This window comes from Pieris napi, chromosome Z (genome assembly GCF_905475465.1).
Source record: "Pieris napi chromosome Z, ilPieNapi1.2, whole genome shotgun sequence".
Lineage (NCBI taxonomy): Eukaryota > Metazoa > Arthropoda > Insecta > Lepidoptera > Pieridae > Pieris > Pieris napi.
In genome coordinates, this window is record NC_062259.1 from 1,588,249 (window position 1) to 1,803,892 (window position 215,644).

Genomic DNA, 215,644 nt, shown 5'->3' on the forward strand with positions numbered 1-215,644 from the left:
AGTCAATTTACATAAACCCGTAATTGATAATATACTTAAAACTTCCTCAATAGTCTTGCTATCAATTGGCGTAAACTATATAAAAATCCGTCCGTTAGTTTTTGAGTTACGTAAACAAATAGACGCGGTCAGGGGACATCGAAATAAAATCCAAGTTGACATATCCATATTAATCCCGGGAGCAATAAACTGGCAATATTAATAACATTAATGGTCGTGGTGAACTCGCGGCGAATGCTGTATCGTTTGTGATACAACTTTGCTATAGATAACTTTGTATAACGAAAAGTTGTGACAAATTCCTTAACTATTTTATTTCCGAACTACAACATTTGCTTTGACAGTTATTAGCATTCGTATTTATATACGAAACGTTTCTCTAACTAATCGTATTTTTATTAACGCGTTCTATAGCTTTTAAAGATATATAGTGAAATATATAAAGATTTTACGGCAATTGATAGTAATTTTTAGATTAATTCCTCTATGTAAGGAAAACTTGAAAGAGCTTTTGTATGAAGGAAAACTTTCTATATAATGTACCTATATAGTGTATATAAAATTGTTTAGCGTATAAATTATAAGGTAATGTATGATTTAACATATTGACTTGAAAATAAATCAGTTCTCTAGAACGAATTAAAATAAAACTAGAAAAACACTGTGTTATAAAATTCGAACATGATAGAATTCTATTTTTAAATTTAAAAACGAAGTTCGAGTGTTATAATATTATGGGTATGTTCCGATATACACTGCGAGTACTGTATAGTGCTCCCACTGTTCAAAAATTTGTTCCGCTATGGACTGCAGTATACAGCCGCAGCGTCCTAGGGAAATATATGACGTCACAAATCCCCGCTATACTTCTACTGCGAGCACTGGCGTTTTCGAGGTAAGGTACTCGCAGTGCTTTGATCACGTGATCAATCAAAACCACTTGAATGCCTAACGGCTGATATAACTTACAGTTTAATAACAAACATTTAAAATTCTAACTTACTTTCTTTGTAGTATTAATTCAATTGACAGTTAATATTAATATAGATTTTTTTAATGCGATAATACTCCAATAATAGTTTTTCTTGTTGAATTGAAAAACTTTGATGCACTCATTTGAAAACTGTGTCGAAAAACGAAGCTGACTAGTATACTGGACTGCGTTCCGTTTTAAATTGTAACCAGTATAGCTGGCTATAGAGAAACGGTTTCACAGTATACTAAATTGACGGTACTCTGTACAGTAGTCGCAGTGTATATCGGAACATACCCTATATACACATAGAAAATAATTCTATTTTTAAATTCAAAATTTGAATTTCGGGTTTTATTAGAACGTGCAAAGAAAAGAACTCTATTTTTAAATTCAAAATTCGAACTCCCGTTTTCATTCGAACATGCATAGAATAGAACTAAATTTTAAATTCGAAATCCGGAATCATGACGTATAGAATAGAATTCCATTTTTGAAATTTGAATTTAGATAGAAGAAAGAACGTCCATTGGTGCACAGATGGAATCGAACCGACCTCAGATATGAGAGTCGCACGCTGAAGCCTCTAGGCCAACACAGAACACTGCTCTCAATAGTCTACAATATAATTCCATATTCAAATTCAAAATTCGAATTGCGGCTTAGTATATAAGCTTGACTTATCCACACAATTGGTCAGTCTCAATTTAACAACGATTGAGACTCCAAGGTCGAAGACAGTGCTGCTTAAATGGTAGACAGCACGTCCTTGCCCGAGTGGTGGCTTCGACAGGTCTGGTAAGCAATCACGATTAAGCCACGGGTCGCCGTGCACTATAGGTCACTCATACGACTACTACTCATTACTCATTGGTCTAGTGGTTAGTACCCCTGACTGCGAAACCATGGGTCCCGGGTTCGATCCCCGGCCGAGACGAACATCGATGTGATGAGCATTTGGTGTTGTGCTTAGGTCTTGGGTGTTTAAATATGTATTTATATGTCTATCTATCTATAATATGTATGTATATCCGTTGCCTAGTACCCATAACACAAGCTTCACCAGCTTAGCATGGGACTCGGTCAATTGGTGTGAATTGTCTTTAAAAAAAAAAAAACTGGGTTGGGCCTGGGGCTGCAGCGAAGTGCAAGGAAAGTACACCCTGAACCTTCGGAGACCTGCAGCGAGAAGCCAGCTACCACAACTGAACAGTGTGGTATCTCGGGATCTTGATTAGGTGTCAGAATGGAGGACCAGACCTTCAGGCCAATCCTACTCCCTGTACCGATCAAGACCAAGGCTTGACGATGACAGAGGAGAGTGGAGACAGTTGTGTGGCGCCACTTCGGAAAGAGTGCGACTGAAGAAGAGTATTTTTAAAGAAACTATTGTCGCTATAGTAAAAGAGTTAGGGACCTCCTTGGTTTGTTTATAAACGATTGTACACAACGCATTGTAAAGTGATTACTATAGTTAGCACTCGGCTACAGTCTATAGCACTTATAGTAACCCACGAAGGGAAACTTCGTAAGGGGAAAAATCGTAATACCGTAATACGAAGAAAGACATCGTGAGGAAACCTTAGACCCTTAGAAGGCTGATCACCTACTTGCCTCATGAAACAGATACATAGGCCCTAGACCTAACCTATTAATAAATAGATACATAGAGTCCTGAAATATAGGACATGGGGCCTCCTACGAGACCCTTGTTGTCGTCTTCTTGGGTTGGGATGGCCTTTAGACTTAGAGTGACGTTTGGACCCTATCATCCATTGCGCTATTGATGGTTGGAAGCTCCAAGTCGTGGTAGACTAATTGACTCGAATGTCGAGATGTATATATGCCCTACGGGAAATACTTCGATAGCCCGTTTTAAGGTATGACGTCATCGCACAGATTGTAGGTGTCGCTACAGTTCTATAGACTATGGTTGTTTGTTCACGATGATCGACTTGGGGCGGAAAGCTGTGAAGTGGCTGTTCACGTAACAATAACATATTTGTTCCTTTTTAAATTTGGCCTAATTTAAGTTCTCTTCCGCTCCACTTCCTTTGGAGCTTTTGGAAGCTATTCATCTGTGATGTCGTTTATGTCTGAATAATAAAAAAATGAATTCAATATGTCGTACACTAAAATTGGGACAATACCGAAAAATTCTATTGTATTTAAGCTAATGACGTTAGGTTAGAAAAGGTTAGGAAACCTCCTTGGCGGAGGTTATCATACTTTGCGCGCGCTATGTAGTCTGTGACATTAAGGCGCCATTAATTGTTTTTTTAAATAGTTGGTAATCTCAAAGTATTTATTAATTTAGTATAATAATATTTTATGTATATTAAAAATTAACCTTACGTAATCAAAGTGATACATAGTCTGTCACTAAGAAGGTTAAGAAACTCCTTTGTGGAGGCTATCATACTTTGCGCGCGCTATGTAGTCTGTGACATTTAGACGCCATTAATTGTTTTTTTAATTAGTTGGTGACTTAATCTCAAAGTAGTTATTTATTTAGTATAATAATATTTAATGTATATTAAAATTAACCTTACGTAATCAAAATGATACACAGTCTGCCACCAAGAAGGTTAGGAAACCTTCTTTGTGGAGGCTATCATTCTTTTGCGCGCTATAGTCTGTGACATTTAGGCGCCAATAATTAGTTAATAAATTAACTTAAAAATACTATAAATTATGTTTTATAGACTTAAATTGTGTTAAAATTATGTTGTATTTTGACATATGGAAGATGTTGTTCGCGCTAAAAGTTTTTAAGACCTGTTGCGGTTACATAAAACGATTGGTGAACAATAATTGGACAAGCTTTAAACCAGAGAAAATATGCTCCTTCGGTCAGTATAAACGCGACAAAATCAAAAGTTGCCGAACGGATTTGTATATAGTTTTCACCAATAGATAGAGTGTTGTCTGTAGGTTTAAGTATATAATTAATTATGGTTTTATGTAAATTGACGGAAATATAACGATTATTAAGGAAGAGCAAAATGCCAAAATGCCTATATTAAGAAAAAAACCTCCGTCTATATAAAGGCGAATTACTCCGAAACTATTACACGGATTTTTATACAGTTTACACCAATTTATAGTGTGATTTCTGATCAAGGTTTAAGAATACAATTAACTATGGTTTTATATAAATTGACAAAAATATATCTAAAAATATCGAAAAATTATTCACGCTATCGAAGCCAGCGAGTTTAGAATCTATCAAATACTTATAACTATCAGCAATCCCTAATGTTAACAAGCCGTTAAAATAACACTTTAAAAGCAGTTTATTTCACAGTTAAAATTAACTAAATGTATCAACACGACGTTTCAAAACACTTTGCGACGCATTGACGGATTTATGAAGTGAATAACAGCGCTATTTCTCTCTAAACTATAATAAAAATGTCTAATTCTGTCCTTTTTAGTAATTCAATGGCGTTTGAACCCATGGCATGGTATTGCGGTGTTCTCTCATTTTTATAATTCGTGCTTTTTGCCTTAGAAATGCGACCATGTCCTCCATGTACGGTTTAAGCACTCGCCCGGTACCGCACAGCCCTCCCAAAGACCGAGATCAAATTTAAATTAAAACTTGCCCTCGAACCGGGAATCGAACCCGGTACCCCTCACCTAGCTGCCACTTAATAAGACGGCTAGGCTATGAGGTTTCTAAGGTTTCTAGGTTTCCTCACGTTGTATTCCTTCGTACGAGCGAGTGTTAGACACAATGTCAGGGACATACTGCAAATGCCATATTTGTCAGAATGAATAAAACATAATTAAGATAAAATAAAATATTTATGTTTCTAAGTAATTTATCAAATTATGGTGATCTGTGGCAGGATTTTAACCCGTGTAACGACAGCATCTGTCAGTGACCGAAAAATTCTATTGTATTTAAACTAATGACGTTAGGTTAGAAAAGGTTAGGAAACCTCCTTGGCGGAAGTTATCATACTTTGTGCGCGCTATGTAGTCTGTGACATTAAGGCGCCATTAATTGTTTTTTTAATTAGTTGGTTAATTAACCTCAAAGTAGTTATTTATTTAGTATAATAATATTTAATGTATATTAGAAATTAACCTTACGTAATCAAAATGAAGTAAGTAAGTTTCTAAGTAATTTATCAAATTATGGTGATCTTTGGCAGGATTTTAACTCGTGTAACGACAGCATCTGTCAGTGACCCATTTCAACACTCGCTGTCTGAGTTATGGCTTTATTTATAACTGATAAAGGGGAGAAAAAGTGTGTATTCGGTGTAAGAGAACTTTTTAGGGCTGTTTCTGATTTGACAATCCTCCTGTGCCTGACACACGCCGTCGTTGGGTCTAAGGCAAGCCGGTTTCGTTTGGTGCCGGGGTTCTACGACCTCAGGGATGAAGTATACTGCTATCTGGTGAAAGAAACCAACTAGAAAAGATCCTTTCATCATCAGAGAAACTGTTATGTACTAGATTTTGAAGAAGGAAGATGCCCCTCCTTCAACCTAAAAAGAGGATCCTTTAGTCTAATGGAACTGGAATGTCGAAAGGTATGCTGATGATGATGATGGTATGATGATTGTAGCGACATGTGGAGGAAGAAAGGTGATGCTCTTCCTTCAACCGTAAGAGTGGAACCTCAACCATTTTAACTTCTGTCTGGATGTTTTTTGGGTCTTGCTGCTCTCTGCTGGCTTGAACAGCTAGTAGCTCTTCCCATGTGCTTTATTCCGCGTCTACCATGAGCGTGTCTCCTACTCTCCTGCAAGGCTCGGACCTTGGGCCTTGGCTTGGGCTCTAGATACCGTGGTCCATCGCCTGATTCCTGAAGGTCACTGGCGTGAGCGAAGTACGAAGGAACCTCTCTTCTTCGGTGACATTATGACGTCATCGTACTCTTTTATAGATTATAGGTGTCGTATAAGATCTTCATACAGCCTATCAATCTTCTAATTAACCCGAAATATATGAATATATGCCCAATTGGAATTGTTTCGATAGCGCGTTTTAAAAAATGACGTCATCGCGTCTGTCGCTACAAATTCAACCAATGTTTATATTTAGTCCATAAACGGATGATTAGCGACCCTTCTAATTAGTCACCATCTAATGAGACCAATTAGTTACGATAATAAATCCAAATCTGTCGTCTAATGATTTAAAATTAAAACGCAATTATAGAGAGCTATGTATCTGTCAACCACCCCCATTTATTTTTAACAAAAATCGGTATAATTCAGTCAATTTACATTAATTGTATATTAAACCTTTATTATAATTCACTTGAAATCCTGATGGAAAATATATTAAAATCCGTTCAGTACTTTTTGAGTTTATCGCGTTCAAACAGAGAACTTCATTTTATATAAGGATCTTATTTTGGTTTTCAAGAAGAATCGTTATAATTCTGTCAGTTTACATAAACCTGAATTAATTATATATATGAAAACCTTCCTCACTTGGTGAAAACCGATTGAAAATCGGTTAAGTATTTTTTGAGTTAATCGCTTTAATACAGATAAAAAACGTTTCACGTCAAGGAAACACAGTAAAACCTTATTAATGACCATGTACTAGTACAATTACCGATTTGGAAGGTGGTTTGTGATACTTAAAGCTATTTGACCCCCATGTACCCCATAACTTCACGACCCCCATTGGTCACTATGACCCCATAGTGCTTATGACGCCCATGTAATCCTTACCCCAATGGCCCCCATGACACCCATGTAATACTTGCATCTTGTACCTCATGAAACCTATGGCACCCATGACCCCCATGACCCCCACGAACCCACGCGCCCATGGCCCCCACGACATCCTGACCCCCATGGACCACATAAACATCAAGACTTATTAACCCCCATGACTGGGTCCGCCCTTGTGTCAAGTACGTTTTAAACAAAGTCCTACAACCCTCGTCAAATCAATATTTACACGAGTTACTTGCTTTTAAATGCATTAAACGCGCTAAACAATTGCAGGCAATTGTTAAATATAGAAACAATAATTAGAGGGGTCGCCGGTTCGATTCCGCGAACTGACACTATATCATTGAAAGTGATTTATCGCTCTTTAGATGTTAAATTTATCGCTTTATGTCCTTACAAATTAGTTTTATATATGTGTTATATATAATTAAGAATTCCTAGAACGTTAAAATTCATTTTTAACTTGCGCGTGCGCTAAACGGGTAGTTTCGCAAAAATTATGTATTAGGGAATTGTTCCTCTTTAAATTATCTAAAAAAACCTCTAACATAGTATATGTATATCTTTTAACCTTCACTCACAATAAACTTTTAAAGTTCTACACTTCCTTCGATGAAGATTTAGTTTAAATAACTTCATATGAACTGAACTTCTTGAACTTAATACAAACCTTGGTTTTCTTGGCAAGTAGGAGATCTCTGCTAGATTGGGTCTAATATGGAGCAGAGTGCTCTTACGATCTAAAGAATCCTGACTGACAACCCCAGTTAAAGTTGCTGTTGCCTTGAAGGGTCTTGATTCTGGGTAAAGCTGGCGGTGGGATTCACGTCCTGCTGATGCAGGACAGGTACTGCTATATGGCCCCAGTGGTGGAAAGGAAGAGCTTGACCTACCTCGGCTTGGCTTACCTATAGAAATCAAGGGAAAATACTTTGATAGCGCGATTCAGGGTTCATTCCCCATATTAATACTAAAATCTCTATTTGCAGTAAAATAAAAATAGTTGATGCTCCTGCTCAGCTGATTTTTCTCTTGCCATACAACTTAAATGGAGATGAGCACGGCATGTTGCCCGTTATACAGGTTGTCTAAAACAGTAACCGAATGTCCAAAAGGAGAAAGAAACAAGGGCAGACAAATAGAGCGATGGGCCGACGGGATCGAAAGGGTAGCTGGAAAAAATTGGATTCTGCCAAAAAATAAAGTAGGGTGGTGAAAGTTGGAGGTTCTTCCGGAGCGAGAGTAGGGAGCAAGCAAGTGAGAAAGATTGAGAGAGAGAGTGAGATAGAGCGTACGTCGCATCAGGCACAGTGCCATGGAGCGAGAGGTGGGAGAGAGCTATAGATTGAGAGAAAGAGAGTAAAGGAGATCGAGAAAAAATACACGCTATTGGTTGTATTCGTTTAGTAGCTACATATTAGAACTTTAGATGGCAATTCTGTTGCATAACGTCTTGTGAAGTAAATGCAGATTTTTATTTATTTACATTATCATTAGCACATATACAGTGTGTAAATGTGTGAATATAGATATACAAATACATGGAGTGATTATATACTGGTACATGATCATCTATTGGGTCTTTTACCTTAGTAATAATTAATTTACAAAGAAGTTTCACTTCTGACATGTGTACTTTGTACGCACGCACTTTTTTATTAAATGTCAGGCAAGATGTGGTTAAGTGAAGGCTTATTATTATTGGAAAGGCATCGCAAGGAACCTGGCATGTCCTGAACCCAATTGACATGACACAGGCTGGCTACTTTTCTATTATCACTGTTGTAACCTTCCTAAAACATATATTTAATCTATTAAATCTAAACATAATATGAGGGTAGAACAGTTACAGTTGACGCGTCGAGTCACTCGTCTCTCAGCCGTCGTGGTGTGCGGACGTAGTTTCGGTGATAGCGTTAGCGATTTAAATAGCTTTCTTTAGATTTAAATTTGTATTTTTTAATTTTCTATCTTCTGAATACCTATTAGATGATTATATATTACTCCAAAAGCTCCAATTGGGTAATTTACACATTTCGACGTTCGGTGGACAACTGAGAGATTTTTAAAGCATTTTTTGACTCTTAAGTCGTTTTCTGACTCTTTTTCATTTTTGACAAGGTCAAGAAAAGAGCGTATCAATTCGTACGAGGCCGGCAACGCACTCGAGTTGTATTAAGAATAGTTTAAATCTATTTTAGATTTTTTGTGTCTAGAGAGAAAGAACTATGCTATAAGAAGCAATATATGCAGTTGAGTTTTCCTGGGCTTATATTAAAAAAAAAACAAATTAAAAACATGATATCTTTAATATAGTGCAATTAAATGTACAAATAAAATGGAAGATACAAATTTTATACACGAAATAATTTATCTAAAATTACATTAAATTGGTTATGATATCGCATCATTTACAATTCCAATATTTAACTAACGGATACACAAGCGTAATATATATTTTCAGTGTTAATTGTCAGGAAAGTATATGTCTAAAGAATACCCTTACCGATTAGTAAATAATCAGCAATCATATCAGCTGTTTTTTTTATTTTTAATATTTAATATTTTTTTATTATTTAATATTTTTTTAATATTTAAAAATTTATTTAAGAGGGTAGGTCCGAAATTAATACTGTAATATTAATGAATTTTAATTATATATATCTGAAAACCCTTGCCGATAAATTACTAGTTATATTTTTCAGCGTTGAAATCGTATCAGCTGCTTTTGTTACATCTCTAATATTAGATTTTTTTTAAGGGTAGTTCAAAAAAGGTAATTATAATAAATTGAGACATAGTTTATTTAATTTAAACTATTTCGGGATTAATTAAATTATGAAGGACGTAATAAAAAGCTTCTAGGTCTTTACGTGATAATGCTAGAAAAATTTAGTAATTCAGAACAGAGGGTAATTTGTGAGGCCCTACCCTCACAAAGTGAAATTATTACAAAGGCCTGGACTGTGACCAAATTCTTAGATATGACGTTAATTAAATATGGGAATTTTCTAAAACTATGTACAATTAACTAATCACTTAACCGCTACATATAAACAGTTAACTTTAAACTAAATTACTGACAACATTAAGTGCTTTACTTAAACATACGGACTCTAAAATAGCCTTTCAAGAGAATTAAATCTATTAAGTCACAATTTAAAAATATTTCTTAACGCGCATTCCTCTAGGAATATCAAAAAAAGCAGCATCAAAATGTTCAGCCGTTCTTAAGTGACGAACAAGAAATCAAAATTGACTACAATTTTCTATTACAGAATCTTCTCTAATCCAGAAGCAGTTCCCTGGATTTCCACGAAGCCACATGAGGAAACTATTAACCCAAAAACACCCTTCGAATCGTAATAATCGTTTAACATGAGTGCCGTTTGAATAAGGATTATTCAACAGCGATTGTTCTGACAAATCTTCTGTCATGCTTTCGTGGTCATACTTCCATTGGTTTGACAGCAAGAACAGACCTTCATTCATTTCTATCGACATATGTTCTGCCCTTCCGGGGTCATCCCGCCGTGCTTATGCTTCCGTGGTCACACTTCCGTGGTCATGCTTCCGTGGTCACACTTCCGTGGTCATGCTTCCGTGGTCATAGATCGGTGCTTGGCGCAAATATATACAGTTAAGAATAACTAACCGACCAGAATGTGATCATCATTTACGTAACACTAATTTCTTCATCTTCATCGCTTTCATTCGCGGTACTGTGGTTGTACAGCCCCTGGGCCATGAGCTGCATAGCCAACGGGTTCCGATGACCCGTAGCCTTCTTTATCTTCGCTCGTTTGTTCTGGAACCAGATCTTGATCTGCGCCTCCGCTAGACCCAGTTCTGCAGCCAGCGCCTGGCGTCGGCGCTCAGTCAGGTACCGGTTTTCAGCGAACTCGTGCTGCAATAGAAATGCTATGTTAGGAATGTCTGATGACAGAGTATGAATCCTAGGTGATTCTGGATTCTTCTAAATGAGATTCGAGATCCTACCATAGCTAACAGGATTACATATAGGTCCTAGGTTCATTTTTAAAAGTTTTTGAAAGAATATGAAAATTGTTTTGTTATTAAATAAGACATCTACAAATTTTTTGAAGTGAAACTTCTTTGGACGCACGTTTTTGCCGAAGAAAAGAGAGAGAGCGATTGAGAGAGTGAAAAGGGCGAATTACCTTACATTCTATTTTTAAAATTAAAATTTCGTAATGAGTATTTTAAATTTTATGCAAAATTCATTGAAATCTCAAAAGACGAGTCGTAAAATAAAATGCCACGTGTTTTTATAGTTTAAGTAGTTTGAAATCATAAGACGAACCTTTAATCTCTGCAGCTGAGCAGCGCTGAACGCAGTCCTCGGTCTCTTCTCTTCCGGTGTCATTCTCTTCTTCATTCTTCTACTCCTGGGACCTGTTAAATAAAAAAAACAGATTTATGTATATGTTTCATGATCTAATCTAATAGGCAAGCAGATGATCAGCCTCCTGTGCCTGACACACGACAGTTTCCTCACGATGTTTTCCTTCGTACGAGCGAGTGTTAAATACGCATTAAAAGTCCATTGGTGCACAGCCGGGGTTTGAAACCACGACCTCAGTTGAGTTTCGAATTTTCTCGAAACGGCTCGACCGATTCTTATGAAATTTTTTATGCATATTCAGTAAGTCTGAGAATCGGCTATCTATATTTCAAACCTAAGTAATACCTAATATACTGTATGATGGTGTAAAAGTAAGGGTATGTACCTACGTGGAATGTGCTGATGCAGGTTTAGCGCTATGGATATTCTTAAAACATAAGCATGTTCTGCGATAGCTTAAACAAGTCAGGGCTTAATGGTCGTTGTATGTCCGGACGTGAATCAAATCAAAGTCTGGAAGGTAGGCAATTTTATTTGAGATCATGTCATATCAATAATAAATATTATGAAAGTGTTCCAAATATATTCAGAATCTACTTGCTCCGTCCATCAATTTGAAACATTCATTTAACATTCCTTCAAATTATTGATTTCGATTAAAAATCTACATTACCATTAATTTTTATCGCAAAAGCAAATAAATAAATTTAAATTAGGATAACGTTCAAATAGATTTGTTTGCATTTAAAAATTTATTTGCCGTGTTTTCTTTATATTATTATTAAATAAATATATATGAAATGCTATAATAATAATTATTATTTAAAAAAAACGGTTTTAAAATTGATTTGCCGTGTTTTACCTATCCTTTATTAGATATTCCTAATTAAACCACTTTGATATCAAAACATACAATTATAAGTAATTATACCAGCAATGATAGTTTAATTGAACTAATTAATGAATATTGAAGCATTAATTACACAATATTGATATCTTTGATTGTTAAAACGAATGAATATTTTATTGAATTATATTGAAAAGATTGTATTAATTAATTTTTGTTAATATTATTTTCGACACCACATAATGGTAACTTTTAGGTATAAAGAGTCACTAGGTGTCACGAAACGTTTTACTACGCTTAGGTACAGAAAAACGTTACGGCGCGTTACATGGGGGGGGGTCAATAATCTCCAAAAATTGCGAGGGGGCTCGTGTTGCTCGTTTTAAGAATTGGTACGCTCTTTTCTTAAAGGACCCTAAGTCGAATTGGTTCGGATATACTTCAGTGATAATATATATGTGACAAAACGTTTGTAGATGTATAATTATATATTCGTTTGCCAACCATCCGAGGGACTGACGCAAAACTCTGAAAAAATTTGCATGTCCCGACATTTTTTTATTACAAACAATTCTAGATTTTATGCCCTCGTTTTACGATCTATTTTCGTATGTTTAGAATTAAACGTTTGCGGTAGACAATTTATTGCGCTATAAATGCTTTTAATTAAACGCTGAAAAATCTACAATTCTTTCGGAAAATTCTTTTTAGTGAAAAATTGCCTTGCATCGGTACTACGTAACTTTTAATAGCGATTCCATCTGTAGTGAGAATATGTAATAGGCTATTTTAAATACATAATAATATTAAAATGTAGATTTTTAATCGAACTAAATAATTTAAAGGTATTTAAATGTGTTTCAAATTGATGGATAGAGCAAGTAGATTCTGAATATATTTGAATTTGGAACACTTTCAAATTAAAATTCCATGTTTAAAAATTTTGTTTTCCTGAATTTCTTAATAGTCAAATAAGTTTTTGAACGCAACAGCAAATAAATGAATTTAAATTTGGAACACGTTCAAGTCGATTTGTTCGTTGTTAAAAAGTTTAAAATTGTTTTATGTACAAGATTTTCAAAAATCGATCGCAAAAGCAAATAATTAAATTTAAATTAGGATCACTAAAAAACTTTAAAATCAAAAATTCGATTTTTAAACAGTCAATGTATAAAGAACTTATTAAAAAAATATTAAATTATTGAATAAAGAAATTTTGAATTTTTTTTGACAAGGTATTTAAAAATCGAACGCACCAGCATACAAATAAATTTAAATTAGGAACACGTTCAAGTTGAATTATTCGATGTTTAAAAAGATTTGCTATGTTTTACTTATATTCGTAATTAGAATACTTTAAAATCAAAGATTAGATTTTTAAACAGTCAAGGTACAAGATTTTCAGTATCCGATCGCAACAGCAAATACACTTTGAATTTAAATTTCGAACACGTTGTAGTTGAATGTATTGATTCGATGTTTAAAAGTTTAAAATTGTTTTACTTATATTAGAAATGTTAAATAGGTACTTTTGAAATCTAAGATTCGATTTTTAAACAGTCAATGTACATGATTTTTAAAAATCGAACGCACCAGCATACAAATAAATTTAAATTAGGAACACTTTCAAATTGAATGGTTCGATGTTTTCAAAGATTTGCCATGATTTAATTTTATTCGTAATTAGAATACTTCAAAATCAAAGATTCGATTTTTAAACAGTCAATGTACAAGATTTTCAGAATCCAATCGCAACAGCAAATACTTACACTTTGAATTTAAATTTCGAACACGTTCTAGTTCATTGTATTGATTCGATGTTTAAAAGTTTAAAATGGTTTTTACGTATATTAGAAATGTTAAATACCTTTGAAATCAAAGATTCGATTTTCAAACAATCAAGGCTTTCAAAAATCGAACACAATCGCAAATAAATAAATTAAAATAAAATATTCAATTTTTAAAATATCAACCTGCTGTTCACACATCGTAATACACTTAGCTTTTAAATATAATTTGATAATAAATCAAAGTTTTCAAGTAATTACGCGTACATAAATTCAATGGCAACATTTAAAATACCGCAAACGCTAGTGTTGCCAATTAGAAATAATGAATTTGTACGAGACAAATAAATTATGTCCTAATGACCTCAAATTGTTAATGGGGTTACACTAATGGGGGTGTATTAATTAAAAAAACTGTGGGGTTGTCCCAACAAGGAATTAAAATGGTTGGTGTGTCATTTGACCGTTACATAAGCACCATTTTTTATTAATGTATAGTCCTCACATTTGCGTCACACTTGCGGCAAGCTTGCGGTGCCTGCATTACTGAAATATCTTAAGTGTATTGGATAATAAAACGGACTCTATTTAGTATGAAATATGATTGCGCAATCATAGTTCATACATTAGATTGACAACCCGACTGAGATTTTGACAAATACTTTGAAAACCGTTTGACATATAACATAACTATGTATGAATGACTTGTTCCTCTCTTATATATCTACAAAAAAGTCTTTGTTAGCATCTATCTATCGATTAAGGATAGCTAGCTATAGCCATTCAAACGCAACTAGAATATAGACAAACTATTTTAATGAAATTGCAGCCCGACGGTGATGTTTTGACAAATACTGTCTAAACAGTTTGACATATAACAAAACAATGTATGATGGAATTGTTCCTCTCTAATAGATCTATAGAAATAACTAAGAAAGCATCTTTCTATCTATTAAAGATAGCTGGCTAAGCCATTCAAATTAAATTAATTAATTAAATTATATTCTAGTTGCGTTTGAATGGCTATAGCTAGCTATCCTTAAACGATAGATAGATGCTATCATAAACTTTTTTGGAGATATATAAGAGAGGAATAATTCCTTCAAACATAGTTTTGTCATATGTCAAACGGTTTTCAAAGTATTAGTCAAAACATCACCGTCAGGCAGCGGTCTCTAGCTAGTGTAGTTAATATGTTAAATCATGTTTATAGGTAGGTATTTATAAATTCACATAACTCAATACTGATTAGGGAAATATAAAAAATAGGAATACATTAGAACAACGAACTATTAATGCCTTCATTGCGTGTTCGTCCATAGACACATAGAGCACGCGTCGCGCTTATACCATAAACAACACAACATTTGACTTGAAGCATTATTTTGTAATTTGTCATAAAAAAAATCATTTGTCATTAAATGGTATTTTGAATTGAAGATTTATATTCAATAAGTGTTTATTAGCGCCCTCTAGGGGCACAATATTTGTATTTTGTATTTTTAAAATTTTACAAAAATATCACAAATGCAAACTTTTTACCAACAGAATGTATTTTCTTTTCATTTCTCTTGGAAAAATCACGAAACTTCTGGACCAAGAACGAATATTATAGAGCGAACTTAGACCATTGTAAATTATTACTATTGTAAAATATGACTTGATTTATGGGCAATGGATTTTATTTATACACATGCCTTCGCGGGGAGACTTTTTTTATAGTATATAGGGGTTCCCCGAGCCTACGGGACGCCCATTCTAGTAGATGCGATGCCGGTCTTTGAGGGAGGAGTATACTCTTTCTTTAAACAATAGGCATTCGATTTCATAATTCGCTAGTTCACAAAAGAATGAGTCTTCTGAAGCGTACCGTTAATCTTTGAATACTGGAACAAACAGGATTTGACAGCTGGAATGCAGCTCTGTGGTAAGTACCAGGCATTTAAATCTTTAATGCAGTGCATTTTAGCCCCAAAAAAAGTAACAAAGGGAACAAAATCAAAGTTGGACTTATATTTTATGGCCATATCACGTCTATTATAAGATATATTTGTTCATGCCACGCCTGGCGCTCTATAACGCATACCTATTTGGTAATATTGATTTTAATGCAGCCTTGTATAATTTTTTTATGAATTTGATTTAATTCAATGTATCAATAATAATGTATCAATAACCATCCGTTACTTTTAAAACGATCCGTTATTTATAAAAACCTATTATGTTTAATCTCCCTAAACTGTTGGTTTAATTATAATCCTTATTACAAAGGTATAAAGACCAAATTTCTAAAAACTCTTGAACTAAGATTTTTCAGTAAGGTTGAGATTTCGTTGTCTCACATTGGAGTCGTGCTTTGAATACGTAATGCTGTAGAAAAAATGGATACCGCTTTTGATTTTATTTTTCAAAACGCTGTCTAAACCGTTTGACATATAACATAACTATCTATGAAGGAATTATTCCTCGCGTATATATCTACAAAAAAGTCTATGACGGCATACATCTATCTATTAAGGATAGCTTGCAATACCCATTCAAACGCAACTAAAATAAAATCAAACAATTTCACTAAAAAACGGTGAGGTTTTAACAAATACTATCTAAAATGTTCGACATATAACATAACTATGTATGAAGGAATTATTCCTCGCTTATATATCTACAAAAAAGTCTATTACGGCAAATATCTATCTATTAAGGATAGCTATCAATAGCCATTCAAACCCAACTAGAATATTCACAAACCAATTCACCAAAACGCTCACTACCCGACGGTGAGACTTTGACAGTTACTGTCTAAACCGTTTGACATATAACATAACTATGTGTGAAGGAATTATTACTCTCTGATAGATCTACAAAAAAGTCCATAATGGCATATATCTATCTATTAAGGATAGCTGGCAATACCCATTCAAACCCAACTAGAATATTCACAAACTAATTCACCAAAACGCTCACTACCCGACGGTGATATTTTGACAGTTACTGTCTAAACCGTTTGACATATAACATAACTATGTATGAAGGAATTATTGCTCTCTGATAATTCTATAGAAATGTGTATGATGGCATATATCTATCTATTAAGGATAGCTGGCTATACCCTCTCAAACGCAACGTTGACTATAATAAAATGCCGCATCAAAATTTCTTAACGCAAAAGAGGGCGGGACCACACGCGCGAAGATGTTTATCGCGCGTAATAGATTGGAAATGGGGTGTTTCGGAAAATTGAAAATTGTTTATGGAAAATTAGGTATGATTCTTAAATAACTTAAATATATACGGTGGAAATCCAAGTGCTTTGTATGTATGTTTGTGTGCAAATATCTCGGAAACTAAAAGTGATGTCGTGGTGATTTTATTTGATTTTAATTAGGTATGTTACTGATTTACTAAAGTGTAATTTTTGTTAAAATCGGTCGAGTGGTTTTTGAGAAAATTACGCTTTTTTGAAGTAAAAAAATGTGTTTTGATTTTTAAATAAAGGTTTGTTTAGTTTAAACGGGTGTTAGTTTAGGTTTAATTAAATGTATTTATTAATACTTTAGTACAATTAAAAAACATAAAAATCCATAGACAACAATAACTCTACCAAACCATAAACAAACATTGTTCATGTATGGACAACATGTATAGACAAATCAGTTGAAGAAAAGAATAGCCAAAATCAGAATTTAAAAAAAAAACAGACAAACAGACTTATAAACCCATAGACAACAATTACTCTTCTAAACCTTAAACAAACATTGCTCAGACAAATCACTTTACGAAACAATAAACAAAATCGGAATTAAAAAAACCATAGACAAAAAGACACTTTAAAATCCATAGACAACTCCCTTAAAACTAATTGTTTCTCAGGCATTTCAACGTTATATCTTTAATTAAAAAACAGCTCAACCAAAACGGATAAAATCAAGTTATTAACAAATTCTTTTATATAAGAACTCGAATAAAAACACAGCGCAAGGTGGGCCTTTCCACGTACACTAGGGATTGGGGAAGTCGATAAAATTTGTCGATAATTATACTATCGATAAATTTCCAAACTCATAGAAGTCCCCAGGCATGTATCAAGAAAAGAAAATGCATTTGTGTGTGAATGTTTGAAGATTATTAGCTTCAGTCAAACTTAGAGTAGTGTTGGCCTAGTGGCTTCAGCGTGCGACTCTCATCCTCTTATGTCGTAGAACCCCGGCTGTGCACCAATGGACTTCTTTCTATCTGCACTTAACATTCGCTCGAACGGTGAAAACATCGTGAGGAAACCGGCTTGCCTTAGACCTAAAAAGACGACGGTGTGTCAAGCACAGGAGGCTGATCACATACTTGCCTATAAGACAGACAAATGATCATGAAACACATCACACTTTTACTTTAAGAAGCGTGTTCCAGTCAGCCACTGCACGGTTTGGAAGTTCTTTAGGGAATTTGTATTATATTGAGTGGTCTGGGTTTGTTACGCCCGTCGCGAACCCGATAACCTGGACAAGCTGATTGGCGTCAGCAAGGAAGAAAATGGAGAGATATAACTAGCAGGGTATCAAGAACCTATCACGACCTTCAGCAATGAAGAATACGACTGAGAGGAGTGGACTTCAGTTTTAAAGAACTACCACTTAAAATAGAGAGCTTGTCATGGAACATAAAAAGTAAATGTCTAAGAGATGATCCTTGCAGTACGCCACTCGATATTTGACAAGGCAAGGAGGTATCTCCAATGCGAACTTGAAAACATCTTTCCAATTGGTAATCCAAGTTAATATTTTTCCTCAGATCCTTACGTGCTCTAATTTGGATATAAGACGGCGTATTGGGTCAAAAGCTTTTTCAAAATCTAGGTAGACTATATCTATTGCATCACCTTTTTTTCACCTGTAATCTTCTCCAATATATTTGGATACACACGTGAGACCTACAGGTCGATAGTTAGCGGATTATAATTGGTTATCTTTCTTAAATATTGGCACAATAGCAGATTTCCAATCAGTCGGCACAAAAAACCGTCTATCGATAAAAGCACAACACTACAGAAGAAAAACTACAAACGTTTAATTGAACTGGTTATAATTGTAATCTGTCTTTCGGTTCTAAATTCTGTCCTTGTGCCCCAATGTCCCATAATCCAAAGCGACGCTTGGGATTTCATTAATAACTTGACTTCAAACAATTATCTAAATTTATAAATGATTGTTGACAAATTACTCGAAAACTAGAAGACATATTAACGTGATGCTTTTTGTATTACATAACACATATATCCAATAAGTAATACGTCAAATTTCATCAAAATCTGTTCAATAGTTACGGAGATATAAGGATAAAGATGCCCTTGCAATTTCTGGAGGAAACAACCAGATCTAGGAACATATAATCATACGTAAATAAATTCGAAAGTTTGACGACAATTTACTCAAAAACTAAAAGTCACATTCGGGTGATGCTTTTTGTATTACATAACACATATTCCCAATTAGAAATAAGTCAAATTTCATCAAAATTGGTTAAGTAACTATCGAGATATGGGCATCGTTCCAATTTCTGGACACAATAAGTATTTAGGTCTAACCCACTCTTTACTTATATAATGTCGTAAGTTTGACGACAAATTACGCAAAAACTAAATGAGGTGATGCTTTTTGATTTAAATAGCATATACTTCAACGTAGAAACAGTCTAAGTTTCATCTAAATCGCTACAGTACTTTCCGAGATATTCTCACATTTCTAAAACAGTCTTACATTTTTTTACGGGAATCACTCTTACGATTCCAAAGTGTTGATAGCCTCAGACAAATTAGCGCTTTTTCAATCGATTAAAAAACTCTTTTTGCGTGTTCATAACATTAATTAAAAACTCACGCATCGCTGGTTCAGTGGTTTATGTAGGTTTTTGTTCGAACAAATGTGTTAATAAGGCTGCCTTGTTTTGCTAATAGTTGCAAGATTTTTTATAGAATAGGGGACAGCTCACCTGATGTTATGTACACTCACTCGCGGGTGCGATGGCCTTTTAAGAATTGGTACGCTCTTTGAAGGTACGCCGAATTGGTTTGGAAATAACTGTCGCCTATGGACACTAAATGCCAGTAGACTCTCGAGTGCGTTGTCGGTCTTTTAAGAATTGGTACGCTCTTTAAAGGTACGCCGAATTGGTTCGGAAATAACTGTATCCTATGGACAATCCATATCAATCCATATTTGTGCTGCAGAAGCGGGCTGTTCGGGGTATTTGTTGTGTTTCTCCGAGGGAGTCGGTACGGAATAAGTTTAAGGAATTAAATATTACACTATCTGGTCAATATATTCTTGAAGCCTTGTTGTATGTCCAAAAAAATATAAACGAATTTAAAACAAATGGTGACTTTCACCAGTATAATACGCGAAATAGAACTAATTTGAGTGTACGACCAACCAGGCTCCAAAAGATAAACCACTCCTTATATGGAAATTGTATTCGTTTTTACAACAAACTCCCAAGCGCAATTAGAGAATTATCACTAAATAAATTCAAAGTCCTCGTTAAACGGAAATTAATCAATAAAGCGTTTTATAAATTTGAGGACTACTTAAATGATCCTAATCCTTGGGATTGATTTGCTCCAGTTCAAACAATTTGTATAACAATACTTGGCGATTAAAAAGAGTGGCGGAAAGTTTCTTGCCAGTTCTTCTTACCCGCTCTACGCCCTTGACTTGCGAACTGGTAGTAAATGTAAATTTACGATTAATTTAACTTGACTATTCAAAAGTGTACTTGGTTACCTACTTGAATAAAGATATTTTGAGTTTGAGTTTGAGTTTGACACTCAATGCCAATAGACTCTCGAGTGCGTTGCCGGCCTTTTTTTAATTGGTACGCTCTTTGAAGGTACGCCGAATTAGTTGGGAAATAACTGTCGCCTATGGACACTCAATGCCAATAGACTCTCGAGTGCGTTGCCGGCCTTTTTATAATTGGTACGCTCTTGGAAGTAGAATTACTTAGGAAATACTTCAGAGGGCAGCGGGTTTCACATTAGTAGTGCCCCAAAACTACTCAGTTGAGGAACGTTTTAATTTATCTTCCAACCTTGATTTTGGAGTTGGAAGAGACCTCAAGTCGCGCCCCAGAAGGGCAAGGCGTTTCCCCAAAAATGGGGTGTAGCTGTTGGGTAATAAATATTGACGACAGCTGATGATTAAAATGCAATAACTATCCAAAAGTTGTAGTAACTGCAAATCCCAAAAATAGCCCCAAAATGGTAGATAGCGTTTACAACTCCACCGCTGCGTCACCATTATCGCTTCGTTTATGATTCTTCAGCTATCCATTGGTATAATTTTGGATGAACAGGAATCGGAACTAAGACTGAAATCGTTGGAATGTCCCCGTGTGGCCTCTAGAGCTGGCTTTCCTCGCCTTTAATGCCAGCATTAAAGGTACACAGATATATATATATACTAGCAGACCGGCCAAGCGTTGCTGTGGCTAAGGTTTTAGTTATATTACATAGTAGTATCCTATTCAAGGGAAACGGTAGGAGAACACCAGTCATGGGGACCACCATGCGTTTTTGGTGGTAATGCCATTAAATTGTAACTTATTTGATACGTTGGTACTTTCAACACAGCGCCATCTGTTAGAATTGTGACTGTTAAATAATAAACAAATATTTTGCAATAAAATAATATTGCGGGTATAAATATGAGATGTAAGCTATCCTATCTTTTAAGTTGGAACAAACTACACACGGTGTGCAAATTTGATTGATATCGGTTCGGTAGTTTAGGAGTCCATAGCGGACAAACAACGTGACACGTAATTTATATATATTAAGATATATATACATTTTCTATAGATTTAATAAGACGGAAATCTCGTCTATGAACTACGCGAAGGTTGTTTTAAAGTCCCAATTACACCAATTTGATTAAAATATATGTTTAATTCAATATACAAAATCATATAAGCTACTAAATCCAATTTTTTTAAAACTAATAACTCAGTTATATATGTGTCAGGCACAGATGACCTTATTGAAGAAGAATAAAACCCGTTTCATATAGTCATAAGGGACGAAATCGTGTTAGATTTAATCAGACATTTCAGGTAATATCCCGAAAACGGTCAACCTGATTACAGATCCCTTTCACCTAGACCTGGTCGCTGAAAATACGAATCATTTGACACCTCAATCATCCATATCGGTCCACGGCTGGAAGAGCTGGAACACGAAACCTTCGTGTTCCAGAAAGACTAGAAACAAATGATAGTAAAAACCATAAATTAAATAGTTGCACACGTTTTCAATTACCGTACATAGACAATCCATAAACAGAGCAAGATAAAAACAAGATGGCGGATGTCATAAACGCAAAATGGTACATAATTATGAAGTCATTTATTAAACCATACTTGTAACTATGACAGGTGAACGTTTTCGACGCTTTGCATTTTCTTTTCTGTTCTTGGACGTGTCTGAAGATCCAGGAAATTATTCCGGAGACAGCCTGAGAGCTGGTGCTTTCTCCAGGAATGATCATAGGGTGAGGATATGCCAGCATTGACGGGTCTACCACAGGGAGTTTTAATGTGTTTTAGTTTTGATTTTGTTCCCTTTGGAGTAGATTTGGGCCGAAGGGTTCAAGTGCACAGCCTGGTACTACCGGTGACCACAGAGCTGGTTCTTTCTTCAACGAATAATCGCAATACAGCGAGGAAATGTTAGCATTAAAGGGTGTGCCACAAGGAGCATTTTTAAGTACTAATAGTAAGTACTATTTGACTTCTGGACCTCATTAATATTGTCTAACAATCCCACCACGCCAAAAACTAATTGCCATCCCCTGGACTACATCACCGCTGTCACTAAGTATTGTTTGTTTAACACCTTTAAACGCTTAAAAATTCATACGACCCTTTGACATTGTCAATGTCATGATGACAGCTGTCATTTTGTCGAGTCTCTCGAATAGCTCGGAAAATACTTCGTGAGCTCTGTAGATGTACTTGGGGCTAATAATCGGGCTAGTAGTGGATGCGTAGCCGACCTTTGAGCGAGGAGAATGCTATCTTAAATTGGAGAAACGAACTTTTGGCAGTGCTGAGACGAGGAATGAGAACTGGACGAAGATATTTCCTATCTATAAGAAAAGCTTTTATTAAGAACTTTTCATACTACCCACGCAAAATCTTTAAAGTTCTTTCCATTTTTTTATTTTTAATACGAGGTTTTAAAGATTTAAATTTAAAAAAAAATTTGGGTGCACAACAGTTAATTATTGGAATAATACTGTTTTTTTTTATCTACCCACAAAACTGTCAATAGATTTTTGACATTAATATCGTTTAACGCCTCTCCATTTAAAAATAAAACATAGACCAATTTACATACAATTCAAAACATACATATTTTAACATTCTAATGACAGATGCGCATTATGCGCATACAAAGGACATATACAGGGTGTCCTACACTGTATAGGCTTTTAATAAACTACCCGCCACAATATATATCTATATCTTATGTGTAATTATATCCAAAACAGTGAACCATAACTACAAAAAAAAAACATAATTTATTTCAAATGCACATTTGTTATCTAATAATAAATTGATGTCTCAATGAAAATATAGATATAATATGTATTTAATGTAGATATAATATGTCGTTCACGCTACATCATTTGGCTAATATTTAAACCTGCGCAGACGAAGTCGCGGGCACCAGCTAGTAAACCATACGAACAAACTTATAACTATTAACAACAACAAAATCGAACATCTAAAACCACTACTTAAAATGACCACACCCTGTTTTTATCATTAAAATTCATGTCAAATTTGCAATTTCAATATTGACATTTCAATATTGTGGTAAAAAACTAAGTTCTATAGAATTTTTTATGATCCGTCCGTGCCACTATAACCGACTGAAAATAGGAGGCTTATTAAGTGGCAGCTAGGTGAGGGGTACCGGGTTTGATTCCCGGTTCGAGGGCAAGTTTTAATTTAATTTAAATTTGTTCTCGGCCTTTGGGAGGGTTGTGCGGTACCGGGCGAGTGCCTAAACCGTACATGGAGGACACGGTCGAATTTCTAAAGACAAGCACGAATCAAAAAATCCTATACCTACTTGACGCTGGCTAATGGGCAAATCGTGCCAGAGCCATATAAAAAAAATAGGAGGTTTATTATTACACTTAATAATAAATTATAATTATTTTACTAGTTAAACAGTTGTTTAAATCGCTATTTATTAATTAATAATTAAAAGTGTTGAGTTGTCATTATTAACACAACTCCATTCAAAAAACATATTTTAAATGGTATTTAAATTAATTTTAGAAGAATAAAATATGTTTGAGATTTGATCAGACATTTCAGTTAATATCCCGAAAACTATAAATCTGATTACAAATTCCTTTGGCAAGGAGCTGGTCCCTGATCATACGAATCATATGACACCTGGAACATCTAGAACCCTCCACGAATAGATATATAAATATACAAAAACATGTTCAATATAATACTTCGTATGATTGATATTTTAAAAGAAATTGAAATAATTATTGTTAAATAATTAAGATTTATTTTCCAATATAAAAAACTTATAAGCGGCCTAAATCGAGTAAGTTTTTTATCAGACATTTCAGTTAATATCCCGAAAACTATAAATCTGATTACAAATTCCTTTAACCCGGTGGTGGTCGCTTAACATACGAATAATTTGACAGCTGGATCATCGAAGTCGGTTCACGAATTGACATATAAACATACATACAGGACCAACCTTCCTTCAAACTCGCCTTATAGTACAAGATTCCAATAAGATAAATGTTTTAATATTAAAATGTTCCGGATAAGGTTACATTCGTAATCCATAGACAAAACCATAGACATAGTTGAGTCTATTGCAGACACAAAACCGTCACAGATTAGTCGAAAAGAGTTATAGCCAGGCACACCCTGCCTCCACACAGATGTTCGAGACAGTAAAGGGCGTTTAAACAGCGTTTAAAATTGCAGCACAAACCCAATTCGTGGTGAAAGACAGGTCACCTGCTTCGCATTTGGAGCCAAAGACCTTTGTGGTATGCATCAGGAAAGTTTAATTGTACTTTTAAGAAGAATTTCGTTAAAAAAGTCCGAGAGACGCGCTGCGGGAAACGCGCGAAAAAGGGCCTCGTTTAACGCTAATTGCTAATAATAATTATGTCACTAATCCAAATTAAACGATCAGGCTGTGTTATTGAATTTTGGAACACTTTTATTTCTTTAATATATTTAACACGCTAATAATAAAGAAAGATTTGTTTGACTGTATTGAATAGACTCCAAAAATACAGGATTAGATAATCTTTCACCATTAGAACCATCACTGATGAACATAGGCTATAAATTACGATAGTGTTAAGTTGTGAAGACCAATAAATACTCCTAAACTGCAGAAACGATTAACAATAGATCAGTGTACTACAGTTTTATAGAAGACATCAATATCTACAAAAAAAAGTCTTGCATTTAATGGTCTATTTACATTTAAAAAGAACATAGTGCTACCGAATTAATGCAGCTAGTAATATTGACTCTATAACTGGACCAATTTCCAAAATTCTTTCACCATTAAAATCCTAAATCCCTGATGAACATAGTTTATAAATTACGATAGTGTAAAGTTGTGAACCAATAAATATTCCTATATGCTGCGGAAACTATTGACAATAGAGCAATGTCCTATAGAAGACTTCAATATGTGTAGGTACATATTCAATGTATGTATGTCGAATTAATACGGGTGGAACAGCACAGCTAGTATTATATATATTTTTAGGCCTAATATACCTAAATCATACAATATAATGCATAAGCAAGATTTAAAGATCGCAGCGCTAATATTATCAACAGATATTCCATCATTTAGTGAAATAAAAATCAATCAAACCGTCTCTGTGAAGTTGTTTAACACAAGAATTATCAATATAAAAATGTCCTAACTTAATTAATTAAACTTTAAATAACATTAAATGTGTTTACTAGTTAATTTCACAATAGCCTCACAATAAACGGTTTTTTGACCAGAGAAATGTCACCAAAGGCTGACGACGTAAACAAAATAGGCCTTTACACATATGATATACATATATAATCACTCAACTAACCTGAACTTGGTCGATCACTATATCTCGTGCAATAGACCCATGCCGGCCATAGAGTACCGTTTCCAGACTGGCTGTTGGTGTCTGTACTCGTTGAACCGCTCGAAGAAGAGACAATAGAACTGGCGGAGTCCGGCCTCTTTTGCTCAACAATCTTTGGCTCTTTGGCTTCGTTGGACACAGTTTTTCGTCCCAATTGTAATTTAGTCTTACGAATTGCGTTCAATCCGAAATCTGGTTGAAGAATGTTGTTGATCGAAAAGGGTATTGTTATCACTGGTTTGACGTCTTCATAGTAATATGGCGGCGGAGAATCGGATGTTTTTATCGATCTATATTGAATTGTTGTACAGGTGTATTGGTTTTGATAGGAACCGGGGACGCGGAGCTCGGACGGTCTGTTTTCGAACGCCATGTTGACATGCGCTCTCGACGACGGCGCGCGAGCGACTGACGATTTCGCCGTTAGAGACACGCCTTGGGCGAGTTCAACCGTCCCAGTGGGCGTAACTTGATAAATATTCCGCCCCGCTCACACTTACTAATATTACCTTTGTGTGATAGAGACGGATGTATTGATTGTTTAGTGGGTAGTGATTTGTAATTCAAATGTAGCATGGCTCAATAGATTCAATTAAATTTGACGGTCTTATTATTGGCCGCCATGTTTCGTATTTTACACAAAAATTAAGTTGTTTATAAACTTGTTTTTGTAATTAAAACATTATTGAATTATTCATAGATAAATGATATAATATAAGCAAAATAGATTTTTATCAACTTTTGACTAGCTTTCTTGTAAAAATAACCGACGTAGCAAATAATAAACGTTAAACAGACAAAAAATACGAATAAAAAGATGGCGTTAATCATTTTTATAGCTTTATTAGGTCGGGACAGGTGTTGCAATTTAATATAGACTCTATATAGTAGATACGTTATATAGTTACGGTGGTTTGTTTATTAGCAGGAAACAGATATAGTGTAGATGTAGGCACCGCAAGCGCACCGCAAGCTTGCCGCAAATCACTAAGTCACTGTTTAATCTTCATAGATTTCTCATTTTCCACCTTATTTTCAGTGCCTTGCGAATGGATAAATAAGGTTGGATTGTGTATGCACCGCAAGGGTACCGCAAGCTTGCCGCAGGCGTGATTCAAATTGCCGAGTGTGAGTGAAATCTTCATAGATTTACTTTTCAACAATATTTTTAGTGCCCTACAACTAATGGATAAATAAAGTTGGATTTTCTCGTCACCGCAAGCGCACCGCAAGCATGAAGCAAATTTAAGTCATGTCAGAGATGTAAGACAAACACGAATAAATAATAGAATTTTTAATTAATACAAGTTCAAACGGAACAATGGCGCGCGGAGTGACAACTGACAGATATTTAGGCGGGCTCGAGTGACAGCGACAACTCGTTACAGACGCATGTTTTTTTTTAATTTGTTTAGTCTATTGTTAACACGACATAACGCCTATATTTAACGAGAAGGGAATCAAAGAGGAGAATAAAATTAATTTAAGTAAAATATTGTATGATTGATCAATCACATTTCATACATTTCTCATACAAAATAGTGTGAAGCGAATTTGTTTGTAATTTAGCCGGTTTTTAGTCTGTTGTCTGTGGAATTTGTTTCATAATAATTATACTCTTTGGTCTTGTGTAGTTTTAAAAAGTCTTTACACATCATTCTGTGTTCCTGTCTTCTCAGGTTTACGAGAAATGTATTTAGTATGATTGATCAATCACATTTCATACAAAATAGCGTGAAGCGAATTTGTTTGTAATTTAGCCGGTTTTTAGTCTGTTGTCTGTGGAATTTGTTTCATAATATACTCTTTGGTCTTGTGTAGTTTTAAAAAGTCTTTACACATCATTCTGTGTTCCTGTCTTCTCAGGTTTACGAGAAATGTATTTAGTATGATTGATCAATCACATTTCATACAAAATAGCGTGAAGCGAATTTGTTTGTAATTTAGCCGGTTTTTAGTCTGTTGTCTGTGGAATTTGTTTCATAATATACTCTATGGTCTTGTGTAGTTTTACTAAGACTTTATACATCATTCTGTGTTCCTGTCTTCTCAGGTTTACGAGAAATGTATGAAGTGTGGTTGATCAATAATACTTCATATATTTCTCACAAAATAAATAAACTAAAATTCGTTGTAGTTGTTATCTATTATTTATGATATTTTTGTGTTGTAGAAAAAACTAACTACTAAACTACTGCTAACTAATAAATCAGAGTTTATAACATAAATACGACGGTTCTAGTAAAAACAATTAACATTAATATTAACTGTTGCAGCGCCATCTGTTGCCGGAACTCTGTACTAAAATACATATTTTGGTGTTTTGATTCGTTGCCTATAAAAACTTTACCTGTGCCTATAAACAGACAAAGAATTGTCTGTTTATTATTTATTTATTTATTAACACTTCGTTGCATATGCATTAATATAGTACAATTGACATAATTAAATAAAAAGGAGAGCAACTAGGGGCCTTATCGCTTACGAGCGATCTCTTCCAGGCAACCACTGTGAGAAAAGAAAAAAAAAGTATTAAATTACATAAGGTAGGCAAGAAGTGCAAAAGTACATATAGTTGTTGAGGAAAAGAAACTAAACAGGAACAAAAAAAAATTTATACCTAATAATAAAAAGTGCACATGAATCATTATAATTTAATTTAAGATCATTATAATTTAATAGGTGATCAGCCTTCTAATGGTCTAAGGTTTCCTCTCGTATTAATGCGTAAAAGCCCATGAAGAGCCGTGGTTCACCAGCTCAAGGCTATCGCTGACCAGAGCTATACTGCTCAAAATGAATCACGAGGCAAAAGAATTGTCTGATGAAAGACTTGGCAACGACCTCCGAACACTAGGACCTTCATACCTTCATAGGCAATGTGATCAGCCGTCTGTGCCTAAGCGTCTAAGGTTTCCTCACGATGTCTTCCTTCATATGTTGGTAAAAACCAGTATGGTCTGGTCATGTAGAATAAACCAGATTCAATTAACCAAAGTTTAACAGTTAAACTTTGTAATAATAAACTAATTATTTCGGAACGGAAAGGATATTTTCGTTACAACGTGTGTGGTCCGAACGCGTGGCTTAAGGCGAAGTTTATTTCATACGACGGAGCAATGGCGGTACATTCAACTGTCATTGTCACAGTTGTCAACGTCAAAGTCTAATCGGTTATTTGATTAGGTGTCAGATATTAAAGTTGAGTCAGTTTTGGCCAAGTGACTTCAGCGTGCGACCTGAGGTCGTAGGTTCGATCCCCGGGGCACTATTGGACTGTCTATGTGCGCATTTAACATTTGATTGAATGGTGAAGGAAAACATCGTGAGGAAACCCACATGTCTTAGACCCAAAAAGTCGACGGCGTGTGTCAGGCACTGGAGGCTGATCATTAGATTAAATGATCATGAAACAGATTCAGAAATCTGAGGTCAAGACCTAAAGAGGTTGTAGTGCCACTGATTTTATTATTAAGATATTAAAGTTATCATATTTTATTGATGCTTTACTTTCAACTATCAACTGACACACACAGCTGTCATTGTCAAAGTCTAATTAGTTATTTGATTATGAGGATATAATTAAAGTTATCATTTTTTATTTATTTTATTTTATTTTTGTCTTCAAACATATACAGAAAATATGTTATAGAAAGGATATATACGTGTGTGACATGATAATTAAAGAAGGCCTGTGAAGAAGAGTGAGAAGGGAGAATTATTGATTTAATGAAATATTAGTATTTTATACTTTTTGCAAAATAATTTATTGAACTTCAAATGACGAATTGTAAATTAAAATGCCTCGTGTTTTATTATCGAAGAAACAAATTTAAAAAAATTAAATTGATTATTTTCGACACTTAATATTATTACATTTAAATTCCTAATATATCTTCCTTTTTCCCTCTGAGTCTCGGAAATCTAAAGTTTTAGATTTGTATAAATATGAACAAGACTTAAAATAAGTTTGCCAAAGAAGTTTCTCTTCTGACATTGTATACTTTGTGCGCACGCACTTTTTTTTGCGTTCTAGACATTCGTCAAAATTACCGTCGTATTGTGCGGTTATATCGTCTGTAATAATGTCTCATTTGATAAAATACTGTAATGAACATGTAGTTTTTTAATTATTTACACTAAATACATAAATGATGTTGCTTTCGTTATTAATAATTGTATATATAATATACTTAGTCTCCTAGTAATAATGGCATTATCTTCTTTTATTTTTCGGGAAATATAGATTTTGTTTTTATGACTTTGATCAAGCATGAAGCAAGCGATTTTACTGAATACAATTAAACTTTTAAAACACTAATAGAGTCGCTGATAACACACAAATATGATAAAATTCTTACATAATAGTATTATAATGTAAGAATAAGTAATATTTACATTCATTTTGACGATAAATCTAAGTTTTAACTCGACCGATTGTCACATTAGATAGCTTTTTGCACCACCTCTATGTGGAACCATCTGCCCACCAAGAGCATACCAATTTTAAAGAGCCGGAAACGCACTCATGAGCCCTCCAAAAAATTGAAAGTGTCCATGGGTGGCACCACAACTTAATAACAGATGAGCCTCCGGATTTTCTTTCCCCGATTTATTGTACAAAAGCGTATCAATTAATAAAAGCCGGCAACGCAACGCGAGCCCTCCGAGATATTGAAAGTGTTCATGGTCGATAGGTATTTCCGAACCAAGTCGAATTAGGGTCCTTTAAAGAGCGTACCAATGCCCTGATTGGTAATACATCCGCTAGCCCCTGGCCCCTAGCCTGGTGAGCCCGACAGCTTTGAAAACCACCCTGAACCTTGATCCAGGGTTCTGTTTAGGTATCTTGGTGCAAACATCCCATACGCATATTCACTTGTGTAAGGTTCTTAGGTCTCACCCTCTCATATCTAGTGCAGCTTGCGTAACATATATACTTCTTACATATATAACATTTAAATCTAATATATATAATTCTCTTGTCGCGGTGTTTGTAGTTAAACTCCTCTGAAACGGCTGGACCGATTCTCATGATTGTGTGCATATTGGGTATGTCTGAGAATCGGACATCTATTTTTCATCCCCCTAAATGTTAAGGGTAGTCCCCTATTTTTTTTTTTAATTTTTAGATAACTTTTATTCTTTTATGATAAAGCATTAAAAAATACATACAATCCTTAATTTTCACCCCTCTACGATCAACCCCTATTTTTTATTATAAATGATATACATACCTACATGGCAAAACGACGTTTGCCAGGTCAGCCCTGCGATTCTGTAACTCACTTTTTGAACTCACACAGCTACTCTATCTGAAATCAGTCGTGAAAGCAGTCATTTTATGATTTGGCATTCTGAAAAGGTGGGAGCTTGTAGTTTATTGTTTATCAGAATGCCAAATCATAAAATGACTGCTTCACGACTGATTTCAGAGCGACCGCCGATGCAAAAACCGCTGTGTGAGTTCGAAAAGTGAGTTACAGAATCGCAGGGCTGCTAGTTTAAATATATATTTGACAGTCTACTAGCTGGCAAGCTGGTTAGTTTATATATAAAAGATATAATGGTTTATCACGATATTTATTGGTTAATATCATTTAACTTTAAAACCGTGAGTTAAAAGAGCAAATTCTTTAAACTAATTGTTAAATTTTACAAATCCAGGTAAATGTTTACAACAACAGAATTATCCACGCCACACGTCTGATATTGACAGCTCAAAAGTCACCTGTCACGCGTTGCTAATTAGGTATAACAAACTCCTTTGTCCAAAACCTCATTGTTAGTACGAAAGCGGTCTACTGTTTTACGCGCGCTTACAATTTATGGCGCGTCATTGTCAAGTTTAAAATTCTGCGAACTGTCAATTGTCTTGGCATGACTTAATTTTTGTTGTTTTTTTAATTGTATCTACGTTTTACATGCCTTTGTGTGTTCTTGACATTCAACGATTACTTGAATATTTTATAAGATAAATCAAACATTAAATAACCAGTATAAAACAATAAATAACAAACAATAATCGTTATATTTCAGTAAATTTACATAAAACCATAATTAATTATATATTAAAACCTTCCTTAGGAATCTCTATTTTAGGTGAAAACTGTATAAAAATCCGTTCAACAGTTTTCTAGTGTTTGCGTTCAAACAGAGGACTTCATTTCATATAAGGACCCTTATATCTTACTTTTCAATAATTGTTATATATTTCAGTTAGTCATTAAACCATTGTGAATTATATATTAAAACCATTCTGATAAATTACACTATATTTTATGAAAAAACCTGCATAAAAATCCGATGGGCAATTGTAGAGTTTATCGCGTTCAAACAGAGGACGTTCTTGTATCTTAACATTGAAACATGTTGGTTTTCGACAATAATTTTTATATTTCAGTCAATTTACATAAAACCATAAATAATTATATACTTTAACCTTACTTATGAATTACACTATTTTGTAATCAAAACTGTATATAAATCCGTTTCTGAGTTGAGTTTATCGTGTTCAAACAGAGGATCTCATTTTATCTTGACATTTTTTTTTCAATAAACGTTATATTTCAGTCAATTTACATAAAATCATAAATAATTATATACCTTCCTTATGAATTACATTATCTATTAGTGTTAACTGTATAAAAATCCGTTCACTAGATTATGAGTTAATCTCGTTTTTTGTTTAAATACTGCAAATATTCAATCTTAGTATGAAAGGCTTTAGACAGATATTATCTTCCCAATGCCGACTTTATATTACATAGGAATAACTATTAATTATTTAAGAAGTATTCAATTACCTACAGGTATTGCGTCGCCTTAACAACTCGTGCGCAAGCCAATTACGTAATCACTTAGCGCTCGGTTCGATTATCGATCTATTTCACGCACTCACTCGACTACTCGTTATTTACCGACGAAATGTTTTGTGTAATAATTGGCTAAGTATTATTTTTAAGTAGATCATTCTTGGCCTAGTGGCTTCCTACCTCTTCATCCCTCATCATCATCTCATCTTAGATTTGATCCCCGGCTGTGCACTAATCGACTTTCAATGCGCATTTAACATTTGCTCGTTCGAAGGAAAACATCGTGAGGAATCCGGCTTGCCTTAGACCCAACACCCTTGTATACAATACTTATTACATGAGGAAAGCACCAGCTCTGGGGTCACCGGTACCACCAGGCCCCAACTTAAATCTTTAATTAATAATTAAGATTTGTTTCTCGATATACAAATCTTATAAGGGACTAAATTATGTTATTTTTGATCAGACATTTCAGTTAATATCCCAAAAACTATACGTCTGATTACAAATTCCTTTGACATGAAGCTGGTCGCTGAAAATACGCATCATTTGACACCTGAATCATCCAGATCTGTCCACAGATTAAAGAATAATGTGCCAAAAAATAATTAACTGAAGTACTTCCGAACCAATTCGACTTAGGGTCATTCAAGAAAAGAGTTCAATTCTTAAAGGACTGGCAACGCACTTGCGAGCCTTCTGGCAATGTGAGTATCCATGGGCGGGCACTTACTTTTGCTCTATCACTTAACATCAGGTGAGCCTCCTGCCCATTTGCCTCTTATTACAAAAAAAATATATTAAAAATTGCTCTGCGGTAGCATCTGCATGAATTAGCACTATGTTCTATAGTCTAAAGCAAGATTTTTGTTAGAAATTTGATGTCTTCTATGAAACTGTAGTACACTGCTCTACTGTTAATAGTTTCCTTTTCATATAGTAGTCTTTATTGGTCTTCACACACTATCGTAATTTATAGACTATGTTCATCAGGGATTTAGGATTTTAATGGTGAAAGAAATTTGGAAATTTGTCCAGTTATAGAGTCAATTACTAGCTTTTCCTGCATTACTTCGGTAGCACTATGTTCTTCTTAAATGTAATTAAATGCAAGACTTTTTTGTAGATATTGATGTCTTCTATGAAACTGTAGTACACTGCTCTACTGTTAATAGTTTCCTTTTCATATAGTAGTCTTTATTGGTCTTCACACACTATCGTAATTTATAGACTATGTTCATCAGGGATTTAGGATTTTAATGGTGAAAGAAATTTGGAAATTTGTCCAGTTATAGAGTCAATTACTAGCTTTTCCTGCATTACTTCGGTAGCACTATGTTCTTCTTAAATGTAATTAAATGCAAGACTTTTTTGTAGATATTGATGTCTTCTATGAAACTGTTGTACACTGCTCTACTGTTAATAGTTTCCTTTTCATATAGTAGTCTTTATTGGTCTTCACACACTATCGTAATTTATAGACTATGTTCATCAGGGATTTAGGATTTTAATGGTGAAAGAAATTTGGAAATTTGTCCAGTTATAGAGTCAATTACTAGCTTTTCCTGCATTACTTCGGTAGCACTATGTTCTTCTTAAATGTAATTAAATGCAAGACTTTTTTGTAGATATTGATGTCTTCTATGAAACTGTAGTACACTGCTCTACTGTTAATAGTTTCCTTTTCATATAGTAGTCTTTATTGGTCTTCACACACTATCGTAATTTATAGACTATGTTCATCAGGGATTTAGGATTTTAATGGTGAAAGAAATTTGGAAATTTGTCCAGTTATAGAGTCAATTACTAGCTTTTCCTGCATTACTTCGGTAGCACTATGTTCTTCTTAAATGTAATTAAATGCAAGACTTTTTTGTAGATATTGATGTCTTCTATGAAACTGTAGTACACTGCTCTACTGTTAATAGTTTCCTTTTCATATAGTAGTCTTTATTGGTCTTCACACACTATCGTAATTTATAGACTATGTTCATCAGGGATTTAGGATTTTAATGGTGAAAGAAATTTGGAAATTTGTCCAGTTATAGAGTCAATTACTAGCTTTTCCTGCATTACTTCGGTAGCACTATGTTATTCTTAAATGTAATTAAATGCAAGACTTTTTTGTAGATATTGATGTCTTCTATGAAACTGTTGTACACTGCTCTACTGTTAATAGTTTCCTTTTCATATAGTAGTCTTTATTGGTCTTCACACACTATCGTAATTTATAGACTATGTTCATCAGGGATTTAGGATTTTATTGGTGAAAGAAATTTGGAAATTTGTCCAGTTATAGAGTCAATTACTAGCTTTTCCTGCATTACTTCGGTAGCACTATGTTCTTCTTAAATGTAATTAAATGCAAGACTTTTTTGTAGATATTGATGTCTTCTATGAAACTGTTGTACACTGCTCTACTGTTAATAGTTTCTGCAGCATATAGTAGTCTTTATTGGTCTTTACACCTTAACACTATCGTAATTTATGGCTTATGTTTATCAGGGATAGTTCTAATGTTTAAAGATTATCAAATCCTATAGTTTTGGAGTCTATTCAATCTAATAGATTCAAAGATTTTAATTTTTTCAAGATCGTTTAATGCGGAAACCACATAGCATAGTTGTAACTTTTGTCAAATTTAATATGTTTTTAGACATTTTCTTGTCTTTCCTTCGTCACTGTATACATTACGAATTGTTTAACCTCCTCATTGACTATAGTTTTACATAATATACGGGCACTACTGACTGTTATGTAGATAAAGAAATACACGGTTATAGCGAGAACATCGTAATACCTCAATACGTACGAAGGAAGACATCGTGAAGAAACCTTAGACCCTTAGAAGGCTGATCACCTACTTGCCTATTAAAACAGATACATAGGCCCCAGACCTAAAAGGTTTTTATATAATAGGACTAAATTTTGTATATTTTCTCTTATTTTGCACACAAAACGGTTTAGTATCTAGATATTATGTAAGTAATGTTAACATAAAGGTTAATAAAGCATTGATTTATAAACTCGGCTACGCAACCGTGGCCCTTGAATGATATACCTAAACCTTCCTCATGAATCGTTCTATTAATTGGTGAAAACCGTAATATAACGCGTCCAGTAGTTTTTGATCTTGTAGGCATTATCAAGCTCCTATTTCTCTAGAACTCGTTTCGAAACGTTTTCGTTCTACTGTTTTTTCTACCAAGATTCTTTTTATTTTCGAGTTCAAATATATTTTATTATACGCAAAAATAACGTGTCTCTTTAATTGTGAAATAATTTTTGAAATCGCTTCAGTAGATTACCCTTTACAACCTCACAAACAATACCTATTTTATTAGTCGCGGCGCTAGGTTTTAGCTCAGACATTTCAGTTGATATCTCAAAAACTATCAACTTGATTACAAATTCCTTTGACCTGGACCTGGTCACTGAAATTACGCGTCATTTAACACCTGGATCATCTAGAACAGTCCACGAATGGATATATAAACAATAAACATACAAAACACTTATATGTTGTAGTTATTAATTTCAATGTTCATAGACAGGTCCACGAATAAAGCTAGAAGAGCTATAAACATACTAAAATATATATATTTGGAGAGTCCAGTCGTAATATATTGTGTGAATAACCTCCCCTTCAAAGTCGGTTAACTAAGTATTTAAGCAGCCCCCAAAGTGTATTCTATTAACCAAACGTTATGAAAAATGCTTAGAGGATTATAAAATATGATTCCACAATTTGGGGTGAGTAGTGGTACCATGTATTCATGTTTTTATGCGGCCTTTTCGAGGATACAAATAATATAAGAACTGACCAATTCATATGACTAATAATGTAAAATATAAAATTCATTTAAAGACAAATTTGCGCGCCATTGTGTTGCAGAATATACGAACTTACGATTGTACCTCCTTACACACTTTTGTACAATATTCTAGCAATAAATTATTATTAAAAAATTTATTGATGTTAGATGGACTTTAAAGTGAAGGTGCAGGCGCATGTTTTATATTCCATTTCCTTCTTCGACCATCATGGAAAACATTTAAGGAATTTAATTAAATTGTTAGTATTTATCAGAGTGAGCTTCACAGTCAAGATTGTGTAGGAAGGTGCTGATTTTACTCCGACCTGAAGGAAATAATATGCTCTCCTAGTCTGACTTATTTTTTGAAAGGAAACTCATAACTGTTAGGTTTTTGAAGTCAAGGTGCTTTTATAGCGTGACCGAATATTTAGAACATAAGTTTAACAATTACTTATAAATGACTTGACTTCTTATTTTGACATTTGCATGCCTATTTAAATATGGCTGAAAAATAAAAAAAATAAAAAAAACACATAGTTCGGCCGGAATAGGCTTTTCCCACGACTACCTACAAGACTCGAACCTCGGCCGTCGCGGTATGGTCAAACGCCTGAACGTAGTACGGAAGTTTACTGGAGTGAAGTGCGAAGTAAAGGTTCCACGGCAAAGGCGATTTTTCCACGTGGGCGGCTTTTAATTTTTCATTGCCTAGTCGAAGTGGCGTGAGGACGCCAACTTCATCTATTGGGCTATGGTAGTGAACCAGGTCGTGGTAGAGATCGACGTTTCTTATGTAGAAGCGGCGCAGTGGTTGCGATTTTGATTTGTTCATAGTTTTTTATTTAATCGCGTTCAAACGCAGACATCATTTCAGCTCAGCTACTTTTGAACTCACGGCTTTAGGCCAAAAGGCCGAAAAACTTTGAAAATCCAAAACTATGGACACCCTACATGGGATCGGCCAGATGTCCTTACAAAGGCAGTTAATGCGCACGCCTCCACGCAATGTTTACTTTTATGTAATATTTTCACCTGAATTTGTTCGCACCAAATAATTGTTTTCTACGATTTTCTAGTGTTATTTATAGAAGATATATGTCAGTCATAAAACATAGCTATGTTATATTACTTTATGTTGTGTTAAAATAAATAATTGAGGACAAAAAGCTCCAAAACTTAATTCTATTTTCCCCGTTTTTGCAACATTTATCGTAAATACTCCGCTTGTATAAATATTATCGGAATGGTTTATACTATTAACTACTCGATAATAACGTGTTTTTACAATGAGAAATAATTGTTTTAAATCGGTTTAGTAGTTTTTGAGCTAATATGTATATTACAAAAAATAAAACTGAAATAGAGCTTTGACTTTTTTCCCCGTTTTTGAAACATTTTTCATTAATACTCCGCTTCTATATACCATATCAAAATTTTAAATATCATATATTACTTTTAGATAATGTAGCTTTTTATTCATGAAACAATTATCTAAATCGGTTAAGTCATTTTTGCTATTAAAAACAAGAAACCGGAAAAAAATTATTTTTCTCAGTTTTACAAAATTTTTCCTTAATAATCCGCTTTTATATATCATATCAAAATATTACATACTACACATTACTAGCAGAAAATGCGGCTTTTTATTCATGAAAGAATTATCTAAAACGGTTCAGTAGTTTTTGAGTAAATCCATTAAAAATAAAAAACAAATAAATCCCTAAGTGTCGTGTATCAGGTATATAGAAATATTCATTTCGACACAGCCTCCAGAACCTTCTGAAGAAGATTATGTATCAATCGACCCAAAATAAATTACATTTCTTTATTTATTACAGTCATTTACCCAAATGACATCGAGTTAAGGAGAATTTACACTTAACGCGTTTAAATGAACATTATTTAAAAACCACTACACGGATTTTTATACAGTCTTTACTTGTAGGTAGATTATATCTTAAGAAAAGTTTTTATATATAATTAATTATGTTTATGGTTTTATGTAGACTGAATGAAATATAACAACTATTGAAAAACAATACGTGTATATTATTAATATCTTAAGATAAAAAATCCCCGGTCGATATGAAGGCGATTAACTCAGAAACTACCAAACGGATTTAAATACAGTTTTAATTAATAGATAGCGTGTTTCATTAGGAATGTTTTTATATATAATAAGTTATTGTTTTAAGTAACTTAACGAAAATATTACGATAGATTGTAAAAGCAAAACGTGTATATTAATATGCTAATAAACAAAGTTCGTCGTCGATGTGAAGGCGAAAAATTCAAAAGTTACAAAACGGATTTTAATACAGTTTAAATTAGCGGATAGCGTGTTTCATGCGGAAGGTTTTAATATATAATTAATTTTTGTTTTATGTAAAATGACTGAAATATAACGGTTTTTGTCAAACAAACAAAAAACTCAGTAAATCCACACACATTACTCATATTAGTAAAAGCTAATTAAAAACACTACATACAATGTTTTAGAAGCGTGGATATCTCAAAAACTACCAAATTGATTTAAATGAAACTTCAGCTATTTACACATTGAAATATACTTTATTTAAATAAAAAAAACATCATCTCGATATCACTATTAGTTTCCGAGATATTAGAAGCCAAACATACACATACAAAATGTCCAATTTGTCCTTGAAGAGACTTCAAAATATTTATTAAATATAGTGTATAGGAACTCTAAAATGTCGGCGTCCCTAAAGTAGATAAGTAATTAGAAAAAATCAAAATGGCCGCCGAAAAAAACGTAACAAAAAAAGGTGATTTGATGCGCTCACGCATCTTTAGGGTTTATGTAGTTTTTTATAAGACAATCTATGATTAAAATTTACAATTCTGTATCTAAAATTACAGATTTTAAATACAAATTCAGTAGTTTTAGTATACGAAAGATTTGGTTCCTTTTCGCGTCAATAGATGGCGCTAAAACTGTATAGATATTTTTAAATTACTATTATCATTAATAAAATAATTAATCAACTATATTTTAAGTGTTTTTTTTATATATCCCTTGGAATATATTGCAGGCAAAGATTTTTTCGTCGTACTTCGTTCTTTTTACATACTATATAGCTAGAACGCACTTTACGCTTGAGAACGAACTTGGACATATAAAAATGAAATTACTACGCCCGATAAGTATAAAATTACTAATTGGAAGTTTCATGTTGTATTTAAGCGTAAATAACGAAAAACATATCCAACATTTTAATTAAAACTATCTATGGTAATTTTAAAACACAAAAAACGCAACCCGCGATAACCGATACCGGATAGCATACGATGAAAAGAGACTGCTATATATCACTCATGACGTCCACCATTCGGTGTGCGAGTGCTGTGATTGGTTGGATTTTCCCGCGTTTGGGCGTCGCCTCCATGTTGCCATAAATTGAGTTGTTGACACATTAATAAGCATTTTATATTATTCTTTTTGGCGCGAAATTATCGTTGAATATAATTATTTTGAAAGTAATGAACTGCCTGTGTGGTCTTATTAAAGGAGCCATTTTGTAATGGGAATTTAATGTTGGGTTTTTATTTGCGTTTTTAATTAAAACTATTTTAACTATTATAGTTTCTGTTACGATTAGTCGTTAAAACGGCTCGTTTATTATGTTTTGTAATTTTGTACACGTACTTGTTGGACTATATCATGGGTTTCTGTACACAAAGTAATTTCCTACGATTATGTATGCTTTGCGTTATTATATAGAAAATAACTATTTTAATTAAATTGAGTCTCTTTATTCATACCTGCGTAATTATTACTACTAGTCATATTAGTTGCTATAACAAAACGGTTAGTTATTTCTACGCCTCGTCCAATAGATTTGTTAATTATTAGGAATTATTTTTGTCCTGTCTTATATAATACGGGTTGCTATATTCAAACTAATCGTAATACGGATTGTTCTATAGAAATGCATCAATTAAAACAATTTGGTACGAATTTTATAAAAACAGTAGAAAGGCGTCTGTAGACGCGTTCCTATAACGAAACGGTGCGTATTTTTTACGACTCGTAGCCAGTATAAATTGCGTTTTATTATTTACTTATACGAGTTGATATATCCAAACTATCAGTGATATATAGAAAGCTATTTCTTTCTTCACAAGTTTTTATAACTAGACCATCAGTAGGTATCTCCAACGACTCGTTCTATTACAAAACACCATGTATGCGAAACAAGAGATTAACCATTCAAACATGCGTAAAACTCTTGTTTCGCTTAACTAAAATCGATTTTCGCTTTAATATCCGTTAAATTATTAAAAAAATAATTTGTCGCATTAAACAACAATTTAAAAACTTATTAAACGCTTGTTATACTTTCTATTTGGCGTTAGAGCCATTTTAAACGATGCCAAAATGTGTGTTATTTGTAATTAGTATAGAGGCCAAGGCGTTAATAAATTAATGAATAAATAATTGAATTATTTATTCATTAATAGGTTATAGGACAGTAAGTCAAGTAAGAATGTTTAATAAATAATTAGATAACCAATCAATTAGATAAATATTTGATTAAATTAATTAAAAAATAAATAGATTCACAATTAAATAGATAAAATAAACAAAAGATAGAAAGTGATTAAATAAATAGATAGTCAAATAACTCAATAAACTAATACTGGAGTGTCAACATGCACTGGTGGCAATAACCCAGACACACAGGGTTACAGATCAAACATATCTCTCAATGATGCTGCCGACTAGCTTGCGAGGAGATGCTCCAGAATGATGCCCTTCTCGCAGGTACCTGGATCCGAAAAAGATCCACAAAACTCCTACATCACCAATGATAGACTGTCCAAAATGATTCTGTTAGCAGTTTAACCGCTAATGACAAAGCGACTTCTAAGCCTCAATAGAACTACTCTCAAAACAATGATAGGGATAACTACGGGCCACTATCTCCTTAATAAACATCTTTTTGTCTTAGGCGCCACAGTCTCTTGTGCAGAGGCTGTTTCAGCGCAGAGGAATCAGTCACCAACGTCTTGGAATGGGAGGCTGTGGTTTCCCAACGTGCAGATATCCTTGGAGCAGTGAGACCGCTCCGTAAAGCCTGCCAAGAGAATGAGACTTCGATGCTTCTGGAAGGAGTTAGGCTTAGTTAGCCAGTACAACGGACCTAGTGAGAGTCTAAGTGTGGAAATTGAGTCCACACTACATATATACAGAGGCATTAAATAAATAGATAAATTGATTATTTAATAATTAATTAATTAATAATTAAACAATTAATCAAAAGATAGATAAACAATTGAATAGTATAAATAAATAATTAAGTCGATAGATAGATTGATAATAATAAAATAGACAATTAAATGCATATATCTTCTAATATGTATATGAAATTCTCGTGTCACAATGTTCGTTCCTCTTCCAAAACGGCTCGACCGATTCTTATTATTTTTTTATGCATATACAGTAAGTCTGAGAATCAGCTACTATCTATCTTTCAAGCCTCTAAATATTAAAGGTCCACCCGTAAACTTTAATTTTTAATTTTTAGGCTACGTAAAATAACATTAAGAAGAAACGAAGTTCGCGGAGGCAGCTAGTAATTAAATAAATTTACAGTTAATTAAATAACCAATTGAATAAATTAATAATTAAAAAATTATAAGAGAAATAGAGAATAGATCTCTCCGCGACTATAGAAACCACAGTAATGTTAACAATGGTAAAATGCACTCACGCGCACAATATACGAACCGATTGGCCACGGCCTATTAGTCTATGCCCGGGTGACAATGGCGCGACCTGTCAAAACTGGACGTCAATATTTTTAGCGCGATTTGACACGCCGCCGGTGATTCCGGAGGTTTCCCGGAATGTCTCGGCTGTGGCTAAATTGATTTGCCGTTTCGCGTGAAATTTAAGTTAGACATTGTTAAATTTTAAAGCAAAGTCTTACAATGAATATGGTGCGTTGGAAAGTTAGAGGATTTTTTATATATTTCAGTAAATGTATATGAAACTATTATGAATTATATATCAAAACCTTGTACATGAAACACACTATCAATGGATGTACACTGTATCAAAATCCATTAAAGATTTTTAAATTAATACGATTTTTATACAGAATATATTGGAAAGTGGCCCGATTAATAACCATTTTATTTCAGTCAATTAACATAAAACCTTAATGAATTATATATCAAAACCTTCACTATGAAAACACTATCAATGGATGTACGCTGTATCAAAATCCGTTAAATATTTTTTGAATTAAATACGATTTTTAGTGATCTTCGTTCATTAGCCCAACACAGAATAAATTGGATAGAGACCGGAATAAAAACTATTTTATTTCAGTCAATTAACATTAAACCATAGATGATATATCAAAACAGCCTCTATGAAACAAATTATTAATGGATGTACACTGTATCAAAATCCGTTTAATATTTTTTGAATTAAATACGATTTTTAGCGATCTTCGTTCATTCGCCCAATACAGAATATACCTATTGGAAAGAGACCGGATTAATAACCATTTTATTTCAGTCAAATAACGTTAAACCATAATGAGTTATATATTAAAACCTTTACTAAGATACACACTATCAATGAATTTACACTATATTAAAATCCGTGCATTAGTTTTTGAATTAAGTACCTACGATTTTTTGCGACCTACTCAACAAAAGTAAAATTCTGTATTATGACTTGTTTAATAATCGTTATATTTAAGACAATTTACATAAAACCATCATAAATTATATATTTAGACCTTCATCGAAAAGCATGTTATCAATTGGCGCCAACTGTATTAAAATCCGTTCGGTAGTTTTTGAGTATTTTGCTTTTATATCAACCGGGAAACTTAATTTTGTATGTAACGATCTTAATAAAGACACATTTCCTTTACAATAATCGTTATATGTCATTCAATTTACATAAATCCATCATAAATTATATATTAAAACCTTTCTCATAAAACACACTTTCTACGAATGTAGGTACACTATATAAAAATCCGTTCAGTACATATGTAGTAAAATGAATTCAAACGCGGACAGCTAAGTTTTATACAAAGCTTACGTTTTACAATAGGACCACGTCTTTTGTATACTGAATATACGACAATACATCCTAAAAGGCCGGCTACGCACTCGATCCTTCTATATTTAATACTACTTTTTTGGGAAAAGGAATACTCTTCTTTAATAAAATCCCAGAGGCTCTTTTATCTCTGCCTTTCAATAAATTTAAGAAATGTATTAAAGAAAAGCTGTGTTAAAAGGCTTACTATAAAGTCAAGTTGATAAAAGGGCCTGGGACTAGTGCTAGACAGGCTACTTCTAATTAATTTGCGATATTTGTTTTAAATAAGTGTTGTTTGATGATTTGCTGTTTTAAAAGAGTACCGAGAGTTTTTTACGCCGGCTTTTTCTCTCGGCCTACACCCTCTGTCTTCTTTGCCGATTAGTAGGGAAACCTACAAATTCAAATTTAATGACGTGGAATCAGTGATACATGTATCTTATCGACATCAGTTAGTGAGCGAATTTTTTTAACCGCGTAGGCTGCAGAACTAAGTCTCTTCGCCAATCCGTTAATATGAGGAGACCACTGAAGTTTTGAATCCATAGTGATTCCAAGAAATACAGTTCTTTCACCAGATATTGGTCACATAGAAGAGTCGCTGAAGACACCAGGCCAACACTGCTTTTATCCTCTCAAACCATTCCTTAAAAACACATTCTTCCAGTTCAATTCCCGATATTCCGTTATCTAATAAAGTAAATAGTTCATTCACTAAAACTAGGCTATCTTTTCAGTCTGGGCCTCAGATTTCTGTATCTTAATAGACAATTTAATCCTAACACCTAAATAATTTGATTAGCTATTTGTTCAGACCTGCAGTTGAGTTTCATCAGAGGACCTGGACAGTAATGTGGAACCAGCTGCCCACTGAAGTGTTTCCGAACCAATTCGACTTGGGATCCGATTAGAGCGTATCTTATAAGGCCGGCAACGCACTCGCGATCCCTCTGGCATTGAGTGTCCATGGTATCACTTGACTTCAGATGAGCCCCCTGCTTTTCTTTCCCTGAATTGTACAAGAGCGTACCACTTTTAAAAAGGTCGACAACGCGCTCGCGAGCCCTCTGGCTTTGAGTGTCCATGAACTTGACATCCTCCTACTTTTATTTCCCTGATTTAATTACAAGATTAGATACCAATTCTTAAAAGGCCGGCAATGCATTTGCGAGCACTCTGTCATTTTTCTGTCCATGGGCGGTAGGTATTTCCGAACCAATTCAACTTACGTCCACGTACTAATTATTTAACTAAATCCTCTGGCATTGAGAGTGTCCATGGGCGGCGGTATCACTTAACATCAGGTGAGCCGATTGCCTGCTGTTGTTTAGAGTTAATTATTGCGTACGCGCACAGCGTATACCTTTAAACCAGCGTGATGCCTTCGAGTCTATTGTGTGGCTGTCAAAATATTTTTACCTCGCTCACTCTTGTTGTTCTTTGTTGTATTGTGAATTTCGCGTGAATAACACATATTTTGCTTTTTAACATATATTTCAGTCAATTTAGATAGTACCATTTATAATTATATATGCAAACCTTGCCTATGAAACACCCTATCGATTTATGATTACTGTAGCAAAATTCGTACGGCAGTTTTTTAGTGATACGATCTTTTGTGACCGTAGATTCATCCAATACAGATATTGAAAAATGTCCTGTTTAATAATCGTTATATTTCAGTCCATTTACATAAAACCATTATTAATTGTATGTGCAAACATTTCTCATAAAACACACTATCTATTGGTGAAAACTGTATAAAAATCCGTTCAGTAGTTTTTGAGTTTATCGCATTAAAACAGGGACTTCTGTTTATATAATGATCTTAATGTAGACATTTTGCTTTTCAACAATCGTCATATTTCAGTAAATTTTCATAAAATTACAAACAATTAATTATTCACAGCATCCTTACGAAACACGCTACATATAAGTGTATACTAAGTGTATGCTCTATATAAAAATCCGTTCAGTTTTGGTGTTTAGAACCTTTCAACAACGAACCATCTTGGTCTGTATTGGAAAGTGACCTGTTTAATAATCGTTATATTTCAGCCAATTTACATAAAACCATTATTAATTATATATCAAAACCTTCCTCGGGAACACAGGACTACTAATAATATGTTAGAAGATATAGTCTATATATGATTAGAAGATAATTTATTGCGCAATCGTTTTGAATTTAGTCGCTTGCGGAGGCAAGATCCGCGTAGACGCAAGATGCGACATGTTAAACTTTAACTGATATATTTTAGTAAATAAACATAAACTCATAATAAATTGTATATATAAACCTTCCTTATGAAACACACTATCTATTAATGTAAATTATACCAAAATCTGTGTATTAGTTTTTGAGTTTATCGCTTTCTAATAAACGTGGAACTTTTATATGTAATGATCTTAATATAGACACATATTTGCTCTTCGACATTAATAGATATATTTAAGTCAATTTACACAAAACTATAATTAATTATATTTTAATAATATTAAATGAAACACGCTATCGATTAGTGTAAACTGTATCAAAATACGTTCAATAGTATTTGTACTTTTTGTTATTTGATACAGTTCTATCTCAAAAGATTTCCGCCTTCATATCGACCTACTAATTTTATATAAGGATCTTAGTATAGACATTTTTTTTTCAATAATAATTGATATATTTCAGTCAATTAGCATACTTAAAACTTCCTTAAATATCACTCTATCATAGATTAAAACTGTATTAAAATCCATTCGGTAGTTTTTGAGTTAATCGCGTTCAAATAGGTTTTTTGTTTTAAAAACTAGACACACTTTTTTCAAACAAAAGTTGCTATTTATAGTCAATTTACGTTAAACCACAATTTATTTGACACTATATATTGGTATAAACTGTATTAAAATCCGTTCAATATTTATTGACATTTGATTGACAATACTTCGAAGATTACAAAATCGTTCATAAAAATAGAAATATTATTTTAAGGGCGCGACCGTTGACAGAGCCATTAGAATTGGCATATATATGTCACCGTAAAATTGTAAATACCGTTAGATTGTAATCTATCTCGCGAGATTGTGAACTGTTGAAGGATTGTGAATGTGTGATGTACCTACAGCTTACAATTTAACGTTTTATTATTAGGTAAATTGTAATATAATCAAACTTTTTACGGAACTTACTGCTTGATTGAGAAGTTTTTGACAAATTCTGTCCAAAACCGTTTGACATATAACAAAACAATGTATTGTGAGACTATTTCTCTCTAATAGATCTATAAAAATGTCTTAGAAAGTATCTATCTATCGATTACGGAACTATAGCCGCGTAAAGTTGTGTATATTTAAAAAAATGATTAATTCAGATAAATATGCATAATCCCTTTTGATATAATTTAAAAACCAATATAACTCGCCGAAAGTTAACATACATACAAAAATCAGAAAGCCTAAACGCTCCAAAAACCTTGTCTTCGGTTAAAAAAAAATCAACTACCGACGCCCATATAACGTCAACATTCAAAAAAGGAATCACCAAAGAGGTTCGATTATCGATCTATTTAAAAATGTCGGCGCATCACAGACTATAAACCATCTAATTTATATCCTGGCCACACTACAACATTATTTTGCGTATGTTAAAGGCGCTATGTATTGCCGCCGCGGGTTAATTCCTTTTTTAAAATGCCTTCGTGTGTGGTCCTTTCCCGCCAAGCGATTATAAGCCGTGCGCGCGCACGAAATAAATTACGCGATTCTAGACTTTATGGTGGGTTTCGACTGTTAAATTACATTATTCTTACATCTATACTAATATTATAGTGGAAAATTGTGTTTTTGAATGTATGTTTGTAATGTTTTCAATTCATCATCAACAAAAACCTCTTTCACCAAGCTGCAGCTTCACAGAAATAGGCTATATTACATTTTTAATAACTAGGGATAAATAAAAATGCAATAATAATCCATGTGTAAAAATTATCGATAAAAAATCTGTCATCGCGTGCGCTGTGGAAACTATTGATGATAGAACAAAAAAATTTTGTACAGAATTATAGAACGTATCAATATCTACAAAGGGAATGTTTTACCCATGGGCAATTGTATCTTGGTTATCGCGAGTCGGAACTTCAAAACAAAACTTCGTCAAATGTTGTGTGTAGGGAAGTTCTAAGACAGTAAAGTGTTACAAATAAATCTCTTCTAATTATAGAAGAAAGTGATGCATTTTAAATTTTTGAAGTTATACTTCTTTAGGCGCGTTATGAAAAATTGATGAGAGTGAAATTTTACGATGCGCACCGTGACACAAAATTAACAGAATGAAGTTGCCCACGGAAGATGCTACGGCATTGGACATAATTTAAAAACAACATTCGAATAATAATAAAGAAAGAATTTATGTTACACTTAATATAAGAGAATAATAATATTTATTTATTTAATTTTTCAAATGTAAACTGAACTTTATTGACTATAATGACTCCTTTTCCAGTCTTTGATTATTTAATTGTAATTAATTATTTGCATGCAATCAAAAACTATTTTTAATAATGCCAAAGAAGTATAACTTCTTACGCGCGTACATAAGTACACGCATCCTTTTTTGTTTTTATTTCTAATCAAGTTACAAATTCCTGGACTGATTATAAATTTTCATTACCTGAAATAAAAAGTTTTTCAATACCTGTAATATTTTTAAATTTATTAATGTCACTTTTGTTACGAATTTAAAAAAGTAGTTTTCAAGTAAGATTTGTATATTGATTAGATTATGAATTTGTGTATCTAATAAGCTGAAAGGAAGTAATTAAAAACTGATAGTTAATTATAATAAAACTTTTATGATATCAAAAATCTATAGTTCGACTTAGTAGACTTTCCACTACCAAGAGAGGTACCTATATATTATATATATCATTAAAGCGTTTATATCAAAATCATTTATTCATATAGGTAACAATGTACACTTATGAACGTCAATAAAGAAATTCATATTAAATGCTCCTAATTTTACATTTGATAATGCAATAAACTCTCCGCCACTATTTTTAATCGCCAAGTTTTACACAATGTTTGTAAGGAGCTGCAACCATTACACCATGTTCCACATGACATCTTAAGTAATTAATAATAAAATAAATTAAAAACAAAGATTTGTCCTCTATCAGCAGGAGGCATTGTGAAATAGGAGCACGCACTTGCATTCTCGTGGAAACAACACGCAAATACATAGTAGAAACCTTCAAGAGAAGAGCGTACCACGTGAGAAGAAATCCAGGACGTAATTGGGAAGGGACAAGTCAAAAGTTCCACCGTGATGAGGGCTTTTGCCCCGCACCTAATAAGCTGCAATTCCAGAGGAGAGCCTTCAATAGACGAGCATACCACTTAAGGCCACTCCCTTGGAGACCTTCCTGATGTTGCGGATCTCCATGGGGAGTAAACATTTAATTTAAAATCCCAAAATACTAATTAAATAAAAAAATGTATCCTCGTAACAATAAGTCACAAATGAAAATTCCTTTTTGTCTTCCGTCGCGTGCGCTGCTTGAACGGTTAGGTTACGCAAAAATTATACTACTACTATATGTCTATCTTTTATGGTTTATATGCGATTCCAAATTTTAAGAAATAATCGGGAACGCTAATAACTCTACCAATATTTATTAATGGCGGTTCTTAACCTTCACAGCTCGTTCAACTAAAGACGTGAGCCGAAAAGAACGAATAGGTATGTCAAATGGAAGAGACTAAACGACACAGGGTCTCCTAGAGGGCTAGCGCACTTTCTCTTTTATGGACCAATATAGTCGCCAAACTCCAAAAAAGTACATTGTTTCTTTCCATTTTTCATCATTGTTTCTTGAAGTAGGGAAAATATATATTTATATTTAATATAGTATCCATTTTGAAAGAAACACGATTTAAATAACTTCGCTCGATTGAAAAAAATCCAAACATAGCCAATTTTTGATACTTGAATTCATTTTATGACGAAAATGTATATAGAACATGATTTTGAAATTTACACGATATATTTTATCGCAAGCCAAATAATCTATTTCAGAAAAAAAAACTGATAAAAGTACATTAATTTAATGTTTTACATAACTAATTGTTATTACGGGCCGGCGCGCCTCAGTGCGCAACTCTCAACTGCGCCTCGCAGTCTACGCCGACAGACACAACAATTCGTGCAATTTTTGCCTAAATACCCTTTTTTATTATGTGTAATAAAGCGTTATTCTTTCATCCATTCCCCCCTTCGGCCTTAGCCTGTAAGAGGTGAGGGGATCGGCAGTCCAAAGATGTTCAGAATCCTTTGGTAACATACTGACTTCCTTTACGCAAGGAATCTTGATCCACCTACACCGCATTTACTTTCGCTCCAAAGATCCTTCGATCCAAAGCAGTTCTGGACACTTAAGAAAGATGGGGCCGTAGTTGTCTGAGAATTGAACCAGTCATCTTGGTTCAGTCCAAGTGGAAAAGTAGAGAATCAAATCTTTTTAGCGTTGAAGCTCATACAAAACTGCTTAATACGTGAGCCGAAAATGATTACAGCGTCCGTGCCGTATCTCCCTCACCGCGTACATGCGCAAACAACAATTTATATGGTAATTTAAGTTTAAAAACGCTGTAACTGATGGATCTTCTACCTGTTAACTAAATAGATAATTAGGTAATCTCTAGGGCGTTATTACGTAAGAAGATTCACTGCAATTTATCCCACCCCCTCCATTTGTCAGCAAAAGTCAACAAAGCTCTCAAAAATAATAAACGTATTAATTTTTATAGGTATCCTCGAAAAAGCATTTCCTTTTCAAGCATAGACAATGTGTGGGTAATATTTGTAAATAATTACAGTTGACGTAATCACCAAATATAAAAATCAAAGACGAAACTATAATTTACTCAAACCTGACACTATTTACACTATTGACACAGTTCAACCGCTAGTCTTAAACCACTGGTTATTAAACACCATCAATTTCAGTCTAAATCAAACAACTATAACTAAATACGCTTAAATAAAAGACACCGTCCCCCCCCCCCCCCCCCCCAAAAAACAAAATCAAGGACAAATTCGTTTTGTAATTTAAATTTGTTTTGTCAATAAAAAATACTTATTTTTATACAGAATATAAAAAGGCGCTACAGTCTTTTGAGGTCTGGGCCTCAGATTTCTGTATCTGTTTCATAATCTAATATAATCGGCAAGTAGGTGATCGACCGTCTAAGGGTTTAAGATTTCTTCACGATGTCTTCATATCAGGAAGTTTTAAACATTTAGAACCGCGCACCTGGATAGACATATATTTAGGTGTATAGATTACATAGACATATATAATACTAGCTGTGCTCTGCTGTTCTGCCCGCATTAATTCTATAACACGTCTTCTATAAAACTGTTGTACACTGCTCTATTGTCAATAGTTTCCGCAGTTTAGGAGTCTTTATTGGTCTTGACACCTTAACACTATCTTAATTTATAACCTATCTTCATCAGAGATTTAGGATTCTAATGGTGAAAGAATTTGGAGTAGTTTTGGAGTCTATTATTATTATTTTGTCAAATCTTTCCTATTTATAATATAAGTATAATTCTACAAATCCCCGATATACGTGAAACTAATATATATTTAATAAAGCCGGGACTGAAAAAATCTACTTATAATTGAATTGTGTTTGAACACCCAAATCTCGGGAACTACTGGTTTGAATTGAAAAGTAATTTTTGTGTTCGACAGTCCATTTATTCAGAAAGATTTTAAGATTTAAAAAACTACTATACTACTAATAGGAGAGTAGCATCGTTTAGAAATGTAGCAAAAACGGGGGAAAAAATACAATTTTCATTGCTTCTGTTGCGTGTATTACATAAACTGTTGAATTTATGCTAAAATCATGTCTGAAAATTTTGTTTGTCGTAAAACGTTCAAACAAGAAAGCTTTGACAGCATATGTATATTGTTTATAGTTTAGTCACTATAACCTTTTTCATAAAATCAAAATTTCATTATAAATAAATCGATTAATTTAATCGTTTTGTTTGACAGCTATATAAAGCTACAAAACAGGAACACAGCTTTTTAAATGTATTTATATAATTAATTGTTAAAACCTATTTATTGCGTAAGCCATAGACAATTGTCAAAAAAGATTGTTTATTGTCTAGTTAATGAACAAGTCTGTGGTGTATTTTTTACCCGCCCAAACATAACGCCGCCCACAGATAGCCCAACAGCTGTCAGTAATGTTCAAAATGGCGGGGTTTTTTTTCGACAGCAGCTGCCGTTATTGATGTTTTTAGTGGGGTTTGGGGCGAACCGCATATTTTGATTATGTTCTGGTGATTATTGGGGTGTTTATCTATAGGGAGACATAAATAAGGTGGCATAATTTGTTATATATTGTATATTTGCATTAAAAATCGATTTATTGAATTTAAAATGAAATTCAGTTATTACTTAATTCAGAAAATCATGTACCAAATTTTTTTCTATTTAATTTTTTAAATAGGTTATAGTGACTGAACCATAAACAATAGACATGTGCTCTGAAAGACTTTTCGTTAGAACGTTTTATCTCAAACAAATTTGTCCTACATAACTATTGCGTAAATTTAAGAGTTTATGTAACGCAACGGAGGCACTGAAAGCTATTGTTTTTTACCCGTATTTGCATTACATACATACAATTCCAAATAATGCTACTTTCGTATAAGTAGTATAGTAGTTATATATATCTTAAAAAAAGGAAAGATTTGATTGTGTAGACTCCAAAACTACTCCAAAATCCTTTCACCTTTATCCTAAATGCCTGATTCAGCTTTCGGTAAATAGACTTTAAAATGCAGAAATTGTTAGACATATTATATATTGATGTCTTATTATGCTAATGATGATGATGCTCTATTGTCAATAGTTTCTGCAGCATAAAGAAATCATTATTGGTATTATATTTATCGTAATTTATGTTATAGGTTGTAATACGTTTTCACTGCCGTCCTAGTTTACTCCATGTAAAGCCATGTTTTCCACAGATACTGTCAAATAGGCAATATCATCCAATAAGTGCGGTCATTTGTAGCATCTGTCATTTTACGAGTTTCTTACAATTCATATTGTTTTCCGGAACGAGCGATGGGCCTGCTGACGCGCCCCTAATAAAGTTTATTCACAAAATGTTTAACAGATATAACATAAGAATTATATATCTTAACCTTCCTCGTGAATCGTTCTATATATTGGTGAAGACTGCATAAAAATCCGTGCAGTAGTATTCTTGTAGGAATTATCAAGCTCCTATTTCTCTAGAACTCATATAAGTTTTAGTTCGACTGTTTTTTCTACCAGGATTCTTTTTATTTTCGGGTTCATAAATCTTATTACTCACAAATAACTTGGCTATCTATTACTTAGTAGGTACAATAATTTTTGAAATCGCTTCAGTAGATTACCCTTTACAACCTCACAAACTTGTTTATATTGGTATAAATAAAATGATAACCACACAACTATCACATTAAATGCGGTTTTTATTCATGCGTTTAGTCAGCGGTTTGATTTATCTTTGGACTTCCATAAACACTTGTCAACATCAAATCCTACTTCCGTTAAAAAGTCTCTTTCTCTGGCTTTACTCTGCCATTTGACAGGTTAATTCAGGTCTCTAATTACTCACAAATAACGTATCTATCTATTGGTGAAAGAATTTTCGACATCGCTTCAGTAGATCCAGAGAAATCTTGATTTACAACTCTTTCCATAAATCGCTAGGCTAGGGTTGACTAAGGACTTGGAACTTAGATTTCTGTTTCTTAATAGGCAAGTAGGTGATCAGCCGTCCGTGCCTAATGGTCTAAGACTTCCTCACTATGTTTACAAGATATTACGATAGTAAGTAGTCATTAATTTGTTTTTTAAAACTCAGGAATTGATAGTTAAGGATTTATTATGACGTCAAATCTTAAAATGAATCAAAATGTTTCCGAGTACTTGATATTTAAATACCTAGCTAATAACTAACTAGCTTTTTAAGGAAATAGCAAATAGGTTAGTCGACATCACAGGAGACCGAAGAGCTGGCAGCTACCTCGGACAAAGAATTAGTCCTAGCTATTCAAAGGGGGAACGCTGCCAGTATCTTCGGAACCTGGCCTAAAGGGACTTCTTATAATAATACATTTTAGTTATTATAATAAAGTTAGTTTTTGGCATATATATGTCGCAGCCAACTAGCTTAGTTAGGCGTTCAATTAACAGCCTAGCCTTTTAATTAAACGGTTCCGTTTAATTAGCGGCCTGTAATATATTTAGCCGTAGCGTTTGTTACAGCATTTAATAAACTGGCTGGCTAATGCTTAGGCCATATACGATACCTAGAGGCATTATTTGGCAGAAAAAAAAATGAAACATATCACATAAAAATATTTCTTTCAAAATTAAATTGCTTGAGTCAAATTCACATTATTTTTCTCTCCACACTCTTCTACTGTACTTGAATCGTTTCGAGTTTGAGAGCGGCAGAAAGTGGAATTAAATTTAAATTAACTGTCAACAGGCTAGGCAAGTCAACGTCATCGATCTAAGTCATTTGCCTAGCTGTTTGATCAACTGGCTGAACAATTTTCAGGCCGCTAGTTAAACGGCTAGGCTGTTAATTGAACGGCTAATTAAGCTAGTCGGCTGCGACATTTACATATTGACATTAAAAATCAATCACCAGATCGCCTTCGCGGTGAAGACCGAAGGCAAACTCCTTCTAGTGAGCTCCCGTCCTACCCTTCAGGCTACAGGCCAAGTCGAGATCCAAGTCTCGCAGGAGACGCATGTGCTGAAAACAGACCGAGCTGAGCTGAGTGAGCATTAAAGCAGGGTGATTCCATACCAAAAAAAGAAACAATCAGTGGTTAGGCTGTTCAAAGATCCTCCTTTTAGGTCGAAGGAGGAGCACCTTCCTTGCTCCACATATCGCTACAATCATGACGTCACACTGAAACTCGCTATCGAAGTGTTTCCCGTTGGCATATTGACATTCCAGTCAGAGGTGAGTTTGGTCAAGGAATCTCTCTTTAGGTTGGAAGACCATCTTTCCTGCCTCCATAGTTTGCTACGATCATGATGACGTCATGAAGACCATCTTTCCTGCCTCCATAGTTTGCTACGATCATGATGACGTCATACTTTAAAACTCGCTATCGAAGTGTTCCCCGTTGGCATATTGAAATTCCATTCAGAGGTGAGACTGGTCAAGGATCCTCTCTTTAGGTTTGAAGAGCACCTTCCTGCCTCCATAGTTTGCTACGATCATGATGACGTCACACTTTAAAATGCGCTATCGACGTATTTCCTGTTGGGCATATATATGTCACCGTAAAATTGTAAACACCGTTAGATTGTAATCTATCTCGCGAGATTGTAAACTGTCGAAAGATTGTGAACTCAACGTACTGCTTACAATTTAACTAATTAACGGTCTACTATAGAGCCGCCCAATCGGGGACAACCTTCGGACAGTTGACAATTTTAGATAGTAATTTGACGGTTTCACTTCGATAGAGTACAATCTACCGAATAATACGTTTAATTGTAAGCAGTACGCTGAGGTTCACAATCTTTCGACAGTTTATAATCTCGCGAGATAGATTACAATCTAACGGTATTTACAATTTTACGTTAACATATACATCTCGACATTCCAGTCAATGGTGAGTCTGGTGAAGCATCCTCTCTTTAGGTTGGAACTTGGAGAACTGTTCACCATTCTACAACCCGTGCGTCAAAAACAATTCGTAACACTAGAATAAAATGCCAAAATTTATTCGAACACGCAAAATGTCTACCTGTGGCGGCAAATTCAACATTCCTATACAAGCAGAGACAACAGAGGGAATAAATTTAAAAATTACAGCGGCCATTTTGTGCGCATGTTACATCTTGTTAGTAAGCGCCAAATGCGTTTATTATAAATATTAGGGTCGACGCTCAATACGATAATTTAATGGCAGCAATATATTGCCGGCTCTTTTACTCTTATTCACACACAAAGTCGTCTTGTTAATTTCAAGCGCAGATCCTGCATCCGCGCTGTGTTTGTGGTCAAATTCAAAAATCATTTAACACATTGTACACTTATGACGTGTCAGTAAAGAAATACATAGGCTTCTAATTTTACATTTAGTGCCAGTTCTCAAATCAAGGGCGTAGAACGGAAGAGAAGAACTGGCAATAAACTCTCCGCCACTCTTTTTAATCGCCATGTTTTTTTTTTACACAACGTTTGTAAGGAGCTGCAACCATTAAACCATGTTCCACATGACATCTAATTAATAATAATACATTAATTAAAAACAAAGAGTTGTCCTCTATCAGCAGGAGGCATGGTCATGATTAGAACTTAAAGGAACACATCTTCTCTGAGTCAAAAGTTATTACTGCAAATCTGTCAGCAAAATGTCAAAATGGCGGCGATTCTCCCTCCGCTGCGTCACCATTCTTCGTTTATGATTCTTCGGCTATCCAGGGGTATATGTTGGATGCTTTGGAGTCAAAACTAAGACTGTATCCCCCTTTATTTAGTTTTTTTGGATTGCTTCGTTATGGTAGCAAATTTAGACGTGTAAAACGTCATATTTATCGTCTGACGGCATTTATCAGCAGATAAGAGGTAGACTTTAAAGACAATACGGAAAGAACAAAGGGGAGGGAGAATAGGGGGCCTTAAAAAGGGTGGATAGAAGATATAGAAGCGTTTGCAGGAAGCGAATGGAGAAAGAAAGCTATGGACAGAGATATTTGGAAGGCCATCTTGGGCGGGGTTCCGATAGTTAATATTTTAACTGTAAATCGCGATGATTGTCCAATGCAGTACCACTCGTTCCACCTGGATTCCACAGAGCGCTTCAAGACACTTCTTGCGTCCCATATTCCAGGTATTTCGGAACAGAGCTTCAAGAGAAGAGCGTATTGGCCGGCAATTGTTAAAACCTCCTGGTGCTGTTAACCAGACCAACCCAAGTGTTCTCCGAGAACTCAGTTTCTCTGTGCCAAGGTGATATGTGTGGTGTGCGATACCAAGGACCAGAACCAGTCTACTGGACAGGTCCCCGTTAACGAAGACGTTGCTACTTGGGGCATTATCTAATATATAAAATTCTCTTGTCACAATGTTCGTTCCCATACTCCTCCGAAACGGCTGGACCGATTCTTATGAATTTTTTTATGCAGTAAGTCTGAGAATCGGACTACATTTATTTTTCATCCTCCTAAATTTTAAGGGTGGTCCCACCACTTAATTTTATTTTATTGACAAAACTCTTTGTTTTTATTTTTTATGATACAGCATACAAAAGTACATATAATTGTCACCCCTCTACGATCAACCCCTATTTTTATTATAGTAGATTATTATTTATATTGAACTGAAAAATGTTTCCTAGAAATAATATACATGTTGCTGGGTCAGGTAGTATCTTTATATGTTCGTAGAGTTCACATAGATATTGTGTATCTTATATATTTAATATTATATATTTTTCGACCTTATAGCTTAGAATGTTTAATTTTTGTGAATAATGATAACTTTTAATGACCAGTAGATTTATTTGAGGCCCTTTAACCAGTGACAGCTGAGCCTAACCGTATACAATACGTTAAACAAATGTTACCACACCTTATTTTCGTGTCGTTTTTAACTGGATTCGTAAATTTTTCATGTTTGTTTCTCCTACTATTAACAACCGTCTGTCTGGAGTCACCAAGTGTTAAGTATGGTCTTGACGTATGCAAGTCGTACTTAAAACTATCACACTTGATTCACTTATACACAATCATTGTAATCATTTAATCCGCTATGCCCCAGCTTTGGGGTATGGGTCTTAAATCAATTACAAGCAAAATTCACCCTAAGTCTTAACACCCTCTTTACACAATATTGATGGTGTATGGGACAAGGTACGAACTTTAATAATAATAATTTTTATTTCCATTTCAAATGTTAGTTGTATGATAGCCTGTGGATTTGGACCCGTAAATGACAATCCCTATGCCTTCCTTTTACCCCCTGGGGTTAAGGTTACGTGCGCCCGCGCCTGGGCAATTTGTTAAATGCTGTGGGGATTGTGAGAGTCAAGGTCGTAAATTGCGGCCCCATACCCACTTAAACCACTGTTCGATCTGGGACGAGAAGGGGCTCAGCTTGGATGAAGCCCTCCTCCAACCCCTTCCATGTCTCTATCTCTGCCAATAGTCTGCCAGTCTTTTCCTGCTATTAGCGTCAGGACTCCGTGTTTTTACTGTTAGGGAGTCTAATTTTGTGTTTAAACACGTAAGCTTATTTGTTTACAAGCATATCACGTCATAGGTACGACGCCATCTTGTCTCGTGTATTGGCTTGAAATTATAAATGTTTTATGTTTGTTGTTTAACACATTTGTTGGCATAAATAGCGCGTAGTAGCGTCCCTTTAGATTAGAAGAAAAGAAGCAACTTTAATTGCGACATAAATATATATAAATAGAAATGATTCGCAAAATATGTCAGTAAAACTGGAAGACTGGAACAATTTCTTTTATTTCTTGAACTCTGAGGAAGGTTTTTGTGGAGAAAAATTGCACTGGAAAACCTAAAAACCAGTATTCATTTGAAAGCGAATAGTCTTTATGGGATAACAATAACATAGCAAATCATATGTAGCTGTAGTATCTACTGCCCGTTTGCCCCCAGCCCTGCGATTCTGTAACTCACTTCACGAACTCACACAGCGGTTTTCGCATCGGCGGTCTCTCTCAAATCAGTCGTGAAGCAGTCATTTTATGATTTGGCATTCTGATAAACAATAAAGTACATGCTCCCACCTTTTCAGAATGCCAAATCATAAAATGACTGCTTCACGACTGATTTGAGAGAGACCGCCGATGCGAAAACCGCTGTGTGAGTTCGTGAAGTGAGTTACAGAATCGCAGGGCAGTTCTACATTAAACGCTACTAAGGTGTCAATTAATCGCTTTAACCTATATTTTGCACCATCGAGACGGAGGGTTCGAGTTTATTTGATGATGTACTGATTTGTAAGTAGCTACAATGACAATGAAAATAAAAGGCTCTTAACTAACTGTTTTCGTAAATTGCTTTAAGTTTTAACAGAATTTTCCTTATAATCATTTAGGTCAGATTTCTGTATCTGTTTCTTAATAGGCAAGTAGGTGATCAGCCATCTAAGGGTCTAATACACAACTACGACCTGTTAGGTCTAGGGCCTATGTATCTGTTTCTTAACAGGCAAGTAGGTGATCAGCCATCTAAGGGTCTAATACACAACTACGACCTGTTAGGTCTAGGGCCTATGTATCTGTTTCTTAACAGGCAAGTAGGTGATCAGCCATCTAAGGGTCTAATACACAACTACGACCTGTTAGGTCTAGGGCCTATGTATCTGTTTCTTAACAGGCAAGTAGGTGATCAGCCATCTAAGGGTCTAATACACAACTACGACCTGTTAGGTCTAGGGCCTATGTATCTGTTTCTTAACAGGCAAGTAGGTGATCAGCCATCTAAGGGTCTAATACACAACTACGACCTGTTAGGTCTAGGGCCTATGTATCTGTTTCTTAACAGGCAAGTAGGTGATCAGCCATCTAAGGGTCTAATACACAACTACGACCTGTTAGGTCTAGGGCCTATGTATCTGTTTCTTAACAGGCAAGTAGGTGATCAGCCATCTAAGGGTCTAATACACAACTACGACCTGTTAGGTCTAGGGCCTATGTATCTGTTTCTTAACAGGCAAGTAGGTGATCAGCCATCTAAGGGTCTAATACACAACTACGACCTGTTAGGTCTAGGGCCTATGTATCTGTTTCTTAACAGGCAAGTAGGTGATCAGCCATCTAAGGGTCTAATACACAACTACGACCTGTTAGGTCTAGGGCCTATGTATCTGTTTCTTAACAGGCAAGTAGGTGATCAGTCTTCTAAGGGTCTAATACACAACTACGACCTGTTAGGTCTAGGGCCTATGTATCTGTTTCTTAACAGGCAAGTAGGTGATCAGCCATCTAAGGGTCTAATACACAACTACGACCTGTTAGGTCTAGGGCCTATGTATCTGTTTCTTAACAGGCAAGTAGGTGATCAGTCTTCTAAGGGTCTAATACACAACTACGACCTGTTAGGTCTAGGGCCTATGTATCTGTTTCTTAACAGGCAAGTAGGTGATCAGCCATCTAAGGGTCTAATACACAACTACGACCTGTTAGGTCTAGGGCCTATGTATCTGTTTCTTAACAGGCAAGTAGGTGATCAGCCATCTAAGGGTCTAATACACAACTACGACCTGTTAGGTCTAGGGCCTATGTATCTGTTTCTTAATAGGTAAGTAGGTGATCAGCTTTCTAAGGGTCTTAGGTTTCCTCACGATGTTGTTCTTCGATGAGTGTCGCTGAAGCCACTAGGGCAAACTCTCACCTTTGAAGCTACTCCAAACGTTTTTCTTTTTAAATGAAAAAACTGGCAGTCACTGACTTGGTTCTCATTAAAACAGCGTTAAGAAATGACTCTGCAAATCCGATTACCACAAAAGTCTTTTTCACGCACAAATAGGTTTTATGATACTTCTTGCCTCTAATTTACATCCTGTAACATATGCAACTACTCTGTAGAGATAGAGTTTTTTACATAGAACTAACAGCCTATCAGGCACGCGATCAGGCCGAGAAGCTACACGGCAAGGGGGAGTATCAAATCTCCCCCTTTCGAAAAAGATACTATTTGCTTTGCTTGCTGGTAGACTTGGCGTCCCTCACCGGCGACTTCGAAAATATCTTCACGATATTTATGGGTGAGACGGAGCTCGCTGGTCGGCGGGACCTGCTTCACTTCTTGTGCTCCAGCTTACTAACATATTAGACAGTAGAACTGCAGATTTTTTTTTAATATAATAGGGGGGCAAACGAGCTTGCGGGACGACCAAAAAGGGCAGTCTTCGCAGCCCATAGACACCCATTTTTATTGGGTGCGTTGTCGGCCTTTGAGGGAGATAAAAAGTTTTTTTCACAAACTGTACTTCCTCTGATTAACACAATCGGGGGCAAATTAAAAGGTATCAAACTCAAAATAACTTCATTCATATAGGTAAGCTTATGAACGTCAACAGAAAAGACGTAAGAGCATCATCAGGGATTTAATTGTTGCCCTCTACAACTTCACAACACATCATCAGATGAATATATTGAATTGCAGCACCAGGGTGGGGCAAATAATCTGGCAATTATTAGAAACGCCATAAGACGTTTCGGTTATAAACCTGTGCTCATTTGCGGCTTTTGTGCGGTCAACAGCTGACCATTGCGGAATGACAGATGACAGATGTCACCGGTCGCAGCGGTCAACAATTGGAGGTTGTTGACGCAGAATGGACAATGGATCTTTGTGTTCGTATGTTTGCGGTATTGTAAACATCGGTATAATTTACCTTTTTGGAAAAAAAGTGGCCCAAGAATTACACCCTACAGTAGATTAAACAAATTAGTACCATTGTAACATCATATTAAATGTTTGATTGTTACACTCTATCAAACGTTAGATTGAAATTTAAATCTAATTTCATTTGAAAGTTAATCGAAAAATAACTGATATTATCCAAGAGATACTGTTCAGATGAAATCAGGTGTCTAAGAGCTTTACAGATTACCGTGGTTCCAGGTGTCAATGGGTGCAAAAGTTCATGGGCGTTGCAAGTGCCCATGATCGTTGTAAAAGTCCATGGGCTTTGCTAGTGTCATGAGAGTTGCAATCGTTCATGGGCGTTGCAAGTGCCCATGAGCGTTGCAAGTGTTCATGGGCGTTGCAAGTGTCCATGACTGTTGCATGTGTCCATGAGAGTTGCATGTGTCCATGAGAGTTGCATGTGCCCATGAGCGTTGTAAAAGTCCATGGGCGTTGCAAGTGTCCATGGGCGTTGCAAGTGTTCATGGGCGTTGAAGTTTCCATGACTGTTGCATGTGTCCATGAGAGTTGCATGTGCCCATAAGCGTTGTAAAAGTCCATGGGCGTTACGAGTGTCCATTTGCGTTGCAAATGTCCATGACAGTTACAAGAGTTCATGGGCGTTACAAGTGACCATGGGCGTTGCAAGTGACCATGAGAGTTGAATGTGTCAATGGGAGTTGCAAGTGCCCATGGGCGAAATTTTTAATCATATACATGAAGGTCCATGCCAAGTCAACCCATTCAAGCTATTCCATTAGTGCTTAGAAATGAAAAATCCAGCTTTTAGACAATTTTCAAAAGCTTCCTCGCTTCAACGACCATCCCCTTGATGATAAATGCGTGTCCATGAATAAATTATTTAAATGTTATTTATATTCAATGTTTTGGAGTGGTTAACCACAGATAGGGGTCCAATTCTGCGTTAAAACACACAACATTTAAAGATACTCGTGTATGAATACTTAATAAGGGCCTTATTAGCGATCTCTGAACGTGATTTGGGGATTGTCTAAGCCGAAATTGTTCCTGTCAAACTTGGCTTCTATTGTCTTTGGTATAGAGACTTTAATCTGTGGATAATTTGATTGCATTAATATTGACAACAATGCAATGTTCTATAGTTTTATAGAAGACATCAATACATGCAACAAAAGCCGTTTGTTATAAACATTAAAATATATTAGTCAATTTACATAAAACCGTAACTAATTATATATCAATATCAAATCCTTTCTTATGAAACTCACTATATATTGGTGATAACTGTATACAAATCCGTTTGGTCATTTCTGAGTGTATCGCGTTTAAACAACGGACTTCATATTATATGTAAAATCCTAATATAGTTATTCAATAATCGATATATTTCAGTAAATATAGATAAAATCATAATTAATTACATATTTCACCCTTCTTTATTAATCACGCTATCTATTGGTCGTAACTGTACAAAAATCCGTTCAATCGTTTTTGACTTAATCGCGTTCAAACAAAGGACTTAATTTTATATAAGAATCTTATTATAGTCATTTTGCTTTTCAATACTCGTTTGTTTTTAGTCAATTTACACAAAACCATAATTACTTATATGTCTAAAATTAACTCATAAATTATACTATCTATTGATGATAATTGCATAAACATCCGTTCAGTACTTTTTGCGTTAATCGCGTTCATACAGACCAATGAATCGCGTAAAACCAATTTTCTTCATAAAACATCAAGTATTTTTTTTTATTGAACAAACACTTTCGAGTCGTTTTAATTCAACAAAAAAATAATGTAATCCGATCTTGTAAAATCACCAAGTAGAAAATTGTTAATCGTGCCACCCTTTTGTCACTTTGACGCCTGTCTATGGATAGAGGACGGTCAAGCGTGGGGCGGATTTTGCAATTCAAATTGCGTCTCATTTTTTACACAGATTAGGAATCTTGAATTGTGTGTTTAATTGATGTTAAAGAAAAAAATGTTTACTATAAATCCTATTCAATCAATCAATGGTTAACATATTTTTCTTAGATAACTTAAAGAATAATACGTAGTACCTACTTAAAAATTCTCCCTGTGTCAGACCCTTTAATACTGGCATTTCCTCGCTGTATTGCGATTATTCCTTAAGAAAAGCACCAGCTCTGGTGCCACGGGTACCAACTTTAATCTTTAATTAGTTGTGCACTTAAACCCCACCAAAAGTCTACTCCAAAGGGATCTAAATCAAAGTTGGAGGAAAGACTCTTATTATCCGGCTGCTCTTCGGCCCCGCCAGCTTTTGTTCTAGGGAGGTGAGGCCAGCGTTTCCACTGTCCACACAAGTAGCATCCCATACCAAAGCCCCGTCCCAAATATTAATAGTAAGAGATAGTAGTTGGAATCGATCAAATTATTTTCTTTTCTGACATTAAGAGTTTCTAAGGCATTTTTACAAGCGTGTTCATAGCGAAAAACTGTTGCTGATTTAGACATCTCGCACCGACTCCAAGTCTTCGTCAACCGCTTACCCCGAATTCTGGGTACCTACTGGCCCAAGTCGATCTCTAACGAGCAACTTTGGGAGAGCTGTTGAGAAACCCTGATTAGCCAGCAGATCAAGCGACGCAATTGGAAATGGATAGGTCATACACTCCACAAAGATTCCAATCATATCCCCAAGCGGGCACTTAATTGGAACCCGCAAAGAAAGAGGAAAATCCCAAGCAAACCTGACATCGTACAGTTGCAGATGAGGATAGACTTGGAACAAGGTGAAATACGAGGCTCAAGACCGACCGCGATGGAGACTCACTGTGGACTCTGCCCCATCTAGGGATTATAGGACAGTAAGGAAGGCATAGGTTTTAAGCCCTTTGCCTTATATTTGAAAGCAGAACGCTAACTGCCCCAGTAATACTAAAATCAATAAAATAAAACTTACAAGCAAAAATTATTGTCCGCCATAGATAGAATTGGAAAGTTTACACCACAATACATTGACAAAGCGATTAATGTCAAAATATTTTCAAAATAGGAACGCAACGCTGTGGGCGACGCTTTGCGGATGCCGCGCTTTTTTTGACAATTGACATTTGCCGCCATTTGGTGTCGTGTTGCGTTTAAGAATTCGGCGCAACAAATTGTATTGTTCAATTGTTTGGTGGAAAAAAAGCTATCGAATTAGCAAGGTGACTTTGTGTTAATAAATAGTATACCTTTACAATAAGTTTGGTTGTACCCAGTTTTAGAAAATATGTTGCCGTAATGTAAATATCTCAAAAAGTACTGAACGGATTCAAATGAAACTTGAACTGTAACTTAATTGGAATATACATAATATATATATATAGTATATATTTGTCCAATTTCAATAAATATATATAAAAGAAACTCATTTAGAAATCGGTAAAATATGTAGAGAAAAACTCGACCTGATATAAACATAGACCTATACAAAAATTCAAATATCTCAAAAAGTACTGAACGGATTTAAATGAAACTTGGATTGTAGCTAAATTGGAGAACTTGATATACATAATATACTTATAAGAAATATATCCTTTTTTAATAAATATATATAAAACAATCTCGTTTAAAACTTCGGTAAAAAATTCATTGTAGGCTCAAAAAATTCTATATGGCCATAGACAGTGCAGTTCTAGGCTTTATGGTTATCAACATATAAGCTAAAATAATATATATATCGTATCATAGTGCTTGTGTCATAAAAATCACGACCTCAAATACAGTTTAAATACACAATAGTTAATCGGATTACGTATAATCCCGCCATTTTAAATGTCACGCTGACGTTTCGCACAGATAGCAACCCCTTAACCATAAACAAAACTAATACGACAATTTCTATTCAAGTCAGGGCCGGAAATGCGCAATAAAGATAATATCCGGATATTAAAATAGTTCGAATATGTTTTTTACGCTTGACTATTTAAATGTCAATTGTCATGTTAAATTGTATGTATGCATGTTATCTTTTTAATCTTAATATTTGATATATTCCAACTAAGATAACAGTCTTTGTTTCATCAGAATCGGTTTAGTAGTTTTTGAGTTTCACGTGTTTAATATACATACCTATGTCCAGTAGGCATTATCAAGCTCCTATTTCTCTAGAACTCATATAAGGCAGCGTTCGTAAGAAACGTTTTCTTTCGACTGTTTTCTACCACGATTATTTTTATTTTCGGGTTAATATATATTATATTATACTCACAAATGACGTATCTTTCTATTGGTAAAAGAATTTTCGAAATTACTTCAGTAGATTACCCTCTACGACCTCAAAAACTTTTCTAATATTAGTGTCAATCTGCGCTTACAAATCACTTCGATGACGTCATTCATTAAAACGCGCTATCGAAGTAATTCCAACTAAGCATATATACCTAAAATTTCACGATCTTTGGAACTGGGGTCATCAGGCCAGTCAGTTGTTAAGGCCGATTTACATAATCCTAGTGTTTAGGAGAGTGCTTTAGTACAACTTGAAAGGCAAGTTCTTTAGCGTAGCGTTTACTAAAGCAAGTAGCGTTTACATGTTTCAACTAAAGTACTATCCTAAAGCACTCTCCTAAACACTAAGATAATGTAAATCGGCCTTTAGACTGGTCACTGGTGGAGGATCTTTCCGAAGGTCGGAGGAAGAGCATGTTCCTTCCTCTGTAAATCCTGAGCAGTGGCCAGTGAGGTCTGAGGTCTCTCGGTCCTTGAAGTGCTTAGGGTACTTCTGAGTTCTGCCTTGCGATTCTGTAACTCACTTTTCAAACTCACACAGCGGTTTTCGCAGTGGCGGTCGCGCTCAAAGCAGTCGTGCAGCAGTCATTTTAAGATTTGGCATTCTGATAAGGAGGGAGCTTGTAGTCTATTGTTTTTGGTGTCAAATGATGCGTATTTTGCGTGACCAGGTCCAGACTCCAGGCCAAAGGAATTTGTAATTGGAATGATAGTTTTTGAGATTACTTTAAATGTTTAAGCAAAAAACTCGTTCTATTTAGTCGCTTATAAGTATATTACATCGATAAATTTTATATTAAGAATGAGTGAGTGATTTGAAAATATAATAAATATTTACATTAACTATATATTCATTATATTTTATATTATAATTATATCTAATCATTATATTTTCATATAAATTGTGTTAGAGTCGGCTATTTGCGACACCGTGTGTGGTCCGTTTCGCGCCGACGCGTTCGAAATTCAAAAATCGACTTTTTTAAATTCTATAACGTCACGAACGTGTCCTTTCGTGAGAATGTTTCTTTTTTCAAATGATTCAATGAAAAATTGACTTTTTTAAAATCGAACGCAGATGGTCTTACATGTGTTACCATGGCAACGGTTATTAACATGGAATCATGTTAAAATTATTATTGTTAATTCATGGTTTGAAAATACTTTTTGTTCAGTAAATTTATGTCACTACAAATTAATCTTTGTATGAATTTCCTTAAGGCTTTTTGGAGTCCTAGATCCGATTCCTACTCATAAGAGGTCCTTAAAAAATATAATTAGTGTGCGTATCTTTTGTTTGGATAAATGTTTCTAGGAACAAATGAGGCCTAATTATTATTAAAGTTATCATTTGTTAGATAAGGAGTAAATTGTGATACCGTCTGTATTGAAAAAGTTTTTTAATTTGTTCTCCGTAAATGTATTCGAAGTTTAAATATTTAAATTTCGAAATTGAAAATCAAATAGTTGTATTCAATAAAAAATTGAGCGTTCAAAAATGGAACGATGCTTATCTACGCCCTAATGGGCCATTGTTCGTTCGGAATTTTGAATTTGGAACGACGTTTTGTTTAATTGCGTCAATTTTTACGAACGTCAAACGGCGCGAGCATTTAAAACGCGACTCTTGTTTGTCTATGATTATTTTGTCTGGGCAATTTGTCTATGATTATTTTTTCTATGCTATCTATTCTATTTGTCTTTGCTTTTATACTAAAACCTCACGATAACAATTGATATAGTAATATTTTACATTCTTCACCATTTTCTTAGGTTAAGACCACTATTATATAAGTATGATAGATATTATATCTTAATAATAATATACCCAATACTAATTATATAAAGAAAAATATATACCTTAAGTATTTAGGATATGATTCTCAGAATTATTTTGTTCTTTTTTCAAAATCCGATACTCAATGTTCTACCGAAATTTGAAATCGGATTCGGAACAGCGATGCATAGAGGCGTTAGCACTAATATATTATTTAATCAATAAATTAATATTGGCAATATCTTCATCCGTTATAGAAATATCTCAATTTCATTTGTTATTTCCTGTTGGGTTGGGAGAATTACTCAATAAAAGCATAGATAGATAGAGCCTTTAAGCTTCTAGTTTCGACAGCACACACATTTATTCTTTTACACATATCAAGACAAGGCTTACTTGTCTTTGGAATAAAAATGATCAAACAATAACTCTGAAGCCAAATACACATGAATATTATTATTATAAAGTCGTAAAATCAATGTGGTGACGTCATAGTACCCCAAAGGCGTAATACCCCATATATTATTTATCCCAAAGGCCTACCCGCTTCGGCTGCACAGTCTCAGAGTCTACTAACAGCTAAAACACTAAAGCATTAATAAATAAAAACAGTACAAAGACAACTCCATTCCATTACGAATATTGCTAAGTAATTTGAAATAAGAACAAGATGATTCCAAATTTGAATAATTTAAGGAGTTTCGATAAAGTGTTTACTGCCTTTTTGGACGTATTTATTAGGGTTTAATGAAAAAAATTAAGTATTGCTCTAAACCAGTAAGGAGCTGAGATTATCGAGGGTTTTGTTATATAAGTTAAACTTTAGTTAACATCCATACATTTATATTTAGTTATTCGATTTACATTTTGAATGAATGAAAATATTATATTAATCGAAAGAGAAGTTTACTTCTAAATTTGAATTTCGAACGTAATTGGCAGACTAAAATATTTTCAATATCGAATGTAATTTCGAAATTGAAACTGTAGTAATATTATATAACTCAAAAAAGAATTTTACGTATAAAATTTAAATTTCGAATGTTAAATGGCTGACTAAAATATTTTGAATATCGAATCAACTTCGAAAATTTCAGAACATTTCGTCTGATTCAAAAAAGGAATTCAAAATCTCTCATACCTACTCGTTTTGAATTTCGAACCTTACCTGAACATTTATATTATTCCAAATTTAAAAATCCAGTTTATACAACATAAAACCTTGCGGTACTTAATGAATTCATTTTGAATTTCGAATCCGAGTTCCAAATTCAGTTGTCAGAAATATGATAATTTAATATTCGGTGAAGAGCTTTTAAAATGGCCGGCGTTTGTATATAGGTAATTTAATGAAGATAATTTTTATACTACATAATATGTATGTATATATGTATGACAATACTTTTGCGCTTCTGTTAATTGTCATATACACTAGTATTACTTTAAATAGAAACTAATTATATTTAAATAAATGAAATTTTGATAAACAAGATGTAATATATATTTTTATGAGGAAAGATTTTAATAATAATTCTTTAAAAGTTAATATAATATTTTTAACCGACTTAAGAAAGGAGGTTAACAATTCGACGTATTTTTGTATGTTCATTTTCTATTTATCAACATGTTCTACCCTAGATAATTAGGCCCATGGATTTTTTGTGTGTTCGTATATAAACTAATAAAATCCTCTGTGTGAAGCCGCCATTTCACATTCATACAGGGTGATCAAATTTCAAAACACTCCTGTATTTTACTGTGGTATTCAACTTCTAAACGGCTGAACCCATTTTGATGAAATTTTGAATAGATATTGTCTGAAATTAATTTTGTATAAAATGTATGTACACGTAACTTAAAGACTAATAGATTCTAGATTTTAAGGTTTATAATTCAATGATAATGATAATTCAGTTATAAATCGCGTTTATTGTAATAATTAAGAGGTTTAAATCCAGTAAAAGCGTATTTTAAATACTTTTAAACTATTGTTTAAATAAATAAAAATGTTGACCACTCTGTATAACTAATATACAATATGCATCTCACTCTAACACTCACTAATAACTACAGCCGTCTCTTTCGGGCGTCAAAAATTAATCCGCCATTTTATTAGGAACCCCGATGTGGAACGTAATCAACAATTTCGGGGTCCAATTAACGCTGGCCGTAATTTACTTGGGCACGGTAAAATAATAATTATCTGTGGCTGCCTTTTTTTCATCTGTCAAATTATTGTAGGGCGACCATGTTGGCGGGAAAATTGTTTTTGGTTATACGTTTCGTAGTCAGCGAATGAAGAATTTGTTAACTGTATAAACGTAGGTATAACTCAACAAATACTGAACGGAATTTTATACAGTTAACACTAATAGATAGTTTATTTCATGCAGACGGTTTTGATATATAATTAATAATGGTTTTATGTAAATTTACTGAAATATAACGATTATTGAAACATAAATGTCTATATTAAGAGCCTTATATAAAATGAAGTCCTCTGTTTGAACGCGATTAACTCAACAAATACCGAACGGATTTTTATACAGTTATCACCACTTCATAGTTTAATTCATCAAGAAGGTTTTGATATATAATAAATTATGCTTTTATGTAAATTGATTGAAATATAACGACCATTGTTGAAGAGGTCGCTTCTTCTAGGTGAATATTATTAGGAAGAAACATTTTTATGTTTGTATCGAACGGGTTTTGGTGTCTTCTATAAAACTGTAGTATATTTCTCTATTGTCTATAGTCTCCGCAGCATAAAGGAGTCTTTATTGGTCTTCACACCTTAATACTATCGTAATTAATAGACTATGTTCATCAGGGATGGATCCAATTTGATCATCCTGATCTCTGCCCCTGATGATCCTGGTCTCTGGATCCTGGTCATACTGGTATTTGGCACCTAATCTTCCTAGTCTCTAGGCGCTAGTTGAAAAAAAGTGTATATACTTACGTATATACACGCGTTAGAAGTTATACTTTGTTAACAGTTTGTAGAAAAAACGACACTAACAATAGCTAAACAGGGTGTCGGTTTTTTGTGACGGTGTGCGCGCGCATACTTAAAATTTACTCTTATCATTTTTCCCTTACGCCAAAAGAATAACTTCAAAAATTAATTTGAACTTGTCTATTTATAACCAAAACCATAGTCACCGTTAATCGACTCCGCCATATTGGATAGCTGAAGGCGGCATCGAAGGGATGACTTCATATAATCTATGGTCTACGATGACTATATAATCTATGCCCTTTTTTAATTACCTCCAACGAATGAAAATTGAATTTTTTCGACATAGAAAGTTATTTATAATTTGTTATGGCGTCTATTTATAATAATATATAGTTCCCATGATACTTCGTGGTGCTTCAGCTTTGTTAAGCGCGAACTCTCCAAGTGGAGAAGGGGCAAAGAAGCCTACGAGAGTCCCAATACCAGATCCTTCAACGACCAGTCACTTTCCGTGCGGCTTGATCCTCTCGCGTTGCGTAGAGATGTGGGGTCTATCTGCATCTTCTACCGAATTTACCACGGAGAGTGTTCAGAGGAGTTCTTCGGTCTAATACCTGCAGCTGAGTTTCATTACCAAAAATTCAAAAATCATTTAATCATATAGGTAACACAATGTACACTTATGATCGTCAAAAAAAATACTATATGCTTCTAGCTTTACATTTAGTGCCAGTTCTCAAATCAAGAGTGTAGAACGGAAGTGTAAAAAAAAAACATGGCGATTAAAAAGAGTGGCGGAGAGTTTATTGCCAGTTCTTCTCTTCCGTTCTACGCCCTTGATTTGAGAACTGGCAGTTAATGTAAAATTAGAAGCATTAATATGTATTTCTTTAATGACGAATCACAAGTGTACATTGTGTTACCTATGTGATTAAATGATTTTTGAATTTGAATTTGAAGAGAAGAACAGGCAATAAACTCTCCGCCACTCGTTTTAATCGCCATTTTTTTTACACAACGTTTGTAAGGAGCTGCAACCATTACACCATGTTCCATCTTAAGTAATAAATAATAATAAAATAAATTAAAAACAAAGATTTGTCCTCTATCAGCAGGAGGCATGGCGAAATAGGAGCACGCACTTACATTCTCTTGGGAACACCACACAACGCATGATTTGACCTGGACCTTCTCTAGTACCTCCTGGTACTTCACCACCACCTAAGCATTCCCTTTTGTCACGACTTTGATACAAAAATTAAAATAGCAAAATGTATGTTTTAAAAGTGTTGTCAGACACAAAACTGTGTCGGTACAGCAAAGCGCGGGGGGCGGTCCGAACAATAAATATTGAACAAAAAATCCACACAAATGTTGTGACCATTACGGACATAATTTATGTCCGTCGGCCTGTTTGTACACACCTTTGTTCACCTGACGGCGGCTGTGGGTGGTCCGTTTTGATAAGAAGTCAATGCGATAAGGACTGATTAAATGACGATTATTTATTCCTAGTTCTGCCTAGACCCTTCAACACAGAATGCTGATCTATCAAGAAACAAATACATAGGCCCCAGACCTAACAGGTTGTAGCGAGAACATCGTAATACCTTCACACGTACGAAAGAAGACATCGTGAGGAAACTTTAGACCCTTAGAAGGCTAATCACCTACTTGCCTATTAAGAAACAGATACATAGGCCCTAGACCTAACAGGTTGTAGGGAGAACATCGTAACACCTTCATACGTACGAAGGAAGACATCGTGAGGAAACTTTAGACCCTTAGAAAGCTGATCAGCTACTTGCCTATTAAGTATATGAATTGTTAGTCACAGCTGGTCAAACCCAATGAGATGACCAAAGCTTTTGTGGTAAACTACCAAGAAATCGTACACCACACTGTCCAAACAATATTATCGTAATTTAATATAATCCAATTTCTCGAAAACCTGCGGTCACCGGACGTTGTGGTCAGACATTTGGCAAACTAAATACACTTTAAAGTTCACCGGCACTGTTGACCTTGGAGGGTCATCGTGGGCTTGTCTAACACACGCACGTTTGAGGGAAAACATCGTGAGGAAACCTTAGACCCTTAGAAGGGTGATAATCATATACACGATACAATTATAACATAGATTTCCTATGTAATAATCCATTTATTATGCCTAGTGAGCATTGTTCTTCAGCGCTACTTATCCCTGACGTCAGACACTCACTTGTATGAGGGAAAACATTGAGGCTTTAGACCTGGTGTCACCTATTAGGATACAGAAATCAGAAGCTTTCGGTAAATAGTCTTTTCAATGCAGAAATTAAGCATACGTAGATATTGATGTCTTCTAAAAACTGTAGAACACTGCTCTGTTGTCAATAGTTTCCGCAGTTTAGGAATCTTTATTGGTCTTCACACCTTAACACTATCTTAATTATTAGGGTCACTATAAGATGTAAGGTTAGCCAATTACGAAAGAAGATATCTGAAGGAATAAATTTACCGACTTGGTATTGGATCTCACTTACGGTAGCAGAACTGAGTTGTGTGCTTTTTTACAATGCTTTTGATGTCTTTATGTATTACTAGCTTCCATCCGTATTCATTTGAAAGCACATTGTTCTATAGTGTAAAGCTTTCGGTAAATAAACTTTTAAAACAGAAGTTTTTAGACATACCTATGTAGATATTGATTCTATAAAACTGAAGTACATAGCTCTATTGTCAATAGTTTCCGCAGTTTAGGAGTCTTTATTGGTCTTCACACCTTAACACTATCGTATTTATAGCTAGCATCAGGGATTCTAATGGTGAAAGAATCAGTCCATCATTAGTGCGAGCGAGTTTTTTGAGCACATCAGTACCAAAACCTATAACTCCGATCACAAATCCCATTCATCAGGACCTGGTCGCTGAAAGTACGCATCGTTTGACACCTAGAACACTCAGATCCGTCCACGGATGGAGTCCAAACCCCACATATTCAATTAAAAAGCGTACTAAAAGCGTGGTACTAAGATAGGTCTAGTTACAGTGTAACTAGGAGGCCCCAGGTTCCCTGGAACAGTGTCCAGGTCATCAATATGCAAACGTCCATATGCCCATGCAAGGCTTCCTCAACTTCGGTCTGATTCCCAGTTCCTGAACCCATCTTGTCAGTTGTGACCTCGTCTCCATCTTGATGGCTCTAATTCTCAATGACTACCTGCCCCAGTGAACTTTTCATAAATAAATAAATCAGTGGCGCTACAACCTCTTTCGGTCTTGGCCTCAGATTATTGAATGTTTCATGATCATTTTTAAATCTAATAGGCACGTAGGTGATCAGCCTCCAGTGCCTGATACACGCCGTCGACTTTTTGGGTCTAAGACATGTCGGTTTCCTCACGATGTTTTCCTTCACCGTTCGAGCGAATGTTAAATGCGCACTTAGAAAGTCCATTGGTGCACAGCCGGGGATCGAACCTACGACCTCAGGTATGAGAGTCGCACGCTGAAGCCACTAGGCCAACGCTGCTCAGTGAACTTATACTTCTCTCTTCAGTCAGCAGCTCATGACTGAGCCTCGTGGTCAGCAAGGAAGCATCTGGAGCGGATCAATTCTACCGGCTTCTGTCCAGCGCCTCTATTCCGTCGGTCCATCTGGGCAACAGCCACGTCATGTTACCTTCCGTTACGAACTACGATCAGTTTCTCCAACTCATCGTCGCCTCTGCGCATTGTATGGCCGTATTTTTACTAATTAAAACTGGATTTTAGGTTTTTCAATGCATTGTTTCAAAATTTCAACTTCATACGATGTTTCCTTCGTAAATAAACCTAAAAACACTCATTTGAAGCCCACTGAAGTATATCCAATGCGACTTAGGTCCCTTCAAAGAGCGTACCTAAAAGGCCGTCTCGCTACTAATATAAAAATATTTCGCAGCATAGACTAAAAACTATTAATTTTAAAGAATTTTTTTCAAGCAAAACATCTTTTACAAATCTAACCATTTTATTTTACGCGTTTGAAATGAATTTTTCGTAACAAAAGTCAATATATTTCAGTCAATTTACATGAAACCATAATTAATTATAGGTATATTAAAACCTTCCTAATAAAACACGCTATCATTAGTGTACTGTATTAAAATACGTTCAGTAGTTTTTGTGTTTTTGCCTTTATATCGACCGACTTTATTTAAAAAATATAGTAACGACCTTAATATAGATATATAGATCTTAATATAGATTTTGCTTTAAGATAATAGTTATATTACAGTAAATTTACATAATTATATAATTTATTATATATTTAAACCTTCCATATAAAACACACTCTCAATTGGTAAAAACTGTATAAAAATCCGTTGTTTAGTTTTTTAATTTATCGCGGTCAAACTTCATTTTATAAAAGGATCATAATATAGACATTTTGCTTTTCAATAATCGTTATATTCCAAACAATTTACATAAAACCATTATTAATTATATATTAAAACCTTCCTCATAAAACAGGCTATCTATTAGTATACTGTATTAAAATATGTTTAGTAGTTTTTGAGTTTATCGCGTTCGTACAGACGCAGCGGATTTCACGTAAGATTTAAGAATACTCGTATAGCCACCTAAGGCAAAAAATTATTTCTCTAAACCTTAAAGTTTATTAATTGCTGTCTCATATCTATCTATATATATAAAAAGAAAATGGTGTTCGTTTGAGGCTCTTTCACGCTTAAACCACTGATCGTATCGACATGAAACTACCACCATTCGATGCGAAATTTTTCCTAGATGGTTTATGGCTATTTATTTTTTTAATTCCAACGTTCCTTCATTTTTTTATTTCTGTTTTACTTTTATGAAAATTTTTCCCGCTAATAAAAACAAAAGAGGCTTCCTAGAACCGTCAACATCTGTTAAAAACTCGATTTTCGAAATATTTCAATTTTCTTAGCGGGAAGTTAAAAAGAAGAATAATAAAAATATGAAAAAAAATAAAATAATGAAACATAAAATTTATTTTAATTCGTCCAGCAAAGCGGGCGCGAAACGGCTAGTGTTTATATATAATTGAACCATAAACAAAGTATAGAACAACGAATTACACTAATAGGCTACATAGATAATATTACATCCAGGTACTGCTGCCTCTTTTTTATGTGTTTTGATGTGTATTACACGTGTGTATTTTTATAAATACAACAAAGCGTAGTTAAAGAGAATTGCCTATTAAAAAGCAACATTTTATGGATTTCCACGTGTAATGTATAATTGTTTACTGTCATAAATAAAAACGAAAAATATACGTATGTAAGAATGTCGTAAATTGTTACGAAATTATATCTCCAGTAATATGTTTTTAAATTAAATACACAAGTATTTATTCGCCTCATCCTGGTTTTGTTTAATGCTTCATCGTAAACATACAATTCAACACTAATTTAATCACATCTTACGCCATCTATTGTCGAGTAGCGAAGCAACTATTAGTATATAATAAATTTTAAACATCTGAAATCGCGCCCTCTATTGTCGAGTGACTTAACTACGCAATAACAGCATTGTGAAAATTATTACATTACAAGTTATATTTTCCTGTGTGATAGAACGCAACATATAACTTTTTTTTTAAAGTATTATGTTTGATTATTATTATTAGTTGTATTAAATAGTAAATGCAAAATATCGTTCCCGGTAAATGATGTTTACTTTAATTTCTTAAAATAATATAAGTTATAGGGGTAAGCCGTTTGAGGCAATTTATTTCCCGATAATTATTTTGGATATGTAATTCTGTCAGTTACCTTAATAAACAAATATTTTACACTAAGAATATTTCAGTAATAACAAGAAACTAAACGAAATGGTGGAAATAAAGATAATTATAGATTGTTAATTTTTCTTTAAACACAATATAGATGGCGCTTTGTTTTATATTTATTTAATCATACGACTATTTAGTAAAGAAATTAGATAATATATTAAACAGATTAAAGAGAGTTTAGATATTTATATAATTGGCCATTTCTCTGCTCATTTTTTTAAAATAAAACCTGTTTTAACTTCATATATTTCCTTCAATTTAGTTCCAATTCACAACGGTAGATGGCGCCAAAAGCAATGTTGATTTAATCGCGAAGTTAACGAAGTCTTGTTTAATTTATGAACATATAAACTAGAGGGCGCTACAATACATACGCGGTATAAAAAAAATTGGCGTTTGAACCATTGCCAGCTTGATCATTTTTATTTATACTCGTAAACAAGGTGACTTCACAGTTCTGTGTCTAACACATTAACCTAAGTTGACAATATTTTTTTTTTTTTTTTTTTTTATATACATGTGTCTTTACTAAGACATCATGGCACATTACAATCTAGCCTAACTTAAGACTAATAAGTAATTTAAGTCTAACCTAATTTACTAATAAGGATTTTTACATAAGAAAGTGTCCAATAACACTACTTACAGTCTCTATTAAAGGGAAGACACTCTGTTCTTGTGTTCATTTTTTTTTTTTTCACTCACTGTGTATTTAGTACTGACGTGCACTAACACTAATTAACTAGTTCAAATGGTTTTGTCCTTTTAAGTCTTCTCACTAGGCCCGTGGTGTCAAGGAGTTGAATAGCCTCGACATTCACGTGATGGTGGAGCCTATGTTCGTGGGCTCCAGCAGTCTTTTTTATTATTGTGGCGACGTCCTCTATATTAAGGTCCCGATGGAGGTCGTTATTGCGAATATACCAGGGAGCATTGACTATTCCCCTGAGCACTTTGTTTTGGAATCGTTGGATTACTTGGATGTTACTATTACTGGTGCAGCCCCACAGCTGGCAACCATAAGTCCATACAGGTGTCAGGACTTGTTTGTAAATCAATAATTTATTTTGAACTGATAACGCGGAATGCCTTCCGAGCAACCAGTACAATTTAGTGTAACGGAGATCCAGCTCTTCACGCTTCTTCTTAACATGGACCTTCCATCGGAGTTTGGTATCCAGCGTCATACCTAGGTACTTCGCTGAATTTTGGAACGGCACTTTGACGTTATCAATATATACTGGCTGGTAATTTGATGTTTTGTTGGTAAAGTTTATGTGAACTGATTTAGACTGATTTAATCGTATCCGCCATTTTTTGGTCCACAAGCCAACAGTATTTATGGCTTTTTGTAGTTTTACTACCGCTTCCTTTTCAGTATTTGCCGTAGACATGATAGCAGTATCATCGGCAAAGGTAGCGATTACGTTATCTTCTAGTTCAGGAATATCGCATGTGTATAAGAGGTACAGGACCGGACCTAATACACTCCCTTGCGGCACCCCAGCTTTTATTTCTTTCAGTTCTGAATAATCATCTTCTTGTCGTACTCTAAACATTCTTTGTGTTAAGTATGACTCAAGTATATTTGAAAATTGATGAGGCAGTAGTTTCTTTAATTTATAAACAAGTCCTCGGTGCCATACTTTGTCAAATGCTTGAGCTACATCCAGAAAGACCGTGGAGCAGACTTTTTGTTCTTCTAGTGCTTTTTCTATATTATTTGTAATTCTATGAACCTGCTCAATGGTAGAATGTTTTTCTCTGAAACCAAATTGGTAATCCGGTATGAGCTGCTTTTTGGCAATAATAGGGTTAAGACGTTTGAGAAAGAGTTTCTCAAATAGTTTTGCTATAACAGGTAACAATGAGATTGGCCTGTAAGAGGTTACTTCGTGTGGTGGTTTTCCTGGCTTAGGAATCATTATAACTTCCGCAACTTTCCACATATTGGGAACATATTGAAGTCGAAATGACGCATTAATTAAGGTTGTCATTTTAACTACAGCTTTACGGGGGAGATGCTGTAGTACCTCACCAGTAATTAAATCAAAGCCTGGCGCCTTTTTTTTAGTTAAACATTTAATTTCACTTAAAACTTCTTTTGGTGTGACTAGACGGATGTTTAGCTCTTCTGACGATATTTCTTCGAAGTCAAGTGAATCTTCTTCATCGATTTGAAATATATTTTCTAGATGATCAGCAAACCTTCTAACTTTTTGTATATTACTTACAGCCCAATTCCCATCAGACTCTCTCAAGGGAGGAATATGTGTTGTAGGTTTTTTGATATTTCTAATCGCTTTCCAGATGGAGTAGTTGGTGGAACCATCAGAAGTTAATTGGTTTAGGAATCTCTTTATTGAAGTATCTTTATGTATTTTAATCTCTCTCCTCAGTTGTTTAGTGAGGTTATTCAGATGTTTTTTGTCTTCAGGACATCTTGTGTAATGCCACCTTTTTCTTTGAGCTCGTTTTGTCTTTATCAGATTTATAATCTCTTCTGGGAAGTAGTTGTTTTGTACCTTTTTCTTAAATTTTGGAGTATTGCTCCAAGCAGCTTGTTGGAGGTTTTTTGTAAATTTATTTACTTCTAAATCTAATTGTTCCTCCGTCTTTAAAGGTACTCTTAGGTCTATAATATTCTCAAGATAAATTTTGAAGCTGTCCCAGTCCGTATGCGGGTTCACGAGACATGGATTCAGTTTCCGCTTTACAGGGTCTTCGCCAATTGTGAGTAAGATTGGTGAGTGATCTGAGTTCATATCATAAGCTTCCTCTATTTGGAGAACATTTGGTGATACTTCTCTAAATATGAAGAAATCTATAAGATCTGGTATTTTATTCTTGTCTGTTGGCCAGTATGTAGGCTTCCCTGTCGAAATTGCATCACATCTCAAATCTTTCATAGCATTAAATAGTTCTTTTCCTTTAGTCGTTATTAATCTTGATCCCCAGTAGGTATGCTTTGCATTGAAGTCGCCTCCCAAAACAAATCTATTTCCAAGACTTTTTAGGAGGGTTGTGTACTGGTCGTACTTAAGTGCATGTCTTGGTGGGCAGTAGATAGAAGATATTGTTAATGGACACCGCTTCATTGATAGGCATACAGCCACAGCCTGAATATGTTCTTTTTCATATTTAAAGACCTCATGGTGTTTCAAACCGTCCTTTATTATAACTGTACTTCCACCACTGGATTTATTACTTGGGTGAAGGGCATGGTAGGCGTTATATCCTTTAAGTTGAATGTACGACTCCCTGGTAAAATGTGTTTCCGATACCAAGCAGATGTCAATGTTTTCATGTTTTAGAATTATATGAAGTTCTCTTTGGTGTTTTAAAAGCCCATTAGCATTCCATGCCATTATTTTTAAAGACATCATTGCTTTGGACGTTTAGAAGCTGCTATTTTGGTGCTGCTTTCTAGTTTTTTAAGTCTTTCATCAAAGGATGTCAATAATGAAAGTATGGTGTTAATTTTTTCATCTATGCCTGTGTTAGATGTCTCATTTTGTGTTGAGGATAGAATCTTGGGACCTTTAGTAACCTCAGCGAAGGAAACAGTCTTGGAAACTAATTTTGCTGGTTTTACAGGTTTGTCCGTTTCAGTTTTTGATTTGGATTTTAAAACGTTTCTCATTTTTTGCAATTCTTTAGCTACAACACAGCCTCTGTAATTAGCTGGGTGTGACTCACCACAGTGAACGCACTTCGGTTTCGCGTCTCGTGGCTTGTTACAGTCTACTGTGAGATGCTTTGCAGTACATTTTACACACCTCGGCTCCTTGGAGCAGTATTTCTGTGTGTGCCCATAAGCCTGACACCTCTTGCATTGGGGGATCAATTTTGGTGATTTCAATGGCTGTACATCAATTTTGCAGCCAAGTATCGATTTTATTTCATAAATATTTTTTATGTTTTCCTGATGGTGGAAAGAGAGAATGAACATGTTTAGCGGTTCCTTGTTTTTCCAGCTATATTTGACGGCTGCGTCTAAGATTTTAAATCCTTGGAGAATGAGGTCTTCAACTATCCTTTCAGGCTTGCAAGAGGCATGCAGATTTTTTGCCATTACTCTTATTGGCCTGCTCTGCTTGTTCTCGTATGAGAACCACGAAGCATCTTCTTCTTTAAGGTGTTTTGTGATACCTCTGTAGGTAGCTTCATTATTGCTGTTAATCTTCACCGATCCATTCCTAAGCATTTTCACGGTGAAAGAGTCTTTATTTAATTCTTTTTTAAGTAAGGAATCGTAAAATGATTGGTATTCAATCACATTTTCGACAATAATCGGAGGTGGAAGGGGTTCCTTTTTGGGTTTTTCTTTGGTTACTTTATTACAAGTAACTTCTTTCATGGGGGAAGGGGAGGTGTTTAGTTTCCTTTTCTTTCTGCTTTTTTGTCGCACCCATTCCGTTTCTTTAGCCAGTTCTTCTTCGTCCGTCTCATACTGAATTGATTCAGCGGCTGCCTCATCCCTTTGTGTTAAGGGCTGATCTATTTTTTGTTCTAGCTGAGCTATTCGTTCCTTGAGTTGATGGACAATACTTTCCAGGTCTGAGCATCGTGCTCTTTCCTTTTTCAGTTCACCCACTAGTAATTGCTCGGTTTGGGTTTTAATTTCAATAACACTTGGAGATGACATCATAAATTTTATATAATAATTAAAATTATAAAGACAAAACCTCGCCTTAATTCATTACACAATAACAAGTATTAGGTCAACGATTCATCGTAACGCGATCGCGGCGCTGCGTCAGCGCGTTGCACTTTTTCGATCACAATATTTAATACGCGACGTTTCTAACCGAAATGAAAACAACAACAATTGACAATATGATTCCATTTTTTTTAAAAGAACGTAAAAAGATCTCTTTATCACATTGGAACGGGTTTTCTCGTATAGAAATCATTATTTTGGTGTAAATAAATTACTATGAAAAACACTACGCAGTGACAATGCAACTTGTCGATAAAACAGAGCAAGCGCCAACTAGCGGCCCAGACTGTTTTACCGACGTTTGAACAGATATTCAGGGTGTCGGTTTTTTCCCTATGGCGCCAAAAGAAGTATAACTTCAAGAATACATTTTTAATAGTCGTCACTCAAAATTAAAAAAAGGTGGCAAAATACAATGTACAAATACAAATACAAAGTCACGTGACCAGGCATTTCAAAATTTCTTAAGTCTAAGTGATTTAAGTAATGAAACAATGTTATTAATAATATTTTATTTCGTCTAAAATAATTATCACTTAAAATAAGAAAATGCACAGATTAACTGATTACATTTAATACTTTTAAATATATTCAAAATGCTATATTTATATATTGACATTTTAACCGACTTCAAAAGGTGATATTTCGATTCCAACTTAAATTTATTATAGTATTACGGAAGCACTATCGAGGGAGGGTTACGTCAACAGTAATTATTTACTATTTTACACATATTACTCACACATTGTCTATACTTGAAAATGGGGGGGGGGGGGTTATAAACTGAAAAGTAGATAAATATTAAAAGAATTTCTTGGAGTTTTTTTCAGTCGGTTAAATATAGTTGTTGTCATGTGGAATAATTAAAAATGGAAAATAATATTTTTAATTTCGTAAAACTTTTAAAAAGATGTTTCGAATTTTAAAAAATGGAAAATCAATTTTAAATTTCAAAATATAAAAAAAACCTCTTTTTAAATTGAATAATTAAACAATCTTTTAAAATTATAGCATTTTGAACATGACGTTTTTGTCTTACTATATGATATAGGAACTTATTTGTTAATTAAGTTTTATTACATAAACGTCATAGCAATATTGCCTCCATGTGGGCATGGGGCATGGGGCATAGAATGCGTTCAACATATAAATGTTTATAAAAACGCAAACTAAAAGTTACTGTCTTTAAAATGTCCCATATTGGGGTTTTGGGGAATATTTTTTTTGTCCCCAGGTGAGATATAGGACAGTTCTAAACTTTTTAGAAGCGAATCATAAAATATTGATTTTCATAAATTGTCCCAAAATGGGGTTTGGGACAAAAATGGTAAATGTCCCCAAGTATGCATATGTGTCAAAAAAAGTGAAATCCCAAACTATTTTAAAGCATAAGCATAAAAATGTCCCAAGATGGGGTATGGGACGCACTTCGCCTTTTATATTACTATGACATTTACAAGAAATCTCTAAAGAATAATAATCATTCAAACATCGAAATCCCCAAAAATAATTGAGATCAAGCGACCTCAATTGGGGCATGGGGCAAACAAATTTCATACATAATGTAACTAATAAGTACCTTTCTCAAATCACTGGATTGTCAATTTACAGTGTAACTTTCACACTAAAATTTAGAAACAAGACCAAATGATCAGTATAAATATTCAGCCACTTAAAACTATGGGGTATGGGACAAAGTTACTCGATAAACTTCGTGGGCATGGGCCATAAAATCACATCAAAGACCACATTTAGAATTATCTTAGAATCAGTAACTAAGTACAAAGTTAAGTAGAAATTCGCAGAAATTTTCATTTTACACTTTACCATTAACACTTTACACTTGACCGTTTACACGTTACACTTAACACTAACCAAATAAGTTCTTAAGATCCTGCTCATATAGGGCAATCACCAGCATAATCCCGATACCAGAAGCCAAGCCCATGAGCTGCAGGAGGCACTGGCAGAAGGTGCCTTCCTTGCTGTGCGATGTGCTCAGTTCTGGCATCTAAAAAAAAATTATAACGTAAATGCTCGACCGATTTCTATGAAATTTGTATACAACCGCAAAATTATGATATGAGCCTATTTGGAACAACATCGCGAGGAGACAGATCAGGCACAGAAGGCCGATTACTAAAGGAATTTAGAACCTGGGGGTTGTAGCACCGTTTGACCGGACGAATTTTTATACAGTCAACACAAAACAGTAGAAGAAGCTTCATGCTTAAGCAATCGTTTCCAGACAATGAATCAAGTGAAATAAAAAGGCGATTCATATATACTCCTGATTTTTAATTCCGTATTTCTGACAGCTGTCATTTTTGACATGTCAGAGATTACAAACCTTTTTGGCCGGGCACATTCAATTTCAATACGAGTCAACATCTGACTCTATACAAATATTTTATTTGTTAGTGAATGTTTATATTTTATTAAGCGCTAATTGACAATTACGTCCCTTTTTATCACAAACAGAAAAAAACGCACAAGTAAACATAACATTTTTTTTAAAGGTTTACTAAATCTGGAATTAGTAGGCAGTGATGCCAGCTAAAGAATAAAATAAAGTAGTTAAAGTTAATTGGATATATTGTTCGTGATCTTGAAATATTTGTTATTTGAGTAAGTAAATATTTAGATTACTACGATAGACCTTTGTGTAAAAGGTAAAACAATTTTTTATTGCCCTCAAATGGGTCAAATTTGTCCCTATTTCGGTGGCGAACTTTTTTAGTAGCAACACTTATGAAATGTCAGAATTCTACGGAATTAAAAATCAGAGTTTAAAGATTACGATTATGAATAAGAAACCGGAAATGAAAACTTACCATATCGACCAGGGCAATGTAGAGGAAAGTACCGGCTGCGACCGCGAAGAGCCATCGGGTGGCGGATGGAGCGTGTCCAGCTAGAACACCACAGACCATCCCGGCAAGGCATAGGGCAGAGGACAGTATGTTGTAACACACGGCTCTCTTTACCGACATACCCGCTTTTAAGAGTACCGCAAAGTCACCTGAAAGAGGGTAGATGTAAAATTAGAACAAAAATCAAAATAGTTTAGGGGGTAGGCGAAAAAAAAAATCAGAGGGTAGAAAACGAACTTAATTAATTAACCGTAAACAAAAGCAATGCATATAGCAGACGACTGTATGTTGTATGTTCGTGTCCGCTTTTTATTATCGAATAAAAGAGGGTAGATGTGAAATTTAAAAATTCTAAAAACTTCTAGACCGAAGATAACAAATGTCAAATTTCGGTACAGGCTTCTAAATACTAGTAAAAAGAGGATAGTTTAAATGATAAACACATAACCAATATAGTCTATATTAGCGAAGCAAAGGGCAAAGGAAAGTTATAACCCACCGTTTTCTTTACTTCATACCCTTAGTATCGAATTCACCTAAAGAAGAAAGATAGGGAGTAATACTAAAGATTTTTTTCTAGAAGAGTGTAGCTCTTAATAAATGACGTCACTTCGCCTTTTTAAGTGGACCACGAATCGAATTTCTATCCAAGTTTTCATTATAAACGACTCAAATATTAGATACATTTTAAATACATAGAGGGTAGACGTAAAATATTCATAATTATTTCTTAAGTTAAAAAAATAAAAATAAAATACCGCCTGAACAGCTTGCTAGTTAGTGGACTGTGAAAAGTGTATTTAAAATTTATATGTATTTAATGTCAGGAGTATCTGAATAGTATATGTAATGTATGTTAAAGCAAGCTGCACTAGATGATTAAATATATGAGAGGGTGAGACGTAAGAACCTAACAACCCTACGGATCCCTAAGCCCTACAGACGTACCCTAACACATAAATAGTGAATATATAAAGATATAGATAAGTACGGGATGTCTGCACCAAGAGACCTAAGGTAACGGCTAAAGGCTTGAAGTAGTCTTCGCCACTTTGAGAGGAAGCGAGAAATGAACGAGACAGAGCAATATTCAAATCTGATTTATTGTTATTAAACAATATCTTAAATACTAATTACACCTATTCACACATACATGATATTTTTCTAGTGAGCTGTTGGTGTATCGCGCAACCTCAGCTATTAAAATATGGAACACATATTATGAACCGTGTCAACAGCTGATCAATATTTAAATAAAATATAATTAAAATTGCTATTCAGCTGCTAATATTTAGCACACACCGGATCCATGTCAGTAGTTCGTTCAAGTTCAAATGATGAAATCTGAACACCGCCCTCTATTTGAACAAAAATTAACAAAAAATTCTAACTCACCCAATTCGTGAGGTAATTCGTGGCATAATACTGCTATGGCGGTTGAGAATCCACCGGCTAAGTTCGAAGCAAATGCTGCGCCTGAAATATAAAAAAAAAAACATTATTTATGAGGAAACACCGTCGCGGAATTACGTCGCCAAACTTCGTTTAAAATAAATGTGTTAAATTTTAATATTTATTTAATTAATGATAAATGGTCTTAAAAATCTCACCTTAACTTGAATACATTTTCATGAAAATTCGCAAAGGGGCGAGTCGGTAGGGAATATAAAACTATGAAGTGTAAATAGTGAAAAAAATAAAATAAAGAAATCAGTGGCGCTACAACCATTTTAGGTTTGGGCGTCAGATTTCTGTGTCTGTTTCATGATTTATCAATCGCATAGGTGTCCAAGGCAAGGCAATTAAATCAATCAGTCATGTATTTTTTGTTAAAAGAATAAATTATTTGTAGATAAAGTGAAGAATGGACCAATTCCAGTAATTTGTTTATATTCCTTGAACTTTGTGGAAGGTTTTTACGGAGACAAATTGGAAAAAATTCACGGAAAACCAGTTTTTATTCGGGAAAAGCAGTCCCTATGGGGTAACATCAAAATCACATTAAGGCAAAGCAAACATTCGCGGGGGCAGCTAGCATAAAAAAAAATCAAATTAATACAAATAATTTTGCCTAAAATTAACATTTGATTTCAATAAATATATAACATAGTTTTAAAATAATTAACCCCAAGAGGTATTAAGAAATGACGTCACAAGAAATTTTGATGAAATTCTACTGAAATCAAAATCACTTAATGACGTATACAAGAGCATAGATTATAGAGATTAAACTTAAAAGCTACTCAGGAAGTAAATCATATCAAGGCAAAGCAAACATTCGCGAGGGCAGCTAGCATAAAATAAAATTAATTCAAATCATTTTGCTTAAAATTAACATTTACCGAAATTAAAATCACTTTATGACGTATACAAGACCATAGATTATAGAGATTAATATTGCAAAAATTTCCGATCAACGGTTACTTACCAATAGCCATTCCATCCGTAAAATTGTGTAATCCATCACCCATTATGACCATCCATGCCACCGAAGACATAGATGAAGGCGGAGCATGGACATGCCCATGGGCATGGGAATGACCATGATGGGCTCGGGAGTGTTCTCTAAAATATTCAATAAAGGGGTCAGTAATGTAAGTTTAATCTCTCGAGGTCGTGATTATTATATTTAAATTTGCGCTTTAAAATGAATTTAAAACAAAAATAATCATTTGGAAATGACTTTTAAATTGATGGACACATACATACACACATACAACAATTTACGATTTTTTAAGTAGGTTAAAAATGTTAATTTCACATATGAATTACTAATAGACCTAAGGGTCTATATGGCATGTTAATTTTGTCTTTGTATGTAATGTTAACCAAATTTTTTCGTACATACAAAATATTTTAACAAAAATCACGTTAATATTTCTAATAATTCAAATTCGCCTATTATGAGGTTTTCTTTAATATTTTTCGTACATAGAAAATACGACTCACCTCAAAATCACCGTATAACTATCACCATCCTTCAAATTCGTCCCTTCCTTAATATTATTCAACTCCACCCCCGTTTCACCCTTCAACAGCCAATCCTTCGCATTCGGCTCTTCCTTTTCACTCTTATCATTCAACGCATTCGACGACACAACACTGACACTATTCTTCTCCTTCTCTTTCTCCTTAGGACTTGGCAAATCTCTCAAATGGTGCTCGTCGTGTGTGTCTGTATCGATTTCATCGTAACAGTATGGGTATTCTGAATATTTGTGTTTACACATTTTCGTGTCTTCCTCTTTGAAAATTGGGTCATCCTTCAATACTCTAACCCGTGTAGGTAACTTGTCTTCCTCCAACTTCTGGCGCCTCTTCCGCCATTCCACAACCACGGTCAAACCCTTCTCCATGAAATAGAAGAACACAACACCAAACATCGCTGCTAATCCCTTCCACATACCGTCATCGTGACCCTGGTCATGGCCTGACATGGCATGTGGCATGAGGTGCAACAGCGCATCACCGCATAGAGTGCCCACAGCCAATGCTACCAGAAACTGTAGCAAGTGGTTATAGTATGTCTTGTGCATTATTGGTATAACGGCCACGCCTAAGAGACCGCATGCGCTGATGGCTGTGATACTTAAACATGAGTAGAGCCACACGGCGAACATATTTTTCGAGTATGCGCTCTCGTGAATTTCTATGTGTGTTTGAAAGTTTGTGTCTGAAACACAACCGCCTCTTTCTAGTGAGGTGTTTGCGAGTTTTTGGTATAATAAAATAGGGCAAATGGCCACTAGAGTATCTTTTGTTATACTAATATCATGGTCGTGATTGTCATGGTCGTGGTCATGATTGTGTTCATGATTGTTGTTTTTTAATTTGGTATTCACTGTTGTGATTAATTCGGAACTGCTGATGCACTGAAATTAAAAATACATATATAAAAATTTTATGCTATCAGTACCTCATATAAAAGCTAATGAAATCTGAACCCAGGGTTTTCATAGAGAGGACAGATTTCATTGTTTGAATAGGCTCTAAAACTACAGGATTTGATTTCTTTCACCATTAGAATCCTAAATCCCTGAAGAACATAGGCTATACATTACGATAGTGTTAAGGTGTGAAGACCTTTAATAAAGACTACTAAATGCTGCGAATACCATTGACAGTAGAACATTGTACTACAGTTTTATAGAAGACGTCAATATCTACATATGTCTAATAAAATATTCTTGAATTTAACAGTCTACCGTTTACCGAAAGCTTTAGGCTATAGAACATCGTGCTACCGAATTAATTCGCACACCGCAGAGCACAGCTAGTATTATATAATGAGAGTCACCAAATATCTACGATAGGCTCTGGTACGATATTTTCCTGGTGTGAACTCAAACTCAGAATAACTTTATTCATATATGTAACCAAGGTAGTTGATTCTAAATTTACATTCGCAAGTCAAGGGCGCAGAGCAGGCAAGAAGAACTGGCGAAAAACTATCCGCCACTTTTTTTAATCGCCAAGTTTTGAGTCACACAAATTGTTTAAACTGGAGCAAAGCCATCCCAAGGATCATTTAAATAATCATCAAATAAAAATCTTTATTGATTAAGGTCCAAGGATTGAAGATCCAATCGCCCAGATATTAATATAATATGTCCAAATACTTACATTAACAACATCGTCATTTGCCCCCCGCTGGTCATACATATAATTCTTACTCTCTATTTTCTCTACACTTCCATTTATTAATTTCTCCAACTCTAAACCACTTAACATTCTATGAAAACCATTAAGGTCCATCGTCATAGAATTGGGATCGCCATATAATCTGGAAAATTAAACCAATAATCTTAAATTTTACCCAATTTCGTATTACGTAGTAAACGGGTACTGTATTGCACCTAATTTTAAAAATCAAAGAAACAGCGTTTGTACGGCTCGCATTTGAATTAAATTTCACCTCAAGAGCTCATTTGAATTAAATTTCAACTCATATGAGCGCATTTGAATTAAATTTCAACTCATATAAGAACATTTGAATTAAATTTCACCTAAAATGAGATCATTTGAATTCAAATTCATATGAGGTCGAAAATCGGAACTCACCTAAAAATTTGTTCAATATAATTTCCCATAACATCTCGCTTATGTCTCGACTTCTCCTGACGCATCTTGTCTCTTAGGTCCAGTGCATTATCGATGCTCTTCGGCTCATAGCCAGCTACGTCGACGTCCACATGAGAACCACAAGTGTGCGCTGCGCAGAGCAGGCAAAACATACACACGGTTACTATGTTACGCGCCATCTCATAGCTCAGTACTGTAAACAAAAAGAATCATATTACATCGCTGCCTTAGGGCAATATGAATTATTGTCATAACTATTTTAATCCATATTCTGTTATTATGAAAATTGGCATACAAGCAAACAAAAGGGTTTGTTTTGAAACAAAATAAAAATAATAACATTAAATCACAGTTGTCTAGAAAAATCACATGCTTCTATGAGCGTCTATCAAATCCGTCACTTTACCGACTGATTAATTTGAAATTTAAAACACATGTATTTTTTTTTAATGTAGCCGTAATATTTAGTCAATGTAGTGTCCAAATATGATAAAAAGTGGATTTTGGATTTTTTTCAAATCCGACATTGTCCTACGATCATGACGAAATTATCGCTATATTTTAGATTTCTTTTAATATTAAAAAAGTCTTCCTCAACATCGAACAATACCTGTCCTTCCACTTGCCAATCTCATTGTCTTTTGACGCGTAACGAATCGTTTTGTTACGCGTCGTTAAATATGTGACATGAATAACAAACTAGCTCCAATACTTTCTAGGTTTGATATATAAATTACGCGTCACGTTGTTTGTCCGCTATGGACTCCTAAACTACTTAACCGATTTTAATTAAATTTGCATACCGTGTGCAGTTTCATCTAACATAAAAGATAGCTATTAAATTCTACGGTACGTGTGTATGTCACTGAACTCCTCTTAAACGGCTGGACCATTTGAATGATTATTGGACCCCCCCCCCCATGTAACGCACCGTAACGTTTTTCTGTACCCAAGTATAGTGAAACGTCACCTAGTGACTCTTTATACCCAAAAGTTACCATTATGTGGTGTAAGCCGTTATTGTTAACAATTCAATCCCCGCCCCGTATCGTAACGTTTTACAAAAGGGCCCCAAATTCGTTACGTAATACTTGAACGCTCCTTTAGACACTTATGTCATTTAACTGGTATAATCATGAAGTAAGGACTTATTTATGTTATTAATAAATAAGTCACGACTAAATAACTATGGACAAACACACATAATAATATTTTAACTGACGAAATGAATTTTCGTTTCCTGTAATGTTTGGTTCTCTGGACATACGAGGTTATCATTCTCCAGCGATGATAGCAAAATTCAATATGTTGGTATGTACTAAAAAGGTAGGCTAAGTTAAAAAATATATAACACTATATTTGTAATATAGTACACTACATAAATCCATTACATAATCGAAGCCGTACACGGCAAGGCCGTAGGAAGGAAAATACTAATGAACCACCTTGGTTTCGCTCGTAATGGAATACTAAATAGTTAGAATACTATTTAGTACTATCATTAAAGGCAGTTTCGTAGGGTACATTTCCTAAGTTATGTAACTAAAACAAATCTTATATTATTCTGGGTGACAGTAATAAAGGCTTTAATAATATTGCGCCCCAAAAAAGAAGAAGATAGAAGAAGCGAATGGAGAAAGAAAGCCACGGACAGAGAGATTAGGACTAAGCTTTTACCCATGAAGGGGTTCCGATCAACGGTACTAAAGGAAACTAGGATATTAGAATAACAAGAAAATATTTATAAAATACACATTGGAAATTAAACCGACTTTTTTTATTATTAGTGACCCATAAAAGAAACTGTCCTCTTGGTTTTGCCCCAAGCTGTACCAGGATCATGAGCAAAACAGTTAGTAAACATATAAGTATATGTATATCATAACTAGCTGACCGGGCAAACGTCGTTTTGCCATGTATATCATTTATAATAAAATAGGGGTTGATCGTAGAGGGGTGAAAATTAGGGGTTGTATGTATTTTTTAATGCTGTATCATAAAAAAATAGAAATTAAAATTTTTGTCTAAAAACTAAAAAAAAAAATTTAGGGACTACCCTTAACATTTAGGGGGATGAAAAATAGATGTTGGCCGATTCTCATAGATACCGGATAAGCACAAAAAAATTCATCAAAATCGGTCAAGCCGTTTCGGAGGAGTATGGCAACGAAAACTGTGACACGAGAATTTTATATATTAGATAAATATATTATTGACAAACGATATGTTGATAGAGCCTCACACGGGTCAGTGTACAGACAAACCGGAAGCGCCAAGTTTTATCGTAATCACGATATAATTTGGACAAATAGAAGATAAGAAGTCTATGACACTTTGGCACATTAATTTTTGACGTCTAAATTTAGCGGCATACGGGGGAAATGCAAAAGACCTAATTTGGGGGATTCAGTCTAAGCTTCGAATCTATCCCCTACATCGAAAATTATACAACTGGAGAGCTGAAGAAGAGAATTACGAAGCGAGAACCGTGACGGGGAAAGCGCCGATTTTGCTGTGAGATTTACGATTTTATTTATTATTTATTTATACTTTACTAGCCGTTTCGCGCCCGCTTTGCTGGACGAATTAAAATAAATTTTATGTTTCATTATTTTATTTTTCTTCATATTTTTATTATTCTTCTTTTTAACTTCCCGCTAAGAAAATTGAAATATTTCGAAAATCGAGTTTTTAACAGATGTTGACGTTTTGCGGTTCTAGGAAGCCTCTTTTGTTTTTATTAGCGGGAAAAAATTTCATAAAAGTAAAACAGAAATAAAAAAATGAAGGAACGTTGGAATTAAAAAAATAAATAGCCATAAACCATCTAGGAAAAATTTCGCATCGAATGGTGGTAGTTTCATGTCGATACGATCAGTGGTTTAAGCGTGAAAGAGCCTCAAACGAACACCATTTTCTTTTTATATACATATATAGATTACCTTAATCAAGAACATACACATAACAAAAATAAAAAAACAGGTTACAAAAGTTATAAGTCAACGGGCGGCCTTATCGCTAACAAGCGATTTCTTCCAGGCAACCCTAAATTATAACTTTTGACTCAGAGAAGCTGTCTTTATTTAAGTTTTAATCATCAGCTGCCGTCAAAATCTATGAATAAACGTATCCATGACACAGCCATACCCCCCACTTTTTTAAAAGGAACCTCACTGTTAACTTGTAGAGACATCTAGATCTCGCCATCCCAGTCTATGGGTAGACTATTACCTCCCTCTAGGTCGGAAGAGGAACAGCACCATCCATCCTCCTCATGACGCTACAATCACGATGACGTCATACCTTAAAACGCTATCGAAGTATTTCCCGTTGTAATTATATATCTCGACATTTTAAGTCAGCGGTGAGACTAGTAAAAGATCCATTTAGTTCAGAGGAGAAGCAGCACCATTCTTCCTCCTCATGACGCTACAATCACGATGACGTCATACCTTAAAACGCTATCGAAGTATTTCCCGTTGTAATTATATATCTCGACATTTTAAGTCAGCGGTGAGACTAGTAAAAGATCCATTTAGTTCAGAGGAGAAGCAGCACCATTCTTCCTCCTCATGACGCTACAATCACGATGACGTCATACCTTAAAACGCGCTATCGAAGTATTTCCCTGAGCATATATAACTACATTTCGCGCCAACCATATATTGCAGTTCTTCTGCAGTCTTGAATAACCTTCATACAAGTTAGAGATATCTCTACAGGCCTTGGAAAGTTATCTATCTAATCTTCGAAACATTTATTTATTAGCAGTATTTTTTATATTCATTTAGTAAGTAAACTTATTTATCCTACTAATATGATAAACGTCAATATTTGTAAGTATGGATGGATGTTTGTTACTCTTTCACGTAAAAACTATTGAATGGATTTTAATGTAACTTTACAATAATATAGCTTATACATCAGAATAACACATAGGTTACAGTATATAAAGATATTGTGTGAATTGTCCAAAATATCAAGTAGCAAACTATTCTGGCGTGCGCTGCCAAAACCGCCAGAGTCACACATATGTAATGTATGATGGAAATGTTTATCTTAAATAGTCAATATCTTTAGTAGTTTTTTTCTACGCCACACTAATATAAGCTACTCGAAAGACTGATACTGCGCAGACGAAGTCGCGGGCACCAGATAGTTTAGAATAAAGATAGTATCCAGTATATATTTAAGAATTGGTACGCTCCCAATTAATCCCCCTTAATAAAAAAATATGTACTATATGCAAAACTCTAGCTATATTTTTTTTATTTAGGTACTATACGTAAAAATCAAGCTCGCAAACGTGTTGCCGTCCTTTTAATTGGTACGCTCCCAATAAATTCCTCTAGTTTATATATTTCGTTTACTATAGGTAAAAATTGAACGTTGAAATATAACGGCAAATAACGGCGATAAATCGTTATCGTTATCACAACTTTCTTATCACGACACATAATTTACACTTTTTCATACGAGGTATTTGGGAGTAACTTGACATTTTCCCTAATCAATATTGCATGTACCATTGCACAAATAATTATCTAAATCACCTTCTTGCCTCATGAAACATATACATAGGACCCAGATCTAAAAGGTTGTAGCGAGAACATCGTAACACTTTAATACTAGTATAAGATCCCGCTATACAACGACCTTCACCGAGATGCTTATTTAATGAAACTTATTTTATATATAATTTAATATGTCAATAAATATAATCCATATGGGTTGCCTAGCAAATTTCAGTCCAGAGTATGTTTAATTAATATTTAAAAAAAAAATTTTTTTTAATTTGCATGTAGTAAATTTTTTGAACTTTTTTCAATCAATATTTTTAATCAGGGTAGTATTATATATGTATCACTATAACCTTCTTTTATACTAAAGATGTATATATATACTTTAGTGTCACATAAAAAATATACACATAAATAATTAATTGATTAAAAACAACCTAACGTTTGCATTGGTATAGAATTTATCTACTAATCATACCGGTGAAATGTTTAAAAAAATTTTTTTTTTTAAATTAAGTAAACATACTCTGGACTGAAATTTGCTAGGCAACCCATATGGATTATATTTATTGACATATTAAATTATATATAAAATAAGTTTCATTAAATAAGCATCTCGGTGAAGGTCGTTGTATAGCGGGATCACCATACATACGAAGGAAGACACGAGGTATCCTTAGACTGGTATACAATGATTATGTCACCGTAAAATTGTAAACACCGTTAGATTGTAATCTCAAAATTTTCGGAACCCTACACTAATTGAAACATGAAGTTAATGTAATGTATGTACATTTGACAAGTAATGGTTAAATTAGGTTTAACTTTAAAATTAACAAATGAGGAAATAATCGATTCGATTAATTTACCGAGAATGTCACATCTCTTATAACCAATAGAAAAGTAGAAAATGGCCGTTTCACAATTTGACGGTTTCACTTCGATAGATTACAATCTACCGAATAATAATACGTTAAATTGTAAGCAGTACGTTGAGTTCACAATCTTTCGACAGTTTATAATCTCGCGAGATAGATTACAATCTAACGGTTTTTACAATTTTACGTTAACAATTATAGTCAATCAAAAAAACATGTTACACGAAATGTATCAACAGTGGCGTAACAATAGGGTGGCAGGGCTGGCATAAATGACACGGGCCCCCGACCCTAGAGGGCCCCTGCCCAAGAGATATTATGTTCTATGGATGAATGTGAAATCTCCAATATTGTAATCATGTTAAATCAATCACTTTTTTAACTCATATTCTGTAATTATGAAAATTGGCATACAAGCAAACAAAAGGTTGTTTGTAAACAAAATAAAAATAATAACATTAAATTACACAGTTTTCTAGAAAAATCACATGCTTCTATGAGTGTATCAAATCCGTCACTTTACCGACTGATTAATTTGAAATTTAAAACACCTGGATTTTTTTTAAATGTAGCCGTAATATTTAGTCAATGTAGTATCCAAAAATGATAAAAAGTGGATTTAAAGCGACATTGTTCTACGATCATGACGGTATACAGCGTGTAATTGAGTACGCTGAAAATCTCTTAAATTAAACTGAGTACGTGACTTTTGCTGATAGGGCCCCATCAAGCGAAATTGCCTCGGGCCCCAGATGGTATAATTACGCCACTATATAACAAGGTATTACACGTGTCTTAATTACGTATTAATGCAAGCTAATGTGAAATTGGACCGTATTCTATTACGATGACGCAATCCTTATTGTATTTAATAAGGTTCTATTTAGAGTGATCTCGAAGGTTACATGAAAAACCTTGAGACTTCATTCTCGTTACATTTCGTTCAACGCTGAAAATAAAAACATTTACTTCCGCCCTTGGGTGCGGCGTGGTTTGGATTAACGATAACTATTTTATTTACATAAAACAATATAAGTCATATATCTCAACCTTTATCTAGAAACACGCTATCTATCGATGTTAATAAAAATAAATTCTAAAAAAAAACAAAAAAAAAATGGCGATTAAAAAAAGTGGCGGAGAGTTTATTGCCAGTTCTTCTCTCCCGTTCTACGCCCTTGATTTGAGAACTGGCAGTAAATGTAAAATTAGAAGCATTAATATGTATTTCTTTACTGACAAGTCATAAGTGTACATTATGTTATCTATGTGATTAAATGATTTTTTACTTTACTTTAACTATATACAAATCTCAATTAGTGTTGCCCAAAATCGGTCTTGGTCTTGCAGTCTTGGTCTTGTTCTTGCACTTTTGCAAGACCAAGACCAATACCAAGACCGCCTTATTGTAGCAAGACCAATACCAAGACTGAAGCCTGCAAGACTTGAGCAAGACAATACTTAAACCTGCAAGACTCTTGCGTCTTGCAGTTAAGTCAAACTGAGATTTGGGCATTATTAAGTAGGTATTTGTATTAAATCCCGATTTTGAGAAACGTTCCCCAGTATCAAAACCGTAGGTATCGTCATAACACTAAACTAAGGGCTGCAGTTGTATCTGCAGTTGGCAACGTGCCGCTCGTCTGAAAGAACCCTGAAAGGTATTGTATTGATTAGGTAGGTAAGTACTTATTATATTTCAACTATTTATTAAGTAGGTAGCGTGTTAATACTCACAAATCTGTTCCCATCATCCCATGTGATGTAAATGTACCTAGAATAACTTTCTAGCAAAGTTCATACCTTGTTGATCTACCACAGATCTGCCAGCGTTGCCAGATTTTTTATTGTCAAGGCGGGATTTTGGAACTTTTTCAGTTAAAAAAGTGGGAATCTCTCGTCAATAGCGGGACATAGTAACTAAAGGTGATATTTTAAATCAGAGTTACCCTATCGTTAAACACTTGTCTTCTTAATAAAAAAAAAAAAATAAACAAAACAAAACTAAACCAAAAAAAGTATTCATATCATTAGACAAATGGCGTTTCAAATAATTGTCAGAAATCTGAGGAATGAGTATATGATATACCTGGTATCTTTTTTTGGTAGCTGTTAAAAGAGCTGGTGCAATTTCTGAGCATGGCAGTGGTGTCTTGAGTAACCCCAAAAAGCGGGAAAAATGTCCCGCGCGGGGCATTTCATGTTCATTAAAAAATCGGGACGTATGGCAACGCTGGTATCTACCTATAATAATATATTATGCTTGTTTATGTCTAATGTGCAGATTTTACGTTAGTACTCGTAGGTTGGTATGTGCTTAAAATTATAGCCAACAAAATTATATAAACATTATGTAGGTAGCTACTTATGTTTCAAAGTTTATATTATTCTTCTATTCAGAAAAATTTAAAACTAACAAGCTAGCGAGTCGAGTAGGTCTAGTAACAGTTTCTACGGCAGCCAATGTTATGGTACAGACGCCAGCACATTGAGCTCCTACAATCTGTCAAATTTCTTTAACAGATTTTCAACTTTATCGCTAGAGTATTAAGGTTCAAGGTTAATTGGGAAAATGTGACGTTCTGCGAATAAACTGTTGGTCGGTCGGTGTATTATATACCTAATTATTTGATAATTTACCGACAAAGACGCCGCGGTTTGCAACAAGTGTATCACAGCATTTGACACTGTTTGAGCGCCGCATTTGCCGACAAAGAGTACGGACAGAGGCACACAAAATTGTTACCTATTTTGGTAGGGTTGGTATAGGGGGATAAAATTAAATGTCTCAGCAGTAGGTAGGTATAAATTGAATGCTCTGAGTTTCTTGTACAAATACATTCTCACACTGGCTGTCCGGCGAGATCATAATTAATAACTAAGTAGGTATTGCATCTATTGAATTTCGAATATTTTAATTTCGAAATAATCATTGTTAATATCGGTAAATGATAGATAGTGAGTGATATACCTAGGTACTAAAATGTGAGCAGCAAGATTGAAAATTGTATATGCCATGTCAGTGCTTTCCATAAGTTTATTTTAAAAAAAGCTCTTAAGTAAGATTTAGAGTTCACTATTACACACAACAAATTATGAAAAATATATTTAGACTGAGTACTTAGGGAATTAGTAGAAAAAATATTCTATCGTAGATACCTAGTTAAAACGTTGTGTTTACTTAATTTTATTTTTCTGTGCTAATGCCAGCATTGACAACCCTACCAAAATAGGTAAAAATTTAGTCCGCCTTAGTCCTAGACTTTGTGTTGCCGCCGTCGCGTCGCTTTCATGTCAAAGGTCGCCGCCACTGCCCATGTTCCAAAGAATAAAATAGGTTTCCGGGTGCTCAGAACGGACGCCAATAGATTATGTTGTCCTCGCAAGGAAGATTGTAGTCGTAAGCATATTATAAAAAAAATTGTAATAACAATATACCTAGTTTATATTATTATTATACCTTTTTAAAGGACATTGCACTGCAAATTTGGAAGTGGGTTAATTTAAACAAACTTGAAACGTGGAAAAACTCCAAATATGAGTGACGTCGTGGGTTTTGTTTTAAAATCACACACTTCCAAAAATCGAGATTTAAAGTGTCGGTTTATCAACTTCTATCGTACCTACATGACGTGAGGCATGACCTAACGGAACATGCCTAGTTCCAATAAAAAAGGAACGTGATAAACAATATTATTTGCATTTATTATCTGCACTATATTTTTGCGTAGGCACAAAACCTATCTGATTCTGATTCTGATACTTCTGTTTTTTAATCTTTCAAAGATTTATTCTATCTATCAAAGAACGCCGCATTTTTCTTTGTCGGTCTTCGGCTTGTGCTTATAAATATGAGTTTTTAAATAATTTTCAGTCATTTCCAATTGAGTTCCGCTTCGAGTCTATCTTATTTATTGTTCTCGCCGATTTACCTAGCTAGATACTCTAAATCCTTATTACTTTCGGAGTGAATGTTTACAATTTGACATGAGTGACGAAGATTCAAATAGCTCTAGTCGGAGTAGTGAGAGTTGCAGAATTAGATCTAAAAGACTTAAAAGCAAATATGACGAGTTTTTCGAAATAACTCATGCGTCCCAAATTGGTATGTGTAAATTGTGCCAACATAAGAAAGTCGAAATAAAAATGAAAAACAGAAACACTTCAGGCTTAAGAAAGCATCTAGTATCTTTTCACGGGAAGGAATCGCAAATATTTGTTCCTGTAAGAAAACCAACATTAAGTCAAAGTCAAAGTGGAGATATCACAAGGTTTTTAACAACCACTGCAATAAGTAGACAGGTAAGAAAAAAATATGTTACGTAAATACTAGGTACCCAATTAATAATTACAGTAATTTCCAGAGTAAAGTACCTAGCTGTTTCTCGTAGGTACTTTATTTTTGTAAATTTATGAAAAAAAAAACAATGCAAATTAGGGTGTTTCATAAATACCTACTTTACTTTTTATAGTTTAAATTTTTTTTTTATAAATTATTTAGTAGTACGTAGTCCTCAGCGTGGCAATTATGGGCAACTACACCCCGAATGGGAAGCCTTTGTCCAGCAGTGGACGTTCTAGTAGTTCGTAGTTATTAAATTTTTTTACGATTTTAATCTCTATTTCTACAAACGGGTGTTTGTATAGGTATCCTTGTATTACGTGTTACAGAAAGGGTAGGTAGGTATCTGGTTTAGAATCTGCATTCATTTGAACCGTGAGCTAAATAAAGTACTCTACTTAAGCAGGTACATAGTTACTTAATTACTGAGGCAGCCGCGGCACTACTTAAGTTTATTTTACTACAAACAAAAAACAATTTCCCAAGCTACAAAACCTACTTCGATTTTGTACTAACTAATATGTGTTCAATTATTTGTTATTTTGTGGCATAAAACTATCAATATAATAATAAAAATACCAGAAAAACAAATGTTATACGGAGTTGTTTCTTGGATGAATATATGTCCCCGTAGAGCGAAAATTCATTAAGTCCAAAAAACCTGTTTTGAGATAATGAGGGTTAAAGTTTTGAAAAATATAAATTGCCATAACTTTAGCATGTCATGCCATATTTTAATGTTTTTAGTTTCATTTTGAAGGAAATCAAATTAAGTTAAAATGTTAGCTACCCAAAGTGATGATTAAGTTATTACTGAGAAAACCTAAAAAAAAAATTAATTAGTTATTTGTTCTCTGTAGAATATCCGATGTAGTTATGAATTAGTTAATATTTGCCCCTAGTTAGTGATTTTTCACTCAGATCGAGTTTATTTTTATGTTATATGTACTTGATTTGGGTAATTTACGACTAACTGGTAGATATACAAAATATACATAATGAAAAAAAACTTAAGAGTTAAAAGACATTTTGTTTTATAATAGTATAAAATCTAACTACTTTTATATAAAAAAAATCTTCTACACTTCCTATGAATTAAAAATGTTAATATAAAAGTAACTTAGGTAATCTTTTATTTTATAAGCTATGTAAGTTTTTGATAAATAAAAAAATAGTTAACATGATTTCGTAATTTCTCTTATTTTCTATTAGGACCAAAGAATAGATTTATTTAATTTTCACTTTTTGTAAATCGGAAACTAGGATACCTACAAAATTGACGGTTAGACAGTTAAATAGGGGAAAAAACTATAGTTTTATTGGCATTGTTAACTCGATTTGGGCATTTTTCAACCTAATGTGTTTTCGCTCTACGGGGACGATTATTAATTGATTGACACTATTTGACACCGATCAGCTGACGTAGGTACCTATGTAATGAATGATTTGTGTACGTATAGACTTACAAACATTAATAATTATGTAGGTAATTATAGGTATTGAAAAATGTTGCCTTATTGGTTTCTTATCACTTATCACCATAGGAATCCGTGCCTTTGATATGTATGTACATTAAGTATATCCTTTCCGTAACACGATTATAATACAGATTATAGGTATACCTAGGATACCTAGATATAGGTACAGACCTATACCTAGGTAATTTATTCAAATGCGAAGCTAGTTTAGGTATAGTTTAGGTTTTCTAGTACCTATATTATATTTTTATAGATATCATGCTATGTTCATAGTTTTAAATTTTAATAGGTACCTATTATTACTATTATTAACACATATTTTAATATTTTATTTCAGTCAGTATCTGAAAACCGAAGTGACAACTTCATGACAGCTACAGTTGATTGGATTGTAAAAAAATATCTTCCTTTCTCATTTTTCGATGATGAAGATACACAGGAATATTTTCGATCGATATGCCCGAATACGATATTTCCTAAAAGGTCGACACTAAGAAGGAAAGTTAAAGAGCGATTTGAAGAACTACAATCGAATGTTAAAAATCGACTACAACAATATTCATGTAAAATGTCATTTACCATTGATGGATGGACGTCCATTGCTGGTAGGAGTTACTACGGGGTCACAATTCATTTTATAGACAATGACTGGAAGTATCGATCTGTAGTCCTTGATTTTATACCATCGCGCGGTCGACATACTGGGTTAGATATTGCAACGATTTTCCACGAATGTTTATTGGAATATGGCATAATTAATAAAATACAGGGTATCACGGTGGACAACGCAACTGCAAATACCAAATTTATGTGTGAACTTGGCAAACAACTGCTGCATTTTGATTCAGACAATCAACATTTCCGGTGCTTTGCTCACATTTTGAACCTTGGTGTACAAGATTTACTAAAGACCTTAGCTTTACACATTGAAACTGACAATAAAGAACAAGAACAGCAGTATGAAGACTATGAAGACGAAACTGAGGAAGATGAAGAATATGTGCCAATATTGCTGACTCACGTACAGGTATTACAAAATTACGCAGTATTTCCAGTAAAATAAAAAGAAGCGAGATATTGAAGAGGAAGTTCCAGTCTGCTTGTGAAGCAGTTGGCGTGCCATCAAATCTCAATCCTATACTCGACTGTCCAACAAGATGGAATTCCACACATGATATGATTGGATTTGGTTTAAAAGTGAGACCTGGCATTAACATATTATGCGTTTCAGTAACCGAATTGAATGATTTTCAAATCACAGAAACGGAATGGCAAATACTCGAAAAAATACATAAGTTTTTAATAAACTTTAAACTTTTATCAACGAAACTTGGTGGAGAAAAATATGTTACATTACCGCTAGTCATTGTATCATTCAATCTATTGCTTGATAAAATTGAATCAATGGTAAAACAATTAGATGAGAAACCAAATCGAACTGAAGTGGATGAAAGGCTCATTTTAGGTTTCCAAGCAGCCCGAGATAAAATGCTTAAACATTATAAGAAGAGCAACTGGATTTACTGTACCACTTTAATTTTAGACCCAAGGCACAAAGCTCAGACTTTTGATATTACATTATGGGGGCAGCAAATTAAAACAGAAAGCCTGCACAAATTTAATGAACTTTATAAAGAATATAAAAGTCTACACGTACAGCAACACTCGGTGTCTAAATCTCCAGAATTACCAAGAAATGAAAACAAAGTATGTGAGGATGAGGAATATGAAGATGTAATAGACTTTGAGAAACTGTATGCATGTCCCTCTACGTCGTCATCTGGATCTTGTCTTCAAGGCTTAGTTTCTGACGAGTTGGAGGAGTATCTAAGTAAACCGAGAGCCGCCAGCTCGGAAGACATTTTAGAGTGGTGGAGGACGCATGAGACGGAATATCCGATTTTATCCAAGATGGCTCGTGATTTTCTTTCGATACCTGCAACTTCAGTACCTGCTGAGAGATTATTTTCTAAAGCATCGCTAGTAATTAGAAAACATAGAAATAGATTAAGTGATGAATCAGCGAGGTGGTTACTTTGTATTAATTCTTGGTCAAAAGAATTAATATAAACTATAGTAACCAATTTTTTTTAATTCGAAAACAACCATATTCATATTTAGTTTTAGCCACACAACAAAAACCTCTCGGGGTTTATATCTGCATGTTGGCGAGCCGTTCATATCATTTCTTTACCAATTTATAGGTAGATACAATAATACATAGGTATTTACATAGGTACATTAGGAGAATTTTTGTGTAAGGAAACGCTTTGACTTGTACTTATAACTTTTTGAACTCGTTTTGTATAACGTTTGCAAGTCTAATGGAAGTTAATTATGTCGATGCTATTCTGTACTGTACTGCAATTTTTTTATTTAAATAAATGTTAAATTGCATAGATTGTCTTTATTCTACAACTCTTCCATCCCATTCCATTAAACAAATTAATTATTATTAGTTAGTAAATCATCGCTGAAGACAATAGTCTTTACTAAATAATTAAATAAATTTACTAAATAAATAAAACTAATTTAAACTAACGTGTTCAATAAATAGCAATAGGCTAATAGGTATTTGTAAGTCTCGCAAGACTTGCAAGACTCTTGCTGCAAGACCAATACCAAGACCAAGACTGAGAGCGCAATACCAAGACCAAGATCAAGACCAGGTGTATTGTCGCAAGACAATACCAAGACTGGGCTAAGTCTCGTCTTGGTCTTGCATTTGGGCAACACTAAATTCTCAATAGTTTTTGACTTAATCGCGTTCAAAGGACTTTATTTTAAATAAGGATCTTGCTTTTCAATAACCGTTATATTTCAGGTAATTTACATAAGGGGCTGTCCATTTAACACGTGAGGTTCAAAAGGGGGGGGGATAGCAAAAATCACAAAATATCACAAGGTGGGGGATATAGTAAGATATCACGTGTACTTATTTTTCGTCAAACGCGTGATATCTAAACCGAAGAGCGGCTTAGGAAAACGATCGATCAGTAGATCGAGAGAGATTCTCCGCGTAGTGCGCGAGATGACGCCAAGTGGCTTGATAAAACTGACCTTGATCTTCGACAAAGTACAGTGCCAACAACTGACTTGCAAGATGCTTATCCAGTTAGTATTGAAGAAAGTCTCGCTAATCTGTGGCAATGTACATCAAATATGTTCATAAACTTATCTAATATATAAAATTCTCGTGTCACAGTTTTCGTTGCCATACTCCTCCGAAACGGCTCGACCGATTCTCATGAAATTTTGTGTGCTTATTGGGTATGTCTGAGAATCGGACAACATCTTTTTTCATCCCCCTAAATGTTAAGGGTAGTCCACCCCTAAATATATTTTTTTATTTTTAGATATTTTTTTTGTTTTTATTTTTTCACCCCTCTACGATCAACCCCTGGCAAAACAACGTTTGTCGGGTCAACTAGTAAATATATATATTAAAATCTTGCTCAGAAATTACACAAATCCAAGTTGACGTAACCATATTTATCCCGGGAGCAATAAACTGGCAATATTAATAACTTTATACAATTCTATATTAAAACCTTTATTAATTACTCCATCTATTATTGAAAACTGTATAAAAATCCGTTCAATAGTAATTAATTTAATCGCATTCAAACAGCACTTCATTTCACATAAGAACCATAACATACACATAATATGCTTTTTAAAAACCGTTATATTTTACTAAATTCACATAAAACCATAATTAATTATATTTTAAAACCTTCCTCATAAGCCACACTATCTATTGGTCATAACTATATAAAAATCCGTCCGATAGTTTTTGCCTTAATTGCGTTCAAACAATGTATCCTTATACATTGCATTTCAATAACCTTTATATTTCAGTCAATTCACATAAAACTACTAAATTATCAAAACCATTCCTCAAAAGTTTAACTGATATAATGAATTCTAAGATCAACGACAGCGGTCGCTAAACTTTAGTCTCAAGGTGACTCACACCAACAAAATACAAAGAGCCTTATTACGAAAGGAATAAGGCGGTTATAACGGATTGCATCATCGTTATTTTTCGTTAGTAACGGCTTCGTTACAAGAAAATTCCCAGAATCGTTTCGCTCCAAAGGCTTGCAAAATAAAGGGTATTTATAAAGATTTGTTTATTTATAGAACAAAGGGCAAACGGACGATCTCACCCAGCGTTGCCATACGTCCAGCCTTGCTATTCTGTAACTCACTATTCGAACTCACACAGCGGTTTTCGCATCGGCGGACGGTCTCAAATCAGTCGTGAAGCAGTCATTTTATGATTTGGCATTCTGATAAACAATAAACTACACGCTCCCACCTTTTCAGAATGCCAAATCATAAAATGACTGCTTCACGACTGATTTGAGAGCGACCGCCGATGCGAAAACCGCTGTGTGAGTTCGAAAAGTGAGTTACAGAATCGCAGGGCAGATTTTGGCGGGACGTCCCGATTTTTTAATGGCCTGCGCGGGACAGGCTTTTTCCCGCTTTTTGGGGTTAACTCGATCGTCACTCAAGACACCACTGCCATGCACAGAAATGGCACCAGCTCTTTCAACAGTTACCAAAAAAATATACTAGGAATCTGTTTAAACTACTATCTCTCTCAAACTGCTTCCCTGAATGCCATTTATCCCAGATAAATTATAATTTAAATGGATGGATGCCAGAATTTTTTTTTCTGTAAATTAAAGCAGAATTACTCATCTAGATTAATCTACAGCTATCCTAAGAGTTCGTCATCTTTATTGAGAAAGAGGAACTTTAAAATAAGTTTTATAGAGATATAATTCTATAATAGTATAGATAAAATATTCTCTTATTGTAATTCTTTACTGGTTTTGTTTTTTTATTAAGAAGACAAGTATTTAACGATAGGGTATCTGCTTTAAAATATCACTTTTAGTTACTATGATCCGCTTTCGACGAAAGATTCCCGCTTTTTGAAGTGAAACTTCTTTAGAATCGTTGTGATTTCAAACCGGATGCAACGGAAAAAGCGACAGTAAAAAGAGACAGACACATAAATTAATAGGATTTGGCGTAGGAGAGAGTGAGATAGATGGCATTATACAGTGTATAAACTTTAAATTAGTGTGTATTTGAACATTTTCTGAAATAAAAAAACAGATTTGATGAAAATTAAATAAGTAAGTCAAGTAAGTAGTTTAATTATAAAATTAGATTATTTATCAATTTTATTTACAAATCATTAGTTATAGAAACTTTTTGAAGTGAAAACTTCGTACTACACTTAATTAAAAGTTTATACACTGTATAATGCTTCCTATCTCATTTTCTCCCACGTTGGATCTTGTGAATTTATTTCAAACTTATTATTTTAGTTTTTACCAAATTAAAGATTGATATTAAAGTAGAAAGTAAAGTAGAAGAAAAGATCCTACATTTAGATAGAGAAAAAGTCTAAAGGCCCATTTACACGATGCCATTTTCTTGCCTGTAGCATACAATTATATCAACGCAATAAATGCATTGCATAGTCTAAACAAAACGTAACATTCTTGATCAATGGGAAAAGTTTCCTTTCAAAACTATTATTGATGTAAACAGCACGTACAATAATTTCTTACGCAATTCTTGTACGCAATTATCTCTTCATTTGCAAACATGAGTGCGGTGAGTGAGGGTGTGTTAAATTAAATTAAATAAATTAAAAATTAATTTAGTCTAAATTTTTTATTTTGTTTGTTATTTCCTTCGGCCAGAAACCGTCAACTTCAAATTCCTGGGAAAATGCTGCTAGCGCAGCATTACGTGCATCGGTTCTTATAATTTACATTTTCGGTATCCCATAAACACTCATGACTGCGATAAATCTCAATGAACTTTATTATATCAGCAGAACTGAATTTAAACACCTTTTTACTCATATTCATACCTCTCTGTTGGATGGTTCTAATCTTTTAAGAAGACTGAGATCTGGTAGTGAGGGTCTATTTTAAAAAAAACAATAATTATTTATGTTTATAAAGAGCCAAAGATGTTACACTATCTGCGTCTAGAATAGAAGTACTAAAAACAGAAACTATCTTTTTATATAAAATTCAAACAGGTATATTCTTTATATTCTAAACTAAAACTTTTTCTTTACATGTGACAAGTGTTACCTGCCTTTATTACATTAATATTTACATATTCAAACTCCAACACTCTTCTAAAATATTTAAGACTTGAATGAAAAATTTGTCAATGCAAATACGTGCAATACTTGCACGAAAGCGCCATGAAATGGTATACGCACGTACAAGCCTGTGTTTAGACAAGTCAAAACTTGAAAGCAATAATCTCCTTAAAATAGTTGCATTGGTGTAAACAAAAGGCATGTGCAATTATTTCCTTGTCAATATTTGAATACAATAATTGCATTTAAGTTTTCAAGTGTAAACAGTTGCATACAATTCTTGAACGGCAATTATTGCGCTTCATTTATTGCATTCAATTATTGCTCTGGTATGTACAAGAAAATGGCATCATGTAAATGGGCCTTAATTTACATACATATTTTAATTATAAAAACTTTGTTTTTGAAGGTTTCACTTCTACCACGTGTGAATTGGACACATGATTTTTTTAACTAATAAAGTTCCAAAATCCCGACTTGGCAATTAAAAAGTCTGGCAACGCTGGTCTGAACTGATACCACCCATGGACATTTCTAGAAGCATGCTTATTGCCAGCCGTGAAAAGTGAATGATATGGACACTTAATTTTAAGAAGTGGTACGCTCTTTGGAGGACTATAAGTCGAATTGTTTAGGAAATACCTTTCGCCTATGGACACTCAAAGCCTGAGGGCTCGCGAGTGCGTTGCCGACCTTTTAAGAATTAGTACGCTCTTTGGAGGACTATAACTCAAAACTTAGCGATTAAAAAGAGTGGCGGAAAGTTTCTTGCCAGTTCTTCTTGCCCGCCGTTGACTTGCGAACTGGTAGTAAATTTAAATTTTCAATTAATTTAACTTGACAATTCAAAAGTGTACTTGGTTACCTATATAAATGAAGTTATTTTGAGTTTGAGTTAAAGACAGAATCATTAGATGATGTATACACATATATATATATTATATAGATCAGACGATCATGTTCAAACAATAACACGCCACGCGATAATACATGAGACATTGAATATCATTGCTAAGCTAGATTCCAATTTCGCAAATCTGCGTAAAGTCCATTGGTGCACAGCCGGACAGAAATACGAAGAGAAAAGAGATGTGAGGAGGGAAAAACTATGGATATTCATAGACCTAGCTTTATCAGAGTCAATCTGAATATCAGTGAGGATTGGCCGTGTTCTTCTGAAAGGGAAAATTTGGATGATGGGATACCTGGAGTATAGGTAGCACAAAATTTAAATTTAGTGAAAAGGTTAATTAATTTCATTCAAAGGTACAATTTAGGAAACGAATAGAGGGTGAGAAGTTTGCGACGCTGTAGAGGATAATCTACTGAAACGATTTCGAAAATTCTTTCACCAATAGAAAACCACATTATTTGTGAGTATAATAATATATTTACCCGATGAAATAACTTTTTCGTGGTAGAAAAGAGTCGAACGAACGCTGCCTTAATATGAGTTCTAGCATACAAGATATATATGTATTATTAAATAACTTTATTCATATAGGTATACAAGCTAGGATAAAAAGAAAAAAAAATAATACTTTTGCAATGATTACTCTAGTACATACACTGTAGGTTCCAGTCGCGTGAATTTCCCATTTGCGACCTCTTCAACAAAAATGATTTTATTTCAGTCAATTTACATAAAACCATAAATCATTATATACTTAAACCTTCCTCATTAAACACACTATCAATTGGTCGTAACTGTATAAAAATCCGTTCAATAGTTTTTGACTTAATCGCATTCAAACAAGGTATCTTAATACATACATTGCTTCTCAATAACAGTTATATTTCAGTAAATTTATATAAAACCATAAATCATTATATCAACCTTCGCAAAGAAACACGGTATTTAGTGATATTCTGTATAAAAATCCGTCCAGTACAAAATATACGTATACCCCGCGATGATTAGTTGATTTAGACGGCGAATAATACACAAAAATACTTACATTCAAATTACACTTATTCGTTGCAAACCGGCGCGCGCGCACTAACGGAATGTACTGAACGATAAGCGTCGTTAGACGACGTAACGTCGTAACGCGACCTTGGGAGGTCGTTAGGGTTATCGCATGAATAATTTTAAAACGTGACAAATAATTTTATGAATATATTCGGATGTAGGAAGGAAAACGTCGTAATACCTGTAGAACAATCAGGCATGGCTGATCACCTACTTGCCTCATGAAACAGATATATAGGACCCAGACCTAAAAGGTTGTAGCAAGAACATCGTAATACCTTAATACGAAGGTGGACATCGTGAGGAAACCTTAGACCCAATCAGGCAGAGTCTGAACAGCTACTTGCCTCATGAAACATAAGAGGACCAGACCTACTGTCTCTATGGGGTAGGGGGTCAAGGCGAAAATAAGGCGGCGGGGGGGCAGCAAAAAAAAATATTAAAACTTTAAGTAGACAACCCTAACTTTTCTTGCGCAAGAATTGTAAAACACATACGAATATCGTCTTTATCATTACGATACTGACTTCTGATATCAATAAGGAAAAGCGACCTTTATCGCGGTCCGGAAAATGATGGGTACAATGATAAGCATGAGTGTCCGTTTCAATTATGTGGCAAAAGTTTGGACAGCAGCTTGGTTAAGCAACATACGTCACGGTTAGAACGTGGATGGGTCCTGTTAAATGTGATATTAATCTGATCGCCACATTTTTCAATAAGAAGGGTTAAGATACACTTGCCGCGGTTCAGAATTGGATGGGTATTTGTTATACATTAAAAAATCAATTTAGATTTATTTTTACGAATAAAGTTAAGCAACACATAATGCGGTCTGGAAATAGAAAGGGTAGTCATATATCAGATTTTTTGTAAAATATATATATTTTTAAAGTTAAACAACGCGTGCCGCGGTCCAAAACACGATGGGACATTTGACGATTATGTAAACACATTGAAGGGCAAACACTTATCACTTAGCACATGTTATAATATAAACTTACCACGGAAAAGGGCGCGCATCTTCACGACCGACACCTGTCACGGCTGACAGTTGACAGTTTGCAATAAGTCCGGTCGCCATATTTATATAGAGCGCGGGAAATACGGAAGTAGGATGCAATTCGAATTTCGAACGCTTCATTACGCCCTTTGTATGTTTTTGTCTAAGTTAAAGTAAAGATTCAAAGAAATCATAGATCCAAGCAGTCTATAATCTATACTTCCTTAATCGATAACGTTCTTTAGATAGGTATATTAATCTATTACACAAACTACTTTTTATAGAACAAACGGGCAGGGGGCTCGCGATTGCGTTGCCGACCTTTTAAGAATTGGTAAGCGCTTATACAATCAAATCAGGGGAAAAAAGAAGGAGGCTCATCTAATATTAAATGATACTGCCAAGGACACTCAATGCCAGAAGGGTCGCGATCGCGTTGCCGGCATTTTAAGAATTTGTACGTTCTTGTACAATCGAATCAGGGGAAACGAAGCAGGAAGCTCATCTCATGTTAAATGATACTATGGACACTCAATGCCAGAGGGGTCGCAATTGTGTTGCCGGCCTTTTAAGAATTGATACGCTCTTTTCTTGAAGGTGAGCAGCTGTTTCCACTGCAAACGGGCAGTAGGTGCACATGAAAGTCATTGAGTCATACTAAAACTTCCAGAACCCTCGCTAGAAGACACAATGTATAATAATGCATATTTGTTAGTTCACATTGTCTATAATAAAATCGATCAATTGATTTCTAAATTGCTCCCATTTGATACAATGATATACTTTTATTTAAATCTGTCATATACGAACACTTGAAATTCGTGCGGTCACTGTAAATAGCAATAATTTCCATGCCATTGACACAATATCCACGTTAAGTAACACGTGACGTCAACATTTGGATGGGTAAACCACTTCACTATGACTCTCTAATTACTCATCAATTTCCTGACCGCACCAATCGTAACTTAACCACGTATCAATTAAATTGTAGGCGTGTTATTTATTACGTAACATGTAACGGAAAGCCATCCACGATCTCACCGTGACCAGCGTAACTTAACCTTGCTGACTGTATACGAGGAAGACTTAAAAACCCATCCACTTTCAAACCGCGTGAGTGAAACTTAACCTTCTTAAGTGATGATGACAAATAACGCACCGCATCTGAGTGTATAGGGAAAGCATAATTAAAGAACCAATCCACAACCACACCGCGCAAGCATGGCTTAACCTCCCAAATCCATGAATCACAGAAATTACGTTTCATTACCGCGTGGGTGAGTCTAAATATATCCCCGTAGGTCAGTGGGACAGCAGTGAATGTGAATTTATTTATAGTACGATATTATTTAGTCTGTTTATTGATATTTTTTCTATCAAATCGAACCTATATACCTCTTAGATATGGACCAACAGGGCAGAAAAGAAACAATTAAATTGCATATATGACAGCATTGTCTTTTATTGACATAACTTTTAGACATAGAAAAACACTTTTTTAACGAATTTGAAGTTATTGAATATATGTTCTTAAAATCATTGCCAGGAGTCAAATTGCCATCGAAGGTCAACATAATGCCAAAATATACAACAGACTATATATGCAAATTTACATTAAATAACTGATGTTTTGAATGCTTTTCAGTAAACACGGTCACCAAGCACCACGTCATGTCACTCTATTTAATGTTACAATTATGGTCTATTGAAATGTCAGTAGTATATTTGTGTTACTTGCATAAAGAACACGACACACACTATGACATACTAACTAGCCAGTGGCCTAGAATTTGTAAATAAACACTTTCACATAGATAATTGTACGTAAGATTGTCACTTGTTTTTTATTTAAATAAATCAGTTTATATGTACTTGATTTAAATTATAAAATAATCTCTCATCATCATAGACAATTTGTTTTCATGAATAAGGCAGTAGTATCACATAGCATTTCTTATAATTGGCTTGGTATTTAATTAATATATCATATTGCATATACATTGTAAGGAATGTTATAAAGTGGAACCGTACATATAAAAAGTAATTCAACTATTTAAATAAAAATTAGATTAATAGGCATTGGTTTAGAATAGACCAAATATAAAGATCTCTAACATCAAAAGACTCTAATGACTTCTTATCAGTTCACAGAAATCTGTTAAAATATATTTATATACCATCATGACCTCAATCTTTGATAAGATTTTCTTTACAGTAATACTTTATAAACTCGGGCCTGATCCAGCTTCACATGGGTAGATCCATATTAATGCTTTGTTTGTGGTACCAAAAAACTTGTCAAATTAAAAAATCAATCGCTCATTTAATTGGGAAAAACCCCATGAAAATCTGTGCTGTTGTTTTAAATTTAACTCAGACAGATGTGGTATAAGGCTTTATTCTATATTCTATAATATCAATTAATTAAACTTATTACTGTAGCTTAGTTATATATAATCTAATATATAAATGCCTTGTGTCGCGGTGTTTGTAGTTAAACTCCTCTGATACGGCTTGACCGATTCTGATGAAATTTTGTGTACATATTGGGTATGTCTTCGAATCGGACAACATCTATTTTTCATCCCCCTAAATTTTAAGGGTAGTCAACATCTAAATTTAACTTAACTTTTTTATGAAACAGCATTAAAAAATACATACAACCACTAATTTTCACCCCTTTACGATCAACCCCTATTTTTTATTATAAATGATATACATGGCAAAACGACATTTGCCAGGTCAGCTAGAGTTAGAGCAGACAAACAAGATTGTAACTGTTATTTTCCTTTTTATTTCTTACAATATTTCATAATGAACTCAGAACTTTGCTGTTTACTATATTTGTATGTAAAATGTGACAACAAATTATTTATGTACCACATAAGATTTTTTATCAGCCATTACACTTATTAACACAATAAATTAATAGTGTATATTAAAACACTGAATGTATACAATGGTTAATTATTTATGCCAATTAGACAGTTCAAAGTTTTTGAATTCTTATTTTATTTACAAATAATAATAGAAAATTGTTATAATATAAAATCTTTTTATGCAGTAAATCTGTATCTATTAATAATGTTTATGATAATGACTATCGATCTAAAATTCAAAAATCCATATAAAAGAAATTAGTGTTCTTGTAAAAAAAAACTAAAGGCTAACAGAGAAGGCTTTTAACCTTTATACATTTAAATAATGGGTACAAAAAGATAACTTATGTTAATTTTATTTCATTATTTGTACAAAAATAAATGTATTCAAGCAATCTTGTTTTTCTTTAATATCAACACGTGTAAAAAATGTCCTTAATTATCAAAAGAACGCTCAGATAATACCTATTCATCTAAATTGGCATAAAAACCAATTGTTCCGTTTAATATAAAACGCTCGAGTCAACATCAACAATTACTTATTATGTAGAAGCGAAACTAACAAGATGCATTTTAAGCGTTAAATAACATGGTTTCATTAACACGAGATTGAAATAGATACCCCTCAGAATAGTTATTTAATAAGTAGCTGGAGAAATGAGGACCGGTCTCCAAATAAAGACATCGTGACATAGAGTGCAATAATACTGGTAAACTGACCTGATTACAAATAATACACCTGCACGGGTTGTTTGATATGTTTTCATTCAAAAGTTTATATTTCAAACAGCACAATTAATTACAATTAGTAAATTCACACAATACTACACTAAACTTTTTTGCAAACTCTTTTTCTGACAATTACAATACGACCGCGATGCGCGATCACAGAAACGCGTTCATAAAAAAAACTGGTTGACAACTGACAATTAAGAAGTTAACATTTTTTAAATTATTATTAGACTTCCGGTAAAGCTTAAGTCTTTAGACCATGCGGATTTGTCTTTCATAATATATTTTTTCTTTAACTAGCTCCACAAAGTTGACAGATCAAAATTTTTAGCATAATTAGGTAATTAATGGTCAAGCGACTCCGCTTTTTTTCCATTTTGCCTTGCCAAATATTAGTTTCAGCTTTATTAACCTTTTTAACTCTGAAAATATATATAATATTATGTTTTACATTTAAACAAGAAATACGAAATATTTGATTGTTATATTAAAATTAATACTTAACCTTCAATATAACGTAACGTAATACTAATGGCCAATAGTCATATTCGTGAACGGGTGCTAGTTATGGTAACTGGTATAACATATTAATTATTTTTACCTCTATTCTCCTTATTACTATATAATGTAAGTCCTATACCAAAGAGTTAAAGCTTAAGTGCGTAGTGCTTATCCAGATTAAACTATGTAATATTATTATTATAATTGATTGCTTTATGATGGCATTATGAGCAAAATGTTATGGTTGCAACTCCTTATAAAGATTTTGTATAACAAAATCTTAGTGATTTAAAAGAGCTTTTCGCCAGTTGGTCCGTTTTAAGCCTTTGATGTAAGAGTTTGCGGTAAATGTAAATTTAGTAGGAAATATTTTCTTCTTATTGATGATAACTTCTTATTGATACTATACTGTAAAGTGTAGCATGTGAATAGATGATAATTTGAGTATGTTACCTGTGGCTTGAAGACAATGACAATTTACAGAAGGATTATGTGCCATATGTGGTGGTATGTAACTATGTATTCTGTGGAAACTGGAAAGCAATCCAAGTTTTTTGTGCTTGTTTTCGATTTCTACAAATTGAATCTTTTAATTTAATAGTTATTCATAATTTACTTATCTTTATTATAGTATAACTATTAGTTTTATGAAAAGTGTAGTGTTAAGATGATCAAAGCTATATTAGTGTTTAATAACCATGGAAAACCAAGATTATCAAAATTCTATCAGTATTTCGTAAGTATATTTAAAAAATTGTTTATATTTGATGGTTTTACATCTATTCCTATGTAATTAATAGTATGTCTGTATAAAATATTAAATATGGACGATGCCATGTCTATCCTGCTCATAAATCAATATCTCTGTCTGGACTCTGGCCATTATTGATTTTTACTGCAAACATGTAGCTATATTTATTTTACATTCAGTCCTTTGTTAGTAAAACGCTAGTGTTCAAGACATCAAGAGGCATTAGTAAGTAACTTGAATTTGAAATATTATAAATTAGGATCTTCATTAGACTTAAATTTAGTACAAGACAAAACAGTATGTATTGTAATTTATTTGATTTGTAATATTTTAAATGATTATAGCCTACTTGGGTATGGAATGGCATGGAATGGGGAATTAAGATTTGATTCAATTAAAGTGGCGTGGCTACATTTAATCCAACAATGCGATATCTGTTTACTTTAAAAGAGATATGTTTTATAACTTTTCACATCTCTGTGTCATTCGGGACGTTAGGTGATTTTCATTCAGTTCTCTTACGCTGAATTAATGCAGTATAGTTTTTAATGAAATGAGTTTATATAAATTTCAGAACGAAGATATGCAACAACAGATAATAAAAGAGACGTTTCAACTGGTCTCAAAGAGAGATGACAATGTCTGCAATTTCTTAGAGGGTGGAAGGTATGTTTCAAAAGATTTCAAGAGTATTATATTGACTTGGAGATGTGGAAATTGAACCAGCCGTTCTTAACATATATGATGTCTAAATTCATTATTTCTTCACTCTAATCTGATATTGACTATTACTTGTCATTAGCTATGGTGGTTGGATCATCCGGATTCGTTAAGACATGTCGGGACCTCCTACAGGCCTTTTTTGTTGATGCTTTTAAGGGTTGGGTTGATGTTTAGCTTTGTTGAAGTGGCGTGTGGACGGCAACTTCATCCATTGGGCTTTGCTAGGGAGGAAATTTCCAATACAAAGAGTTGATTGGTTAACTGTCAAAGATATTTTTGATAACTTATTTTTAGTAATGAATATTAAGCTGTGTTGGACTGGATGTTGTAGTTATTTGCTACATTTTTCTGTCTTTTTTATTTCAGTCTTATCGGGGGTTCAGACTACAAATTAATATACAGACACTATGCCACACTGTATTTTGTGTTCTGTGTTGACTCGTCGGAGAGTGAACTCGGCATTTTAGATTTGATTCAGGTGAGCAAAATACGCGATTAGTGACTATAGACACACAAATTGTTATTTTTAATTCGACGTTCGTGATTTCAAAAGCCAGATCGCTGTCAAAACAAGATGGCGTCGCACCGGTTGACGTACAGGTTTTGACGTGTTAGTAAATTTGTCATTCCTTAATGACATATTTCGATCAAAAAAGAATAAGGGTCCTTAAAAGAGCGTACCAATTCTTAAAAAGCCGGCTACGCACTTGTGAGGCTTCTGGCATTGAGTGTCCATGGGCGATAGGTATTTCCGAACCCATTCGACTTATGGTCCTCCAAGGAGCGTACCAATTCTTAAAAGGCCGGCAACATACTCGTGAGTCGTCTGGCATTTAGTGTAGTCCATGGGCAACAGATATTTTCAAGAAATTCGACTAAGCATCGTTCAAAGGGCATACAATTTCTTAAAAGGCCGGCCACGCACTCGCGAGATCACTGGCATTGAGTGTCCATGGCAGGTTGGTATTTCCAAACCAATTCGACTTTGAGTCCTTCAAAGAGTGTTCTAATTCTTAAAAAACCCGGCTACGCACTCGCGAGCCTTCTGGCACTTAACATGAGGTGAGCCTCCTGCCCGTTTGCCCCCGGTTCGATAACGGCGTTGTCTTTATAATGATTTCAGGTTTTCGTCGAAACGTTGGACAAATGTTTTGAAAATGTCTGCGAATTGGATTTGATATTTCACGCTGACGCCGCCCATCAGGTGTTGGATGAACTGGTTATGGGTGGAATGGTGTTACAGACGAACATGGCGGATATATTGTGCAGATTGCAGGAGCAGAATAAGATGCAAAAGGCTGAGGTGAGAAGAAGCTGCAATTCTTATTTTCGAGTTCCACGCACCAAGTTTCGTATTTATATGTTTCTAATAGCTTCGGATGACTTTTTGCCCCCTTCAGCCATTTCAGAAGAACGCTGTGAGACGTGTGGGTCAGGTTTTTGAAGTGTGCGTGTTGTCCACACGTCAAAACGATGATCCTGACGTTTTGCTGCCCCCCCACAGAGAAGAAAGAATCTAGAAGAAAAGAACAGCTTTAATTATACATTAACATGTTGATCCTTAGGACGCGTTCAAGTATTACGTCTTTTTCTGTACCCATTTATAGTAAACCGTTTCGAGACCACCTAGTGACTCTTTATACCTAAAACTTACCATTATGTAGTGTATAGTAATGGAAAGTCGAAAATAATCCTACGCGTAATTCAATCCCCGCCCCGCATCGTCACGTTTAAACACCCCCCCCCCCCCATTACGTAATACTTGAACGCTCCCTTACCCTTTGTTATTTTAAAATTGTGACGTCATTATAGCTAGACAATTTTGATACTTGAACTAGTCTGAAACCACGCCCTTCCGCGGACTCAATAATTTCAAATGTAACATGAAAATCGATCCGGTGGTCTCTCTGCATCTTCCACCGCATTTACCATGTGTTCAGAGGAGTTGTTCGGTACTGCAGCTGAGTTCCATCAGAGATGTACATCCGTCGTTGCACAACCGTTTTGAGGCACTTTTTGCCAGCAGTACATGCAAGTTAAAGTTGGCCCTTTTATGCGCGCAGCCGTCGAAGCGTACGAACGTGTTCTTCTCAGAAGCCTTACGATAACGCTAATAAACTGTTCTTTTCAGAACACACGACCGTTTCTTTAACTCTTAATCTGTTCTTGTCAGAACACATCACCGTTTCATTACATGTTTACTAATCACCTACAAATTCTTAAAATGCAGGCAATCCAGTTGCTAGCCTTCTGGCATTAAGTGTCCATGGGCGGTGTCACTTAACATCAGATGAGCCTCCTGCCCGTTTGCCCCCTGGTTTCAGGAATAAATATTTAATGCGTTTTAATCGTGTTTAGGCGGGAATCTCGGCGGCACCGGCAAGGGCCGTGTCAGCTGTCAAAAGCATGAATTTACCACAACAGTTGAGGGATATGAAACTGCCAGATCTGCCCCAGGCCATCAAGGTAAGAGGAAAGAAGTGTTCTTTTTTAACCATTCCAGATTTATTGGTGATAGATGAACAGGAAGGAAACCATCGTGTCCAAAAAAAATCTTTCAACAATTTGTAATCAACGCATCCTGATGTTTTTGGACATGTAACACGTAGAGGCCCAGTAGGTTTAGAAATACTCGTGACTGGCAGAGTGGAGGTCACCAGACCTTGAGGCCGATCCCCTACTCGCTGGACCGATCAAGTCAAGGCCCCTACTGGTCCATAACACAAGCGCAGAAGCTTGCCGAAGATAGGGCAGAGTAGAGCGGCTGAAGAAGAATTCAACGTAGAAAGACGTCAGAACGTACCAAGTCAAAACGCTGACTAGACAAGATGGCGACGCAGATGTCGTGATTGTCAAACGTCAAGTTTTAATACACATTGAAATTAATATTTTTACTGAATGTTTTGATAATGATTTATTTAAGTTTAAAACATTTAATATAGATTTCAGTTTTCTTGCATGACCTCTACTGTGAGCGCTGACATATCGTTTTTTTGACACATAAGAGCACATATTAGGTACACTAATTATAGATGACAGATATGCCTTTTTTAATGTTACAAAAATCTACCGACATGTGGAGGAAAGAACGTAGTCCTACTGGTGCAAGGAGAGAAGCCGGGCCGGGTAAATAGTTAATAATATTCATTATTGTTACAGGATTTGAAATTCTGACCTACGCAGCAGGCGTATCCTAACACGCCGGTTGCCATAGCAACGAATATTTTAACATCGATCTACCCGCAAAACGACAAATATCAAAATATACAACAAGATTTCAAATTTTTCGGATCGCAAACACTAAGTAACCGATTTTCGGAGACGTTTTCCGAAAATTATCAACAGACGCAAGGACTAAATTTTCCGAATTATGAAAGTAATAATTTTGGGTATCAAGACTTAAAAGGGGGTGCGTATGAGAAGAAAAAGAAGAAGAAGAAAAAAAGTAAACGTTAATGTCGGAGCTACCCCTCATTTAGGTTCATTATATTGATTATATTCCTGTTAAGTTGACCTTCATTCCATGATAAAAATAAATAAAGTTTATTCAGAAAGTCTGTTTTTTCGAAACTTTTTGTGAACTACCCACATTTATTGCTTCCATATCACCACTACCATTCCCTACCCTACATTATTGTTTGCAAACTAATGAGTGACCATTTATGTTGGTGCACAAATATTAGAAATATTGTTCAACTACCCACATTACATTTTTACGTTTTGGATTAAAACACGCTAAAATATGACAACTTTAGTGTTAATTCCGAGAACAACTTTAAACCATCCAAATAATGTCTGTTGATAAAAAAGTCTACCTTCAATTGTCTAATGTTTAAAAATTATATTATATATTCAAAGTTTTATTTTGTTTTATTTTCACCCGTTGCCCTAACTTAGCCAAGTCGGACTTAGCGTTAGAAACCTACAATTAATGTATTCAAAAGCCAGTTGGAGCCTGAAACTCTTTCAAAGTTTAATTGTCTGAAGTATGCTCTATACTTGTGATAGTGTAAAAACATGAATCATTTAAAACCGGCCAAATAAGAATTAGGCATTAATGACAAGATCAGTTATTATTTACAGCTTGTCTTTCAACAAAGGCTTCCTCTAAATGTTTTCCAACCCTGGCGTTCCCTGTATCGTATATCGTCCTCCCATATTATCTTCCCGGGAACGAAAGAGAGGGATAGGTCTGATAGAGACGCGAAATAACCTTTTTTCAGCAAAATATTGTCAATTTTTTGCATGTGCATTTCCAATGCATTTCCAAAGATACGTAAAAATACAATAGAAACCAAACTTTACTTTTTATTAAGGCCGGACTTTGAATCTCAGCCAGTACTGAGGGTAGTTTTAAAAAAAAGCGATAGATTGTATTTATTTATTCATATTAAGGAGTGACCCTCTTAGGGTCACGTGGGAACATTGATGTCTTCCTTATGTTGTCCAATCCGAGGTATAACATCACAACTCGTTCCAAGCCAATCCCACCACCTGTGAAAACCACTCGTTATTACTACGGTCCGTTATTTAATTACTGTTACGGGAGCTTAACATTTTTATTGATACAAAATTTGGTCCAAATTTTTGAAGTGAAACTTCTTTATCGGGGTTGGAAAAAAATTTAGTGTAACATTTTTCGGTTACGCGTCACATGTTTCAGTTACGCGTCACATTTGACCGTTACGCGCGTCTTTTTCTCGTCCCTACCACGGTTGATTCGAAGAGATTCTAAACCATTAATAACAAAAATTTATAATAACTATAACAATGATACTAAAAATTATATTACAATTTATGAAATTCTGTAATAATCTTAGTGGTAATAAGGTAAAATGAAATAATTGTATTACATATTTGTATTCAAGTCTGTGATATTAAAAGCCTTTTGTTAAACTTTATCTAATTTAACTTTATTTAACCAAATTCTGTAAAGTTAGTTGCATATAGATAATTTTTCGAAAAATAAGGTCATAAAGAAGTTTCACTTCTAACGTGTGTACACTAGTACACGCACATTTTTTTGTAGGATAAATACAGTATCAAGTTCGAATCCCGGTAAAATTAATAGAAATTGTTAAAACACTTCTAAACCCTTTATTTTATTAACAATAGATTTTATTATTATTTAATAACAATTACAACCCAATTTTGAATCATGAAATAAATATTTTAATTTTATCTTAATAATTTTTCAAATACAATATATATGTTAACGTAAAATTGTAAATACCGTTAGATTGTAATCTATCTCGCGAGATTATAAACTGTCGAATGATTGTGAACCTCAGCGTACTGCTTACAATTAAACGTATTATTATTCGGTAGATTGTACTCTATCGAAGTGAAACCGTAAATTACTATCTAAAATTGTCAACTGTCCGAAGGTTGTCCCCGATTGGGCGGCTTTATAGTAGACCGTTAATTAGTAATACGTTAAATTGTAAGCAGTACGTTGAGTTCACAATCTTTCGACAGTTTACAATCTCGCGAGATAGATTACAATCTAACGGTGTTTACAATTTTACGGTGACATATATATCTTAATAGTAAACATATTTAGTTCAAAGTTTAGTACCGAGTTCAATTCCCGGAAAAATTAATAGAAATGGTAAACACTTTTAAACGGTTTTTTTTATAGTGTCAATATAAAAGTTCACTGAATCAAGAATCACTAAAAAATAACTATTTTAGATATATTATGTATTTAATAGACCCGAGTTCAAATCACGCTAAAATTAACGAAAAAATTTAAAACACTTTTAAATCCCTTTTTTCTTTTTTTTTTAATAAAATTAATACATTTTTTTAAATAAACAACAATTCCTTACCAGCGTGAGGTGGACATCCGAAGCTGAACGACTCTATATATGCTGCGATTTTTGAGATATCTGAAAAAAAGAGACATAAACATACAAAGGTTTTTACGTCTTTCAATATAATTTTTCAGACTTTCTAAATAATTTTTCGGACTTTCTATATAATTTTTCGGGCTTTATATATAATTTTTCGGAATGTCTATTTAATTTTTCACATTGTCTATATAGTTTTTCGGACTTTCTATCGAATTAAAAAAAAAATGTCTCTACCAACCTATACCATGATGCAGGGCGCGCTTCGTCAAGAACTCAGGATCATGAATCCTCTGAGCCCCACTCAGTATTTCCTCACCCCTCATGAACATATCGTAGGAGTTGGAGTATTTCTAGAAAAAAAAATACCTTTTTCAACAGCTGGAATTTTGGAATATTTCATAAGGCTGGTCACGCACAAGACCATGGGCGGTATTAACATCTGCCCATTTCATTACAAGGGGCACTCGTTGCCAAAAAGCTCGCAAGTGCGTTGCCGGCCTTTGAAGAAGCCTCTGTCTTGGGGTCTTATACAGGTCTAAAGAGCCTGGAGTATTTTTAAACCATCTTTGTTTACAACGCAGTGACGTCACAAAATTTGAGAAAAAGTACACTTGTCTGCACAAATGCTAGTTCTGTACAGTGATACATAAGTTCAGGGATTTTTTTAAAGGGCAGGTTTTTTTATATCTCTACGAACGCCATATTTGTTTACAACACTGTGACGTCACTGTTCAAAAACTTACCTCATTATTAGGATCGGGCATAGTGTAAAATGGCCGAACAGCCAACGGGTACTTGTCCAAAATATAGAAGTCTGTGTCATATTTTGCCTTAACAAGACGCCCTAGAAGTTTCTCGTCTGGTGTCGATAAGTCGTCCTCCTCACCCACCGTTACACCTGAAATGGATGGATCGTTTTTATTAAATTTTGCAAGTTTTCTAACAAATTTTTACGTTTAAAAACTCCAATTAAACGTCAAACTTTAACTGTCACCTGTCATACAAGACTAACCAAAGAAAAAAACACATACCAGCCTCCTTCAACATCTGTACGGCTTGGGGGAACTCCAGCCGCAAAGGTGGGTCCAAGAACTTAAACGGCTCAACTTTGAACTGTTGACCCACGGTTAAGATTTCTGCTGAGAATCTGTAAGTTAAATTTTAGTTTTAATATTTATATGTTAAAAAGCTTTTTTCGTAAAAAAATGTTTTTTATATTACAATAGACAAAAACAGACATATCTGCAACACACCATAGACACACATCTCTGCCACACACCATAGACATAGACACACATATCTGAAACACACCATAGACACACATCTCTGCCACACACCATAGAAATAGACACACATATCTGAAACACACCATATACACACATCTCTGCCACACACCATAGACATAGACACACATATCTGCAACCCACCATAGACACACATCTCTGCCACACACCATAGACATAGACACGCATATCTGCAACCCACCATAGACACACATCTCCACAACACACTATACACACAGACACACTTCATCTTTAGAACACACCATAGAATAAACACAAATCTTTACAACACACTATATACAAAAACAAACAACTCTATAACACACCATAGACAAAAACACAATCCGGGACTATAGACATATTATACTCACATTTCTACAACACACCATAAACAAAAACACACAACTCTAAAACACACCGTAGACACACATCGCACAATATGTTTAAAAACTCACTCGTCCTGCAACCCTCTAAAAATGTCTGTAAACGTCTGACCGATGGTCTTCATGACCTCGTGGTAATGGTGTTTGAAGGACATTTCAATGTCGAGGCCGACGAACTCCGTCAAATGACGGTGGGTGTTCGAGTCCTCGGCACGAAACACCGCACCAACTGTGAACACCTAATAAAAAAAATTGAATTCAACATTCAACGCTTCTAGAGGCCATGGATTGACCCGTTGCCTGCTGTTATATAATAAAAATAAGATGGCGTCGCATTAGATGACGTAACACGCTTGTAAACAAAGCAAACGTCATGTTTTTTACGTGTAATCAAATTGAAATCCTTTTATTGATATGTTTAGAAACTCTCAAACGACAAGGACTGGATAATAAACAATAAATTTTAATTTTTTAACCGTCCACTAGATGGCGCACAATTCATTTAAAACGCGGTATCGTTATTAGTTGTAAAGAGATTATTTCTTAAATTTTTTATTTATTTATTGACCTCTTCAGAAGGCCACAAAGTTAAAACTATTGCCCTAAAATGATATAAAGGAGTTGATATGACATAAGTTTTAGTTTGAATACCATCCGCTAGATGGCGGGCCTTCCATTTGTAATATATTTAAAACGCGGTATTGTTTTGTTTTGTCAATTATATTATTTCAAATAAAAAATCTCTCAAATGTATCTCTACCTTATCAAAATCAGCTGCTATAGCCATTTGCTTATACAACTGTGGACTTTGTGCCAAATACGCGTTGGACTTGAAGTAAGACACGGTGAACACGTTGGCCCCACCCTCTGACGCGGCCGAGATGATCTTGGGCGTGTGAATTTCAACAAAACCTGGAAAAATATCTTTGATATAGTTAAGTGACATGCGCGTGCGACCCTCGTGTCAGAGGAAAACATCGTCAGGACCCAATCACGCAAAGACTGATCACCTACTTGCCTCATGAAACTGATGAGACCCAGACCTAAAAGTGTGGCACTCGGGGACTGCCGCGGTAAAGCTATCGCATAGCATTTTATATCAACTTATGCAATTATAAATATTTATTTATTGAAGTTATACTTCTTTAGGCGCGTTATGAAAAATTGATGAGAGTGAAATTTTACGATGCGCGCGCACCGTGACACAAAATTAACAGAATGAAGTTAGTTCAGTAGTGAAGTTAGATGGCATGAAAATCGATAATAACTATGTTTAAGTTGTATATTCTACTATTTTTATATTTAGAACACGTGTTTTGTAACAGTGCAATTAAACAGTGTGAATAAATAAATATTATTTTGGTGTTTTTATTTAATCAATTTCATATACGACGGTGATAGTATTTAGTAATAATAATTTTATTGATTACTTTTTATATTTATCGTTAATCACTACTGCATTTTAGTTTTTTTTTTCCATACGCCAAAGAAGTATAACTTCTAACGCGTGTACATAAGTACACACACTCTTTTTTTTATTATTTTTGCAGTATTTTTTTCTTTGATATAATTCGTAATTCAAGTATTTTCTTTGATATTAATTCAATCTACCACTCTACCAGACTCAGACTAACACGCCTATATAGTCTGTCTCACTCTTACGCGTAGCGGCTGCACGATCACGCTAGACCGATGTGAGACGCAGTATGCGTTCTGTCCCGCTCTAACGGGTATTGGCCGCACCGATATTACGTCATCGTGTGTTAGGTTTATTTCTTTACGGAATTTCTTGATTCGATCGCCGCTCAAAGCCCACGATATAATCTATGCAATAGCTTGCGCCATCTATTGACCGTTTTAAATAACAATAAATTTTTTACCTATCTGACAATTGACAAGAGTTCTACTTGTAAATAGTTAATTAAAAATAACCTTTCTTAGTGAGTATATCCCTGAAGAGTCGGCACACGCCAGCTTCGAGTCTGAATATGGCCTGGTTAGCCGGAGTACGAAGGTCCAAGATTCGATTGTCCAGCCTCGTGTCTTGGTTCACACGGATTTTTAGGGCTTCCGGGTCCTGTGGAAATAGAACAATGAAACCAACTCTCACCGAAGACCAGTATTCTTCATACTGCTGGCATTTCTGGGTCGGTTCTCCCGAATACTAAGTACTTTTGACCAAATTCAGCCAAGAACTTGTCATATTGTCAATCTCCATGATATTTTATCACATTGGAACGGGTTTTTCTTATAGAAATCAATATTTTGGTGTAAATAAATACGACTATGAAAAACACTACGCCGTGACAATGCAACTTGTCGATAAAACAGAGCGTAAACTAGCGGCCCAGACTGTTTTACCGACGTTTGAACAGATATTCAGGGTGTCGGTTTTTTGTGACTGTGTGATAAATACATACATCCGTTTCCGGTCTCGCCGCGTCTTCAACTTGCAACGGTAATTGCGTCTTCGCCGCTGACACAATCCAAATTTCAGTAGCGAATAACTCATAACCCTTTATCGTACACGATTCAATTGGTGAGGCGGTCTTGACCACTGTCGCTTGAACGTCTACTATGGACTCTTTGGAGATGCTGAAAGGGAAATTCAATTAAAATATAAAGGGCTGATTTCTGTTGCAAGTGATCAGCCATCTAAGGGTCTAAGGTTTCCTCACGATGTCTTTCTTCGTACGTTTGAAGGTATTACAATGTTCTCCCTACAACCTATTAGGTCTAGGGCCTATGTATCTGTTTCTTAATAGGAAAATAAATGATCAGCCTCCTGTGCCTGACCTGTCAAAGGTTTCCTTCACCACGTGAGGATTATTTGGTAGAATTAGGACTCGATATACAGGTGCCTCAAAAATCAACACCAAGCTGAAGTCGATTGACAGAGTAGGCGGAGGTGACCACAAAAAATTATAAAAACAATCTAAGTCACGTATCAAAAATACAATAGAAGGGACGACCCGGTAGAGGAGGGGGCAGATCAAAAAGAAGGTGGGCTGATAGAAATATTAGGGAGAGAAGATGTCAGCCCACGGCTGACCAGTCGACCTTACCCCACACAATTCTATTGTAAAAAAAAATCATTAATTTTCTGGGGTTAAATTACCTGCCCTATCACCCAAGTCCTAGATAGACACAGATATTACATTTATTACTAACAAAAACACACAAAATAACAAGAATCAAAGAAAAAAATAAAATAAAAAATACAATGAGAGATATAAAGAAAAAATCCTTTTCGCATACGGTTCGTGTCAAGTGTGTAATGAGTGTGTGCTGTTACCACATCTCACTTTGCGTGAGTGTCCATACCATGGAGTGTTAGTATGTATGCAGCAAATCCTTCCACACGTAAAAAATATTGGCAAATGGAGCTGATGTGTGATGGTCCTTGCTGTGCAGTTCCATCCAACATCATTAAAGACAGCTGCAGAACGTGGCTTCAACGGCATAGTATACCTTCTCTCGACTCAGTGGCTGGTAAACCATCTCACAAAACCCTTGAATAAACACGAAAAATAGAACAGCCTGTATCAACTTACTTGCCAGTAAATTTGACCATCTGCTTGCTGACTCTCTTCTCATCATTGACGCTGATCAGCAGTTGAATAGTAGCACTATTCTGTCTCAATACGGCAAAACATTGCTTGCCTTTCGCTCTTGATGTTTGGAGACGAGCTGCAATCATGAAATATAAATAAACCCTACAAGCTTTTAGGTCTGGGCCCTATGTATCTGTTTCATGAGGCAAGCAGGTGATCAGCCCTCTGTGCCTAAGGGTCTAAGGTTTCCTCGTGATGTTTTCCTGTACACTCAAATCGACTCCAGGGATGAGTTACACAAAGCTTGGCCAATATTTGTTGTATAGTTAAGTGATACCCATAGACTTGGGTTGCCGGCAAAATTTATTCAATAATAATAATGTAAATTATTTCATTAGGATGACAGCACACAAAATCATAGACATCTTACAGACTTGTCAATGTCATAGACGTCCTACAGACTTGTCAATGTCATAGACATCTTACAGACCTGTCATTGTCATAGACATCTTACGGATTTATCAATGTCATAGATATCTTACAGATTTGTCAATGTCAAAGACATCTTGGCAAGAGACGGAAAATGGACGAACTCAAACTAATAACAGACTACAACTGGATAAGAGACGCAAAGGATAGAGAACAGTGGAAAGGGTTAGAGGCACACCGAAATCCGAGATATAATGTAGTGATAATATATTAAATATCACAGCTCACAGAATTTTGGAATATAAAGGCTTTATTATTATTATATTATATCATAGACATCTTACAGACTTGTCAAAGTCAGTGTCAAGTCAATAGTGAATAAACAAAAAAAAGTATACAGTATTTTTTACAAATTTTGGAGTATGTTTAGTCCTGGCTTCGATTAGATTATATTATTAAATATATAATTGTTAGACATGGTTTTTTGTGGATATTGATGTCTTCTATAAAACCAGTACATAGCTCAATTGTCAATAATTTCCGAGGCATACAGAAATCTCTATTGGTTAACATACCTTAACACTATCGTAATCTATACCCTGTGTTCATTAGGGATTTAGGATTGTAATCGTGAAAGAACCTTTTTTGTCTCCAGTTTTGAAGTCTGGAGGTAAACAAATTCTTTAATTTAAAGCGGAATTACAACTTCTAGAAAACATCATGTGTCAAATTCAATATCTTTGACAAGTGGGAGTCGTTACTTACCTCTGACCCAAACATTTTGTCCGGCGAACTTCTCACACAAATCCTTTACATCAACATACTCTCTTTCCACATAAGACCCATCCGATTGAATCAGCTTGTACGTTCCATATTTGCCCTCAGACATGTCAGGCTCGTCATTTTGAGCTTGTATCGGGCCCTGGAATATGACAGGAACTATTAACCTTCTTCTATAATAGACCATTTATTTAATAGTGACTACAGATATACAAGTTGTTATTTTTAATTCAGCCTCCATCAAGAACTCGCCGAAACTCTGTCTAAACAAGATGGCGTCGCAGTTGATGACGTAACATACTAGTAAACAAAAGTTTTTTTGTTAATTGTTCTTATTAAATGACACATTTCGTCCAAAAATAGTCTTCGACGAAAACTGACTGTGTTAGGATTTGACAGACAAGGATTTGACAGACAAGGATTTGACAGACAAGGATTTGACAGACAAGGATTTGACAGACAAGAATTTGACTAGTGTGTGACCGTTTTGTGTCACGTAACCTATAAAAATTCAATTCTACTCCATTAACGCTTTAAAGACATAAAAAAATCCTATTTAGTGCAGAGGCTGTTTCAGCGCAGAGGAATCATTCACCCAGGTAGTCCTGGAATGCGTTGTGGCTTCAGAACTCGAAATCCTCGGAGCAGTAAGGTCGCTCCGTAAATCGAAGTGCCTTCTGAGCTTCCGGAAGGAGCTAGACTGGCTAAATTAGCTAGGACTTAAGGGAGGTCTGGACCTCAGATTTCTGTATCTGTTTCAAGATCATTTTTCTATCTAATAGGCATGTAGATAATCAGCCTCCTGTGCCTGACACACGCCCTCGACTTTTTGGGGTAATGTTAAATGCGCACATAAAAAGAAAGTGCATTGGTGCACAGCCGGGGATCGAACCTACGATTTACATACATATTCCATTTAGACATAGCATTTTAATAAAAAAAAAATCAAAATCATTAATTCATATAGGTAACACAATGTACACTTAATACTTATGACTACATTACCTTATGCTCCGCCTTCTTTAGCTGTTTTTCAGCTGCCTTCGCTGCTTTCTTCGCCGCCTTCTTGCTTGATACATCACCTTCCATTGGTACTTTCTCTTCTGACACCACCATTATGTATCTGGAATTATTTACCAGATGTCAACTTAACTTTTTAATTTCTTATATTTATTTTAGACTTATTTTAGATTAAGGGTCTGTTTCACAATGTATGGATAAAGTACCAAATAGCTATGCAACACATAAATTATTTCGAAGACAAATTGTGCTATTTGACACTTCATCGGACTCATAACTTATGGTGAACTTATGTGACGAATAGCGCTATCTGACAGTCGTGAAGCACAACAATAGTGTTTATCCTACCAATAAGTAATAAATAGCTAATTTGGAACTTATGTAGAACTTATCCGTACATTGTGAAACAGACCCTAAGTTTGATAATTGTATAATTTTTCAGTGCTAATTGTTATTTTCAGCCTTCAACTATGGGGTAGTGCTTGTAACTCCTCCATCATGCGCATACAAAGAATGCAGAACATTATTCTCCGGACTATCAGTAATGTCCCCTGGTATGTGACTAATGCTGAGATCCACAAACACCTGGGAATGCTCACAGTGAAAGAAGAAATAACAAATATCAAGACCAGATACAGGGAACGGCTAGCAGCCCATCCCAATGCCCTTGCACGACAGCTCACGATGCAGAGCTATGTTAAACGCCTTAAGCGAAAAGACATTCTATAATGTGAAGAATTATGAGTAGATGTTCTCACTGGAGGACACACTCCGAACGAGATAAGCATCCAACATATTTGCTAAAAGTGAAAGCACTGATTGCAGATGGAGAATATACAAAAAAAAAAATTGTTATTTTATTTGATAAGTTGGTTAACCACCTCTTGTAACCCTTACAATTTTTTTCTTTCCTTACAGGGTTGCCTGGAAGAGATCCCTTGCTAGCAATAAGTTGCATTCCTAATTGTTTATTTATAATGTAACGAAGTTTAATAAATTAAAAATAAATAAGCAGTCACTAATCTCTTCAAGTGTAACATACCTTTTGATATTATTTACACTAACTTATCCCTTTTGAGTAAGTGAATCTAGTGTTATGTGTATATGAATGTAGTATTGGACACAATCATAGTGTGAATACAATCAAGACAATCTCAACGCTAGTCTAGAAAATCGGACATTCTATCTTTTTTTTTTAATTACCCACATTTATAAAGTACTAACATCATTTAGTGGTATACAAGAACTGCGTTTTGCACATCCTTTAGAAATTTAATAATTCAGCATATATAAATACTAACCTGGCAAATGTGAGTGAATAATTATTCCTATTAAATCAAGGGATTGGTGGTAGAAGAGAGATTGCCAAATTATAAGAAAATTAAAATAAAACTGCAATGTGTGTTCCTAATCAATCGATTAAGGGGTATAAAAATCGTAAACATACTATTCATATACACAAAAAAAAATCATAAAAACCAGTCAAGTGAAAATTTGGTTACAAACACTATGACGCTAGAATTAGATATATATGGGCTTTAGATTTCTCTCTCTTTCTTGATTTTTTTTCTTAACTGACTAGATCAGCCATCTGTGCTTGACAGACACCATTATTTCTGTCTCCTAGACATGCTGGTTTTCTCACACAATCCCACCAACTATCAATTTTTATAACATAGCACATTGTCTTTCCTTAATATTAAATGAGCCTGAGTATTGCTTAACAAAGCCAAGAAAATTTACTACCTACCTACATAGAAATCATCAATAAAATAATATTTGAAGCTAATATAATATTGGGGCACACTATAGTCTATAGATATTAACACATAGCCATTTTGATAGTATTGTATTAGTCATGTTGAAATGATGCAATAGTGGTGACAGAAATATCAATGTTTAATGAGCTGGAACTCCATATAGCAAGCATAATCTTTCAAGCTTTACATGCCTACTAGCTCAAAACAAATATATTATTTTACCTGGCAATTTAATCCTCCACTGCTAAAATATAACCTACTTTATGTATTTAAATAGTTATTGTGTCACGGTCTTTATAATCAAAGTCCTCCCAAGTTTTATGTGAATTTTTTTAGATATGTTGGTAGGTTGGTGGCCATTTTAAGTAAGCCATTTTAAATATAATTTATATAATAACTATTTTCAAGCCCAACCCATTTTTATATTTTCAAGATTTGGAATTAATAATACATATTAATACCCCACACTTGAAATAATTTACCTATTTAACTAACACAATATTCACTAGAAATAATTTATAAGGCAAAGCAATGTTTTACAGGTAGTTTCACAAATATTATTATTAATACATCCAATAAAATGTGAGATGTACTAAAATTGTAATAAACTTTCAATATTATTTTATTGTCAGATGTGTGTGATTTTTGAAAGCAACTTTTTCATACAGACAGATACAAATATTTAAATAAAAACCAAGAGTCAAAGCTATAAAACCTTACAACGTAACACTTGAAATTATTCAAGCTCTTTATACTTAATCAACAATAAATTTTTAATGATTGTAATTATATTTTATTATATATTGTATTAGATTTAGAACAAAAATATTATTGACAAATATCAACATACTATTGCCACATTGTTGGTAACATAAGCTATTTATAAAACGTGCCTAAGACTAAAAATAATAATTAATAAACACAAATTAGATACGAGCTTGAAGTTGATCCAAATATAATATTAACCTTAGGTAGTCGTATTAGTTTTAAAAGTTTAAGAAAATATGAGTAAAATGCCACGTATAATTAAAACATTTTATTTACTCACCTGTGCGAATTCCACCGGTTATCAATATAGACTTTGATAAAAAAAAGTTATACAGTTTTGAACTTATCTAAAATAAAAAAATAGGTTATGTTCGAACTTCGATATGATAACTTTGAAATGACATTAGCATTGTTTTATTGCATTATGATAATCGACAGATGTTACCATAGATAGTCAAAAATAAAACAAACTAGAAATTGTATGTTAAATCCTAGATTTTTGGATTATGGTAAATATATATTTGAGTATGAAAAATGTATGTGTATAAGTTTTTAATGAAATTTTTTTTAATTTTCAATTCATTATATAATTAATTCAAGACTTTTAAAGAAGTTTAATGATGTGATCTGTGACATTATTGACAGAATGAACGCGGAAAATTTAAAATAATGACGCAGATATAAAAACTTAGACACTAAAAATATCATTCAGTGGAGATTTTCGGTTCCGTTTTTATATGACGTTTGATTCTGTCTATAAATCAAAATATTTGCAAATGTATAAAATTACAGTTCAAAATGCTCAAAATTATATCCGGTCCTGACTTAAAATTAATTGGGGCTAGTTTTATTATATCAAAATGCCCGTATTCACCGCTAACATCCCAACTGTGCTCAAGATTGGTGATAGAATCGAAATCGGAGGTCGTATAAAGGAAAATGCACGAAAGTATGTATAACTTTATTGGCTCTTAAAAATTTATATAAATAGGCGGAGGTTTTTAAAAAAATTCAAACATCGCGAGGTTAAGCTAGTGAAAACTTTAATTAAAACTATATACAAACAATAATACACAATTTAATTATACAATCTTGTAGAACACGTATTATGCTGTGGCGAATATTATCTGTATAATTTTACAGAATGTCTATAAATCTGTGCGCGCAAGAGGGAGAGGAACCACGTGATGTTGTCCTCCACTTCGACGTACGTTTCCATAGAGACAACATTATATCTCTGTCTCGGAGGAATGGTGTTTGGATTGGAAGCGGGAATTTGGACACGAATTATAATATGTTTGTGCCTGGTATGTTTTAAAATCAATAATTTTAGCTACAACGAAAATCATTGTGAATACGTAATACCCTGAAACGCGCTGTCGAAGTATTTCCCGTTTAGCATATATACATATGTACTTTTATACATATTTAGACTAGTCAAGGGATTCCTAGGTTAGAGGAACTTTTCACCACATTGTTGGGTTTTTGACCATCAGACCTCTTGGATCTGCTGATTAAAACAATTTTCAGGTACCATATTCCGAATAATTTTCGAAGTAAAGGACACGGATGTGATAACAATATACTGTCAAGGCAAATTCCATTCAAATTTCCTACCGAAGATCCCGCTGACTATGGCGAAGTTCCTCGTCGCCTGGGCTGATGTGGAAAGAATTACGCATTGCTACTTCCACATAGGAGATCAGGTATTTCAGGAAAAGTCTTTGTGAGATAATATTTTTCACTAACTTTGTCGAGAAGCGCGCAGGTCATTAGGCAACATTGTCTGACTGAAGCAATCTGTGGTTGGAGTTTAATATTTAATGAAATAGACGGCGCTTTACCAAAGAAACAGAGTTCTTTAGTCAGGGCCTTAGATTATGTATATTTTGTATAGAACAGACAAACGGGCAGCAGGCTTACCTGATGTTAAGGACGCTTAGTAGAATTGGTTCGGAAATATTTTAGTGAGCAGCTGGTTTCACATAGTGGTGTGATTTTCAGCGTACTCAATTACACGTTGTATATGTCCCACTAATGGCCATAGGCCTCCTCTCTTAGACGAGAGGGAATGGTCTGTAGTCACCACGCTAGCCCAATGCGTATTGGAGACTTCACATTCATCCATAGAACTTAATATGTCTTGGGCAGGGTTGGGTCGGGGGCCCGTGGCATTTTGCCAGCCCTGCCACCCTATTGTTACACCACTGCTTGAAACCAGGGGCGTCCAGGTGATATGGGTGGAATTTCGTATTCTGCCGTTCGATAATGAAATAGATGGCGCTGAACCAAAAAACCGTGACCCTTGGTTGAAATTATTTATTTCTAATGGGCAAGTAGGTGATCAGCCTGCCGGTAACGTGTTCCGCTCTACAGATTATACAGGGTGTCTCGTAACTTAACGTCAAGCTGATGGATGATAGTGGTGGTATGAACCTTAGAAAATTAATAACAAAATTCTATATCACGTATTTTTTTTAAATATTGCCATTCAAAAGGAAATTTAATGTTTACACCCTGTGATGTTCTATTATTATATATTACATCCAACTATTCTACTACATTGAAAGATGTACTATGGTAAGTGTCATAAAATATATAACATTTAGTAAATACCACTATCATCTGATTTGGGCTTGACCCTGATTAATGGCACATCCTGTATATCTAAAAATTCTTGACTCTGATGATAGCTATAAAATCTACCGTGGTTTCAGGGTGTGGGTGATGAAGCTGGTGTAGGAATTCCACAATCACCAAGACAGGGGATTCCAGCTGAAAAGAGATGGTAATGTTGTTCAATTCCTGGACGTTTAATAGGAATTATCATTTCTCTATGCCATTTACTCTTTAAAGGCAAGTAGGTGACAATATTTAGCGTTTTTCATTGATTTTTGGGTTAACCATTAAATTCTGAGTCAGTGCTAACTAGCGGCTAAGTGCGGACTAGCGAACTGTGTTTCACCCCTTCGGTTTGACATCCCCAAGCTCCGCACGATTTGGTTCGTGGTTTCTTGTTCAAAGCAAGCAAGCAAAGCAAGCGAAATCCTTACATCCATCTTTCCTAGACGGTTTAATACGGGTTTCTTTTAAGCAGCGGTTTAATAGGCATCTCCTGGACAGATTTGCCCATCGTATCGCGCTAACGAAGTATTTTCCGCTCAATATAACGGATCTGGATGTCCAATTACCGTAGCTAATGGCAAATTAAAAGCTACCCGCGCGGCAAAGCAAAATCAGAATCAGATTAGGGTTACCTTCAGGCGATGGCTCCACTGGAACGGACTTTTCTCGCGACTCCTGCATGACTCAGACCTCAGCTTGGGCCATCATGGATGGGAAACTTGCCTAAAGGAACGATGGCTCACTGGACTACACCTTCCCCGGTCAGTTTGAAGGAAAGGATAGTTATATATATCCTCAGCGGGAAATATTTCGATGGCGCGATTTAGGGTCTTCACAGAGATTACGTGTCGTAACAGTACATATTTGAGGCACAATGTTTATAAAAGATTTTGTTCTTAGCCCACGAGTCCACAAAAAGACCAGCTCACCGCACCATCATTCATCAGAGAGTTCCGACGATGAGAATCCAAGACCAAAAGCCGAAGGTCTCGCTGACAGATTCTTCTACGACACACTCATGTGCCAAACGCCGGACATGAAGTTCCCTGAAACGTCATACAGAAAGTACAGAGAGTCGGACATAGATAAGAATGAAACTGAATTGTCGGATGTGTCGAAAACGCTAGAATCCTCCCTCGCGGAGTCCGATGAAATGCATTTTAAAAAAAGAACGCGGAGGGGCAAGTTTGCGCCATTTGCGCAAGTTGTCAATTTTATGGGAAAGGGCGGGAAACGAAATTAACGTTTATTGTGTATTGTTATCTATTGTTTTATAAATTATTTACTGTCTATCTCTTTCATTTTCATATACCTATAGCGATGTTTCCATGAAAATAAGCTTAGATCTTATTGGCATTTAGATTTTTAATAATCCATAGATTTTAATAAATTAATTTAACTTAAATTGTGGTCATACAGATTAATTTTCTTTAAATAAAAGTCTCGTTGTAGCCACGTGAAACGGATTGCCCGTTTGTGTATATTTAGTAGGTTTTTTATAGAGCCTTGTGTAATGTGTAGTGATGCCCATGGACGCAGATGGCTCGCAAGTACGTTGCCTCCCTTTGACGCTCTTTCTTTTAAGCTGGGTACTGCTTTCGTGCCGATATTATCATTAACAATGCTCGATCAAGACTATCGAATCTTTCCCGCCGTAATTCAATAAATGGCTGGACCGGAATAGTTCAGATTTTTTACAATTAGATGTTAGTTAAGTTATAAAGTTTTTATTTAAGATGTGTGTAGAGTACTAGTACAAAAAAAAAAATGCCGGACAACGGTAGTGACACTTTGCAAATATTGATAGTATTGAATCTGCGACATATATATATATTGGTATACAGTATACCTAGTATCCCAGTAAAACCTTCCCCGGAGCAAGCGACATGAAGAAAAAAAAAACAAGAGTGTTTTAATAATTTTATTACTTTATAAAAATATGTATTTACAAACAAATTATTTACAAAAATATTAATTAATAGGGTCACATGTAATTTATGACTAAACAAAATCCGTGATATTTCAGTCAATTTACACAAAAACATAATTAATTAGGTAGGTATATATCTATGAAAACCTTCTTTAAGAATGACACAAGTATGTTTTTCATTTTAACAATTTGTATATAACCATAACCACCAACTAACTAAACCCTATTGTAAACCAACACAAACTTTTAATCTTTTAGCTTAGTTTAACCACTAGTGATCCAACTTAAACCACTCCCTTTCATCACTATAATACAATTTCTAGTTGCTATTTAACTTAAGTTTTGTGTCTATTTTACACACTTTAACCCAGTTAACTTAGGGGCGGTTCAAGTATAATTTATCTCCCCCCTCCATTTGTCAGCAAAAGTCAACAAAGCTCTTAAAAATAATAGTAAATAAACGTATTAATTTTTATAGGCATCCTCGAAAACGAATTTCGTTTTCAAGCATAGACAATGTGTGTGTAATATGTGTAAAAAATTAAATAATTACTGTTGACGTAATCACCAAATATGAAAATCAAAGACAAAACTATAATTTACTCAAACCTGACACTATTTAACTTAAGGTTCTTGGCCATTTTACACTATCATTTACAAACTTTTACCTCAGTTCAACCGCTAGTCAAACCACTGGTTATTAAACACCATCAATTTCTGTCTAAATCAAACAACTATAACAAAATACACTTTATTTACATTTGACCTAAATTAAACTACTCTGTCCTAACTTTTACCACTGTTAACAAATGCGATTATAACATCAGCCTGCTCTTCTTTCACGCCTATAGTTAGCAACTGTGATTTTGAAACTAGCAGGAGTGATTCGCCGTCGATTTCGTGCTCGTAGAATGATGACGACGTCCCCTTCCAACCACTGCTTGACAAGTGGTTTGTCAGTTGTTCTATCTATAAGAATTTGTCAAAAACGTAGTGGTTTTTGTCATGAGATTCATAACGGTTATAAACTTAGTGGTATGATGTTCGCGATGATAGTTCGCGCCAAATGTGTGATTCAAAAGAGTTTGCCGATGGGTTATGTCAAAAGTGTATCGAATATTAAAATCGTTTGTCAAAAGTGTATGTCAATGGCTTATGTCAAAAGTCTATCGTATATTAAAAAAGTGTCGTGAAAGCGGTATTCTATGTAGTGTGAATGTAATATGGATGTTATAATGTAAAAGAGATTTATATATATATATATGTATATATATATACACATATGTATATATAGCTAATAACTGATTTTTTATTTCTCTATATGGCAACGTAAAAAAAGTGAACTATTCAGAGAAAGGCGTTTAACTAAATTACTCAGCGTCATATTTGTATTAGAATAATAAAATGAAAACGTTTTTAATACATAACGTGTTATTTGTATTTTAATAAACAAAAAATTGACACTTTATACAAAGGTTTTAATCATTATAATTTTGTTTAAAACAAAACAATTTAAAAATACTTAAAGTACCTAGATTTATCTTTTAAATACCTAATGATTTTAAAAACCCGGGTTCGACAAAATCTAATTATTATTTACCGGTGTTTGTAAAATGTCTGAGATAATATCAGTTATCAGATAATATGTCCAATTATATTTGCCGTAATAATTTAAAATGTATTTAAAGTATTTTAAAAATAAGTTCTGTAGGATCGAACCTACGACGAGTAGGTACTAAATATATATTTACCGTCCAATTTTTGATAGCAGCTGGTGTTAGGCGACTGAATGGGTTTCCTAAAAAATAGAAATTTGATTATTGTTTTCTAAAATGTACGAGTATATTAATTATTTTGTTTCCTAAAATAATTTTCAATTTAAAGGTTAAAAAAGGCGATACAACGCTTGATGTTTGTTTTTCTTCCTTAATCATTTTGGTATTCGTTCAGAATCATCAAAACATTAATTACGTAATAAAAAAATTACAAATTTCAATCCAAAATCGAAATCAATAGGAAAAAACATTGCTTCAAATATATCTAAATCAGCTAAACCGATGTCAATGAAACTAAAACTGTTAAAGTTGGATATTTTATTCAAATATGACTAAGGTCCATTATACCAAAGCTGATGACCACCATTGGAGACCATGGGTTCGATTCTCGGCTCGAAAATAGCAACCAGCTGCCATTCATTCCAAGTTCAACTTAAGAACCACAGTAATAGCGCCAGCTACGCACTTGCTATTCTCCTGGTGTTAGGCCCTCGAAGCCTATCGTTATTTAAAAAATTCAGAATTGTTTTCCTACCCTCAAATTCAAATTGAAGGTAGTTCACCAAAATACATACCATCACTAATCAAACATTCCGTTTTCTTTATCTTCGCTTGTTTTTCATTTAATAATTCTTTCTCATTCGATTTCTCTTCATCTGCCTGTATGTTTGTCTCTTTCACAATTGCAACCGACGGTATCTCATCTTCCAAATCTTTGAGGGCATCTGAACTGAGACGAATCGTTTTTTCAACGATCGGTTTGTGAATCTAAAAACATTATTAAATGACTTTTAGTTATCTAGACTGAGATCCGTGAAGTAAGAATAATGTTAGTTTAACTTAAAAAAAATAACTAAAAATCTTAATTTACTAAATTATCTTAAAAAAATGGTTATTTAACGAAATAATATACCTTAAAAGTGGTAATTTAACTAAAAATGGTAATATACCTAAAAATGGTAATACACTTAAAGTGGTAATATACTTAAAACTGGTAATAGACCTGTAAAAAATAGTAATATAACTAAAAAGTAAAAAAGTGTTGAATACACTTACCGGAAAAGCCACATTGGACTCCTGTATAACGAAACCATCCAAAACATGTGTCAAGACATAGTCTTTATCATTAACGTCTTTATTAAACGCCTTATTAATTTTATCAATATCTTCATCAATTGGAATATTTTCCTTCGTGTCGACATTCAAAATTCTTCCTCTTGCTTGTGTAAACACAGTTTTTCGTTGTAATTTATCTTCATTAATATCTAGTACGAGCAATTTACTTTTGAGTTCATCAGGAGACTCACTTTTACGTTTTCTATCTTCGTTACGTGTATTATCTTTGGATTCAGTCTGAGCTGGCTTATCTTCGACATCATTTGTATTATCTAGATTAGCATTTAGGATTTTGTTATGTTCAATTTTTGGATTATTCCTTTCAAGTTTTACTTTTGTCGGGGTTGATTTAGTAGGACTAACGATATTTACATTTGCAGCTACTGGTACACGAGCCAATCCCTTTGGTACAGGTCCTTTCGTGGCAATTACAGAATTTGTACCAAGACTAGGCCCATTTATGGTATTAACAGAATTTGGACCAATATTAGGTACATTTATTGTATTTACAGAATTTGGACCAATACTTTTGATAGAATTTGGGATTTTAGCAACGGTAGCTACTGCATTATTAACAGCAACATTACGTAATGGTACACTTTTAGCAATATTGATTGCTCCATTTGCGTTAACACTTATTAAACTTGGCACATTTTTAACAGTTGCATTATAAGCTGTCAAGTTGGCTGTTGGTTTGGTTTTGGCATCATTTTTGGCCATATTGGTTATTGTACTACTTGTATTAGACATTACAGGGGTGTTTATACAATTTACCCCATTACTAGGCAAATATAGATTAGAATTTGGGGCGACGTTTGATATTACTACGCCATTATCTGTCATACGGTGTAATGTATTAGGGCCTATATCACAATTGCTTGCTGCATTAGACATTGCTTTGAATGTATTTATTGACATATGAGTCATATTTGGTACTTGGGACACTCGATTCGACGCATTTATTTGTCCATTTATGGGAGTTGCATTCATTGTTCCCATAACATTCGTCATAATTGTATTTTCATTTGCGTTTAAACTATTATTAATTACCCCATTTATAGCATTATTGGGGTTATTAAAATTGCTTGCTCCGTTTATGTTTACATTCGTTGAAATTGCTTCATTTATAGCAACATTCGCCATAGCTCCTCTATGCATATTTAGATTTACATTGTCGCTTGTCATTGCTCTGTTTATAGCAACATTCCCCATACTTACTCTATTGTTATTTAGATTTAAATTGTCGTTTGTCATTGCTCCGTTTATGACAACATTCCCCATACTTACTCTATTGTTAATTAGATTTAAATTGTCGCTTGCCATTGCTCCATTTATGGCAACATTCCCCATTGTTACCCTATTGATATTTAGATTTGAATTGTCACTTGTCATAGCTCCATTGATGGCGTTTGTCATTGATATATTTATATTTGGGTTTAAACTGTCCCCTGACATGCTTGCATCATGTATTCCTCTAACATTTGCAGAATTAACTCCATTCATCACATTCATTGATCTAACATTAGAAAGACCATTCATTTCGTTCATTTGCATGTTCTGTACTCTCTGGATGTTGTTAGGGTATCTTACTCTAGGCTGAATCTGTCGGTATGCCCTCGGTCGGACGCTGCGTGTTGGTCGCATCGGACGGATTTGCATGAAATTTGTCTTATCTTGGGTAATCGGTGGGTTTTGATAAATCTGGTTCGATTCTACGATAAATCGTGGGTCCACGTTCACATACATGGGGTTTTGGACGTACTGTTGTAAATATACATTCTGATCTACGGGCATATATGGCTGTACATAGTTCTGCACGTAGACGATTTGAGCTGTGCTGTTCTGCAGCCATGGTGGGGGGTTGTTCGGATTGATCACTAACGCTGGTACGTCGTCTGAAAACAGAGGATTCTATTACACTAAACCATTCTAGAGCGTTAATCATTGTCAATCTATTCTGCACATACACACTATATTTGACAGTGCTTAAGGTGAGATGCTTAGAGGCGATGAGAAACTGATCGTGGTTGGTAACACAGAAGGCAAAACGTCACGTGGCCGTTCACCAACCAGAGAGACCGATAAAGTGAAAAACTCATCGTCCTTAAAACTATACACTACAACAAGAGAGGCGCTGGACAGAAACCGATGGAAACAGATTGTCCGCTTCAGATGTTTCCTTGCTGACCACGACGCTCAGACATGAGCTACCGACCGAAGAGAGAAAGAAGGCCAGATTGCGACTTGGGATCAGGTCACCTATCTAATCGGCGAATCGGCGAAGTTATCTTAATTTTTTTTATTTTTTGAATCCTACCGCTGAACACTGTACTTAATGTTTATTTATGAACATTAAAAATACTTCTAAATATACTGCTCAAATCAAAGAGAGAGAGAACTGATATTCCGCCACTCTTTTAAATCTCCTATTTTACTGGTACAGCACCTGTTACCATTATACAATCTAATAACACCTTTATAAGCGTGATTAAATAGAAGCATAGGCATTACTGTGGGAACACGAAAACAGATTCAAGGTGAATCAAGGTCAAAAATATTTAACTAAGTCAGACTTGAACCAGTACTAGGTCAGTCCAACCAGTCACAAGTAGCACCCGTTCAGGGATACAACGCTTGGACCCTTTCCATATTGTAGGAAGATATCAAAAATCCTGTTGGAAACCTCACTCATGGGATTAAAAAAAAACTCGTCTGGTCATAAGACAGGTGAAACGCCACGAAGTTTGTAAACAATAGATTTGAAGCACGATCTCATAAAAAGGCAAATAGGCGTTATGTGCTTGACGTGGTTAATTTCGTGTCTAATTAAAAGGCAAATAGGTGTTTTGAGCCTGACGTGGTTTATCCGTGTCTAATTAATAGGCAAATATGTGTTTGACGTGGTAAATTTCGTGTCTAATTAAAGGCAAATACCTATGTGTTTGACGTGGTTAATTTCGTATCTAATTAATAGGCAAATAGGTGTTTTCTGTCTGACGTGGTTAATTCCGTGTCAAATTAATAGGCAAATAGGTGTTTGACGTGGTTAATTTAGTGTATAATTAATAGATAGGCAAATAGGTGTTTGACGTGGTTAATTAAGTGTACATAATTAATAGGCAAATAGGTGTTTGACGTGGTTAATTTAGTGTATAATTAATAGATAGGCAAATAGATGTTTTGTGCCTCACGTGGTTAATTTATGTCTAATTAATAGACCAATAGGTGTTTTTTTATTAATAAGCAAGTCTTTGGTGCGATGGCGATTATTGTGTCCGGTATTCCATAACAGCTAATAAAAAGATAATCCTGGATTCGCAGCACCTCTGTTGAATAGCATTATTAAAATGAGCGTCACATACCTCGCTGAACCAGCAATTGAGAGTTATAAACTGGTAATGACATTGTACCTAAAACAAAATATTTTTAATTTTAGTCAGTTTAACATATAGTAGTGTTGGCCTAGTGGCTTCAGCGGGCGACTCTCATCCCTGAGTCGTAGATTCCCGGCTGCACCAAATCACTGTCTATGTACGCATAACACTTGCCCGTACGAAAGAAAACATAGTGAAGAAACCGGCTTGCCTTAGACCCAACACTACGCCGTGGGTCAGGCACAGGAGGCTGATCACCTACTTGCCTATTGGATTGACAAATTATCATGAAACAGATCTGAGGTGCAGAGAGATTTTTTTTACTAAGCTATCAGGCAATTATTCCAGGCAAGGCTGGACTGGCAACTGGCACAGACTTCAAAAATAATATCAACTACAAAAACCCATATTTTATTGCACAAACGGACAGGAGGCTCAACTGATGTCAAGTTAGCCCATAGACTCAAAGCCAGAGGGCGTTGCAGGCCTTTTAAGAATTGGTACATAACTTGAAGGACCCTAAGGGTACACAATCACAATGTATGGATAAAGTACCAAATAGCTATGCAACATATGAATTATTTGGAAGATAAATTGTGCTTGTCACTTCATCGGACTCATAATTTATGATGGACTTCATGTGACGAATAGTGCTATCTGACAGTCGTGAAACGCAACAATAGTGTTTATCCCACCAATAAGTAATGAATAGCTAATTTGGAACTTATGTAGAACTTATCCGTACATTCGAAACAGACCCTAAGTAGATTTGGTTCGGTAATACTTCAGTAGGCAGCTGGTTCCACATAGTGGTTGGTGCTAAAACTTAAAACTCTCAGTTGTGGAAGGGACGTCGAGGTAATACCGGTGGAATTTCTTCATCAACGTCTGATGAAACTCAGATTCAGAACCGTTTAACTCCTTTTAACACTCTCCACGTTAGTGAAGATAGAGAGAGACCCCATACGTCTGGTCGTCCATTTATACAGTTACAAGCAGTGGCCCGGAGTGAAGTAACATCTGGTCATGCTGAGCACACCAAGCTTCTTGTACTTGTCGTCGACAAACAGAAGGACGTTCGATATGTCGACGCCAAGTATACCGATGCTGGCTGTGGCTTAAAGAGTGTCTTCGAAAAGAAGAGCTGATTCGAACACAGCACTATATTTAAATTATCTAAATATATACGACAAAATACTTTAATTATGTAACCAATGTGTGCTATGATAAAATATGAGCCTGTATAATCGCGAATAACTCGAAAACTGTTGAAGTGTTTACCAATAGACAGTGTGTCTTATGAGCAAGGTTTTTAATAAATAATTAATTATGATTTTATGTAAATTGACTGAAATATAACAATGATTGTCTAAACTGTGTTTAATCTGAGAGGCATTTTCTGCCGCTGAGTGTATTATGTCTGATATAAGATGCCGCTCTCAAGCCTCTTAACGTCATAAGAAATTATTTCCAAAATCACTCCTAAGTATCTAGGATTCCGAGATCTCGAAAATACCGAATTCTCGCGAGATTGTAATTCTCAATCCCACGAGATCTCGAAATAACGATCACGACTCGAGATTCTAGATAGACTTCGAGATAGACTAATTCTAACACAATCACGAACGAAAATATCTGTATTTTTATTCTCTTAATAACTAACTTTTAAATTAAATAAAGGGCAATAAAGGAATGCCACAAGGACCAAACTTTAGAATTGTTTTAATTTTCTATTTATGAAGTTATAATAATTATAAATACTGTACCTATATTTGTGTGTTGGAAATATTTTTTAGATATATTATATATAATTAGATAAATACAAAATAACACATATATTACAATATTCCTTACCTACAAAGTAATAATAAGAGTAATTAAATTTGCTCTCTTTGGAAGACCATTTAAAGCTGGCATTTCTTCACTGAGTTGCGATTATTACCTAAGAAAAGCACCAGCTCTGGGGTCAGCGGTACCATACATCTTTAATTAGCTGTGCACCTCACCAAAAGTCTACTTCAAAAGGATATCTCGCTAAAACTCCATCAATCGGGATCCAACGTCAACCCTAAAACGTGGTCCAGCACCGGCTCCAAGTCTTCGTCAGTGTCTCCGTATTATGGTCCAAGTGGAAGCCACTGTGAACTACATTTCAAACTGCTAAACCAGTTGATATAGATAAGACTTGGAGCGAGAAGATGCCGTGAAGAATCCTTGGAGCATAGAACATTTATGGTTCCCTAATAAAGATGTATGGAGAATTTAATTTAATGTTTTTCATATGGAAATGTCAAAATTTTGAATGATAGATTTATGACGAACAGGAGTCATGTGACGTTTCTGACTTGATTTTACTGTCTTTGATGATGAGGGCCCCAATCTCACCTGATGTTAACTTAGACGTGGCCTATCGGAGGACACGCCTATCCAGGAGCTGAGATGGAAGGGGCCAAGAAATTGTGCGGGCACCTGGGGTAATCAAAAACGAAGGGGTGAAACTCCAGCTTCTAAATTAGCGTTGTTTGAAAGGGGAATCCACCAGGTGCCCACTGAAGTTTCCGAACTGATTTGACTTAATGGTCTTCAAAGAGCGTACCTAACAATTCTTAAAGGCCGGCAACGCACCTGTGAGAGTGGTATTGAGAGTGTTCATGGACTTACTCACTTAACATCATCTGTACCTCCTGCCCCATGTTCCATGAATTAAACCAAGAAGGGGTATTAGCGCCACATATACAAACAACATAGTATGTGGCGCGCTACATATAAAAACTGCCCACGACCTCAAAGTTGAGAATCGAGTGACTAGGCTAACATAAACTCGTAGAACGTCCTTCATGACCTTACAAACTTCATCCCGCTCTTACACATCGCTCTATCTCTCTCCCTTACCCTCGCATTCTAAATTCAAATCAGCAAAAAATATCAACTAATAATCCCATTAAAATTCCAGGCCTACACAATATAATATACACCTTATGTGATTAAAATAAATACGAAAATTGTATGAACGTGTTGTATACCTCAAAATCAGCGTTGCGTTAGATTTTCAACCGTAACACATTGTAATAAAGTACAGTCTACTATGAATAGAGATAAATTGTTATCTTTTAAGAGCGTTCCCTTCATGGGACGGCGGACATTTTATTTTTGTTCTAGTGATGTATGATGTATGTCGATAGGCGAATGTAATTTTGTTTTGCTATTTATATTTCTGTCTTACTAAATTGTTTATATTAATATATATAATATTTTCACTATATTCCAGTGTTGGCTTCAGCATGCGATTTTCATCCCTGAAGTCGTAGAACTCTGGCTGTGCACTGAAGGCTTTTCTATGAGCGCATTTAACGCTCACTTGTACGAAGGAAAACATCGTGATGAATAGATTAATTAACAAATACAAATAATTTTTCTCGTAACGCCCCTATAAATAGAATTTCCTACACAAATAATATACAGAACAATATATTAAGGAAGCAGGCACACATACACATAATTACGCACAGACACACCAATTTTTAAAAGTACAGTGATCCCCCTACAACGCGGTAGTCCCGGGCTGCGTTATAAGAAATCGTGTTGTGTAGGACTATGCTCGTAAAACCGTTTGTTTTTTGAACAAATCAAAAACATGGAACACGAATTTTATAAAGCTATTTGGTTTAATTTTGTAACACAATTGAAACAGGTGCAAAGGTACGCAAAGCAAATTATGGACTTGACAAATCATTATTAATTACACTACAGAAATCTCCGCGTTATATAAGAGGCGGAAATCGCGTTATAGGGGGGATTATTGCATTATATTTTACGAGGTAGACGGTTCATGGCAATTCTTTGTTAATACATTTAGTTTTGAATGTTTTTTTAAAGCTATTGCCTACTACTATTATATACAAATAAATAAATGGTAAACCACGAATTTTAGCGAAGTTCGAATTGCTGCAAATATCTTGATATTAATTTTATAATCTTGATTAATAAATTAACGTGAAGCTGATAAGAATTATTCTGTCCAGAGGCTTGTTCATATAACTGCCACGGCTCTCTTTCCATACAGACTCTAAGGACCAAATTCTAGAACGTCTAACTTAAATCTAGTTTCAAGGGCTGTGAATCGTTTTTTTCTGTATGGAGTTTGAAATATTGGACAGCTCTCAAGACGAGACTGTGACTTGAGATACTAATTATAATATAGACCTAACTGTATGAAATCCATTTATTCTATGCTAAGCTATATTTCAATTAAAGAGAGCACAATATATAACATTACAAATTAAATATCGATAAATCTCTGGAAAAACTACATCCCTAGCGTAATTTATGGGCCGCCATCGTCGTGCTGCAAATCCCAACCGAACTATAAATAAGTAGAACGTGTAAGCAAGACAGACTTATCCGGTTTTAAGGTGTTAGAAAGAGAAGGCAAATCAGCTGTTATTCGAAATCATGGATTATAGTCGATGTAACTCATTGTTATTATACTGCTTTCACAATAATATAACCGCGAACATATAGGTAGCCATTTTTAATTATGAAAATATTTAACGATCATCTTGTCAATAAAAAAAATAAACCGTTCAATAATCAAGTGAAACTAGAACGAAACGTAAACATCTATTTATTTCATAGAAATAAGGTTTAAATTTCCGTGACAAAACTTATCGAATTCCGTTGAGTTGAGTGACATTATAACAATACCACGAATAACAAGAAAATGTTTATATCCCCGTTATATTTGATATCAATAATAAAAATAATAAGCTAGAAACATAAACAACACTTACCTAAACCGGTAGTCAGCTGATGATTCTTCAAATAGCGAAAAAAGTATTAATTGTATTAAAACGCTCCAATAGCACAGACTCACAACATGATTCAATACGTAATGGCGGCCGGTCACGAATACCGAAAACACAACGCCTCTCTACCACCAAACACGATGCGGTTGACAAACAGCGATACTATCGTTCGCCGTCGAGCAAATACTGCACGATGCAATATCGATTTTAGCGTTACCCGACATTGGTACAGAGGACGTGCGGCCAATGACAACAGAGGTGGCTGAAACGCATGGCATTGGACGGAACGTGTTTCGAAATTCAAACGCTCTCCTTCCATAGACGACATTTTTCTATCCATCTCTTTCTAGCTTATGGATTTTAATAATAACAAAATAAGAGGATTGACAGATTACGAATATATATTGTCAATAAAGTCTAAATTGGAATGACATATGAATAATTCGTTATCAAATTTTTGTATTTGGACATCATTTTTAGTTTATATGAGCTGAATGTTCGCTGATATTTTAACATAAGCTATCCTTAATAGATAGAAATTAACGTCCGAAGATGTTTTTGTAAATTAAATGAGTTGTTTGTGAATGGATATCAGTTTTATCGACGTTTAGGTACCTATTTGGATTTAAATTTTAAATTGTGTCCCAGGCCGCCTTTTTTTAGTATTCAATACGTACCTAAATGTCCTGTATTATAAATGATCAGGTTTTAACGATGCTTCTACCATGTGAGTATATATACTGTATACATTATAAGTTTTGAGAGAGTATACACATTCAGACATTATTAATAATAAATTGTTTATTTGTAATCAGATTGATTAATTATATATATAGAAAAATGTCATATTAATTATTATCATGATGTTATATAGATAATAATAATAAAAGTTATTTATAATTGTTATCAAAACTTATGGTTTAAATACTCTCCCCAGTCTCAAAATTCTCTCCTTTCGTTTAAAAAATTGGTAATTTTTTCGACTCCACATTAAAACAGCTCCAAATTTTTTTCTACATATCATTTTCATCACTCGACAATACAAGTCGTAAAGAAAGATAGAAATTTGGAGCTGTTTTAAAATTTAATCATTCTTTATGGCTGATTTTGTGATTTTTTTAAATAATTTATATAGGTATGTATGTAGATACCTAATATAATTTTAATTTGGTTTTTAAGTTTAATTTAAGTTGGTTTAGGCAATTGGCGATATCCAATATCTAATTCCTAGAACTCCTAGGTGGTAATCACTCATAAAAAATGCTGAACAGTGGGCAGAGTATACTTATATTCATCAGGACTGGACCAGCTTCGTGAAAGAATCCAAAACATTTAATTAAGAGGAACAATTTTAGCACTTGTCGGTAAGTATTATTCCTTTCACCTCCTGATGAGGAGTGTTCAGAGGAGTGGAGCGGCAGCTGAGTTTCATCATCGCTCGTCAAGGCAGAATACATAATACCATCCGTATCACCTCGACGTCCGTCGTACCACAACTGAGCGTTTCTTAAGGCAATTTTTGCACCACCACTATGTGGAACCAGCTGCCCACTGAAGTTAGGGTCCTTCAAGTAAAGAGCTTGCAAGCCTTGCGTGTGTGTATCACATATCATCAGGACAGCCTCCTTCGTTTGCCTATAAAAAAACAAATTCTTAACTCTAGTCTCTATGATAGAGGCTCCTCCGATCCCATCCAAAGTTCCTTTGGGCTTGCCAGTCCATTACCCGGCAGTTGCACAACGCCGCAGCGGGCGTCCTCACTCTCGTCCTGTTAGAACAATTACCTTCTTCCTCTGGTGCCTCTCTTACTGGAGGTCGGTCAGTCTCGTGAAGCGTGTCTTGTCAGAAACTCTTCCGCAGTCACAATACCCACCACATAGCCATGACATCCTTCTACCAACACGTTTACCCTGGATTTTACCCATTATAATAAATGGAGGGGGTCATGGCGCGTCACGTAACCCAGGTACGCAATTTTCAAAAGATTGTATGATTTTTATAAAGGATTTATTTTTATTAATTTATTTACAATTTTATTAACAATTAAATTCCTTCTCGCGATTCCATCATTGGCTCAATTCTCGGACTTACGCCCGAAACCAATAATTAATCCACAATCTCAGATTGAAAACAATCTGAGATCAGATCGTGACAGTCGATCGATCACCTATCTGCATCCCAATAACCAAACCCTACGAAGACAATCCATTTTTGGCGACGGATATTATATCCGTTCCGCTCTTTGTCGTTCCATTTTACCGAGTTTTCACTCATATTTGTTAATGTAAACCCAATAAAGTAAATAAAACCGTACAAATAACATTAAAATATACATGTGTGTATTTAAAACATAACAAACAGTTTTTTTAATTATTTAAAAAACTGGTTAAAAAGTTAAAATCTGTTAAAATAAACTGTTGAAATCGAGCTTTCGTCAACTGTCATTTTCATACAAAGGTCTATCCACAAACACCGATACGACCTCCCATGGATAGCTTGTTCGACAGATGGCTATTACAATCCGTCGATTGGTTATTGGCACAATTATTACATTTGGATTAAGATTATAGATTATGGATTGAGATAGGTTAACGGTTCGGGCGTTAGAGGACTGTAATTAAACTAATGTGTATTTTATTAAATTCCGTCAAATCTTCAGCCATTTTGGAGCCAACAGCCATCTAGGGGCGATGGCAAGCGGCCGGGTGGGATGTCTCTGATCCCTTGGAAGATGGGACGGGCTTTGGTATGGGATGCTACTTGTGTGGTGGTAAGGCGTCTCACCTCGGAGAAGCACAAAAGCTGGCGGAAAATAATAAACGGCTCAAAGAATCTTTCCTCCAACTTTGATTTTGTTCCCCGTGGAGTAGACTGGAACCGTGGAGTTCAAGTACACAGCTAATTAAAGATTTAAGCGCCTGGTGGGTGACCCCAGAGCTGGTGCTTGGAAAGAATAATCGCAATACAGCGGGGAAATGCCAGCATTAAATGGTCTGCCACAGGGAACTAAAATTTTCTATTTTTTTTTAATTATTAGTAATATTATATTGTATTTATACTGTATATTTGTTGGAAATAAATAAAATTCTTTTACGAAACAAATAAAAGAAAGAAATAAAAAAGAAGTCCTTTGAAGTTTGAATAATACTTCTATTTTAAGGTTAGTTGTTGTTTTTAGTTAAGAAAATTGTTAATAATATACAAGATTGTTATTTAAATAAAAAATGTTCAGTCGGTATATAGATATATATATATAGGATATATATTTTTCCCTTTGCTCCCGGGGTAAGACTGAATAGTCTTCTGGAGTACCTACATCAGTATTCACCGATGTTAGGTACTCCAGAATGTTCCTTCACCTTCGTTCAAGTCCAGAAACCATCTGAAAAATATACTATAATACCTTTTTGATATGATACTGTAAAAAAAATATGAAAACCTGTAGATGTTATGGTTAAGTGTACCTGTTATGGGTAGGTACTTGGCAACGGATATACATACATATTATAGATATATAGACATATACATAAATACATATTTAAACACCCCAGACCTAAGCACAACACCAAATGCTCATCACATCGATGTTTGTCTCAGCCGGGGATCGAGCCCGGGACCCATGGATTCGCAGTCAGGGGTACTAACCACTAGACCAATGAGCCGTCAAACATTGATACTTGATAATGATGATTTAATTATTTATATAATCGAAAAATATGTTGCTAAGAGGTAAACTCGTACCAATTCGAGTAGATTTTTATTCCTTGAACTCTGGGGAAGGTTTTTATTGAGACAAAATTGGATATATTGCACGAAAACCCCAAAAACAAAGTTTTTGTTCCGGAAAAGCGAACACTTCTCAAGGCTAAATTCCATATGTTGGTATGTACTAAGAAGGTAGGCTAAATAATTAAATTGCAAATAGCAGTGTTGGCCTAGTGGCTTCAGCGAGCGACATTCATCCTTGAGGTCGTAGAAACCCGGCTGTGCACCAATGGAATTTCTGTGCGCATTTAAAACTCGCTGTACGAAAACATCGTGAGGAAACCGGCTTGCCTTAGACCCGACGGCGTACAGGCACAGGAGGCGGATCACCTACTTGCTTATTAGATTGTCAAATCATGAAACGTATTCAGAAATCTGAGGCCCAGACCTAAAAAGGTTGTATCGCCACGGATTTATTTATTTTTAAGTTAATAAAACATTAAGGCGAAACGAAGTCCGCGGGAGCGCAATTTGTTAAATTGTTATCTTAAAATAACTTCCTTGGATATTCTTAGTTATATATTGATTTAATATATTAAAAATATTCTAAAATAAAGACCCAATTTGAATACACGAATGTTGTTTTATTAAAAACAGTAATTAAAATAAAATGCCTTTCCCGCCATTTTCATGAGTCAATGTTGATATTATTTTTTTTTTCTTTTTTTGGCATTTTTTTGTTACTAAAATAGTTTATTAACAAATAATTGTCATGTACAACATTAATTAATAATTTTCACTACGTCTATCACATTAGCGCTGTCATAGTTTGCCGTGATAGTACTGACCTTACGTCTTATTTGTAAACTGTTTACGTAGTTACCTCTAAGCGAACGAGATGGCGCTGATATAAAAAACTTATATAAAGATAATATTGTTAATATTAGATCGCACTTAATATTAGATCTATATTTTATAATTATTATTCTACTTAATGCTTTCTCTAATTAATGCTTATTTATACCTCTACTTCATTTAAAAGCTCTACAAAATAAACTTGAGTTTTTCTTATTTACACGAGATGGCGCTGATCTAAATAAATCTTGTTAAAACTGTATTTCTTTGTTTATTTGAAAAAAATAATAATATTATAGAATATAAATTATCTACTATTGTTATCGAGGTATATGAAATGTGGAACCGGCTGCGAGTGAATTGTCGGCGTTTTAAGAATTGCTACGCTCTTGAAGTCGAATTGGTTCCACACAGTTGTGGAACGACGGACGTCGAGATGATACGGGTGGAATACGATATGCCTCTGATGAAACTCAGCTTGCTTGGTTTATGAAGGAATTATTTCTCTTTTAAAGTTTTTTGAATGTGAAAGAATTATATCAAATCTTGAGTCCATTGCACGGAGAATGCTCCTTGGAACTATACAACCTGGTTCCGTCATCCCCTTTCAATCAACGCTCATCTAGAAGCACGCTGGAGTTTCACCTTGCTTCATCCACTTTCACGACATTCACCATGCTTATTAAATTAAGGTGCTTTTTCGATATTACTATAACTAATAAATATTACTAATCAAATAAATTACAGCGTAGTTATAAAATAAAAAGGTAAGTTTTCACCATATTTTGTGGAGTTTTTTTTGTAAAAGATAAAAATAAAAAACCAAAAATTTGTTTTTTTGGAATTTTTCACATAAATTTTGAGGTTATGTGAAAAAAGTGTGAATACAAAAGTTTTAGATCTTTTTATTATCTACAACTTTGTCATTTGACTTTTTGAAATCGAGATAAACCGCTTTTTACACTTCAAAACTTACTTTTCCCCTTCCCGACCTGAGATCGCCCGTAAATTATTTTTCCTTTCATTTTTATAATATTCTCCTCCTTTTCCAATGGTTTTCATCCTACTATTATTTTTTTTGGTTTCAAAAATTATCGACCCTTGTATATAATAGAATAGTAACGGGTTTAAAAATGGATCTTCACATTGCCCATTAAATAGTGTCAGGCGTTAACTTTTATAAGACAAAATTGGAAAAAGAAGAAGGAAGTACAACTTCTTTCCTTTCCTTACCTTTAACTTACGAGGTTCATGATGGGGATAAAATCTCTGGGGATTAGGTACGGGTATGGGAAAAAATGGGGGTGTGATTCATTAGAACTTAAAATGACGTTATCTACTGCGGATTAGGTGCTGGTGTCTTCATATTTTTACCGTCAAGACTTTTATAGTGGTAAGGCGCTTGTGTCAACATATTTTTCATCATCAAATGACTTTTCTAGCGGTTAGGCACTTGTGTCAACGTATTTTTCATCATCAAATGACTTTTCTAGCGGTTAGGTTAGGTTAGGTTAGGCGCTTGTGTCAACATATCTCTTATTAATGAGGAGAAGGTAAACAAAAAAAAAAACAAAACCGATATAAAATTTCCTTTATTAAAGCTTAACTTACATATTTCTAGCAGGGTTAGGCGCGGGTGTCCTCTTTTATTCTAGAACGTTCTACATAAATTCACTTATAGCAACTAAAAATGCACGAAATTGTGAATATAATTAAACAAATTAATGATTAAACTAATGACCCAATAAAAAAGTCTCAAAGTCAAAAAATTACCGAGAAATTTGTGGACAAACATACACTTTCACTTGGAAGCCTAATTACATACAAACTGATAATTCTTATTTAAATCAGTCGTTAACTAATGATTTATTAAAAAACATTTTTATTTTGGTATAAAAATAAATATTACAACATTAATTCGTCCAGTGAAAAAAATTTTAATAATTCGATTCAGAAGATTTTTATGTCACAAATAAATTTTTTTCAAGTAAAATCGTTAATTTAATGAAAAATATTTTCCTTTATGTTCAATTATGTTGATCGATGATTTAATACAATTTTTTTTAAATAATCATTTTTAATTTTTGAAGGAAATGTGATGTTTTTAAATTAAATATCTTTTCGTTCATTGAACAAAGAATGAAATTTTAAAGCATAGTCAAAAAACCCTAAAATTCGATTAGATATTATCATTGCTTTTAACGTTTCATTTTTAGAAAATGTTACAAATAATGATTTAAAGTTCCACAAAAATCATCATTAATTTATATATCATTAAAACTTACAATTAATAATTGAAAAAAAATCAGTTACATAAAAACTTTTTGTTAAACATAGAACTAATTTCAAAAATTGAATAACAAATCTTTATTCATTAGTGGCTTAAATTTAAAAATGTATGTCGAATAATGATTTAAAATCATTAATTGCACGTGTTTAATATTGGAACTTTAAATATCTAAATTCGTACAAAAACCCTTCAAGTTAGAACTTTAAAACATGCCTTTAGCTTTACAACTAGCCGCAAATGCTCTCACATGGACAATATAGTCCAACATCACAGTAGCGAAAGCCGCGTCCAACACGAACTGTGGTATTTTACCTAAAATACCACAAAAAACAATTAAATAAATCAGTAGCACATTTTTAGGTCTAGGCCTCAGATTTCTATACCTGTTTCATGATCTGTCAATTAATAGGTATGTTATAAAGACTCTCATCCCTGACTGAGGTCGAGGGTTCGACTACCGGCTGTGCACCTATGGACTTTCTTTCTATGTGCGCATTAACAACCGGTCGTAAGGTGAAGGAAAACATCGTAAGGAAACCGACATATCTTAGACCCAAGTCGACGGCGTGTGTCAGGCACAGAAGGCTGATCATTTGCCTGTTAGATTGACAAATGATCATACAGAAATCTGAGGCCCGGACCTAAAAAGGTTGTGTTATTTTTAAATATACATATATTGTATATAAAAGATCAAACATAGAACCTAGTTCTAGCATTTTCAAAATCAACGTTTAACAAATAAATAATATTTTTTTAAAAACAGGAAAAATAATTTTAAAGTGAAGAGAAAAATTTTGTATGTCTGTACATGATTTTACCTTTAAGATCACAGCACATAAGCCACTGGAAGACTGTCTGTTCCACTTTGCCATTTGGCGTTTGGACCCACTTGGGGGTCAGAAACCAACAGCCAACTTTATTGTGTCCCCTGAAATAGATAATATATCGATTCATTCAGAACATAAATTACCTAATCAGAAATAACTGATTCGAAATGAAAATATGTTAAATAATTAATGTTGAATAACTATTTAGTTAAATAATTAATTTTGAATAATGTTGCTGAAACGGAAGAAACTTTTCAATTTGTAGTTTTTAAAAGGCCGGCACTAGCATTGAGAGTGTCTATGGGCGGTATCACTTAACTTCAGATGAGCCATGCCCGTGTGTAATTGTTCTATAATATATAAGTATTTATGAAATAGTTAACATAATTATATTCAACAATAATGAGGAAAAATATTTTTAAATAATATACAGCGCATGCGCGTGTGACTCTCATCTCCGAGATTCTACTGTGCACGTGCGAAATATCGTAACACTAGGCCAGTCATTTAAGCTTAAATTAGGTAAGAATCTCGGAATTCGAGATACCCAGCTGTAAGTCTGTAAATACTTGTATATTGACACCCTAAAAGTTGTCTCAAAACCTACATATGGTAAGGTGTTGTGAGGATAATTATCAAAACTTTTAGTCGAGTATATCTCCGTTTTTACATTATTGAATAGATATAGATTTAATGCATGAAGAAAATGATAAAATATAATATAATAGTTAATAAAAATTGACAAATATTTATAATCATTGATTTATTGATAGTTCATCAACTATATATGGCGCGTTTTTGACCGGAGGCACCGGTTGACCTGAAGTGATGCTGTGACCGCGCGCTCTCCGCCCTCTATCTCGAAAACGGTTCACCGTAAAAAAAATTTTTTAAACAAAATTTATAGAGAATTTTGTATTCTACAATATTGATAATAAATACAAATAGCAAAAAACCCATAGGAAATGAGATATTTCTAAAAAAGCGCAAAAAACCGATTTTTGTGACCTTTGACCTTGAAATTTAATAGTTGCTTACACCTTAGGGGGCGTCCATAAATTACGTGAGGTGTTTTTTTAAATTTTCTGTGACTCCCTCCCCCCCTGGTGAGATGTCGTGAGATTTTAATCAACCCCAACCCCCAATCTCACGTGAGATTTCTCAAAATGTGGGTTTCTTACGTAAACGCGTTGGATTGTTATTGTAAAAAGAAAAAAAAATTGCTTCGTGCTTTTATTTACGACTAAAACAAAATAAGTGAAATGTTGAGCGTTTAGGTATGGAGTTAGCGGGAAGTTGCAGAGATGGCCTTTAGGGTCAACCGTTTTCCTAATTTTTTTTTTCAATCACAAAAAAAATTGCGTGATATTTGCCGAGACCCCCCCTCTCTCCAACGTAAGATTAAATGAGATTTGACTCGACTCCCTCCCCCCTTTAAACACCTCACGTAATTTATGGACGTCCCCTTACCATATGTAGGTTTTGAGACAACTTTTAGGGTGTCAATATACAAGTATTTACAGACTTACAGCTGGGTATCTCGAATTCCGAGGTGAACTTACTATAATGACTGGCCTACACCAGCATTATACCCAATCAGGCAAAGGCTGATCACGTACTTGCCTCAACCCATTTAACCATACCTGACCATATCCCGATGCGGTGGGTATCCGGGCACAGTGACACTGACACCGCTGCTAATGAAACTAGATGGCGTGTCATCTGTCACTTTCCCGTCACTACTCAATGGCGCCGTCCGGCGGAGGATGACGAAGTCCCGTGGGGCGATAATCCCGCGACCCCCACCAGCTGTCACTTGGTACGACAAGTCCACGCCGGGACCTACTTCCTGTTTTGTGAATATTTATTACTTGCGACTCTCTTCCTTGAGAGAGACAACCACGGCTGTGCACCAATGGACTTTATAGCGTATTTAACACTCGCTCGAACGAAGGTAGACATCGCGAGGAAACTGGCTTGCCTAAGAAGTCGACGGCGTGTGTCAGGAGGCTGATCACCTATTTGCTTTCTAGATTGACAATAGCAGGGAAATAGTGCAAAATGGAAGCGAAGAGAGACAGAGATAAATGGAAGAATTTGGAGGACATCACTCCGTCGGGCGTCTTGAACTATTGTATTCAAATACGGGCTATTTTTAAGCTATTGCATAGATTTTATCGCGGGCTTTGAGTGCGGCGAGCGAATCAAGAAATTCCGTAACGAAAATAAAAACCTAACACACGATAACGTAATATAGGTGTGGCCAATACGCGTCAGAGCGGGACAGAACGCATACTGCGTCTCACTTGGTCTGGCGTGATCGGTGACGTAGTGCAGGTGCGTTAGAGTGGCACAGAACGCATACTGCGTATTCACATCCCTCAGACGAGATCGGTGACGTAGCGTAAGCGCGGCCGGTAATAAATAAATAATTATAATTGCATAAGTTGATACAAAATGCTATGCAATAGCTTTACCGCGGCAGTCCCCGAGTGCCACAGGTTTTTTATTTATTGCTGTCGCATCTTCGGCATCACTAAGCCCCTTGGGACATTACTTGGTACAGTGAGGAGTGGTCTCTTACCACTTTACTCCAGGCTTCTCCAAGTTGACCTGCCTTAAGCATCTAGAGTCTCACACTTACTTTAATCAATTCACTTTTTAATATAGTGGGATTCCACTCCGGCAGCCTGGTTAAGTTGTCTCTGAACTCGTTGTACAGGAATTTGGCTGGACAGTCCACGATACCCTGTATATACGAACTGTATGTTAAGTAATCCCTCTGGTAATGGACACATGGGAAGAATAGAAAAGTAGAATATCTACTGGTTACCAACTGATCTCCAACGTTCACAATTGCATCTAGCAGAACCCTATATAGAACTTGGAGCAAACGGGCAAGAGGCTCACCTGATGTTAAGTGATACGATGGAGAATGTCAAAGGCTCAAGTTGGGGTTGACTTGGGAATGAAAAAAGAGTGTACTAATTCTTAAAAGGCCGGCAACGCACTTGCGAGCCTTCTGGCAATATGAGTGTCTATAGGCGACAGTTAATTCCTAACCAACTCTATTTAGTGCCCTTAAAAGAGCGTGCCAATTCTGAAAAGGCCGGCAACGCACTTGCGAGCCTTCTGGCAATATGAGTGTCCATAGGCGACAGGTAATTCTTAACCAACTTGATTTAGTGCCCTTAAAAGAGCGTGCCCATTCTGAAAAGGCCGGCAACGCACTTGAGAGCACTTAGCATCAGATGATCCTTCTGCCCGTTTGCCTCCACTAAGAAAAAACCTGTCAGGATATGAGAAAACCATCTAAGTATGAACCATACTTTGAAACATCCACTCACCGTAAATCGATACACCTTCCCGAACTTTTCAGTCTGAGTTGACTCCACAATATCACCCTTTTGCGACCCCCTCTTCTCCAACTTCCAAGATGGCGCGTGGACCACCCTCCACGCGTCCTGCATACTCTCCTCCGCGAGGCGTTTGTATTCGTCTATCTGGAAATATACATTGGATGCTGCAATCATGTAGGTGCATGGCTCCAGGGTTTTGATGGGTAAAAGGTGTCCGGGTTACACTCACACAGTGGACACTCCACCTTTTGTTTACTACTTTAAGGATGATTTGACCTTAGTTGACATTTGACAGAGTATTTGTGTTGTATTTCATCAAATGTCGCATAGGAACTTCCACCGGTATCACCTCGACGTACCTTCCACAACTGAGCGTTTTCAGGCAGCTTTTGCCCCACCATTAAGTGGAACCACCTGCCCACAGAAGAATTTCGAAACAATTTCAACTCAGGGTCATCTACAGACCGTACCAATTCTTAAAAGACCAGCATCGCACTCGGGAGCTCTATGACATTGAGTGTCCATGGGCGACAGGTATTTCAGAATCTATACGATATTAGGGTCCTACAAAGAATGTATCAATTCTTAAAACGCCGGCAACGCACTCGGGAGCTCTATGACATTGAGTGTCCATGGGCGACAGGTATTTCTGAACCGATTCGACTTAGGGTCCTTTACAGACTGTACCAATTCTTATAAGGCCGGCAACACACCCGAGAGCCCTATGGCATTTAGTGTCCATGAGCGGTAGATATGTCGGAACCAATTCGACTTAGGGTCTTTAAAAGGCCGACCGCGTTTCTGGCGTTGTCCATGGATGGTATCACTTAAAATAAGGTGAGCCTCCTGCCCGTTTACCCCCTGTTCTATAAAAAAAAACAGTTCTCTTTCTTTCTTTCATATAACTCTGAACAAATTCTTCCTTTGTACTCACAGACAACCATTCAGCTTTAAACACCTCACCAGAGTCATTGTTAAACAAATATTTCATCCAACTGGACACATTGAACCCAAATTTATTCCACTTCTCCAACTTCTTCTCCAATTCCTCCTCAGTAGCAACATTCTCCAATTCGTTAAGATGCTTCTGGACCTCGCTGTCATTAAGCGATTTGTCTATTGACGCCATTTCTATGTGTATAATCTATGGTTCTATTACTTCACCGTAAAGGTACGACTAAAGTGAAAGCGATATATGAAATTGTATCAGAGTGAAGAGGACAAACAATGTTTTCTTTGTTCAAAAGGCTTTGTTTGACTTCATTCAATGATGTCAAGAGTGTTAAGAAAGATAAATATGTATTATTATCTGTACCTCCATAAAGGCTTATAATTTTGTTCCTTATGCGTATGTTTGTACATGTATATTGTTTAGACTTATTTAATGAATATCGATGTTTATTAACTGTACTACTTTTGGTACGATTTGTAATCTGTGGTACACGCAAAGATATTTCAAAGTACTTCAATCATTTTTTAAACAAATTTTCTTTTATTAATAATAGTAGTTCAGAATAATTTAACTGTAAGGATGATGATACTCTTCTATCGACCTAAAGGGAGGATCGTTTACTAGTCTAACCACCGACAGAAACCCAACGCGAAATACTTCGATAGCGCGTTTTAAGGTCACAGCACACATATCAACTCGGAAAGGGATCGTCACCGTATCGCCTTTCGCCCCGCTGTCAACCAGGCGTCAACCTAACGTATGCACGTAGCCAAAGCGTATCAGCAGCTCCTTTACGTCAACTCGGCTACGGCTAGGCAACACCGCGCTTACGGCTCGCCGACCACTGCTTGATCTGGTTGGCACCAGATCAGTTAAGTGTAGCGCACGGTTATGTCCCGGTTTACAATAAGTGAGATTGCTAGCACTTGATGAAGAGAAAAAAGAAAATAGCAAAAATCTAAGAAAAAGATATTGGGTACACAATATAAATAAAGCAAGGAGTGTCGTGGGAGTGGACAGGGGTAAGGGTGGACGAAGAGACATAAGCGCTCAGACGACGAGCCGTAAGCGCGGGGACGACGAGCCGTAAGCGCGGGAACTGCAAGTTGACCACGCACCGCATCGCGGTTCGAAGCCTGTACCGAGGGGAGGCGATTACGTTACGATTCCGATTAGTGTGCGTTGCAGTAGGGAGTTTCATACAAACAATACTGAACGGCTCGAGGTGATACGATGGCGATCCCTTTCCGAGCTGATATGTGTGCTTTGACCTTTAGGGTCACCATCATCATCGTAACCTCTAACCTAAGTTTTTTGAAGTGAAATTTCTTTAGGCGCATGGGGGTAAAATTTTTACGGAACGTCACGAATATGTGCAGCGTTTTTGTCGAAGAAAAGGGAGAGAGCGATTGAGAGTGAGAAGGGCGAACCACCTACCTTATAGAAATTCTATTTTTTTAAAATAAAAATTTCATAAAGAGAGTTTATGAAATATTAGTATTTTATATTTTATGCAAAATAATTTATTTCTAATGACGAATTGTAAATTAAAATGCCACGTGTTTTTATTATAAAAAAACCAGCAATTGAATCGTTTAGGTCTAGTGCCTATGTATCTGTTTAATGAGGCAAGTACATGATAGATGTTACGTAGTGTTACACATTGGTGCACAGGAATTCTACCAACGACGCTGCTTTTAAAAATAAATCACAAAATTCAGTATATTTTTCCTTGAACTGAGAAAGGTTTTTATGGATAGTAAAATTGGAAGTGCAGATCTTGTTCCGGAAATACAAGGTCGGCCGGTCTCTACGAGGTAGCATAGTAAATCATATGTTGGTATGTACTAAAAAGGTAGGTTAAGTAATAAGTATATATGGAAACGAAGTTTATATACAATAACAGATATTGAACAAATCAGTTATCTTTTAAGTACCTTATCATTGCAAAAGATTATTTTATATATTGTGAAAGTAGATAAACACGATTTAGTGCCTCTTAGAAAATTGTCTCCAAAATAATTAAAAGCAATTTATAATGATGCTGATGATTTTTTTGCTAGGAATGAGATTTCCCAAGGATGGTATGATAATAATGGCATTTCAGAGAAATCGAGGAAAAGCTGAAAATCTGTTTTTTTTTGGTAGGTAATCCCTCATATAACGCCTTTTCGTGCATCGCGATTTATGTCCTCCATAAAACGCGGTTTCTCCCGCGTCACGCGTTTACGTATAACGCTATAATTTTCTCACATAACGCGCTTTCGTTTGATGCGATACATCCCCCATAAAACGCGATTTACGTCCCCATATAACGCGGTTTCCCCCGTAACGCGTTTTAGCATAACGCGATATTTCTTCCATATAACGCCCTTCCTTGTTAAGCGATTTACGTCCCCCATATAACGCGGTTTCTACCACGAACCGCGTTTTCGTATAACGCGATATTTCCCCCACACAATGCGTTTTCGTTAAACGCGATATTTTCCCAATATAACGCGTTTTCTTATAACGCGATTTCCAATTCAATTTTCGTGTTCCTAGTTTTATAATTTAAAAAAAAACAGTTTTATGATAACACTCCTACAACGCGCTTCCTACCGCGTTATACGGAGGTTACTGTACTAATATTATTAGATAGAAGGGTCAAATTGATATGTAAATCGTAAACGTTCTTATCGCGATAACGAGATATAGTATTAATCAATATTCATATAGACCAAGAAATATTATATTCAAAATGTCCTATTTCTCTTTGCCTCAGTACACAATAGCACCCTAATAGACCAGTGATGACCAAAGCTTCATCCATGAGGTCATCCATGGCTGTGGAGTTTGGAGGAGTCTATGTTTAACCGTTCGTAACACCGGCATCAGACCCAATCTGGCAGAGGCTGATCACCCACTTGCCTCATGAAACAGATACATAGGCCCCAGACCTGAAAGGTTGTAGCGAGAACATCGTGATACCTTAATACGTACGAAGGAAGACATCGTGAGGAAACCTTAGACCCTTAGAAGGCTGATCACCTACTTGCCTATTAAGTAACAGATATGAGGACCAGACCTAAAAGGTTGTAGCGAGAACATCGTGATACCTTAATATGTACGAAGGAAGACATCGTGAGGAAACCTTAGACCCTTAGACGGCTGATCACCTACTTGCCTATTAAGTAACAGATATGAGGACCAGACCTAAAAGGTTGTAGCGAGAACATCGTGATACCTTAATACGTACGAAGGAAGACATCGTGAGGAAACCTTAGACCCTTAGAAGGCTGATCACCTACTTGCCTATTAAGTAACAGATATGAGGACCAGACCTAAAAGGTTGTAGCGAGAACATCGTGATACCTTAATATGTACGAAGGAAGACATCGTGAGGAAACCTTAGACCCTTAGACGGCTGATCACCTACTTGCCTATTAAGAAACAGATATGAGGACCAGACCTAAACGGTTGTAGCGAGAACATCGTAATACCTTAATATGTACGAAGGAAGACATCGTGAGGAAACCTTAGACCCTTAGACGGCTGATCACCTACTTGCCTATTAAGAAACAGATATGAGGACCAGACCTAAACGGTTGTAGCGAAAACATCCTAATACCTTAATATGTACGAAGGAAGACATCGTGAGGAAACCTTAGACCCTTAGACGGCTGATCACCTACTTGCCTATTAAGAAACAGATATGAGGACCAGACCTAAACGGTTGTAGCGAGAACATCGTGATACCTTTACACGTACGAAGGAAGACAGCGTGAGGAAACCTTAGACCCTTAGAAGGCTGATCACCTACTTGCCTATTAAGTAACAGATATGAGGACCAGACCTAAACGGTTGTAGCGAAAACATCGTAATACCTTAATATGTACAAAGGAACATTGTAGGTCGAAGGTGGGTCCTTTTGAAATAAAAATGATCAAAGCAGTTTAGACCCCATACAGAAAAAACTGTATCTGTTTCTTAATAGGCAAGTGATAAGCTTTCTGTGTCGAGATTTTGGGTTTCCTCACGATATTTTCCTTCACGAGCGAGTGTTAAATGCGCATTAAATTGGTGAGCCGGGGTTCGAACCTGCGACCTGAGGGATGAGTCTAGACCAACACTGCTCTAATCAAAAAGACCAAACAATAAAAATGTTGTTTATTAACAAATTCCTTTTACCATGGCCTTGACCTCTAAGATTCGAGCCAAGGTCAGGTCGATGGTCGATAATTTTTCGCATATTTTATTAAATTTTTGCGAAACTACATTTTTGAATCATTTACCACCTCGAACCTATAGAGGAACCTTAAACAAACAAACAAAATGTTAATAACCTCCTTCGTTGTTTAAGCTTAACCGACTTCTCTACGTATTCCGTTTAATCATGAGTAATTAACTCTAAGACTTAATGAACGTCTCTGAGTGTATAAATTACTACGTATATTCAAGGTTATTTATTACAAGACTTACTTCCGTACAGCCAGTGTCAATAGGTTAACGAAATGCGCCTAAAATCTAGTTTTATTAATCTAAATCTAAGTGCTTTAAAAATCTGAACACGTCCCAATACGGAATGAAACAAAACACAAACTAACTTTTGCAAAAAAAGTCTCTATGCTGTTGATTTAGAGTATTTTACGTTAATTAGTAATCACGAGTAATGTCTTTATAACGTTGTATTTAAATTGATTTTACATTGGCATTAACTCGAGTGAATAATAAAATAATTCAATTTTTTTTTAATCGAACAAAGATCTCTGTCGAAGCTTCAAAAGTCCACTGTAGTCTAAATATAATAATTTAAATGGGCAACGTTCAAACAATTCTAAATTCAAATTTAGAAAACGATATATTCGGTTGATACAACTATATTATAATGAAAAATAATTTTTATGTTTAAATATCGAACGAACTCTAAGTTTACTAGGATTTAAAATTGGCGTATTCCTAATTCAAATTTCGAAGTCTGCCCTCGTGTGCTATAATCAATTTCAATTATAACGACGAATTAATAATAATAATTCTTTATTTTAAATATCGAACTATGTAGACGTGTACTAGGATTTAAAATTGGCGTATTCCTAATTCAAATTATGAAGTCTGCCCTCGTGTGCTATAATCAATTTCAATTATAACGACGAATTAATAATAATAATTCTTTATTTTTAATATTCGATGCAAACTGCAATAAGATTGAAAATGATGATTCTTAATTCAAATATCGAATATAAATTAAACTAAATATTAAATTCCGCTTAACAATGGAAGCCTTAAGTTCAAAACCAACACAAAAACACAAATTGAATGACAAACCAACGTTAAAACAAAATGGCCACTACAAAATTAATTTTCGAATTCCGAACGGACAGCGTTATCGACGCTTACTCACACGCGACTGATCACATCCTTTGTTTATTGCCTCGATATTGTATGATTACAAACAGCTACAGTAAAACCGTATAAATACAGTAGATTTTCATATTGAATGAATTAAGATAAGTTTCAGAGTTAAGCTTAGCGCTACGTAAAACTCGGTTAAGTCAAAAACGTGTTGGATTTTAAATTTGAATTAAGAGAGATTACAGCGGTCAGTGAAAAATCTCAATTCTACTGAAATTACTAAGAACTTTTTAATGGCGTAGGTATCTATCTTTAAAGTGAATTTTTACCGTTTTTAATAACACTAGACTGGGGAAGCAAAATGTTAATGCATTTTTTAGGATCTCATGATTTTTTACAGAAAATTGTCACAATAAAATCAACGGAAATAAAGGTGGTCGTTATTTGGATACCGTTTCTCGTTACAGTAGACTTACTGTATTTTGATTTACTGTAATATCAGTGATCATGGCAGAGCAATTACATATGACGAAAAAATTTGTTGTTTGAATATTTAAATTGTTTTTAATGCAATGCCTAATGCTTAACCTTGAGCTCGTTCAAATCCAGGCAAAAAACGTAAGTGAGTTTCCATGTCGTTGGAACGACGAGGAACGCCGTCGAATCACCTTTTTTAGGTTAGGTTTCCAAGCAGTCTAAAAAAAGATGAATTAACGTATGATTTTTGAAGTTATACATCTTCTGATGCGCGCGCACACCGTCACAAAAAACCGACAACCTGAAGTTAGCATAGTCAACATTTTAAAATAAAAAATGTCCATTTCTTTAATTATATAAAATATTTTTTTTGTGATGTTTAAGTAAACTTTATTTAACTAAACTATATTATGATACTATGAATGGAAAATAATAATTCTTAATTTTAAATATCGAACGATGTCGAAGTGTACTAGGATTAGGCGCAGATTTCTAATTCAAAATTCGAACAGAAGTATACAATCTGTCTTCGTGTTCTAAAACCAATTTTACATAACGTTTAAGAAAAAAACATCTCATTTTAAATATCGAACTATGGCGAAGTGTGCTAGGATGCAAAATTGGAAAAATTCTAATTCCTAATTCAAATTTCGAACAGAAGTATACAATCTGTCTTCGTGTTCTAAAACCAATTTTACATAACGTTTAAGAAAAAAACATCTCATTTTAAATATCGAACTATGGCGAAGTGTGCTAGGATGCAAAATTGGAAAAATTCTAATTCCTAATTCAAAATTCGAACAGAAGTATACAATCTGTCTTCGTGTTCTAAAACCAATTTTACATAACGTTTAAGAAAAAAACATCTCATTTTAAATATCGAACTATGGCGAAGTGTGCTAGGATGCAAAATTGGAAAAATTCTAATTCCTAATTCAAATTTCGAACAGTCAGACAGACAGAAAAAAAATCCTAATTTTAAATATCGAACGATGCATTCCTAATCTTAAATATCGAACATCTATGCGAAATATTTCAAATTGTTTTTAATACATTTTTTAATTTATTTGCATTAATTAAATAATAAATAGGCTATTTATTTATTTATTTATTTTGTAAACCTACAGCTAACATAAATTATATACAATTACAAACAATTACATTAAAAATATAGCCAAATATGGAATACATAATAATACATTTAACTGCAAAATGGTTCAAGAATTTATAAAAGGAAACAAACAAATAAAAACTATTCAATACGTTTATCTAAGTGGTACCTAATTTGGTTGTGTTGTATGATGGTGTAAAAGTGAGGGTAAGTGCGTGAAGGTGTGTATGTGGGGTATGCTCATGATGCAGGTGATTTATATCTATAGCTATATTTATTTGTGTGTGGAAAAGTACCTATTAACCAAAATAAAATCAAAACGATGTTTATTTAGATTAATGTTTTACATTCAAATTAAAATATGTCTTTTTAATCTTTATGACATCTATACAATACGGAATTATGTGATATGATTCATGAGTTTTTGACATGACATGGTATTTTGACATGTGTCATATATCGAATGAAAATTATTAAATTACATAACCACAACTATTTGTATCTACAATATATGTATCTGTTTCTTAATAGGCAAGTAGGTGATCAGCCTTCTAAGGGTCTAAGGTTTCCTCACGATATCTTCCATCGTACGTAAGGTATGGGTCAGGGTCCTATGTATCTGTTTCATGAGGCGGTTGATCAGCCTTAGGGTCAAAGGGATTAGGGTCACAGGGATTAGACCACAACATTATCAATTGACCAATTGAACTCCAATTGACTGCAATCAATCAACAAGTACCTTTAAACATCGTGTATTACGTTAAATATTTAAGATTCCCTATATCCGATGATGGAAGACTTAGATTAACTCGTAACTGGACCTCCATGCCTTTGTCCAAGAACATACATATATATATATATACATTATACATGGCAATGAGTATTTCCCAATAGAAAATGAAATGTGTGGAAGAAATATTGAATCACAAAGAGAAATAATGAAAAACCGAGCCATAGCTAAACAGCCAAAACGAAGAGAAAGAGCAGTGGAGAGACGTTTATGCTTGATGAACAAGAGTGGGGCGAAAGGGCAGGATGGAAGGATGTGAAGAAGGCAAAAAGTCCGGTAAAGGAACTTCTCAAACTCAAAATAACTTTATTCATAAAGGTATACAAGTACACTTATGAACGTCAACACAATGGTGTTAAATTGATTCTAAATTTACATTTACTACCAGTTTTCCAAGTGCGTAGAAGCAAGAAGAACTGGCAAGAAACTCTCCGCCACTCTTTTTAACCGCCAAGTTTTGAGTCATACAAATTGTTTGAACTGGCAAACCAATCCCAAGGATTAGGATCATTTAAACATTTCTTTGGCGTTGCGTAGAGATGTGGGGTCACTCTGCATCTTCTACCGCATTTACCATGGAGAGTGTTCAGAGGAGTTGTTTGGATTAATACCTGCAGCTGAGTTTCATCATCGGACGTCGAGGCAGAATACGAAATTCCACCCGTATCACCTCGACGTCCGCCGTTCCACAACTGAGCGTTTTTCAAAGCAGTTTTTGCCGCGCACCACCAATATGTGGAACCAGCTGCCCACTGAAGTATTTCCGAACCGATTCGACTTATGGTCTTACAAGAAAAAGGCGTACCAATTCTTAAAAGGCCGGCAACGCACTCGCGAGCCCTCTGCGATTGAGAGAGTCCATGGGCGGCTGTATCACTTACCATCAGGTGAGCCTGCTGCCCCTTAGGGGGCTAAAGAGGTTCTATAAAAAAAATCGTCAAATTTATAAAGGGCATAGACAAGATATTGGAGAACGCGTTTAACCAGTTCCCTGATGATGATCATAGAGGCCAACAACAGTTCTTTTTTGTTAAAACATTGGAAAGTGTCTTGGAAATTTCAGCTTTTTTCAAATACTTCTGGATATCTTGGCTTAGCTCAGCATAGGCTTTTCCATGGTCTAGCGCTTGGGTGTCCCAGATTTGGACCTTGGCTTGGGCCCGACTGGTCAAGCACCAGAAGGGGCAGCGATATTTGCAATAAATACATCGACATTGCTTCATTCGTAAATTATCTTTGAAAGACAAAAACAATTTGTCATTAAATGTCTCTAAGTATCAGCCTAAGTCTAGATTAATTAGATTATATGTTACCTTGAAGTTAAGATAATCATAATTGATTTCAAAAAGTACTTATCGGATTTGGATTTGATTTAAACAATTATTAAACGAACCTTGGCGATGTTAGCCATGCGTCTCTTGAACAAAAATCGTTATATTTCAGTCAATTTATATAAAACCCTAATTAATTTTATACCTAAATATTCCTCAATATGCACACAATAATAGGTGAAAACTGTATAAAAATCCGTTCGGTTGTTTTGGAGTTAATCGCGTATAAACTTAGTCTAGCCATAAATACTGTTACAATTAAAAATAAACAAAATATTACATTTGAATTTGGAATCTGTCATTTTTATATGATTGTTTGTATTTCTCATTTTGGCGCCAATACATTGTACAATATTTTGCGATATTAAAATGGAGTGGGGTGATAAAGAGAACCGAATCGCTGTCATTGCATTACACAAAGTATGGAGCCAAATGCGATTTTTAAAACTCTCCATAGGCTTGGTATTAGACAAATATTTGTGTATTATATATATGTAATAATACTAGCACACCGGCCAAGCGTTGCTGTGGCTAAGGTTTTTGTTATATTACATAGTAGCAAACTATTCAAGGGAAACGGTAGGAGAACACCAGTCATGGAGACCACTATGCTTTTTTGGTGGTTATGCCAGTAAATTGTAGCTTATGTGAAACGTTGGTACTTTCATCACAGCGCCATCTGTTAGAATTGTGACTATCAAATAATAAACAAATATTTTGCAATAAAATAATATTGCGGGTATAAATTGAGATGTAATCTATCCTATCTTTTAAGTTGGATCAAACTGCACACGGTGTGCAAATTTGATTGATATCGGTTTGGTAGTTTAGGAGTCCATAGCGGACAAACAACGTGACACGTAATTTATATATATTACGATTGTATGTTATATATATCCGCGCTATTAATAGGTACCATGAGATCTCGTCTGTTTGTGACAGAAAAAGATCTGGCCGTCCACGTAGTGTTCGTACGATAAAGGTTGTCAAAGCAGTAAGGGATTTATCTCAGGAGATGAAGATATCACCTAGAACCATGGGTAATTTAAATATAACGATTACGACATCGCATTAGAAACCTCAAAATAACAGTATTTCTCTATCCATATTTAATGGATGTTATTATACATATAAACCTTCCTCTTCACTCTATCTATTAAAACAAAACGTATCAAAATCCGTAGCGTAGTTTTAAAGATTTAAGCAAACATAGGGACAGAGAAAGCGACTTTGTTTTATACTATGTAGTGATACTACGGATAATTTTTTTGGGACTCATAAATTTACCACTGATTCTGTACGGAAAGCGAACTATCGTGGAATCCGAGATCTCTACCACCTTTGTTTACAGCACTGTGACGTCATTAAAGTTCGATTTGATACTAGAAAATGAATATCTTTTTTATTCTTATACTCTAGAATCGGACATACCTGATCTTGCGTCAAGATAACCTGTTCCCCAGGCATCCTGGGTCTCGGGCTGGACTCCGGCGTCTCCACGGGCGAGAACCAGTTCACTGTGGACCCACCATGCGTGGATCCAGCAGGTAAAAGCGGAGTGCGTTCTGTCGCTCCATGAGTTACTAGAATTTCATGACCTTTTGAAATACGTTTGACCATTTCTATGAGTTACAATGTCACATTTCACAGCCTGGTTGCGATCAGGAATGAGAGTCGCTTTCCACCAAGCCAACCACCACTGGATTTATCTGATTCCAGCCCTGAATTTAGGGCAACCCTGGGGTCTCCACAAAAGTGACTTCAAAAAATTCAGACTAGTAAACTGTTCCTTTCTGGGTGATTCTTGGGTCCAAATCTTTAGACTCGTTTTAAGGGCTGTCAAACTTAATTTAAAAGACTATTGACTATAGATACGGTCCTTGGTGTAGACCAGTGCCTAAACTAAGGGGGCAAACTAACCCACAGGGGGCAATTTTATTGTTAATTCGAACATTTATTAAAAATATGTATTCGGAATTGAATTTATTAAAAAATATGTTTTGACAACAATTCATAAGTAATTTCTTCCTAAAACCTATCATTTGAGTTTCTTAATCAATTCTTTTTTTTAATATTAAAACTTATATGGTATATAGGCATACGAATTCTAGAAAAGCTAAGATGGGGCATGGGAAACACTGGTTTAGACCAAATAATTTAATTCTATAAGCATGACTTACTTTATCACACGCTTTGGTCAAGTCAAAATGATAAACCTCTTTGAATTCAGTGAAAACAATTTTTTTAAAGTTCTTACCGATGGCTTCGAGGATCTGCTTCGCCTGCAACTCCTGAGGCAACACCCTGAAGTCCAGGAACCAGGCCTCGCCCCAGGACAACGTGAACGAAGCCAGGATTAGGAACACCTGGTACACTGGTTGGGCCGCATTGGGCCACTGGAAGCAGAATTTCGTGTTAAAGAAAAAATGGGAACGGAAGTCTTAAGGCGTCGAGTTGTCTCTCTCCCTAAAATATGGCGAGGGGGCCGATGGCTGACCATGCTACTTGTGGTGACTGGTCGTACTTGAATTCGTGTATGCGGTGATGTTATTTGTTTCTACTATGTATTTGCTTGTTGTTCCCACGAGAATGTAAGTGCGTGCTCCTATTTCAACATGCCTCCTGCTGATAGTTTTTTATTAGTGGTATTATTATTAATTACTTAAGATGTCATGTGGAACATGGTGCAATGGTTGCAGCTCACACATTGTGTAAAACAAAACACAACATGGTAATAACTCGTATTTCTTTCGAACAAGATGCAAAATGCAAGTGCATTGTTCAGGAGTCTTACGATTTAATAATTCGGGTGTTTCCGAGAATACTCGGCTATTGTAAAAAGGTTTCGCCAAAGACATTTACAAGCATTCGACTAATCTGTGACCAGTTTTTGTCACGTGACTTCTAATATTTTTTAATAAATTCACTACTATTCTACTCCATAACACTATTTAAGGGTAAATTTTATACAGAGACTCAATAACACTTTTATTTGATACTTACATCAAACACGAACACTTTGGCGATCAAAAAGGCACACGTACCGCTCGTTGTGAGCTGAAAAAAAAAGTTTCATTGGAATTTTGAACTTTTTTACAATAAACCTGTACTTACTCCCTAGATGAGAACAGTGCCCCATGTGGACCTAATTCACTCTTTATAAGCATGCGGTGCCCCAGGGAGCAGTACTCAGTACCAGCTCTTTCCACTTGACTGTATTCTACGAAGAGCGTTTCGAATCGATGATCTGATGATTCCGAGCTTGACCCCTTGGCGTTGCATAGAAATGTGGGGTCACTCAGCATGACCCCCGCATTTAACATGGAGTGTTTAGAGTTGTTCGGATGCTGCTGAGTTTCATTACACGTCTCCTCAACGTTCCACAACTGAGCGTTTTTCAAAGCAGTTTTTGCCTATGTGGAACCAGCTGCCCACTGAAGTATTTCCGAACCAATTCTACTTAGACTTCTAGAGGAAAAGAGTGTGCCAATTCTTAAAAGGCCCTTGTGGCATTGAGTGTCCATGTTATCACTTAACATCAGATGAGCCTCCTGCCCATACACCAAGCTTCTTTAGTCTTTGTATATGACCACGAAACTGATACCCATATTCTGATGCTGCTGCTTTAAGTCTTCGAAGAGAGAACAAGTATTATATCGCAGAGCAGTGTTGGCCTAGTGGCTTCAGCGTGCAACTCTCATCCCTGAGGTCGTAGGTTCGATCCCTGGCTATGCACCAATGGACTTTCTTTCTATGTGCGTATTTAACAATCGCTCGGTGAAGGAAAACATCGTTTGGAAACCAAGACCCAAAAAGTTGACGGCGTGTGTCAGGCACTGGAGTCTGATCACCTACTTGCCTCTTAAATCGAAAAATGATCATGAAACAGATTCAGAAATCTGAGGCCCAGACCTAAAGAAGTTGTAGCGCCACTGATTTATTTATATGTAAAAAGTAAAAAAAAGTACTCACCGCTATCACACTCCAATTATTAATATATAATATGGCGTAGAATAATATTAATAGTAAAAATCTTAATATTGCAACCAGTACTATATCGAATAATGACACTTTGATGTCATAATGTATAATCTCTCTCGTAAATATTTGTATTAATGTTTCGCCACGCATCTGAAAATTAATAAAAATATTTTAATTATATATTAATATTATAATTGTATATCAAAAATCATTTATTCATATACTAGGTAACACAATGTACACTTATGAACGTCCAAAAAAATATATGAATTCTAATTTTACATTTACAAATTCTCAAACCAAGTGCGCAGAACGGAAGAGAAGAACAGGTAATAAACGTAGTAAATGTAGAATTAGAAGCATTAATATGTATTTCTTTACTGACGAGTCATAAGTGTACATTATGTTATTTATATGATTGAATGATTTTTAACTTTAAAATAAAAATGGCAACCCATTTCACCACCAGACCAGGTCAAAGACCTGGACCTTAACATACGAATCGGGGGTCTCATAGCCTGGCGGTCTTATTAAGTGGCAGCTAGGTGAGGGGTACCGGGTTCGATTCCCGGTTCGAGGGCAAGTTTTAATTTAATTTAAATTTGTTCTCGGCCTTTGGGAGGGTTGTGCGGTACCGGGCGAGTGCCTAAACCATACATGAAGGACACGGTCGAATTTCTAAAGACAAGCACAAATTGCTAATGCACAAATCGTGCCAGAGCCATAAAAAAACAAAAAAAAAACATACGAATCATTTAATAGCTCGGCCATCCAAATCAGCCCTCGAACAGAAGAGTTATGACAAAAAAAAAACAAATTTATAGATAGGTACGATAGTTTTATGTATAAATGTGGTCGTTTGTTGTACGTAAATACATTTTTTTTTGTTATACGGAACGAAGAGAAAAAACAACAAAAAAACAAATTACAATAATTTCTAATTTGACTACTATCAATAAGTAAATTATTTTGTTTACTGGCCATATTGACAGTTTCAAAGTTTGTTTACGACTGATAATACACGATAGGTGACGATTGTGCATTTAGTAACTGAGACCAAAATTTCCTACAAGCAATGTAATCTACGAATAATGGCACAAGAGTTAATGCAATTAACAATAACAAAGGCGAGATGGCTGTTTATGACCTCAAGTGTCTTTCTTAGAAATTTAGGCACCTCAATAGGTTAGTTTTGTAAGCTGATTATAAACTTAAGAATGTTTTGATGTCTAAATATGAAAATATTTCTTCGTAATAGAGAATGGCTGTTGCGTTATAAAGAGAATGTATGGGTTTTGTGTTAAGGTGCGAACAGACTATATAACATAACATGTTATACAACATTGCTATACAACATGTTTCAGATAATGTGGACACTGAATGTTATAAAACATGTTATAATAACATGTTATTTATATGTATGCTAGGGCCTAGGACGAACCCAGCATCTACGTTTTTTGTTTTTCTTTTGTTATTTAAAATGGTTATATAACATTGTTATATTGCATTGTTATTCTAATGTGTACAGTATTGTTTTATGTTATAATGTTGAATAACAAGGTTACATAATGTGGACGTGTTATAAAACACAAGTTATATAATATGTTACATAGTCTGTACGCACCCTTATATCAAACAAATATATTTACGTTATATATATGACAAGCTCTATACTGAAAAGCTCTATATATATATATATATATATATATATATATATATATATATATATATAGAGCTTTTCAGTAACGAATGATGTATAAAGAGTTTCCACTGTACGTATTATTATTTTTATTAATAGTAGAATTTTAACAATAGCACAATTTACTAAAAATATCAGCGTTGTGTTAAATACTATTAATTAAATGGCAACATTTTTTATATCAGAATCGTTTAAAAATAACAGCCTTTGGTAGAATTTTGAGAATTTCTGCTTTTTAGCAGTATTTAGTGATAAATACTTGTAATATTAAAAAAAATAGCAGCATATTTTGAAAATCGCAGGTTAGTGTTATAAATAGTGTTGTTATACATAATAGCAGATTGTTATAAATAAAATAGCAGATACATACCACAACACATATAAGCCACATCAGACTGGTAAAAAGGAGGTCGAACGTGACAAAGAGACAAAAAAATCTTCGTATACTGGACATGCTCCCTTGAGGCCTGTGACCCGCAACCAAGTCCTCGGACAAGAGATTCACGGACTGCGATTGAGCTGGAAATATTTTAGGATGTCAGGTGAAGCTGAACGGGAGAGTGAGAGGGAGAATCTCTTTCTTATTCTACGCGTTTGATAAGGAAGGAAACAAGTCTCGTTTGAGCGCTGTCAAGTATGTCAAACTTCATACAGATAAAATAGTTTGGCAACTGACATTTTTTTTATATAACAAACGGACAGTAAGGCTCACCTGATGTTAAGTGATATGCCCAAGAAACCTTTCAATTTCAGAGCTCGCAAATACGTTGTCGGCCTTTAAGGAATTAGTACGCTCTTTTTAAGGATTCGAAGTGGTATAGGTTCGGAAATACCTACCGCCCATGGACACTTACATTGCCAAAGGGCTCGCGTGTGCGTTGCCGGCCTTTTAAGATATTGTATTATTTTCTTGAATAAAAGTCTAGAATTTCCCTTTTTTCTTTAAAAACTGATTCATGTTGGTAGTATACGACGCCCAGAATAAATAAAAAAAACACCAGTATTGTCTTTCCGGGAATCAAACCATGAACGAACGTTTTTAAAATGGCGAGTGGATTTTATTATTAAAATTATATACCCAAACTTCTGTACGGCCTTTGGGACATGCTGCCAATTAGCGACTCCGCTGCCTCGCGGATGTGATAATCAGCCATCTGAAATTCAAACACATAAATAAAAAAATACCCTTGACCCTGCCGTCAGATATATGTGCAATCAGGCAAAGGCTGGTCACCGACTTGCATATTACATTGACAAATCATAAAACAGATAGGGGCCGTTCAGGTATTACGTATGCAGATTTACTTAATCCCCCCCCCCACCTCCCTTTTGTCAGCAAAAGTTAACAAAGCTCTCAAAAATAATAGTAGGTTTTCAAGCATTGACAATGTGTGGGTAATATGTGTAAAAAAGTAAATAATTACTGTTGACTGGTACTTGTACTAAATAAGAAAATCAAAGCCCCCCCCCTGCCCCTATAGTGCTTAAACATACATAAATCTGAGGCCCATACCTAAAAAGGTTGTAGCGCCACTGATTTATTATTTTATTTCTATGCATATATAAATTTAATTTGGTTGTCAATCTAAGCGATGAAGCTATGATAAATTTACAAATGATTCATCCAAATCTAGTTCAAGAGTTAAATTACACAAAACAAACAGGTCACTGTTATCACTATATATTAAGATAATAAATAAAAATAAGCAAATGTGAGTCGCTGAAACCAGTCATAGATTAATTGAAACCAATTCAATCAATCAATTCACTTTTGTCTATGTGGTCTGTCAGTCACTCGTGGTATGGACACATATATTTATGGCTGATCATTCATCTATAAACTAAAACTGAGGCTTAAATTATTGGGTTGTAGCGCTACTTGATTATGATAATAAATTTTAATATTTGTATCCAGCTCAACCAGACTTGCTCACTGGTTTCTTATTTAGTAGTTTTAGATCATACAGACAGATTTATTTATTTATTTATTTAGGAAACTAAACAGATACATCACTATACAGAAAAAATAAGATAAATGTAAAACATAAAATAAATAGACACATACATATCCACAAAAGAAGTTTCACTAATAAAAAATACAATACAAAATAAAACAAGACAAAACATGACAGCACAAAATCTAACACTAAACTAGCAGCTATAAAAAAAACAAGGAAGATACAAGGCTTAAGACATTAAGAGTTTTAACTTATTCTTAAATGAAGCAGTAGAGGAGTGCGAAAAAGGGTCGATGTTAGTGATAGAATGTGGTCATTACATTTTAGATTTAAATATAAGTAGTTGTATTAGCGTTGTATTATACATTATCTTTATAAAATTTTACAGAATTTATATGTACAAGCCAACTAACGCTATAACACTATAGAAACTGCATTTTTGTATTATTATTACTGTATATAGTGACATGGTGATTAGTTAAGTACTGATTACTTAAGATGTCATGTGGAACATGGTGTAATTGTTGCAGCTCCTCACAAACATTGTGTTAACTGTAAACCAAAAAACTTGGTGATTAAAAAGAGTGGCAGAGAGTTTATTGCCAGTTCTTCTCTTCTTTTCTACGCCCTTGATTTCAGAGCTAGCAGTAAATGTAAAATTGGAAGCATTTAATATATATATCTTTTTTGACGTTCATAGGTGTACATTGTGTTACCTATATGATTAAATGATTTTGAATTTTTGACTTTGACATCAGTGACTCTCATCCCTGAGGTTGCACATTCGAATCACAGTGCACCTGTGACTTTCTGTCTATGCACACATATAACACATGCTCATACGGCAAAGTATACGCAAAACATTATAAGGCTAGCACAGAAAGCTCACCGCCTATTTGCCTTAAGGTTTTTTCTTAAATGGTAATGAAACGGATACAGAAATCTCAGACCCAGACCTTAGAAGGGTGTAAGTACCCTTTGTTTATATAAATAAAAATTATAAGCAAATGCAGCTTCCAGTAAGAGTGTGGATGTGAAAATGAAAATATAATAAGGTAAATAAAAAGATTAGGGCATAATTATTGAGGATTTATTTCATTTTCTTTTAAATTGACAATAATATTATATACCATTGCTAATATTGGTCACAAAACCTATATTCTAACATAAACCCTATCAGAGAAGAAGAAACTGAAAACTGAAACTGAACAGAAATATATAATTGTAAAGTCTAACTCAATACATAATATTCAATTGATATTTATATGATATAATAAGTTGAATTTGTGTATGCGGTGATGTTAGTTATTTCAACTATGTATTTGTGTGTTCCCATGAGAATGTAAGTGCATGCTCCTATTTCACCATGCCTCCTGCTGAGATAAGACAAATCATTGTTTTTAATTTATTTTATTATAATTTATTACTTAAGATGTAATGTGGAACATGGTGTAATGGTTGCAGCTCCATACAAACATTGTGTAAAACAAAAAACTTGGTGATTAAAAAGACTGGCGGAGAGTTTATAGCCAGTTCTTCTCTTCCGTTCTACGCCCTTGAAAAAATTGGCAGTAAATGTAAAATCAGAAGCATTTCATATATATATATATATAATTTTTTTTTTATATTCCTAAGTGTACATTGTGTTACCTATATGAATAAATGACTTTGACTTTAATTTGTAATATTAGCCCAATTTTAAACTACTCATAGTCAAAAATTATAGGTGGTTACAAAGATGAGACCATTTATGAAACAAGTTTTTGCTGTACAAACAAAACTTATATATATGACTATTAAAATTCAATTGTAAAATATCTGGTACATTAGTGTATGTCCGCAAATGTTCGACCTTAATGGACCTTTTTAAAATGTACGTATATAAACTACTATGTTATCACTCCGATTAAAGTTACAAATAATTTGTTTTGACTAATTCTTATCATTAAATGAAGTGTCCTTGTTAACAAGTTGTGTCCTCTGTATAAATAATGAGTCATCTATATTCAGAATTTTTAATTAAAAATGAATATCTAAACGAAATCTATCAAATTACCTTGTCTTGTGTACAGTTGCTCACATCACATGTATATTATTTAAATGCGTTTGGTGGGTTTAATTACGATTAGGACATCTCGTTTTACTTAAATTATAAAAATTCTATTGATTAATAAGCACTTAAACTTTATTTATAAATATAGTCACAAATTTTTGTAAAAAGTAATAACACTTGTTCAACACAATAGAATTATTTTAAATTATTCTATTGGTCTATCAACTGTCACTTATGAGCTGTGACAATTGATACTTTTTGTTTGTCAACTGACAGTTACACAACAGCTACAAATCTAATTTATTATAAAATTAAGAGTATTAATTATTTTAAAACGTGTCAGTAAAAAGTAAGTGTTAGAATTGTTACATAGTTAATATAATTGATATTTTTTTATAAATTAAGTACTTTATTTTTTGTGACTGACCTCTAGTATCGATTAGCTGAACTACGCTAGCAAACACTTCCGCGTTTGCGACTAATTTGCGTCGTTTATTGACGTGTGTTAACAGTGAGTAGTGACACGTATTTGTGTTATTAGCTGCTACTGAATGTTGTCTCCGACACTGTCTTTGTATGTTTGCAGAGTGAGTTCACGGTACGGCGGCGGTATCACTAACATCAAATGAAGAGCCTGCACGTTTGCTTCCTGGTCTATAAAAGGGCAAACGCCTGACGGGTCTACCAATACTTAGCATCTCAAGACAACAGTGCGGCTGCAGGACTGGTGGTGGTGGCAAATAATAATCACCTGGGAGACGCCAAGCCCACCAGACCTAAGCAAATAAAGTCCGTCAGGAAAAGGGAGAGTTGACACTCTCCTGTTGCAGAACATACTTTGGAAATTGGAAGTGTCATTTAGAAGTGGAGAAGTCTCCATTTTGGTACAGTTGGAAAACCACCCTTTTTTATCATTTTGGTTTATACGTAGGTGTGTGCATTGTGTGTGAAGGTGTGTGAGGTATTTGTATTACGATCGTGTTCAATGATAAGTTGATGGTAAAAATTTTGGCGGGAAAGGACGGCAATTTTTTTTATTTCTTGAAAAATTTGGATTGGTCGTGATTAACATGTCAAAATAACAACAAATATTCATAAAATTTTCTTTAATTCAACAAATATATATTCTACAAATTCCACAAAATATATTACATTATACGTCACGTCATGTATGTTAAGGGTAAGTTAGATTCAAGAGATTACAGAAAGCTTGGCTTAGTCTATGCTAAATTATTGAAATTTGGCGCGAAATAAGCTATAGCGTATTTATCCTCTTTATACGTATTTATGTGTTATTACTGTAGTTTTACTTATGACGATATTAATTTTGTAGTTTTACGCCCGAACCCAATAACCTATCTCAACCCATAATCCACCATCTGAGATGGTAATCTTAATCCAAATGTTGGATTAAGATTACCATCTCGACGGATTGTAATAGCCATCTGTCGATACAAGCTATCCATGGGAGGTCGGATCGATGACTGTGGATAGACCTTTGTATGAAAATGACAGTTGACGAAAGGTCGATTTCAACAGTTAATTATTTTAACAAATTTTAAAATAATTAACTGATTATTCACTTTATTTGGCTTACATTGATCAAATATGAGTGAAAACTCGGTAAAATGGAACGACAAAGAGCATTTCATCCGTCGCCAAAAATGGATTGTCTTCGTAGGGTTTGGTTATTGGGATGCAGGTAGCAGATCGATCGACAGTCACGGTCTGATCTCAGTTTGTTTTCAATCTGAGATAGTGGATTAATTATTGGGTTCAGGCGTTACTTAATTGTCCCCTAGATAGCGGTTTTAATAATTTCGCGCCAAATTGAATACCTTTAGCTCCACATATAAGTTAAAAAGTTTCCTTTACCAAAAACAACAGAAGCTAGTCTTTGATTGACAACTTTAAATACGATTATCTTAACAACCCATTACCACATTTACACTCATCCAACTGGAAATAAAAACCCAGAAGAACCAAAATAATCGCCAGTGATACACTCTATACTCTACCGCCTGACAATTGACAACGCGTTTGTTTCAATACCCTGCCCCCAGAGCTAAGTGTACTAATAAGAACATTACTTCCATAGTAATTTATAAATATTTTTTCCTTTTCGTCGATGTAATGTATTAAGTTTAATAGTTAAAAAAAAGTACTAAACTCATTACACTGAAGAGAAAAAGCGTATACAATTGTTTCACTGATTAAATATAATTACGGACGATACAACCGCAGATTACCACGGTAATTTTGACGAATGTCTAGAACGTAATAAGTAACGTACCACTCTTTTCGCGTAAATATTACTAGATAGATATATCATTACCACTATTTGCTTTTAAACTGTCGCATTAACTTTTATAATTATTTGGTTTTACAATCTAAACTAAAACTATCTTTGTGGTTGATGCTATATCGACGATGAAGTAATAGATAATTATCTATTCCAATAAATATCTTAAATCAATAAATACAGAACATTTTCTCTAGTTCTTTTAAGTCTATAAAAAAATCATATAGGGATGGACTGATTTCAAAATTGTCTCGTGTCTAATACCATCTTGCTGTCCCTACCCCAACTCTATTATCTGGTGGGTCCCTCGCACAGCAGTACGAAGCCAGTATACCAATAGTAGACAGGCCCAAAGATAGAACACTGATGCTGCACACAGCACCAGAGGTGATGTCGTTCAGAGCTGTTCCAGACTTCGGCTGGATGCAGAGGAGGAGTAGTAGACCAAAAGCGCTGAGGAGCGAGAACGACGATAACACGATGTAACCTACAAAAATGATATTAATAAACCTTCTGGTATCTTCACCAGCGTGAGGACCACGCCACCAATGGAATGGGCAATTAGCAGTATGAAGAAAGACATCGTGAGGAATGAAACCCAATCAGGCAACGGCTGATCAGCTACTTGCCTCATGAAACAGATACATAGGTGATAGGACTCAGACCTAAAAGGTTGCGGAGTCGCAGGTTCTTTGGTTATACAGAGTAAACTCCATGTAACGTCTCTTTATTTAACGACCCCGTAAAGCGCTGAAATCATTGGCTTTGGTTGTTTTAGCATGTCTTCCATACAATGATACACTCTACATACAATTAAATACTAAAAGTACTTTTTACGTTGTTGTTGATTAGTTAAAACTGCGGAGTCCTAGCGAGAAATAAACACGCCTGTCGGTACTCGTCGTACGTACCGAACTTTCCAAATAATCCGTTCTTTTTTTACAAAAAGCTTGCATGTGCTTTATCACGAAGATGCCGTAAGATATGAATTAAAAAGTAAAAAACAATAGCGTTCATATACGAATTGTTTTTATGTAATTACTAACACTAGACTGAAATAAACTTTCTTTTTTAAATACAGATTTTTCTTTCCATTTAACGGCATCTCTTTGTAATGTCAAAATAGGCACTTGAGTGTCATTATATAGACTTTACACTGTATATTACTGCGATGACATCCAAGAACGCCGTATCAAAGTATTTCCCGCTGAGAATATATACAACCTTCACATGGCCAAACCAGACCGCCTCCATCCTGCCAGGCGATTGACCACCACGCGACGACCCAAGCCGAGGTCCGAGTCTCGCAGGAGACACCCTTGGTGTGGAAAAGACCATCGGCAGAGCTACGCTCGCCAAGAGAGCTGTTCTGTCTAGGCCGCCTAGGACAATCTAGTCCTGGAAACCCTGGTAGAGGATCCTCATAATTGGGATCTGGTTCCTGTCTCTCTTGGAAGTTACCCGGAGGGTCCAGTTTAGTCTAAAGTACGGTCTCCTCACGATGTCTCGATGAAATATCTATTTAGGATTTTAAGCACCTAGGGTTGGGTTCTTAAACTTACCGGAAATATAATTCCTATTTGGCAAAAGTTGGTTACGTCTTGATCTAAGGCCTAATAAACCAAGCAGGAAGCAGGTGAAACCGGAAAGAACGCCAAAGTCCAGGTAGTAACGGCGTCCCAACTAAAAAAATTAAGCAGCTGAGTTTCATCATCGGACGTCGAGGCAGAATACGAAATACCATCCGTATCACCTCCACGTCATGTTCCACAACTGAGCGTTTCTTAAGGCAGTTATTGCCACTACCACTATGTGGAACCACCTACCCACTGCAGTATTTCCGACCCAATTCGACTTAGGGTCGAAAGAAATAAAAGAAAAGAGAACCTTCTGGCAATGTCCATGGCTGGCGGTATCACTTAACATCAGATGAGTGTCTTGCCCATTTGCCCCGTGTTAACTAAAAAAGGCCGGCAACGTACTCGTGACCCCGCATTTAGAGTGTCCATAGGCGGTATCACTTAACATCAGATGAGCCTCCTGCCCATTTGCCTCGTGTTATCTAAAAAAGGCCGGCAACTCACTCGTGAGCCCTCTGGCATTGGGAGAGTCCACAGGCGGTATCACTTAACATCAGGTAAGCCTCGTGCGTGCATGGTCTGGATATGTATAGCCCACATGGAAATCAATTTTCTTATTGAAAATTAAAGTGATTTTCACATAATTGTATTTCTAGCACCAATGTATTAGTGTGCCGTTGGCAAGCTTTTATAAATGAATAAACTCTTCTCTTTTCTTCTATTGTTAATCTTCTATTTAAATATACTTACAGAATACATCATGTAGAAACTAAGTCCTGTTGTCAAACCGCCGCAGAGCGTCAACATTAATGCAGCAATGGTTAGAGAAGCAGCAGCGCCATTTTGTTTAAAACTCAAAGACTTATATGTGTCTTCGGAGTATGTAGATGGGGCTTCAGCTACCCTGCAAGTATATGTCAGGAAACATAAGCTTTTGTTAAAAGGGGGGGGGGGTCCTACAAAACTTAAAAGAAAAGACAATGGTGTGAACCAATTGACCGAGTCCAATGCTAAGCTGGTGAAGCTTGTGTTATGGGTACTAGGCAATGGATATACATACATATTATAGATATATAGACATATAAATACATATTTAAACACCCAAGACCTAAGCACAACAACAAATGCTCATCACATCGATGTTCGTCTCAGCCGGGGATCGAACCCAGTACCCATGGATTCGCAGTCAGGGCTACTAACCACTAGACCAATGAGTCGTCTCTATGTATATATATATATATCTTAAAAGAAAAGAAAATCACGTTAAAAGAGATAGTACACTTGCCCACTAGGAGACCCGGTGTCGTAGTCTCTTCCATTTGACATATTAATGATTTTAGGCACTTGACGTAAAAACTCTACATAATTATAATGGACGCTACTACGTTTTGGCCTGGGCCTCAGATTTCTGTATCTTGTGGTTCTGGTGACTCCAGAGCTGGTGGTTTCCTCAACGAATAGTCGCAATACAGCGAGGTAAGCATTAAAGAGCAAACCAAACGTTTTAAAGTGGTTTAACTTTCTATTTATTCTTTTTTAATTATTATTGCTACTAGTGGACCCCACAGACGTTGTCCTGCATGATATTTAAAGCGATTAGGATATTAAACAAAGTATGAAAGTACCGACTGCAGCGCCATCTGCCAGGCTGATTTGTGATTCTTAACCATCCAGGGCTCCACCCAAACGCATACAAAACAATTCATTCAAATCAGTCCAGCCGTTTAAGTGGAGTTCAGTGACATATACACGTACAGTAGAATTATATTACGTATATATATAAGCTATCCTATCTTTTAAGTTAGATCAAACACACGGTGAGCAAATTTGATTGAAATCGGTTTAGTAGTTTAGGAGTCCATAGCCGACAAAACACGTGACGCGTAATTTATATATATTAAAATATAATGTATATTTGTGTGTAGGAAATAAATTCTAATTATTTTTAGATGATGTATGTGCAAAAAAATTGGGGCAATATAATTGTTTCATACTTAACAGTCCAATGTTTTGTTGTGGTATTGGATTATGCATACACGCTATTAATATGTTTTTAATTAGATTTTTATTCTATCCAATGATATTTATGTATTGTAATCGTGTTTTCATTTCAAAATGGCGATTGTCATACGGGGTGCACAAATTAAACGAATTTTTAACTATATTTAATGTGAAAATACGTGCCTCTAAAGATCCAAGAAATAATTATTATCAATATATGTATAACATAATTATTATATCTTTATGTAATATATTAATGCAGAGCAGCGTGCGAGTCTCATCCATGAGGTCGTTGGTTCGATCCCCGGCAACAATGAACTTTTAATGCCCATTTAACGAAAACAAAGGAAAACATCGTAAGGAAGCCAGCTTGCCTTTACACAACACGACGGCGTTACAGGCACAGAAGGCTGATCACCTACAAACAGATACAGAAATCTGAGGCCCAGACTTAAAAATATAGTTTTTTTTATTATTATATATTTACAGTTAGTATTAAGCCTAACAGAGAGTACTGCGCGTTTGATCCGTTCTTTAAAAAACTTACCGTGGCATAATAACAGCCGTAGTCCTGTCTCTCTTCTCTCTAACAAACACATCATGTCTATCAAACTCCGGCAGGCCATAATTCAGCTTCTGTTGGGCTTTAGGGGAAATTGGTGATGTGGTACTCAAATTGGCGCAAGATTTCGACGGTGTCATATTCGTCGGCGTACTTGATACCAGTTTAATGGGGGTCCTCTGTTTTGGACTACGCACTGATGGTTGACTGCCGTAGCTCTTCAGCTTCCTTGGGGTTGATAAGAGTTCGTGGAGCTTCTGGGTCGCAATCTTCGAAGCTATGTCTTCATCAGGGACGATCGCGTACCTTAAAGTTTTCCCATTCACAGTCTTAACTATTTCGCTTGGTATCGCCTTCAGTTCGTTCAGATCTGGTGCATCCACGTTGTACTCCTCGATCTCGCTTTCATCAGCCTCGATGATGCGTTTTTTGGTTGGTGAATAGTCTGTGTCATAGCTGTCATAGCGTAACGAGAGCTCTTGTTGCTGCTTCAGTTGGGCCATCTCTAAATCCTCGCTACGTGATCTGCAATGTACGATCGCACGCGTCGGCTTACACATCAAGGAAGCTTGACGGTGGAACCTGGCGGGTTTCGGGGGCAGTTCAGGAGGCATGTCTTTGAGTCTTGATATACGTAGAGGATTATCGGATATATCTGTTCGTAGTATACGTTTGTCCGAGCGTGGTGTGTTTGTGCCAAGTGGTGGGACCCGCTTGCGTTCCGGTGACACAATTCTTGTGCATTTCTGGGCATATTCACTTGCGCAGAACGCCGGGTTGGAGTAATATTTGTAGACAATCTTTGGTGACTCCATTGAGTTCAGTTTTTGTTCAGGCTCAGAGCATTGGCTTACGCGTCTTAACCACGGTTATTATTAAGTAAACTAAAACAGTTTAGTAAATAGCACTTAGTCGACACAACTATAATAAACACTAATGTGCGACGCACGATATATATTTTGTTTTAACGCTTTTGTTGCAGTTTAAAATTTAACACACGCCAATCCCATCCAACGGTTAACCGTCAACTGAATAGGGGAATTTTCGAAAAGGCTAGGGTCGGAAATGGCGCGCGCGCACCCCAACGTTAGCACGCGCTGAATTAATTACACAACCAGTGGGACTTATTAATATGGATGTAAGATACAGTTTCGTTAATCATACTTTAAGGTCGAATTTTAATAGTTTTCTATAAATGAGGGCCCGGTGTGAAGGGAAAACTAAGTAATAATAAAAAAATAACTTGACATTTTCAAATGTATTTAAAGTCCCAATTGAAAAATAGGACATTGTTGCTAGTTGGTGTTGTGGCTAGATGCGCAACTCTTACACAAAAGTGTTTGAATCAAGGCATCACATGATTGCCCAATTTACTAGTACAGTGAAGGATAACATCGTGATACTAGTCCGTGTAGGCACAGACGGCTGATCACCAACTTGCCTCATGAAACAGCTAAATAAGCCCACACCTAAACGGTTGTAGCGAGAACATCATAATACCTTCATACGTACGAAGGAAGACATCTTGAGGAAACTTTAGACCCTTAGGAGTACCACCGCCCATGGACACACTGCCAGAAGGCTCGCAAGCGCACTGCCGGCCTTTTAATTATTGGTACGCTCTTTTCTTGAAGGTATTGTATGGTTTCCTTTTATAAGTGTAGATATGAATAATTACAGACAGAATTTACTGATAAGTTGATAAAGAATAGATGAACCAGCATTTAAACCTTTTAAGTATGTATCGAACCATTTCTCTTAAATGTATTAAGTATACCTAACGTAAAAAAATTAAAAGAATGAGAGGCGCTACAACCTTTTTGGTCTGGGTCGTAGATTTCTGTATATGTTATGTCAATTTAATAGGCAAGTAGGTGATCAGCCTCCTCTGTCACACGCCGTCATGTAACGTGTTGGGTCTAACGCAAGCCACTTTCCTTACAATGTTTTCGTGCACAGCCGGGTATCGATGAGCTGCACGCTGAAGCCACTATGCCATTCTTAACCTAAATAGTAATATTACATAAATACAAAATTAAAACAAATTTTAAAGTCCCTATGTTAAACCTTCAATGCCGGAATTTTCTCGCTCTATTGCGATTGTTCCTTGAAGAAACCACCAGTATGGGGTCACCTATCAGGCGCCAACTTAAATCTTTAATTAGCGTACCAAACATAAAGACATGCTCTGCTCATGCCCAGCTTTTGTGCGTGTCCCATGGGGATGATACTAACGTTACAACACATAGCATCCCATAACCGGCCTAACCACGAAAGATTCAAAGACCCAATATGGTCACATCGTCCGTTACTTATAATTTAATCTAACCAAAAATATAGCAAACTTTCTCGCAAATCGCATAAAAATGGTTAACAAAATACTAAAATAAAAATCTTGTCCCTGTGGCAATAATAATGCCGGCATTTTCTCATGCTATAATTTATATTTGAAATTATTATTTCCCGAAATTATATTTGATTAGACGCCGTAAAACACGCGCGAAACTTTCTACGTATAGACATTCTTATGATATCCTTTAACATTTTCGCTACTACACTTTAAAATTGTGCAATGAAACAAAAATTCTAACGGCTAGACAACAATACTTACTTTTTTGAAGAACAACGACCACACCTCATCATACACACCGCTTTTCCTTCTTCAGAAGCCCTATCTTTAACCGCTTTCTTAAAATCAAAATTTTCACTATCAATTTAATTCAACTTTGTACTTTTACTAACAATCTTTAGCAACATCTTCTGTTCTATGCCGAAGTGCTATGGAGAATTGATTAAGTCTTAATATTATGTCAAATGGAAGAGACAGGGAATCCTAGTGGACTAGTGCACTTTCTCTTTTAATATCCTTTTTTTATTATGTGTAATATCTTCTTTCACATGAAAAGGGATAAGGGTCAATTGTCATTATTATAAACGGAAAATTCAATTTTTTTCCCTCCAAAACGCATACTTACGTAACGCAGCTTTTTTTTCGTAGAGGCCGCCACGTGCCGTAACGGTTAAAAACAGCTGTCCGGGCGCAGCTGCGGACAGGGACAGCGCACCTTTGGTTAAATAACTATGAATTGTATTCGAAACGAAGTAAGAATCCAGCTATTTCATTTTTATGGAAGACTTGATACCAGATCTCTTAATGCCAGAGGGCTCGCGAGTGCGTTGCCGGCCTTTTAAGAATTATTGGAACGCTATTCAAAGAACCCTGTCAACGATCGTATTTTTGTACAAAGACATATCTGTCTTGATCTATATGTATAAAGCAAGCAGTGTTAGCCTGGTGGAACCCTCTCTGTGTACCAATGGACTTTCTGACTATGTGAAGAAAAATATTATATGAAGGAAATCGCGAGAAAACCGGCACGGTTCAAATCCAAAAAACAAACAACCTGCGGGTGGAATTTCGTATTCTGCCTCGACGTGATAAAAAAAATGATGAAACTCAGCTGCAGGTATTAATCCGAACAACTAATCATCTACTTGCTTAGTAAGAGAAATTATCACGAAACAGATACAAAAATCTGAGCCGCAGACCTCAAAAGGTCGTAGCGTCTGTGATATATTCTAACTCGCATAAAACGTTTTATAAGTTGTCATAAACAGCAATTTTTGTGTGGGACTGAAGGCTCACGAGCAAACGGGTCACTTTGAATAAAATGATAACCGCCACCCATGGACACCAGCAACCGGGGCTAGCGGGTATTATGCCGGCATTTCTGCGTTACTTGAAGCATGTTTCATTATACTTTAATAAATTTGGTATTTTCTTTCGTAATTCACATTGACGCAAATGTTTCTTACCTCTGACAATTGTGAATAGGGTGATCTATACGTCTCTTTCACACCTTTGTTGTGACATTTTTTGCCATTTTGATAATTCTGACATTGACCTTACATTGACTACTAAGTAGTAGCAGCATAGTATTTCTATATGTTTATAGCTCCATCACACACCGAACGACGCTTGACCCAAAACTTACGCATCGAAATAAACTTCCTTGTCTCTTTTAATTTATTTTCATCAAAACGGCCAAACATTGTTGTTTTAAGAGTTTCAATATAATATTTAATAATAAACGGTAACTATTCGTTTCAAATGAAGAAGGCAGTGTAAACTAACATAGGGTTTTATTAATAAAACAGTGCTATTAGAATTTTAAAATACTAATTAATATAAAGCGTACCTAATATAAAAATTCCAAACAATTTTCTTTCTAGAGTTTTTAGGAAAGCCTGTAATAATTATTTAAAGATGATTGCATGACCATATCCCTGGGATTGGCTGATACGAAAGCTGACGGACTGCAGTTGGCAGTTGGCACTCAATGAAGTGTTGCCAACATTGCCAACTCCTACAAAATGTTCCCTCTAGAACCAACTTCAAATATAAGGGAGATAATATCATCAAATCTCACTTTTATAGTTTTATATAAAACTATACAAGAGGCAAGTTGTACAGAGAAGTTATATGTATTTTGTTGTTGAAGTCATGATTTGATTATGCCAAGGGCAAATTATTATTCTATAGTCTTCCGATTTATTCGTCTCAAATAGTCAAGTCTGTAATCTGTGCAAATTGTATATGCATACCTCACTTAATACCTATGTAGAATACCATTATTGATTTAATACGATTGGACATTGCATTGCCCATTTGTGCGAACTTCACGAGTCTAGCTCTGATTATCGTGTACGAACTACTAATTATGAATTATTAAATACAATTAAAACTCAAGAATATATACTCGCCCAAAAATGTCTCGGTGAATACTTTTGTAAGTGCTGAATAAAAGGTGTAGTGAAATATTAAGTTTCGCGTTATAAATAGTGTTAAAGGACGAATCCTATTGACAATGATCTGCCATTAATTTTACTGTGACTTCTAATGGCTGAAGCCCTTAACTTGTGAATCCTATATAAATGATCGAAACATGTTTCCCTTAACACCGCCCGTGGTAAAGCGCTTATTGGGGTGGAAAAAAGGTCCTGAAGGGACATCAGCCGCCGAAGACAAATGGTCGGAAAAGGCCGTGAAGAGTTTAGTTAAGAAATTGAAGAAAACTGGAGCTATCGAGGAGCTTGAGAAGGCGTTGTCGAATCAAAGCGGTCATACCAAATGTGTTACAATACCAAGGTAACATATTTCTTTGTTCATCCACTTAGATAAGAGTTCCCTTTAATAATCTTTTATAAGAATTACTGTGAGAAATCATTTAACTTAATTTTATCAGCTGATAAGGATATTTGTTTTTTTATTCATATAAAAGATTAAAAGGAAAAAAAATGAAATACGCCGCCAGTATGGCGGGAGGAGGGGGAGGGTTATCACCCCCAACCCCTTCCAGCAACAGCCGGAAACAGTTACTTAAAAAAAAAACCTTTATTAATAAAATGTTCACATAATTTGAAATACACTGTTATTACTTACTGTATTGTGTTGTTTTTTATTTATAATTTTATAGCTTTAATTAGCTCCATAAAGTGTTCTTTTTTTTATTTCATATTGTTATGCCACCACAAATATTTGTTGTATTATGGTCTGAAAAGCTTTCAGTGTTATTATAATTGTCTTTTTAAAAAAAATTTTTACTGCTCTACACTAGAACTCAATTCTTTGTGTATGAGTCCCATCTTCAGCCACAAAAGGGTTAGGTATCATGATCTGAGTGATTGCCTTTTTAATGTTTGTCACCCATGCTTTGCATAAACAATCATATGCTTTCCAGAAGTCGGTGTAGATGGTTGTGCCAACTTCTACATGTGGCACTAATACTTCAGCTGACCGAATATTGTCTGGACACACTTCCAATCTCAGATCTTCCGATTTGTCTTCTATCATACCAATGACCCAATGGCCCTTCTACAATATGTCGTCCTACAACTATTAAAGAATTAGTTAATAAGCTAAATGAGTAAAATATTTTTTAAATGTGATTATAATAAGTTTTTTGGACATCTCTGCTGCTGCGGGAAATGCAGCCCCTCCACCTTTGCGTACCAAAGCACAGGCATTTTATTCAATTCTATGCTCAGTTACAGCAGATGGGGGCTGCTCTTTCTCCACGCCTATGGATTAAAAACAACACTTTGGGGGTAGAATGCTATAAAACAATTTCCTCGATTGTATTTTCATTTCCCAAATTTTGATTCATCAATTTGGACTATCTTCCCTGGGCCATCAATGTATCCTACAACTACATTTTTATCTATTTGATATATAACTATAGTTTATCTGCAATAATTATTTATGATTGCTCGGCTTATGCATTGTTGTCTATTTTCTTTATATGCGGAGTTCATTGTATTGGCTGTGTTATAGCTCCATTTTTGCGAAATTATGAATTATTTATATTTATTTGAAAACTGCTATACAATTGTGTATCAGTGCCATCTATATTTAGTTAATACCATTAAGATAAAAACTGTGGCATGGTTACTAATTCTTTTAGATAGATGGCGCACAGTAAAATTGCAGCCATAATTTCCTGCACAATTGAATTTGCTTGGCAAGAGGACTTAATTAAGTTCTGTAGATTTAATAAATTTTTCATACAACTGGCGGGAATCTGCTTTTCATAATATGTGCGATTATTGAAGATATATTATTGTCTTCCTCAAAAATTTTGCGCTTTTATTGTTTAACTAGCTGACCCGGCTAACTTCGTTTCTCGTCACAGTCTAATAATATCGTTGTTAATATAGTTAAACTTATATAAGGGTAATAACATTAATACAACTTTTTTTGCATATACATAAATGTTTTATTCCTTGCGATTGCGAAATAATAATGACAGTTTTACACATTAGGCCTCTTCTCTCTAGCGCTAATATTGCGATACTGCATAGTAAAGCACTTTCTGCTATACAACATTGTTCGATGAGGTAACACATTTCTTCGATCAAGATCAAAGCCTGGTTATGCATCTCCTCATTAACGTCAGTCGTCCAGTCCAAGATCGGAATTGCTTGAAGTGACGCGAATTCGATGTAAAACGTAATTTCGTCAACAGATGGCACCACTTGTTACATTAGTAAAGTTAGTTCATTAATTTATTATTATTCGATAACTTATCCGATATTTTATTACTTATTCTGCTATTCGGACCGGAGATGAATCCACCAAAAAAGAGATAACTACCATCGATCGAGCCGATCTTGAGTTAGTGGTGTAACTGACACGACTTTGTTTTATATATATTTAGATATAAAACTATACAAGTGGCAAGTTGTACAGAGATGGCGGTTATATGTATAATTTCTTGTTGAAATTAAAATTATTATTCTAGTCTTCCGTTTTATTCGTTTCAAAATTGTCAAATCTGTACTCTGTGAAAATTGTATATACATACCTTATATCTATGTAGAATACCATAAACCATTATTGATCCATTGTGCTCACTGCTCTCCCAATTTGTGCGAACTTCACGAGTCTAGCTCTGATTATCGTGTACGAACTACAGTACGAAGTACGAACGTTGGTCGTCGAAGTAATTAGTATTGAACAAAATGGCTGAACTATGAAGACGTGTTTATGGCTGACGCACAAACTGTGCGGGCCAGGAAATGGGGGGGAAAAATCTAGTAATTATGAATTATAAAATTAAAACTCAAGAAATATATACTCGCCCAAAAATGTGATTACTTTTGTAAGTGCCTAATAAAAGGTGTAGTGAAATATTAAGTTTCGCGTTTCAATACAAACTCAATAATTATCAAGTGTTAAAGGACGAATCCTATTGACAATGATCTAAACATGTTTCCCTTAACACCGCCGGTGGTAAAGCGTTTGTTGGGGTGGAAAAAAGGTCCTGAAGGAACCTCAGCCGCCGAAGACAAATGGTCGGAAAAGGCCGTGAAGAGTTTAGTTAAGAAATTGAAGAAAACTGGAGCTATCGAGGAGCTTGAGAAGGCGTTGTCCAATCAAAGCGGTCATACCAAATGTGTTACAATACCAAGGTAACATATTCCTTTGTTCATCCACTTAGAGGAGTTCCCTTGAATAATATTTTATAATAATGATTGTGAGAAATCATTTAACTTAATTTTTTTTATTTATATAAAAGATTAAAAAGAAAAAAAATGAAATACGTCGCCATTATTGGGAGTTGCGTGTGGGAGTGGGGGAGGAGGGGGAGGGTTATCACCCCCAACCCCTTCCAGACGCCGGACACAAGTACTATTTTTTTTTTTTTACATATTTGAGTAAATATTTGCATTAATACAAATATTTAAAGCAGAGTGTTGTTTTTTATTTATATACATATTTTTATAGCTTTAATTAGCTCCATGCAATAATTATTTATGGTAGCTCAGCTTATGCATTGTTGTCTATTTTATTTATATGTGTTAAATGGCTGTGTTTTAGCTCCTTTTTTGCGAATATACATATAACAAATAGAACACATGTTCTAAATCTATTTTAATATTTTTGAAAAACGTTTCTTTTAAGGAACTTTCCATTATGCTTTGCGATTTCCTTCATACAACACTTTTTTTAATACTTAGACGTAACTCCGGCAGTCAAAATGACTTGGAGGGGTTCCAATCAAGGTCCCCCGAGACTCGTACAATACAATTTATTTCTATCTCCAACTGACTGATTAAAACTTACACATATGTGTATTACAATTTACATAAACCTGACAAGGCTTAGAATATCGGTGTCTACCTCAAATAACAAAATCTGTTAGTTAAATTGATAAAACACACTTGGACTTTGCTCTGAGTAAGATAAATGTCTCGTTACTGTAATATAAAAAGAGAATTAGAAGAAAATATTAAATTAAATTTTTTTAGACGTTTAAATCATTCCTACTTCTGTCTTAAATCTTCACTATGTTTTACAATGCACATAATAATAATATGAATAAGAAACTGATGTTTTACGGTTCCTAATTACTGCAATGTCATAGCTATATTTAAAAGAGTTCTATAGATTTAAGCTGCACAGAGTGAGATAGGAATGCTTTACCGCTTTCCTTTATCATTTCTTGTCTGTACTGCTAACTAATTAATCAGACAAAGATCAACTCCACCTTCCATCAAATATAATGCAGACAAAGTAAAAAAGAATAAAGCAAGAAGGTTTTTGGAAAATATTATCTATTATAAATACTAAATCAGTCTATGCTGTTTTGTTATGTACTTTGTCTGTTCAATTGACACCGTCTCTTTAAACAAGTCTTACCAAATATTTTATGACAGTTTTCTGAGTGATAAAAAAACATTTCATTCCAGTTACGACATCATTTGAAGTCGAAAAACGATGCACTACTGGAAATTAAAAAAGATAATAGTATTTTTTTTAATAATTCGTTAAAATATATATTCTCTATTTTACTAATTTATAAACGCGTTAAAAAAATTACCGCGAAATACCACTATATTTTAATTCACTATATTAATGAAAATATTATCATGAATGCGTTTTTGTAGAAAACTAAAAAATTTTTTTTTTAATAATTAATAAAAATAAATAAAAAATTAATTAAAATTAAATTTATTAATTAATAAATAAATTAATATATAAATAAATTATTTAATTAATTATATTATATTTTGGTCAATAAAGTGTGCTTTGTGTTCATCACACGTAAATTAAGATAAAAGATGTCAATACAAAAGCAGAATTTATTTGCACAGGTTTCTTTTGTTATATCGATTCAAGGCTGACCGATGAAATAATTATCGTTTAATTTCTAAACGACATGAAAATTGCAAGTGCGTTGAACCTTCATTTTTCATTGACCAAAACCGGAAAATTCAACATGGCGCGCAGTATTCTAGGAAAGCCCCCACACCTAAAACCCGAGCGATTCGAAAATTCGCAATGCGCATAACATTTTCAGCGAACATTGATCTTTGCGATTTGGTAGCGTTACTGCAGACAGGACGCATATCAAAGCGAAGGTCACGCAGGCGTCAAAATAGAAGCTTTGCCAAAATGGCTGCCGGTTCTTAGTCCTTTATAATTTATGAAATATTTTTAAAATTAATTGTGTATTAGATTAATTAATTGTTTCTTGTTATTTGTGTGTGGGTTATATATATATATTGCATAAAATTCTAATTGGAATCTGATTGGGTAAGGTCGCCATTTATCTATAGTATACTTCCTGATACACAAATCTAAGCTAGTGTTATTGTGTTTTGTGAAAAACTCGTGAATTTATAAATGAATGTTGAATTAAATTGTTATTTATGTTAATATAACTTTGTTTATCTTTAGGTTATGCTTATCATTAACTACATAATTATTACTTAAAGCCTAAAATTTAATTGAATAAGGATTTACCTTTAGAAAAAGTGACAATAATAGTAAATTTATAAAACAATAAGCATTTCATTTAATAACAAACTCAAATATTTAAATATATTTTCATTTAAAATATACTAATTATAGACATTCTGTTGCAAAAATAATGTAAGAGCACTCTCATCTTAAATTATTGATTATTTTTAAACAAACCATTTAAATAAATTATAAAATTGTTGTGGATTCTATTAAAAATTACCTCAATTTGAATTTCAAAGAACAGTTTAAAGAAGTAGTTGCAGTACCTAGTATTGTTTTTCTATTTGTAACTATGTTTTTGTCCTTTTTTTGAGTCTTGGTATCCATTGTTTGGGTGGTTGTAGTTCTTTTAGGGCTTTCCTTATTACTCCTGTTTTAGTAATATGATTTTATATGCAATCCATTGTTTTCTTTGCTTTATCATTTTGTACCAAAAGGAATATCTGTATAAATTTAATTATTGTGTAAAAAAAAACATAACAATTTATTGCTGGTTTAGTAGCTATCTGTGTGTTTTTAATAATTGTAGTACTTTACCAATGTAGTTAAGTATAAACAGTTGATAATGATGCGATTATAAGATGTGACTAGGAACATGATGTAACTGCTTTACAACTATAAAATAAATTTGTTGTGATTAAAAAATGTTCAGTCAAATCATCAGTTCTCATTCGTTGTACTGCCTTGATTTGATGTTCATTAGTAGTCACAGTAGGACCGAGTACATAGTATCACCGGAATAAATAGATTTCATTTTTCAGGGTGAAGCCGAATGATAATATATTGAATGGACAATATCGCAAGGGGTTGCCGCATGTGGTTTACTGCAGGCTGTGGCGCTGGCCGCAGCTACAGGTATACCATTTGAATTTTATAACAGTATATTGAAATTGCCAAATATTTTTATGTCCAATCTAATACAGTTTGGACATTCGGGTGTCATACTTAAGTCTCGAATGCATCTTACCAAGCCTGATAACTTCTATATATATATATATATATATCAGATTATATATCTTTTTTTTTATATGGAATTGATTCATATAAACAATTGTGTTGCTCAAAACAAGGATATTTTATTATCAACACACTATGCTAATTACATTATTCTAAACCTAAATAACACTACCCTACCTGAAAACAAGGAAACAACATTAAAAGTTTATTATTAAAATTATCAATTCCTTTTTACAACAATTTCACAATTAACCAATACTGAATTTAATAATGATGACTTTTCAATTGTCAAACTTCAAACTGCTTCATACAACCACGATGGCTGATGGCGCCATCTAGTACATAACAAAGAAACATGCAAGTTTCTGTACATATATATATATATATATATATCTATCGTTTATTTTTACATGTTATTGATCAAGAGCCTTATTTAAAACTTGAGCTTGGATGCCATAGATAAGAAAACAGACTTGACACTCACCACTAAAGAGACAGGTTAGGTCAGACATAATCATATTATGTGCGCAATTAACACTTACTTGTATGATGAAGAAAAACATTGTAAGGAAAGTTTTATTGGGAAGAAAAGTACAAAGACTTATCAGACCCAGGAGGCTGGCTACTTGTCTAAAAGATCAATGAAACAGAATCCAAAACCCATATATAGTTGCAATGACACTAGATTATTAAATTGTGTTAACTATAGTACTCTTCCCAAATAGTTTACACTGACGAAAAGAAATAGTGCAATAGTCGATTAATTTATTTATAAGGATAGAATAACCAAACCAATTTGACTTAGGGTCCTTCAAGAGTGTACCAACTCCTAAAAGGCCGGCAGCACTCTTTCAAGCCCAAGGATATCTATGGGCCTATCACTTAACATCAGATGAGCCTCCTGCCGGTTTGCCCTTGGTACTATAAAAAAATATCTCGCTACAGTAGAACTACTTTAATAGTAAAAGGTTAGGATTTTGGTTGTAGCCTAAATAAGAATATTTATATACAAACAGAATGGTGTAAACACATAACAAAAATATTAAAAACTAGCTGTGCTCAGCGGTTGCGTCTGCATTAATTCGGTAGCATATTCAACAAGTCGCTCTCCTGCCGCCGCTCACCACCGCCCCCCGCCCCCCTCCCAGTGATACCTAAAAATCGCTTCTGCGCAGGAAAGGACATTTGTTCAATATGTTTGCCCGGTATCTCTACCTAAAGGCACACCCAAACGATAATTATAATATCGATTAGGGAGCGATTTGAAGGCGACGCCACTGCGCGCGCAGTCCCGAGCCACTGCGCGCGCACCCGACGCGTCTGGAACGCGAGCTCGCCTGGGACGCGAGCTCGCGGCGTACCCTCCCCGTTTTGTGGCTCAGTAGCAAAATGGAATCCGACACGGCAACATCGTGGCTCTTAAAAATTCTTTGGAGCAAGGAGTGGCGGTGTTTCCCTTGGAAACAGTGCGTTAATCCATAGAGTCGTGTATAAATGCCGGGCCATTTCGAATAGAATATTTTTTTACTTTTTGCTGAGACTTAAATAAATATGTAGGAGTAAATTTTAATAATATTACATTACTTCGTTAATAAAGATGTTGTAGTATTTCCCTATAATGTAAGTTGACTTACATTGTAGGGTCAAATCGAATCAAAATCCAATCTATAAATCGAAAACTCAAATTTTGGGCGTGTCTCGCGATGTTCTAATAAGTGGTTCTACAATTGAAAATCGTTGAGCTCCGCTAATAGATAGCAAGTGCATATTTGTGTTAACCAGCTGGATGTAATATTAAATTCGGTAAGTAATGAAAAAAGCTTCATCATAAATTGTTTAGAAGTAATTGCGATAAAATATAATTTGATTAATTTTATATTAGGATTTTAAATTTCGACCTACAAAGAAGTGTAAGCGGACCATCTTATTAAACTGTAGTTACTTCGTATTAATTTCGCAAAATTAAATAAAAATACTATTTTCGATTTTCAAAGGGATTTGTACCCAAATTCGACAAAGATGAAAATTTACGTTCTTTGATTATGTATAATAGTTTATGTTATATAAAGTCTTATTTAGTCATGGGAGTCAATTTCTTTGTCTCTAATTATTTTTTGCAAATTTTGTTAAACTTTCAACCCGAAGGAATGATTATTACACCGGGGATCGAAACCAGAAATGTTTTTTGCGTTATCCACCGAGCCACGGAATGGATTACTAATAATAATACAATTTATAATGTCTCCTAACATTTCCCATTTACAAAGCTAGTGTAGTGTAATTAATGAACGTTTCTCGGGTAAACTAGCCAAAATAATCTTATAGATAATAAACATCATTTCGAGAGAAACGTCATCTAGAAATCAATTTAACAGCCTGGCCACGGGTCATTCGCCGATGCGAATATTCGCGCGGTGCGAACGGCGAAGCGTTTAGCGACTGAAATAAACTCATAGCAATGTACTAATCAAGCCACGCGCAACGGCGACCGGCGAAATGTACCGAGCGAATCGAGCGGGCGACTGGCGTCGCGTCCGGCGAGCGATACAAAGGCATAAATCAGTACGGCGCAAGCCACGGAGTCGAGCGACAGTCGCGGCGAATAGAGCAGGGATTAAATAAGTTTAGTCGTTTTCGCGGCGAAAAATGAATACAGAGTTTTTTATTACTGAAATACTGGCAAGACCAGCTATTTGGAAGTCTGGCCATCCACAGCATAAATTTAATATACCTTAATGTCAAAAACAATTTTTCAGCGGCATTTAAAATTCTATTTGCATTAACTTTTTTCTCCAATTCTGGTTGAATATTCATAAGAATTGTTCTTGTGGAATTCTCCATCTATACCTCGATTCTTATTTAAATCATGTACTCCACAATCTCTTCCAAATATTAGGTCTTGAACCAAAAGCTATTACTTTCCAAGCAATATCGAGATGATTTCGATAAAGACATATCGCTATCGAACTTCCTTACTGGTCGCGGCGGCGAACGTGACTGGTGCGTGGCCTGCAAATGGCGCCGCGTGAATGGTCGCCTCGCCTCTCGCTTCGCCGTTCGCACCGCCGATCCCCGTGGCCAGGCCGTAAGACGGCAAAAAGAAAGAGTCGCCTAACTCTCGACAGCAGCTGTGCTGAGACAACACTCTTGTTTGTGAGAGTAAATTTCTGATCGCTCTTTTGTTACAGTGACCGCCTCCGTAATTATCTGTTAAATTACACGTTAACGCTGATAATTCTTTAAAATTAAATGATGTGAGTGTACAAAATGGCGTCCACGACGCTGCGCAGTCGCGGTGCGCACGCCGCGAAATGGCGTCGCTTACAAATCGCTCGCAAATCGCCATTGTTGCAACGCCCTTAAGCTTTTCTCGGTATATAGACTTTTAAATCTTTTTTTTGTTTAAATTGTAGACGCTATCTTCTTTTAAACTATAAAACACTGCTCTATTATATCAATAGTTTCAACAACGCATAATAGGATTTTTTATTAGTCTGTTACACACCTTGTTACACTATTGTAATTTTATACACAACTCGTTACGAGTATACACTTAATGTAAGAGAATAATAATAAATATTTATTTATTTAATTTTGACTCCATTTCCAGTCTTTGATTATTTAATTGTAATTAATTATTTGCTTGCGATCAAAAACTATATACACGCACACTTTTTTTTTAAATATTCTCTTAGCCTCTTAGTATGTTCAACGGGTTTAATGGGGAAAGAGTTTTTTTCAATTGGTCCAGTAGTCTTGGAGCCTATTTAATGACAAATAATCATTTACTATATATGAGGGGCCGTTCAAGTATTACAGACACCGGCAAACTTCTTGAGCATTAAACAAGGGAGTGGGGGAAAGTTTTTCAACTGATTAACCAATCATGCGATCGACACGTCACTCTCCCGCCGCCGCGCACACCCCGACAAGAATATAATAATAACAAATGTATTAAAAACTAGCTGTGCTCTGCGGTTGCTAATTCGGCATATTCGACACGTCGCTCTCCCGCCGCCGCTCACCACGTCCGCCCCGCGGCCCGCCCCCCTCAGTGAAACCAAAAAATCGCTTCTGCGCAGGCAAGGACATTTGTTGAAAATGTTTGCCGGTATCTGTATGCAAGCACACATTATCCCCTTTGATTTTCTTATTTGGTGATTACATCAACAGTAATTATTTACTTTTTTACCATGTCTATGCTTGAAAACGAAATGCATTTCCGAGGATTCCCACAAAAAATTAATACGTTTCTGTACTATTATTTTTGAGAGCTTTACTTACTTTTGCTGACAAGAGGAATGGGGGGGGGGGGGGGTTTATAAATTGCAGTAAATATGCTTACGTAATACTTGAATGGTCCCCGAATAGAAGAACAGTGGCGCTGCAACTTGGTCTTGGCTTTTGATTTCTGTGTTGTTTTTTCTTTTATTAATAAATGAATAATTTCAGAGCCAGCATGAATTGAAACCGGTGGATCACTGTGAATACGCTTATCAATTAAAGAAGGACGAAGTCTGCATAAACCCATATCATTATAACAAGATTGATTCGCCAGGTAATTATATTATAAACTTTATTCATAATATTATTGAGACAATATCCATCACACATCTTGATTGACGTTATTGGAACGAAGTTCCTTATCGCGCGTTGTGAAAGGGGGCTAGACGGAAAAAATTCTTAAGAAAAGTTGTCACGACACTTTTTTTGTCTATTGTAATACACCGGTTCTCGTCCGATCACCGAAGTTAAGCAACGTCGGGCGAGGTCAGTACTTGGATGGGTGACCGCCTGAGAACACCTCGTGATGTTGGCTTTTTTTTTTTTTTTGTCGTAAGATTGGTGTCGAGAAAATCTATCATACTGTTATGATACCAATTAACATATAAATTAATCGAAAGGAATTTCGTTCCATCCGGGTGTCCCTTGACACCTCAAAAGTTTTTTTATTTATTGTAATTATTGTTTCAGCTCTGCCACCAATTTTGGTGCCTCGTTGTTCTGAAAACGAGACCAGGGCTCCTCCACCATACACGGATTATCAGCCGATACATGAACATACAGACAAGTTAGTATATACATGTACCATAAGTTAATGTAAATTCGAAGTGAAATACCCATACGTTGTCTATAAATAACGTCGGAGTAGGTTTTCTAGAAAACGTTGAGTGTCACCGTAACGTCAATTAGCGGTGCTGTCATTTGCATGACGGCCGTCATAGCGGTGATAAACATTAAGGTGGGAACTGACCAAAGTTACTAGGTGTAATGTAACATGTAATGTAATGTTACACAGCATTCGTGCAGTCAGTACGTCGTGTTTTGGGGAAACCAGCGAGAAACGAGCCGCTCGTTGCTCGCCTTGAGTGCTCCACCCGGCTGTCGGTTTTTTGGCGAATCCTTTGAGTCTTACGCGGTTCGGTCAGTACGCTCTTTGTCAAAAGTCGTTCCGAGCGCACGCGCGTAGCGAGTAATCACACGTCAATCAATCAATCAATCAAACATGGAGTGGGACAAAGAAAAATCTCTGTATTTTATAGAACAATACAGAGAAGAGGAAGTGTTGTGGAACCCAGCTCATCCAGAGCAAATAAATTCAACAGTTCTTCAAAATCGATCGGAGACATGCGAACAAAGTTTTTATACTGTCCAGTAATTTACATTTGGTTTTTCAACGTTGTTATCAATGACAAACCACCGCATACGCCTCTGTTTTTAAATAAGTTTAATGTCCAGTAACGTTTTTTCTTCTTCTTAATTTGGATGAAACAATAATTAAGTAGAATCAAAGATACCAACGCGTCCTCGCTGTCGGCCATCTCGTGAACACTGGCGGCGAAAGCGGAGCACAGACGTTTGACGAGCATGTTACGCCGATTTTAACACACAGCGTAACATGCTCGATGCGTTACACGCTCGTTGCGAATACTACATTACACATCGTAACTTTGGTCAGTTCCCACCTTTAGTTCAACGTTTTTCGCGTGTAGCGGTGCGCATATTTAATTAATACAATGAGTGGAAACGTGACTTGGACGAGCGAAAATGATTGTTTTTTTGCATTATGTTAAAAAGTAAAGAGGGCCGTTATTAATAAGCGTAAAGTGACGGCCATTAGTTAACGGCAACGCTTTTCTAGGAAACCTAAGCTTAATGGCACACGTGTTAATGCAATTAACAATAACAAAGGCGAGATAGCTGTTTATGACCTGAGGTGTCTTTCTTGGAACATTCGGCACTTCAAGTTTTGGTAGGGGAGCCCAAGAGGGGATTTCGGGATTTACTAAAGCGCGGCAGATTAATATATAGGGGGATACCTTGTACCCGGTTAAGTACCTCCACAAAATATGAGGCCCATATATAAGGCCGCCCGTGAAGGAGACAGGATCAGATTAGTAAAAAAAAATTGACCATCAGAAATTCCCGAGCGCGTCAGATTAAGGTAGGGTGAGTTAATTACATCCTAAAAAGTGTATATTCCACTAATCTGACAATTTGAGAGTGACGGAAAAAAAGGGGAGGGCAACAAAGTTGTAAAAAAAAACCGTCATCTCGACATTCTTGAGCGTAGCTAATTTTTTTTTTATTTTGAAGGAAATAATTCAAGAATAATGAAAAATATATAATCTGACGATTTCCGCAAGCCGAAATAACAAAAAATCGTCGATAAAGTTAAATGCGTGCAGCTGCGTGATGCCTACATTTCCTTTAACCGATCGGAATCTACTAAACGGCGTTCTAAATATTTCCCTCAAAATTACATTTCCTGTGAATTTGAACCGATTCGGACCGATAGATTTTGGGAAAATTTTGAAAAATCTTAAAAAAATAAGAAATATATTTTTTTTAAAGTGGTTTCTTTATCGATCAACTTCAAAAACTAATCCGTCTTTGAGCTTGAAAAACCACGTCGATCGCCACCAAGCTGGTCAAAAGCGGTTGATTCGTTCGAGAGATATCGTGAACGAAAGAAACCCGAAAAAGTGTTTTTTCGGGATTACTCCAAAATTTGTGGTTCGATCAATTAAAATTGATCAAAAAAAAAACAAAATTACTTATGATGATGATAAAACTGCGTCGAATGCCGCCAACCGCGTGAAAATTGCTTGATCCATTCAAAAGTTATTGCGGTTTGAAAATTCCAAAAATAGTGTTCTATAAAAATTCTAGTAGGGCATAGATGCTATCAATATCTGACGCGCTCGAGGATGTCCATGCAACAGTTTTTTTTTACATATTTAACTATCTATAGCCGCTTCCCCCACCGATGAAAAGGAATTTATCATATAACATTTTTTTCTTCTTTTTATCTAAGCTTTGCATCCCAATAGGTCTCTACGACGCTCGAGTAAATCCCCATTTAGCATCGTGGGCTCCCCTACCATTTGGTTTTGTAAGCTAAACAATTTCACTTAAGTTTGTTGTTGATGTCTAAGTATGAAATATTTCTTCGTAATATAGAGAGCTTGTGTTATAACGAATCGCGTTATAAAGAGTTTATACTGTTTTCTTTTTAAAATACATAAATTAATTTTACATCCTGTCTAAAGTGAAGTTGTAATATTACATAGTAGTTGAAGAAATTTGGCAAGTGACAAAGATGGCGTATTTAGTTCATATATATATACTAGCTGATCCGGCAAACGACGTTTTGCTATGTATATTATTTATAATAAAAAATAGGGGTGAAAATTGGGGGTTGTGTGTATTTTTTTATGCTATAAATATTAAAAAATAATAACCCTAAGTACCCTTAACATTTAGGGGGATGAAAAATAGAAGTTGTCCGATTCTCAGACATACCCAATATGCACACAAAATTTCATGAGAATCGGTCATGACGTTTCGGAGGAGTAACTACAAACACCGCGACACGAGAATTTTATATATAAGATAACTCGGATAAAGAGAGATGAAACCCGTTTGAGGAGGCCTATACAGTAAACCCCTATAACGCGTTTTCTATCTCCCATATAACAACCTATTTCCCTACTGTTACGCGTTTTCCTATAATGCTAATTATCCTAAAAGGCCGGCAACGCGAGCGAGCCTTCTGCCAATGTGAGTGTCTATGGGCGGCGATATTATGTTACATCAGATGAGCCTCTTACATAAAAAATCTGTTGAAAAGGTTCAAAAAGGGTGACCGGACTCGGTCATCAGTTTAAAACAACCCTCAAATGTGTGTTCTCACTAAAGAGCATCTCAATTCCTGTGGACTTGGTTTAATGATACCTTTTTTGAGCAGTGTTGGCCTAGTGGCTTCAGCGTGCGACTGTCATCCCTGAGGTCGTAGGTTGTAGCACTTTCTTGGCTTGCCTTAGACCCAAAAAGTCGACGGCGTGCGTTTGATACAGGAGGCTGATCACGTACTTGCCTATAAGATTGACAAATCATGAAACATATACAGAAATCTGATGCCTAGACCTAAAAAGGTTGTAGTGCCACTTATTTATTTTATTTTTAATGATACCTTTAAATCATATTCAGTAAGATTAAGTGCCTAAGTGCTCTGACCGTTGCTTCTCTTTCAACCCTTTAAATTTAAAGCACATTCTTTTAGTGCCTCTTCATTACTGGAGGTTTGCCGTCAGTCTCTTGAAGCATGTTTTATCCTGTGCCACATGCATCAACTGTTGCGCAGTCGCAACACCACTCCCTAACGTTGCAAAACCATGAATTCTTCCTTCTACCACGCCGTTTACCCTGGATTTTACCCCAAAAAATATTCCATTAATTTTCTTTAACATTTGTATTTTGAACTTTTATAGCGTTATGCAAAATGGAGTAGTGGGCGCTCATAGCGCCTTGTATCTCGAGGCAACGCTGGGACAGCAAGTACCTGGCAACACCACAGTACATCTGTAAGTATTTATAAGGCACACTAACACATGCAAACACACGCGACATATAAAAACGCAGCACATGCATTTGCATCAATGACAAGTGTGCACATAGGGTAACATTATAATGATAAAAGAGAAAATTAATTATATTTCGACTTTGCAATTGTTGTTGTTGTTGACGGACCAATAGTGACTGCAGCATCTTACTCCTGAAGATACGGAGACCGACATTAAATCTCTGTTCACACTAGTCGGCTGTCACGACCATGTCATGGCCACGACCGCAGCTGGATGGTGCAATTTAACAGTCAAAAAGAGGCTTCTGTGCACGGTGGACGTCGACGAAGCTTTTATTGTGATGGAATTTTGTGGAGGAATCGAAAGACAGCTAAAAATAGATGATATCGGCTGCACCCAATTCTGAGGGAAAGATTTACTTTGGGAATATTTCAGAACTTAATAACTGAACTAAGAAGTGACGACCTTAAGTTTTTCAATTATTTTAGAATGACAATACACTAAACGACCTATTCTCTAATATCAGGGAGCATAAACTATCAAAATACAAGTTACAGAGACTGACCAAAATACGACAAATTTGAACAGCGCCATTTGCGATCGTATGCGAGCGTTGATCCGACACGTTTATTTTCCGAACGGGAGGGCTCACGAAAACACACGATATTTTTTGTCTGATCCGACACAAAATCGTTGCCGGACAAGTGTGAATAGCTTCATATAAAATGTTATGCTACGACACACGATAAAAAAACGGGTGCGTGTACTTATGTACGCGCGTAAATAGTTATAATTCTTTGGCATTATTAAAAATCGTTTTTGATTGCATGCAAATAATTAATTACAATTAATAATCAAAGACTGGAAAAGGAGTCATTATAGTCTATAAAGTTCAGTTTACATTTGAAAAATTAAATAAATTAATATTTATTATTATTCTCTTACATTAAGTGTAACATAAATTCTATTATTTTTCGAACGTTGTTTTTAAATTATGTCCAATGCCGTAGCATCTTCGGTGGGCAACTTCATTCTGTTAATTTTGTGTCTAGCGCGCGCATTCTAAAATTTCACTTTCATCAATTTTTCATAACGCGCCTAAAGAAGTATAACTTCAAAAAAATATATATTTGAAGTGGCTGGAGCCCCAAATGTTTTATTATTTAATATAACTTGTACTTATGAAATTTAATAACATATTTATATTTTCAATATTAAAAAAATAGTATGGTAATGTTTTTTAATTAAATTTTAGAGTACTATGTACTCTGCGAACATATAAAGATGTCGATAGTGCAATGTCAGTAGCATGTTTGTTAAATCTGTGCAACCGATTCTGGATAAACTTTCCAATATGGATTTGAATGCCCATATTTTTTTGTAGATAGTACTCACTAAAAGAAAGCGTTACATTATATTTACTTCCCATACAAATGGGCAAATAGCACGCCATAACAAAATAAATTTGACAAATAATTGATATCAAACGTCAATCACTTCACGTTTCAATTAGTTCCAAAAAAAAGGGTGCGTGTAACTTATGTACGCGCGTAAGAAGTTATACTTCTTTGGCTTTCTTTATTTTTTTTAAATATAATTAATTAATAATTAATATTTAACGTTAAAAATTTAATCATATTTAATATTTAGTATATTATTCAATTATTAATTAATATTAATAACAAGTATAATTATTTATTTTTATATTATAATATATTATTCATTCAATTTCATGACTTGGTATGTTTCATAACCTTTTAACTAAGTAACAATAGGTCTTTGTGAAAAAGAATTGCTAAATTTCTTTGAAAAAATAATGAAAACTCCTTTATTTGTTTAAAAGGTAAATGTCATTATGGTCATTCAAAATTCTTGGCATAGCTGCTAACTTCACGCATATTCTATTTTTTTTTACTTGTAGATAGTCTTTAGATTCCCATCTCGCACGCGCACGCTATAATCACACTGACAACTTTGTGTCTCAGGTGCGCGCGCAGCATAAAATTTAACTCTCAACAATTTTTCATAACGCGCCTAAAGAAGTATAACTTCAAAAATTTGAAAATATCGATACTTTAAAGTGTTTACTTACTTTATTGCCAAAATTTTATATCCAAAAAGTACTCAAAACCGAATCATAGCGCCCCACTATCCACGTGGAATGTAAATTTAAGAATTATAAATATATAGTAATTTTGTATCTTTTAATGCATGCACATAATATTATTATGTAATAATTAATTATATGATATACTTAATATATTATTCACTATGGAAATAAAGAGGCTATAATAATAATAATAATCGAGGCACCGCTGTTCATAACAGTATCCACCTCTGACCAGAGATGTCGCTACATGCAATATAAAACGCGCTTACAAAGTATGTGAGCTAAAAGATATAAGAAAACTATTATTTTAACTATTATTTATGACATCTTTTTATTTAACTGATTAAATTTTTGAAATGACTTGATTCATTTATCAGTCATAATGATTACTAATTACTATCACTTTATAAAACCGTTAAATTGGTGGTGACTTAAACGGAAAATAATTTTTTTTGACCTTTAACATTGAATAAAATAATTTCGGGAATGATGGGGAACTTTTATATATTTATAATGATGTTTTGAAAGTTTGAACAATTTTCCTGATTTTCAGCTTGGGACGTAATGTACCTTCGAATGTCTAAATTGGCCGGAGTAAAGGTGTCTTTATTCATAAAATAACTGCGTGCGTACAAAGTACACATTTCAGAAGTGAAACTTCTTTGGCAAACCAATTTTTAAGTCTTGTTCATTTTTACTAATCTAAAACTTTAGATTTCCGAGACTTGAGGGAGGGAAAAAGGAAGATTATTGTAATTTAAATAATAAAAGTGTTAATAGGCTATTTGATAATAAATCGACTGTGACTTGATCCTATAACCCCTAGATGGGGCAGAGTCCACATTGAGTCTCCATCGCGGTAGGTCTTTAGTGTCTTTAGTGTATGGCCTATCCATTTCCACTTGCGTCGCTTGATCTGCTGGCTGATCGGGGTTTCTCGGCAGCGCTTCCAAAGTTGTTCGTTAGAGATCTTCTCGGGCCAGTAGTTACCCAGGATACGGCTTTTTGCTTGCGGGTTGCTCGGGCCTTGGCAATGCGTGAAGCAATGTGTATACAACAAAAAAAAATGTATATCTATAGTCAGAAATAAATCTGAATTGGTCACAAATTTCACTGGAAACCGAAGTTTTGTCTAAATTTCTTGAAAATGAATTTGTAAAATGTATTTTTTGAATATCTATTATTATTAATAATAAAAGCCTGTTTTATTTCCATTACAAAAGTAGAATATACTGCTTAAATTTTTTATATTCATCCGGATAACCTAACTTGCTTCAGTACCATGGGAACCAAATATCTCTATCCATTTATTTCTTCATTCGCTTCCTGCTAATGCTTTTATATCTTTCCACCTTTTTCTGCCTTTCACTTTAGGTGAGCAGTTTTGGCCTAGTGGCTTCAGAGTGCGAATCTCATACCTGATGTCGATCCCCGGCTGCAACAATAGACTTTCTTTCTATGTGCGCATTTAAAACTCGCTCGTACGCTGAAGGAAAACATCGTGAGGAAACACGTCTTAGACCCAAAAAGTCGACGGCGTGTGTCAGGCATTGGAGGCTGACCACTCGCCTATTACATTTAAAAATGATCATGAAACAGATTCAGAAATCTGAGGCCAAGACCTAAAGAGGTTGTAGCGCCACTGATTTATTATTGCCACTTTAGGTCCTATCATCTATCACTTTTGTTTTTCTTATTTTTAGTACACTTGTTTCCATTGCTCTCCGGCATTCTACTAGTTTATATGTTTAGTATATAATATATCTTTTGTATATGTTTGAAATGATTTGTCAGCAGTTCGTCGACGGTTGAAACTCCACCCCCAGGGTATATGAGCGAAGATGGAGACCCAATGGACCATAATGATAATATGAGTGAGTGTGTTGACCGATTTTTATATTATTTTTTTAATTTAGCATTTATAGTCTATTAGAAAATTATGATAATTATATATATTTAATTTATTAACAAATAAATTAGAATTTTTCTTGATACTTTTCATAATATGAAATAAAAGCCTAAATATAAAAATATACAAATTTTAAGTGTTGATTAATAATAATTCAATTTGATTTTTTCATAGGTTTAAGAATAACTTTATTTCTCATAAGAATTGCATACAAAATTCACTTACTGAGAAACACATATTTAAAACTAAGATTAAAAATTAAAAATTAGAGCGCACAGATGTAGGTACATATATAAAATAACAAAACAGAACAGCACCAAAAATGTGGGTAGACATAATAAACTTGATCAGTCAACCAAGCAAAACACGGATGTACGAATTTGATTTTTTACTAGATGTGGCATTGATGGCATAGTCTGATATAACAAGTTTACATTGATTATTTTATAACACTATTTTATTTTTAGTTTATTCCTATATTTATATATTTAGGGCATGTACAAGGTTTATAAAACATTTTTACAGACTAAAATCACTTTTAGGCAGATTTTGGTCAATATCAAATACAATTCTTTAACACCGTGAGGAGTGTTAGTTTTTTCACCTTTTAATAAAAGTTAATTATTTAATTATTTATAATAGCCAATGTGATAGTTCTAATAACAATACCCTTAACCATTTTCCAGACTTGACTCGTCTGAGCCCCTCACCAGGAACATTAGGGCCAGAGACAGCCCCAGTGCTGTACCATGAGCCGGCCTTCTGGTGCAGCATCAGCTACTACGAGCTGAACACCAGGGTCGGGGAGACGTTCCACGCGTCGCAGCCCTCCATCACGGTGGATGGGTTCACGGATCCCAGTAATAGTGAACGGTGAGGAGGATTTGATTGCTTTGTTTTATAAGAAAACTAGCTGACCGTGCAAACGTCGTTTTGCCATGTATATCATGTATAATAAAAAAATAGGGGTTGATCGTAGAGGGGTGAAAGTTAGGGATTGTATGTATTTTTTATGCTGTATCATAAAAAAATAAAAACAGAAAAAAATATCTAAAAATAAAAAAAAAATATTTAGGGGTGGACTACCCTTAACATTTAGGGGGATGAAAAATAGATGTTGTCCGATTCTCAGACATACCCAATAAGCACACAAAATTTCATGAGAATCGGTCGAGCCGTTTCGGAGGAGTATGGCAACGAAAACTGTGACACGAGAATTTTATATATTAGATTTTAATATACGTTAGATAAATTAGTAGATTTTTTTGAATATACTAAATTTTTATTTGTTTAAACCAGAACTTCGTTAAATGAGACGTTTTTTCTGAATTTTGGGATATTAAAAAAAAAATTATATCTTTACTTAATCGATATTTGAAAAAAATTAAAATAACAAAAATTTTAGGTTTCCTTTATAATAATGTTATTTTTATCAGAATTTAATTGGATGAGTTTTTGAAGTTATAGTTCTTTAGGCGTGTTATGAAAAATTGTTGAGAGTGAAATTTTACGATGCGCACCTGTGACACAAAATTGTTAGTGTGATTATAGCGTGCGCGAGCGAGATAGGAATAAGACAATCTACAAGTAAAAAGAAATAGAATATACGTGAAGTTAGCAGCTATGCCAAGAATTTTGAATGAACATAATGACATTTGTCATTTACCTTTTAAACAAATAAAGGAGTTTTAATTATTTTCTGAATTTTGAGATAATATCATCGTTATTAGTCGATATTTAAAAGAAAATTAAAAACACCGTCACAAAAAACCGACACACTGAAGTTAGCTATAGTCAACATTTTAGTTTTTTTTATTGTCAAGGTCGTTTTTTCTACAAATTTTTGAAAAGATTTTTATCTTGTTACCTCAAAGTATAACTTCTAACGCGTGTACATAAGTTAAGTACACACGGTTTTTTTTAGTTTCTTAGGTCGATTAAGAAATTGTTATTTATAATGACCTGATTTATTAAAATATTTGTTATTAAATACAGATTTTTTTTTTTCAGTTTCTGCCTCGGTCTCCTCTCGAACGTGAATAGAAATGAGGTTGTGGAACAAACACGCAGACATATTGGGAAAGGCGTTCGACTCTACTATATAGGTGGTGAGTGTATGGGCCGATTTCTATTATTTACCTTAGGTTCGATTCCCGGACAATAACATTTTATTTAAGCTCTCAAACATGACGAACCGAACCAATTCGGCTTAGGGTCGTTTAAAGATTGAACCAAATCTTAAAAGGCCGGCAACGCACTCGTTTTTCGTATTTAGTGTCCATGGGTTGTAGGTTTATCCGAAACCATACGACCTAGGGTACTTTTAAACCGATTCTTAAAAGGCTTGCAACGCCCTCGTGAGCCCTTTGGCGGTGAGTGATCATGGCTGGTAGACATTTCCGAACCAATTCGACCCAGGGCCATTCAAAGAACGTACCAATTCTTAAAAGGCCTGCAACGCACTCGCGAGCCCTCTGGCATAGTGTTGGTGTGTGGTATCACTTAACATCAGATTTGCCTCCTGCTCGTTTGCCCAAAAAAAAAAAATACAATCAATAACACTTTTATAAAATATCCAATTTTTTATATTAATTATATAAATTCTAGGTGAAGTGTTCGCGGAATGTCTCAGCGATTCATCGATATTCGTCCAAAGTCCGAATTGCAACCAGCGGTACGGCTGGCATCCAGCCACCGTGTGCAAGATACCACCAGGCAAGTAAATATATATATATACATACAGTCAGTTGCTTATATTTATTGTTATAAATATTTTATTATAAAATAATTATAACATTTTGAGTTCCTGAAGTTTTTCAAGACATATTTTAATAAAATTCCCAATTAAAATCACTTTTTTAATTTTTTAATTCATGGGACAAGCCAAAAGCGTGTTTTAGACTAACAAACTTTATATATTAAAATTAATTAAAACACCAGTTTTGACACATGATCAATTTTTAAGGAAAACATTAATCTCGGTTATTCAGGAACAAAATGAGTTTAAACTTTAAATAATTCACTTATTTTAAATTAATGCATTTTTATTTTAATTCACTTAATTTTTTATAATCAACTTAATTTTTAATTGATTCACTGGTTTTTAATCACTTCACTTTTTAAATAATACACTGGGTTTTTAACAATTAACTTATTTTTTAAGAATTAACTTATTTTTTAAGAATTAACTTATTTTTTAACAATTAACTTATTTTTTAACAATTAACTTATTTTTAAATATGTTATTTCAGGTTGCAATTTGAAAATATTCAATAACCAAGAGTTTGCTGCGTTGCTCAGTCAGTCAGTCTCTCAGGGCTTCGAAGCGGTGTTCCAGTTGACTCGTATGTGCACTATACGGATGAGTTTCGTCAAAGGATGGGGTGCTGAGTATAGGTAATTAGGCAAAATATCTAGTGAAAAAAATATATATAAAAATGCCTAAACTATGAACTGAAAGAAAACAGTTTTTAAATGTTTAAAAGAAAACTTGTCATTTAAAAAAGCCTTAGATATAAAAAAAACTTTTATGTTATAGAGATAGCTAAACGTAAGAAAAAAAAACCTTTTTATTTCGGAGGTAATTTTTGTTCCATATAAAAATATAAAAACATATTTCCAGACGTCAAACCGTAACATCGACGCCTTGCTGGATCGAACTGCACCTGAACGGACCCCTGCAATGGCTGGACAGAGTTCTGACGCAGATGGGTTCACCGCCCTTGCCGTGCTCCTCCATGTCTTGAAAAGGTAATTAATTGATTTGTGAGCTGTCAAAAATAACATACAAACACACAAAATAACATTATAGCGATATGAAGTCAAATTTATAAAAAAATATTGATTTTATACGTCACGTGACGCAAGATGAGTAGAAGATGACGTAACATGCTTGTACATAATGAATGCCGTCCAATACTGTCTTGGTAAAATTTTGTCCGAGACTGATTTTAAATTAATTTACGTATTGTTTACAAGCATATTGTTTAATTTTAATTTTCAAAGCCAATACTAAATAACATGTACGACCGCCGAAGGGAGCGTTCAAGTATTACGTCACGCAATTTTTGGAGATTATTGACCCCCCCCATGTAACGCACCGTAACGTTTTTCTGTACCCGATAGTAAAACGTTTCGTGACCACCCAGTGACTCTTTATACCTAAAAGTTACCATTATGTGGTGTGAAAGTAGTGGAAAGTCGAAAATAATATTAACAATAACGTGTAATTCAATCCCCGCCCCGCATCGTAACGTTTTACAAAAAGACCCCCCTCCCTTCCAAAATTCGTTACGTAATACTTGAACGCCCCCGAAGGAGTAATGGACGGCCTCCCTTTCCACTTCTCATATCTTCTCTACTATTTACCTTGTCCCGGTCTCTTTTTATGTTCCGGGGTCTCTAGTGAGCGTACTCTCCTTTTTCTTATCGCAAGTGGGCATAGACCGATTTCATTTATTGAAATTAAATAAAAAGAAAATAGTTACCCTTAGACTTACGCCCTTATTGAACGTGAAACTTCAATCTCAAATTTGTTTCACTGAGGATGAGATTTTAAATTGAGATAGGAACATGGACTGTACAGTTTAGCTTATGTCCCATACCCCGGGCAATATTAGGATCATAGTATTGTCTTTGATTGATATAACTTTTACACATTTAAAGAAAAAACTTTTGACCGGATTGAAGTTATGTATTATAAATTTAAAAAAAGAAGAAGACGGCCTAAAATTGATAAACACCTGGGATACAATAATATCCAAATTAAAATCTCAAGAAAAACAATCCGCGAAAATAGAGGACACCGTGAGCCATTTTTGCCAAAACCCTCCATCTTTTAGTCGATACCAACTCCGGGGAAATAAATACAGATAATGCAAATTTCTCTACAGCTGTGATACTTTTTGACATCCAACACCTTTTGTCTACTGTCACCGTGACCACGCACGCTGTAAAGCACGCGAAACGTCGGATAAATTTAAAATTATGTTAAATAGTTGTAAATTTATAATAATACATAACTTCAATCCGGTCAAAAAGTTTTTTCTTTAAATATTAGGATCACTTGGAGCTGTTTCTATATGTTTTTTTTATATTAATCATACAATCAATCTTTGCGACTATAAGTAGATACGTTGAGAGCCTATTGATATAATATATAATGTTTTAATTAAATTTTTTTGTTCAGGTCTTTACAACTGGGAACGCTCAGCTAAGTGTAGTTCAACAATTACCTCCATAATGAGTCTAATTATAAAACAGGCTGTGATCTAAGCATATCGGACGTCTAGAATGTCAAATGTCAAACGTCGACTGTCAACTATCGAATGTCAATTGACTAATATCGAATGAATATATATATATGAAGTCGTGAGTTGATTCAATTGTTAACTCATTTACAATGAAATCGGTAAAAAATTACGATTTTTTTTACTTAAATTTATTTATAGACGACGGAATATGCTTGGGTACAGCCTGACAGGTTGTTTGTGAATATGTAACTGTCATATTTTGACAGGCCGATTCAAAAACTCACTGACAATAGGGGCTGTTCAACAGCCCACACTGTTTGAAAACCTCAGATTGTTTGCCTACATTATTATAAATGGGCTATTTAATAGCCCTTACAGATCAATACAGCACTGAGATGGTAGTGTCATTGTTTTCTAAACAGTACTCCTACAGCCCTTTAATGGGCTGTTAAACGGCCCACAAAGTCAAGTACAAGTCTTAATATTATTTCCTAATGACATTGGAATAGTCAAATTGACATAAATATATTCACAAACATACATAGTATTTAGATTGATGTAAATTCGCATAGTATATTATCATTGCATGTTAATTATTTAGGTACTGTTTATGTCAAAACTGTCATTTGTTTTTGTGTCAACTGTGACATGGATTTGACATCTTTATTAGTTTTGACAGAGAGTGGCCAAAAATGTGAACATTTTTTGAAAGAAACTGAATAGAAATAATAAAAATATATAAACACCTTACGTATATAACTAGTCCAGCCATAAGTTCTGTTACAAGTGAAATTGCTTTTTTTTAAATGAAGTAATGTAATATTATTAAAATGTGATTATTAATATATAAATATAATTATAATATAATTACATATTTATTGAAGTCTCAGCAAAAAATAAAAAAATATTCTATTCGAAATGGCCCCCATGTGTTGTTATTTGATAATGAACACGAAACAATATGTGAAATGGCGCAAAATCGAAAGAAGATTTTAAAACGAGTTCCAAATTCAAAATAATTAAAAAGTTGCAAAAAAAAGTTTCTATGTAACAATATCTATGGCCAGACTAGTTATACAGTGAGGAACACTTATGAATAAAGAAAGTATAACTTACTAAAATATATTCAATAATTGGCCACTCAAATAAAAAACTCATTTAAAACATATCTTACTATTTAGACGTTTTAGTTAAATAAAGGTTTTAGGATGTTTTTCCGGATGTGGAGTTGGACCCGTTTGGTAGGTAAGGATGGTATTACAAAAATATTTTAGCGTCGGCCAATACCGTCAAAACCTTAAAATGTTTGGTATATTGTTTAAAAGTCTCAAACAAACATTCGTTGAAGCAGAATTCAATCCCCCCCAGAAAAATGAATGAAATTGATTGAATTAATACCACGTTGCAGAGCTATAAGTAGGAATTACATTACGAAATTTGTGGCATTTAAATCACAAAATTACTTTCGCATATATCAAAACTACTTTCGTGATTTAAATGAGTTTTGACTGAGAAGAGTGTCTCATAAAATATCTAAACAAGTTATAATGTGTCGAAAAGTGTTGCCAACACTGCCTTTTTTATGCAATTGAAATAAGTCTTTATCATGCTAATTCTGCACAGGTGATTTCGCGACACTAGTTTCACGTCGCATCGCCATCATGAAAATAGTTGCATGAAACTAATTTCGTAATGTAATTCCGGCTTTATTGAAAATAAGGGATACGCCAAAATATAATTACAAGAGTTTGATACATGCTATCGTTGTGTGTGTGACATTTTTTGTAGATATTGATATGTTCTTTAATATTGTGGAACGTTTTTTTGTTCTATCATCAATAGCAAATTCGTTACAACATACTTATATAAATCTTTCCTCTTTATAATATTAGTGTAGATAACTATTGGTAGGCTGTGGATAGTAGCTATTTCGTATTTTGTAGGAGTTTATCTACTATATTAAACACTTATCTTTTTTAAACTTATATGAAAGCCTATTATGTACATATAGTTATGATTGAAAGATATTTAATTATTTTTATTGATTTTTGTAAAAGATTGAATTTTTTTTATCTTTAGTATATTTGTTTTTTGTTATATATATAATTCATACGTACGAAATAAATAATTAAGATATTTACTAAACTGGTTAAGTTCATTTATTTATAATGAATGACACTGACTTTGGAAAATCACATAAACCGTAACCCATACTTCAGTTTATCACGTGGTGATAGCTACTTTTTTTTTCAAATTTTTTGTAATTGTGATTATGTTTTGGAATTGTGATTATTTTTTTGTAATTTTGATTGATTTTTTTGTAATTTTGAAGATTTTTTTGTAATTTTGATTTGTTTTTTTGTAATTGTGATTATTTTTTGTAATTTTGATTATTTTTTGTAATTTTGATTATTTTTGTGTAACTAGATTATTTTATTTTATTGTAATTTTGATTTTCTGTTTAATATAGTGAACACGTTATCAGGTGATAATCTTATATTTACTTAGTATTGAGTATTATATTATTTTTACAAATCTATTGTAACTTACAGCATCTAAATTAAGTTATTATATGATTTGAATTTTTGAATTTTTATTTACATTTACATCATTACTTATTTTCAAAATAACATTCCTATATTTTAAAATTTAACTCTTTTTTCTTTTAATTATAAAGTTCACAAAAGAGTGCGACTCTACGTGAATTACAATCTAGCCTATACAATAGTTATGGCTAATAAGTAATATTGTGTTGACTTAATTTTCTACAATACTATTAAATAGCTTAAACTAAGGAAATGTTCATTAACAGTCTCGGTGTTCTATAATAATGATTAGACACTATGTTCGTGTGTCCGAGATACCGCACTTTACACTTATTCATTAGGTTTTTTAACACTTAAAATAATTCCTTTTATTAAAGTGGTTGTTATTGTGTCTCGTACTTCTCTTGGCACATAGATTGCGCAAACGCAGGTATTAAAAAAAATGAAACTTTGAACATTACTCGATTGTGACTGTGGAACGTCAGACGTAAAACGAACGTAAGGGTGAATTCGTCAAGATAGATATTTAATTAGATCTCAAAGCGTGTATTCAAAGTAGCTTTTCCCCTTTTCATTCAATAATAGAAAAATTTATTTGGTAAC

The 215,644-nt window shown here is 34.8% G+C and overlaps 9 protein-coding genes and 1 pseudogene across 17 annotated transcripts; 4 read left to right on the forward strand and 6 right to left on the reverse strand.

Annotated features, from left to right (window-relative positions):
• Positions 1–9,273: 9,273 nt before the first annotated feature.
• Positions 9,274–26,274, reverse strand: LOC125062774 (segmentation polarity homeobox protein engrailed-like). The gene is made up of 3 exons (XM_047668926.1): positions 25,834–26,274; positions 11,006–11,097; positions 9,274–10,588 (listed from the first exon to the last, which is right to left on the reverse strand). Exons 1-3 carry the CDS (start codon positions 26,243–26,245, stop codon positions 10,358–10,360), a joined length of 735 nt encoding a protein of 244 aa, XP_047524882.1. The 5' UTR covers positions 26,246–26,274; the 3' UTR covers positions 9,274–10,357.
• A 54,924-nt stretch (positions 26,275–81,198) lies between these two features.
• LOC125062215 (zinc transporter foi) lies at positions 81,199–112,673 on the reverse strand. 2 transcript variants are annotated; one of them, XM_047667976.1, is made up of 8 exons: positions 112,484–112,673; positions 88,520–88,733; positions 88,082–88,241; positions 86,408–87,330; positions 85,887–86,023; positions 84,854–84,934; positions 83,420–83,607; positions 81,199–82,596 (listed from the first exon to the last, which is right to left on the reverse strand). In XM_047667976.1, exons 2-8 carry the CDS (start codon positions 88,717–88,719, stop codon positions 82,456–82,458), a joined length of 1,830 nt encoding a protein of 609 aa, XP_047523932.1. In that variant the 5' UTR covers positions 88,720–88,733; positions 112,484–112,673; the 3' UTR covers positions 81,199–82,455. The 2 variants fall into 2 exon arrangements, with proteins under 2 accessions (XP_047523932.1, XP_047523933.1); XM_047667977.1 differs by lacking the exon at positions 112,484–112,673 and adding an exon at positions 107,865–107,971.
• An 830-nt stretch (positions 112,674–113,503) lies between these two features.
• On the forward strand, positions 113,504–118,331 carry LOC125062653 (AP-3 complex subunit sigma-2). 2 transcript variants are annotated; one of them, XM_047668702.1, is made up of 6 exons: positions 113,504–113,732; positions 114,322–114,413; positions 114,837–114,948; positions 115,594–115,773; positions 116,829–116,936; positions 117,630–118,331. In XM_047668702.1, exons 1-6 carry the CDS (start codon positions 113,664–113,666, stop codon positions 117,642–117,644), a joined length of 576 nt encoding a protein of 191 aa, XP_047524658.1. In that variant the 5' UTR covers positions 113,504–113,663; the 3' UTR covers positions 117,645–118,331. The 2 variants fall into 2 exon arrangements, with proteins under 2 accessions (XP_047524658.1, XP_047524659.1); XM_047668703.1 differs by lacking the exon at positions 113,504–113,732 and adding an exon at positions 113,859–113,972.
• A 506-nt stretch (positions 118,332–118,837) lies between these two features.
• LOC125062596 (aspartate--tRNA ligase, cytoplasmic) lies at positions 118,838–130,719 on the reverse strand. Its single transcript, XM_047668608.1, has 13 exons — positions 130,583–130,719; positions 127,760–127,877; positions 126,740–126,896; positions 125,546–125,681; positions 124,412–124,586; positions 123,924–124,068; positions 122,752–122,903; positions 122,064–122,230; positions 121,357–121,472; positions 121,069–121,223; positions 120,564–120,675; positions 120,302–120,361; positions 118,838–118,964 (listed from the first exon to the last, which is right to left on the reverse strand). The coding sequence occupies exons 2-13, from the start codon at positions 127,868–127,870 to the stop codon at positions 118,861–118,863; spliced, it is 1,590 nt and encodes a 529-aa protein (XP_047524564.1). The 5' UTR covers positions 127,871–127,877; positions 130,583–130,719; the 3' UTR covers positions 118,838–118,860.
• A 275-nt stretch (positions 130,720–130,994) lies between these two features.
• On the forward strand, positions 130,995–134,219 carry LOC125062571. Its single transcript, XM_047668576.1, has 5 exons — positions 130,995–131,251; positions 131,446–131,609; positions 131,833–132,008; positions 133,020–133,090; positions 133,828–134,219. Exons 1-5 carry the CDS (start codon positions 131,163–131,165, stop codon positions 134,168–134,170), a joined length of 843 nt encoding a protein of 280 aa, XP_047524532.1. The 5' UTR covers positions 130,995–131,162; the 3' UTR covers positions 134,171–134,219.
• A 1,375-nt stretch (positions 134,220–135,594) lies between these two features.
• Positions 135,595–146,019, reverse strand: LOC125062714 (protein PF3D7_1417600-like). 2 transcript variants are annotated; one of them, XM_047668797.1, is made up of 6 exons: positions 145,913–146,019; positions 141,111–141,158; positions 137,689–139,643; positions 137,208–137,400; positions 136,609–136,655; positions 135,595–135,826 (listed from the first exon to the last, which is right to left on the reverse strand). In XM_047668797.1, exons 2-6 carry the CDS (start codon positions 141,151–141,153, stop codon positions 135,644–135,646), a joined length of 2,421 nt encoding a protein of 806 aa, XP_047524753.1. In that variant the 5' UTR covers positions 141,154–141,158; positions 145,913–146,019; the 3' UTR covers positions 135,595–135,643. The 2 variants fall into 2 exon arrangements, with proteins under 2 accessions (XP_047524753.1, XP_047524754.1); XM_047668798.1 differs by lacking the exon at positions 141,111–141,158 and having other exon boundaries at positions 145,913–146,008.
• A 6,044-nt stretch (positions 146,020–152,063) lies between these two features.
• Positions 152,064–176,847, reverse strand: LOC125062423 (steroidogenic acute regulatory protein-like). Its single transcript, XM_047668347.1, has 12 exons — positions 176,650–176,847; positions 173,714–173,789; positions 173,006–173,154; positions 170,928–171,086; positions 169,959–170,012; positions 169,213–169,351; positions 168,387–168,538; positions 156,952–157,107; positions 156,249–156,353; positions 155,248–155,453; positions 153,596–153,705; positions 152,064–153,089 (listed from the first exon to the last, which is right to left on the reverse strand). Exons 2-12 carry the CDS (start codon positions 173,787–173,789, stop codon positions 152,980–152,982), a joined length of 1,416 nt encoding a protein of 471 aa, XP_047524303.1. The 5' UTR covers positions 176,650–176,847; the 3' UTR covers positions 152,064–152,979.
• A 1,272-nt stretch (positions 176,848–178,119) lies between these two features.
• On the reverse strand, positions 178,120–183,998 carry LOC125062853. The gene is made up of 4 exons (XM_047669052.1): positions 183,077–183,998; positions 181,279–181,432; positions 180,511–180,631; positions 178,120–179,435 (listed from the first exon to the last, which is right to left on the reverse strand). The coding sequence occupies exons 1-4, from the start codon at positions 183,904–183,906 to the stop codon at positions 179,206–179,208; spliced, it is 1,335 nt and encodes a 444-aa protein (XP_047525008.1). The 5' UTR covers positions 183,907–183,998; the 3' UTR covers positions 178,120–179,205.
• A 3,758-nt stretch (positions 183,999–187,756) lies between these two features.
• LOC125062389 (mothers against decapentaplegic homolog 3) lies at positions 187,757–215,085 on the forward strand. Of its 6 annotated transcripts, XM_047668286.1 has the most exons (13): positions 190,903–191,062; positions 191,170–191,279; positions 194,162–194,255; positions 198,810–198,915; positions 199,332–199,428; positions 203,132–203,224; positions 207,129–207,208; positions 207,930–208,116; positions 209,254–209,351; positions 209,851–209,958; positions 210,495–210,639; positions 210,866–210,993; positions 212,432–215,085. In XM_047668286.1, exons 1-12 carry the CDS (start codon positions 191,045–191,047, stop codon positions 210,987–210,989), a joined length of 1,260 nt encoding a protein of 419 aa, XP_047524242.1. In that variant the 5' UTR covers positions 190,903–191,044; the 3' UTR covers positions 210,990–210,993; positions 212,432–215,085. The 6 variants fall into 6 exon arrangements, with proteins under 6 accessions (XP_047524237.1, XP_047524240.1, XP_047524239.1 ...); XM_047668281.1 differs by lacking the exons at positions 190,903–191,062; positions 191,170–191,279 and adding an exon at positions 187,757–188,240; XM_047668284.1 differs by lacking the exon at positions 191,170–191,279 and having other exon boundaries at positions 190,539–191,062; positions 207,132–207,208; positions 207,957–208,116.
• On the forward strand, positions 199,058–199,176 carry LOC125062893 (annotated as a pseudogene).
• Positions 215,086–215,644: the final 559 nt, after the last annotated feature.

Coding starts and splice junctions, on each gene's coding strand:
- LOC125062774 (XM_047668926.1), bottom strand. CDS start 26,245: ATGGCGTTCGAAAACAGACCGTCCGAGCTCCGCGTCCCCGGTTCCTAT. Junction 11,098..25,833: donor TAGTGATCGACCAAGTTCAG/GTTAGTTGAGTG, acceptor TTTATTTAACAG/GTCCCAGGAGTAGAAGAATG. Junction 10,589..11,005: donor CTCAGCTGCAGAGATTAAAG/GTTCGTCTTATG, acceptor TTTCTATTGCAG/CACGAGTTCGCTGAAAACCG.
- LOC125062215 (XM_047667976.1), bottom strand. CDS start 88,719: ATGGCGCGTAACATAGTAACCGTGTGTATGTTTTGCCTGCTCTGCGCA. Junction 87,331..88,081: donor CAAATGACGATGTTGTTAAT/GTAAGTATTTGG, acceptor TTTTAATTTCAG/TGCATCAGCAGTTCCGAATT. Junction 83,608..84,853: donor CGAATTACCTCACGAATTGG/GTGAGTTAGAAT, acceptor ACCCTCTTTCAG/GTGACTTTGCGGTACTCTTA.
- LOC125062653 (XM_047668702.1), top strand. CDS start 113,664: ATGATCAAAGCTATATTAGTGTTTAATAACCATGGAAAACCAAGATTA. Junction 114,414..114,836: donor AATTTCTTAGAGGGTGGAAG/GTATGTTTCAAA, acceptor TTTTTATTTCAG/TCTTATCGGGGGTTCAGACT. Junction 115,774..116,828: donor ATAAGATGCAAAAGGCTGAG/GTGAGAAGAAGC, acceptor AATCGTGTTTAG/GCGGGAATCTCGGCGGCACC.
- LOC125062596 (XM_047668608.1), bottom strand. CDS start 127,870: ATGGTGGTGTCAGAAGAGAAAGTACCAATGGAAGGTGATGTATCAAGC. Junction 125,682..126,739: donor ACAAAATGTTTGGGTCAGAG/GTAAGTAACGAC, acceptor TCATGATTGCAG/CTCGTCTCCAAACATCAAGA. Junction 121,224..121,356: donor ACAGATGTTGAAGGAGGCTG/GTATGTGTTTTT, acceptor CATCCATTTCAG/GTGTAACGGTGGGTGAGGAG.
- LOC125062571 (XM_047668576.1), top strand. CDS start 131,163: ATGCCCGTATTCACCGCTAACATCCCAACTGTGCTCAAGATTGGTGAT. Junction 132,009..133,019: donor ACTTCCACATAGGAGATCAG/GTATTTCAGGAA, acceptor CCGTGGTTTCAG/GGTGTGGGTGATGAAGCTGG. Junction 133,091..133,827: donor ATTCCAGCTGAAAAGAGATG/GTAATGTTGTTC, acceptor TTTTGTTCTTAG/CCCACGAGTCCACAAAAAGA.
- LOC125062714 (XM_047668797.1), bottom strand. CDS start 141,153: ATGTCATTACCAGTTTATAACTCTCAATTGCTGGTTCAGCGAG. Junction 139,644..141,110: donor TCAATTGCTGGTTCAGCGAG/GTATGTGACGCT, acceptor CTCTGTTTTCAG/ACGACGTACCAGCGTTAGTG. Junction 136,656..137,207: donor GGAATGTTTGATTAGTGATG/GTATGTATTTTG, acceptor TCTATTTTTTAG/GAAACCCATTCAGTCGCCTA.
- LOC125062423 (XM_047668347.1), bottom strand. CDS start 173,789: ATGGCTGATTATCACATCCGCGAGGCAGCGGAGTCGCTAATTGGCAGC. Junction 156,354..156,951: donor GGAAGGTGTATCGATTTACG/GTGAGTGGATGT, acceptor TCGTATATACAG/GGTATCGTGGACTGTCCAGC. Junction 155,454..156,248: donor TAAAAAGTGAATTGATTAAA/GTAAGTGTGAGA, acceptor TTCACAAAACAG/GAAGTAGGTCCCGGCGTGGA.
- LOC125062853 (XM_047669052.1), bottom strand. CDS start 183,906: ATGGAGTCACCAAAGATTGTCTACAAATATTACTCCAACCCGGCGTTC. Junction 180,632..181,278: donor GTTTCTACATGATGTATTCT/GTAAGTATATTT, acceptor TAATTTTTTTAG/TTGGGACGCCGTTACTACCT. Junction 179,436..180,510: donor AAATAGGAATTATATTTCCG/GTAAGTTTAAGA, acceptor TCATTTTTGTAG/GTTACATCGTGTTATCGTCG.
- LOC125062389 (XM_047668281.1), top strand. CDS start 188,038: ATGTTTCCCTTAACACCGCCCGTGGTAAAGCGCTTATTGGGGTGGAAA. Junction 194,256..198,809: donor GGCGCTGGCCGCAGCTACAG/GTATACCATTTG, acceptor GAATAATTTCAG/AGCCAGCATGAATTGAAACC. Junction 203,225..207,128: donor GGCAACACCACAGTACATCT/GTAAGTATTTAT, acceptor ATGATTTGTCAG/CAGTTCGTCGACGGTTGAAA.